General features: G+C 43.8%; 17 protein-coding genes, 2 long non-coding RNA genes and 1 other non-coding gene across 32 annotated transcripts; 7 read left to right on the top strand and 13 right to left on the bottom strand.

The window, feature by feature from the left end:
• Window positions 1-1,869: 1,869 nt before the first annotated feature.
• trnal-uaa (transfer RNA leucine (anticodon UAA)) lies at window positions 1,870-1,952 on the bottom strand. The gene has a single exon. It is a non-coding gene; the product is annotated as a tRNA-Leu (tRNA).
• An 11,553-nt stretch (window positions 1,953-13,505) lies between these two features.
• LOC147262754 (fibroblast growth factor 6-like) lies at window positions 13,506-20,269 on the top strand. Its single transcript, XM_086201918.1, has 3 exons — window positions 13,506-14,148; window positions 14,662-14,765; window positions 16,173-20,269. Exons 1-3 carry the CDS (start codon window positions 13,806-13,808, stop codon window positions 16,347-16,349), a joined length of 624 nt encoding a protein of 207 aa, XP_086058044.1. The 5' UTR covers window positions 13,506-13,805; the 3' UTR covers window positions 16,350-20,269.
• Window positions 20,270-21,244: 975 nt separating this feature from the next.
• fgf23 (fibroblast growth factor 23) lies at window positions 21,245-23,300 on the top strand. Its single transcript, XM_086201919.1, has 3 exons — window positions 21,245-21,993; window positions 22,112-22,215; window positions 22,774-23,300. The coding sequence occupies exons 1-3, from the start codon at window positions 21,759-21,761 to the stop codon at window positions 23,218-23,220; spliced, it is 786 nt and encodes a 261-aa protein (XP_086058045.1). The 5' UTR covers window positions 21,245-21,758; the 3' UTR covers window positions 23,221-23,300.
• On the bottom strand, window positions 22,613-35,088 carry tigarb (TP53 induced glycolysis regulatory phosphatase b). Its single transcript, XM_086201917.1, has 6 exons — window positions 34,991-35,088; window positions 34,708-34,745; window positions 34,095-34,216; window positions 27,958-28,035; window positions 27,752-27,862; window positions 22,613-26,663 (listed from the first exon to the last, which is right to left on the bottom strand). Exons 1-6 carry the CDS (start codon window positions 35,053-35,055, stop codon window positions 26,250-26,252), a joined length of 828 nt encoding a protein of 275 aa, XP_086058043.1. The 5' UTR covers window positions 35,056-35,088; the 3' UTR covers window positions 22,613-26,249.
• Window positions 35,089-37,648: 2,560 nt separating this feature from the next.
• On the bottom strand, window positions 37,649-49,797 carry LOC147262751 (G1/S-specific cyclin-D2-like). Its single transcript, XM_086201916.1, has 5 exons — window positions 49,381-49,797; window positions 48,409-48,624; window positions 44,768-44,927; window positions 41,393-41,541; window positions 37,649-39,005 (listed from the first exon to the last, which is right to left on the bottom strand). Exons 1-5 carry the CDS (start codon window positions 49,573-49,575, stop codon window positions 38,841-38,843), a joined length of 885 nt encoding a protein of 294 aa, XP_086058042.1. The 5' UTR covers window positions 49,576-49,797; the 3' UTR covers window positions 37,649-38,840.
• Window positions 49,798-73,466: 23,669 nt separating this feature from the next.
• Window positions 73,467-78,587, bottom strand: usp18 (ubiquitin specific peptidase 18). 4 transcript variants are annotated; one of them, XM_086202440.1, is made up of 10 exons: window positions 78,502-78,572; window positions 77,224-77,326; window positions 76,656-76,798; window positions 76,493-76,572; window positions 76,279-76,413; window positions 75,420-75,515; window positions 75,180-75,341; window positions 74,971-75,102; window positions 74,349-74,392; window positions 73,467-73,846 (listed from the first exon to the last, which is right to left on the bottom strand). In XM_086202440.1, exons 2-10 carry the CDS (start codon window positions 77,316-77,318, stop codon window positions 73,771-73,773), a joined length of 963 nt encoding a protein of 320 aa, XP_086058566.1. In that variant the 5' UTR covers window positions 77,319-77,326; window positions 78,502-78,572; the 3' UTR covers window positions 73,467-73,770. The 4 variants fall into 4 exon arrangements, with proteins under 4 accessions (XP_086058566.1, XP_086058565.1, XP_086058564.1 ...); XM_086202439.1 differs by having other exon boundaries at window positions 73,468-73,846; window positions 78,486-78,587; XM_086202438.1 differs by lacking the exon at window positions 78,502-78,572 and adding an exon at window positions 77,922-78,412 and having other exon boundaries at window positions 73,468-73,846.
• A 151-nt stretch (window positions 78,588-78,738) lies between these two features.
• On the bottom strand, window positions 78,739-81,378 carry pex26 (peroxisomal biogenesis factor 26). Its single transcript, XM_086201914.1, has 5 exons — window positions 80,543-81,378; window positions 80,334-80,474; window positions 79,929-80,248; window positions 79,705-79,845; window positions 78,739-79,604 (listed from the first exon to the last, which is right to left on the bottom strand). The coding sequence occupies exons 1-5, from the start codon at window positions 80,737-80,739 to the stop codon at window positions 79,492-79,494; spliced, it is 912 nt and encodes a 303-aa protein (XP_086058040.1). The 5' UTR covers window positions 80,740-81,378; the 3' UTR covers window positions 78,739-79,491.
• On the top strand, window positions 80,886-83,150 carry llph (LLP homolog, long-term synaptic facilitation factor). Its single transcript, XM_086201915.1, has 3 exons — window positions 80,886-81,021; window positions 81,738-81,964; window positions 82,103-83,150. The coding sequence occupies exons 2-3, from the start codon at window positions 81,751-81,753 to the stop codon at window positions 82,264-82,266; spliced, it is 378 nt and encodes a 125-aa protein (XP_086058041.1). The 5' UTR covers window positions 80,886-81,021; window positions 81,738-81,750; the 3' UTR covers window positions 82,267-83,150.
• Window positions 82,847-89,164, bottom strand: hcls1 (hematopoietic cell-specific Lyn substrate 1). 2 transcript variants are annotated; one of them, XM_086201912.1, is made up of 18 exons: window positions 89,146-89,164; window positions 88,653-88,739; window positions 87,874-87,957; window positions 87,711-87,784; window positions 87,270-87,393; window positions 87,053-87,163; window positions 86,178-86,232; window positions 85,974-86,084; window positions 85,791-85,901; window positions 85,612-85,722; window positions 85,424-85,534; window positions 85,294-85,349; window positions 85,128-85,197; window positions 84,870-85,018; window positions 84,608-84,781; window positions 83,569-83,731; window positions 83,413-83,481; window positions 82,847-83,339 (listed from the first exon to the last, which is right to left on the bottom strand). In XM_086201912.1, the coding sequence occupies exons 3-18, from the start codon at window positions 87,955-87,957 to the stop codon at window positions 83,191-83,193; spliced, it is 1,722 nt and encodes a 573-aa protein (XP_086058038.1). In that variant the 5' UTR covers window positions 88,653-88,739; window positions 89,146-89,164; the 3' UTR covers window positions 82,847-83,190. The 2 variants fall into 2 exon arrangements, with proteins under 2 accessions (XP_086058038.1, XP_086058037.1); XM_086201911.1 differs by lacking the exon at window positions 89,146-89,164 and adding an exon at window positions 89,028-89,128.
• A 221-nt stretch (window positions 89,165-89,385) lies between these two features.
• golgb1 (golgin B1) lies at window positions 89,386-105,810 on the bottom strand. Of its 4 annotated transcripts, none has more exons than XM_086201907.1 (20): window positions 105,685-105,810; window positions 104,239-104,317; window positions 103,841-104,032; window positions 103,610-103,723; window positions 102,921-103,088; window positions 102,702-102,824; window positions 102,315-102,428; window positions 101,427-102,111; window positions 101,232-101,308; window positions 100,505-100,562; window positions 95,411-100,379; window positions 94,913-95,324; window positions 94,595-94,828; window positions 93,678-94,514; window positions 93,332-93,525; window positions 93,071-93,230; window positions 92,537-92,640; window positions 92,383-92,454; window positions 91,912-91,993; window positions 89,386-91,819 (listed from the first exon to the last, which is right to left on the bottom strand). In XM_086201907.1, exons 2-20 carry the CDS (start codon window positions 104,305-104,307, stop codon window positions 91,682-91,684), a joined length of 8,802 nt encoding a protein of 2,933 aa, XP_086058033.1. In that variant the 5' UTR covers window positions 104,308-104,317; window positions 105,685-105,810; the 3' UTR covers window positions 89,386-91,681. The 4 variants fall into 4 exon arrangements, with proteins under 4 accessions (XP_086058033.1, XP_086058035.1, XP_086058034.1 ...); XM_086201909.1 differs by having other exon boundaries at window positions 102,921-103,085; XM_086201908.1 differs by lacking the exon at window positions 105,685-105,810 and adding an exon at window positions 105,080-105,530.
• Window positions 105,811-108,219: 2,409 nt separating this feature from the next.
• Window positions 108,220-113,137, top strand: guca1aa (guanylate cyclase activator 1Aa). The gene is made up of 4 exons (XM_086201906.1): window positions 108,220-108,612; window positions 110,825-110,974; window positions 111,055-111,148; window positions 112,238-113,137. The coding sequence occupies exons 1-4, from the start codon at window positions 108,415-108,417 to the stop codon at window positions 112,363-112,365; spliced, it is 570 nt and encodes a 189-aa protein (XP_086058032.1). The 5' UTR covers window positions 108,220-108,414; the 3' UTR covers window positions 112,366-113,137.
• A 1,182-nt stretch (window positions 113,138-114,319) lies between these two features.
• On the bottom strand, window positions 114,320-124,006 carry orc5 (origin recognition complex, subunit 5). The gene is made up of 14 exons (XM_086201904.1): window positions 121,788-124,006; window positions 120,855-120,947; window positions 119,855-120,040; window positions 119,454-119,528; window positions 118,698-118,809; window positions 118,298-118,428; window positions 118,154-118,202; window positions 117,690-117,780; window positions 117,537-117,589; window positions 117,133-117,245; window positions 116,763-116,810; window positions 116,558-116,668; window positions 114,647-114,759; window positions 114,320-114,541 (listed from the first exon to the last, which is right to left on the bottom strand). The coding sequence occupies exons 1-14, from the start codon at window positions 121,899-121,901 to the stop codon at window positions 114,496-114,498; spliced, it is 1,335 nt and encodes a 444-aa protein (XP_086058030.1). The 5' UTR covers window positions 121,902-124,006; the 3' UTR covers window positions 114,320-114,495.
• Window positions 122,746-161,608, top strand: lhfpl3 (LHFPL tetraspan subfamily member 3). The gene is made up of 5 exons (XM_086201905.1): window positions 122,746-122,958; window positions 123,303-123,743; window positions 156,793-157,023; window positions 159,104-159,159; window positions 159,750-161,608. The coding sequence occupies exons 1-4, from the start codon at window positions 122,922-122,924 to the stop codon at window positions 159,124-159,126; spliced, it is 732 nt and encodes a 243-aa protein (XP_086058031.1). The 5' UTR covers window positions 122,746-122,921; the 3' UTR covers window positions 159,127-159,159; window positions 159,750-161,608.
• LOC147262741 (uncharacterized) lies at window positions 125,466-162,314 on the bottom strand. Its single transcript, XR_015112474.1, has 4 exons — window positions 161,830-162,314; window positions 161,673-161,738; window positions 156,768-157,010; window positions 125,466-126,125 (listed from the first exon to the last, which is right to left on the bottom strand). It is a non-coding gene; the product is annotated as an uncharacterized LOC147262741 (long non-coding RNA).
• Window positions 152,997-155,196, bottom strand: LOC147262743 (uncharacterized). The gene is made up of 3 exons (XR_015112473.1): window positions 154,905-155,196; window positions 153,727-153,759; window positions 152,997-153,377 (listed from the first exon to the last, which is right to left on the bottom strand). It is a non-coding gene; the product is annotated as an uncharacterized LOC147262743 (long non-coding RNA).
• Window positions 162,315-164,127: 1,813 nt separating the features above from the next.
• On the bottom strand, window positions 164,128-195,804 carry kmt2e (lysine (K)-specific methyltransferase 2E). 5 transcript variants are annotated; one of them, XM_086201897.1, is made up of 25 exons: window positions 195,736-195,804; window positions 182,084-182,268; window positions 176,977-177,088; window positions 176,409-176,638; window positions 176,117-176,256; window positions 175,218-175,399; window positions 175,089-175,127; window positions 174,806-175,006; window positions 174,552-174,682; window positions 174,277-174,394; window positions 174,092-174,201; window positions 173,741-173,993; window positions 172,657-172,755; window positions 170,701-170,772; window positions 169,926-170,111; window positions 169,482-169,808; window positions 169,030-169,329; window positions 168,679-168,829; window positions 168,296-168,522; window positions 168,152-168,208; window positions 167,280-167,825; window positions 166,828-167,087; window positions 166,603-166,682; window positions 166,439-166,518; window positions 164,128-166,355 (listed from the first exon to the last, which is right to left on the bottom strand). In XM_086201897.1, the coding sequence occupies exons 2-25, from the start codon at window positions 182,152-182,154 to the stop codon at window positions 165,336-165,338; spliced, it is 4,992 nt and encodes a 1,663-aa protein (XP_086058023.1). In that variant the 5' UTR covers window positions 182,155-182,268; window positions 195,736-195,804; the 3' UTR covers window positions 164,128-165,335. The 5 variants fall into 5 exon arrangements, with proteins under 5 accessions (XP_086058023.1, XP_086058022.1, XP_086058025.1 ...); XM_086201896.1 differs by lacking the exon at window positions 195,736-195,804 and adding an exon at window positions 191,464-191,818; XM_086201899.1 differs by lacking the exons at window positions 172,657-172,755; window positions 195,736-195,804 and adding an exon at window positions 191,464-191,819.
• ndufb2 (NADH:ubiquinone oxidoreductase subunit B2) lies at window positions 193,575-196,270 on the top strand. The gene is made up of 4 exons (XM_086201903.1): window positions 193,575-194,779; window positions 194,974-195,112; window positions 195,345-195,420; window positions 196,166-196,270. The coding sequence occupies exons 1-3, from the start codon at window positions 194,694-194,696 to the stop codon at window positions 195,417-195,419; spliced, it is 300 nt and encodes a 99-aa protein (XP_086058029.1). The 5' UTR covers window positions 193,575-194,693; the 3' UTR covers window position 195,420; window positions 196,166-196,270.
• An 89-nt stretch (window positions 196,271-196,359) lies between these two features.
• On the bottom strand, window positions 196,360-218,573 carry kdm7aa (lysine (K)-specific demethylase 7Aa). Its single transcript, XM_086201901.1, has 18 exons — window positions 218,415-218,573; window positions 210,252-210,337; window positions 209,646-209,763; window positions 208,888-209,048; window positions 206,902-207,043; window positions 206,031-206,217; window positions 205,474-205,636; window positions 203,748-203,835; window positions 203,562-203,668; window positions 202,802-202,893; window positions 202,505-202,591; window positions 201,550-201,801; window positions 201,312-201,439; window positions 200,548-200,696; window positions 200,324-200,418; window positions 199,932-200,116; window positions 199,459-199,841; window positions 196,360-198,762 (listed from the first exon to the last, which is right to left on the bottom strand). The coding sequence occupies exons 1-18, from the start codon at window positions 218,510-218,512 to the stop codon at window positions 198,674-198,676; spliced, it is 2,610 nt and encodes an 869-aa protein (XP_086058027.1). The 5' UTR covers window positions 218,513-218,573; the 3' UTR covers window positions 196,360-198,673.
• Window positions 218,574-220,632: 2,059 nt separating this feature from the next.
• LOC147262737 (endoplasmic reticulum-Golgi intermediate compartment protein 2-like) lies at window positions 220,633-226,046 on the top strand. Of its 2 annotated transcripts, none has more exons than XM_086202434.1 (14): window positions 220,633-220,747; window positions 221,620-221,753; window positions 221,853-221,961; window positions 222,066-222,112; window positions 222,187-222,254; window positions 222,427-222,467; window positions 223,131-223,232; window positions 223,413-223,508; window positions 223,607-223,662; window positions 224,445-224,543; window positions 224,815-224,912; window positions 224,991-225,153; window positions 225,729-225,808; window positions 225,890-226,046. In XM_086202434.1, the coding sequence occupies exons 2-14, from the start codon at window positions 221,648-221,650 to the stop codon at window positions 225,986-225,988; spliced, it is 1,164 nt and encodes a 387-aa protein (XP_086058560.1). In that variant the 5' UTR covers window positions 220,633-220,747; window positions 221,620-221,647; the 3' UTR covers window positions 225,989-226,046. The 2 variants fall into 2 exon arrangements, with proteins under 2 accessions (XP_086058560.1, XP_086058561.1); XM_086202435.1 differs by having other exon boundaries at window positions 220,690-220,747; window positions 221,576-221,753.
• Window positions 226,047-226,320: 274 nt separating this feature from the next.
• LOC147262736 (fatty acyl-CoA reductase 1) lies at window positions 226,321-273,778 on the bottom strand. The gene is made up of 12 exons (XM_086201895.1): window positions 273,537-273,778; window positions 256,810-257,100; window positions 242,597-242,772; window positions 238,282-238,461; window positions 236,536-236,713; window positions 234,637-234,681; window positions 234,435-234,553; window positions 233,819-233,886; window positions 231,873-232,044; window positions 231,587-231,716; window positions 230,831-230,958; window positions 226,321-230,335 (listed from the first exon to the last, which is right to left on the bottom strand). The coding sequence occupies exons 1-12, from the start codon at window positions 273,543-273,545 to the stop codon at window positions 230,173-230,175; spliced, it is 1,659 nt and encodes a 552-aa protein (XP_086058021.1). The 5' UTR covers window positions 273,546-273,778; the 3' UTR covers window positions 226,321-230,172.
• Window positions 273,779-274,873: the final 1,095 nt, after the last annotated feature.

The following is a 274,873-nucleotide window of genomic DNA, read 5'->3' as shown; positions in this document are numbered from 1 at the left end:
AGTGGTCAGGAGGCCGTTTCCCCCTCAACCACTGATGTGAATACCGTCATTATGTTCTCTATGGCATCCGAGAGTGGTAGTTTGTGTGGGGCTCTCGGTCCGGCAACGATGTCCTTGTATGGTTCTTCCGCAGACGGAGACGACAGTGTTTTTATTTACATTCCACGTCGGGCAGAGAATAAATAGATTACTTCTTTACTGTTTTGATATTTTAGGTAAAAGATGCAGAAGGTTTGCATTCATCTGATAGCGAACGAACAACGATAGAGATGTTTTCTGATTTGTCCTCTCAGAAACTGTTATTGTTCCTGCTGCGTTGGACATATTTTTAGCTCGTCATGAAGACAAATCACTGTGGCACTGAGAGAATTCATAGGTGTTCCGTGGGGGGGGGGGGGGGGGGGGGGGGGACCAGTTATTTACAAGCCCCGAACTAAATATGGCTTGATGAATTCCTAAGTGTTTCGGATATCCGGCGTTGCAGTTGTGCCAGTGTGGTGTTGTTATTTGTAACCTAGAAATGGCCTTGCATCAGATGTCTTTAGTCGTGGACCAGTGGCGACCACAGCAGCCACGGCTTTAGCCAGGGAACCAGAGTGGGCAGACAGATCTGTCAATCAGTGGCTTCCGGAGTTTGTTTTCTAAGACCTTGTCCTCTTAAGTGCATGCTTTCGCGGACATGTTTTTTTTTTTTTTTTTTTTAGAGTACACACATGGCAGCCGCAAAGCTAATTGCTAGGAAGATGATAGCGCTGAGTGGAACAATTACAAAGATATTTTAGAAAGTGTAGGCTTTTGACTGCACAATTTTAGGAAATGGCGCTACGGAAGACAAAGCACAACCCACAGTAATATAAAAATTGATTTTACTGATTTCGATATTCTCTTGCATACTTAACGCTTTAGCGTAACTAATTGTGATTGTTTATGTTTTCATTAGTAAGAAAAAACACAGGCGTGTTAGCTTAAAATGTAGCCCTTCTTATCTACAGGGTTTGCTAAATTGCTACGGAGACTCAGAAGGGACAAAACAAACACTACAAATGACATCTTGTAGGCTGTCCAATATCTCTCCAACGAGTCTAAAATGTTGGCTTAAAAATGTGTCAAGACATTGCTGCGTCACACTGTTCTATTACAAGTTAGATCATTATTAAGGAATGCTACTGACTGCCGTAGAACCTGGAGGCCTCTGTAGGTTCTTCTACACGCCGGGGGGAAAAAAGGGCAAAATTTGGCATTTTGGCAGTTGCCATCATGACTTTTCCAAGGGAAGTAACATGTCCTTGCAAGGCTGTGGAGCTGGAGGTGAAGGGATAGCCTGCTGTAGCGATCTGTCAATCACAAGGTAGCCACACCCTGCCTTATTTTTTACTTCAAATTGGACCATAATTTACTGAATGAGCATCATGCTGTATTCAGGTAGAGGGCTTGAAACCTCAAACTCATTAAGAAATGGTTTCCTGACATGATAAATTCCACGTTTTTCTCATTGATCTATGTAAGATTATTAAGAATGAATTGCAAAAATGTTCCCCGACTTATTTTGCCTGTAAAGTCGGCTTGTGACTCCTCATGACAGGTTACGGCTTGAGCAAGACTGTTTAAAGGATTCTTGGGGGGTGTTTCCTCCAACGAAAGATGAAAAAAATAAGATCTGACACACATTTATGTTGTATATTCTGTTCTCTTTTTCTCATATTTGGCTCCTTTACAAACCAAAGAGGCTACAAATTGTTGACCGTTTTAAGAATAGAAATGTAGTTTTTCCTGCAAGCGTTCTCGCCAAAGATCAAGACATGGAATCTGCAAAACAAATACATCAGGTTTAACCTTACTGTCATCACAATGGAACAAGTGAATGTCATTTACCAGGAGTGGGGTTTGAACCCACGAGGACTATTGTCCATTGGATCTTAAGTCCAACGCCTTAACCACTCGGCCATCCTGGTGACAAAAGCTAATGAGAAAAATCAAAACATAACTTGAAATGTCGGTAGGTAAAATGACATCAAAGGTCTGTCAACAATTTGACGCTGCCACTTTGACACTGTGACCTCATTCAAAATAGCATCTGTACTGCAGCATTGTTTCCTGCACTCTAGCGTGGCACTTGAAGGGCGCTCGGGGAGCCGTCTCATTAAAGACTGACCTTTCAACGGGGAGGTCACAGACAAATGGACGCAAACACATGAGACCCCAGCGACTTCTGTCTCGTCATACCTGGGATACGCCACACTTACTGCCCGTTGATGGACTGGACGTATCACATTCTCTTGTTGTGCATTTTCAACATGGCTCCCTTGTGCAAGGCAAAGTGCACAGGCACCTTTAATAAACAATAAGTGGCCATGTGCTCCGCCAACATGCAATATTTTTTCAGTTAATGAGAGTTAAAACTTTTCACTGTAACATTCTTTTTAAAAAAAAAAGAGGCTCAAACACCTCATCTTGGGATTTCGAGCCTCCGTTGAGACTCGATATCTGCAATGCAGGGCCTGACTGTCTCTCTCCTGAGCACCTGCTCAGTACACTATTTTGCAATGCTATTGTGCTTTGTGAAGGTCTTTGGGCTTACACCTCATCAAGCTGAGAATTCTTTTACTACAAACATAGTTCCCCACAGTAGAGGGACATCGATCACCACATGCCCGCTGCTGCAATGCAGTGAGTTAAAACCCCCTGGAGGAGCAGTGGATGTCCTAACATCTGTTTGACACCAGAGGGGGATATCTATTTGTGAGAGCAGGAAGGATGGGACCTGGCTTGTGTTTGAGACGGAGGGTTTCTTTTAAATTGAAAAAAAGAAAAAAGAAAAAGAAAGAAACTTCCAGCCTAAATCTGACCTACTTTTCCATGAAAAGCTGTTCCTATGCTACATTAATATGGCAACGCTGTCCTGACCTTTCAGGAGGCTGTTTAAGTTCTCTTCCCAGAAACCAAGCACAACCAGTCAAGTGCAACTTGAGGTGCTTTTTAATGCCAGTCCCTGTTTATTCTTGATGACATCTCGTCAGGAACCGTTGCACTTTTTGACATCTCTTCAGCGTTACTTACAAATTAAGACTGTGAGATGTGTGTGTGTGTGTGTGTGTTCTTGTTTGTTTCCCTTTGAATACAGAGAAATTGCGTTGTGTGTGTTTTGTGCAATTGTTTCAATATTTGTAATCGTTTTCGTTATTTTGTGGTTAGAACGATCCATAAAAGATATCACTTTGACAATCCAGACTTCTTCTTTTTTTTAAATCAGATGTTTCCCAATTTTACGAAAACGTTTCAATCGATATACTAAAGATCTGATCAAAATGAGCGAGCTTTCCTTCTCGACAACACGTTTTCAAAGTTTGATTCAAACTTACTGAGTTCCCCGATGACCTTTTATTGACAAGCGCGTGCGTCTTTCACAGAAGAAAAGGTTCTTTTATTAATATTGATGAAGTTCTCTACCAGTGTTGTGCTAAGTACTGGCAGTCAACAGCAGAGACACAGCGAAGTTGTTTAAAAACGTGATCGTTTACGTGGACCAGATCACCGATCCCTCACACGATCCTCACCTCTTCAATAAAGACAAAGGGCCTCCCTACATCCAATCAAAATACGCTCGGATGTTTTTGAGGAATATCGAGCATTATTTTGAAAGATCAGAATACGATCAAGATTATTGACAGGATGTTTTCAACTATTTCATGTGGACTCAAGGAATTTGGTAAAAAAAATTTAAAAAATTAAAAAAAAAATCACTCATGACACTTCAAGAAGGATTTTCTGCCAGTGGCCTAGAAAAGGCTTTGGGATCCAGAATCTATGATCCGATCCAGATTGGCTCTGAAAGTAAAAGTTAATATTCCCCTTTCTTTTTCACAAAATTTCAACATCCATCCATCAGTTTCTTTATCCTGCTAACAAACATAAGGTACTGATCATAATTTCTCCTTTTTAAAATGACTAAACAGGACATTTTATTGTTTAAACGATGTTCCGAGTAAATAAATACAGATGGCTCATGATTATGTGAGTTGCACGTCACTTTTTAAAGGCTTACACCAGTGTAGTTTTTGATGAAACCCAATATGGGTAAACCACAACTTGCCAATGATTCCTGTGGATCATTCTTGAATATCATTTGTTATTAGTTGCTCTCCAAGACAGGCAGCATGCCAGAACCTTTGATTAACTCCTTGTGGGTATAGATTTCATCCAGTAGGGGCCTTGACAAAAATAGATGATCTGATCTTGGTTGTGCTGGCAGAATGACAGGATCCCTGTCCAGGATGACTCACTCTCTCAGCAGCGTGCCATTCCTGACGCTCTCCTCTACCCGTCAGCTAAATTGCCTTGATCCTCCGCTCATTGCCGCCTCTCGGCCAACCTCGAGCTCACTCACTGTGGAGCAAGGTGGTCGCATCCTCCAGGCCGTCGGCTTGGTTTTCATCCTATAGGGGTGAGAACGTGCAAAGCAGTGAGCAAATGTGTGAGCGAATTCCTCGCATTCCCCTGCACGATACTGGTGCCTTGGCTCGGTGTTGGGTTCCTGGGAGAGAGGGAAGAGGAGCCAGGGGAGTCGGCTGCCGACTCAGCAGCTGACACCTCCTGTGATCTCTGTCTCCTCCTGCAGCCATAAACCAAATCGTCTGACTTTTGAGCAGAGCAGCCACAGAAACTTTCTTTTTGACCTCAGTCAGTCGGTTTTTCCTCTTCTGGCTCAGATGCGGCACTCACCAAAACTCAGCATCCGTGTGGCCATATTTGACATTTGGCTCAGTGGAGTGAAATAAAACACACACACACACACACACGCACGCACGCATGCACACACACAAAAACTGGATCACATCTGACAAAACTAATTGACTGGTGTTTTTGAGGAAGTCTGGAACAGCTAAACATCTCATCACCTATCACTTCACTTGTCCTACTGCCTAAATTAGTCAATATGGAATTTTTAAAAAATCATTATTATTACATTGATGGTCATCACAGCCTTGTAGATGAGCAACTGCAACAGGTCAATCTCCAACCTCCATAGACGCAGAACACACTGAACACGGAGGGAAATCATAATATTTCTACAGAAGCCTATCCCAGCAGCTACGGGCGAGAGGAGGGGTTCACCAGTCCATCGCAGGGGCAGGGCCAACACATACAGACAGACAACCATTCACACCTACGGCCAATTTAGAGTACCAATCAGCCTCGTCCCCAAATCCATGTCTTTGGACTGTTGGAGGAAGCCGGAGTACCAGAGAGAACCCACACAGGAATAGGGAGAACATGCAAACTCCACACAGAAAGACCCCCTGCCCAAGCCGGGACTCGAACCCCAAACCTTCTTGCTGTGAGTCGACAGAACGAACCACTGCACCACCGTGCAGCCTGAAAAGTGATTCCTTCCTGCCTAAATAGCTCTCTTCATTTTGAATTGGGGTCGTATGCATCAGCTCAGCTGATTTCTACTGATGTTACAACGTTTACGTACGAAAATGTGCCTTTGTCGTGTAGCTAGTTTTTGTGTAGCTCATGGAATGTTAGCATTCTAGCTTCTGGGGAGATGTTGACATCCTGGGCTTCATTTAATTTCATTTATTTGGACGATTCAAGTCGTTTTCTGTGTTTGAACAGCAAATTTCCCGAGGGCGACCGTGTTGTTGTTTGGTGAATGCTCTTTCCTGGGGACCCTTCTAAAAGTGGACACCCCCCCATCTGTATAAACGCTCTATTGTATTTGCCCCTTTGAGTTGTGATCCCATACCTGACCAACACTTTCTAGAACCTCACTGGATTTTATTGATCGATGGCTCTGCTTAGGTTGCACGCTCAAGGGTGACGGGAGCTGCCCCACTACCAGACACAAAACAGTTTGATCACACCTTGTTGAACCCTAGTTTTTCACCTTTCAGAGCCCTCGGGATCAGACTGTGATTGCTGAGCTTTAAGGGAGATCGATAGACGGGACTGGAGGCAATTAACGTCCTTCAAAGTGCAAGGTCATCTGTAGTCATTACTCATTCACATTAAGTTCTGAGACTTTTATAAAAAAAAAAAAAAAAAAGATGACACAGCATTTCAAGAGTATATTGCGTCTGTGTCAGGATGTGTTCCTGAGACATGATTGGCTTGCAGGATATGGGATTGCATTGGATGTTGAAAAGTGGGCGTGTCATCACAAATATGGAGAATTACCATGATTCAGCGCTGGATGTTTGCCTCCGCTCAATCAAATCTATGGCACTATTCCTTTAAATTATCCATGGTTAAAAGGTGGTAAAAAAATAATACAATAATACAAAAGGAAAACCAGCTTTGTGATCCCACTCTTTTTATTTACATGTTTGTATGCTGACCTCAAGTTCTTATCTGCTCTGTTTCTTCCTGTGCTCCAAATCAAATCCACTTTGTGGTTTGTAAAATTGTACCACACTGAATTTAAGTTCAAGCTTTCTGAAATTACAATGTTGTTGTTGTTGTTGTTGTTGTTTTTTTTGGGGGGGGGGGGGTTACCTGATAAATTAGTTGCATCTGATTATGACTTACAGTGACTCTGCTCCTTTTATTCTCTGGTGGTAGCTGGCCTGAACTTCAAAAAAATTGCTGTGTCATGAGCTGTGTATGGTTGTTGTAACCAGTGTAAAAGTCACCTCTGCCTTGGTTGTTTTCCCCTTAGTCACTCCGTGCCCAATTTAGCAGCAGCCACATCTTTCTCTGCAAGGTGCACAAGCTGTACCCTTGAAAAGTTATTTTTACTGGGGACACTCCCATATGACAGGCTGCCTTTTTGTCATCTCAAGTGCAGCCCCAACCTTGACACAATAAGATCGAAAGAAAGGAGAAAAGATCTATTATACATGTCAGCTACTGCACGTGTGCTTGCGTTTGTAGCATTTTCCCCCAGCCTTCACTACTCCTCCTCCTTCTGTCACGCATTTCCAAAGCAGCAGAGGACAAAGCATAACCCAGTGCAGTTTTTGCCTGTTGAATTATACATAAGCTGATTCAGCAAGAATATGAAGCTCAAGCTAACTTCAGGGTGGTAACTTACTATTTTACAAGCCCCGGCTCCCACGCATCGAATTCTAATTTTCCTTTATTGATCACCACATCACTGCATTTTGTTAAGTTAAATAAAATTTGTTTACTTGTGCCAAAGATCTCGTAGCTCTCATTTGGGCTAAAGAGGATTATAACTGTCATATTCAGGAAATATGGTACAGTGAAGGCTAAGCTGGAATCTGGGAACAGTGACAGTGCAGTGTCGTGTGGCTGTTAGCCATGGTAGAAACATGGTTCTACGTCTGTCTTTTAGCTTGTCAGCACTCCACTTTGCACCAAACTGTAAGCTCAGCATTTATTAGATGGATTGCAATTTAAAGATATTCATTCCCCCCCCCCCCCCCCCCCATGCATGTATGAAGTGTGTGTGACAGGGTCCACTTTATTTGTATGGAAGTTGCACAGTGGTCAACGAAGCTAAAATCACTGACTTCCACATTGTACACCAAAGACGTTAACAAGTAGAACCAGTTTAGCCAAACTGAATGGGGGAAAAGTAATTCAAATATTTTCAGACCACACTTTGATAGTTAATAATTATTTCAGACCTTTCAACTTGAGAGCAGCGATTGTTGTTTCGGTCGATAAACTGGAGCAGCTACGTATCCAAGTAGAGCATCACAAAGCTGCTAGCATGGCCTCAGACTCCCAGAATGAAAGCTTATATAAGCGAGTGAATGCTACGGGTACATTTGTTACGCAACATTAAAATGATTTTAGATTTGTAATTGTTTGTGCACAAGCCTTGCCTGGCGTCTGCACAGCTGGGCAGATTATAATTGCCCGTCTATGTCAGCCATACTGATGTCATTCCAGAGAAATCCCCATCCACGGCCGGGTCTCCCCAGCTGCTGTTTCAATATCAGCTCTTAAAGCCCACGTTAATAAAATAGTAATTGAAAGAGCTTTACATCTTCCTGTATCGAGTTACTTACACTTTCTTAATATGTACGATAGCTTTTTGTATTGCTGTTGCCTGAGGTCCATTTTCTGATTGATGTGTGTATATAAGTGTGTGTGTGTGTGTGTGTGTGTGTGTGTGTGTGTGTGTGTGTGTGTGTGTGTGTGTGTGTGTGTGCGAGCACGCACTAAGTAGATCCTATAATCGCAACAAAGACAGCTGACCTGACTATAGTAAACTGCAGACACTTCTCTCTCGCTCGGGTCTCTCGTTTCTTTGTCAGGGACTCTAATATATGCAGTCAAGGCGAGTCTGGAGGCAAAATCAATCCGCTGTGTGTTGTGTTATGCGAGCAAGTCTCCGTTTACCGCTTCCTGCCCCACTGTTGCGGTTATAGGGGTTATTCAGTTTTTATAGTTTATCATGCTCCAGTCAAGCACTTAAATTATTAGTTGAATGAAATATTTCATCTGAGGCCATTTTGCAGCTCAGTTTACTCATAGCAGTCAGTCATGCTGGGCCTGTGGAAACAGGTCAGCAGGAGGTTCCTCTAATCTGACAAGATCTGATCATGCCGCTTTTAAGGAAAGCTGTTACAAGCAAGAAATGCTTGAAGAAATGCTGGATACAGTGTTTTGGAGCTTGAACAGCCATGATAGTGCAATGAATGATGACTGTGTAGGCTGGTGGTTCAGATTCAAGATGATACTGAAGTCTAGGGGCCAGTATTCAACCATACCTTTTCCGGTGTATTTTATTTTTTTCCCATATAAAACATGTGATTTTGAGTGTTTATTATAAGATATATAAATATATCTATCTATCTATCTATCTCTATATATCTATATCTATATCTATATCTATATATATATATATATATATATATATACGTATATGTATATATACATACATATATATATATGAAAATAAAACTGACTCGATCAATATCAAAATTAGCTGTGATTAGACTATGATCTCTGACTTTACTCACAGTGCATCAAAGCTATCCGGGTAGAATCCTGACTCTCGTCTTAGTCTTTCATCTCAGCCTTTCATCTCAATGTGCTGTTTCATTCTGTAATGTCGGTCTGTCATCTCATTCTTTCATCTCAGTCAATCATGCCATTGTGTCAATCACTTGTCATCTCCGTCAGTCATCACAGCCATCTGTCAATCACTTCATTCAGTCATCTCAGTCAGTCAGTCATCTGTCAATCACTTTATTCTGTCATCTCAGTCAGTCAGTCATCTGTCAATCACTTTATTCTGTCATCTCAGTCAGTCAGTCATCTGTCAATCACTTCATTCAGTCATCTCAGTCAGTCAGTTATCTCAGTCAATCACTTCAGTCAGTCATCTCAGTCAGTCAGTCATCTGTCAATCACTTCAGTCAGTCATCTCAGTCAGTCAGTCATCACAGTCATCTCAAATTGTGTATAAAAGCCTATCTGACCACTTAATCCCGTCACCTGCAAGTCAAAGCTCAACTCACACAAAAGCATCTAGAATCCGCCCCCTGAGATTATTGCGATGGAGATCAAAAGTGTCATCCAGATTGGAGAGCTAAAGAGGGCAGCAGTGCAAGTCTTCCTTCTCAAGCTGGTTAGCAGGATGTTCCGAAGGGTGCAAATGGAGCTGGCTGTGTCGTTACTGCAGGACTCAATCAGCCATTATACTGACAAGGTCTGGGACAAAGTCAAGGACCTCGACTTTGAAATCAGTGCAAAATCTTTTAAGAAACTGGATAAGCTCGTCCTTAAAGACCTGGTAAAAAAATGGGGTCGTCCAGAGATCGTGCTGGCGATGATGACCACTCTGGACCCGGATGTTGAAGATTTCATCGCTTCTTCTTTCGAACGTCACATAATCCCACAGTCCAAGTGTGCCGCCATCCGCAGGTTCTTCTCTGCGGTGGGCAGAGCCATCCCTAAGCTTTTTAGAAACAGAGCCAAGATCAAACCCCTTCATACCTGTTGCCTCCCCCCACAGTCTGAAGACATGTAGGAGGGGACCAGGTTTATCGTATAGTCCTATTTAACCATACATGTGCGTTTGAGAGCCAACGGTTGTCTGTCTTTATGTGTTGGCCCTGCCATGGACTGGCGACCCGTCCAGGGTGAACCCCGCCTCTCACCCGAAGGAGTGGAGAGGAAGACCAAAGAGTACCGGAGGAAACGGAGGATGGATGCAAGCGCAGGAGAAGAAGAGCAAACAAAGAAACAACAGAATCACGTTTCAACAACGACCACAACAGTTTCCCCTTTGACCACAATGTGCATCGCTTACGGATTTGGCCACCTGGAGCAGAGACAAGTGGACTGAGACACTATGGACAAAGTTGGATCCCAGTTGACCGATCCATGTCAGCTCTACAATTCTACAATTTCATTTAGCAGACGCTTTTGTCCAAAGCAACGTACAACACAAGCAAGAATTTAGACCTAATTAGGAAAAAGTCCATAGGAAGTGCAAAAGTGCTTCAGTTGTGATTTGGTCACAGGTACTGCCATCTAGTGGCAGAAGAAGTGTTGCCCCCCCACTTTTTTTTTTTTTTTAATGTAACAGACATACAACATCACACAACACAGTTAGTGCCACATAATCACTAAGTGCTGGGTCTTGGACCCTCTGACTTGTTCTTCCCCAAAGAGGAGAAGAGTCAGGTTCAGTGCCTCGGTGCTCTCTGAACAATTGAGTCTTCAATTGTCTCTTAAAAGTAGAAAGGGACTCAGCAGAACGCACAGAGTTCGGTAGTTCGTTCCACCATTTGGGAACAACAGAAGAGCAGAGTCTGGCTAGAGATTTGGAGCAGCGCTGGGCTGGAAGCACCAGGCGTCTTTCGCATGCAGAGCGTAGTGGGCGAGAAGGAGAGTGGACCTGGATCAGGGATTCCAGGTAGGCTGGAGCCGTTCTTGTGATTGTTTTGTAAGCCAAGAGAAGTGCCTTGAATTTGATCCTGGCTGCCACTGGAAGCCAGTGAAGAGAAACCAGCAGCGGGGGGACATCATGACACCCAGGTTTCTGGCTGAGTTTGTGGGCGCAAGTAGGCTCGAGTCAAGTTGGACACTGACGTGAGGCTGAACAGATGGACAAGCTGGAAAGACCATAAGTTCAGTCTTAGAGAGATTCAGTTGAAGGTGGCGTTCCTTCATCCGTGTGGGGATATCAGCCAGACACGCTGATATACGATCTGAGACCGTTCTGTCATCAGGTGGAAAAGAAGCTCTGTGTCATATGTGACTGATGTGTGGGAACGTGTCGCTTAAATGTTCCAAAAAACATTTATTGCGTTTCACTCCAGTGAAGAGCATCCCTCAGCGTCACTACCGTTTTAGCTGAATTAATCTCGAGGCTCAGCGCCACCTCATCTTACCGTGCCCACTCGCCATTGATTTCAAGTTTCACTCTGTCAATATGCCGGGGCTTTTGTCTATTCAGGCTATTGGTTGCCCGGATTTGCAGAGCCACGTGCTTACGCAGCAAATCAAGAACCTGTCTCATTAATTTGCTGTTCGGTTTGTTCGCTCCGCTGGGACTAAAAAGACCTTGTTCACTCCATTTCCTTGCTGGTGTTTTGGAGGAACGGTTCTATGAAGGAACGTTCTTTTTTTTCTTTTTTTTTAGTCTTAATCAATAATTCAAGGCAAATTGGACCAGAATAAAAAGATACACGCACTCGCAGCACCATGTTGCTCGCCTTTCTTCAGTTGTGGCACGCTAACATTTGTAAATACAGATATCTCCATTATTTTGGATGTATAAGAAGCCGTATGTTTATTTGTTGTTTTTCCCTCATGAGCTGTCTTGTCTCTGCTGTTTGTCAGCAACAAAACCTCTCCGGTTGCTGAGAGGGGCCTTGAGGCTCCTTAGCAGCAGAGAACACCTCAGGGCCCCAGCATCGTGGGGCTCTGTGACACGTTGGGAATTCCCCCGAGCCGGCGTCCCCTACAAGCTTCCTGCAGGACGGGATGCAAACAGGGATGTCAGGGACACTAAACCTTATTTCAGTTACACAGCATTTAATCAAAATTTTCGGAATACATTAACGTTTTTTAATCAAGTGGGGATTTTTGTTGTTGTTGTTGTTGTTTTTTTAAGGAAAACAAATCACTAATTAATGATTTTTCTGCTGGTTAATTTCAGCAGCAGTGGCGGCGGCGCCAGAACTCAGTGATTTAATGCGGCGTATTTGATTCATGCAGGTTATTTTATTCTAGCTGCAATCTGACCAGGCAAAAATATTTGGCTGTGTAAACTTCCTGAACAAACAGCTAAGGACGTGTCAGACAGCACTGCCATTTGCTCTCCTGGGACTGTTTTTACACCTTCCCTCTAAATAAGGCAGCAGGCTGCCAGGACATATGACCACCGTCCCGATTTGGGTTCTGGACACAGTATCCATCCATCCATCTATCCCATGATTGCTCAACGCCAATGAAAGTCAAACACACACACACACACACACACACACACACACACACACACACACACACCCTCCCTGCAGCTTTCCCATGTGAGCCGCTGCAAGTCAGTTACAGTTAGACAGAAGAGGAGTGGGAAAATTGTTTAGTTTGCCTCCAAAATAAAAGCCTTAAATATCACGACCTAAGTAGCAATTTGGGGGCTCACCACTTTTAATCATTACCTGTTATAAGATGAGATTCTAGACGAATATTTCCTAATAAATGACTTTATTGTTTCAGCTGTGTGTCTAGTATTCATGTCCTTCAATTTGTGTATGGAAAACTAGTTTCAAATGCTGTCGATGTTGGTAAAATTCAGATTTGGTCATTTAAGTCAAATAGCACTTGTTACTATCCTTTTGTTTGATGTACATCAGGACATCCTTGAACGGTCTCAATATTTACCCTCGATGTCAGCTTTGCTCTCCAGGTGTTTTGTTGTGACTTCAATGGATCAACAATTTATATTTCTGGCTTAATTACAGCAGAAATTTGTTCTTTTGGCTGGAGTTTCCAGCGGATGACAGACGATTCTCAAAATCTTGAGAAAAAAAAATCATTTGGATACTTTTTGGAAAAATAATACAGCCAGACTTTACATATGCGCACAAACATTTCAGAAATAGTAGAGAAGTGAAATTTTAACTCAGTTACGGAAAAAGTTATAGAGTTTTCAAGCCTGCCTGCAGACAGTTAGAAAAATAATTAAGTTTAAATATATATGTGGTATTAAAATACATTTTGATCTATAAACCATATAGCTTGTCCTCTGTGAACGACACCATGTATCGTCAAATCCACAGAATATTAAAACGTCTGCTCTCATGGGTGACCTTATTAGATGCGAACGTTCTTCCTTGGCTTTTATTTTGAAAGGTAACACAGGAAACCCTTCATATGATGGTGCTTCTGCGCGGGTGTGAAGTGCAGCACCCCCCATCATTCCAATCAGAGCTGCCGCTGCCGGGGTCCTGTAACTCTCTCTCTCTCTCTCTCTCTGTCTCTCTCTCTCTCTCTCCCCCCTACTCCTCCTCCTCCTCCCATCTCCCATTCTTGACGGGGGGTTGCAGCGGTGACTTCACCGTGATGTCATTGTAGGATGTGAGAGTGCGGGGGCAAGGTGAGCTGGTTTTGCGGTGAGTGGTGTCCCTCCACGGCCCAGCGTTGCCTGTAACGAGGCGCGGAGCGGCGAAAGATGATCATCGCCACCGGCACCAATTCAAGCTCCGACGCGCTCCGTCCCTCTCCTCCTGCTCAGATCTCAGGCTATGGGGCCTTGATCTGCTTTGATCCCAAAAAAAGCCTTTACCACCACCATCATGCCAAAGGACAAAACATAAGAAGAGGTGCATTTTTAGGGCAGGTGACTGTGACCAGCCCCGCAGGTAAATTGGATGGCCATTGCGCAAAGGCACCTCGCCAGCATGAGCGGGGCCAGGACGCACCGGACGCTGCCAGCAGTTCTTGTACTGTGGACTTGTCTCGTGGGGATCGTTTCATCTTATCCGCTCCCGAGGAGGACTAACGCGACTTCTTTACTGGAAAACAGATGGGAGACCCTCTTCTCCCGCTCCTATCTGGGTATAACTGGGGGCAAATCGGAGCTGAACTGGGAGAGTGACTATTTGCAGGGTATCAAAAGAGTGCGGCGCCTGTACTGCAACGTGGGCATTGGGTTTCACCTGCAGGTGCTCCCGGACGGCGGGATAAGCGGTGCACACAATGAGAACCCATACAGTGAGTTGCATCCGGCAAAGCGCTGACGTGTACCAGAAACAAGAAGAAAAAAAAGGAGCGCAAGCTTATGCGTGAAAGTTGGAGGGTGACTCGTCTTGCATGATATTTAATCAGAGGTGTCGGCGCGGCGGAAAGTTTGCTCAAGCAAAAAAAAAAAAGAAAAAAGAGTAGCCTCGCATCCGTGCAGCGCGAAGCCAAAACCATGACATGAATGCAGTTTAGACTTATTTTTACCCCGCGTCCCCGCTGCCGCAGCACACACACACATACACACACACATACACTAACACACTTCACGGTAAAGACGCCCCTAAAGCATCATAGGTGGATATTCAGAGGGTTAACCGAGCATCCTTTAGTCGCAGTGCACCTGCAAGGTTACACCCACCACCACCATCATCATCATCATCCGTGCCGCCGCTGCCGCTGCCGCCGCTGCCGCTACTGCAGAGGCCACTTACTCCACTTTGGCTCCAGTCGCAGTGTGACTCTCTAACATTATGTTTCGTTTAGGTCTCATAGAGATCTCCACCGTTGACCGAGGAGTGATCAGCTTATTCGGGGTGAGGAGTGAGCTGTTTGTCGCAATGAACAGCAGGGGAAGGTTATACGGAACGGTACGTTTGGGAGTGTAAGATGAGTTCATGCCGCATCTTTATGAGCGCTGTTGTGTTATTAATATGCTCTGATGTTATGGAGGGGGGTTTAAAGTGTGTGTGTGTGGGGGGGGGGCATATACAGGAAGATCAAATAACAGGATCTTACATATTTCTTGCATTTATTCCTCACAAGTTCAAGAAAAAAAGCTGATAAACTTGAGGTAACAAAAAAAAAAAATCTGGAAAACATCCCCCCCCCCCAAAAAAAAAGCATAAATAAATATGAGTCTTTTAGTGGAAAAATCTAAAAAAGTTTTTATCTTGGATGGCTTGAATAAAACATGCGTTCCCATAAAACTTTAAGTCAGAAAATGTAAACTTGTTTCAATGTTCTTGAAGCTAGTTGGTGAATTTTTTGCTTTATTGGGAGAATTTAGGAGGATTTAATTCGGCCGCCTGCACTTTAATTTGATGGTGGAAGTAAAAAGTAATTTGCATTTAATTGTATTTAGTATAGATTTAGCGTACGGACTAGAATGTCTCTAAAAACACTGGATGTTGAAAAGTGTCACAAATCTAAAAGTAAAAGCTCTCTGATTCTCCGCTGCTGCTTGAATCAGAGAGCTTTGGATTTAAATGATAATTTTGACTTTCCGGTGCATCAACAAATTATTGCATGGCTGCCCTTTGTGAAAGTAAACTTTTTAAAAACTTTTTTTTAAATGGTTAAAAAAAATAATAAAAATCCAATATAGTACAACTGAGATAAGTCAAGTGTTTCGGTGCGCAAAAGTTCAGTATTATTTTTGTACTGGAAAAAATATCGACCAAAATATAGCAATTTTATATCTTGGTGATTGCACTGAAACTTAAACAGACAAAAAAAAGAAGTCAAAACTGATAAAAAAAAAAAATTATGAAGATTTTATTTAAAAAAATAATAGATTAAAGATAGAAATTTAAAAAAAAATCTAATTGAAGAAAATATGAGTTACTTTTCACTGGACTAATCCTTCTTTTTAATCGTTGTTTTATTGTATTTTGAATGTCTTACTCATTAAAGTGAATGGTCCCTGTGCCCTCCCGCTGGTAACATCCTGTCACTTTCATCAGGCTTCCTTCAGCACCATTCCAACTTTTGATTGACGGCGATATTCAAATGTATGCACAGATTTCTAGTTCGCCCACTTGGGGAAAGTTTTTTTTTTTTTTTTTTTTTTACAAGTTCAACAGTAAAAGTACAGGCAGCTGGTATCTGCATTAAAAAGGCCATTTCTTTTGCAACATGCCGCCTCCTCCTCCAGTCCCCCCACCCCACCCCCAACACGCTTTCTAGTCGGGCGGCGTGCCAGAGTGCGAGTCACGTGGACAAGTGTGCATATGCTGCGATGTTCATCCTACGTCTGTCCTCTGTCTGTTCTTCAGAGAGTCTTCGGTGACGAGTGCAAGTTCAAGGAGACGCTGCTGCCCAACAACTACAATGCCTACGAGTCTTTTGTTTACAAGGGCTTCTACATCGCCCTCAGCAAGCACGGCCGTGTAAAGAGAGGCAACAAGGCCACCACCGCCATGACTGTCACACATTTCCTCCCTCGACTATGATTGAAACTGGCAATAACTCAGTAATTTGCACATGCGGATGTTCCTCCAGGTAATATAGAAATGCATATTCATGATGTAGACACCAGTGGACTGCAGATAAGAAAAACAAACAAACAAACAAACAAACAAACAAAACAACCCACAAATATTTATTCTGTTTATATATGTGTATATTTGGATAGCTATCTTTGTATATGTATGCCATACTGTGCTGCTTATTGTTTCTATGGTTATGGACGGGGAGCCTTTGCCTGTCTCACTTGGTGCTTGCTACGTGTCACTTCCTTTTTTGAGATGGAGGAAGAGCTGCAGTATATCCTGTGCGTGTAAAGAGTGAAATGAATACTTTTTATTACCTCAAACAGCCATTTTACTAGACGAAGGGATGCATGGACTTCTGCTGAAATATCTGCTAAGTTTATAATTTCTTTCAAACCTTTTGATGGTCCCCTGCTCAATCCGGCGGCGGGGGTGGGACGGAAGGGTGGCGAGGACTTAACTGCACTACTTTTGCTGCACGATTTAAAGGTGCCTTGGTGTTCCCACTTGTGGCCCCCTTAAACTTGCATGTAAGAGACACCCGCTGGAGTCAGAAATAGGGCTGACACTCCGGAGAGGGCCTCCGAAGGGGGATAGACTATCTCTGGTTTATTTTCTTTTCCGTAATTAGATCGATTAAGTAATATACAATCTGTGGTTGAGACCAGAGAGCGGTCGGCCATAGACGTGGGGTGGGAGAGACTGGCGCAAGGCCACGAGTTTCTCTGAATGCTATCGCCAAATAAACAGGGTGGAATGCTTACCTGTCCGAGTGAAAACCCCGGAGACCTGGCTTGCACAAACATTTAAAGAGTGGCTAGCACGCACAGCAGAAACGTATCTGCACATCTTCTTGGACAGAGCTCCTAATGCGGGTTTCTGAATCGCAAAGCTTTCGTGCGCCAACAGCAGCTGTTGAAAATGATGTCCATGAAACCAATGAAAAACAATGTAAATAGTTGCAAATGTAAAAGAAGGAGCTTCTTACGCTGCTTCGTCACCGTAGCCTGCACGAGGCAAACAAGAGTTCAGGTCGCACAGAGACCATCGCTGATGGTTCCTGAATGTTGTTGTGTTTTTTTGTTGTTTTTTTTGGGGGGGGGGGGGGGGGTTGTTGGTAAGAATCATGCGTTCGTTTCTTTGATATATTGTGGTGCCGATGTGTTTGGTGGAGTATGGGTGCGCCCCGGGCCATCCCCCACGCTCGTCTGTGAGCTCTGCAGCAGCACTGCAGTGGTAGCGAGGTGTTGGGAGCCGATAGTTTTCATGTCATTACAGATGAGTCGAGACAAAGGAGTGAAGGACAGTGCAGTTGGAGGACTGGAGGAACGCCAAACCATCTCATTTTGGTTGATTCTGAGCTCGATTTGAGTGGTAAAAATGCGCATGGAGGCCAGACATTTAACACAAAAAGAACCTCTTCGGTAACACTTTACAATAAGGGCACATTAATGATGGTTATTAACGCTTAGTTAAGTGTTTGTTAAGGTGGTAAATCTGGGGGAGGTGAGGGTGAAGTGTTACATGTTTCTCACTTGAGAATAAGGGTCCTAGAGAGCATTAATAAATGGTTAACTGTGCTTAAATATATAACTAAGCCTAAGAATGTCTCCTGATTGTAAAGTGTCGGCCATGTTGGAATGTATAATAATCAGAATTGTGCGGCGCAGCGGTTTATTGACAAAGCTGAAAATGCTTTGCAAACTCGCTGTTTCCATGTGGACCAATATGTGGCTACATGTTCCAAAGATGGTTCTTCTCTCAATGGCTGAAGAATCTTCTAAAGTCCGCCTGCTTATGCAGCTTCAGCCCCCCCCCCCCCCCCCCCCCCCCCCACATACACCCCTCCTCAACCCCCATCATGGGTTCTTGTGTTTGGAGAGGAAGGGGAACTATTTCAATCCAGGAAAGACGTTTGCGAGGGAGCCGGCTCGCTGTCTTTGTTGTTTGTCAGAGCGTCTGAAAGAATGTGGATCTGCCGGGATGACAGGCAGCCCCCCCACATACCTGAGCATAACCCCTTCCCCCCTGAACCGCCGTATCGCCCCTTACCACCCACCTCTGCCTGTCCCTTACCCAGGGACCTTGGATTCCCGCTGTCACCCAGGAGCTTCCTCCTCTTCTTTCAGCCTTTTTTAGTTCAAGGTCAGAGTCATGGACCAGCTTTGGCCCCCACCCCGGTGGCCAGAGTGGTCTGCTATATAGGTCGTACTGTTTCCATGAAATAGGCATTTGAAGTATCTTTTTGATGCATACACAAGATTATTTTTTTACACGAGCACACATGATTTCTGGAGCTGATGGTTGTCCCCAAGATGAGTCATCAGCAGCCTCCCAAACCACGAGCTTCACTAGATTGCAATTATTTCGAAACAATCCATCTTCTCCCTCTGAGTTTCAGAGCCCCATCTCTTTGAAATACAGCTCCGCCACACACTGCCCCCCCCCCCACCTCAAAACCCCCCACCCCTTCACCCCCTTTCCAAGTACTTGTGTTGGGATATTTCTGGGGAGGAGACATCTGCAGAGTTAGTGCAGGCAGCGTCTCCTCTCCTGCTGCACTTGACTCCTGCAGGACGGCGTTCCAGCCATCCTCAGGACGTTCCCTTGTGTGCTGCCGGGTACCTCTCACCACGGTGTCACCTCATCGCAGTATTATTCTCACCGAAGAAACCGCCGGAGAGCGGATATAACGTCCGGCCTCAGCTACACATTGAGCTCAAAGTTTCAAAAGACTTGTTGCTGCTGTCGTTGACGAGGCTGCATGAGGAATCAGCAAGCAGCAAGTTAAAAAAGCAATCAGGACATTACGCATGCACAGCAATGAGCACTTCTCTCGCCTGACGCACAATCAAGATGTGTAACGTCTCTTGTAGCACCTTATTACCGACATCTTGATTGGTGTTTTAAAAAAAAAGTGAGTTCTCTCATGTCAAAAAAAAAAAAATCTGGGTTCTAACGCCTTGATTCCTCATACATACGGCTGGAAAATGTCATTTTCGTATACTGCTGCCTTCAGACTATGTCGCCATGTTCACGGGAAGAGACCATATAAGCCGAAATTTTTCAGAAATCGCCAAGTTCATAAGTCATGAACACGGGCTCCATTTGAAGGCAGCACACCTCCACTAGATGATGGAAGCATCCATCGTCTAGCCTGCAGGGGAAGGCTAGTTTCATCCATCTTACAACACCTAAATGTGTGAAATATCTGCAGAGATAGCAATAGCCCGTTAGCTCCCCTGTAGCCTGTTAGCTTGTTTTTGCTAGTCCACGCCCTATCTAAAAGAAAAGTCCATTTTCTCATTGTTCTTGAGGGATTTAACAGAAAATAAACTTGGAAGAAGGGTTTTATAAAAAAAAAAAAATTAAATATACCTGAGGTTTCCGAAGGAACAAATGGACTTTGAGGATATTATACAGATGATGAACGGACTCCAGACGTATAGATTCAGAAACGAGGCGTTCAGAGTGAAACCGAAAGCTCTCCCTTCAGCTTTGACCAAAACCTTTATCCACATTGTTTTTGTCTGTCCACAGCTTATTATAGATCCATTTAAATCCTTTAAAGGTGAGGAATACTTCAATATTCACTGTACTGTTGGCATGCATGAGCCCCAAGCTTGACCGGGGGGTACAATTCATGTGTTTCTTTGCTCACAAAATGGGAGCGTCCACTCAATTCCTCTCATCTCTGTTCTCATATACCTCACCTTCTGCCTTAGTTTTGGTTTGCTGATGACTGTAAATGTAGAAGAAACAAACAACAGCTGTTTGTTTCCGATAACAGACAATGCTAAGTAAGGATATTAAAGTTTTCTCCTTTTATTTTTGTACGTATGTGCTGTGCACAGCAGTCTACTGTATTCCTGAGATACCAATAAAAGATTTTTTAACTAGTCGCCGGTCGAGTCTCCATCTCTGCTCAGTTCATCTCAGATTTGGGTGCGTTTAGTTTCGTTTAGTTTCATTTTGCAAATGTGAAATTAGGTTGTATCCATTTGAAAAGGGTGAAACTGCATCCTTTTAAGAAGCGCTGCTGAGATGATTTCATGTACCCAGACGTCGGGGGCACAAGAGGATTAACCGAAACAAATAATAATAAAAAAAGATTAAAAAAAAAAAAAACATTAAGAAAGCATTTCGTGTTTCTAAAACATTTGAATTGATCTGTTCTTTAACTTTAATCTGTTTAATTACGGCCGTGTTCTAAATGGCCTATGAGTGCATGAGCATGCTAAGTTTGTACACTTCGACCACCTCTGGGGACAGTGGGGGCCCCTAGTCTCTGCCACACTTATGATGAGGGTCCTGAACTGAAAAGTTTGGGGAGCCTTGCTTTAGACTTTAGATGGTTTTAAGTCAAATGAACTGATAACCATAGAAGAATCAGACCGATAAACGATAACATTGCCGACGTCAAAAAAATCGGATGGAGTCCCATCGCCAGTGTGAAGGCTACATGTGCACAAGTGGGAAAGCCTCCAGCACACAATTACAACTGTCTTTAAAGTGAGAGCTTGCATTCAGTCGTAAAACTGTACATTAAAAAAAAATGACTTCATGGCTTCTGGGATTTTTCAGTACATCTGAAGATTTTTTTGTGAGGAAAATTAATATTTTGCCAAATTTATTTAGTAAACTATGTCTGGAATGGATCTAAATGTGTCTTATCCTGAATCTTGTGCGTCTAAACAGTTTCCCCTCTAAGGGGACGGTAACTTTCCAGAGGCTTGCAGTGCTACATTGAATTGGGGAGTGGCGCCATCTGCTGGTAAGACGGTGGAAGTGTTGAGTCGTGCAGGTGCCTAAAAGCAGCAACTCGGTCAGTTTTTTTTCCCCCCAGCTAAATTTAAAACACTTTTACCACATTTTATAGGGAATTTTGAGGTTTGTTAATGCAGTTGCTTAGAAAAAAAGCCCAAAATGCATTTGAATTTTCTAGATTTGACGAAAAAAAAAAAAGTCTGTTTTAAGATGTGTGTGTGCGTCTGTGCGTGTGTGTGTGCTTTAATATTGCCCAACACACGTTTACAAACTTAACAAAGTTAATTCAACCAATGGACTCAGCCCACGAGGAAATCATATTTAAGGTGGATGAGTCTCTAAAAATAAGGGTCCTGTTTTCTGAGCGAGCTCATCAGGATAAACAGACAGAGGTGGAAGTGGCCCTTCCGCTGCAGCACACCCAGCTGCTTTGGGGGCGAGTTTTTCTTTTTTCTTTTCTTTTCTTTTTTTACGCAAAGGATGTGAGCAGGAGTGGCACTCGGGGTCTTTAAATAGGAACTGTCTTCAAACTTTGAGACAACAGAGCATCTGAAACCTTCCAGCAGCTCTCAAGGGAGGAAAACCGCCGGGCTCGCTTTCAGGATGGACGTCAACAAGAGACTTGGATTGAGGGACGCCGTTCTGGCGCTCCTACTCGCGGTCCTCCAGGGACTCCCTTTCGGGGAAACGGTCCCGAACCCTTCACCTCTGGTTGGATCCAACTGGGGGAACCCAAGGAGATACGTTCACCTGCAGACTTCCACAGACCTCAACAACTTCTACTTGGAGATCAGATTGGATGGCACCGTGCGCAAATCTACCACCAGAAGTTCATATAGTAGGTTTATACAAATACATTTTTTGTTGTTGATATCACTGTTTCTTTCCTCAGAACGTGCCTACGTAAAAAAAAAAAAGAAAAACTTTAACATTTCATTGTTCTTATTTCCCTGCAGGTGTGATTTTACTGAGAGCTGAAACGAGGGAGCGCTTCGCCATCCTGGGCGTCAAGAGCAGCCGCTACCTGTGCATGGACCAGGAGGGCAACCCGTTCAGCTCTGTAAGACGATACTACTGCTTATTATTATTAACTCAATAGATTCATCATGCTGGACTTTTTAATTTTGAGTCCCTTTTTCTTGGTACCTTTTAAAAAAAAAAGATTTTACGCACCATTTTACGCACAAACATCTACCAGACAAAACTCGTTCAGTTCGTTAAATTGCCATTTGCTTATTCGTGATATACACTTGGGATGATTTATTGTTACTAAATCTAACTTTTTAAACGTTACTTTCTTTTCTCTGTTTCGGTTTTTACACTTTTTGCGCACAATCATCGCTACAGCTGCAGGTCTAAAAAAATGTAACCAGTTTTTTGTTTTGTTTTATTGTTGTCGATAATTAAATGATTTCATCAACTTCTTTCTTAAATAAAATACATGTAGTAAGTGTTTTATCGTGCCCAAAGCAGATAATTAGTCAAATCCTAAGGAATTTTACCGGCGCAATAGAACACGAAAAGTCACTGATTTGTAGAAATTGAGTTGAATTGAATGAATCTGGGTGGTAAATGAGGTTTAACACTTTACTTCATCCTCTCCTCCTCCTCCTCTCAGCCCATCTGCCTCAGGGACGACTGCCTCTTCAACCACAAACTTCTGGAAAACAACAGGGACGTGTACTACTCCACCAGAACCGGCATCCTCTTTAACCTGGAGGGTTCCCGGCAGGTGTTCTCCGCGGGCCAGAACCTTCCGCAGACCTCCCTCTTCCTCCCCAAGAAGAACACGGTTCCGCTGGAGCGCCTCCTGCTGCACAGGGAGAAGAGGAACCAGGTGGTGGATCCCTCTGACCCTCACAACGTCTACATGGGTCACACCGAGGAGGGGTCAGACTCCAGGGCTGTTCCGGAGGATGACACCGACTTGGAGATGGAGGTGGAGTTTGGGGATGACGGGCGCAACGTGTCCAGGGAGACGCCACTGGACCCGGCTACCCACGACCCCTGGAACGTGCATTCATCCAACCCCGCCAGCCCCCGGAGCTCCGGCACCATGGGGTGATTCTTGTCCTCACTGACCCTTTTATTTCATTTAAAAAAAAAAATTATTCCAAAGTTATTAAGTTCAACCTGATCGTTTTATTTTGAAAGGATTCAACCTTGTACGTCACACAATGTCTTTTCACTCAGCATCGCTCATTCAGAAAAGCAGTGTGTTTAAACACTGAATTTACAAACTATTAGACTTGAAGCCCCTTTTGCACAGTTTAGCTTGTCAACCCTAAATTTCCTCTGTCTTTTTATCCATTTTAATAGGTTTTGAGGTGTATTTTAGCTGGAATCTCTATATTTTGTACATTCAAAAGCAGGTTTGATGAGAGAAGATGATTGACACAGTGTAATGATATGGTACATCACATTATTTTGCCCCTCTGAAACATTTACTATATTTGTAGATTCCTGATATTGGACGCTGCCATTTTTTTTTCTCCAAAGAGCTGCAATTTAATTGAGTGTGGATGTTGGAAGAACCAGATCCTGCGCTGTTGTGGTCTATTTGGATTCAGGGTTTCACAGCCGGCCTGAGAAACCCACATTTAAAAGTGACTCAAGACAGAAGCCTGGCTTAGTTTGGACGACGTGTCTGGAGACTCCGTCTACTCGTGTGAATCTTGAAATATACACTTTAGTAGTATTTAGTAGTTAGATTTTTACCTGTATTTTTAAAGTCGTACATTTACTAGGTTGGAAACAGTAAAGTTTTAATTCAATTCGTTACATTTTGAACCGAAAAGAACTATTCCAAACATCGCGCTCGTTGATTTCTTCGCAAATTAAAAAACAAACAAACAAAAGCAAAACTTACAAACAGAGTAAATAATCTTAACCGAAATCAAAGCTGAACTCTTGATGTGCGATTTTCCAGGTGCTGGACACCACCAGCAAACACAAACACCAGTCCCTTAGTGTATTTATTTATTTAAATCCATTCCTTAAATGTTATTTATGATATTTATATGAATGCTTTACAGTTACATGTACATATAAGACAACAGTTTGTATTCGAATGTATGAGTTGTAGATGGAACGTTTCTTGAATTTAAAACAAAATAAACAGAGAGAAAACGTGTTGGGTGTCACTTGTTTTCCGACTCTTGAGTGGTTTACGTGCGAGGGGAAGTCATGAATGGGTGAGCTGGTTTAACATTGACCCACTTCCTCTCGTTAGTCCACATTCTCTTACTTTCCCACCTCCTCGGCCTAATTAACTCACAGGCGCACGAGTCACGTTACCCTAAAAATACACTCCAGTGCCATTTTTTTGCTTTTCCTGACTGTTTCAGTTGGTCAGCGTCATCAGTTGACCTTTTGACCTCATAAAAGTGAACATGTTGTTCCTATCAACGACTCTATCAGAATAGCATCTTTCCCGACAGACGGGCGCAATTCAAAGCGCTTTACAGATTACTGATAAGAGACCGAACAAACGCAAACAAGAGAGAGTAAAACATGAATACACTTAAATAACTGCCATTAATTGTTTTAATCAAACGCCAGACTACAGAGGCAGGTTTGAAGTTTTTGTACATCAACCCCTCAGGCAGATTGTCTAACAACATGGAACACTTAGGAACAACTAAAAGACTTGTGGGTCTGCGAGTAGAAAGATCCGAGACCTGGACTTGTTCTTTAAACACAGCTTAAAAAAAAAAAAAAAAAAATCAATACAGAACGTGACAATCAACCAAGTTCAAACGGGTCCCTCTCCGTGGTCCTAGTCAGCACTCGAACAGCACAGTTCTGAATCCATAACTTCCTACAAGAGAACCAGTTAGGAGAACATTCTGGTATCCAGCCTGCTGGATACAACAGTCGCTCTGCGTCACTTAGAAATCCCATCTCCTTTTCTAACTCTTTTTGACATATCAGAGTCAAAGATAAAGTTTCCGTCTAACTGGCTTGAGGTAAAAACCTGGTCTTAACTTTATGACCCAATTATCTCTCTCTCTCAGCCTTAGAAGCTGTGACTAAAATATCAGTTCTATTCTTTAAAATTCTGTGTGAGATCCAGAAACCACAATCAAATCATTACTAACAATAATTAGTCATCAGGAGGACATGCCTCATAAAAGGTAGCTTGTCATCGGCGTACTGTGGTTAAAGAGGGGAAAATCGGTGTCTCCTGAAGAAGTAAGGGGTCATAAGCTGATTTAAAAATTCAAGCAGAGGCCTTAAAATTGATCCTTGGGGAACTCCACAGGTTATTTACACTATTTTAAGTAGGTTTCTGCCAGAGAAATGAGAGGTTAACCGGTTAAAACCAGAGGATTAACAACCACCACTTCAGATGCCTTTGCCATGATCGTCCACTGTGCGCGACAATATTTGATCATTTTTACTGAAGCAACAGCATCAAAGTCGTAACCAAACACGTACAAAATGCACTGAAACAGCAATCAAATGAGGTCATTGTGAAAACTACAAGGTTTTGCCAAATTACTTGACGTCATTTCAACAAATGGTAGGTACACATACCAACTATTTCCTCCACTCAACCAGTAGAGGGCAGTTGATCTTCACATTCATAACAATTTGAATACTTTGCACTAAAATGTCAGGATTTGCAACTGAATCAATCAACAGTACAAGACATACAGTGTGTTGACTTTCAGCAAGAAAAGAGGTGGTTTGAGGGTTCAGTCTTTACTTCAGGTTCCAATGGGCAGCATCATGACCATCGCAAGAGACACAAAAGCCACACAAGACTTCAATAAACCATTAAATAATCAGACTTTGGTGTAGCAATAAATTAAAACAGCTAAACAACGTAGTGACACGAGTCCCTAGCGACCTACAGTTGAGAGGAGGATGGTGTGCTTTGATAATACAGTACTGCACTAGTGGGGGTTGCTATGACTGGAACTCCACTGTGAAACACAAAGAACATTTTTGATTTACCCTGTTTGCATTGTTGCAGCTCAACTTTGAGGACTCAGCCTCCGTCTCCACCCCCCCAACGTTGTTGTTCATCATGGCTCTGTTAGCGCTCGGTGCTCATGCACACAGTTGGAGCTCTGCGTTGATCTTCCTCTACTCAGCAGCTGCGAGGGTCTCGAGGTGGTCCTTTCTGTTGGTAAAAACGCACCGAGCAGCAGAGAGGACCGGGCCAGACCCAGACTGGCTCAGGGTGAGAATGAAGCGGCTGATGCCCGTGTTGGGACACGGTGACAGCAGCTGGGACGTCTTCGACCCTGGAGGCAGCGAACACTTCAAGTTCTCTATAAGGTGTCTGATAGCTACACGGATGTAGGCGCCATGGCTGACCACCAGGACGTGGACGGACACTCCCCGAAGACCGTCGTCAGCAGCAACCTCAGAGCTGGCAGCCGCCGCTGCTCCGATCGCGGTATCTGCAGGTGGTGACCCGTTCGGTCCTGACCGGCCGTGCTCATCTAACATTTGCCCAAAAAGGACTTTAAGGAATTTTTGGAAACGGCGCTTCACCTGAGAGCAAGGTGACATGAACTAGGACTTAGAGGAGGACGGTCAAAGCACAAAGATTCCTTGCAGATGTTTTTCTCTATACTTTTGAGTTCCTGTGCCAACTAAGAATAAAATAAGAAACCTAAGCACTGATTAAAAAAATAAAATCAATTCTTGGAACTCTTAAGAGCAAAAGTGTTCTGCTCAATGAAATTCTGATTGATGTACTTTTGGTAAAAACAGTGACGTGTCGAAAAAACAACAAATTCATCGAGAAAATAATCAACAGAAGTGATCAATGAAGATAGTCGGATACTGGAACCCCAACTTTCTCCCTTGGAGGGTTGAGACAGAAAAATTAATGGTCAAACTCGTGTGCAAACTGCCAGATCACATTGGGAAAACTAATTAGCACCTAGAGATCCTATTTATTGAAAGAGAACTTTCACTTTACAGAAAGGAACACACACAAAGTGATCACTTTTCAATTATTTGTTTTTTCTGCTTTCATGGCTACGCCTGTTGTCATCATGATTTTTCTTTTTTTTAAAACCTGACAAGCCAAATTAAACATTAAAATGGCAAATTTGTCTCGTGGCCCTCTGAACTGGAGTTAACATTGCTCAGCCTTTAAACTATTTTTTTTTTAAAGTTTCCTCATTGGTGTGTTGTCACAAAACTCAAAATAAATCTGATTTTCTTTTTAATTTTTTTTTTTTAAGTGATATTACAAGCTCAGTGAGCAGCACCCACATGTAGCAAAGCGTGAACATTAAAATAGCAGAGAAATGAACCATGGGGACTTTTTCTTATTTCTATGAATTTCCTCTTAATAGAGACTAAGTTAAGCCAACAGCTATGACATTTCCATTAGCTTTGATGTTTAATTAGTGTGTTTTGTCCGTTTAAAGTGAGTTTTATGAGAACTGTGTAGCATTAGTCGGTGTATTTTATTTTTAGGCAGTTTTTCAAACGCAGTGACCAACAATGATCACTGCATGGCGCTGTTGTACAAGCAATAACTTCTTGAACGTGAGCTCCTAATTTCAACTTCCAGCCAGTGAGAAAATGAAAGACTAAAAGGTGAGTTCTGACAGTGTGGGACTCACCTGTTCTAGCGTCTCTCCTCCTGGAGGGGTGAAGTCACGACACGACTGTCCGGCAGCGTTGGCCATTTTCTTCAGATCCTCTTTCGGCCGCCCCTCGGCAACACCAAAACCCTAATTCAACAACAAATTAAAGCTCTTTTGAGAAACTACTATTCTGCAGGTAAAAGTCTGGTATCTAAAAGCAGCTTAATGCTGGCGGACCTCACCCTCTCTCTGAGTAACGGCTCCAAAACCATCTCTGTGCCGGAGGAGTGAGTGTTGTTCCTCAGGATTATTTCAGCTGTCTGATGACACAAACATAACCTGGAAATTACTGACTCGCTACATTTACATGTGCTAAAAGAATCTATTGTGGACAGAAAAAAAAACAAACCCTCATCAGCATCGGCATCAGTGAGTCAAAGACCACAGAGACGTGAATGTTCGCACAACTGTTTCTAATGTGAGAGTCATTCACTTGCATCCTGTTTTTTAACTTCACAACTAAACAACAGATTTTTTTTTTTTTTTTTAACGGATTTGACCTTTGCTTTCGTGCTTACGGGAAACACTTGCAAACACAAACATTTCCACAATTGCTTAAGAGATCCACTAAATACTTTAACTTAAAAGTATTCAGTGGAAAGTAAAACTTCATCTCATTTCTTAAAAGACAGGAGAAGCCCCACAATGTGACCATGCAAACAATTAACATCTCCACAACAGTGAGGATAGGGATGTGAAGGAGTACGTCGCTTTGGACAACAGCGTCTGACAAATGAAATTATAGAATTGGAGCATTGTCTGAAATGATGTGAAAGAGTTTAAATTTGACCGCCACTCAGTTTAAGAACAACACTACTGGTCCAAAGTTGAAAACACCCTTGGTTCCCCAATTTAAACTGATAATTAAAAAAAAACAAAAACAAACAACAACATTCTAGACTTTTAAAGAAAACACATTTGCTCACCGGTATTAGCTTAGCACAATGAATGGTAGTGAATGGTAAGTGTTAGCATACCTCTAAAAAAAGTCATCAAACGTGCTTTTCTCCAAAACGGTCTTAGCCGGTATTAATTTAACTCAAGTTGTGTATTAAAAAAAAAAGTACATGTCAGGATTTGGGCTCTGATACATAGACAGCACCTCTCTGCCTGGGTGTTGTGATTCTTGGCAAAACCTAAAATTTAAGCCGACATAGAAACCTTTCTACAAATCATGGCCGGCTCCATGAGACAGGATGAGGAGGTTTCATTCTGAATAAAACCAGGATTTATTTCTTCGATGACTTGAAAGAGGCGCTAACACTTACCACTGACTCCCATTCATGGCGCTAAGCTAACAGGCAGTCAGCTGGAAAAGGTTTGGCTCTGGAAAAGATAGAAATAAAGTGTACCCCCCACCGCCAACCCTCCACCCCCCAAAAAAAGGTGTGTTCTTTTAGCAAATTCAATTCCAGCACACAGCCCGCAGTAAGTCTTAAAGTTCTGGATTTAAGAATCAGTTAACATTATAAAAACTGGAATGAAGAGCTTTTTCAGCAAAACTGAGGCAAACGCCGCTTTAACCACTGATTCAAACATTCCCTACAGGTGTCCCAACTTTCGTGGCGACTCAGAAGCCATCTGTCTGTATAAAAGTAGTGTCGGGACAGACTACACCCTGTGAAACATTATTTGGATAACATTTCAATGCAGGAAGTCGTATATTGCATCATCATGGCCAGAAAAGGGCCATTAACAAAGGAAGACAGACGGACCAGTGTAACAGTTCGCAGTCTTGGAGCTGCAGGTCTAACAGGTCGAGTGGCAGCCAGGAAGAAGTTGACAAAATGACTACATCTATAAAAAAATTAAAAAAATAAAAAAAGACTCACGAAACCAGGTGATGTAAATAAATTAATATTGTATGAGTTTTTGAGCTGTGGTCTCCATGTCGTTCTGCTTGAATCAGATCACTAATCTCTCATCTCAGTTTGAAAGTTTGATCTAGAAGTGATCCAACAAATGAAACAACGCCGCGGTAACGCAGCACGATGAATACGTCATAGCACAGCCAGTACTGCAGTACAACTTAAGAGAATATAAAGGAGGAGCTCCGTGATGTTTGGCTCCTTCAGCGTTGTGCGGTCCTCACTTAACAACTGTATTGAAGATCATTGCTCAGGAATCCCACCAACTCTCGTGACAGGTTTTACCAGAGCAGCCCCACCCATCAGCGTCATATTTGTTAATTGATTTTTTTTTTTTGGATGTATACAATACAGCAGAGCAAAGGGCAGTCATTTCAACATCATTAACTTTGACCAAAGACAGAAATACATTTTTACAGTTTATTTAAGGACATGAACAATCATTAAAACGTGTTACAACTGAAAAGGGTATGTGGTAGTCAGAGGCTTCCAGAGAAGATCGGCCGCGTCCAGGGGCACCTCCTCCATTCTGGTGCTGTAGAATCTTTCATAGTTGCTCAGGGCTTGCTTGGTTCTGTCTGTCACCATGGCCTTTCCTGCCAAATCGCACAATCCTTTGGAGGCAGCTTTGAAGATCGGTTGGCAGGTCATCGTTAATAACCAGTGATACTCGCTGGACGTCAATCCCCCGGGCTGGCACGTCAGATTCTTAGCTTGCATTATTGTCCACTGGAGATGAGCTGCTGTTGTTTTGAGGCACCAAGGTTGAGAAGGACTGATGAAGACGCTGAGTTTTCTTTTGTATCACTCTCAGAGTCAAGTTCCTGTAATGTCATTCGTTGATGACAGAGTTCAAACTGTGGATCCCCTCCTGTAGCACGCAGTGAAGTCACCCTTCCGGTTTAACCACAGACTCTGATCCCTGACTTTGCTCCAAAAGTTTTGCTCTGAACTGACAGGTAGTTGGAGGCTTCCAGAGAAGATCGGCCGCGTCCAGGGGCACCTCCTCCATTCTGGTGCTGTAGAATCTTTCATAGTTGCTCAGGGCTTGCTTGGTTCTGTCTGTCACCATGGCCTTTCCTGCCAAATCGCACAATCCTTTGGAGGCAGCTTTGAAGATCGGTTGGCAGGTCATCGTTAATAACCAGCGATACTCGCTGGACGTCAATCCCCCGGGCTGGCACGTCAGATTCTTAGCTTGCATTATTGTCCACTGGAGATGAGCTGCTGTTGTTTTGAGGCACCAAGGTTGAGAAGGACTGATGAAGACGCTGAGTTTTCTTTTGTATCACTCTCAGAGTCAAGTTCCTGTAATGTCATTCGTTGATGACAGAGTTCAAACTGTGGATCCCCTCCTGTAGCACGCAGTGAAGTCACCCTTCCGGTTTAACCACAGACTCTGATCCCTGACTTTGCTCCAAAAGTTTTGCTCTGAACTGACAGGTAGTTGGAGGCTTCCAGAGAAGATCGGCCGCGTCCAGGGGCACCTCCTCCATTCTGGTGCTGTAGAATCTTTCATAGTTGCTCAGGGCTTGCTTGGTTCTGTCTGTCACCATGGCCTTTCCTGCCAAATCGCACAATCCTTTGGAGGCAGCTTTGAAGATCGGTTGGCAGGTCATCGTTAATAACCAGTGATACTCGCTGGACGTCAATCCCCCGGGCTGGCACGTCAGATTCTTAGCTTGCATTATTGTCCACTGGAGATGAGCTGCTGTTGTTTTGAGGCACCAAGGTTGAGAAGGACTGATGAAGACGCTGAGTTTTCTTTTGTATCACTCTCAGAGTCAAGTTCCTGTAATGTCATTCGTTGATGACAGAGTTCAAACTGTGGATCCCCTCCTGTAGCACGCAGTGAAGTCACCCTTCCGGTTTAACCACGGACTCTGATCCCTGACTTTGCTCCAAAAGTTTTGCTCTGAACCGACTGGTAGTCGGAGGCTTCTAGAGAAGATTGGCCACGTCCAGGGGCATCTGCTCGATTCTGGTGCTGTGGAATCTTTCATAGTTGCTCAGGGCTTGCTTGGTTCTGTCTGTCACCATGGTGATGGCACAACCTTTTCTGCCAAATCGCCCACTTCGTCCGATCCTATGCAGATAACTTTGTACATTGGTTGGCAGGTCATAGTTAATAACCAAGGAAACCTGCTGGACGTCAATCCCCCTTGCCAGCACGTCAGTTGTGATCAAGACTCTGCTGGACCCGGAGCGGAACTCTCTCATGATGAGATCTCTTTCATGCTGATCCATCTCAGCATGCAGTGCTGAGACGGTAAACTGCCGGGCAGTTAACTGTCTGGTTAACCAGTCCACTCTCCGTCGAGTACTCATAAAAATGATGGTCTGACTAATAGTCATCGTCTTATACAGGTCGCACAATGCTTCCAGCTTCCACTCTTCCTTTCCAGTGTTGATATAGAACTGATTGATGCCCTCAAGGGTCAGCTCCTCGTTCTTGACCAGGATCTTGACCGGGTCACGCATGAAATTCCTGGTGACCTCCAGAACATCTGGTGGCATGGTAGCCGACAGGAGGATGACCTGAACTGCGCTTGGCAGAATCTGGAACAGCTGGTAAATTTGCTGTTTAAAGCCTCTTGTCAGCATTTCGTCTGCCTCGTCCAGGACCAGAACCCTGACAAACCGGGCGCAGAGGTGCTTGTGTTCCAGCATATCAAGCACGCGGCCGGGGGTTCCAATGACCACATGAGGAGGTTCGGCTCTCAGCTTCTGAGCCTCCCGACGAACGTTGGTCCCTCCAATGCAGGTGTGACAGGTGGCTCCCATGTAGTCGCCCAGAGCCAGCACCTCTCTCTGGATCTGCTGAGCCAGTTCTCTGGTGGGGGCAAGAACCACAGCCTGAGTGCCCCTCAGTCTTGTGTTGATCTGCTGAAGAACAGATATGGCGAACGTGGCCGTCTTCCCAGTGCCGGACTGGGACTGGGCAATCACGTCGTAACCCTGAACACAAGGGATAATTGCTCTCCTCTGAATGGCCGTAGGCTTCTCCAGCCCGTAGCTGTAAATGCCGTGGAGGAGATCCTGACGCAGGTTCATCCTCTCAAAACTGTCCACCGTGTGGCTCCAGTTGCTCTCATGAAACTCCTCTGGGCGACGGTGTCGCTGGTGATTCTTGGCATGCATTATTGTCCACTTGAGATGAGCTGTTGTTGTTTTGAAGCACCAAGGTTGAGAAGTACTGATGGAGACGCCGAGTTTTCTTTTACATAAATCTCAGAATCAAGTTCCTGCAATGTGTCATAAGGTGATGACAGAGATCAAACCATGGAATTCACATCCTGCAGCACGCAGTGATGTCACACTTCCCATTTGAAGCACCGACTGTGATCTCTGACTTTGCTCCCAAAGTTCTTGCTTTGATTTGACTTTACTCTCTGACACCCAGATGATGTCACCGAGCAGAGATGGGATAGCGGTTGCTAGGGGTGGGTGAGAACCATGGAGACGTGGACCTATAATTCTGGATAAACGATTCGGTTCTTTATTGATTCTCTTTTGGGAAAAAGAGAACAAACTGGTCGGTTAGCATAAACTTTGTTTAGTTTAGAAGTAACATGACCTTACAAAGCCAACAGTGAGCTGGCGCTAACATGATAGGCAGTGTCAGTTGGTCAGTTAGCTGCAGTATTAACAGCAGAGGACGTGCTCATGTTGCCACTGCCGCTGGGTTGAGATTCACTCCGGAGCAGATCGAAAATGCGACATTCATTCAAAGTTATCGCAGGCTGTGTGTGCAAATGTTTCTGCACATTGGTAGCATTTCCTCCCTTGGATGAAGTATTCCAAGTTGCCCTGTTGTCATCCTTTCTCGTGAAATGTAACTTAACTTTTGAGTATTTGTGCCGCTTGAGCACAACATTTCCCGCTGGCCGCACTGGTGAATGACGTCCCCACGCACATTGCTTACGCAAGCTACGCAACCGTGCGTGGGGACGTCATTCGTGCCCACTGGTGTCGGTAAGGGAATCCTTTGTAAAATTGGCAAATCATTCCAAGGAATTGAAACACTGGGAACTGGTTCTCAGCAAGAACTGGTTTTTGATTCCCATCCCTACTTGTAAGACTAACGGGTTATGTAGGTTTATGGTGGAGTCACCAGCATCTAACTCAGGATTTTAGACTGACTGAATCATCTACCTCATCGAGGAAAAAAAAACAAAACCTAATAACCTTCCACCTTCATCAGAAAAAATGATGGGTTTTTGTTTTTATGATTGCTGGAAGTTGAAATTGTGACTGAAACTCAATTAATCGTCCATCCCATAGCAGGAGGAAGTGGTGCTAATAACAAGCCTCTGTTCAGCCTTTATAGGTGACAGGAGAGCAGGCATATTCCTCACGATATGCCCCCCCCCACACACACACACACACTCACACACACACAATGCATCTGACCACACTGATAAACATGAAATATAAGAAGCCGGAATTACCTGGACAGTCCGCTGTAAGTTACTGACAAAGACATTATTGAATGTGATGTCAGTGAGGTATCGACCCACGGCCTCAGCCTGCTGCAAGCCGGTCTCTGACAGGGACGTGTCCACACCTTGACCTTAAACACACAGTACAGTCAGGAAACATGGAAACTGCAGGAAATCTTATAATACACAAGCTGCAGAGGACTGTGTTCATTGTGCAAAGTAAAAGTAAAGCCAGTGTAGCTCCCTGTAAAGCCCTAGAATGAGTCAAAGTCATATTGAAGTGCAGTTGTTTCCACTGACAACTTAGGATCATTGAAGGAACATGACAACAAAGCGGTGTATTAAATTATTTCCAAATTAAAAAAAAAAAAAATCTGGTTCAACTTTTACTTTAAATCTTCTTTTCTTTAAATAAAACAATTTAGAGATAGAGTCTGGGGTAAATGCATAAGTTTCTAACTTATAGCGTAAGTACATTAAAAAAACAAAAAACAAAACCTTATCACCTTCCACTGCTTGCTTTCCATTACCGTAATTAACATAAAACACTACTTTCAACGCATTTTAAATGAAAAAAAAAAGTCCACGTAGGAGCGGAAAATGTGAACTTTAGTCAACGTACCTTGCAGCAGCTTGTCTCTGTTGTACTGTGTTTCTCCACTGTGTGAAGAAAAACAGAAATATGATTATTTACCACATAATTATGTGTTACCGGTGACCGCTCATATCTCAGAACCAGCTGAGGATAAAACACAACGAACACGTTTGACAACTGTGTGAGAACCGCCACCGTCACCTGAGAGGACAAAAGGTTTGTGAAGAAAACATTAAAACTACCGTTTGATCCATACTAAAACACTTCATTCAATATGTGAGACAAAATATGCCCGGAGAGAGCCACTTACTGTCGGATAAATGTTAAACTAAATGTAAACATTTTCAATGTCGTGCTACTTCCGGGTTCGCTCATCTCTGCAACTACTTGACGTAACCTTCCTGCGTCATGACGTAGCTGAAATCGCATTGCAGAGCTGAGTGTGTTGCACAAAGGGCTGCAAATTGTTAAATGAAAGATGAAATTTAATCTGTCAGTTTATTTTAAAGAGTAAATCAAAGAATTAAACTAAAGAAGATGCATTTTCATTATGCTGTTTTAACACAATTTGCCATTTTTTATTTTACCTGTCATAAATTTCATGTTTCACAGGAAACAACAGTGGTGTCGCTCACCGTTTTATCACATTCTTGCAGTGATACACATTTATGTTTGGGCTGATGTTTGGTTTCATGAAGGGCTTGAAGAAACCATCTACCTGATCTCTCTCCCCCCCACTTGACAAATGAAACAATTTAAATGTGAGGCAGTCTGGAAAAAAAAAAATAGAACATTAGATCTCAGAAGACAGTGTTGACCAAGAAAAGCCGAGTTAAAAGCTAGAATATTTGGATAGTCAGAGCAAATAAACTTACTCAAGATTCTGAAATCAATCGGGCTGTTGTGGTTGGAATCAGTTTGAACTGGCGTTAAATTGTCAAGTTGGGGTTTTGGTTTTTTGGATTTTTTTTTTTTATCATAAGCCCAGAGGCTTTGGGGCTTGTGGAATTCTGATAAAAAATAGTTAAAGCTAAAAAGCATTTATGAAGGATTACATCTTCACATAGATATGTGAATTTGAAAAAAAAAATTACAGTTTGTCAGCAGCTAATGGCTTAGACTACATAACAAAAAAAAAAAGCAACTTTGACCAAAGTATGAAGTAACGGATGTAAAGAAACAAATTGTTCCGCTGTAACATCATGCAATGTTTCCCGGAGACGTTTTCATTTCAACCTAAATTTTCAGTGAAATAATCTTAAAAAAAAAAAAAAAAAAATCAAGGAGTTTTGGCCACTGAAAGCAGCCATTTTTGGCATCAGTGTCCATGTTGGGGGGGGGGGGTTGTCGCCCTCTAGTGGCTTTATAAGAAAAAAAAATGGTTCTCTGAAAAGAGAAACGACAAAGAAACCAGTCTGATGATTTTTAGCCAATTTATTGAGGAGAAATTGTTGAGGTACACTGTGTGGTTGCACATGTGGACAGTGGGGAAGGGGGAAACAACCACACTGTGAACAATGACAAACATTCTGGTGGTTTAAACTTCACCTATACGGGCACCTCAAAATTCCACTTTTACTCTGATGAACTGATCTAAATGTGTCGATGAAGAAAATATTTTTTGTCTTTCTGATACATGTATAACATACAGTATAGGCAGTTTTTATTTATTTATTTTTGAGCACCACACATGTGAAATAAATGTTTAGGCACTTGAAACAGCTCGATGGAATCTGGTGGCAGATATTTTTTTTTTGATTTAAAGAGAAGCAGCATCATCCTCCTTCTCATCCAGAAAAAAAACCCAAAACAAAACGAAAAACAAAACCCGTCCCAAAACTTTAGAATGAAAATGATGCATGTGAAGTGTGATGAGGTAATGTGAGATGGGCTCTCACTCTATCCGTCCAATTAACCTGAGGTACACATACAATACAAAGAAGCAGCAAGAGTATGACAGAATATAAAAAGGTACAAATTAAACAATAAAGAATTAAAAAAAAAACAAAAACATGCTAATCAAAGATCGCCAAACACGAGTACTTCCAGTCCCGCACCAAAGCGTTACGTTCCCTCCAGTACACATACAACAGAAAAGCAAGAAGACTCATTACATATACAAAAATTCATATAATAGCAGCACACAAGTGAATCACAATAAGGCATCTTTGTGTAAGACTAGAAAAAGAAAAGCTTCATAGCAGCAGGAGAATGATGTGTATAATCTACTGTTCTCACTTTGGAATTAGCTTTTTCCCATTTTACACCAATCTTATAAACTAAACATTTGTTTAAAGCATTCAAAAAGAAAAAAAAAAACATTTTGGCTTTTGCACAACTGAACAAACACAATTTAGAAACATTTTGTCCTAAAATGTGGTGAGGATTTCTCGCATTTCTGTTCATGGCGAAAATTTGCAATTGACACCAACCTAACTGTGTATAATGGAGAGAAAATAAAACAAAACACATACGATTGCAGTTTTAAACTTCAGTTCAGAGAGCAGTTTACATACAAAGAGTAAAACATGAACACCACAATTCAGGATATTAAACTCTTTTAAAGAACTATTGGAAGGTTTGGCTATGAATTAACAAAAATTCAAGTAAGATTAAATAAACACACGGATTCAAACTAGTCTTTTTCTTAGTTCATCTACTAAGATAACATGGAATATTCTATGTATAATCACCTGTCGGGGCATAGCTTTCAAGACATCGTGCGTTACCCCATGGGAATCCAGCCCCAAAAAAAAAAAAAAAAAAAAAAGGAAAAGAAAAAAAAAAGGAAAAGAAAAAAAAGGAAAGAAAAAAGAAAGGAAAAAAATCAAATAACTTAAAAAAAAAAACCTGGAATCCAAACAAAAAGACCCTAATAACCAACTGAACTCAACCACTATCCCCTTACCATTCTTAAGGAGTGTGTTTTAAAAGTGCATTAATATTGTTCCTATCACGCCGCTCTCCTAAAAAAAAAAAAAAAAAAAAAAGTCAAATTGATAACAGGAGAAGCTGAAGCGAAGCCAAACTCATCCCTGGACATCAGTCAGACGAAACTGGAAGAAACCAGGGATTCTCACTCCTCCTGCGTGTTGCTCAAGTATCACGCAACGACAGAAACATTATATAGCTTAAGTTAACCTCCCCGCTATTACATCACCATTCGTCGTCTAGCATTTTCTTCCACTTCACACATGCTTTCCTCTTCTTGAAACATCACAAAACAACCTTCCAACTGCACCTGTTTCCATTCAAACCCAGTAAAAACATGCTGAATCTTTCTCTACGAGCAGTACTGTACGTCAGTGCTACCTGACTGCAGCTAAAATCTCATGCAAACCAACTACTAAATAATTGCTCTCCAACATGTAGGAGCTAAACCAAGAATAGGATAATAATGGAGCCCTGCTAAATTCAAATACATGTACATAGCATCCTGTTGACGGTCTGTTCATTTAGCGGTGAAGTCGCTAACCTCCTTTCAACAGTATGCGCTGCTGCGAATCCGTCCTCCTCCTGTGTGAGCAGGCCCAGCCCGCCCCTGGCCAGCACTTTAGCATAAATAGTAGCAATGCTACAGGTGCAGAGTATGCTAGATCAGTGGAGCAGCTATTTACATTAGCGCTCCTCTGGCTGGATATCAGCTTGGTATAAATGCCATGTACTGTATTATCAGCATATCAATCACAGGACTACAATACAGGTTTTCCTGCACAAATGAATGTGAATAACAAACAACACCCCAATAAAACTGTGAATTAATAACTGCTTGCTATAGATAAGAGTAACAACTAAATAGCTAAATATACATTATTTATATTTATTTTGCTAGGTTGTATCAAAAGAAATATGTATATTTTATATAATTATGCTATTTTTCTTCAAGTATGAAAATATATTCAGGTTTCCATGTTGGAAAACCGAAGGCACTATCAAGTTTTCAAGAGTTTTAAATATCTTATTTGATTACATGTGGCCCATACAAAAGGTTTGGGTATGAATGGGGCAATAAGGAGAAAAACTAGAAATTTCTTAACGTCTAAAAGTTCATGGATTGTCACATCATCGCTCATGGGGCGACTAGATACTCGCCGCTCCTTTGCTCCCGTTAGTTCATGGTAGACAGGCATGACGAGATGTGTCAGGTCACACTAGGGAGTTCATAAGTTGACATCGCGTACATCTGTGGGAGTGCTGGACTGGTCTTGCTGCTCCCTGGCCTTGTTGCCCGCACGGATCCTGGACTCCTGCCGGTACTGTTGGCCCTGCTGCAGGCTGGTGGCCAGCACACGCTCTATCTGCTCCTGGCAAGCCCTCAAACAATCCTGGAACAAAAAGGGTCAGCAGTCGTTAGCCACACTTCAATCACATTTACACAGCAGGTCAGCCACATGTTAATTTGTACACTTGGCGTACTGAAATGTAGCATTTCTGGCACATGTGAGGTGCAAGTTGGTCACATGCATGGCATACCAGTGGGGAATTACACGTCTTGAGGTAGGTGGTCCTGTCTGCATCAGGACTAGAACAATGGGTACCAGCCAGCTCTTATAGCAACAACACAGGGCAGTGAGGTGCACGGTGGGCACAGGAACGCTCTGACACGAGACCTGTGCATGTCTGAGGTGCATGTCTGGGTGTGAAGCGACAGGGACGGCGGGAGCTGGGGGTCTCTTCGGTCAACAGTGAACAGATGAGCTGATCCAGCTCCACCCCCCCTTGGGTTTACGGCACGGTCAGTCCCAAGTGGAGGTCTAGAGGAAATGGCTTTGACCTACAGCACCCTGACCCTCAAGAGTTTGGGTGTAAAACAGAATACAGGACAGTGGGACCGGATGTTTTTGGACAACATCTCTTGTGAAAAGCGATCCTCTTACTGTCTCCGTCCCCCTTTTTCTCTTCCCAGCAGGTCTGCATGGAGATGTGGGAGGTCTGCCTCAGTGAGCTGACTGCAGGGCCCTTAAAGAATGCACCGCGGCTCGCAAAGAGGCCAACATTCCTTTGAAATGTACGGATAATTGGAACCCGATGGGCTGCAGTCGGAGCGCCTGTTGTGACGGCTGGGTTGTGGGGCCCACGTTGCCATGGGAGCATAACCACAAACCTAAAAGGCAACTGTGTTGTTCGTCTGAACTGAGGCCTTTTTAGGATTTGTAGGCTTCTGAACTGATCCTCTGGTGTCACAAGATACTGTGACAATGAAAGCACCCACTGGGATAAATGTACGTGGTATATGTAGTATCTTTCAATTTGGGTGTCTGCTGTTTTTAAAAAAACATTTGCTAAGCGTCTTTTACAGTTTGCTTGCAACAATTCAAGTGGGAAATTATGCACAATTCCTTGTAGAGGTCCACCACGACTTTTCTTTTAGGCCTCTGCTTTACCCTCTGGAGTTATGAATATCTATTGTATTTATGTGGTGTGTACATGGGTAGTTAAAAACTGATAGCAGCTGGACAGTATAGCTTCTCCCTATATCCTTTATAGTCTTGTTTTGAGGTTTGTGGGTCCTGTTGACGACCTTAGTAGTTGTAACTCGGTACTTTCGTTATGAAGGTCACATTTGTACGTAATTCCAGGGACAGATGCTAATATTTTTAACCACAGGACCCTAAACAGGACCCTAAATTTGGAAGTTTTATTGTCTGTACTGAATAGTAGTAATGTTGGAGAGTTTTATCATTTTCTCACGCTGTCCAGACTACACTTAACATATTTGTCCTTCCATGGGTGTATATTTAGGTGCTGTAACTGCATCTGTCCAGCTATGTGATGTGGCTCTTGTTTTGTAGGAACTTGAAGCAGCTTCTAAATTTCATAACCGATTATGTAGCCATGTCATTTTAATACTGGTGTCTCTATGACTTATTGAGTGGAAAGGGGCAGATGCTTTAAAAGAAAAAAAAAAATGTGGCAGGTGACTGGATGAACCAGCTTTGTATCATGGCTGACTTCAACTGATCACATCAATGAGCTGACGTAGACGTAGAGCCTGAAGCCAGATGGTAGAAGAGTGAGAACATCTTTTATTTCATGCAAAAAAAAAAACAAAAACCTCCAGTGGAGTTCTTTGCTCTTCATTCAAAAGAGGAAAATACTTTAAAGTTCCGATATAACTGATGCTATAATAGCATCAACACTGATAGTAACGTGCTGTTGTACTACAGTAGTAATATATACTACTAACTGCATATAACTCAAGTGTTTTTAGGATACTTTTGCTTTTACATTCATCAGAAATGTCCAGATGCGTCTGCCTGCAGACACCATGAGGAGGACAGCTCTGACGGCTTTCTGTTTCTTCACTGGCTGCTGCTTTAGACAGACACTCGTGAACATATTCCTCCACCAGGAGGGGCACCCTGCTAAAGTGGGACCCATGCAAAGAAATTGCATGTGTCCGACCACAAGAATGTGGGCTTTGAGTTTTAAGAAGACATTCCCTCTGCCACTGCTCTTTATAGCAACAGTCTGGCTCCCCAGCCAAGAGCCAAACGCTTGCGCTTGCTCTCTCTCTCTCTCTCTCTCTCTCCATGAAAAGTAAATAGCTTCAATCTGCCACAACTGAAGTCATCACTGTTGTTTACTAAAGACTCTTTGTTCCTGATCGTGAGACACTGCAGTTTTTTAACAATGCATTTGTTGTGTTAACACTAAAACTGGTGACCAATTACGTCTGGCAGGTACAGAGTTCCTTCGCTGTGGAACTCACCACCTCGGTGTTGGTGATCTTAGCCAGCAGGTCTGTCAGGTTGTCTCGGCTCAGCCTCTGGTCACTGAAGTCCAGCTGCAGGCCACAGACAGCGGCTCCCATGCTGCCGGTGGCGATCATGGAAGGAGGGTTCATGGCCAGGCGGTCATCTGTTGAAGAAATAGGAAAAGAAAAATCAACGTGTAGAAATCACATTATTCACGGTGATGCAGAGAGCTGAAACACTTGAATCCGCTCAAAGGAAGTATGAGAAATGCATGAGAGGTGCAAACATCTGAATCATCTCCAATATGCATGCTCCACAGCTGAACTCAACTTTCCCAGAGTCTGAATTTCAACAGATGTAGCTGCATGGAGGAACCTGTGTGGTTTCCCCTCATAGAAACCAGCTCTGATTAGAAAAGCAGAGTCAGATCCCTCCTACTCACTGAACAACCAGTTCCAAGAAAGACTCCCTCCAGTCCACATCCAAAAGGGCGGAAGAGGAGGCAGCAAAGGAGAGGACATCATGAAGCACTGAGCTGCTTCCTACCGACTCATGGCGTGGCTGTATGTGGAAATCATCTACATTTCTGGACAGCTGTCGTCATTTTATGGGAAAACCTGAAGCAGTGTTTACAGGTTCTCATATTGTATCTCAAGGAGCCCTCTTACATCTGACCCCTCGTCAAGAGAGCAAGAGCTCCTCATTCCAATGGAGGAAATGTTGGTTTCACAAATTAACTTCCGAGTCTATAAAATCTAATTGGGAGGAAAATAGATTTTTGGATGCATTGTGATTCTTTCTTAAAACCCAATTCTCCATTGCACCACTCGGGTGGCAACAGTACGGTTTGGCAGACACCAACTGTTCACAGCTAGTTGAGGAAGTACAGAGCAAAATACGGAATCTTTGGGTCACGTTCAGAAAGAGCACAGGGACACCTCAAAGCCTGTCTCGAAACAGAAATGACCAGCGCAGACTACTGGATTCAACACGTCCAGAAGACCAAAGAGCAACAGGTTGGCAAAGGTTTCCATTCCCGAACAAGTACAGCTAGTTTTAAATGAGGCTACAAGAGTAACAAAATAAAAAATAAATAAATCATACATTTCATGAATCATACTCAAATGGATAACAACTTTATAGTTGAATCATAGCCCTCTGAAATGAAATAACATTCCATCAATACGCTGAAAATTCACACTAATTACAAAAGGCAGTGAATTGGCAACAAACAATTGTCAGAATCTGATGGTTCTGACCCAGTGTATAATCCTCGCCCAGGGCCGGCCTGATTGCTTTGATTAAAGCCTGCGTCACGTTGCCCCACCTCTCCTCTGAGGACCAGCTGTCCATAGGAGGAGCTCCTCCATCATAAGAATAACATCTCAACTCCATATAAAACTCCAAACATTTACATTACTGCATGACCACAGCAGGCCTCCTTTTTTTCCCCACTGTGGCTGCTTTGTGCTTGGATATAACCAGCTGCTTATGAAAAGCAGAGGCAACCACTGAAACACACCCAAACATAAAAAAGTGTGATACTAAATCTTTGCTAAACATGGACTGAAACTCATCGAAGGAGCCCATGGTTCCAATAACTAGTCTAGTAAACAAGTGCTTATTGGCCAGATCTGACCACATTGTTTGCAAGGAATTTCAATGCATAAAAAAAGTCCTTTGTTTTATTTCCCTTCATTGAATTATCAGGAGGACAGAGTAGATAAAACACAGCCTTGTGACAAAGGAGTGCTATATATTATGTGTATTAGATGATCCTGCAGTAGCATCTCTGTTCAGGATATGAGAATATTAGTGGGATTCCTAGTAAAGGCAAAGGAATGCCATGAAGATTCACAGAGGGAGAGGCCTGAGGGGACATCTGAGTTTGAGTTCCCTCAGAACCTCCAGAGTTTATTTTGGACATGAGGCTGCGCTGGGAGCAGGAAGGAAGATCGCTGAATCAGTGCCCTGACTTTTTAAACCTGGAAGCTTCCCTGTCAACAAACAATACAGGGGAAAGTAGCACAGCGTTTTAGCTGCACCTGAAACCCACAAAACAGGGAGCGTTTCCAAGAGTGTGTGCGAGATACCGTATGATGGGGTTGCAGCGATACACCATTTAAGGCGATGGAGAGTTTCAGCTATTTTTTAGGCTTTTAGGTGCTGCGGCACATCGAACGCTTCTCCAGGAAAGTAGCAGAGGAAAGATGTAGGTTTGAATGATAGCACAAAATATTTTTTACAAAAATGACAGTAGAGTTGGAATGGTAGCCAATGGAAAGAGTGAATGTTCCGACAGAGGAAGTCGGGACAAATTGATTGTAACTACTGCGACTCAGAAGATTCTCCTTACAGTTCCATTGTGTGTAAAGACTGTTAGCATGTGTAGTTAGCAAGAGATCATCAGCTTCTGTTCGTCCTCTAAGCTGGTCTATGTACCAGCCAATGAACTAATTGATGACCTTTCCTGTTTTTGTTGAAGTACTAATAATGTTTCTGATAGACCTCTGTGTGTAAAGTAAATCTATAGACACTGAACTGAAGGACTGGAACGAGCCGTCCCTCATCCGAAGGAGGCTGAAGGCCTTTGCAAACAGCATAGGCTGTTTTATCGAAAACGTCTTTTGTGTTGTAAAATTTAAGTCACTCCTAATTCATTTAGAGTCTTATCGTTATGAATCACAAAGAAAAATATTAAACGCTATTGCGGGAAATAAGTGATATAAGCAGGGCGGTTGGACAATTTGCAAGGCTTTCTATACATGTTATTATACCGTAGATTAGCCTAACTTAGGTTTTGGAAAAAAATGTAAGCAGACAGTGAGTCTCACCTGCCAATCTCAATTAAATTAAAATAAAATTAGAAAAAAAAAAGCACTTGTTCAACCAAAATACCTCCTTTAATGGTGATTTTACCCTGCAAACAACAAGCTTCGATAGTTTTAAACAATTATTTTACTGGGAAAATCCCCCTGCTGCTGCAACTCTAGATACACTCTCCATCATTACCAGTGTACGTGGCTCATCTAAACAGAGCCTTGATAGGGTTTTTCTCAGAAGGAAAAACCTGGAAATGACCACTTCAATCACTCCAGCAAAGCTTTTAGCAGCTGGGCCGCTGTTTAGAGGAAGAAGAAGACGAAAAAAAACCCTACTACAGGCTGTGGAGAGACTAGAAAGTGGATAAGGGAAACACAGCCAGAGGACTATGGTGAGAGAAGAAATAGGTCACAGTCACATATGACTCATGGTGGGAGAATGTTTGTGTGTGGGAATATTCTGGTGGATGGAGAAATAACAGTGAAGAGGCAGTGAACTGACAGAGCAAATAAGTAAAAAAAAAAAAAAAAAAAAAGGCACCAGGTGATGATGGGCGGGGGTGTTACCTGTGGCACAGAGGGCAATGAAGGTCTGCGTGTGTTTGCGGACCATCACCAGCTTGTCTTTGGGAAGGGGCAGCCTGCGTATGATGTGCTCTATAAAATCATTGGGAATGACCGAGGCCATGTTCCACTTCAACTTCACCAGCACGACCAGTTCCCAGTCCTGAAAGAGATGACAATTTAAAAAAAAAAAAAAAGAGAGAAAGAAAAATCAGTCATATTCAGTTACTTGGAAAAATCAGCTAAGTCGCTGGATTGAATGGCATGGTGCCATTATTCCATTGACCGTGAAAAAGATCAGTCAGTCTCTATTCCTGGAGGAAATGGCTCCCTAAGCAGAGTAACATTTCTCCTCTTTATCTCTCCTCGCTGTATCTTATTATCTGCATGCCTTTCTCATTCCTCGCATCCTTTGTGTTCATTTCGCCAGCATGTGACAAGCTTTGCCCTGCTTAGAGGCCCCTGCCAATGAGACAGCTAGCCCCTTCCTTCCTGTCACAAGCCTCAAACAGCCTCAATGAGTTTGTGCTGCTCAGGCAGCAACACAGAGCTGACGCTTCAGGTTTTCAGATGTTTTCTATTTCACTCCCAGTATTGTTGAACAGCAACAGCGAGCATGCAACTTAAGCATCTCTAGAGAAATAAGAAATCATGGCTTTAACATCCAAAATATGCAACACTGCACGCAAATGTGTGCTGAGCTATGTGAGAATGATTTCTAAATGCACAATGGTATTTTGAAAGTGTATGAGAACGATGAAATATCATCATTATCACTATTTAAAGAGAACGTGTTTGTACCACAAAGACAAAAACAACAACTATATATATAGGACGGCTTCATCAAACTCAAATTAGATAATGGCGGTCTCAAAGTTCCCAGAAGTCTTGCTAAGCCACTTTTAGTCCTATTCTCCAAACACACATCTGAATGCGAGTATCATTATGTGCTGTATTCTCCAATCAGGGTATGCAACCACAATTCTCAGCTTCCATTTGCAAAGGGACTGCCATTTTTAAATTTTGTGCAGATTCGTCCACATTTCTCATCAACCGCCTCACGAGTTAAGACAGAGCATCTGAAGACTTTCAGTCCTATTTCCCAACATTTCTCATCTTGGAGAAATGAATGTTGAAGCATTTGACCTGTAAATGTAAGATGGGGACATGTTAATTATGGCCGAGACTGTGCCATCAGAGAAGTGATGGAGGATTATGTTTGTATTGAAGCTAGAGGCATTAATTAAGTAGGAATGAGCGAGAGCTCAGGTATCGTCTCTGGAGAAGTAGAGATGATCCAGTAAGTATTCTGATACTTCAACTTGCCAATCAGCTACAGTCGTACAGACAACATGTACGAATCCGATTCCAGTATATCAAAAATATTCTATGTATATATATCTTAACACATATTGTACTACTTTCAACACATCCCCTCTTAACTACAGCCTTCATAATATACACGTCAGTTTTTTAGTGGGATTATCTGTGGTCAAAAATCGCAGCCGCTCCTGGCACCAGTGCCGTTGGACTGTTATATATCAATCGTTCTTTGGCGTTCTTAAAGAACAGTTGCCAGTGGAACCACAGCACAACTTCCTGCGTAGGCTTAGGCTACTGTTTTAGAGCAGTGTAGAATTCATTACCTGTGTTATTCAGCGATAACTGAGCTAACCAAAAGTAGAGCTGGAGTACAGGAATCATGTTCTTCCAAAGCTTGCACGTCACTTCAAAATATAAACCGATGAAAATTTAAAGCACTTGTGTATTTTTTTCTCTCCTTTTAATATTAAATGTTAGGTGCATTATTGCAGCTTCATGAGGTAACCTCAAACACAATGCCGCACGCTTATGTGTCATCAGAAATGTCGACCAACACATTCTCACAGGCCTGCCGCATCCAACCTGCCAATACATGCTTGCATTTCACCTATTTTAGCTTGCACAGTTTGTTGACTGAGATAAACGGGGCAGAGGTTTGCAGTTGTGCTCACTTCCTGGACAGCTGCCTCCCCCGCCTCCCCCACCACCCCCATATAACTGAGCTGAGGAACCAGCGGTGGTGTGTTCATCACAATGAAGAGCTGCAACATCTTTTACTGGCTCTCACTGCCTTCTCTCTGCATCCTGTGAGGATATCCAGGAATCTGGAGGCTTGTGACAACATGGAGCATCAAATGAGACCAATGTCATTTCCCTGAACAGCTGCAGGCAACACAATAGGACGTACATGAGGAGCCATTTCATAAAAACCCTTTCAACTTTAGGTTGATCTTCAGTATCATCAGCTGGATGACACGAAATGAATCCGCTACTTTTCCCAACTCTTCTGTTTCACTGCTTTGCTTTAGGGTCACAACGAGCAACAGCGAAAATTTCTAATCTGTAATCTTCAATTTTATTTTTTTTTTCCATCCAACCTTCCAGCATCCAAAGATATTCAGTTTCCCATCACAGCAGAAAACCTTGGAGAAGATGCAACCAAAGAATGTGAGCCAGTTCTACTTGAAAAATGGCTGAAATTATGTATAAATTATCTGTTTCAGCCCTGCTTCTCTGTGCCTTAGCTTAATAATAGCAAATAGATTATCTCAGAGTCTTGGAAACTTCAAATCTACATTTCCATGGCAGCTAAACAAACTCAAATTGCAGATGTTATAAGATGGAAAGAACAAGCTTGTATGTCAACTTCTGAGTTTAGATTGTCATTTTGACACACAGCCAGCCAGACTGAAAGGATAAAACGTGTCTTATTAAAAGGTGCTGACGCAACACAAGGTGCCAAAACAGCTTCACTATGTTGAAAGAGATTCCATACATTTCTGGAACTGTACTGAGGGATTAACGCCAATCTCCCAAAAGATATTTCCTCATTTGGTGGGCTGATGAAGGTGGAGAGCGCTACCTAGCACACTGGTCCAACAAACCCCACAGGTGTATGAATGTGGTTGACATCTGATGACAATGAAGGTCATTTCCATACTCAATTTATACAATGACCTTTTTGATCAATATTTTTCTTCCAATTCAGATGGTTTATCTAATTTATCACCACTCTAGATCTGGGTTTTGGACGGCTGGTTGAGCAAGAAAAAGGAAGCAGGAGAAATCACCTTGGGTTTGAGGAAATTGTAGGTTTTTATGGTCTTTTTTTTTTCATTTTTATTGCATTTAGTGATCGAAAACAACAGCAATTATTGACTGTACTCACTTAAATACAACACCTTGTTCTCTACCCTCTTGTCTTCAGGCTTAATGAGAAGCATATTGCTAGGCAAGATGAAAAATGCTATAATGTAATACACTTTTGGGCAAGAAAGAGCATTTAAGTGTTACTTTTTACAGTTTATATATATATATATATATATATTTCTATCTCAAATTGAGAGGAAGTCCACTGCAACAAACCCAAGTCTGTTCTTCTTAACAAACACTAGATGGCATCACACCCCTCTCTCCAGTGTGGCTTCCAAAAGAAAGGATGTGACTGTTAAGCACAACAATTATAAAGAAAATGGGATACTTCCTGTGAATCCAATTCAGCTATTAGCATTAGAATATCATCGCAAAATGACACTGTGCATGTTATGCCTCCATGAATAAATAAATGGGTTCTTTCAAAAGACAACACCAGTAAGTCTTACCAGCAGTTCCAGTGGCGTGATGGAGTTGTCTGTGTACATGCAAAGTTTGTCTGCTGATAGCGGCCTGTTGTCCTTTAACTTGGAGGCCAGGAAGATGCAAACAGCCCCGAGAAGCTGCAAATAGCTTTTTCTTGTGGGCATCACTGCTAAGAATCTGTCCAAATAATTAATGGCTAAAGGGAAGACATCTTCATTACTTTTCTCCTCTTCACACACCTAGAAAGAAACGCCACAGAGAAGAAGGGAAAAAAAACAATGTGTCAATTTCTTTTTTTAATTTATTTGTTCTAAAATGGGGGATTTCTTTAGTCACTGCACAAATTAGTTGAATGGGAAGTCCTTCAGCAGAAAACGCCATTGAACCCTTCTTCCTTCTTGGGCTTTAAAATATATTAAAATTAGAAATACATCGAACAGAAGCTAAATAAACTATGCAAAATGTTGGCTAGTCGTATTAGAATAGTTCCCGACAGTTATTAAGAATATTGCCAGCTTACTCCACCTTGTTTCTTTAAAACGAAAGTGGGTTTGCATTTTCTCTAGCCTGCCTGCGCATTTAAAAAAAATAAAAATAATAATATTAATTACTGTGAAGGAAATATTTCACTTTTTCCACCCGGTAAATTAAGTTTAGCACCCCCTCTGTCGAAGGGGTTAGCTAATTAGCAAAAGGTGCCACATTTTTAGGGGTTAGCAAATGTAAATATCTAGCTAGGCTACTTTCTTTGAGGCTGCGTTTTCTTCGTGGTGGAATTTCCGACTTCTCCCACGCCTTTGGTGAGTCATTCTCATTGAATTGTCAAAGAAGTTAGGATCAGTGGCGACTCTCTATGAACTGAACATAACATTTATGAAGCGTGTTTCGTCTATGCCGACATGCAAAAAAGAAAAAAAAAGGGAAAAAAAACACACGAAGAAGAAGAGGAGGACATTAGCTTAATGAATTAGCCCGTAAGTTAAGCACCCACAAACCTCGTGCATCCAACCTGCAACCATTCGTCTCATATAGGGCTGAATATCCTTCTGGACCCGCTGGAAATATGAGCATGGCGGTAAAAATTTGTCCTCAATTGTTAGTAAACTTTGCAATACTCTGTCATCATAGAGGATGTTTGGGTCAAGCTGGGCTTTCACGACTGTGTCCGACTCGAGGCAATAAAGATCCATGACTCGGCCCCCTTCTTCTCCCCCCACCCCGTTTTCTTTTACTAAATATAAAAAAAAAATTAAAAAATAATAAATAAATATTGTCACAATATAGTCGATAGCGGACAGGAGGAGAAGTGCCCAGGACGAAGCATGAGGCTGAGACTGCTGGGTTCGTTCCAGTCCTGCTGCCTCGGCTCCTTTCTTCTTCGTCTGGCTGTTCGATGTCACATCAAGCGGGGTCTGAAAACTACATCCGGTTTAGGCTGTCAAAATAAAAGCAGCTGCATCCTCGTAAAATGCCCTTTTTTTTCCTGTTTTTTTTTTTTTTAAGAATTGATACCGTAGCCTAGCTTTCGTCTTCATGAAGAGCTTTTGTGCTTCTCTTTAAACGTGCTACATGTACAGTTTGTTACATTATGGTGCGTTCTATCATATTTGGAACTTGGAAATTAACAACCTCCAATGCAGAAAAGAGCAATAGGACATTCATTCACATCCCCAGTTGGTATCCATCAAGCTTGAATTTTCCAAATTTGCTTAAGTGACATCAATGTAAATATAGCAGCATACTGAGAAGGTAATTAGTAGTACTTTTACTTAAATATCTTCATGTATTTCTTTAAAATTCTATTTCCTCATAGTTTTTTTCTGGTTGATTCACCTTTTTAAGCTCCTCTAGTCTCTTTTATAACATGTGCATGTAACCAGCAATTCTCACACCACAACACTTTACAATATATCCCAGGTTGCTATGAGAGATTTGCAGTTTTTCCAAGCAGGTGCATTTTGATGGGAAATATCAAGTTGGAGCTGTTGACTTCTGATGAGCATCAGAATGCACTGTTCAACAAAGGATCCCATAAAATGAATGTTGCATTACATAATCCAAAGTTTCATACACATGTGAGCTGCAATTTTCTTTGGTTCTAGACGGAAACAAAAGTTAGATTATGTATCCGCGGCGCACAAACATACATGGATGGCTAATTAGCGCCGCGTCATAGAATTGTCAAATCGTTCCCCATGAGTATTGAGTAGAATTTCAGCTTGAAATGCCTATCCCTAGGCTACATGACTTTGAAAAAATAATTAAAAAAAATTTTTTTTATATCAATTATAAAAATAAACTTTCAAAATAATGTTGAATTATTAGGCTGCAGGTAACGCTGATATATGGCATTTTTTGGAATGTAATGAACAAAAGTGAAACCGAAATTGACCTGAAACCACAATTTCGAACTGAACTGTAGCTTTTTGTGAACCATTTCAGTCCTCGATTAAACTATGATTATTAAATGAATGTGAATTGTGTTAGAGGGGCGGTGTGGCTCAGCGGTAGCGTGGCCATCTAGCAACGGGAGGGTCGCTGGTTCGATCCCCACTTCCCCCGGTGACCATGTCCAAGTATCCTTAAACAAGATACTGAACCCCTAATTGCTCCTGACGGACTGGTGACTCGTCCAGTGTGAACCCCGCCTCTCACCCGAAGTCAGCTGGGATAGGCTCCACCAAAACACACATTTCAATTTTCTTATTTTGCTGTTACCTCAATGTAAATCATGTCCTCAAATGGACTTTTCTAGGTAAAAAGCACTTGTAAATTTCTTTACTGAAATGCTTTTGAGAGAAATCCAAGTTTACCAATTCAATTTAAATAAATTATGAAGTGAGAACATAATTAACTCAAAAACAAGGAAACTGTACTTTATCATAGTTCTATATCATACTTCTTAAGCCCTCTACCACCCAATTTGTAAATAAAATATGATATCTTATATGGGTCCTCTGATATCTTCAGCTGTTTACACACGCACACACAACTTGTGTGCCAGATCTCTTGAAATACCTGCCTGTTATCAGATGTTAACAGCAGATGTGGAGGTTTTTATGAACATACATTACTAGTTTATGGAACAAATCAGCACTTTATGCTATCTGTTAGTATAATCTTTCATCCAGATGGCTGGGCCCATGGAAACACAACGCAATAAAATGAAGATAAAGCAGAGAAAAATGACAGAACCTCAAATGAATTGTCTCAGCTGAAAGGCTAGCAAGCTAACTGCAGGTAGCTTGTGTGAGGTTTGGTAGCGTCCTCACTCACAGAATCACGCGGGCTTTGGAAGTTGAATTAAAAATGTTGTAAAATTTCAGTCATACTTTGGATTCTGTTAACATTTTACACCCGCAGTCAAAAGTCTAATTAGCTTTGAGACTTATTAGCTTTCAGACTGACTGATTGATGTAATGTTAAGAATTTAGATGAGGTTTTGTGGCACATTCTCTGGAAAGTGGGACAGTTCCAGCCTCCACACACAAACTGACTGAACACCTGCCGGGCCGAGAGGTACAAGGCAGCAGGAAGTCGATTGGCAGCGTTTGTGAAAGACGACAATTGTGCTCAAAAAAATAAAAATAAAAAGTCACATTGCTCTTAATTGATGTTTCACTCTTTGTGCAGGTTATTGTGAAATGATGTACTCCACAGTAACTTACATAAATTTGTCTTCATCATGTGTCCATGAGTGGCGAATACAATGTTAGCTCTTAGCTAGCTACTGGCTAACTGTCAGTACTCTTGAATCAGTTGAATAGTGACTTCCTGGGCTTTGTTTTCTAAATAACTTCTTTACATGCAAATCACTTCTCTGTGTTGTGACATCAGAAATACACCTGATTTTTGGTGGCAACCATGTGGCAGTGTTGTCATGATGTGAATGCTCTAAACTGTTAGCTAGTTTACGAGCTGGCTTAACCAGTCGTCTCTCAGGACTACAAGATTATTATCTAGGCAAATGTGATTTAACTTTTGAGGTTTTCAGTGTGGCTTTTTTCTGTATGTGTCATAGCAATGCTATGATGCGTATCCTGCAGCTTGCCTATAAATCTTCCCTTTCACTTGAGTGAACACATGCTCACAAAGGCAACATAACTATCTATGACTGCGTGTCAGCCGCTGTAAAGAGTCAGTACACTGTCTCTCTAAAACAACTGATATTTTTAATCAGGTCATAGTCCTGCCACATGAGCTGGAATCCATGGGACATCCTCATAGCAAAGGGTGTGGACGGCATTTTGATCCCTTTCCAGAGAATAGCTTTCCGTAAAGGAAGTCCTTTTGGCACTGTGGCACGCCAAAGGATGAAAGTATGAGGATGGACATGCAAGTCTGCAGTGAATGCCTTGTGCTGTCTCCAGGATGTCTACAAGTGTTTGTTATTTTTGTTCTTACAAGACAGGATCTTATCTGTAAAAGGTAGGATCATAACAGAAGAGGAAGTGGTGTTGTTGTCTAACCCTTTTCACGTTTCAGTTCTGAAGGCTATTTCAGTTCTGTGTGTCTGTCCGTACAACGGTCGCACATTAAATTTCCCATCAAACGCTTCATTCAACCAAAGAAAATCTCTTCCTTTTAAATTTGCAGTTTCCGGTCATGTGCGGGCCTATTTTAAAGTCAGAGCAAACTCTCAGTTGAGCTGAGTGACAGGAGCTGAGCTGAACCACTTCTCACTGGAACGACTTCACAAGCCCCCCTCCTCCTCACAGTCGCCACCAAAGAGCTGAATGAGATATGGAGTTTCATTGAGGAAAAAAGAGAGCACTGTGGAGCTATTATGAGAGCAGATTGTGAAGTGAGAGCGGGAACTGTCTCTAAGGGAATGTCAAGGTTAGCCAGATTAGTTCTACTTAAAAGAAGGGGCTGTATGTTTGAGGGAATTCATCTTAGAATTGAGATTTCACGTCAGAGGGTCATCCTTGTCTATGAGTGAGGAGGCTGACAAATCCCTCCGTCAGTGTTTTTGTCCAAAAACGGGGTCTCTCTCTCTCTCTCTCTCTCTCTAGAGACCAAAGAAGCCAACCAAACCAGACAGTCAAAGCTTGACACTTGAGGGAAACAGAGGTGTTAGACGGATAAAGCAGCCTTACCCCTTTGCTGCTGTTTGTGCATGTGTCCTATGATAACACATGTCAGCCGCTATCACACACTGCGGGCTGCACAGAGGTAATAGAGAGCGCCCAAAGTCCTGGGAAAACGTGGAGGAGCGTGAAATCACCTTGATCCAAAGATTCCTGCTGCATACCAGTCCAATGAACCCACCAGAGCACAGGGGCCCGGAGATGGGCAGTCTGCCACAGATCAAGAGAAAGAGACAAAGAAAAGAAAGACAGAAGAGGTGGGGGGTGAGAGACAAGATCTTTTCCTTTTTTTTTCTTTTTTTTTGGTCATATATAATGTTACAGTGACAGATACTCCTATTAATTGTGGCCACACTGTCAAATAATCAGAAAAATGCATGTAAAATAATCATTTTCAAGAGAAAGTTAACGTCAGATCGTCACAGATATTTTTATGAGCACATCTAAAACAAGATGTTGCTGCCTCCTTGCATCACGTTCAAGTCAGGGCGTTTTGTAAGAGCATGGCGTTTACAGTTACGCATGACGTCTAACAACGCCTATGACATTGGCAAGCTTTGCTAACGTCAACCGGCCAGCCGGCTAAGCTAATAAACGAAACAGTGAGAGGGTTGTGAGGTTAATGGGTAATGGGCAGCAATGAGAATCCATTGTTGTCCCACATTCTTACTAAATGTGGTCAAAGTGTCATGTAATGCATGTGAACTTTATCCCTGTGAATAAAAAGCTCAGCGCTTCAGATCCTCTCTGAATGGTGGATTTCCGATTTACTTATTAGTTTTACTACTTTTGCAACAAGCCGACGCAGATCATCAAAGATACGTTCATGGGTGCATTTGAAATGAGAGGTTGTTGCCTCATAAGACATCACTTTCAAGTGGAGACATCTTTTAAGAATTTTGCATTTATGGTAATGCTAGGTCTAAGTAGCCCGTGATGTTAGCACGCTTAGCTCACAGCAGCTAGCTAGTAGGCGATACATGAACAGGTTGATACAGTTTATGGCTAACGGGCAGCACAGAGCATGCACCAATGCTCCCTTAAAACAGCAACAACCATCTGAAGGCGTTTTATTTGACAGGGTTTACAAAATAATCAGTTTTCAAAGGTCCTCGATGCCTCTGAAACAGCATTCATCCATTTGGGACACATCCTGTGTGGTCATCTGCTCGTGACTCAGCATGCCAATGAAGTACAAGCAGAGACCAGTAAGAACTCAGAGGGCCAACTAAAGAATCAACAGAAGTCAATACAGAAATTAGAAAAGATTCACGCATCAAATCATAAAGTAAAAGCTAAAACTGAAGTAAAACTTGCCCAGTAACCCCACCTACCAAGGAGACATGAAGTGCCATTATTATATTCATACTGTTGACGGAGCTTCTGGTATCCTCGCTGCTGAGTGTTGCCCCTTTGCAGGCTTCTGGAAGGTGGCCAATCAGATGAAAGTGATGTTTTAGAGAGGGGGGCCTGAAAGAGACAAGAGCTAAAAGAACTTGTTTCAGATAGGATGAATGAAGAGGCTTCATAGAGGGATGTTAGGAGCTCAAAACAGCCACTGCCAGAATAAAAATATAGAGCTGGAAATGAGCATAGGTCCCCTTTGATCCAGGAGATTGGTTTGAAGCTTAACATCATCTTATGTATTTCCTGTTCAAGATCAAGTGAGCTGTTCCACGAGGGAGGCCTCGCTCAGATATAAACACAGGATTTACTTTAACATGCCAGTTTGAGGGCCAAGGCTGATTACAGGTTACCCATGTGCTCTGAGTCAAGCTGCCTGTTTGGGTTTACTGACAGTAGAGAAGAGGATGCTATGGCTGGAATGCTGTGGTGTGAACAGCGGTGAACACTCCTCCCAGCGCTGAGTGATAGGTGGTGTAGCTCAGGCAGTGAATAGATAAAGTGGCTTCTGTCTGTCACATGGCTGCGGACTATACGCCTGCACATCAACTGATTACACCCCACTGGAAGTGGACTAAACACCCAAACACGAGAGGTAGGCGGCATAAGGGTTAGTCGCATGTTCTTGCTCTGTCACATACTATTCTCGTCATGCTATCAGAAGCGTGGAGCGCGCCTCTATCTTGAGTGTCACACATCAAAGCCACTCTGTCACTGCCACTCGGCGAAAAGTGTCTGAGTGGAAAGTGGGAAAGAAGGTGCTTTCCAGGAGATGCTCATGCAACCCACATGCAGGATTGGAAATATGACTGTTTGCTGCAACACTGCTCCCAACCTCATGTGGTTCCCTCTCCACAGCACCTCATAATTATTTTTTTTGGACGTGTAAATCCCTCTTCCATTATACTTGAGTAACTCCCACCATCAATTCTTAGATTATGATTGCAAGCTGTGTGGTTCAACCAGCTAATTTGCACTCAACTATGCAGCCACATTAGAAAACAAATGGAGTATCGTCAAATCAGCACAGGAAAAAGAGGGTGTTTCCCACACTGTGGCTTTGGAATGTTATGGCTAAACTGAAAGCCATCATTCAAACTAAAATGCCAACATTTGAGGAGACAATGAGGGACAGATAGCAATATCCGGGCCTGGTCTTTAGTCTGGGTCTTGGAACACAAGAGGGTTTCTTTTCTACAGTTTGGGCCTCGGTCACTACTGAATCCCCCCCTTCCTCCATTAAATCTGTATACAAGTCTGACGTCCAGCAGCTTGCATCCCTCACCACTACCAGACCCTATGAGAACATTACCCTGTTCTCCACAATGCACTCAGGAGGAATAACAGACAGAGGAGGGGAGAGGAAGAGGGCATATTTTAAACAAAAGCAATTCTATAAGATGCCAGAAGAAGGCAAGGACACAAACTTTATTTTTTGCTCCCCTTGACAACTCTAGATCTCTTACTAAACATAGATCCAACCCTAAGAAGAAGACAATTTTCATGTCAGGAAGGGACACTTAGCACGAAGGGGAAGCCTGGATTAAGTCATAAGCTGCAAATGACATAGGTTGGATTTTAAGAGGGTGAGGTTATATCCTCTCGGGTTAGAAAATTGTCTCGAAGGAGTCACTTGGATAAGATGAACTTTTCGTCTGTCCTGTCTGTCCTTGCACACCAAACTGTAAAAGCCTACATGTATAAAGTAATGTTCATGGTATGAGCGCATGGAATGCATCTGCAAAAGAGAGTGATGTTCTACATGTGAGCAGTTACAGTAGATTTCTGTTATATAACTCTGCTGTGGGGGCCCCCTTGTTCTGTTCCAGGAGTCGAAGTTCCCCCCAGCTTGCCTGATCATTTGCCTCACAACACACAGATGTCTCAGGGCGGTTCAGAGGGGGGGATTGGGCTGTGGCCAGGAGGCAGCGGCTGCCTGTCACAAGTGAACAAGTGTGTGTGGTCAGAGATTAGGGAAGGAAGGACACAAACAAAAGTTCCGGTGGAGGAGCTCCTGTGGCAGCTGCGGTTTTGTGACAGCGGAGGATGCTGGACAACTGGAGCACGCTGATTGGCTGCAGAGAATTAGTGGGCGTGTTGTGGCAATGGTCAGCTTCCTCTTTGTGATCTTGAATGAGAAAAGTGACAATTCATCAGGGACAGGATGTTCAATAGGAAGACAGATCCCAAGGGTATAGTAGACAAGAGGGCCTTGCAGCTGGCCACTCAATGACCTTGAAGCAAAGAAAAGTTAGGCTTTTCCTTGATACTCTCTTTACCCATCGAAAAATGAGGTATTAATCAGCAGCAGAGGGCTGAACAATTTCCAGTATGTCATTTTTTTTGTACGTTTATTTTCAGGCAATGGGCCTCACTATTCCACAAATAACATTGCTTTCTTCATCTGTTCACTTCCCTTCAACTCTACAACATTTCCACTCCTGCACACTTACATTTCCCTCTTGAGAGAGAGGAGGAAATGGGGGGGCCTCGCAATGCGAATGAAAACTCTTTGAAAGTAGCTCTTGTGCGGCGATATGCTCCTTATAAACGGCAAGCAGGGAGGGATTGAGGGGCGGACTGCTGGGGCCTGGCCTGTCTGGGAGCTGCCTGGTGTTTTCCTGTGTGTGAAGCATGGTAACCCTGGGCCCCCTTGACTTCAGCGGTGGCATAAAGAGGCCTCTGTAAGGCTGAGTCAGCTCCAGCCTTAATTCACCTCATTGGTCTCATTGCTTGATTAAATTCAGCAGGGAAACTCAGAAGGCCCCCCCCCCCCCTAAAAAAAAACCCCATCTCATGCATTCCAACAAAAGGATGGAAATCGACTTGTTATCAGGGTGAGAGTTGGAGCCTGCCACAACAATGGTTCTCATGTATTGCAAATAAAGAAACAGTCAGTGAACTGCAGCCAGCCCAAACATCTCTATGCACAAGAATAAATACTGACAGCTTAATAGGTCGAAGTGGGGGTGGGAAATATTGTTTATGTGAGGTAACTCTTGAAGAAATGACTTTGTTTTAAAATTGAAACCAGTCTAGCACTCTTGGACAACAATTTGCATTGCAAAACTGACAAGATTTGTCCAATGAAGCACACAGAGAGTGCATGAAACGCAGGAAACAAAGCCAATATGGTGCGACATGGTCCTGAAACAACCACTTCACTTCAGCCACAAAGCAATTATTTGGTCTGCGCTGAGCTTACCATCAAAACTGGAGACAAAAACAAACAAACAAGCAAACACACACATGGGGCGATGGTGAATATCTCCTTCCTTATTGTGTAACGTGACATTACAAGGAACCCCAGAAAAGAAACCAAGACAAACAGAAGCATACCAGGCCTATCTACAGGAAATGCCATGACACAGATTGCGTTAGCTTGGTGATGGTATGTCCGGGGGCGAATGACGGCATCATTCTCTTCTGGTCCCCTGACGTACAGCCTTGCTCTGATCTCGTCATGACTCGGGGGTTCAGTGGAGCAGAGAGGCCAACCTGCTTGATGGCGCCCAGACCATTAGCCTGTATCCACCAGGGCGTTCCTTCCTCTCCCCACGCCAAGGGAGTTCACATACTGGACAGCATTACTGAAATAATCTCATTTTTACTCGTGCAGGAATATGGTACACAACACAATAATTGCCATATCTTTTGATACGATGATTAAATCTGCCTTCATTCCAAGCCTCCTCTCACAAATTACATTGTTAAAGCTGTAGTTTTTAAGAAGTATTTGCTTTCTTGCCATGAGATAGACAAGAACATGAATACCACGCTCATATTTATGTGAAATATGAAACTGGAGTCAGGAGACAGTCAGCCCAGCTTGTTCTACCATGCAACTTATTTACCATGCAAATCCGAGATATGAGATCTTGGCAAGAAAGTGAATGTGTGTCTCCTAAATAATCCAAACTATACACAGTAAATAAAAGGAATAAAATGGTTCATCCAATGTCTTTCCCTTTTTGCACATTACTTTGGGTGCAGTCCAACTCAAAATCAAGTTGAACAGGCCGAGCTTTGGTTTATACGCTGAAACGGAGCAAAAAGTACTTCCACCACAGACAAAACCTGCTGAAATCAAAACCCAGAGATTAGCCTTAATCAAATAACAGCTTGCAGGACCAGATACCATTGCTTTATTGTCAAGCTAACAGCCCCTCGAGCTTTAGGAGGTGGATCAGACTGATCATGATACAACATGATACTCAGTCACAAATCATTTCACACTCCCAGAAATATGGCATTTGATTCAACGAAATATTCCCACAAGGACAGCCTCGTCTAGCAAGGCCTGTTAATAATAGTAACCGCACAGGAGAATTTTTTTTTCCCCTCTTTGCCGAGAGTCAAATAAGAATCTCAGCAATTCTTCCCACCGATAGTCTGGGAGGATCAGTGCTTATTCTGATGGTTGTCCAGCCCACGGTGGGAAAAAAAAAAAGTAAGTTCACAGCGCTGCTCTGGCCTGGAGCTGCGATGGTCCAGTTGATCATAGGCCACTGCTTCCCAGGACCAAGGCCTCATCCCTAGGGAACCCTGCTGAAGCTTTGGCTGTGTCGCTTTGCAAACTCAGCACATGAGAACAAGTCCCACTGCAGTGACCAACATACTTCAGTCAACCAGAATGAGCATCACATGCATACAGAAGACCCTTATTCGATGGCCATGGTTGCCTGTCCTGGTAATTACCATTTATGCAACACATCTTACATGTATTTCAGTAAACAAAGAAGGTAACAACCTCATGTACCCATGGGCTTTCAAGTAAGAATACACACTTTCAAACGGCATCCGGTAGAAGATACAGTATATGCAAAAACCTCCTCCTTCCAGTGTCATCATGCAGTTATTCCATTGTCATAGAACTAAGGGGGGGGGGGGGGGGGGGGGCTTCTCCCCTGACGACCTAGGATGTCTTTGTTTCCAAACCTTATGTAATCATTGATAACAGGAAGTAGTGAGGCATATGTTTTGTTTGGAGCCACGGCACAGCTCAAGCTCTTGGTCAGGATTCCCACTGTCACTGAGGAAATGAAAGCACAGGGAGGCTCTCTTTATGGTTAGCCCATGAAGACATAAATACTCTGGTAGAAGCAAAACTTTCAATCCGACTGCTGAAAAACTGATGAGTGAGCAAAGACTGAATTGCACAAGATGAATATATAGAACAAGTTCTGAAAACAGCACAAAGCTGGCGAGACACACAATGCAGCATTGGATTCATTCTCTTGACCTGGTAAAAAAGCAAACATCCTTGAGGAATGTGTGAAATGTGAAGCGTGGGAGGAGAGGTTTGACACATGTGGCTGTTTGCTAGACACGAAAAGTTGCCAGGGCTTTCAAGGTGCGGCTCCGTCTCTACACCCTTTGCAGTCGCGGCTGTCAAATTGATATGCATTCTCAGATGTGAAGGGGACTGAACATGCTTGCATTCATGTGACGTCCTCGGCGTGCGGTTAAGTAAAGTTTCTGCGATGGAATTTCTCCACCGCAAAGTTGGTACAGAAGTTTGTGCCAGGTAACAGCTATCAAACATTCCCCAGCACAAACTGATGAAGTCTCAAGGACAACTTTGCTGGGAAAGAGCAAATAAGGCAAGATTTTTTTTTTTTTTCCAAGGCAGACGGACAGAAGATGAAGTGAACTAACAGGCTGGTGAAGATGCAGCAGCTGAGGGTTACAATCGCAGACTATTGCGGCTCAACAGAGGAACACAAAGGTATCATTGGCCAACAACAGCTGGGCCTGCTTCCTCCAGAGAGCAGCTTTTGATGAATGAGGAACATGATATCGACTTTTCCACTGTGCAACCACACAACAGCCTACATGACATGTGATATTTCAGTGCACATGTCCAGTCTGGACTAATCGTCTTGACATGACACATGGAAGCGTTCATATATTAAATGTGCAGAGGACACGTGTCATTCTTGTCCAAGTTTTGAAATGTGCTTCTTTCTCATCTCGCAGATAAGAAACACAAATATGTGACATTCAGCTAGTGGAGAGAGTATGCACAAGAGGGAGAAAGTGATAACACATTCCCTTATGCTATAATCATTTCCTCCCTCCGGCGCAGTTGCTGCCTCGACAGCTAGCTCACCAGACAGAGAGGGTGTACTGGGAAACCTGCATCAGCGTTAGCAAAAAAAAATGAAAGCGATTTTTCTTGGGAATTTTTTCCAAGTTAATAACCAGGTTTTTTGAGGAGAGTTTACACTTGTTACCACCTGGACTTTCATGATTAGTTGTCTGTCCTCAGATGACTCATGATAGGAAGTGAAAACAATCACCATTATCACAGTAGGTGCTTTCACAATGACCAAACAATAGCGGTGTTTGACAAATACTTGACTACACTGAGAGGCTTAACAATAATGCACAGACCAAAGTAAATACCTTTGCCAGTTACTACTCCTGTGTCTGTTTAAGAGGACGGAAAAGTCTGTGTCACCTATTGGTTTGTGAACTCCTGTTTTGACGCTTTGAGTTAAGCATTTTGGAATTCTGACTTTTTGCAAAGAGGCAGTGATTGTATTTGATGAAGGAGGTCGAGGTGGAGAGGAGCAAGGGGTTACGACTCAATCACAAAGCAACCGCACCCTTAAGAATACCCTGCTTTATCACTGTTTTACTGCAGATGGGATCATAACCTCTAAAATGCCGATCATACTGCATTGAAGAAGACTTGAAACCGGCAATTGAGACCATAAAAGGCAATAAATCACTTGAGAAGTTGGGTAATTTTCTATTGACTTCGACACAGCCTGCTTTGTATTTGCAAACAAAGCTCCCTGCTGGCCGTTCTCGAGAATGCAGGTTAAAGGTACATTTGCTTCGCGAACAAGACCAGGAAACTCTAACTGCTCACTGCACCGTCAATGGTGTTAAAGATACAATTTGCAACCTCACATGTATATCTACCTGTGCAGTGGATTAGCAAGACGTTAGCGAGAGGCGTCCTCATCAAACATTGGCTCTTTGTTTGGTCAAAAAAGCTTTGTGTGCGACATAGTTTTACCCACGTCCCTCTTGTCTGTTCACTCCAGGTTAAACACAGCAGGGGGCCCTAGGGAACACGCCCAGACAACCAAGCTAATTTGAGGTGGCGTATACATGCCAGGGTAAATTGATTCCAAATCATATTATCCAGCTATGATAGTCCGACTTTGAAAAGTATCATTTCAGTCAGAATAACATGTTTACAAGTATTTTTATGATGTGAATGCACTGAATGAGTGTCTCTCCAGGCTGCACGGTGGTGCAGTGGTCAGCACTGTCGCCTCACAGCAAGAAAGTTCCGGATTTGAGTCCCGGCTCGGACACGGGATCTTTCTGGGTGGAGTCTGCATGTTCTCCCTGTTCCTGTGTGGGTTCTCTCTGGTACTCCAGCTTCCTCCCACAGTCCAAAGACACGAAGAGGGGACGAGGCTGATTGATACTCTAAATTGACTGTAGGTGTGACTGTGAGTGTGAATGGTTGTCTGTCTATATGTGTTGGCCCTGCGATGGACTGGCGACCTGTCCAGGGTGAACCCCGCCTCTCACCTGTAGCCGCTGGGATAGGCTCCACCCCCCCTGCGTCCCTTAACAGGATAAGAGGAAGAAAATGGATGGACGGAGTTTCTCTCCAAACAGGAATGGAAGTTGTGACGAAACCTGTTTCCAATGTTTTACATCGGTATTACGTGTTGCCTGTCATTGTGGTCATGTACTTACTAAGAGATCAACCCGGCTCATCTTTAAGGGGCTGGATTCATGACCTATACTTCAGCCAGCCACTAGGGGGGCAGTTGAGATCACTTTGCTTCACTTTTGGTGAGCTCCCCATTTTTACAACCAGCCTATGATCTCAACTTTCACTTCTACAAGATAATAAACATTGCCGATCAGTTAAACATTCAACAATTTCATGATAGCAACACCCACGCTGAGATATTGTGCTTAACAGCTCAGTGCCTGACAGAGCGCTGGGAGGGAAAAAAAAAATTCAAAGTCATTCCAGCAAACACAGCGCAACTCCCCTGACAGTTTTGCTCTGTCAGTCATTTTTGCCCACAGACGCTGAGTTGCATCTTGGTCATGACAGGAACTCTGATGTTCTCACCACCTACAAGTTCCTCTTTGACCTTTCATTCACGACGACACCCATTTATCTGTCACAACAATGGGCAACATAGGCGGATGAGCACGTGCCAACATGTCGAGCACTGCACCCTCTTTTGACACCGCAGGAACGCATGTTTTCCCACACAAGCTGCAGACATCAAATATGTTCTCACAACTGTTCTCTTAGATGATAACAGAGAGGTTTATATAATACTCCACCCATGTAATCAGAAGATCAGCACACCTCTGATTTGTGTGTGTGTGTGTGTGTGTGTGTGTGTGTGTGTGTGTGTGTGTGTGTGTGTGTGTGTGTGTGTAACCACCGCATAGCAGGAAATATGGTGGCATGACTCTAAGTACATGCCTCTATAAAAGATAAAGACGGTGCTTTATTAGACAGAGGTATCCAACATCTCTGGCCGACTTATCCGCTGTGTGAGTGGCCACAGGGTAGAACCAGGTCTCATTCATAGATCCACTGTAACCAATTAGGGCTTCATTCACGTTGCCACATCAAATAGCTGCTTTAAAACCTAATGGGATTAGTTGTTTTGGCATGTTATTGTCCAACTGATGGAATTTTTGTCTACAAGCTGCATATCTGAACCTGGGTTCTAATCTTATTTCCAGATGTTTCATCCTCTGGCCATTATTCACATGTGTTAGGACTTTCAGAATAATGCCTTGTGGAGCTTTACATCATCTATCATAAGTCATGCATCTGCATTGCAAGGCATGCGAGTTTCTTCCAAAACGAGAACTGATTTAAATATTACAAACAATGACGGACTGTTGCGTCTCAGCAGCCCAGAGGTGCAGCAGTTCAGTCTGCCTGTAATGGAACTTTGTGTGGGCTGAGAGATCTTTGACGTCGGTTCTCAGAGAACCTCCACATGAAAATGCATTTGCAATGTTATATCATAGAGAAAAGACGCAGTTATCCAGCTGTCTAGAGCAGCGGATTGTACAGCAGATCAAACAGGCTGGCCCGGGGCGCATTATATCAGATTTCATTTGAGCTGAGTCCTTTCATTCATTTCTGACATTTACAGTTGGATGGGTGCACCCCTCTTCAAGGCCTCTTGGCTCTCAGTCTGCACTGAGGCCCCACCATCCACTCTGGAAAAACCCAGTGCATCTGACTTGCATTGCCTGGCTCCACTTGTGTGTTCTGTTTGGCCCGTGCCGCTGGAGGAGGAGAACGGGCCAATTACCAGCCGCCACTCTGAGACCAGTATGATGTCATCCTCCCGCTCCACCATAACAGGCTGCAGATGAGAGGGGTTTGGCCTCTTAGCAGCCTTATTCACTTAACCAAAAGCAGGAGAGCATACAAAAAAAAAAAAAAAAAAATCAAAACTATATTGAAACATCCGGGAACATTAACATTTCTATTCATCTAAACTCACTTATTATCCATTGAAGCAGTTTGTAACTCACCACAGGAGGACAACGGACTGAAGATAGCGCGTGCACGCGCGCCGGGGGGCGACTATGTCACTGATGTGCAGGTCACAAGCAAGTCACAAGCAAGTTTGAAGCTGTGGGGAGAACCAACACAAGTTCAGTTGCTCAAGTCAAGCAAGTCATAAGTCATATGAAAATTAATGAGCCTCCCGCTTGTCTTTTAAAGAGTCCTCTAACAAAGCGCACAATTGTTTAAGGGTGCTTTCACATCCTATTTTGTTCAGTTACATCAGATTTTTTTTGTAAATGTGACCTCTCAACATCTGGAATAGTGTGCTTATCGCTACAGCGAAACATGATGTCACAGGCTCTACTCTAGTCTATTCTGCTGTTGCTGTTTCGACAGTAAACTGGTGGATAACTTCAAATTACACGTCACATAACTTGTTGCCCCATCACAATTGTATCTATTTGAAAGTCTATGAGAGCCAAATGATAAAGTTATTCATACACATTCAAGCTAGCCGGCTAATCGGAGGGAGACAGCTAATCGTAAGCAGCCAGCGTAGGCTCGGTGCGTGCGCAGGAGGCTATTCAACCTTCCAGCAGCATGGGAATGTAGCGACATACATAAAATTCATATTCTGGGAAATGTAGAGATTAAACTAGGGACTATTAGCGTAGTGAGCATTGTGAGAGCAGCTTGAACGTTAGGGATGTAATTTATGCGAAAATATATTGCCACACCTCAACGGCTAAAGTCAAGTCTCATAAATTTAAGTAAAGCTAGTCTTTCTTCCCCTGTGAACGCCCGAAGACACTCCATAAAATGTATTTGAAGCCTAGTCTAACATATATTTGTTTTATTATCAGTTTTCTTGCTAATGTTTGCTAAAAACAAGTTAGCTAACTGGCTAACTAACAAGTTAGCTAAAAAGACACGTTCAAATAAGTTCCCTCTCTTTCTGGGTTTTGTAGTTGTGTCAGAATTGTTAGCCCCAAATCATGCACACTGCTTTCTTGTCATTTTCATCACCCAACATCAACTTTGAATGTAGATTTTACAATTTCTAAACTAAATCTCTCCTCAACTGCTGCCTCATGTCTTGGCTTGCTTCTTTGCTGGTCTGGCACGTCCCACTAGGCTGCCATGTTTAGAAATTAAACCAATCAATCAATACTTCGAGAAAAAAAAACCTCAGTATCTAGAAATATGCAATGTTATTTCCAAAGTCAAGTATTTTAAACTGTTTATTGTGTTTGTCAATCAAAGATCAAGTGCTCAAATTAGCACGTCTGACTGGAGTCGTGTGATTGAAGTACTGGAAGAGTGAACTGGTTATCTCATGAGGGAGAGTGCCGTGTTTGAATAAGACCGATAACGGCCCATGAGAAAACAGTCGGAATGTAAGGTGAAGTGAGTTTTTAACCGCTGGATCTTCTAACATGACACACCCATTAGACGACCAAAAGAAAAATCACCTGTGTGTTCATAATTTGCTGTGCCCTTTTTCCCCCCCCCCCCCTGGCACTCCCTCTTTCCTTGGAAAGTTGCATCTAGGCTACAGAGTCTTCACATATCAAAGGAAGGAGTTTAACAATGACGCTGAGAGTGGCAGAACAATGACTGCGACACGGGCACATGCATACATTCAAAACACACGCTCACAAAACTCTGGAGACTACTTAAGCGCTATCCCAGAAGGCCCTGCTTTTCCTGGGATGTTTGAAGCCACATCAGAGGATCCGAGGGAGCCTGTGGGCTGCAGTAGATCTCCTCTCATTTCCCCATGTACTCCATCTCCAACTCCCCACAACCGCATGCTGCATATAGACTCTGGGGAAGATATATAGCCTGAGCTGATAGCAGGCAACAGCCCAGAGAATAAACAAAAGGCAGCCTGTTGTGATTTTTATCTCCATGAGAAAAAGATCAAACCAAACCTTCGTGGGGGAAAAAGGGCATCAACAAGTACCAGCATTTATTTTGTTTACAGGTAAATAAAGCTGAAAATTAATGTGAAATCCTGAATTATTCACAGCTTTTCATGCTTATAATTTGGAGAATGTGTTCCTGTTGGTGATATGCAAGGTGTCATCTGTGTTTACATATTTTTACGACAAAGTAAATTGCCGATGTTATATATTGTTTATGCCGTGTGTACACATTCAGATATATACTATATACTTTACGTCATGAATGTGGCTGAATGTAAGAGGAGAACCAGTGATCATTATATCAAGCTCAGGTAAAGAAAACTCTTTACTGTACAGTATTTGAACAGGTAAATATTGATTTTCAGGCCACTAGGGGGAGACAGAAATCAGTTGCACACTCAAACATGACATACTTTCAGCTTTTAATTTGATATAGCAAATTATACTTGCAGATCTATGCTTAAATAACCTGCAGTTAAAATCATTTATGCTGTATTTTTGATATATACATATATCTGTATTTTTATTTCCAACTGTACATTCTGTATAATTCTTTTTTTTTTTTCATTGCATGCCGAAGTGAATAAACTTAACATCGAGCTTATATGGAACATTTATTTTCACGAGTTCAGGATCACTAAATGAAGCTAAACCAATTCTGACTCCACGTTTATTGCCGTTTTGCTGTCCACTGACTCTTGAAAGAAAAAAAAATCTGGTTCTTCAGCTACTAAATTGGGGAAAAAGAAAAGAAAAAAAAACCGCAGAAGATTCGACCACGCCACCTTTCATTTTGCCATATTTCACCATGCATTATCAATAATATCTGTTCTTGATGCGGGAGATTGAAAAGGCTTTGACGGTAAATTCCTCACTAAATCTTCACAAGCTGAGGATCAGATAAGGCTCAGGGGAGGCTGGGTGATGTAAGGTCAGGCACCTCACCTCAGCATGTGGTGGCGACGGAATGAACTTCATACCTTCACAAATGAAAAGTGTTGTAATAAATAATGATTAATGAATAAAACATGAAGGCTGAGACACACACACACACACATCGGATTGATGTGTACAATTTCTTTTCCAAAGTTTGAAATAAAAAGCTTTATTGATTATTTTTGGATAAAGTATGATCAATAATGAACTCACTATAACTTCTACTATGTCACGACATTTTATCAGTAGAAATGAAACGGTCTTTCAGTGCCCCAGATGTTTACACTGAGCTGATTAAAAAAACAAACATTGTTTTTGTACATATTTTTTCATTTTTTTCACCTGTAGTACTGCATATTTGATCATTTTGGCTCAGTTCTTCCCAAGAAGAAACTGCATAATTGTAGTATTAATAAATGGGCTTCATTTATATGGCACTTTTTCTACTTCAGTGGTACTCGGACCCCCGTACAGCGCTGGCTCACGCGCTCGCATTCACGCGCTAATGAAAGAAGAGTCCGCACAAGATGCTAACGGGCTCGTCAGGAGCATCTCGGTGTCCACCGTCAAGGACACTCGATGCAGGAGAAATGGATCCTGGGCGTCCTGATCACTAGCGACCCATCCTGAGGTCTGACCCCTTGCTACTCGACTGCTATCCATGGGTTTGAAGGCCCAATCAAGGCTCTACCATCATGCCTGCTGAATGTGTGACTTAACTTTCGGCAAACGTGACAAACAAAAGATGCTCTGCTCCTACTATCATCCTCTCTCATGAGGTCTGACCCCTCTCTGTAAGAAGACCTCCACCTTGTCAACGTGTCTCTGCATCTCTGTCATACAGACTGTGTGAGCTATGCCCCGCTTCGCATTCCTCTGCCATCCAACCTCTGTCCGGGCTGGACTTTCCCACAGAACCCTAAACCCTGTGAATGAGAGTAGGCCTTTGTTTCAGGCATTTTTCATCCTGATCCCAGCAACTTCCCCATGGTGGAATGCAACAGGAATGCCAGCACCAGCTACCTGGCATTAGAGAGTCTTTGTGCGGAAATAGGAGAGGCTAAAGGAGAGAGCAGGTCAAAGAGGGTTGACAATAGACAGCTAGCTTCTCAAGGTGCCCGGCCCGTTTTATCCAGCCGAGCAAATGGCAGAAGCTCTTTGACATGGCGGAGGAGAAGTGAAAGTTTACATGCGGTCTAGTTTTGCTATGAGTTCAGCGCCGTCATGCGTTCTCTCCTACTGTACAAATCATTAACTGGTGCGGTGATGTAGCAACTGATTGGCATGCATACAAGCACAGCTGAAATGTGCGTCTGGAGCAGTTAACAGGTTGTTGTGAGCTTATCACTGGCCCAGCACAGGAATGGGAGAGCTGCGTTGCGACGCCTCGAGGTGCAATTCCATTCATTCCTTTGAGATTTTAATTTGAGCTGGGGCTATGATAAGATGAGGATTTATTGATAGTAATCATGCTTTGATGAGTCTTTCTCCCAGCGGGTTACAACAAGTTATGGCTTTGTTTTTGAGTGACGGAAATATGTTTAAAAACTGTATTTAATGTGGTGCACAATCATGGCGGCGTGAAGGAGGACGCTCACAGACTGACAGCCTCCTACTTGGACCCGTCAGCACAGTCGTTTCACCCGTAACCTGAGCAGCCAGGAGAGAAGCGCCGATCATCCCTGGATCCCGAGTCTGATGATAAGGAACGGAGATAAGGTGCTGACCGAAGGGTAAAGATGGAACGATGAAGACGAGGGTGGGGCATCGCTACATGTCATGACCACAATTATCAAGGGGCCTCAGCTCATCTCCCGTGAGTACAAACATCTGCAACCTGCTACCGGTCCCTGGCCAGATGGGAGGCCACTAACTTTCAGTTTAGCCAATTCATTATGAATAAAAATAACCTGAGTTTAAATATGCATCATTAACCACTAAGTATCGGTGGCTGGGGCCATTTTGAATCAAAATGAAAGCCAATCAAACCCAGTCTGAGTTCAGCTCCAAACCAAAGAAAAGGCCCCGAACTTGAACCGCTCTTTTTCTCTGCACTTTGACTGTTCAATATCCTCTTTCCTAGAAAACTCCGCAGATGTTCTATCTATTATGGAACGACTGCCAAGAATCCTGGGGAGGACAGCCGAACACGTGAAGAGAGGCAAACTTTGTGTTGACTGGGGGTGATTTTATGGGCTCACTCGGGGAAGATAAAGCCCCCCCACACACACACACAATCATTGATACTACAAACTCCAATATATAGCAGTATAAAGATACGATATTAACACTGATTGTTGGATCAGACTCAGTTTCACTTTCATGTAATAAACATAAGCCGAGAACACTGATGGAAGAGCACACTCCTGTTCTTGAGTGAAAGTCAAACGCAGAAGAAAACTCCATTGAAGGAAACTCCTGCGTGGAAAAAGTCCAATTAAATAGAAATATATAAGCAGCACGTTACAGTCGGAGCTGCTGCGGATGGAGGTGCTTTAAACTGATTTACACATGGTTTTACATGTCAGGACACTAGAGCGATGTCAAGAGATGGTGAACAGCGCGAGGTGATTGGAAAAAAAGGCAAAATTCAGATACACAGATCTTTCATTTTGGGACTTTTTCCTCTAAAAATGTGATTTTCGCAACATTTATGGATTATTTGAGCATTTATTGAAGTGGAAAATGTGTGAAGGTTTGAAGTTGGAGCGTTTACCAACTCAAAATCCCTACCACACTGATTTCCGTAAGGTGTCGAGGAGGCCAAAGTGGTTGAAAACCACCGGTTTGATCTTTAATAATGTGCTGTATTTTAAAAGCTCACGGTGTAAAAGCGTCCTCTTAAAAAGTATCTGGTAAAATTGAATAAATGCTCATTAGAAAGTGGAATATTGCACACTAGAATATCAATCCATTACATTCCAAAGTAAACCTAACAAATTGAACTACTCAAGCGCTTTGAAAAGGAAAAAAAGTTGAGAACTAAATATTTCAAGGCATCTTAGGCACGAGATTTGTAGAGAATGCCCTCTCTTATTCCACTACTTCCGATTTTGACATTTAAAACTCTCAAAATTCAAAATGTTGAGAAGAATGTTGCCTACTTGTTCATTTGGTAGAACTAGAACTATTTCATTAACTAGAAAATCTTGCGCGGTAACTATAAATTTTTGCTCGTATCAACTCTTCATTTATACAGCGTTTAAAGTACAAGTGACTTAAATTTAGCCGTTTTCATATTCAGGGATTGAGATTTGTGAAAAATCGTAATTAACCGCTTTTGAAAATGCAGTACTCTCCATTTTGTCTAAATACACTTTTTTGCTCCTTGTGGAGGAAAAATAAAAAGTCATGCTGCAGACATTTGCCTTCAGTTTGCTATTTACAAAAGCAGACTTCACCATGGTCACCAGGCCTGCATGTTGGACATGGAGTGAGCAAAACAGAATCATTTCCTACTTGAAACCTCATTATGTAACGCAGCTGAGCAAGCTGTCTCGCCACCCCCAGAGCATCCAGAGATTTGCTGTTGGATAGGATACGGGATTAGAGTGGATGAGGGGCAGTCAAGACGGGGCTTGTTTGAGGGTCTCAGTTTAGATATTTAGGGGGGAAAACATCCCGTATTTAACACACGTCACTTAATTGAGAATCCGTCTTTGTGTGCGTTTAACAGGAAAGAACGAACACCGGTCTTTTTTTTCTTCTTTTTTTTTTTTTCCCTGTACAAAAGCAAAAAGAGGAACCAGCAGAAATGGCCTGAAGTTGTTCATTTTTAAAATAAATAAATAAAATAAAGAAGTGGAACCTTTGTATGAAACTGGCAGCTGCTGCCCGACAAAACCAAAAACACGGTCACTATTGGTTAAGTCTGAGTTAGCAACAAGGTTTCAACTGTTGTGTTATCAGTGGACGCTAGCTGCTCTAAGCTAAGCGTAAAATCGAACCCAAATTTTATTTTATCAGAGTATTTAAAAAAACAACAACATGTTGTTATAAATACTTTGAGTTACACCAAAAAATGAATGAGTAAATAGATAACCGCATTTATTGAGTTGGGTTAGCATGCTAATCCTCCCACCATTTTCAAACCATTTCTATGAGAATCAATCAAAAATGGCTGCCACAGGAAATGAAATGCCAGATTATGTATTTCATAAACAAAGACATCTATCAAACAAATCCTGATTACGTATATAAGAGATATTTAAGATAGTAGATGTCGATTATCCAATATGGCCGCCACAGGAAGCTACACAGCTAGCAGGGAATGTTCCCCACATCTTTAGCTAACATTCACCAAAAGTTTAAATTATGTCAGATAAAACGTTCTACACTTAAAGAACATTGACAGTTCGTCATCATTTCAAGTAATGGTCCTGAAATGTTAACTAAGACCCCCCCCCCCAAAAAAAGAAAAGAGTTTTAACTACAACGTTTTGAGAATGATTTGTGGAATAGTCGAACCATAGTATCTTTTACCAGATTTTTTTTTTTTTTTTTTTTTTAAGAGAACGCTATGCTACCTTTTAGGAAGAACATTCTGGAAATTAATGAAAAACTTAATTATAATTAATATTCTCTGACCCTTTTTTCACAGGCAAAAAAACAAAAAATTGCTTAGCTGCGAACAAGCGTGTACCACTGTAGTGCTCCTTTATAACAAGGGATATTCATCTGACGCGAGGTGCCTCAGTTACCCGTCAATCCTATATATTGATCTATGACAGTATTAAGGAGTTTTATTAGATTTTTTTCAAGGAAAAAAATCAATATAAATGCTTTAAGTAGATGGAAATGCACCTGGCAAAGCACCGTTATCTCTTTAAATTGGGTGTTTTGCTGATAAATGCTTCCATTTATTCTTGCCGATGACAAATGTGAAGGCATCTGCATTAAGCAGAGCAACAATTTGTGGGTCTGACAGAATCAGTAACCCTGAAAAAGCAATAAAACCTCTCCGACTGCTACGGTGTTTGGCAGCCGAGCTGAAGGCTTTAAATCCTTTTATCATAACTGCGCTGCTTCTGTCATTGTTACAAGAAAAACATGCAGTCAGCGATGATCATCGAATAGACAAAAGTCTGGAATACTCGCTAACTCTGTAAAATTTGAAAATAATTCAAGTCAGGCTCAGACTTTGATCTAAGCCAGTGAAATGCTCCCCCGCATAAAAGGGAAAATCTAAGTGTTCTCAAAAAGCCAAATTTCAATTTCTCAACACATCCCAGTAATGTGCTCACCTAGTAACTGGTAAACACACATCAACATTGTCTTAAACACATTAACGACCCTCCAAAGACAACAGTTAAAAGGTTGCCACACTGCAAAAGCCTGATGAAGATCATCCCCGCTGCCCTTATGTCATCACATAAACACACTTTGAGTAGCGTTTAAGAAAATGTGTTTAAATGTTTACTTTCAAAGGAAAATACCACTACTGTATAACGTAACTTTGACTTGGAACGATCTCAACCTTTGCTATTATGTGAAAAGGTCTGAGGTTTTTTTTTTTTTTTTTTAAAAACAGCATGGCTACGCTGTAACGACTTATGAAATTATGACTCAGCTTCTCTGCAAGGGTCCGTACAATCTCATGTCATAAATTGAATGCGAAAGCCTCGAGCGTATCTGTGACGCCGTCTCAAACCTAGACGTAACGGACATATGCACGCAGCTCTGGTTCTGGATGTGGGAGGGCGATACCCTCTGTACTGAAAGCTGTGGCTCTGCTACATGGCGGCGAGATGACTAAGCATGAGGCCCGCTGCCTGTGGCACCGCGCAGACATGTTCCATTCTGTCAGACCTCTGCAGCACATAGGCACCATTTCACACGGTCCCCCGACTCTTGGCGAGGCCAGTGGGAACTTTAGAGGTTTTGCTGGCAGTCATTACCAAGCATTCAAGACTGGCTGAGACTGTTTCTCTTTTTTATTGGCTTCCTATATAAAAAAAGGTACCTCTGCCAGGTAAAAAAGAACAACCTGCAGGTCGTGTTAAACCACAGAAGATCAAATCAGTTGATACGCTGAAGGGGATCTTCTGTTTCTTTTTGGCAGCGCAAATAAAAATGACTTCATTGTTCTAGATGAGTCACTCACATTATGCAGCAGTTTCAGGAAAATGAACATTACTGCAGGTATTTCCCCCCAAACAGTGAACATGTAAGCTCAGCACTCTCTTCAGACCAGCCCACAGTGTCACTCAGAGTTAACAAAGTGCACAGTGTGAGCGGGAGACGCCGCCAGCTCTGAGTCTTCGACACCATCTAATGGTCTTCGGTATAAATGACAACGCCGGATCCGCTGTTTTTTTTTTTTAATCTTACAGGTGTTCAATAAAGCCAGAAAATCTAAATGTAAGCACACGTGAAATCTAAAAAAAAATTAGAATAAACTTCATTCGGTGTGCTGTTAAAATCCCATGGTGTTTCCATGTCGGTCCTGCATTGCACCTTGTCTCGAGTTCAGCTCGTCTACAGGTGTCGTTCTTAGCCTGAACGTTCATCCGGCTGAGGTCGGTGCTGGTTCCAACCTTCTCGGTACATGAGCATGTACGCTGTTTTCCTGAAAAAGAGACAAAATTAACAGTTGCGACTGTCAAAAGCTGAGTCGGGATCAGAAAAAAAAAGGGAGTGACAAGGGGACAGCAGGTACAAGCAGTTTTAAGTTGTTGTAATCCTGCTAACAGAGAAACCGATGCGACATCGCCTCCTCGGCAGAGGCAGTAGAGGCGGCGAAACCAAATTGTTGTTTTTTTTAACGAAAAGTTGCTTCTGTTTCAGGAAGCTGATTGGTTCAAACACAAATTTGTGACGTTGCGCACATCCAGCAACATTGTAAAGTAACCAACAAAAAAAAGAAAAAGAAAAAATTAGAGTACTCTTTATCAGGGCTGACACGAAACTGCCCATCAAATCCCAGAAACAGCACGAGTTCTTTATTGCCAAATTATGAACGTGACGACAGAATACTTTTGAAATCGTCTTCACGGTCAAAAGCGGAGAGGCCACACACACACACACACACACACACACAATCAAATGTCAAAGTCATGCTGAAAACGCACCTGTGAGATCCTCCATATGAGCTCTGCACTTCTTCCCAGGAGGCCTGAGCATCAGATCGCACATCACAATCAACATTAGTGTCTCTAACAAATGAATAAAAGCAACAATTTCCTTTGATAATTTCAGAACACACACACACACACACACACACACACACACACACACACACACACACACACACACACACACACACACACACACACACACACACACACACACACACACACACACACTTTAGTAATGAGACCCTGGCGTGGCTTTGTGACAGGGATCTTTAAGTGTTCCCTAACTATGGATCCAGATTGAGAACACCTGCCTTCACTTATTCAATGTACTTGCGCGCAATTATGAAACTCGTCTTACGGACAGGAGGCGAAACCTGATGGCTCCTTGCATTTTCTTGCTCTTGAATGTCAGAAGCAAGGAGTTACAAACAGAAATCAGTTATTGATTCCTGCCCGCGAGACTAAATTGAGGGCTAAAAAAAAAAAAAAAAAAAAAAGTCAGAATGTGTAAAACTTCATGAAGGAGAATTGGTAAAATGCCACAGGTTGGCATCTGAGGAATTCATTTTAACCAAAAAAGGAACTTAATGACTGACTTTGTCAGAGTTCAACCTACTTTTTGAACATGGCTGTCATCTGTGTAGTACCAGCACTGGTTCCCTCTGTTCCGAACGTATGCAGTGTAATGCCCACACTCTGCAAAACCAGAGTGTACTACTACTGCATATAAAGTGTACCTGCAGTCACTCTGGTGGAACAACAGAAGAAGAATTAGATTAGAAGGAAACACGCTCTCCAGACCGTCTACAGGAAGTCTACTGTTACCTGGGCAAAGTTTGCTGACAAAGCCTCCGTCAGGATCTCAGAGAGGTCCAAGGTTTCGGGAAAAGAAACTCGGCAGTTAAGTTTTCGGGTGTAACCTCTGTTATTCCTGAATCGTTTCAAGTGCACGCACAAGATTGGAGGCAGGGCAAGAAGTTTGACGACCTGAAAGAGACGCCTACGGTCATCACAGCCACGGCTTAAGCGTACGCACGAGGAGGCGGTATTAAAAACAAGTCTCACCTTTTCAGATGGCCTCTTGAATCCACAATTAGCACAATAGCAGCAGTTTATGCCCCTCAGTTCCTGAGGCTCAAAGAAAGTTGACATGCAGCTTTCCTGAGAAGGTTAAATATAGGTTTAAACTCAGGACATTTGACGTTGTCAGGCATGAAGAGTTAGATGATAAGCAGGGTAGCGTAGTTTAAAAAAATAGCCTGGAGTCTAAAGATAACAATATGCACCGACCCCCGCTCCTTAAAACAGAAATAATTGAATTGTAATTGATTACGTCGGTAATAAATGACTGAGGAGGCTGCAGCACCCTCTGCTGGCAGGGGGGTGCTATTACTCTCCAAACACAGTAATGTGCGTTTGCAAAATCGATTACAAGAACTCTTAAGAGTACCTTTTTTTGGTGTGTGTGTGTGTGTGGGGGGGGGGGGGTATAGCAGGCTATAAAACATGGATGTTGATTAAAGCAACACTATGTACCATTTTGAGCTAGCCATGCGTGAAAGTCCAGCTAGCTTGTAGTGCTGGTTTTTGGTACCAGAGGGTAGCTCAAAAAACAAAACAAAAGAAGAAGGAAGATGTACTTGGAGGACACAAAGTAGAGCAGTAGCTAGTTGGTGTAACACGAGCTGCAACTACATTTTAACAAATACTAAGAACTAGTTGTAGACCAATTTTGTTACCTTTAAAAACACCCCGTTTCAGGTTTTAATGCTAAGCTAACGTAACATCTGCTAGCTGTAGCGTCATATTTACCACACAGACATGAGGTTGGTATCAATCTTCTTATCTATGACTCTTCTCATCTAATTTTGTTTCTCCAAAATGTTGAAACATCTATATAAATTATTCACAGTTGAGAACGCACCAGATAGTTGTCATCTTCCCTGACGTGCAGGGGGAGGCTTAGCATGAAGCTTGTCATCGTCTGTTCGAAGGAACACTCCAAACACTTGACGAGCGTCTCCGTGGAAATCTTATACAGATTCTGGATGCCGAGAGTCTGGCAGGGACGACAAACACACGCTAACACTGTTTCTGTACAGTTACAACCAAGAGTTTATTGACGATTAAAGCCCAACCAGAGTGCTGTCGTCCATCTGCTGTTGCACGAGGTTCAGGATGAAGAGGAACACCTCATCGGCGTCATGCTGCGCACCAACTGCAAATCATTTCCATTGACAGAAATAAACCCAGGAAAGCAAGAGAATATGAAGCATTATTGTGCAACTTTACGACTCTTACGATGAATGTGGTTCCTGTCAAGACAGCGCAGGAAGTCACGATGCGGGGCAGGCTGAGGGGAGTCGCTCTGCATGGCTGTGAGAACTCTCTTGAGCTCCAGTGGGACATTACGACCATCTTCTCTCACACTAGCGTCATCCCATCTGGCGCCATTCATAAACCCTCATTAAAATTCCCTTTTTTTTTTTTTAAAGCACATCCAACATCCGATTAAAACACTGTAGGCAGGCAACGTTAGCCAACGTTGACGGAACACTCCCACAGCGCGTCACAGCACTGGTGGGCCCAGCTAAATGTGTTAAGAGTTACAAGAATGAGGTCATAACTTTCCACTAATAATGAAATATTTTTCATGAAATATTGCCACGAAATAATTGTACAACAGTTGTCAAAATACTGAGAAAAAAAAAAAAAGCACAAGTCCTAGTTTGATTCCTGGCTGGATGGACCGCTTGCATCACCTCATCCCTCTAATTAACCCACCTCTCTGTCTCTCTACATCATAGCAACCACAAAAAGAAGAAGAAGAAGAAGCATTTTTGATCTTTTCCAGTGTCTGTATGCTTACCTCTCAATTAGCTCTGTTAGCTCCCAAGTGGAAGACAAGGTTTGAAGTAAAGAGTTCACACAGCAGGACAAGCGGTAGTTGCTGAGACCTCTCATCCCTCTGACTGACAATGACAAAGACAAATTTAAGGCTAAGAAGGCCACAGAGCTTTACAGCAAATCCACATGATCGAGTTGTTATGATTTTACAAAATGAATCATTTTAGAGAAGGAGAAGGGACAGACTTTCAAACTTTATATATTGTGTTTCAATATATGTAATGACTGCCCTCCACTGGTTGGAAGCAGGCTATTGCAACTGAATTTTCCTATTTGCTGATGAGGTGGCAGGTGATGTAACCAAAGAAAACTGATTATTTTTAACAGACTGTGGTGTGAAATTCCTTTTGAAGTTCTGGAAACAAAAGTCACACACACACACACACACACACACAAAAACAATTAAAAATAGAATTCTGAAGGATTCTAATCATATTTCATGTACATGTATTGCATTTGCTTCAGTTTTAAAACTTTTTCTTTGTTTAGTTGTTTTTATTGTTAAAATCACATATACTTTTGTGCACCTTTCTAGTTTAAAAAAATTTGGTTTCACGGCTACTTTTTAATAACAAGGTGCTCGTTAAACATGAAGCCTGTTTTTCGGGGTTTGTTGTTCTTGTAGCAGATTTCAGTTCACAATTTTGAATTGACACTAACTTTTCTGCATCAAAACTGTCAATCAACGTCATCGGACGACTACTTCGGCTCACCGGGGCGGAAGTCCCTCACATCAAAGTCCGACGACGATGAAGAAGCACACAGAGAGAAAACCCTTCTTAACATTCTGCTGTCACACACTCGCTGGGGGTTTGGAGGAAGACGGACGGACACGAACAGGAACGAGGCTGTTAGACGTCACGTTTTCCAAAAACACTCCGCGCTGACATGTTACAGCGTCAACCTGTTAACGTTTACTTTCGTTTCGCTACTCTGCGGGAAACGAAACTCACAGAGCAGTTGGGTTTCAGACCCTAGGATTCGCTATCAGGAAGGGGACTGTTAGGGACCGTCCATAAATTACTGATTGGACGGCACAAATGTAAATTTAATTTTTTTTTTTAAAATTGTCTACTAATAACTGGTACGGATTCGGAATCTTACTACCCACAAATAAAAACACTGAATTTTTTTTAAGTATAAGAAACTATATTGGATTTTGTACTAAAACATCAATTTAAATGAAGTAAGGCAGTAATATTAAAAAAAAAATCAGTTCCCTACGTTTCTAAACCAGTACCAATAGCAGTTATTGATTTGGAGACTCTTAAGTCAGGGGTGTCAAACTGGTCCAGTAAAAGGCTGTGTGGCTGCAGGTTTTCATTCCAACCCAGCAAAAGCAACACCTGAATCTACTTAAATCAATCAAGCTGTGTCCACACAGCTCATTGGTTGGATCAGGTGTTGCTTTTGCTGGGTTGGAATGAAAACCTGCAGCCACACAGCCTTTTACTGGACCAGTTTGACACCTGTGCTCTAAGTCACATGACATGGAAGCTAAAGACAAAAAGACAAGAACTGAATTTTCCAGTATGTGAACATAAACTGAATTTGCAATAAAATATTCACATAAAATGCAGGAAGAAGAAATAAATGCATAAAAAAGAGCACCTTGCCTCCTTCACTTAACCTGGACAAATAAGCCAGTCCTTTTTAACTTTACTTCCTTTTATAATAAATATTTTTGGAATTTTTGACCATGTGACTCAGAATCAAAATCAGATATTATTGCTAGGCTGCATGAATAAGACACACCTCTTTTACCGTCTCCTATATTTTCTATGAGTATTTTGCTGGCTTCCAGGTCATGTGACACTATTCAGTGAGTAAAAAACACTAAAATACAACCGTTCAAAGATTCCTTCTTTAGTTAATTTGTGTTCCAGTTGTACAGAGTCTGAATAACTCACTAGCTAGAAAAATAAATACATGAAACTTGTGCATATAAACTGTGGTTACATATACTATGAATCACATAAACATTTTGATTACATTTATTCTATACATCCTTTATTATTCTATACAGTTAGTAGCTCGAGTTCTGTGTGTTGCTGCTGCATCCTGTCGTTCTAAAGTCTACGGATGAAAGCAAATATGAAATCGCTGGAAATGTTTGACAGCGAAGATCAAATATTCGTTCATGTTCACTGGTATGATGGCAACTAAAAATAACAACATTCTCTCACAATACACAACCAAGTGAAGAGTTGTCAAAATGCTTTTCAGTCTTTTACAGGCCTTTGCCGTGAGCGAGAGTTTGATAGTACGGAGCAAACATGGCGTTCCACATCTGTTTGATCAGCTGATACAGTTTGGAAATCCACATGAATGAAGACGGAAGAGCTGCAGGCGGGAAAAAAAGAAATGTTACCCTTCCATTTTTTCCTAATTAAAATGTTTATTATTCAAAAAGCCCAGCGACGTAAAGAACAATTTATCCAACCTGGATCCAGGCGCATAAAAAGCATGTAGACAAGGACAGCGGCCAAGAAGGCTCTCCGGAGGGGGAAAGAACCGGAACTGGTCAGCAACAGCCGGCTGTAGAACAGCCTGATCATGGCTTTAAGTTTGTGGAGAACCGAACCTGTGGAACACATCTAAATTAGCAAGGCATTTGGTGTTTATACCAAGCTGCATTGTCATTAAGGCCCAACCAGTGTTTCTAACCTTGACTTGAAATTGCGTGTGCAGGTGTTTTGGTTTTTAGACTGCAATCTGGATCTGGTTCTTTCTCCTCAAGTTCTTTTTCTTCTACGACATCCAGTGCTGTCTGCCTTTGGTCTTCTGTGAAAACGCTGTTCCCGACCTCCCCAGTGATTAACTCACGGGCCTGATCCGTAAGCCCAAGTGGTACCAGGACGTGAAGAAGGTACAGCTCGGCTACCGTCCCGAATCCTGCGACACCGCTGTTGGATTGATAATGTAACCAAACTCTGGACGCTTCCTGCATCACAGCTGGCTCGCCCACCTTGGAGTACAGAAGTATACTGGCAGAAAAAGAGAGAAATGTTCCATATCAGGTACATATTGAATTCCACACAACAAATAATTAATCTCTTCATCCCTACTCACCACATCTGCATTATTTTAGCTGGTATTTCCCACTGATGCTCATAATACTGTAAGACCCAGGAGAGGACACCACGCCATTGATTCAGCTCGGCAAGCGCTTGAATACCAAGTATGCAGAAGCCGGACTTCAGTTCTCCACACCTGAGCAAACACACAGAAGTTACCCTCCAATCACGGAACGCAGAAACTCTACCAGACTCTATGGTCACCTGGTCTCCTCCTCCTCCTCCTCCTCCATGCTGGCGAGACTCCCCAAGCCTCTGTCGCAGGTATGAAATGCTGCCTGGAAATCTTTGTGCACCATCAGTTGCTCTGCAGCCGAGTCCAACATGCTGTACATTGGTGTTAAAGTAGATGATAACGGAGGGCTGCTGGTTGAGCCACAGCTCCGGCTAGAAAAACTCATTATTCTTGTCAAATTTAAGAGGAAAACGGTAGAAATCGGACAAAATATCCAGCAAATCCACCTGTGGATATTAGCCTTCGTTTAACATCTTGTGTACTTCTCACGATCCCACGTACTTCCTGGTTTGAGGACATCAGCCAATCAGACGCCGCGGTCTTCAGAATGAACGTCACGGCCAATCACATTGCAGTTTCCTCAGTGTCGAACTCTCTTCAACTTGTAAACACGTGTCTCCCTTCCTGTCTGCGAATCAAACTGTTTAAACCAGCAGAACCTACCTATGTAAGTCACACTCTCTGTTTTGTCACGTATTTGTGGTAGGTAACCGGACAGGCTCAGCAGTAGCTCGCAGCTAGCATGTTACTAACACAGTGCGTTTCGAGAGTAGACGGATAGCTAACATGCTAGGAAATAGCTAAATTAGCTATGCTATAAAATTGGTAACGGCTAAGATAAATTGCGTTACTGTGGTCGTTGCCGGTGAGTAATTTCAAAAGTAACATAATATTCAATAATTTATTATATCCTCTTCACACCGTTATAACCTATCTCTCGCTTTATGAGCTAACGTGGACGTGTGCGGTCATTTAAACCGGAAGCAGCGTATGTAAATGTGTAGAAAAAACAGGAAATACATGAAATGTTGTGATTAAGAAAACTTGGGAGGATAAAAGGTTGATGAAAGAGAGGAAAAATGACCAGTCATTTGTCATAACTTTAAAAAAAAACGATGACAAACACTTTTGTTGTCGTGTCCTCTCTGTTCAAACTAATGTTCATATTCATTTGATACTGCTTAGTGATGTGCTAATTAAAATATGGCTCACGTCATGTCACTCAGTCTGATACAAATATTCAGGAATACCTGAAACTGGCTTCTCTTATCACCAGATGTAAATCACTGCTGAGCTTACAGATGGACTTCATGTGCCTTAATTAAAGAGTTTCCGCTACGCATCTGAAGGGTTTGCTGTTGTCCCCCCCCCCCCCCCCCCCAGAAAAACCTCAAAAATGGCCAAAAGCCTCCGAAGTAAATGGAGGAGGAAGATGCGAGCTGAGAAGAGGAAGAAGAATGCTCCAAAAGAGCTGGCCCGCCTGAAGCAGGCCCTGAGTCTGGATGTGAAAGGAGAGGTTGCGATGAGTGACATGCAGGAGATCGCCACCGTGGTGCCAGCAGACAAGATCAAGAACACGGATGTTGAAATGGCAGAAAAAGAACCTGAGGGTGAGTGAGACTGAGCTCAGTGAGATCCTATAGTATTCCAAAAACCTGATTGGAAGCTTTTGCTTTTTACTGTCATGCAGCCGTAGCATTCATTCACTGAGGTTTTTCCATTTTCCAAACATTTACCTTCATCTATAGATGGAAAAATGGAGATGGACAGCAAACGCAACAAGAAAACTCTTTTGGATGAAAATGGACAATACCCTGTCTGGATGAGTCAACGACAGGCCAAGAAATTCAAAACCAAAAGAATGTCGAAGAAAGGAGCACAGGGCAAGAAGAAGAAGGGAATCGCCTGGTAAACGACAGGAAACTACAAGGTCTTTGCTTTGCCTTCGTGACTTTTGGTGCAGAAGCCCTGGATTGTTTCACGTATTCCTCCGTACATGATGCAGTTGAAAACCTCTGTGGAGGCCCAGGGTTGTGGATGTGCCACAGACACTCTTATTCCTCCGTTTGTTCTCATGGAACGTCCGTTAACATGTCAGTGCTTCATGAATATATTGATTGTGTGGCTTTGAAGCGCATCCCAGCAATGGCGGCGTCATCGTTGTCGTATACACACTCAGTCCTTTGCCTCGTCTGCTTAATTGATTTTTTTCCCCCCTGGATTTTTCCTTCCTTTACATTTTTAAAAGAATCAGCAAACGCATGGGGAGGAAGACACCCTTCTCTTCTGCATGTGCTGCATTAGGGAGCTACAGATAGCTGCTGCCTGCTAGTTAGCTTAGCGCTATGAATGGTAGTGGGTGGGAAGTGTTAGCATACCTCAGTGTAAAGTCACCAAATAGGCTTCTCTAGTGCGGTCTTTGTCTGCATTTACGTGACGTGTTCCTTTAAGGGTAGAAATCAGTTCCACATGGACTCTTTGATATCACACATCCTGTATAAACAGATTCATGCTTATTAAATGTAGTTTACTATGTGCATCATCAGAACGATTGTACAAATGTCTATTTGATACCACAGACCGTTTGGACGTCACGGTAATAAAAGTTGTTGGCATACAAGTAAAACAAAACCTTCATTGTCGAACGTTTTATTGCCTAGAATCGGTCCATTGCAGTTCCTTGGTGATGGTCATGCTATCCTACATGAGACTTCACCCAGTTAAAGCATCAGCTGATGAGACGCAAGTGTGCCACAAGTCATTATATCAAAATATTGTGCTAAAATCCCCCTTTTTAACTCAAACGCGAGACAATGGGAAGTTTGTGTGAAGGGCCTCAGTGTGTGTCACTCTTCATCAGCTCAACATAAGCAGCCGGAAACAAACCGATGCGTCCGTGACACTGGCCCTTCCACCATCCCTCGTCGATCATCTCGATGTTGGTGATGATGTCATCCGGTTTGAAGGATATCTCATCCTCCTCCTCTGTGAAAACAAGACCAACATTTGTGTTGACACGAGTTTTAAGAGGTGATGTTGAATAAAATGAGTGGAATACCTCCTTGGTAGTCATAAATGGCTTTCGCCATCAAGCCACAGGACAAGTCTTCATAGTCGTTTTCCACAACTGTAAAGATAAATGAATAAAATGAATCCAGAGAGTTTTTCAGGTGAAATACTCGACATGTAAATCCAGTACTGCTCTGAGACGGGCCTGGTTGTGAAGGAGGAGGAGGAGGAGGAGGTTGCGCATCGATGTCCTCGTACTCCCCTTCGTCCACCTCTGCCGACCTCTCGGGGAGTGGTGGATAATCTGATTCCAGGAAATCCTCTGAGCGTGGAGGCAGCTCTGGAGGCTCCTCATACTCTGGGTCCTCCTGGCGATTTGGCACAGACGAGTTTTGGTTAAATGATGCCGGAGGATCATCACAAGCAAAGAAGTGACAACTCTGTGACAGGGACACGGAAGGATCTTTCTATTTGACACACGTGACTCAAGTTTCTGAAAACCTTTAGTGGGTCCAGAGCAGAACAAAACATTTGATGTGACCATGAAGAGTTCTCCTGAATGACGCTAAAACATTCCAGGAAAGACTTTCCTCTTCAAACCTACTTTCAAGGCTGCGAAGACCAACTTTTACCAAAGAAATCGGAGAAGTCTAAAGGGTCTGCACAGAATTAATGCTGAAAGTTTTAGAAGAACTAAAATTAGAACGGACACTTTGAATTTTGAGAGTTTTATCCTTAAGATATTTTTATGAATACAGGAATACGTAAAAGGAGCCGAGGTTCATCTATCACTGCTCTTCACATGGCTAGCAGTTACACGATGCGTTAGCTGCTACTAGCGTAGCATCCGGATCATGACAGTCCAGTTAATCAAAATGAGTTGAGTAAATATACGACGCTCACATCGTATTTTTGTTCAGTTTCCACTGTGAGTCGGCACACGCTTTCATGCCTCTGCTACCGACCCAGCTGTGGATCGACTTCACTACCAAAATGGCCAGCTTTTAGAAGTCGGGCAAGGTGGGCTTTCTCTCAGCCAAGGCTGAGAATAAGGTGCCCCCTGTTTTCATGAGGTACTTTTGCTGCCTGTATAGGATCACTAAACAGCCTGAAAACACAGCTGGCACACAGCACAGATGAGCAGGTGTGGCAGGTAGAAGAAATCACTTCCCCGGTGTGTTTTTAAAGTGCTGCACACAGCACCTTTAAACCTGAAGTCCCACTAATCTAAACCCGAGTCTCACCTCTGGTTCCGGTGTGTCTTCCACCTCTGGTTCCGGTGTGTCTTCCACCTCTGGTTCCGGTGTGTCTTCCACCTCAGGCGCGTGTGGTTGGACATCTGGCGGTGCATCGTGGTGCTCAGGAGCCACATGTGGAACGGCGGGGGGAGGGCTTTTCTCCTCTCTGTTGTTCTGCTCCTGTAGTAAACGTTCACGTTACACATTTCTACATGAGTAACTCATTATTGTGCTCCGTTTTACAGCGAGAGGGGGCGGTTATGCTCACCTGCTGTCTGAGCTTGGCCTCCTCTCGCTCTCGGCTCTCTCTGGCCTGCCTCCTCGCTCTCTCTTCTTCTACTCTCTTCCTGTTCTCTTCATCTGAAGCTTTCGCCATGCTCTCAAAGCGAGCCTTCAGCTTCCCTGCACCAGCACTTGCTGCAGGTTCAAATGAATACGACCACTGTGAGCCAGTCTCACCCGCTGTGTTTGAGGCTACTTTGTAATGTAATGTTTCGCTGCTTGTTGTCGGGAAAACTAAACTTACAGGCTTCTAACGGCTGTGTCTTCTCATAGGCCGAGGCAGGAGAGTCCATGTCTGAGAAGGCAGCTGCACTCTACCAGATTACAGACAAGACTAGAATTTAAAATAATATTGAAAAACAAACAAACAAACAACCAGGCGTGATTTAGTCAAAAGTCCTTCCACTGACCTTATCCATGCGGTCTGCCTGGACTCCATAACGACCTCCAAATCCTGCTGAGTAATCTAAACACAACAGCCAGATTAGCTGGATGTCCCAAAGTCCCGGGACAAGTCAGAGTATGAACTTGCTGTCTCACCTTTTTGCGACTGATGTTTCTCCGTCTCGCCCTTATAATCATACCCCAACGCAGCTTTATCGACTTTCTCCTGCTCGACGCCGTACTTCCCTCCAAATCCCTTTGAATAATCTGGTTGAAAAGTGGATAAAAGAGATGTTAGGATCTCGAGTGAAGCCAGAACTGGCGAGCGTTCAATTTGAACTCACCTTTCTGTGACTGATGCTTCTCTGTCTCGCCTTTGTAGTCGTAACCCAAAGCCGCCTTGTCCACTTTTTCCTTCTCCACGCCGTATTTGCCTCCAAATCCCTTCGAGTAATCTGGTAATGATAAGGAAATCAAACAAAAGGTCCAATAAAACGTAAAAACTAACAATGAATATACTCACCCTTCTGTGACTGATGCTTCTCTGTCTCGCCTTTGTAGTCGTAACCCAGAGCCACCTTGTCCACCTTCTCCTTCTCCACGCCGTACTTCCCTCCAAATCCCTTTGAGTAATCTGGTGGTAATCAGGACACCAGATTTCACGAACGCCTGGTAAACTATCAAAACTGACAACACTAAAACTCACCCTTTTGTGACTGATGCTTCTCTGTCTCGCCTTTGTAGTCGTAACCCAGAGCCGCCTTGTCCACCTTCTCCTTCTCCACGCCGTACTTCCCTCCGAATCCTTTGGCGTAATCTATCACCGACAGAGAGAGACAGAGAGATGACGTTTGTTTGACAGCAACTTCCAGAAGGAGAAGATTGCGTCACACGTGAGCTGACTGCCGACCTTTCTGGGATCCGTGTTGCTGCACCTCTCCTTTGTATTCAAACCCCATGGCAGACTGCACACAGAGACTGAACTTAATAAAAAAGACTTACATGATAATAAACACAATTTGAATCAAAACCCTCCTGCAGGGAACAGAAGTCCTCTACAGCAGAGTTCTCAACCTTTTCTACTTGAACCATCAACTATTCTGAAGTGTAACGGGCCAGGACCCATTAGGACAGATGACCCCCATTTTGAGTTAGACGGTATGATACCAGACGAGCATGACTCCAAAGGCTTCTTATCCCTTCAATGCTTCATGTCAACTCTATCAGTCCTGAATAGTTGTATGTCGTTTGAAAAATACCAATAAATAAAGTGCTAAAAAAAAAAAAAAAAAAAAAAGACAGCTCGCAAATTATTTTGGCTAGTCTCTTCTAATCTAATAATCTGGTTGAAATCCAATGACACCGTTGTGGTGACGCCACCCTGGAATTGAATAAATACCATAAAAAAAAAACATATGGTTTGAACATACGGTATACTTCCCATCATATTCATTTAAAATGTATATTCTGTTTTACTAAAATAATAATAATAATAATAATAATAATAATAATTCCCTTGCAAAAAGAAGGAAAAAAAAAAAGATTTTGCAGCCCACTAGAGGTCGCACACAGCCAACACATGTGGCCAGGGGTTGAGAAACACCACTCTACCAAAAGTAACCACAAAAAACAAAAAGAAAAAAAAGAAATCAACCATCATATATGAAACAGTATAAGTTTCAATCCGAGAACGCTATTGGTGCAATAATATAACGCCAGCTACAGATATGCTCAAATCCTCGGAGGGCCCTTGGTGACCAGGACACCGCCAGCGTGACGTCTCACCTTGTCAACGCGATCTCTCTGGACACCGTATTTCCCGCCGAACCCTTGCGCTGCATCTTTTTGGGAAGAGTGCTGCTCAACTTGTGCGACGTAGTCGTGCCCCACTGCCACCTACGGTCAGAGGCGCATTCACGGACGTCAGCTTGTTTATACAAGTAGAGACCACAGAAGAAATCGTATATGAATCTAAAGAAAAGAAAAAACACACACACACAACCTTGTCCATTCTGTCCTTCTCCACACCGAACTTCCCTCCGTACCCATACGACGCTTTAGGAGTCTGCTCTTTTTGCTTCACCTTTTCGTGCTCCACTGCGACTTTGTGTCGGAGCTCTGCAACACTTTCGGGTCACAAGGCAGTAAAACAAGCAGTAATCTGTATTATGTATTCGCTCCATGTTTTATTCACATATTTGGCCTTTATCAAGCTTTTTAAAGGCCTTCAACAAAACCTGAACAGTCAAGTTCGTCCGGTTTCATATTTACGAATTGGCGTTGAGAGGTGACAAAGCTCAGTTTAAAGTTTATTTAGCCATATTAGGAGAGACTCGCTGTCACAGTGTGCGCGCAGCTCTCACTTCCTCTTCCTGTTGCAACACAGCTACCGATTTAACCTGCATCTTCTGCTTCAGTCACTCCTCTCCCTGCATTTGGCTACCTGATGTGCTCCTTACGTCCAGAACCCTCGATGGTTTTGGCTCCCCACCTCTGCTCCTGCTCCGACACGTCATTCTGAAACACACAACACTTAAGGTGAAGTTTTGAAATCTATTTTGAAAAAAAAAAACAAAAACGCACCAGTCGTCTTCTCCAGGAAGTACCTCAAAGTCTGGGTCTGTCTCCCAGTCGTCCCCCTCTGCAGCCACCTTCATGCTCACATTGTGGCCCACCACGGACTTCCACATCTGGGGAGATAGAACCACACGATCAGCATTTCAAACTGACTAATAACATCTTTGTATTTTTAAACTCGGACTTTATTAGCAATGACGGAAAACCACAAGGTCTCAGCACCGTTTAAGTCACAAAAAGGAAGTTGTTTTGAACAGCTTCATTTCCCCATAATGAGACACCATGGAAGGCTTTGAGTTTTAACAAGCACTGGTAGACTGACATCCATAGGAAGCTTCATAATAATAATAATAATAATAAAACATATCTTACAGTAGATAATAAAAAATATTCTCAAATAAAAAAAAGCATTTTATAATTCAGGGATGTAAAAAACATTTTTAAAAAAAGTCTGTATATTGTTACTATATCTACAAGTCAATAGTAGCCTAGCCTAACGGGCTAACTGAGGAATTAGCAATGACTGTAAAATTGGCGATAAACGTGGCTAAAATTAATCAAAGTTCACATGAACGTGCACAGATTGCAAACATATTTCTTTATATTTCAATATAATATCGTACTTAAGGCTACTTAACATCTTAATGTGTCATTTTATTTGAAGTCTTGTACATTGTGACATTAAAGTTTTGTCCAAATGTGTCTTAAGTCTACAATTCGCGTCATACTTCCTTAATACAAAATGAAAACAAATGAGATAAAAGCACATATAGAGTGTAAGTAGTTTAGACGTGAAAAAATACCTTACCTTTAGTTTTTATATCAATTTGTGTCCGTGTTGGAGTCGATGTGCGTCCTTCAGACAAGTTGAACGAGGAAGACGCGAACGAGCATCCTGACCGCGTGAACGCGCATGGAGGTAAATAAATCAAACATGCTAAATATCCCGATAATTTCGGTCAAAATTGTTAACTTTCTTTTTTTTTTATTTACACCTTTTTTGGTCTTTTTTTTTAAACACTTGAAAATATTAGTCACATTTTCATCCGGGCTGGGACAACTGTAAACCGCCCGCCGCATTGCTTTTGGCAGATTGCATCCGAACTCCGTTTAGGAAACAAGCATTTGAAAAGTTGTTTGCATGTCGTCTTGTAGGAAAGCGTGCAAAAGCATGAATTCTTACTTCAACCACCTCGGCTTCATGATGTTTTTACTTCAGCATCATTATTATTATTATTGTTGTTGTTATTATGGGTATTAAATGACTGCAAAATCTCAATAGGAAAAAAACCGGATCGCACCTGAATCTTGAGAGAAATTAGATCGGAGAAAGTAGTGCGCAGGGTGATGGCTAACACAGGTGTGTTAATGGTAATAATTACGTTAATCAGGGTACATTCACGCACATTGACTTCTTTCGTGCTATACAGCTCCACCATAACTAAACATCACCCTACATCCAGCGAAACCAGTTTTATCAACATGCTCTATTTAGTCATTAAAACTTTCCATTTTTAGCGAAACACACACACACACACACACACAGACCACCTGCACATAAAAATATCCTTTTATTCAAAGATTTGAGTATTGTAGTGAGTGTCAGTTGTGTATATATATATATATATATATTTAACAATCACTTCTCCCATGTAGAAAACTGTTCCACTGGTTCAGGCCGTCATTTCTCAAAGATGTAACAGCATGTTTGGACTTCCCTCCGTTGGTCTGAACTTTATCACTTCGGTGTTACTAAGATTTCATTGTTAAATTTGTGCTGAAAATGCAAAATCGCTGATTAATAACCCGCTGATGTTGATTTTTTTTTCGCTATGGAGGTGCTTTGAATTTGCAGACTGAACTCTGAAACAGAAGAAACTGTAACTGAAGGCCTTGTGTACCAAGCGTAGTTATTTTCCACAGCCCATGAAAAAATGTATCAGGAGGTGAAGTGTTGAGGGAAATAGTCCCAATGTCACGAACAAATAATCAGATATGTCCCTGATCTGAACCACCGGCATTTAAATTACGTGTTATTTTTCCTTTACAGCCCTTTTAAATTGTATTTACAGATAAAGTTTCAGTGTGAAGATGAGTATTTAAGGAGTAAGGAGACGTAGTTTTACCAACCTCTGAAGAAATAAAGAGGGAAATGTCATAACATAAAATAAATTATGCTACGTTAGAATACAAGGGGATGGCTATCGATCGGTAAAGTCTCCCTCCACACTACAACTCTCATCTATCGTTAAAAACAAAGAGACCGAATTCTAAAATCTGTGCAACGGAAGCCTGGAGGGGGGAATCCCACATCCGGCTGATGTACGTGACACGTGTACAGGTGTATAAATATCGGTATGATGCTTCATGTTGAAAGGGATTTACACAAGAGGGGAAAGTTACAGGATGAGGACAATTAGGAATGTTAAGAACAGAAATTGCACTGTGCTCAGTGTTTGTGCACGAAACGAGAAGAGGAGGCCGGACTAGAGGAGCACATCCTGAACCTCAAGCCATCTGAAGTGGATATTTTTGATTTTATTTATTTATTTTTTTGTTTCTTTAGAGGGAGGGTAGGCTTGTTTACTGTCAGACGAGAGGATTGATTCCGCTTTCAGATTTCTCGCCCTGTCAGAGGTCTACTGGCACGTCTCATTTAATGAAAGATGTACAAAAACTGCAGTGTGAAAGCGGCGGTTTGCTCATTTGTACCGCAGCAAACTCATGTTCACCCTTCAGTTTTTGGACATTTTTATCGTTGAAGGTGTTGGAGACCAAACAAGAGCTGCCCCACCCCCCCACCCCCACCAAGCAAAAAACCTTTTTCTTTTTTAAGAATAAAGTGATCCTTTTATATCCAAATCTAAAGGCACGTCAAGACAGCAAAATCACAATACTCAACTATAACATTTTTTCCCTCCTAAAAACACTCATTTGTACACAGAACCTCCCTTTCTGTCCTCTCTGGTGCCGAGCAGCGCGTCTCACACACACTGACAATCCTACCAGATCAGAAACGGTTCAAAAACCGACGGCAACCTCTCCCTAATTTCTCCTCTCTTTATATTTTGGCTGAATGTTCAAGGGCCTGTGACCACATAGTGTTTTTCTGTGATGGCAAACCTGGTAGGAAAAAAAAGAAGAAAAAAAGAAAAAAAAAGAAGAGAAAATACTGCTCTTTCAGCCTTACGTTACCATGGCAACTTGTCAACTCATGAGGGCTTGGCGTTGCCCCTGATGTTTTCAGTGTCGTTTGTGCACACCAACCCCCCACCCCCCCACCCCTTTTAAATCTTGCATTATTTGTTTGATATCATTTTTACACCGTTAAAACCAACCGGCGGATCCTCGCCCTCAGAATAACCTCAGTATTGGTGATGTCACCACTCAGTCTGATGGCCGTAGGACGAGGGGTGTGTGCGTGTGTGTACGATCCGATCCCACAAATACATAAATACAGTGGCGGACTGACTTTCAGTGTCTGACGACGATGATGATTATTATTATTATGTTTTGTGATCCACTGACACTTAGAGAACAAGCTCCTCCTGGTTATCGGTTATAAGAGTCCTGAAGCAGTTTCAAGCAGAAGAGCCACAGTGAAGAGGGCAGCGCCATGTTCTCACTCCTCATCAGAATCAACTAGAAAAAACACACTGTGCGGACATGGGCCCTACCAGTCCAGTAAAGTGCAGTGTGTGTGTGTGTGTGTGTGTAACCCTTTTTAGATCATTACACGTAACAATATAAAATATATAGATGGCTTGGGTTAGGTCTGTGCCACAACTCCCTTTTCTCCTCTCATCAGTTCTTTTTTTCCCAAACAGGAAGCAGCTCTCAGAGGTATCCGCCCAGACACAGCAGCAGCACCACATGCACGGTGAGCAGGTAGAGGCTCAACAGCAGAGGGGTGCGTTGGCGGGAGCAGAAGGCCACTCGGAACATCCGCATCAAACCGGGGCCGCCTCTTCGAGACTGCAGGAGTGGAGAGACATGAGGTTACCGGGATTCTTCTGGAACTTTTCGCAGGTATCGAGATGACGCATGCGGACTTAGCAGGGTCTTACTTGAGTGACAGCTCCTTCCGGCGGCTCGATAAAAACGGCAGTCTCCGAGTGCTCCTCGTCTTGCCATTTAGCCTGGCTGTGACTAAAAATAACACCGACAGATGTTAGCTGTCATATTTTAGGGATGGAACACATTCATTTGAACTAAAATAAGACAAGAAGAAAAGACAAGGCATTTCGTGCAGCGACAGGAAAATTCAGTTCTTTCTAAGTTCCTAAACTTTATCCTTTAATGTCATTTCCTCATATGAATGTAATTTTGGGAAACAAGGTTTGCAGAACACCCCCAAACCCACAGCAATCAATGAATAATCTGCCATTTTAGCAGCTGCTCACGATGAAAAACACGCAAATGAAATGTTAAATGCTGACTAATTTTGACACCAGGATACCAAAAAAAATACGATGCCAGCAGATTTTGGGATTTCGAATGACAGCGCAGCCTTTGTGACGCTGCACCAGATCTGGTACCGTCTGAATCGGTCCTGCGTGGCCATCAGCTGCTCCTCCACGGCCACCCTCTGCTGCATCTCTTCGTCCAGTCTGACGTAGGAAATAAAATCCATCAGTGCGTTGCCTGTCATGAAAACTCCTCGTCTTTACCGGTGTTTGACCTCGCTGGTACCTTTGCTGCAGGTCTTTGATCTCAGCCCTGTAGGCGTGGCTGTCTATTGGGCTGCTCCGCTCCTGAGGGGCTCCGGGGGCGCTGTCCACGTCCTCCACACTGCCCTGCGGGACGACAGTGGCGGCGGACAAAATCAGATACAGATGCTGAACTTTTGTCACCCAAAGTTGTGAGCTTTCCATTTGTTCTTTACGGAGATGTTTCAGGAGGACTGCTGGGAAGGTTTCTGCATTTTCTTTCCTGTGTGCGTCCGCATTATAAATCAAAAACTGTTTCACCAAAACCGAAGCTTTGCATGTTTACAATATGAACTCAGTTCCTACGGCAGCCATATTGGATTGCTAATTTTGACACCGTCAGGATTATATCTTCCATGCCTTGATGAATAAACTTTCATGTTTTACTATTTTTGTGGACAAATTCCATGTGCAGTTGGTATGTCGCACTTTGCTCACAGAAATTCAGGGAGGATCAACAAAAACTCAAATATTTCTATCACGACCCGAGACGCGATTATGCTTTTTGGAGCCTCACCTCTCTCTGATACTGTTCCTGCTGCTGTTTGGGTTTTTGAGCGCGAGCTTCCTCCAGCATGGCGGTAAGCTGCCGCAGTTGTTGGTCCCGCTCTGACAGTGTGGTGAGGGTCTGCTGCTTCAGCTGCTCAGCCTGAGCCATCCAATCAATACGCTCCAATCTAAAAAAACAAACAAACAAAACAAAACACACAACCACATAAATCACTTTTACTTGATTTTTTTCTGTTAAAACCTTCAAAATAGCAGAACTCTGCTTCACCTGAGATTCTCCATTTCCTGCTTGTGCATTTCCACCATATTCTCCAGCTGCGTTATGACACCCAGCATGTCTTCATTCTTGTTTTTCTCCTCAAACAGCTCCTGGCTGACTCTAATCAGCTCCCCGGCACCCAGCCGAGCCAGTTCTGACTTCTGCTTCTTGAGCGCCGACGTTTGCATTTCAAGCCGTTCCAGCTACATCGACGGAATGGAGGGAAAAAAACGTGATGTAATAATAATACTGTCGATGAAAATCCAAGAGCTGACACAACCTTGCAAAACAATACCGGCACTGTTTATGCACCTTTTTTTTTTTTAAACAATTTCTGGAGGTACAGGCTACTCACCAGTCTCTCCCTATCGTTCTGCAGGGCTTGTAGTGCATTTTTTAAACCCCACACTTCTCCCGTGGAGCCTCCGGGGCTGCTCTGTGCTGCCTGGCCCCCTGCTTTCCTCATCTCCTCCAGTTTCAGGCTCAGTTCCTGGGCCTTGTTTTCAGCTTGGTCTCTGCTGTCCTGTAGGGAGGCCATGGATTTCGCAAAGGACTGGTTCTCTGCTCTAAGTTGTGCCGTCACCTCTTTCTCCCCTAGCAGCTTCTGCTCTACAGCCAGTAAGTCCTGGGCCAGCTCTGCCACCCTCTCCTGAGCGCTCTCAGACTCTGTCCGCATCACTCCTCCTTCCCATTTGAGCTCCGAAAGCTCTTTGCTCTTTCTCTCCTGCTCTTCCTTCTCTTTAAGCAGGCTCTCCTCCAAAGCCTCTACTTGCTCTCTTGCTGCCTGCAGCTGCTCTCTCAACTTTTCAACCTCAGCTCCGGGAGCGTCAATCACTTGTAACGCTGTCTTACTGTCAGCAGCTTGTTTGAGAGTTTCTATCTCTACTCTACCTGCATCCACTTCCTTCTCTCTGGCTTCAATAACATGCTTTAGCTGATTTTCTAAGTCCTCACGTTCCTTTTCCAGTGAAGAGATTCGCTCTCGCTGTACGGCTAGCAGCTGTTTGTGCTGGGAGTCCTTCATTCTAAGAACTTGGTTAAGTTCGTCCCGATAGCCGTGAAGCTGAGCAGACAGTTTGGCCTTTTCAGCATACAAGTCGTCTCTCTGGACCAGCAGAGAGCGCAGCTCTTCCTTGAGGCTGTTGTTCTCTCTTGCAGCCTCTTGGATCAGACCATCCTTCTCCATCATTACCTGGGAAACAAGGTGACACAAGGTTATAATCAGTATCAAAAAGGCCCAGAACATATTAAAACTGGACTTTTACAAGTTACCTGCAGGTGTTTTTCTTCCAGCTGCTTGTACATATTGAGGACTCTGTCTCGATCGTCCTGCAAGGAGCCCATAGCCTTTACGAAAGAGTCCAGTTTGGTTTTCCTGTTGTTGCTCTCTTCCTCAGCAAGTCGCAATTTTTCCTCCACATCGCGCAGTTCTCCTCTTCTCTTCTCCAACTCCTCCTCAGCCTCTTGTGCTCTGCTTTCGGCCTCCTTTCGAGCCTCGTCTGCAGCCTGTGAGGTGAGATGCACATCAATCATGAGGTCTATGGAAGTAGCATCAGTGTGACTTCTCACTGATTCTCATCCCTAAATTACCTGAGCAACAGCTTGCTCCTTCTCCACAAGCATTTCCACTTCTCTCTTTTCCTTCTCATGTAACTCAGTCTGCAGGTTCTCGGTCAAAACCTTCGAGGAGCGCAGGTCGGTCTCTAATTGCTCCACGTTCAGACAAAGGCGCCTCTCTTCCGCCTCCCTCTCTCTCAGCTCCGTCCTGGCCTGGTCGACTTCACCCTGCAGCCTTCCCACAGCCTCCTCTAGAGCCCTGGCCCTCTGATTGAGACTCTCCACCTCGATTCTTAGGACTTGGACTTCATTTTGTGCTGACAGTAACTCGGTGGTTGTTTGCTGAAGTTTGCTTCTCTCCTCTTCAATGATAGCTTGACTTTCTTTAATGTTCTTCTCCGCTCCTTCCACTTTCAGCTGCCAATCACTGTCTGCTTTCTCAAGCCTGGAGGAAAAGAAATGTTCTCATCAGATCACACAATATTTTAAATGCTGTGATACTTTTATAAGAGAGAAGCAAAGGATTTCAACCTGTCAACTGCAAGCTGGAGTTGTTCTTTAAGTGCAGATTCTTTCTGAAGCTGCTCCGCCAACTCCTTGGCTCGTGTTTCAGCCTCCCGAACCTCAGCCTCCCTCCCCTGCAGAGCGTCATTAAAGCGAGTCTCCCACTGTCGAGCCTCGTCCAAAACTCGGTCCCGATCATCTTGCAGTGAGGACATGCAGCGCGAAAAGGCAGCTAACCTGGCAAGAGACTCATCCAGACGAGCCTGCATCTCCTGGGCTCTTCTCTCTGCTCCCTCCGCCATCTCTCGGGCCTCCAGGGTGGCTTCCTCTTCTTTTTCTCTTTCTCTGTACGCCTCTTCCAGTCTCAACTCGATCTCCTTGAGTTCAGCTCCAAGCCTGAATCTCACAGAGTCAAGGGTTTGTTCTGCCTCTGCTTTCATCATGTCCTCTTTCTGTTTAGCATTCTGTTCTAAGGTAGTTTTCTCAGCTAAGGTTTCACTTAAGTGTTTTTGGGTCTCATCCAACTGGGATTTACAGCTGGTGAACTCTGCTTCAATCCTTTTCAGGTCCTCCAGGGATTTGGAGGTGTCCTGCTGGGACTGTTCTAGTTTGCTGTTGAGCTCATCATGGCCGAGCTGCAGCGCCTTAGCTTCCCTCCCTAGTTCACTGATCCTTTCCTGGTACTGGATGCAGTCCTTCTGCAGCTGACGAACCTCCAGTTGCTTTTCCCTCAGCAGTTCTTCCAGCTGACGGGCTCTGCTCTGGCTGCCTTCTTTCACCCTCTGAGCAGACCTGAGCTGTTGTTCCAGCTCTCTCTGCTTGCCGGTTTCTGCCTCGGCTTCAGCCCTCTGCCTCTGGGCTTGCCTCATGTCCTCTTCGAGTCTGGCGGCTCTGTCCACCTCAGTCTGAGCCTGGGCTTCCAGTTCTGCTCTCTCCCTTGCCAACTTCTCCATCTCCCGCTGAAGTCCAGCGAGGTGCTCCCGGTTGTCTGCTGCCTCTTGCTGGTAGTCGGCGATGCTCCCATTGAGTTGGGCCAACTGGTTCATCAAACGCTCCTCCAGATTATCTTTCTCAGTTTCAAGAGTTCTGAGGAGTTCTTTGAACTGGGCTTCCCTCTTTGAACCCTCTTCAATTAGACACCTTTCTCTCTCTTTGCTCTCTTGCAGACACTTTTCCAGGGAGGCTATGAGGTTCACCTTCTCTTTACTCTCCTGGAGAGCTTGTTCAAGTGCAGACAGTGCAGCTTTCAGTTCAGCCTCCCGTTCCTGCCACTGTTCCCTTTCTTTACCAAGAGCTGCTTCCAACTCTCTCACTCTGTCTTCTAATAAACCTTTAGTGCTGTCAGACGTTTCTGCTTGTTGGTCTACAGCAGGTTGCAAAGGGGGTTCTGGTGCAGGTAGTGAGCTTATATGGTCATCTGGAGTTGCCTCTGAGGCCAAAGGTTCCATCTTGGTCACGAGTGTATCTGAGTGCCGAACAGTGACAACCTCTTCGACGATTGCATAGCTTAGTGGAGTCGCATCAACTTCATCTTTGTCTTTGAGTTCCATTTGGGCAAGTTGCTCCCTCAACTCTTCGATCTGTTGTCCTAAAGACTCTTTCTCTGCCACAGCAGAGTCCAGCTCATCTTTCACTCTGTCAAGCTCGGCCTTGAGAGCCTTGTCCTCTCTGTTTATTGAAGGCTTAACCTGCGTCTCTCTAAGTCTTTCATTTTCCTCTTCCAGCTCTGATATTTTTTGCTGCTTTGTTTTAGCAAACTTTCTCATTTTGTCTTTCACCAAATCCACTTCTTTCTGTGCCTCTGTCGCCAGCCTTTCAGCTTCCTGTTTGGCAGCCTCATTCGTCCTCATTTTGGCTGCTAGCTCCTGTCTCTCCTGTCTGGCTGCTTCCAGGACTCGCCTCACGCGCTCTGCCTCGTCGCTCACGTTTTCATAGGACTTCAGCAGAGTTTCATACTCATCCTTCATGCCTTGAACCTTTTCCTCCCATTCTCTGGACGTCTTGGCAGCCTCTTCTTTTACCGATTCTGCTTCTCTCATGCAGGCATCCTTCTCATTTAGGACCCCTTCCATGGCCAATTTGAGACTCTCACAAGATGATCCTAGACTTTGGTTTTCCACTAACATCCTGTCAACCTCATCGATCAGTCTAGCTCGTTCTACATTTAGCTTCCCCAGTTCCACTTCTGCTGATTGCATCTTTTGCTGCAACTCGGCTATGAGGTTTTCACTGGAGGCTAGCTGCTCCTTCTGGGTTTTGTTTTCTTTTAGCGTCTCTTTACGAGAGATCAGCGCAGCCTGAAGCTTTCGTTGAAGCTGCTGGATCCTTGATTCACTGTCTTTTTCTTCCTCTTGTCTTTGTGGAACCTCAACTTCTAACTTTTGTCTCTTCTCTTGCTCATCCTTTATCTCTTCCTGTAAGGAGGCTATTAGTTGATCCTTCTGAGACACTGTATCTTGCATGGAGTGTATGAGAGAGTTCTGCTCAGCCAGCTGCTGACCTAGCTCCACGATCTCACGGTTCTTATTGTCCAGGAATTGCTTGAAATCTTCCACTTCAGCCTGAAGAGTTTCAACAGAGGTTGCAGATTCTGAGGCTGTTGCTTTGGATGTAGCTTCCATCTCTACTTTCAAGGTTTCTGCATAAGCCTCAGCTTGCTGGTGTTTTTCTCTGAGATCATTGATTTCCTCCGAGAGTGCATTGATCTGTCTTTCATTTTCTCTAAGAATTTTCAGCTCTTTGCTAAATTCATGTAATTCAGTCTCTTTGAATGACAAAGTGATCTGAGCTTCCTGCAGCTTATTTTCAAGCTCTGTGTTTGCCATTCGCACAGTTTGAATCTCCTCTCTGAGGGCTTTCAAGGATTCTTCTATTTGTGGAGAGAGACCCTCAGACTGGTCTGCGGGATGCCGAGTCTGATCAATGGACTGTGGTTGCGATGAATCAGTCTCGGATGACGCAAAATCCACCCAGTCTTCCTGGGCCCAATCATTAGCAGCTGGTTTCTCCACATTTATAGACTGTTGCTCGGTCTGTTGGTGAGGCAGGTCTTCTCTTTGAGCACTTATTTTATCCTCCAACTCCCTCAATTTAGCAAGAAGAACTTCTCGCTCGCTACTCTGCCCCTCGAAACGTTCCATAAGCTCGCTGTAGTCTTCTTTCTGCTGTTTCAGCTGCTCGCGATGGTGTCTGTCTTTTTCTTTGGCTTTGCGAATGGTTTCTTTACGCGATTCTTGGGCCTCCGCAACTTTTTTCTGAAGGGTTTCACACTCTGCTTCCAGTGAAGCCACTTGAGACTGTAACGTACTTATCTCAGAAGACGTGTCGGGCTGATTAGAAGTTCCAGCGTTTTCATTTAACTTCCTATTCAAAGCGAGCGTCTCAGCGAGAACGTCATCCTGTTGGCTAATTTTCTGCTCAAGAACCTCAAGCGCCTCGTCTTTGAATCTTAAAGCTTGCTCCAGTAACGCGAGCTTAGCCTCCATTTCCTGAGTCTCGTGTGCCCCCGATGTTCCTACCTCTGGAATATTTGCAGGGACGTCTGGTACTTCCGTGTCATCTTCGTCCATCGGTTTCTTAGCTTCTACCTCGTAATCAGCAACTTTCTTTAAGAGCTCCTTCCTTTGCACAAGCACAACCTGCAGCTTCTTTTTCATGTTTGTCAGCTGCGTTTCGAGCTCACTTTTTGCCTTTTGTAAACTAATGAGGTCGTCATCTACAGGAGCAGATGTGTCTTCCTGACTCTCTTTCTGTTTCTCAAGTTCTACCAACTGCTCTTTTAATTTGCTGACTTCATTGTCAAACCGAAACTTCTCTTCTTCTGCTTGAATAAGTTTCGCTGACGTGCTATCATTGAGTTCAGACATCTCTTGCTCCTTCTGGCTGAGAAGGTGCTGTAGCTCACAGATCTCATGGTCCTTCTTTGATAAAGAGTCCATGTGCAAATCTGTTGTTTGGGAATATTCCAGCATGCTGTTTTCCATTTCTTGAAGTTTCCTTTCAAGCTCAGAAGAGAGGGCCTCTCTGTCCTCCAACTGAACACTCAGTATCCGGGCCTGACTTTCCTGCTCAGAGAGAGCTCTGTGAGCCATTTCCATATCCGTCTGCAGAGCCTGGATTTTCTGCTCCTTTGTTTTATTTTCACTGCTCAAGATGTCTACTTGCTCTTCTAGAAGGCGCATCTCAATACTGTAGTCCTTCACTACGGAGCTACCTTGCTGGGAAAGCCTATTCAGCTCCTCTTTAGCTGACTTCAGCTCCTCTGCAAAATCATTGGCGTGGGACTCTGCTTTTTCCTTGCTAGCAGTAAGTGCCTGAGTTTCTTCTTCTAGAGTCTTGATTTTCTCCTGGGACTCTGCGGCTGCCTCCCTCAGCCTTTGCAGCTCTGCTAAAAGTTCACTATAGCGCTTCTGTAGTTCCTCAGCTAGGACCTGAGCAAAAACATGACCGGAGGGGGCACCAGCATCTGTGGTGGAGGCACCCTGCTGAGTTAGATGAACCTGAACCGTCTCTCGGATTATGACGGAGGAGGACTCGACCTGGACTGTGGAGGATTCCTGCTCCATGCTTGTTGCCTCCCATGACTGCATCTGCAGCTGACCAGAGTCCTGCAGGATGGTTGGCCAATCCTGGCCTGCATCTTGATGCACAGCTTCTAGCAGGGTCCAGCTGCTATGAGCCACCTCTGAGTCAGTACTAGCAACCATCTCATCTGAGGAGGTCCCTTTGGATTCTTCAGGAGACTCAGACTGGTGTTCAATGAGCTCTGGGCTACTCTCATTATCAGCAGATATGGAGAGGACAGAGGTGTCCTCAGCTACTAAGGTATCATCTTCTTGTGTATCAGTACTGGCATCCTGACCCAGACTCTGATCAGTGCCCTCCCCCACAGGAATTCCACTGGAGCTGTGCTCTTGAGCCAGTCTGAGGGATTCCTGCAGGGCAACCAGCTCATTGTCTTTTTCCAAAAGCTGCTGCTCCAGTGCCAATATGTGTGCTGTGACAATGAACGACAAAGATTCTACTTGAAAAAGTGTCAACCTGAAATGCCACAGCATATAGCTAATTTAGAAATGATCCATATATTTGGCAGACATAATCAAATAATCACAACTGCTGTACCTTTATCAGCTTCAGATGAAACCTGTGCTGAGGACTCGGGTGAATCTCTGGCAGTAATCTGGAAGAGAGGAACAACGTGATTACAGTTTAATAATTAGCAGGAAGGAACAACTGTTGTGAAAGACAAAACTCAGCGTATATCATTTTCCTAACGGTTTAAATCAATATCAGCAGCATATGTAGCTCTGGAGAGAGGTGAAGGTCAGAGAAGGCAGTCAGTCAACAAGTGGATCAGCGGGGATTAGAGGGCGCACTTGCTGACACTGGGTGAAAGCCTTGCCTGTCCCTGACCCAGCTTCTGTCCTGTCTGGCAGAAATCATGTGACCAGGCGGAAGTTGTGACCGTGAACCAGATGTAGAGGACACAACCAGTCTGCTCGCAAACTAGAGCAGTGAAAGCCCGAACTTTTCAATGAATGAGGAAAGTTCAAAATGCTTGCCTGACTTTAAAAGACGGACAACTCAGAGCTGCTCTAACTTCTTACACCTCAGCTTACGTTAAGCTTGCAGCCTCATATCTTACAATTCAACACCTCCTATAATCATATAAACAGAAGCAGAGCAGAGCAGAGGGGCACTGATAACCCTTCTTCTGAGAAAATGTAAGCTTTGCAGAGATTCACAGAGCTTATTTTGGGATTAACGTTTGAAGTTCACACTTCAAGCGAAACAAGCTACCAATACACAAAGCGCTCAACAGCTAATTATTCCCCAAATTTGTACTGACCGTTTCATTTTGCTGCTCCAGCTGCTTCATCTTGGTGATGGCCTCCTCCTTTTCAGTGGTTCTTCTTTCTAGTTGTTCTAAATTTGAAATGAGATTATTTTTATAATGCCATGAAAGAAACCATGGGGGGGGGGGGGGCTTTGTGTTCGACTTAAATGTCAAAAATGAATTCTCTGAAGAGAATAATGTTCTCACCCTGTAGAGCTTCCATAGTTTGGGTGAGTTGAGTACAGCGCTCCTCCCTCTCTCTGTGCTCGTCCTTCAGCCTCATCAGCTGTATCTCAATGGACTGCACAGTGTCTAGAAACACGTAAAGGTCTGTTGGAACTGGAATCTCTTCTGAGACACCTTGCAGAGAAAGAGATTGAAGATGTCCCCAAATTTCAGCTAAGATTTCACTCTTCGGGGTATTTTCCTGCTCCTCCCTGAGAGAGGCCAGCTCTCTCTTTAGCTTATCAGTTTCAGACTCTACCCCCTCGGAGCTGCTCTGGCTAGTGTGGACTGCGGCTGCTGCTGCTTCTCTTGAAGATGCGAGCTCTCTTTCAAGGCGAGCAATCTCAGACCTGTCTCTCTCTGAGGCTGTTTGGATGGCTGCAAACTCAGCTTCTTTCATCACAGCCAGTTCTCGCTCCAGCCTGCCAACTTCCATCTTCTCCTTCTCCACAGCCTCCAGGCTGAAACGCTCTGCCTCTCTCAGGGAAGCCAGCTCACTCTCCTGTCTTGCCACCTCCATTCTCTCCCTCTCCAGGGCCTCCTGGCAGGTTCGGAGAGCCGCGTTGGCTTCACTGGCCTGCTCGGACCACTGCTGCATCTGCTGCTCCCTCAGCTTCACGGCCTCGGCCAGTTCCTGTTCCATCTGCCTGAATTGAGCTGTCAAAATCTGAGCAGAAAGTGAACGAGATAGAGAGAGAGAACAGCTATGAGCGGGTGTGGGCAGGCCGAACAATGGATAATGATGATGTGCCATTTTGATGCGGGGCGTGCCTTTGTTATCAAAGACTTTTCATGTCCCAAAGAAACAGTATGTATTAATGTATCTGCCAATGAGCGCAGAAAGAGCATCTGGTACAACCGGATCCGTACCTGCTTTTGCTGATCAGCGCTGCTAACTTCCTGCTGCAGCATTTCTAAAACTTGGGACCGAGATTTCAGGGCCTCCTCAAGCTCTTCACACCGGCGCTGAGCCGCAAGGAGAGCCTGCGAGACATAAAAAGAGTACATGAGAGAGTAGATAAACACTATAGAAACTGATGTCATACGGGTGTAGATATTTTGAGCTGTAAAATGTAGGGGAAAAAAATTTGAACGTTGGTGTCATTTCAGTATCTGTGTTGCTTTAAAATATGTTAAAAATTGATACATCTAATGGCTTTCAGAAGAAAAGAAGGGAGAGTAAAATGGTTGTGAGGACTAGGCTGAATCAGTTTTCTATAACGGATTCAAACGTGAAGGAGCTGTCGGATCTTTCACCTGCTGGAGCTCGCCGTCATTTGACGACTGTGTCGTAACCCTCATCAGCTCTTCTTCATGTTTCTGAATCTGTTCCTGGAAACGCACATCCTTCTCAAAGACCACCGCCTGTAGTTTCCGCAACTGGCAACACAACACAACGCATCTTTCAGGAGACCTCTTCAGCTGAGAAATGAATGACACGCGAGAATAACAGGTGGGAAAAAAAAGGCGCCAGACCTGTTCAGCATGGGCAGATTCCTTCTCTTGCAGGAGCTGTTCAGCGGCTTTAAGTTGCTCTTTAAACTCCCTGCTGTTTGCCTCCTCCTCTGTGAGCTTGTTTTGAAGTTCTTGCAGCTCGTCCTCCACTGCGCTGCCAGCTCTTGTGAAAGAACTGTCCGGGCTCTGCTGCCGATCAAACAGAAGTCAGGAAAACAAAGAGGACCAAGACGGAGACATGTTTTAAAGCTTGTTCAGCGCCATGGTCCACCGGGGTGTTTTGAAGTGCGCTAAATAAATAAAATTCCTTTCATGCGATCAATGCAAACCACCATGAAAGCACGTTACAAATATTCCGTATCTCCTGATAATGGAGCGTGCAAGTGACAGGCAAACAGCCAGAAATTTAACAGGATTAGATGTTCGATTGCATCATCGTCAGGTGACACCAGCAAGAATATAAGCAGGTCAGGCAGCAAAAGTGGCTTCCAAAACCAACAGCATGTTAATATTGTTATTCAGGTAAAAAAACAACAGAGGCTTGACAGGAGGGCAGTTCTGAAACCTGACTGGTGACTTTGTAAAATTCAACCCTTTACCACCTGATATTCATGAAAAATCACCACTCAATATTGACACCAACTTGAGTGGAACAGGTAATCGTGATCAATGTTTCAGCCCAAGTCGTCGAAAGGAGATTGAAAACGTACCGTCGCTCCTTCTTGTCCTTTCAGCTCACTGATCTGTTTGTTGAGCGACGCCATCTTGGCTTTGGCCTGCAGTTTGAGTTTAGTGAAGCGAGCCTCAGCTGCTTCCTTTTCGTTCTGCGGTATCGGGAGCAAAAAACTAAATAAATAAATCATTCAATAATTAGACAGAAAGGTCTTGGAAAAGAAAAGAACGAAGGGAGGGAACTGCTCACGCCCGCACAGGCCATTTACCTTAAGCTGTGCATCTTTACTAGCTAGCTCTGTGTCTTTCTGGTCTAGCTGGGTGTCTTTGTCTCGGACCAGCCCCTTCAGCTGCACCACCAGTTGCTCCAGGTGAGCCAGCCTCTCAATGGCCTCCTCGGGTGCCCCGGACTCGCTTGGGTCCATGCCCTCACTGGCGAGTAGCTGAGGCACCAGCGTGCCCTGCTCGAAGAGGAAAGCGTGGGAGGTTAATCTTTACTGGCGCAGAAGAAAAGTCTGGATTCTCATGATGCTCGTGTTGTATGAAAAGCAGTACAGATGGGATGCAACGATGAGGTGAATTCGGAACTAAATCTTTTTGGAGAAGACGTGAAAGCAGCAGACATTATTCAGGATATTCAGGTATTTTCATGTGTTGCCTGGGTCACCTGGGAGTCTCCATCTTGGCCCTCCTCTCCAGAGAGCTCCTGGAGGACTGTGGCCAGGCGGCTGAACATGGAGACAGCACTGAAAAAAAAAAGTTGAGCCTTACCTAAAATGACTCATGTCTGACTTTCTACCGCCACCCAGGAAGATATGTTTTCATCTGCGTGGGCCCGGTTTGTTTGTTTGACTGAACGTTGGCACGATTGCACAAAATCCTGATTTTCATCAAACAAGGTGGACAGGCGACACGCGGGCCGAGAGATTAAACATTAATTTGGTGAAGGGATCTGCTTTACTTTGGGGGAGTGACAGCATTTTTTTTTTTTGCTATTCCACATTGGCTTTGGTGGAAGTTAACGTTCTCCAGGTTCCCTGTAACTTAACAATAGCTTGATTTTTTTATAACCAAAGTTTGTCCTCAATATCCCGCTTTATGTTTTCATTGCAAGGTGCATAAATGCAACCTATAGTTAAAGTTCATGAATACAATGGAATAATATGAATTAGATGTTATTCAAATTCAACAAAAGCAGTGAAATAATCACAATTACTAATTATTTTCTGTAAAATGGTTACATATACACATATATATATATATATACACATATATATATATATATATACATTCACACATACTTTGTATGTGAATATATTCAATGCGCAAACATGCTGCAGTATCCCACCTTTTATCTGCCCTTTTTGTTTGTTTTTCTTTTGTTTACATCTTTATTTTACTTATTTCATAAAAAAATTGATTACAATTGTCAACCAAGACTATTATTTATTAACTGTTCTATCCATTAACTGTTTAAGAAAAAAAGACAATGGTTTACTCAGACTTACCGTTTTTACTGTGTGCGAATGGTGTTAATTACAGCGTTTAATACACTTTTAGCTTCACCAGAAGCAGATGAATATGCATGAGCATTTTTTTTAATACGAATAAGGAAAATGTATGCTAGTTGTTCCTAGATGGTTAAAATCTTGCTTTTCCTGGAGGTCCACAGCAACACATTGGCTGAAGCCCCTAACCTGCCTGTTCCGAGTTGACCGGACAGAGCCGACGTCCCCCGAGCAACCCGGACGCTCCACTGCGGCTGCGTCACTCCGATAGTCAACAGCAATGATTATAGCTAGCTAATGCGAAAATACGCGGCTAACTTTCCGGGCTATTGGACACTGCCCTCCTCAAAACGCAGTAGACGTATGTGAAGATTAAGGAACGGAGGAGTGGACCGGATGCTTCGTGAAAACATCCGTTGTTTACTCTGGCTGCAGTTTCCGTGCCACGGCTACTTAGCTGAGTTAGCTAACGCCGATAACTCGCAAATAAGGACAGCTTGTTTAAAACCTGCCCGGCTGGGTTTCTCTCCTCCACGCATGACAGCTCTGCGGCGCATCCCGGTGAGTTGAGTCGTTTTAAAGGGGGAAAAGGACATTCAACTCACCTGTGCGAGTGCTTCCCGGGTAGATGTTTCTGCTTTTTATTTGATATATTTCCTCGGATGGATTTCAGTGCAGAGCCACATCACCAAACATTCCCGGAAACAAAACTTCCTCTGCTCTGATTGGACGGTTGGGATCAGCGTATGTAAGGGACTGTGTGCAAGTTTCCAGGCGTTAAGGGAGCGTCACCAAAAACGAAAAAAAAAAAAAAACCGCTAAAATGCACCCTTGAGCCCGAAAGACACACAGATCTTGTTTTTGTAGTTTTTTTTTGTATCTGAACACATACAGAAAACACTATAAGACAACAATGGCAGGACATGACCAAAGAGTCAACCTGATCATTAACCAAGGCAGGCAGCTAGGAAGGAGCCTGCTGCTGCTCGCTCACTACACTACAGTGTTTGTGGCCTTCGTGGGTCGCACTGTGCAATGGATGGTGGACGCAGTAAAGTGGACCAGCCTGTTGGCACGCTACACGGTGTCAGTGTTTGACTCCGTCTACAGACATCTGCAGAGGGGGACGAGAAAAAGTGGAGCCAGGGAGATCTGCCCGAGCTCGGACGTGCAACCACAGTGATTTTTAAAAAAAATTATTATTATTATTTGTAACAGTGGCGAGACTTCACCGGAAGGTTAAAGACTGACAATGAAGAAGAAAACGGGGCCTTACATAAGTTCAAGAAAAGTACCTGTTTTCCTATTTTAAGCCTTTAAAAATATGGCTGTTTGTTTGTCATGGTAATAATCAATGTAATACCTGTACACATGGTTACTTTATGCATGTATTCCCTTTTGTGGTATGTCAGGAAAACAACAACAACAGCAGAAACTGCAGTGCATTTGAGGCGGCAGACATTCTCCATTCACATACTGATGACTGTTAATGCGCTATGTTAGCATAGATGTGCTGTGTGTAGTCCTTCCTTGTAGGAGAAGGATGTGGTTTTAATGGGGATTGCACCAATTGTATTTTTATTTTATTTTTTTTACATTTGTGCCTGTCTGAAGCATACTTAATTATTAATTAATTTTACTGTGACGTGCGTTTCTTTTTTTCGTTTTTCCAAAACCCCATGAGGGAACAATGAGCTGCCACACAGGATGGACCGGTTACCTGCAGAAGGAACTCGTAGGATTTTAACTATTCCTGGAATGTCGATGTCAAATGTTGCTTTAAATTTGAGCTGCTTCACTAATGATTTTATTTAACCATTTGTATGACACGATACAGTATATTTCAATTTATGTTTTTTAGAACACTTTGACTAATTGAGGCACTGAGATGTACACGTCTGTATTATCTGTTCTTTTTCCTGCATTGTGAGGATGCAGTTTAAAAGGTTAGCAGCACTTACAGCTGCTGGAAACGCCACTACAAGACCCGTGTGACCAAGAGGAGCTATGACTTTCTGAAGAGCTTTGTGTTATTTTCAGTTACTTGTGTTAACCAGGTGTTTGTTCGGATACTGCTAGTTCATGCCTTCTTTACGTAAACTGTGGTTTCCAAATAAAATCCCCCAACCGAATTGTTTTTGGAATCTTGTTATTGGGCGACAGCAGCTCAGGAGGAGGCGCGGCGCTCTGGTAACCGGGTCGATCCCCCAGGTTCCTCGTACCGAAGTGTCCTCGAGCAAGACACTGATAACTCCCGATGGGGTGTTTAGCATCTGGCGTGGCAGGCGCCAATTAAAAGTGACCTTGTGGCTCGGAAGTCGCCGGTTCAACCCCCCCCCCCCCCCCCCCCCAAGGTGGTAGGCAGGATGAATTGAGGAGAGGAAAATAAAGAGGTAAAGCTTGCTACTCTGCTACTGAGGTTCTCTTGAGCAAGGCCTTCAACCCCAACCGCTTCAGTCAACCCACGCTGACTAAATACAGGCTCTTTTTAAGAAGTGTGAATGAGCACTTTGAGTGCAGCCGAGGGAGGGAGGATGCTTGATGTCACCGTCTTAAAATAACAGCCCAAGTCATTTTTTGACTTTTTTTTTTTTTTTTTTAGCTAAAATGACCCCTCATGGTGTTTTGTCTCCTGTTTTTTTGTGTTTTCTGAAAAACGTGGAGAAAAGAAAAATGACGTAGGCGATTCTTTAATGAAGGCAACGATTAGCCCGTTTCCCAAAGTTCCATATTCAAACATAACATTTTGATCAAAAGTTGACTAAATGTTTGAAGGTGAGTAAAGTGCCACGTGTAAAAGAGCGTGAATACATGGTTAGTTACGCCATTTTGATGTAAAATGGGATCATTCATCATGCGTGGTGGACACTTTGGTGGAACTGTGATGCTCAGCGCAGGGAAGCCGCGCCGCTCAGACTGTGTTTTTGCTGAGGAGAGCCAAGCAGCTGAGACTGACTGGGTTGCATGTCCTGCACCTGCACGTGAGGGCTGAAAGCTGTGCTGTCAGCACCTCTCAGGTTACACAGAGACGGAAGAGCCAACCTGCCGTCTTAATGGGCTGCTTCTTAAACTGCTCATCTGCATGTTCGCCTGGATTACAGCCAGAGATTAGACCAAATGAGGAGGCCAAGGACGAAGACGGCCTCAAGCCCCAAACACTACAAAAGGTCCTTGCCAGCTGCCGCCCTCACCTTATGTCCCATTGTAGTGTGACTGTGAAGAGGGACGTCCTCTGCTTCACAGTAGACCCATTGGGCTGGGCTTTTAGAGCGCTTCATTAGCTGCAACCTAGAAAGCTCCACTTGGTTTTCTCCACACACTCTCAGGGGTAAGACATGGGCAACTCCAACGGAAGCACCGTGGACGACCTGCAGGCTGTGGAAATGCATCTCTGGTACAAGAAGTTTATGACTGAGTGTCCCTCGGGTCAGCTCACCCTGCACGAGTTCAAGCAGTTCTTTGGGCTGCGAGGGCTGGACCCAGAGGCCAACGCCTACATCGAGCAGATGTTCCGCACTTTTGACATGAACAAGGTAAGATGATGGGAGGTTCTGATCGGAAGGGACTTGTGCTCCAGTCGTGGCAGTGTTCCTGCTGGATTGTTAGTATTGACTACAGGGAGTTTTGCGCTTCAATCTTCAAAAATGTAACTTTGTTTGAATTTTTTTTTTAAGAAAGTACTCTATACTTCCGCCAAATGCGCTCAAACTCAATTTAAACAGGATTTACCATCACGAGCAAGTTCATCAAGCAACACGTTACATGTTCAGTACATGTGTGGAAGAGTTTAATCGTAGTTTTAAAAAAGAAAAATAGAGAAAAAAATACTTTACATTTCTTCTTTTACTCTCAGGAGGAAACTGATTCATTTGACTGTTTATCAGATCAATTTGTCACATTTGTTGAAGATGAAACGAGATATTTTGAGCTTTTATTTTCAGAATAAATGAACTGAAGCTCTCATCGATAATGAAAATGGTTGTGATATCTTGTCAACTAAATTATAAAAAAGAAGAAGCTTAAATCGGATTATTTTCAATCATTTGATCAAATATTAGGGTAAACATCTGGAAATAAAAAGTTCATCACGGCCAAACTTCAACTGCCCAAAACTCAGGTATATTCAGTTATTCGATGTCTTTGATGAATTAAAGTGTTTTGCATTCATTTGTTTGTTTTGTCAGAAAAACGACTCAGTAATAAGACACTATACGATATGGTACGGTATGATACGATACGATACGATACGATACGATACGATACGATACACATTATTGTCATTTTAGGGAAATGATGTCATATCTCAAATGCTGTGCACACAAATGCCTCCAGTTATCAATCAAACTTCATAATTACAGCACCGGCCTCTCCCGTCACAACAGTAAAATGCACACAATCCACATAATTGCACCGAACACAAAATAGTGCTTAATTATTCTCTGATTTATCAAACTGTTTCAACTCAAATTAAAGCAGATTGGGGGGCGCAGCACCAAAGTTCATTTTTCTGGTGGCCAAGGTATAAAAATGTTCCCAAAGCACCGGAGAGGTTTTTATCGGGTACAGAATTGAACGAAGAGCGATTTGAAGAGGCTGATCGTTTTCTCCTGTTCTTACTTGATGTGCGGTAACCGCCTCCCCAAACGTGTATCAGATGATGTACTGCAACTACAACACCAACCGCAAATGTTGTCCATTTTGTCCAGTGAACCGCGGCGTTTCTTGAAAGCACCCCCCACCCCCACCCCCTTGAAACGTGAACCCTCAGAGGGAGGAACTGGCTGCAGCACATCACGTTCCTGGATGTGTGATATTCAAGAGGAAAACTCCTGCTTCCTCTCTCTCCTAAAAACGTTCATCGCCTCTTCTTTTTGTTAAAGTCTTTCTTTCATGTTTCTTTAACTGCACCTGTCAAAACGGTGACGTGATCAGGGTCAGTTGTTCGTTCTTTACCCTACGGGGCTGAATTTCTCCAGACTGGCTTCGACGGGTTTTAGGCAGATCAGTTCAGCATATCGACAAAGGGCATCTTTTTCTGTTGATGTTGGCATTGAGTGAGTTTCCAGTCGCTTCAATGACGTCAGATTGCCTTGGCACAGGTGTGCAGTCTCCTCTAGTTGGATTAGGAGTTTGATGAGGATTAGTAAACCCATCCGTCACTGGCCTCGATGAAGTTGTCACTCGTGTTTTTTTGTGCAGAGTTAAATTCTGTCAATTAAAATACTTATAGAACTGTAGTGGCATTACCTCATACGCGGTGGCGAAGCTACGAGTCCTAAAAAAACGGAAAACGTGCAACGCCTCCACCTCCCAGCAATAAGCGTGCAATCTAGGGTGTCCCTCGGATCTTTTTAATTAAGGGCTTCCCACAGCCTGAGACGGGTCATCGCAGGATGTGTTTGTCTAAGAAGCAGCGTGTCTTAATTTAGAACCCCCCCCCCCCCCAGCTCACAAAAGCTGCCCATAATCTGAGAGATTATCTGCAAGACAATGCTTTGATGAGCAGATTGTTGTCAGACGGGCCCCGGAGATATTCCTCCGTCCTGTCACTTCATTTCCCCCGCCGGCAGCAGCAGCTTTGGGTGGGTGAGATGAGAGGCATTGATTGACTGATTATCACTTTGAATGGCTGTTAAATACCAAGCGGACGGTCACGCGTGGTCATTTATGCTGTTAAACAAGGTTCTAACAAGGAAGTGTTGTGTCAGCAGGGTTCTAAATCACATCTCCCTCGTGTCTGTGCAGGATGGCTACATAGACTTTATGGAGTATGTGGCTGCCCTCAGTCTGGTGATGCGAGGGAAGATGGAGCACAAGCTGCGCTGGTATTTTAAGCTCTACGACGTGGACGGAAACGGCTGCATTGACCGATACGAGCTCCTCAACATCATAAAGGTACAGTTTATCATGCACACCGCCACTACCGGTACGTCAAGGCCTCAACTTGGCATACTGATTTCCTTGTAATCCCTCAGGCCATCCGTGCGATCAATGGGAATGAAAATCAGGACGCGAGTGCTGAGGATTTCACCAACCGCGTCTTTGACAGGATTGATATAAATGGAGACGGTAAGTGTGTTCTGGCTCTGTGTGGAGGGAAAGATTTAGGAGGGGATCGATTGTGGGTGGACAGCATTCAGACATTCGTCAGCTCGGCTGCTGCCAGGAAACTACAGAGAGGATATAGGTGGCTAACAATCCCTTAACTATCCTTAAACCTTTTTAGAAAAGACTAATTACATATTCACACAAGGGAAAGACCTGAAAGCTGACCTATTTGTGCAAAACAAAACCCGATTTTTCTGTGTTTCAAAATGAGGGGTCGATTTATGATAACAACTAATAAGCTTCTGGCTACGTCTGCAGAATCGGAAATTAGCCAGCAGACTGTAAAAGGGAACTATATGTTTTGTTGAGACTCGGATGCACTGACTCGTCGAGTGATTTCATCTCAGGCTTGGTCAGAAATACCTCACAACTCATTTTAAAGGTATGATATTCGACCATACGACACAAACCCCTTACAAATGGACTCAATGTTGTCAGAAGTTTTCCGAAACTTTACACGTTTGATGAAAGTCCCAACCTGGAAGCCTCTACAAGCTCAAGCATAAAACTACTTGGCTGCAGCGGGAACTGAAGTCACAAACATTTGATCTACGCCAACACAAAACCGCCTTTTCTTCACATGATGTACAGAATTATGAGGCAGATTTTCGGCAACCGTAGGGGAGGAGAGTGGTTCGTGTTGTTGTTGGGTCAGTCTCCGGTCACACGAGTGACATCAGAAGTCCTGGCGGAGGTTGGCAGCCTCCTCTAGTTGGATTAGAGGTTTGACCAGGATTAGGAAACCCATCCTTCAGAGAGCCTCCGTATATCAGTCGCAGATCCATAAAAATCCTTTTTTTTTTTTTTTTTACATCGGGTTTGGCTCCTTGCAGTCTGGCGGCGGTATCCACCTTCAGAGAGCTTTCTAGTTCAGCTGATGGTTTAAGACCCTCTCCTTTCGCTGGTGTTTTGGGGTTAGGGTTTAAACGCACTCGCCAGGAGTCGCGCTCCTGATTTCTCAGCGTTTCTCAGGCCTAAAAACACTTCCAGGTGACAATGAAGACTTTCTCTTGTAATATCTAATGTCTTTCTCCTCTGTTCCTCCGACAGGTGAGCTCTCCTTGGAGGAGTTTGTGGCTGGCGCTCGCACTGACAATGATTTCATGGAGGTGATGATGAAGAGCCTGGATCTGTCTCACATTGTGGCCATGATCCACAGCAGGAGGCACAGCGTTTAGGATCAGTCCGGTCCCGCGAGCTCATCCTCGCTCAGAGAGCTGCAGTACAAGGCCTCGGGTAAAGAGGCCATTTATAGACTGAGATTTCTATTAAGATTGAGTCCAGTTGAATATGATGACTCTGTACTTCGCGCATTGACCTTTTTTATCGCTGAACAATACGTACGATACACAATTTGTATGCAGCGGGACGAGCCACTCAACCTCCGCTCACTGGTTTATTGTCCTTGTTTAGCTCTCTCCCTCTCTCAAGGCCGCACCAGCGTGAGGGATGATCTCTCATCCTCGGATACCCAGAGGGATGAGAGTGACAGAGGAGCAAAGTGGCAATTACACGCTCTAAACCTCGCTTTTCCAAATTTGTACCTTTTGTTTTGAAGCTCATCTGCATCAAATTACTCAGATCTGTTCACCTGTTCTTGCCTGTGGGGTTTACAGGAGGAAATGATGTCTCTCCAGCATGCATGAAACTATCATTCAGAAATGTTTACTCTGGGTTGTTTAAAAAAAAAAAAATACTTGGAACATTTTGTATATAAAATGATTTCAGTGGATGCAAACTGCAGGTATGTCTACATGCACGTTGAGTGTTTCTCCGGCTTTACTAACCGCTGCCTGTTGAAGGTTTAATTCACATGTAGGTTGCCTGGTTTGTCGGCTGTGTTTGACCGGTGCCTTCTGGTGCAGACAGTGGCATGTTTGTTCTTCAGCTTTCCTTTTATTCTTTTTTTTTTTTTTTTTGCTTCTTTGTACAATAAAGATGACAATTTAAGCGTTCTGAGTCGTACCTGGAAGGAGGAGCAATGTAATTTAACAGGAGTTGACATCAAACTAAAAGCAGACACGAGAGGACAGGGGAGGGTCACAGCTTGTGACCGTACCGTGAGAATGCTGTGTAAAAAACAACATTTGAATATCAGATATTGTCATCAATACTGCCACCGTAGGAATAATTTTTCTCCCTTTTCACGTAACCTGCATTTGCTACGTTCTCCTGCTACTATTTCCAGGTTTTGAAAGTATTGTTCCGTGGTACTCCGTGTGTTGGTGTGGAGCTTGGAGTCCGTTATTGTCCGTTTCATAACGCCATCAGTCTGACGGCCAGTAATTCTATCAGCGTGGTTTTGCTCGTCGTTTACGGCGAGGAACCAACGTGGTTAAATACGGGATTCATGTTTAGGAAATGCAGGAATTTCCTTTTTGTCTCTTGGATCAAATTATTTGTTTTTTTAAACCAATTTAAACACAGCGGCTCATTTTTGATGAAAAACAACAAGTTTTTATCCCAAAACACAGATTACATATTTGTATTACTCAACATTGATTTTTTTTTTTTACCTTGATGCAGCATAGCAATACAAAGTACTTCTCCTGTTATATTCGTAATGTTTGTGGTTTCATTTCCACACGTGCTGATCTCCAAGAAGCCTGACGTGCCCTTTTCTTTTCAGAGCTGCACGCTTTCTGCTCAAATTAAAGTTCAAACTGAATTCAATAATCTCGCCGACACAGCCCGTAACCCAGACGATGCTTCAAAGAGAAAAGGCTTTTTCTATTTTACTCTTGAAAGAAGATTAGTAAACTGGATCCAAATTACATGCAGACTTAGTTTGTTTGTTTTTTGGGTTGTTTTTTTTTTAAATGACTTTGCTTGTGAATTTCCTCTATTAGTAACAGGACGCTACGCTCACTCACACGGCGAAGTGGAAAAAAAAAACCCCAAAAAACATTTCTACCTTTGAGCAAGGACAATGATTCATGTGCACCATGTCAAGGTCTCTCTGTGTCAGCGGGAAGTGAATTTAAATAATCTTCCCCCGCATCATTTCAAGCGACTGTTTTTGCAGAATGACTTTGAAAATAGAAAAGACACTGGCAGCAGCAAATATCTGACAGTTCCTTTATATAAAATGAGAGAAATGGAAGAAGTGAAGTTGCCAATATGGCATTTATTCTATACAAATGCAGATTTCAGTTCATTCAACAACCACATGGGGGCAGCAAAATACCCCCCCCCCCCCCACACACACACACACACACAAAATAATCAACAATGGTTGAACTCATTGTGTCTCTATAAGTGCGTTCATGTAGAGAGAAATGTGGGCGTGTCCTTCCTGCCCGGTGGATTCACAGGAAGTCATACAAATACTTGACAATGTCAAAGTTCACCGTCCTGCAAGACAAATCACACCATCACAATTAGAACGAATTCCATCCCTGAATAATCGTGTCCGTTGTGTGTATTAAAGAGCACACACACACACACACACACACACACCTGGAGATAGCGCAGATGAAGTCCATGGAAACGGCACATTTGTACTTGGGGGCATCGAGCTGGTCATCGTGACTGACCTGAGTCAGAAGCTGGAGGGTCACCAGGGAGGAGATCTGAACGAGGGGTGGGGGCGGGGGAGACAGAACCAAAATGACTCTCTGTTCCGCTTCTTTAAACACAGCTTTGATGCCGAGGCACTAAACGATGAGAGCCGGTGGCGGCGGCAGGAGCAGCAGCAGCGGCAGCAGATATGACTCCAGCCTCGCTCCCTTCAGCCATTTCATGCCCGGCGCCACAAATAAATAAACATAACTCATGACCATATGGGTAAAAGACTCATCTGAGACAACGTGGTCATTAGGTTTGATTGATTATTAAACGCTGTGCAATTTGCACCTAGAAACGAGCATCCTAAGACTGAAAAATGATCACCTAAAACCCCGCGATTATGACTATAATGTACATTCTTTTTCATTTGCTAATCTGGCAGGGAGGGGAAATTGATTTGTTTAAAATATTCGTTTGGAGCCATTTTCCACACCCGCGAGGCTTCCTACAGCTCACTTTGGGAGTCAATATAATGGAGAAAGATAGCAAGGCTGCAGAACTAAACAGAGGGGAAATTAAACGGCTTCGTTTAACTCGGCACGGCAGCCACCAAAGTGCTGCTGTTACAGGCGCGGGGAAAAAAAAGGTGGCTACAGTTTGAGGTTTTGGTGGCAAACACGTACGTCTTCGCCAGTCCTGTTTCACTGATCAAGAGCATCGCTGTCACTGTTGTTCTGAGCGGGATGACCTGCACACATCGACTGTCCTCAAGCACAAATGTAACAAAGATGAGTGTCTTGAATCCAGACTTCTGAATGGAGCCTGTAAGTATGTGCGGAGCCCTGGAGACGCCAGGGAGAGAAAATGTATCATTTGCAGAGACGAGAGATGAATTCAGTTTAAATTAATTTGCAGCCACATACAGAAAATTCTTCAATAATTTGGCTTTCATGAGGCGACGAGACAGAAGATAGAACTTGTCTCCCCACAATTTTTCATTTTGTGGGTGCAGCAGACGACGCTTCACCTTAGTTATCTTTTGCAGCCAGGATGTGATTTGTTCCTTCAATTTGATTTATTTGTGGCCACAAGATAACAACTTTTACGTGAAATTTTGCATCACCAACGCGGGGGGAATTCTCCTGGAGGATCAACAGTGGGGCAGATGTCCTTCAGTAGCTGCTAAGATCGCCGCGTTCGCGGCAGAGGAGCGCACGTTCCGATCCGTCTTCTCTTACAATCCAGTCCAAATTCGTATTATTCTTTATTTTTCCGCTCCTCAACATCAACCTCTTTGCAGAGCGGACAACTCCTCCGAGACGGTTTTCACTTTGCGTTTCAGTTCATGATCTAACACAGTTGGTCAGTTGTTGCACCGCTTTGCCAACCTCGCTGATCATGACGGGCAAGTGTGGAGATCCAGTTTTGGCGGCAGCCGTCGTCTTGCCAATTTCGCGGTACGTGACGGGACCTCCAAGTCCGAGGAGGAGGAGAAGCCCCACAACCATGAAAAGTGTGGGTGTTTTTTGTTTTTGTTCTTTTTTTGACAACCTTGGTGGGTCAGAAAAATAAAGCCCAAACTAAGACTGCATGGTTAAAAAAAAAAAAAAGTATAAATTTCTTATATATAATTTGACTGATTTTACATTATGATTTGCGATATTACAAGGAATGTTCGTTCTTATGTCATGATTCATAGTTTGACAGGCAAACCCCCCCCCCCCAAAACCCTCAAGTGAAGATGTTGGGATTTTTTGGGGGGATATCAAGTCTGTAGAATATGATATAGAGGCAAACGCCTCCGCGGTGCCACAGTATTCTCATTGAAGTGGGACCTTGACCAACGATTGGCTCTGGACCAACCTGAGAGAAGATGCTGGCAGACGGGGCGACTCGGCTGTCCACCACGCTGTAGAAAATGGCAAGCAGTCGGTCCAGAGGGAACGGTTTAGGCCCCAGCAGGTGGTTGCTTGTCTGATAAGATATCAAAATTGTGCTCAATTATATCTGAAACCAATGGGGGGGGGGGGGGGGGGTAGGAGTAGGTGTGTTATGTTGGAATATTCACCTTTTCATTTTTCTTCAAGAAGTTTGCTTTTCTTATTTTACCGTGATGCTGCGTGGGAGGGAAGAGGAGGACAAATCGAGTCAGTGTAGCTCCCAATTGCACTTTACACTCCACACAATGTGACACCCTCTATCCTATCCTAGCCTCTGTTCAGATCAGGACCACACCCCCACCCCCCGCTTCCAGCGGAAGCAATATCTTAACAGGAGATTTCCTGGCGTAAAATCTTAGATGACAAAAATCCTCAGGCATCCTGCAGGCTTAAGGCTCTGGCCACGTTAGCGGCGATGCTGCCTGTCACCTGCCATCTCTCTCTCTCTCTCGGCTCGTCACCTCTGCGCTGGCCTAAATACAGGAAAAGCCTCCCTACCTTGAGGAAGAAGCGCTTGTCTGTGCGGGCGGGGTTGTAGGACGCCAGGTAGGCAGCGATCAGCAGGAACTTGGAGTAATACGGCAGTTCGACGTGAGTGTGAGCTGATAAGCCTGAAAGCAGGAGGGGAAAGACGCGTCAGCGTGAAACCGAAAGAAGAAAAAGAGGAAAAATGTACGTGAAAATCTTCTTTCTTCGACATTAAAGTACAACTCAGGAGGAGAGTTATGATGTAATGCAAAATATGTTTCTGTGGGGTGCGTGTGTGTGTGTGATGCAATCGCAGGTCATTTATTTCACAGGAAAATGCCAATATTTCAGCAAGAATTCACAGCGTCGCTACTCCAGAACATCTTTATTCTGCGATGGCGTTGCGTCATCAACATCCCTCAGTGTGTTGTTACCTCTCAAAGCTCCGGCTTCTGTCTCCGCTTGCTGCATCTTCTCCCACTGAAGGCTGAGGAGGGAGGCAGAAAAGGAAGGGGGGGGGGTATGTGATGAGTAGGAAGTGGAGCCAGCAGAGTGGAGGTCACATGGTTTGATGAAAGAACACACACCTGGACACCTCCCTGAGGTACACCGTTTGCATGGCTTTTTTCAAATGAGGCTCGATGTTTCTCCACAGCTTGTGCGTGTCGCTCTCTTTCACTAAAGATAAAAGCAAATCAACATATCTATATATAAAAAACAATGACGGTTGATTTGTCACTGCTAAAGGCCCGGGCCTGCTTCTGGACCTGCTCCAGGGCCCGTTCAGAGCTCCAGTAAAATCCCTGATTTTCTAAAAGGAGTCAAAGAGCAGAAAATATGAAAATCTTCAGAGATGTGAGGCGTGATTGGAAACCTGACCGGCAACACACATAAGGCGCAACTTGATGAATAAATAAAGAACTGCAGTGCTTCTTTTTATAGCAGGAAATCTGTTTGTGTGACACCAAAGAAAAAAGTCAAATGTGGTGTTTTTTTCCCCCCTAATATTGACCAGCTGTCACAGGAATGATTTCACTCCTTGAAGAATTACCTTTTCCTTCTGCCAAAGGCTCACAGAACTTGGAAAAATTAAGTGCAGCCTGGTTAAAAAGAGGAAAAAGAGAAATCAATGACACAAGAAAGAAAGGAAATCAATAGTGTGAAAAATGTTGGCTGACTTATGAGCGTTTCTGACCAGGTGGCGCAGCTCTCGGAGGTCCCTACAGACGGAGTAGAAGACCCCCAGCAGGATGTTGATGTAGGAGGAGTAGAACTCGGCTGAGTACGATGGATGTCGGTCCAGGGCCAAGATCTGCTGCAGCTCTCCTACCGATACATGCAGAAATATAATTCAGATATCATCAAATATCAGTAAGACTCCGATTTCCAATGAATCACCCCCCACCACCCCCGCCCTGTCTGAGTGCAGATTTATACAGTGGTGATCATGTCATATTGTCACCTAACGTGTTAGAACAAAATCACAGGTACAAAACTAACATCCCGCTGCCCAGTGAGTGTCATTATCACGCAGCGTGTCGGGGAGCTACTCGTGACACCGGCTGACGAAGCGCCGTGTTAGCCGACAACCGTACCTTTGCTGTAGTCGGGGAAGTGGAGGAGAAGAGGCTCGAAACAGCCGGTGTTGGGTCTGAACGTGTCCCAGGCGATCTCACTGAGCAGCAAGACCGTGACGTTGTCCTCAACCTGAGAGGGTCAGATGGGAAAAGGCAGCAAGCTAGTCGACCCGTCAGCTTCTCCCTTCCTCCTGTGATCAGGATCTATTTCACAACATTTACTCCGCAATAAATGCAACTAATCATAGCTTGGTTTGTCATACTGCTGAATGGAAAAAAATAGATATCAATCAATAAAGTTGTAAATAATCTGGCCTCGTTACAGACCTTTGTCACGTGTTTAATAGCTGCATCAATATGTCTTTTGGCCGATGAAGCAATATCGGAATTTTCTCTCAAACATCAGCAGTGCCCCCAAAAGTTAACCCCTAAATAAAATTAGATTCATTATTCTAACGTTTAACAGAATCCCTCCATCATATCTTGAAATTCCTAATAATCACCTCAACATTCTGCAGTGACAAAACAGCGGAAAAAGAAATTCCTCTTAATACGCTCAGTCTGCCAGAAGTTGGATCTATTTTACATAAATAACAAACACATACATATTTTATACTCTGTGTTTGTAATTAAACGCCATGAGTTGAAAGAGCTCAGCATATTAAGTACATGTCGCCCCTTTAAAAAAAAAAAAAAAAAAAAAAAAGCTCTTCCACCCCTTTGTCATCGTCCGCGCGGCACAAAAAAACGAGGAGGCGGCTCACGCGTTCTCACCAGCTCCTGAAGACGCAGGAGAGCAGGGAGGAGGTTGGCGTCTGCGTCTCTCAGAAGCTCGGCTTTTTCCAATATCTGAAAATAAAAAAAGCGAGAGTGACATCCTCGTTAGGAAATCTGAGGCTGGGAGTTCTGCTTTACAACAGCACGTCTGTGCATGAGCTCATTTCAAAAAGTCACAATTTATCCGAGCCAACCACCGACTTCCTTCCTGATGAATATTAGACTGGTGTCCACCAGGCCAATGCATCTGGAGCTTTTGTTCCTCCATTTGCATGTTATTACTATTAATCAGCCAAACACTTACGTGACACTTCCAAGGACAAAATCACTTGACGTGCAATGGATTACGGTATTTTGGTGTGAATCTGTTTGGGCGTGAAAAAGTGCACAGCACTCACAACGTATCGCGTCTCCTTGGCAGAAGACTGGGAGCGCTGCTGTCTGTAGACGCGTACGAAGTCGGACAGGGAAGGACTGCGGGGGAGCAGAGCGGCAGCGTCGCAGCCAAAGAACGACAGCAGCACTCGCTCGAACAGCGATGCCACGGAAACACACTCGACACAGCTGACGGTGGCATGAGGCAGCTGCAGGGAGGGAGGGAATGAGTTAATACACACGCTTCTCACATTGTGTTGACACTGCCATCAGCTCCTGGACGCGGTTATAACGGCAGATTAACGACTGAGAATATTAATTTGTTTTGTCACCGCTCTCCTCTGCCGCCGTCTTACTGCCAGAAAGCAGAAATGACCCAAATGAAGGTGCTGCACATGGATATTAAACCAGGAAGAGGAATCAAATTATTTCATACCAAGTTTGCAGGAGAAAAGACAGGTGGATTATTACTAATTCAAGGATGAAGTTGTATTTGTTTCTACTCTCAGTGAACATTTGGAATTTCCGAGGATTAACAGCTGCTTCAAGTGTTTTAGTACAAGGATGGAAACAAAAACATGTTTCTGGAGGAGAACCAGCTCCATATTTTCTGGTCAGCAAACTTATCAGTGCTTCCAGGTACTGGTATTGATCCGATGAGCCTCCTGCATCTTTATCCAGTACTGGAGCCTTTTCCAATATTGGTAAAAGAAACACTCCGGTTATCATACCATCAAATGATGATTGATGAAAAAAATGAAAGCAAATGCAAAGAAAATTGACCAATAATCAATAAGGAAATAAACAAATAACCGGAGTGAATAATTCTAATGGTACCAATTATATCTTATCAATTCCCATCTGTAACCGTGCAAGAGCGCAGGGCCAGCGGTTGCTAAAACGTGAATATGAGCAACCACTGGTCTTAAACTTGTAATACCGAGCAGGAGGTAATTTCAAAGACCAGAAAGTGGAGCTAGAGGAAAACTAGAAGTTCCGGACGTAGTCGTGTTTCCCTCATACCTGTAATTCCTTCAACAAAACGTTGATCACATGACTCTTCCCTGAGGCTCGATGACCGTAGACGAAGATGGAAGGGTAGCTGTACTGATGCGGCTGCAGGGGTAAACAACAAATTCAACATTCTGTTGCTGGTTTTATTTTTTTTACTTATTAAAAATGTATAAAAATGTCCATAGTAATGATTTTGTATTTGCCCAATATAAGGTGAACTAATTAATAATGAATGAAAGAATCATTTAAAAAGTAAGTCATTACAAACTCACCAAAACCAAGGACCTGCTGTTGACATTTTATGATCGATCAATTCACCAATTATTTTCACAATTAATCACCAACTCAATTGCACAATAAAATGTAAAGAGAATATGAAAAATGATCCCAAAGTGACATGTTCAATTTCATTCTTTTATCCATCAGAAACCCAACTGCTTTTAATATCCTGTCATGAGAGACAGAAAAAGGGCAAATCATTGTATTTAACACTCTACAACCATCAAAATTTATGTTTTTGTTGCAACAACTTAGCATCTTCGCTGCGATGAATGTATTTTTGATGGACTGATAATCAAATCTAGCTCTATATATGTTTGTATTTCAGACTAAGAACAAAATCAACAGTGTGAAGGCATCACACTTGACGACAAGATGTGTCATGTTTCATGATTTGTTAGTACCAACTAGAAACTGAAGAAAAGAATCCATAGATTGGCATAATGTTGTTTTTAATCTTTCATCATAGTTAGCATTCCTATGACACTTGCTATAATGTGCAGGAACTTTTCATAACTGTTTTCTGGTTGTGTAAACAAGAGTAGCACAAATATGAAGTGTCACATCCTAATTCAAGCTCTTGGAAAATTACAAGGAGGCCCAAGAAGACGCAGGTATCCCTGCTTTGACCTCATCTGGGGCTGCCGGAAAGCGAGTCCATACCTGCCCCATCAGCGACAGCAGCATTCCCGCTTGGACCTCTCTGCATGGCAGCTGCTCTGCGACCCTCTGCAGTCTCTCCTTCTCATATCCTGGATGTTGCAGTAGCGACGCCATCCCACTCGTCAGACGGCCGACCACACCGCAGTGTGTTATACCGGGTCATGCAGCTAAGTGGATGTTAGCTTAGCTGCCTACCGCAGCAGCCAACCACCAATGCCCCGCATCCAGTCAGAATCCGAGGAAAGGATGATTTATTACCGACAAACTAGTTGCTTTGTAAGCGATAAAGTGGTTTGAAAACATCAGTAACTGCAACTGAAATGTAAAAATAAACTTAAAATACAGAAAATTCTCATATATTTGTAAACTCGACCGGTTGAGAGTTTCCAGCGCCTTCGGATTACGTCACCAGCCCGCCTTTCGTACTAACCAATCACAAAGCACATATAGAATCATGGGTAATGGAGTTCTTAAACCAAAATCATTCATTTCACTTCATTATGATGTAATTTTATGAATATTTTAATGTAGCGCATTAGGTTTTGACTGAATGTTGTTCTGTATCATGATGAACGCAGCCAAAACATTAAACAATTCGGAAAAACGGTCAAAAATGAACGTGGTGTGTATTTTATGACATATTTGACACAGCAAAATATTAGCCATATATATATATATATATAACTCCAACTAGGACTAATGATAAAAATAACATAGGTCAGTTAGGATGCAATAATGAATGAGATTAATAGAGTTCTGTGGCTAATGTTCAATAAAATTATATATTTTCTCAACTGAAATATTTGCTTTTACTATCCAGGACGTTTTTCAATTTTTAAATTATATTATTATTATTATTATTATTATTATTGTTATTATTATTATTATTATTATGTCCCTTGCAGATGCAGTAGCTGCCGTCTGTGTGTGAAATCATAGTGTCTGTTTAAGAATTCGCGCGTGTACCGGAGTACTACGTCAGACTGGGATTAAGGGATGTGGGTTAGCCCTGTAATATCCGAGGCTATCCTCCCAACTCTAATTCAATAGGCTCTCAGCTGCGGTTGTTGGTCTGTCGGCGTCGAGCAGAGATTCGCGGAGCTTCAGTCAGAGACTCTCCCGGATACGCGGTTGATGGGAATAACAGCCGCTGGGATTTTTCGACTCTCAGGTAGCGACATTTTTAAGAAAGAAATCAAAAAAACATAAATCAAACCCAACGTAACGAGCGATAAAGGGGGATATTTAGGGTTAAATGTGCGGGTTTGAATGGACGATCCTGGCGCTCTCTTCCTTTTCCTCGTGTCTTTTTTTTTTTTGTTTTTGCGGAGTGATGAATGAAAATCATCAGGAGAGAAACCCAACCCCGCCGTTGATGCTGTGATTGCCTGGATAAAACAACAACAACAACAACAACAACAACAAAAATAATACTGACATTAGAAGTTCGACTGCCTTTTACAAATGAGATGATGTTAGTTTGGCAGATTTCCTGAGCAGACTCTCCTCACACAGACCGGAGGATGGTCCCCGGGGCCCCCAGTACCACCACCATGCTCCCTGCCTCCGAGGCTGCCAAAATCTACCAGACCAACTACGTGCGCAACTCCCGCGCCATCGGCGTCCTCTGGGCCATCTTCACCATCCTCTTCGCCATCGTCAACGTGGTGTGTTTCATCCAGCCCTACTGGATCGGAGACGGTATGGACACCCCGCAGGCGGGCTACTTCGGGCTCTTCCACTACTGCATCGGTAACGGGTTGTCCCGGGACTTGACCTGCCAGGGCAGCTTCACCGAGTTCAGCACCATTCCCTCCGGTGCGTTCAAGGCCGCCTCCGTTTTCATCGGCATGTCCATGGTTCTGGTCCTCACCTGCATCGGCTGCTTCGCGCTCTTCTTCTTCTGCAGCACCGGTACCGTGTACAAGATCTGCGGCTGGATGCAGCTGGCTGCAGGTAGGAGAGCTGCGTGGGCTGCGGGTGGAAGACCATAATTGTCATAATTGATCATCAGATCACATTTTCTTAAGGGTTTTATCCAGTGTTCCCACTTTTAGAGCCTTTCTGAGGTTACAAATGCATCAATACGACATTATGTAACTGTCGGTAGTGTAGGTGGGATGACAGCAGCTTTTGGGGAAAGTGAGACGTCAAGTCAATAGTCAAGTCTGCTCCATAACAAAGAAATACGCCTCCATATATATGTGTATTCATATCATGTATTTATATTTCTTTATAGTTGTGGACAGCTATCAACTATCACCTGGACACAAAACCACAAAGCAGAATTTCCTCTTTACATAAACAAACTTTCAGGAACGATTGTATTTCCCCCAGAAACTCATATCTTCATTTCATCACTTCAGCCATCGCCCTCCTCCACCCCTATCGTGCTATTTCATCAGTTTAAAAGATGAATCCGCTCTCTGCCGGACAAGTCAAACAAATAACTGTGCGTTGTGGTGGTTTACACTTTCCTTGCCTGGAGACCAGGAGAATAAATTCCAACGATGCACATTTTCCTGTTTTATCAAGATAACACAACTCCTGCAAACCTCCTGAACATGACCTGAAAAGGAAGAAAAGGAGGAGTTATTGCAAAGAAGCAGAAGTGTAGTTTCTGTCCTTGAATATTTTGTAGTCAAATGTTCAACCCCCTCCATGAAGCAGATAATTTTCCTGCGTGAGCGAAGCCTTCTATCCAGAATCTTCAGATAACTGATGCTTTTTCTCTGCTAATTTGTTTGATACACGAAGATGCGGACCGTAAATTACAACACGTTAAAAGATTCTTCTGAATCTTTACCTGCATTAATATAACTAGGGTTGAGCATAATATTCTCGAAGAAATGACTAAGCATTAGGAAATATTATACTTTTAGAGGGCAAAGTTGGAAGTACTTTCTTTCTAGAATGGCCGGACGCAATGATTTTGCGCAGCACCTCGTAAAAACAAAGTGGTTTTGTTTGTTTTTTTTGACAACAGGAAGAGCTGCTGCCACTTAGCATGGCTGACTTTGTAAGGGGGATTGAGCAGTTCTGGATAAAATCGAGATCTTCATCTGTTCGATGTTTTACGGAGGTATGCGAACCCTTCCCATTCTCTGCAATTCATTGTGCTAAGCTAACTAGCCGTCAGCAGGAGAGGAGTGGATCTATCTTGTTGCCAGGCTCTGTGTATGGAGGGTGGTAAATGAGCGTATTTCCCAGGGCCTTTGTAACATCCTGTGGGAAAAAAAAGAAAAAAAAGTAATTGTTACGAGGCTCAACGATAACCAGCTCTGATTTTAATGTATGTAGTATCACACCAAATTACACCCACGCAGAGACACGCATGACAAATTAGGACTGATGAGGAATATTGTGAGCCTAATCGCTGCATCTGAATTCAGAGATAGGTCTAATATCTGTGTGTGTGTGTGTGTGTGTGTAAATAAACTTCCTTCATCGCACACTCTATGCTGCTACAAAACACTGGTTGTTCTCATAAGGGAATTAAATGTCATTACCAGTGATGATCGCATTCATAGAGAGAGAGAGAGAGAGAGAGAGAGAGAGAGAATGTGTTTTTGGGTTGTTGTTTTTTTGCCTACAGAAACACAGCTCAGCTCCATATCCACCATGATTCAACATGAACACATGCCCCCCCCCCCACCAGAAATACAAAATAAGAGCAGATCAGGTATCTGTACTTTATTTTAGCATGGGTATGTATGTATGTACTCCTACTGCATTTTAACACGAATATCGCCTTTCAAAACAAAGCTTTAGTTTTAGTTGAATTTGTGCCGAAGTATTGATTCTTTTTATTCTGCAATCCGTAACGTCTGATGTCATAGTTGTCGTTTGGTTAAAGGTTGTGTGTTCATCGCTCCGTCACAGCGGTGGGCTGAAGGCAGTGTTGTTTTTGTCCCTTCTTGTGATAATTCTCAATATCGTCCTTCATCTGATATTCACTTTAAATGTCTCTGTTGAGGTACGCGGGCGTAACGCAGCCATAACATCACCCTCTCCTGGAGGCACTAAACACAAAGGTGGTATTTCTGTTGGTTTCTTACATCAGAAGAGTAGAACAGGAAGTCAGATCCATCTGTGAATGTCACGTCCGTTAGTCATCTACCTCCCTACTCACTTGTTTCATGCTTAATTACACCTGAAGTGTGTTGAGGGGAATCTTGTAGGAAGGAATGTCAGGTGAAAGAGTAAATCAGGTTTAATAATTCTCACAGTTGAGGACAGTTCGGCGGCTCCTCCTATCTCCTGTTGATCATCACAGCAATTCGTCTGGTATCACCCCTCCTCCTCCTCGGTGTCATTCCCTGCCACTTCGAGGCCACTCTGAAATTGTCCATCAGGATTTTCTCAGCAACTTAAACAGCCAATATCAAGACATTTTCTCTCTTTTTAAGTTCTTTGAGATCCCAGTGTGATTGTAGAAAAATCCTCCCGTGGCTCCACGCTGTCAGATGTCATTTCAGGTGGTCTGAGGCGGTGACCGAACGTGGCGTCCGGTTTAGATACAAGACCCGGGTGGAAAGGGTAAAGATGAGGTCTGTGATTTTATCTTTGCCTCTGTGCGGACGTGAAAAACCAGTCTTTTTTTTCTGCACGAATTTGAGTTTGTGTCGTATTTTTCTGGTGTGACATCGCCGGCGTCTTACAGATGCTTGTCCTAAATTTGCCAGGTAAGAACACAGGTGAAGTGCTTCTGAGGAGGAGCGCTGCATCGACGCTGTAGATGGAACCGCTACTTCAGTAGAGCCTCTGCACCCTCACACTGTTGGCAAACAGTTGACGCGTGAGGATGCCGAGCCAAACCAAACAGAGGTGGAAGTTGTTCTGACGGATGGGAGAGTAAAAAAAATACACAACGGGACCAGCAGTGCTTGATGGACTGCTGGACTCCGTATTGTTGCCTGACTCTTCAGTGTTAAGCAGAAAGTCACAAGGTTTTACATTTTTTTGGGGGGGGGGGGGCATTTTGAAGGTTCAAAGAATGAATCAGATTACTTTCCAGACTCATGAATCAGATGTAAGCCTTGTCCCAGTTTTCTTTGTCAGCTGTCCAAAAGCTAGCTTGAGCTAATCTTTGCCTTCACCAATAATCAGGTTTTCCTGCTGTAGCCAAACTGTAAAAAGACTCAAGCATGTTGCCTTGGGTAGAGTTTCTTTTTCTTCTTTTTTCTTTCTACATAACGTACATTTAGCTTGAAGCTAATGGAGACTGAACAACAGCAAAACTGTGCGTCAGCAAACTCTCAAAAGTGAAAATCAATGTTCACTAAAATGGTCCTGCATGGTAATGAGAAGTGCACCTGTAATGTTAAACATTTCATTATGTGAGATATTTGACTCTGTTTGGGGTTTTTTGTGTTGTTGTTGGGTTTTTTTTGCATTGTTTTACACAGAATTGTGTGAAGATTCTCAATACTGGGGAAAAAAAATCCAAGCCACGATATCAAATTGAGAAGATCTTCAATGTATATTGCTATAATCCGTTATAATCCAGCTGTATACTCAGTAATCCACAAACCGGTTGGTTTGAGCTCAAAACAAACTAAATAAAACACTTAAGTCTGGTTTAACAGGAAGTTGTTTAGTTAGCCATTAATCATGCTAAGCTAAGAAGCATTCAGCCAGTCTCTGTGGGTCTCAGCTCCCTTATGCACACACTCAGGAGAGAATTTATCTTCTTCTCTGGTTCTGGAGAGGATGACAAGTCTCCCCTCATCCCGACAAAAAAAAGTTGGTGTGTTCCTTAAACTCACTGCTCTGTGTGTTTTAGTTGTCTGTGCTGCAACGGTTGAAATAAATGAGTCGTTATCAGGCTTCTGCAGAACCGTATAAATCCATAGAATCCGAGGAACTCAAAGTGCTGTTGAAGCATTTCCAAACTCACGGTCCATTTCCTGGTTGTCTGACTCGCAGCTCCCTGCGTGTGCAGTACCTCTGCCTCCAAAGTGGTTCTCTAGAGAGGGGAGCTGGCATCCAGAGCCAGCGGTGAAACGTCCATTTGTGAGCAAAAAATTTGCTTTCCAATAACTGAAACTCTGACCGGAGGTGGCCTTTCTGCTCACACGTGCACAGGTCCAGTTCTGTGCTATTGTGAGGCTCGTGAGCGTAACAGATCTAGCTGCCACAAACCCTCCGCTTGGTTCGTGTTTGACGCATGATAGCACCATTTGATATGGTGTCTGACTGACTGATGTTATTGTATCAGTGCTCGGTGTGTTGTGTGGCATTCAGTTTTACACCTTCAGAAAGATGTCAAGTGGAACTGGGACATGCTGCTTATCACTGTCACATTGTGTCTTGGAAAGAAGGGAAAAGATATGCAGATACACTATCACACTGCTGAGGAGGGGGAGGACGGGGGAGGAGGAGGAGGGGGAGGAGGCAAGATAATGAGAATGGATCCTGGGAATGTCTGAAAGCTGAAGTCTTTATATTGAATTACAGCTTGTGTTAGACCACAGAACTCCTCTTTGTCTGCTCATGTTCCATCCTATTATTCCATTGTTATATGGAATTTAATAAAAAAAAAATCCTAATCATGGAAAAATGCAGCAAATTAACATTAATTAAGAGAAACAATGTATTAATCGAGCCCGTCCTTGCTCAGACTTGTACAAGAATTCATTAGATTTGGACTGGTTTCAAATAACTATTCTATTGTATTATATGTGCCAATTTATATTCGCCTTCAAAAATCTACAAAGTTCATATGACAGGTCATGTTTTGCCTGTGAAATATTTAAAAAAAGAAGGCACGTTTGAAACATAAAGAAAATGCAAAGTGGATTTCGTGGTTTTGTGATTGCAATCAAACTTTTCTTGCCTGTGGAAGGACACAAACTGTGCATGCTCAATATGCAGGGCAGGCGCACCAGGTTTACGCTATCCAAGAGGCCAACTTCCCATGAGCCCTCTGCTAACTTAAATGTGAATAAATTATGGAATTGTTAAAGTCCTCTACACTTAAAATTCTTGTGTCGAAAGCAGTCGTTTTGCAGTGGTTGTGTGGTGCCCAAATCAATTTCTCCGAGGATTATCACAGTGGGTTTATCATAACTAGCTATTCCCTGTTAGCAGAAGGTTAATTGGAGGTAGCTATTTTCTGTTAGCGGAGGGCGAATTGGAAGTATGTCCTGTTAGAAGAGGGTTAATTGGAAGTAGCTACTGCCCGTTAGCAGAGAGCCACATAGAAGTAGCTGCTTCCTGTTAGCAGAAGGTTAATTAGAACTAGCTATTTCCTGTTAGCAGTGGGTTGATTAGAACTAGCTACTCCTTGTTAGTAGAGGGCTATATAGAAGTTGCTGCTTCCCTTTAGCAGAGGGTTAATTGGAACTAGCTACTCCATTTTAGCAGGGGGCTATATAGAAGTTGCTGCTTCCCTTTAGAAGAGCGTTAATTGGAACTAGCTACTCCATGTTAGCAGGGGGCCACATAGAAGTAGCTGCTTCCCTTTAGCAGAGCGTTAATTGGAACTAGCTACTCCATGTTAGCAGGGGGCTATATAGAAGTAGCTGCTTCCCTTTAGCAGAGCGTTAATTGGAACTAGCTACTCCATGTTAGCAGGGGGCTATATAGAAGTAGCTGCTTCCCTTTAGCAGAGCGTTAATTGGAACTAGCTACTCCATGTTAGCAGGGGGCTATATAGAAGTAGCTGCTTCCCTTTAGCAGAGGGTTAATTGGAACTAGCTATTTCCTGTTAGCAGTGGGTTAATTGGAACTAGCGACTCCATGTTAGCAGGGGGCTATATAGAAGTAGCTGTTTCCTGTTACCAGAGGGCTAATTGAAAGTAGCTGTATAAAATGTTAATAAATACTTTATTGCTCAGCTTTACGAGACTTTTGAAATGTGATCAGACAGAATGGACCTAATTCTGATGATGGAATGAGTCATTTCACGGGGGCCGTGTGACACTCAGGATAATTTATCGACAGTTTTACAGCCGACACAGTGACGGCGGTGTAGGCTGCAGCAAGGGCCCATGAGGTGATGTTCCACAGCACAACTTTAAATAATAACAACATGTAACATGAGCGTCTGCGAGCATGAGCATCTGTTATTTTAAAACATTAATTTGAGCTCCGTGCACCTGTAAGACAGTTGAGCCGGTGCTGATTTAAAGCCGAAAGCTAATGACATCAGCCGGGTCTTATCCTCTCATACTTATAATGATGGACCGGAAGAGTCTGAGAGGCTTTACGGTGACGTAGCATGACCACACATGAGACTAAAGACTCTGCCCTTTACCTGAAGTAGAAAAAAAAAAAAAGTTGTTGAGAGGTGTATTTAGCTCAAGGTTTTTTTTTTTAAAAAGAAAGTCAGGGTTTTATTTTTGTGCTCGGCTGGTTCGGCCTGGCTGCCTGAGCTATGGGTGCTGCCTGCTAATGGGGAGTCGTTAAACTCGGGGAGGTCACAGTGAACGGACTGTGATTTTTACTGAAACAAACACTATGGGAACATAAATAAAGAAATTGTGAATCAGCCTAATTTAGATCAAGTCTAGTCAGCTGGAAATCCCCGAAAAGGAGGTTCTCAACCGCAGACTAATTCTGAGTCTGTGGATTAGCAAAGGGGATCACCTCCTCTGGTTAATGAGGATTTTAAAGGTGCAGTAACCCATTTGTGAATCCTAACAACTTCTCAAAGTTGAGAGTAGGAATTGATAGCCCATATCTGACGGAGATCTTTAAAGAAAAGTACACATTTAATAACAGGAGTGACAAGTTATGTAAGAAATAAGAGAAAAAAAAACATCATTCGCGGTTGCGTGGGAGCTTTTTCCTTGCTGTACAATACATGAGAAAAGTTTCGCCAAAGATCATCAAGGTAATCTTCAAAATTCAAGGTAGTCATTTTGTCACGATCAGTTCATGTGGCAAACTAACTCATTACGCCCGGGAAGGTTTTTAATTGCGTGCCCAACTAAAAATTTAGCATTTCATATTTATTCTTAATACAAATCTAGGAAATGTTTTGGTCCAAATCAAGCGGTTCGCCTCTCGTTTGCCGACACTTCAAGGTGAGGATTCGATCGACCAGTCGATATTACAGCCGATAGTGAAAAAGTCAAGTTAAACACGTTTTGGTTTTTTTTTCTACTTGTGTAACATGTCTCCGTGGCTAAAGGGAGCGCTAAAGTGTGAAAGTGACTGTTTTATGTACAAAAGCATAGAAGTCATTATGACAAACTCAAGCAAAACTGTAAAAAAGTGGTGCTGATTTGACTTGGTAGTATCTGTAGTTCTGGACCAACAATTAAAAAATTAAAAAAACAAAACAACAAAAATATATCTCTTTTAATTTGGAACTAATAAATCAAATTGTATGCATTTAAAAAAAAAAAAAAAAAAAAAAAAAAAAAAGCTCGATGGATCCAAAAACTCCAAATGCAGCGATCTACTTCGTGGAGAGGGCGACGGCGAGGTGTTCTACGGCTCGTGTGTCGCCGAGGTCGTCATATCAGGTTGTTACCTGCTCACAAATCTGCCGCATCCAGAGAAGAAATACGGCACGGGTGCTCATGAGTAAGTACAGAGTACATTTAGTAGTAGAAAATATATATAAATATATATTTTTTTAAAACGTGAGTTGTAATTGCGCCACTGATTATTTTTAAGCCACTTTCTCTCATTCTGAAGTGATGAGTTTAGCTAATTAAAAAAAAAACTAGCCGAGGCGTGACGGCCAGGTGTGACCGCAGCAGCAGCAGCAGCAGCGTCTGCAGCCTGTTTGAGTAAGAGTGGTGTGTCTGATTGGTGAATCCTAAGGTATTTACAGCCTTGAGTGAGAGTGACAGCTACGATTGCAGGCTAGTTAGGAAGTGGAATGAGCGGAGAGATGAGATTATGTGAGATGTGGTGAAAGCAAAGAAGGCCGTGCCGACTGGCAGCCAAAAAAAAAAAAGACATCTAAAGTCCCCGTTAGTAAAAAAAAAAGGCTCTTGGATGGTTAGTTAAGCTCCAACAAAATGGCTGCTGCTCTGTTCAGGTTCAATTGCAAAGGAGTGCATGGTAACAATGGCAGTGCTCACTGACCTGGGAACAGTTATATGCACGGAAGGAACATCAAAGCTGTGTTGCAACATCAGAGCGAAACAGATTGCAGAAGTGCAACAAGAAATAGAAGTGCTGTGTCTTTGCTCAAGAACAAGTAAAACAGTACTGAAACGCAGTCAAAGTAGGACAGTAAATACCACTCGAGGAGCACTTTTAAGTCACAATGACTTTGACCTTTGACGTCGTTTTACTTCATCCTTGAGTCGCAGTGGATGTTTGAGGCATATTTGGTCACGTTAACAAGAGGTAGCAGACGGACAAATCGCCTTACCTCCCTTTTTTTTTTTTTTTTTTTTTTAATGCATTATCTCCAACAAGGCCCTGAGGGAACTTCTTTAAATTTGGCACAAATGTCCGCTGGGACTCAAGGATGAACCGAAAAGCTTTTGGTGGTCAAAGGTCAAAGGGCAAGGTCAGTGTCACCTCATGTGGCTGCAGTATCGGTCCCATATCTCAGGGACGCCTGGAGGGAAACTGATCAAATTTGCCACAAATATCCACTGTGACTCAGGGATGAACTGAAAAGATTTTGGGGGTCAAAGGTCAATGAAGGAATACAATTGTGCTATTTCTACTTGTTAGTATGATACTTCATTGTCTTGGGCCTTTTTTCTTCATTTTAGTTTTCATATATTTAATGTTTGGATAAGCTTGTGGGGAGTTATTATGCAGGTTTTCCAATAATTCTATGAAACCAAACATACACACATGCACTCATCCTACGAGCCATCCTCAAAATTCAGATATTCTATGGAAATAAAATTAACACAAAAAAAACAAAAACCCTGATGTTATAAAACATTCTGCAGGGGTGTATATTTGAGGCAGAACATTACTACAACTCGTCAGATATTCAGATAACCTTCTGGAAGAAACAGAGACCTCACAGATTTAACTACCTCATCATTAATCAAGGAGCATGTTTATACTCCTGTTACGAGATCGCCGAGGGCGCTGCTTTAACGTTGCTGTTTAACCGCCGAAGTCGAACCTCTAATTGCAACCGCAATTCACTTGTGTGAAGCGGCGCGATTCCTAAAGATGTGTGTTTTCTCTAAGGCAGCTTAAGCCCACCCTGTCTTCTTTTTTGTGGGTTTTTTTTTTTTTTGCTTTTGCTGCCAGAAGGATGTTTTTATACATGTTTCATGAGATCTCCTAGTGAAGCCAAAGAAAGACGCTGAGGAGCCTTGGAAATCTGTCAGCTGTGTGTGTGTGTGTGTGTGTGTGTGTGTGTGTGCGCGCGCCCTATAAATTGGTAGGATGATGATGGGATGGTGTCCAGTTGCCAGACAGGGAAGCATGTTGCAGAGCTGATGGGGAGATAACAAGGTCTCCTCTGCAGGATGTAGGTGTGCTGGAGCTATGGAGCTTAATAACGCTCCTAATCAGGTGCTAGTTATGCAGCAGCAGGAGGGCCAGCAGCAGGGGATCTGGCAGGAAGAGAGAGTGCTGGATGGCATGAGGGGTGGGGGTGGGGGGGCACAGATCGGCCACTTTGGCATCCCTGATGTGTTGTTGAGCAAAGAGGAGTGACAGCACGTGTGTGTGTGTGTGTGTATAAGAGCAGATATATTCATCTGAGTGAATGTGTACACAAGTCAAACCAGCTGAGTGGAAACACACAAGCAGCAGCAGCAGCAGCATCACACATCCATGTTGTGATATTTTACTCTCTGAGAAAGAAAATGCTCCCAATCTCCCTTCTATTATCCTTTTGTATAATGCGTCCCTTAGGGAGCGTTACTAAATAGACTGCCCACTCACCACTGCACAAGGGATCAGTGGCAAATCCCCCAGCAGGGGAAAGTTATAATCTTGAGGAGCGTAAGCTTGTCCTGGAGAAATGTAAACGTCTCTGTTTCCCCTGCTGTCCTGTAAGTCTCACAGGAAGCTCCAGAAGAACTAAGTCCTTCTCCCGAGTTGTAGAAAGGCTGCATATCAAAGGCTCGTCATACCAGCGCACTTTATCACCTCATCATACGTAGAATGGTTCATATTCATTAAAAAAAAACAACAACCCTTATTCTATTCACTGAATGATTAGAAGCGAAATTTAACTTTTCAGAAGTCCATCCCTCATAACTTCTGATCCAGCTTCACTCGGTGAATCTCTTCTGTTATTGGCAAAACTTCCACTTGAACCAGTTTTCAGTATTGGACGGCCTCCCTTATTTTTTCAGAATCATGTCAGCGCTGCCATAAATGTTGCAAGATGCTTCCCCCCCCCCCCCTTTTTTTTTAAACATGCAAACAGTCTTTTATTGACTATCCGTCTATTTGGGCTTTTCAGTTTGAATTAATGGATCTCGTTTTTTTCCCTTGAATATTACATTTATTTCATGCTTCAAAAACACAAAGCATGATCGGTTAATGCCAGTTTTATAAATGTAATGTTTATTTCCAACTTTTTTTTCTTAAATAAGTGGATTATTTTTTTGGTTTGTAGAATATTAGACACGAGGAAGAACTCTCCACGTACAACAAAGATGATTTCTAGAAGGCGAGATGTTCTTTCTTTCCAACCGTTTCACGTGAACTTGAGGGTTTCGATCGAAATTCGAGTATGGCGTGTTCAGAGAAGAACTGATAACAGCCAGGATCTCCCGCCTCACTTGTTTTGTCCAACAAACCAAACCCCCAAAAACATTCCGTTTATTTAGAAGAATTACAAAAATGAGCAAATAATACCTGGAAAAATGATTTAAAGATGAAGTGATTATCACTTTTTTTTTTTGGACAACACAGCGAAACATTCCGCCTGTGTGGAGGAAAGCTAAAGTCATTCTGGGTAACATTTCTACAAAAGCTGCGCAGACATTATGTATTAATGTCTCTCAGATATTTCTAAACTGTTTATTTCCCAATTCCAACTAAATCATCAAGATCATACATGTCTAAATACTGAATATTTAAAGGAAGAAGGACAAAACGATTGAGGGTTTTTTTTTTAGCTTGATTTTCTTCTTCTGTATGTTTTTCACCACCAGTTTGCGGTTCGTCACCGATCCAATGAGGCCGATTTTAACCAGACTTGAAGGAGGGATGAAGCATGAGCCAAGAAACAACCTGTTAATTTTTTTTAATTTTTTTTTTGGAGGTGGGGGGGGGGGGTGTAGATTTGGTAACATAGTGAAAACTGCTGTTTTTTTACATTGGGTTTGGTTGAGGTTGCCCCTCAAAATTGGGGACCAGGTGGTTTTTATTCCGTCTCAACAGATACTTCTGGAGATGGACAAAGGTCATGTCGAGCGCCACACTGAAGAGTAATTATTCCTCTCACCAGGAGTGATATAATTAGTGTAACCACCAGGACGGTGCAGGGGAGGGGGAAGGCGACAGGCTGATTGAAACCAGGCCTGCTGCCCTGGTCAGTGTCCCTCATCCCCTTTTGAGCTCAGAGACCTACATACCGTGTCACCTACTTAATCTTCATCCAATCGCCACCTTCTCGCCAGCGCTGTAATCTGAGGGTAGCTCAAAACAAGACCGAGCTGGAAGGCTTGCCTTGTTCTGATGGAATGTGACAGGACCGATGCTCGTAACGAGACCCCGAACCGACCGAGCACCAACTCCGCTGTTCGGTGACCTTGTCGCTTCTCGGTCCTTCCGGCCCTTTCAAATTAAACTCACACTTATCCAAATTAAATGACCTTGCACATTCACTGCTGCCTCTGTTGCCGTGTTCCCCCCGGAACCTTGACTGGTATCACTTTAATTTGAATTATACATTCAAACACAACTGCTGTTTGTGAATAAATAATGATTCTCTGAGACATGAGCGAAGGCCTCTGAGTGAGTCTCTCTTGGTGCCGTTCCTCAGAAATTCAGGCACATATCAGTCTTACAAAATAAATGTTCTTACTCTATCTGATAGCAGTCCTCATTCTATGTTGTTCGAGAAAGCAAATGAATCTTTTTTGTGTGTGTGTGTGTGTGTGTGTGTGTGCGCGCGCGTATGTGTGTGTGTCTTTTTAGGGAGTCATATGTTGTAGCAGTCAACCATGCACGACTGAAAAACCACCCAAGCTCCTGGTGCTGCCCAACCTTTCCAGCTCGCTCTCCCTCCCCCTCAATCTGCTCGTATTTGTACTCGGTCCAGAGTAAGCTCATCTCTCCCCAGCTTCATAATTACTGTTCGGAATGAGGAAAGTTGAATTCCTGTTAATTAGCACCTGAGGGTAAAGAGAACGAGTTCCTTCACACAATTAATCCCAGCCTCCAGTGTGAGGAGAGGGCACCGTGTTTTACCAAAAAAATAAGATGTCGCGCTTGTATGAACATGTTTGCTGTGAGATAGACAATACAGAGGTACACGGAACATAATTATACAACAGGACTCGGCGGCTCGAGCTAGTTACTAACGATCAGATGTGTCTTTGCTTCATTCTCTCATCAAATATGATTTCACAAAATGAGCGCAGAAAACCTTCGCAGGGTTGCAGCTTTGAATCTGACTCTTAATGTAACAATTTCTCTTCATTTCCAAGTTTTTTTCCACTGCTAATGTCAATCAAAACTCTTGTTCTCCTGATGAATTGAAGCCGTTTTGGATGAATGCGTATTTGTTGGGTTCGCAGCAGCTAAGCTAACCAGCACTCAGTGGATCAGTGGTCGGGTTCTCCGTAATGCGCACAGAAAGGAGGTATCTATTTGCCTGTGTGGCACTAAAAAATTGTGCACATCGTATTTCTCAAAAAAAAGTTGTCGTGTTCCTTTGACGCTGATTATTCGTGTGCATAAACAGACGTGCCTTACAGCGTGGAGCTCGTGGCTACGCGTAGTCTCTGCTGCAGGACCCGTTTAGGATTCACATCCTCACCATTTGCCGTCTTTACGTAAGACTTGACTCAAGACTTCATCGTAAAGACCCTGCATGAATTATTTTGCAGTTACCCTCATCATAAAGCAAAGCATTGGAACCATTTCGCAGATCATCAAAGTTATTACTGTCCTTCCTCAGGTGGGGCATGAATGTCAAATTTCTTGCCGTTCCCTCTGATAGCCGAGAAATGTCATTTAAAAAAAAAGAGAAAACAACCTAAAATGTCAACATCATGGTGGCGCTAGAGGCAAAATCAGGGGATTACCAAAGACATTAGGACTTATCCTCTGGGGATCAGGAATGTCTGTACAAAATGTCACAACAATCAAATAGTTGTTGAAACTTTTCGGTCAGGAAAGCGGTTCAGTTGAGCTCCAGTGTTCCTGTTCCTGTAATCCCTCCGTCGAAGCACTTTACATTTGGGATTTAAGAGCTGTTGCTTCCGTCTAACAACAACCTGAAGGGGTAATCAGTCTGTTAGGTAGCCTACTTATGTTGTCATTCAACATGTGAGCTAGCAGCTCTGTGAGCAAGCACCTTAACATACTCATTTGCGCTCTAAAGATGATTGAAGTCGCAGGTGTCATCCAAAGGCACGTCTGTACGCGCGCATTCATGTATTTTTCCCTCGTTTTATTCCTTTTGAAAACGCATTCACAAGCGTTTGAATTTGCCAGCATGTCTGTGGGCTGTTCTCAGCTACTTCCACTTTTGGCAGGGGAAAAAAAAAAAAAAACCCACTTTGAGCAGCATTGTATTTCCAAGATGGGAGCGTATAACTTGTCACCATCTGAAAACAGAAAGCTAAAAAAAAAAACACAATAATAATAATAATAATAAAAAATACTGTTGGATTAAGAAGTGATTTCTGGGGAGTGAACTGAAGATATTTTTGCAGCCGTTTGCATGCACCAAAGTTTGACCTCATAATCAACACATCACACCGCTTGTTGATGGATTCGTTCGATCCACATCCGTAACAACTTTAAGGTATTATTTTTTTTAAACTTTTAGCCGTAAGAAACCTGAAACGCGATTATGGTTCGGACCAAACTGAACATCTGGACCGAACAAGCTTCGACTGGACCCTGGGAACAGGTCCTTGTTCAGTCTGCATGCGTCTTCAGTCAGATTTCAAATCAGATCTTTTTTCTGTCCACACTGTTGTTAGCAAGTGATGATATCAATTTTCAAAAAAAGACACTTGGAAATCCGGTTTGAGTTTTTCCATCTGTAGAAAGCAGGTTTCAAACCTTTTCCAGATGTGGTTTAGATCCTATTAGCACAATCACATTTTAATCTAAAATCAAGGACGCGCCAGCAGTGTGAATAAGACTTATGAGGCAACAACTCTAGAGCCCGATGAAGCTGGCGTGTGTGAGTGTGTGTGTGTGTGTAAAACGTTTTAAATCACGTTAGACACATTGGAATTGTAAATGTTCACATTTACATTTTTCCTGACCACTTTAAAAGAAAACATATGAAAGATTCAATCTTGTCTTTGGAGAGAAAACAGCCTCGCCACAAGGTCCCTCTCTTGTTTTCTGTTGTGGAGTTTTAAATAAATAAGAAAGGTCATAAAAAATCATTCCTCTCCTCCACACACGCACTTTCTTTATTCTCTTTGTAAATAAATGATTGACCACCAAGCCACTGAAGCTCCATCAAGTTACTGTTTGATTCATTAGTTGCTGTCCTGTCCTCAGCAGCACTCGAACTGTTGTCAACACTTCCTCTGCTGCTAGCGTTCACATGTGTGTGAGACCAGAAGAGGAGCACGCTTTATAGATTTCCCATCGGGGGTTTATCTTCTTGATCATTGGGGCTGGGATGGAGAAGACAGCTGGTTGATTTATGCTCCTCTTCCTGAGTGAGCAGCAGGACAAGGACATGGTGACCCATTTGAAACTGTTCGCCTGCGTGCCGGTGTAATGAGGGATGCTGATATTGGGGAGACTGATGCACGGGTCCAGGTCTTCCTCATATATCTGTGAAAGGCCCGTTATGACATGTAGCTGTCATTGTTGAAGGGTTAATGACGCCCTAGAGTCCCTTGATTTACAGAAGAGATTTCAGTGAAGGCTGCGCCTCACGGTCCAATTTCAGTCTGAAAACCGGCTTCTGAACAGCAGGGACGTCATGCTTCATGCTCGAGTACATCATATTTTCATTCAAGCCCTTACGAAAGCAGTGTACACAATAATGCTCATTTAGCTCATCGCCGCCAGGTAAATCTCTCTGCATTGTTCGGAGGATGCAAACAAGAGCCGATTGAGCTGGCTATATTTTGTTAGCGCTGTGCTAACCTGAATGTGGGTAGTTTAATTAGGCAGCTTTTCTAGACATTCTGATTCATCAAATTCGGACAGTGACATGAGTCATTTTTCAGGGTTGTTTACTTTTCTTTCTTTTTTTTTGACGCTAAAAACAGTTTAGGCGTAGTTTTTTAGCTACATCACTAGGAATGGAGTGGGCTATTCCTCCCACTTTAAGTAATTAGATCCATTCGGTTTGATACATTTGGAAAGTCTAAAAGAGTCTAACAATTAAGTTATTTATCCAAATTCAAGTTAGCACAGAGCTAACCAGAAGTAGCTGCGTCTGCAGTTACTGTTGTGGCCGTAAAACGGTGGATAAATTCTTTTTAACAACCCCTGTTGAATGACTTGTTTCATATGGTCTGATAACATTTGTTATCAAGCCAATTGGATGTATTTCTGACAACGAAAGGGGTTATGTTCCAGGGGTTGTGTGATGAGAACCGCCGTTTAACCACCACAGTAGCCGCTAGCTGTTAGCGCGCTGTTTACTTGGACAAATAACAAGATGGTGTGGCTCTTCTACACTTTCCAAATGTTATCAGACCATATGAAACAAGTCATTCAACAGGGGTTGTTAAAAAGAATTTATCCACCGTTTTACGGCCACAACAGTAACTGCAGACGCAGCTACTTCTGGTTAGCTCTGTGCTAACTTGAATTTGGATAAATAACTTAATTGTTAGACTCTTTTAGACTTTCCAAATGTATCAAACCGAATGGATCTAATTACTTAAAGTGGGAGGAATAACTTTGGAGGAGTTGTGTGACACTCAAAATAATTTATCCACTGTTTTAAAGGCTAAAAATGTAACAACAGAGTAGGCTAACAGTGGAGTCAAAGCATGCTTTGATAGCTCTTTGTAATACCTCTCACTGCCAGAAGATGGACACAAATGTTCCACATGGTAGCTTTAATCCAGCTCTTTTCCCTAGTTTGCTGTTCAGCTTCAATCTACTTACTCAACTCTCTTTTTCTGTCTGATGTCAGATTTACGGCTCACAAATCCTTTATTCTGGCCACCTTGGCATATAAAAAGTGCTACTATCCCTGGAGAGCTGACACAAAATGACATCTATTAGATCTCCGCAAATAGCTTACGTAGCAGTGCGTGAATTTTAAAAATAAACGCCTCCCTTAGAAGATTTAAGCATGAATGTCAACCTGGTGTTTTTTTTTCCTGTTTCACTCAAATTAAAACATACAACAGAACCACCCAAAGCAAAATCCATCTCGAATAGGTTGAGGACTCAGCAGGTGAAGGCAGCATCTTCTCCTGCTGGCGTCCCTCTGAGATAGACGCTTAATTACACTGATCATCCGTCGACGAGTGTGACGGTGGCTTTGAGCTGCAAATAAGGACCACGCTGTGTGGAAAACATAACCGACAACCCTAACATGGGAAACATGTCGGTGGGGCATCGATGAGAGAAAGCTTAGTGAAACCTGACGTAGAATACAAATGCATTTGAGTGGACATCAAAAGGCTCCTGAGCTGGTGTGGCACTGCCGTTACTTGATCAACTTAGCAGTTGTAACTGGTAGCTGTGGGGGTGTTTTAGATCCCAGTGGACGTACTTAAGATTACACCTGGGAAATGGCAGAGGAGCAGTACTCCTCGGAGCACACAGAGGAGGCTCCTGGAGAGTTTTCTCAGGTGTGTGCGCAGGTTAACAGCTGCTTGGGCTCTGCGGTGTGTTTGTTTACAGTCGTTCTTTTTCGTAGGTCACGGATCAGAGAACATGAGCTGAGTGTGTGTGATGAGACTGAGAAGAGGGACGTGTGTTGTGTCAGTGATGCTCGCAGCCACCTCAGCCACCCGTTAATGCTCCTTCGAGTATGCTGGTTGCCATGGAAATAGCTCTCCCTGCTGCTGGCGGTCTCGTATCACTCTCCTGTCCCTGAGACCGCCAAGACGAGCTGCTCGGGATCAGCAGGGTCCTTTAGCAGCGCTAGGGGATGCACTCTAGAGATTGATACCTCCTCGGTGCACTTCAGGGTATCTCCATGGTAACGTACTTAGACCCCGCCCCCCCCAGAATTTGGTTGCAACCTGACGGATGCATGATGTGTTCATCTCTGTTGCGGCTTTGTTCATTTTTGTGTGTGAAATATGTGCAATTTATCTTGTAGAAGTGCCTTAATTCTGCATTCTCTCTAACTGCCAGCAGGTGGTGACTCCTCTGGTTATTATGATAATCCTCCAGGGTGGAGGTTCTACCATCCTTTATTCGCTCCACACCCAAGTGGCATGGCGGCGAAGCTAAAATTTTGTTGATTTTCTGATATGAGAAGCAAAATTTGGCACATATGCTAACAGGCGATCTTGGTGGCCACCATTTTTAGTCAAACTTCCCAATTAAATCTGTCAATAACTGGTCGAACCACCCCAAAATCTTTTTCCAAATACAAAACATATTTGCTGCGTTTCTGCTTCCATTGTAAAAAGAACATGAAGAAACTCGACACACCAGAGAAGCTCCTCCGCCAACTCTGCAGCACAGACGGACAAACACGCGTCTACCTTACAGGTCACATGATCAGGGTAAGCATCAATGACCTCGGCACACAATTACAACAAAAGCATAGGGCGCACATCGCGAAGGCCTACAACCTGGAATTGCTAGTTTTGCATGAGGATACTCAAGTTTGTCTTGTGGAAATATTCTACATGTCTCGTATATAAAACACCACCCTGAAACGTTCGCGTGTGGAGGCGTCTCCTCCAGTGGTTCCGCGCGGTGTTTAGCTACAGCGGGAGTTTGCTGACTGACTCGGAGGTTAATGCACCTGATTGTCGCCAGCTTGAGTCCCTCCATTCATGCCAGGTGGACTTTTCCTCAAAGAAACAAGACTTCACATCATCGGCCGTTAAAAGAGACAAAGATAAAGATGGAAGGGGATGCGGGGGGGGGGGGGGGGGCTTGAAAGGGAGAGGGGGAAAAAAAAAAAGTACATGTACTCGTTGCCATCACCACAGATCAGAGACACATTAGAAGTTACTGAAACGGAGTGGAGCAATCCCCTCGGCCCGACTTCAAAGGCAGGGCGGTTTTGGAGAGAAAATAAGGACAACCGTTAAAGATTCAGAAGAACTGCCAAAGTTGTCTGCCACCGCAAGAAGGCTGTCCTCACATCTGAGGAGGGAGGGAGGGAGAGGACGCTCAGGGTTGATCAAACATACCTGAGCCTATTATTATTGGGAAAAGAAAAATTTAAATCAATTATGAGATCAAACGCTGTTAAAAAAAAAAAAAAAAAATCCGATCTCCTTTCCCGCGCTCCAGCTGGGAAAATCAAATGCGTTCCTGTTGTTCTGTCTCTCGTCTTCCGCCACATATCGCCATTGCTGAGCCGTGACGATACTGAGCGGATCTGGCTTCACAAACATTATCATCGTAGAGGGATTTACTGACGGCGGCGAGCGTGCAAGGGTTACAGTATGTTTCAGATTGACTGGTGGGAGCTGTTAATTAATTGGACCACCTGTTCTTAATCACCTCCCATGTTTTCCTCACTCTACCTCAAAGGGTTTTTTGTTTTTTTTTTGGGGGGGGGGGGGGGGTAAGAGAACCCTCCTGTAGGACAAAAGCTGCTCCAGGCCAGGAGGCAAGAAATGTTGCTGACACGCCGACAGAGAGTTGCGACATATGGCCGGGCTTCTGAAGACATGAAAGAGGAAAGAAAAAAAAAGAAGAAGGGGGAGGAGGGAAGAGAGATTTTTCGTGTCACATTCACACCACAGCGCTGAGGTGTTGTCCTGACACTCATCCATACATAACCACCGTGGAGTCCGTCACCATGGCGATGCAGCATCCGCCTCCTCCCGCTGATGATTGCATCCTCGTTATAGCAAGTGACCCCTCACTCCCAAACATGTTTCGTGCTCCAAAGAAATCAGAGGAAGCTTTGATTAGGGATTGGTTGAAAACTCAGAAGAAGTCTGTTCCAACTAGGACTGACTTCAAACAAGACGTACAACAGAACTGGAAAGTGTTTGGATGCAACTTCTGAAATCCTCTCCTGTGGATGGTACGTTAGCAGGGGGCTTGGTGCATTAGAGGAAGGATCTGAAGGAGGAAAACAATACCTCCACCCTGGAGGATTATCATAATAACTTTTATGCAGATTACCACTAAAAGAGGAAAGCTTTGTTCCTGCGGTGCCAAGGGGTTATAGAAGGGCCTCTGGTTACAGAATCTTAAAATAAACCTAATTTCCTCTCTCACTCGTAAGCATCAAATGTGGGACTCACCTCGATTTGCTCTGGGCGGCTTTGATTATACGTTCTTGATCAGTTTCTCAGAAGGAGCGGTATGGATCGCTAAACTCTTCAACGAGACGTTTTGTTCAATTTGTTGTAGAGGAAAACGATTTGAAGATGGGCTATGAAAAAAACAACAACCTCAAAAGTAACAATATAAACTATTAAAGGTGCTCAGGCTAGCACCTCGCAATCTCCAACAGGGGGCGGTATATTATGACAACAATGTGGTGTCCCCTCTGATTGTAAGTAACGAGGAAATCACTTAACTTGTTGAGTTGTTGAACATCCGGTTCTCTCGTCTCAGTGTCAAAGCGTTTCGGTTAAAATCCTGAATAAGTTGTTTGGTTAACACTAGATTGAGATATTTTAACATTTTTCTACCGCCTAAAATATGACAGTATGAATTGTGAACTGTTTAAATGCCATTTGCTAACAAGTAGCAAAAAAAAAAGACAACAGAAGTTAGTTTGGATGTCTACGACAAGCATCCGCCGCGTATTTTGTTCATAACATAACGTTAGCTTTGCACTTCAAATAACGGCATTAGCATTTAAAAAAAACATGAAAGCGGTGTTTGTTTGCTGAATATAACCAATAAATCTCAACATTTTATTTGCCACAGAACTTATTTTCTGTAGAATTCATCATCCACGCAGCACTAAGTTAGCTTTGTTTTATAATTAGCTTCCATTTACAAGCGGAGGAGTGGTGTGATCAGAGCCTTGTTTAGGAGCCAGAGGTCGAACCTCTCCATGTACCAGTAGATTTACATTCCAGATCTCACCATTTGGCATTAACTTACAGCCAAGAGCCGAACTTACTTTCCTCCATAGGATTTATACTTCTGGGTTGTGAGCGTTTAAACATCATTTTATGAGTTGGAGCTGACAAATGTTGACCCACAGTTGCATTTACGTTTACAAAATCGGTTCAGAAATGATAATCTTCTGGTGTGCAGCAGGCAATCACTCAGCAAACTTCTCGTTTCAGCTAAAATTGACGGCCCTCGGTTTAAGAAGTCAATCCTGCTTTGGTCCGTCTCCGTTCAAAATCAACAACCCAGTTGGACCTGTGATTGAATGGAAAACCTAAAAGTGACTCTTTAAACAAAAAGAGTTTTGTCCCTTTCACAAATAGGTGTCTTTTGCTCGCAAAGAGTTTTCATAAGGATACTTATGTGTGACTCCGTGAATGTAGGAGGAGGCAGACATGTGCATTTAGCTCGGGGCTAATAGCCTACATCAGCAAAACTGTCCAAAAAAATGTGCGTCGTCCAGTATAAACTACTACTTCTACATGCAGCCGTACACTCAGAATACCACAAATACTTTGATTTGAGCTAAAAGAAAAAAAAAAGGAAGAGGCCGACATGTGCATTTAGCTCGGCGCTAATAGCTTATGTCAGCAAAACTGTCCCAAAAAATGCCGGTTAAAAAATCTCAAGTGCGTCATCCAGTATGAACTACTACTTCTACATGCAGCTGTACACTCAGAATACCACAAATACTTTGATTTGAGTTTTTTAAAAAAAAGGAAGAGGCAGACATGTGCATTTAGCTCGGCGCTAATAGCTTACATCAGCAAAACTGTCCCAAAAAATGCCGGTTAAAAAAATCTCAAGTGCGTCGTCCAGTATAAACTACTACTTCTACATGCAGCTGTACACTCAGAATACCACAAATACTTTGATTTGAGCCAAACAAAAAAAAACAACCCAAAAAACAGAAAAACCCAAACTATTAGCGGCGTGGTGCTGTTTTTGCACTCGTGCTGAAGCCGAACGTTTGACTTTTTAGCTCAAATCAATGCGATTGACACGTTTGAAAACATGGCAGCTTGTGGGCGCTGTAGCTGTTGTTGGTGCGAAATAACTCCCATCTAAATATTGGCAGCTGGCGCTTTCCGCATCCTTGAGCCGCAAAGAAGTGCTGCAGCTTTGAAGAAAACATGATGGTGCGCCTATGTGACACCTATTTTGTACTTGGAAGACGTAATGCAGTTTTTGTATTAAGCGTGACTAAGAAGCAACGGTGACCCTGCCACTGAGAATTAGATTATCTTTCACTAAAAGTGTGTGTAACCTTGAGCCAAGATCAATTGCCCTCCCTGCGATGAATGATAAAGCCCTTATGATATAATAACCCTGACTCGAGACAGACGCGAGCTTCTTCAGCTCTCCTCACAGATGATTAGATTGTAAATTTCAACCTTAATCAATTTTACGGCACGCTCGTCTTGAGGAACCGTCCCTCAGCTAACCTGACACGGGGTAAACATTTAGTTTACTTCTCGTTTAATTGAATGAGGACCGGCAGAGGTCATCCTGCGAGTGAATCAAGTAAAGTTGGATTAGCCCGTTTCTTGTCCTGACTGGATTGAAGTCTGTCTGCGTTTTCTTATTTTTTTTGTCTTTGAAGTGTGCTTTCGCTGTCTGTTCTCTGATGGAGGAGCGTGGTCCGTCTGGCGCTGCATTTTTAAACAGCCATTTCCATTCCCTCCGTGTCTCAGATGGGTTGCATTGGGATTCCAATCTTGTAACCCTGCTGTAGCCACCAAGTTATCACTCACCCCCCCGGCTCCGCCTGGTCGTTCAGTCCTCACCTGATAACGACACGCGACTCACGCACGCACACTAAAGCATCATTCTTGATATCTCACATTTCCAATCATCTCATCCGTCATTGTTTTTCCTTGTCATGTTACACATCCTGATTTGGCGCTCGTTTTTTTTTTTAACCATTTGTCTGTTTCCACCCCGATGATGTTATTTTAAGCCTAAACTGCGGAGATCAAGCAGTATTTTTTTTTAATGCTCGTTTTCTGCACTGTTGTCTTTATTCCGTCTCCTCCTCGCTCTTGACTCGTCTTCTTTGGTCTTAGCTTTATCTTCCTCACCTCCTCTTCCACTTCACCTCCTTATCATCCAGCTGTGTTGCTTTTTTTTTTAACGGCAGGTGGAGAAGCAGCTAAAGGTATCATGTGAATGCCTTTAGGTTGATTCAGTGTGTTGGCGTGTATGCAGACGGCACAGGGAAACAGCTGTTGCATCACCTGACACTGATTTCACCACCAGAGTGACGGACAGCTCCTAGTAACAATTACAGCTCTGTGTGTGTGTGTGTGTATATATATATATATATATATATATATATATATATATATATATATATATATATATATATATATATATATATATATATATATATATATATATATGAAAACTGGGCACCCTTTGATTATTTCATTACAAAAACTAAAGATTATGGTTTCCTGTATTTCATGAACTGGAGATATATCCGCTATCCCATCTCCGTTTGGTGACGTTTTTCTGGGTCAGAGGTTAAAGTCAGATCAAAGCGGCAGCTGTCAGAGATCACAGACAGAGATCGTCATGGTAACACGTAAACACGCCGCTCTCGTCAGCGATAGCCTCACCGTTCCCATCCTTGCCAAAGGTTTGGCTGTAAAATCCCAGGGCAGCTAGGCGTACAGCACAGCACGTGCGCACCAGCTCTCGGCCAATCAGGATCCACTCATTAGTGGTGGCCGCGCCCCCAACCCCTCACCCACCCCACCCCCAATCCTTTTTCTTCCTATTAAAGTGTTTATGTGACCCAGCATTTCGGTTAATTCAAGCACAACTGTAGCCAACTGTCTTATTCATACTTAAGGAACAGGAATATGAGCTTAATCGTGTTAGGGCAAGTGTGTTCTTTTAAGATAATCTCCATATTTGTTGCCTGTAACTTACAGTTTTAAATGCTGCAATTTCTTTGATACAATCAAAACTTTTTCGTAATTCATTAAGACTTCAATCTCCTGCTTTGCTGAGGGAAGCTCGTGCCGGGAGCGATAAAAGAGCGGTGATGACGACGAGTCGAGCTGAGTTTGCAGACCTTTTATGACAATTCGTGTTCTCGGTAATAAATGCGCACTCATGGTTTCCCCTGTGTTATTGGCCATTTAACTCTCATCTTATAAACTGTGTCATCCGGAACGCGTGAATATGATTTAAGGGAGAGCTGTAATTCCTGGTATGTGTGAGACAAATATTCTGCAAGTGCAGACCCGTAATCTGTTGTGCAAGTGGGTGAATGCGGAATGAGTATTTCGAGCATGCAGGACACACACACACACACACACACACACACACACACACACACACACACACACACACACACACTGCAGGAGGTATTTTGTCTCTGTACCTTCTTGCACCTGCCACTTTCTGCTCCAATTAACACCGATTAATATCGTTAGCCACGGTCCACCTTGATACTGATGCAGACAGAATGCAGCATGAGCATCCCCAATCACTCTCCAAACCATTATCGCACACACACAGCATAGTGTGTGTGTGTGTGTGTGTGTGTGTGTGTATGTGTGTTTTTATGTGTGTTGATTGCACACAGAGGTGTAGATTATGACACCTCCTCCTCTAACTGTCCCCAGGGCTGTCGCCAACATCTGTCAGTTGGGAAGTCTTCAAGGAGAAAGGAGTGTGTGTGTGTGTGTGTGTGTGTGTGTGTGTGTGTGTGTGTGTGTGTGTGTGTGAGTGTGAGTGAGTGAGTGAGAGAGAGAGAGAAAGAGAGAGAGCAAGCGACAGACAGAGAAATCAAGGGCATTTAAAATCAATTAAAGAGGGTGAAGAAAACAACACAAAAATAATGGTGCATTGGAGTAAAAAGAAAAACTTCAGGTACGATTCAAGGAGGGAATAATTTGTGCTGGAAAAGGAACGATGGAGTCGTCCATGAAATTGGATGATAGTTGAAACAGAATCTGATGTGAAGTTAAAAATCCTTTATTCAATCATGGATGGATCAACGCATTTCTACACTGATACTCTGATTCGAGAAGCTGAAACCAACAAATGCTGGGTATTTTTATGTGGTGTGATTGCAGGTGCAGCACAGCCAGTTTTAAACCAGAGGAGCACCGATCTATCCTCTTAAATTACTCTTGAAATTATAAATCGGTTATCAAAATGATGTCAAACCAGGTCTGGACCCCCTTAAAAGACAGTAGAATGTCAGGGATTCTGTCTGAGGTTTTCGTTTCCTCCTAAAACTCCTGAGCTAGAAAAACAAATGCAGTGACAGGAACGACTTGGTTGTCTTCGTTCCAGTTATGTGAGGTTGAATCTTGTGCGTCAACAGGGACTCAAGCCGTTCACACAGAGGCAGGAGGTCGATCCGCAATTAAAATCAGGATTTTCTGAGGTTTGGACTGATTTCCAGGTGCTTACGAACCCTTATGTGTATTTATGGTACAATGTCCTGCGTTGGGTTCTAAATTTGAGGGTTCATGTGTATATATAAGTATATGTGTAACAGACCTACGCTGAAGAACAAGCAACATTGAATAGATTATCCTAAATGTTTAGGTTATCACTTTTTTTTTTATAGTAGCTGCTGTGATAGTTATGCACCTGTCAATTCTCACATATATATAGTATGAATCGTTGCCGTCTGTATGTATGTATGTATGTCTGTGTGTTTATATACATATATAAATATACGTATGTATATATGTATGCGTACATATATTTGTTTTACACACATATAAATAAATATATATGTGTATATATACATATGTATATATGTATGTATATAAGTATAGGTGTAAATATGTGTACATACATATGAATGTGTATATATACATATACAAATATATCGATGTACATATATATGAATATGTATGTGTACATGTATGTATGTGTCTATATATATACATATATACTTACATATATACATATGTATTTATGTGTATATGTATGTATGTGTGTTAATGTATATGCATATATGTTTGTGTGTGAGTGTACGTGTAAATGTATATATGTGTGTACGTGTATATATTGTATATGCATGTGTATTTACATATGAGTGTAAATATATATACAAATACATATATACACATATATATGTATATATCTATGTGTATACATACATATGTCTGTGTATATATGGACATATATGTGTATATAAGTATATATTACCATGTATGTGTATATATGTATATGTAGACTTATATGTATGTATATATGTATATATAACTGTGTATATATATACACACATTTATAAATATACATATATAAATACATATATATGTATGTGAATAAGTTTATATATGTATGTGTGTATATCTATTATATCTATGTGTATATATGTCTATGTATGTGTATATATGTACATATATGTATGTATAAATACCTATACATACAGTATATGTCTGTGTAGAGATGTATGTGAGTACATATAAATGTATGTGTGTATGCTGATAGTGTATGTATGTGTATAAGTATGTATGTGTATACATGTATGTATATACAGTATGTATGTATATGTGTATACGTATGTTTAAATGTAAATATATTTGTACATATATTTGTATATATATATATGTGTATGTGTGAAAATATACACATATTCATATACACATACATATATAAGCACATACATGTGTACATACATATAGAATGTATATATACATATACAAATACATATAAACACATACACATATATGTACATATAAACACCCATACACATATATGTACATATACACATACATATATATGTATTTATAAATTCATATATATTCATATATATATATATGTGTGTGTGTGTGTGTGTGTGTGTGTGTGTGTGTGTGTGTGTGTGTGTGTGTGTGTGTGTGTGTGTGTTTGTGTGTGTCCTCTGTTTGGAAATGAGACAGAGGTCTCCTGGAAGATAAGACGATTTACATCAGGCGTCATAATGGAAAAAAATATTTACCGCTTTTATTTACATTTGAACACAAAGTGGCCTGTACTTATATAAATACAGGCCACTTTGTGTTCAAATATAGATAGATATGTACACACACACACACACACACACACACACACACACACACAGTCCTCGGCTAAACAGCAATTAGACGGAGGGATACAACCCCGTTTGACTGATCCTTGTTGGTGTCAGCGGGGAACGATGGTAGAACATCAATTATTGATAAATGAAGAACCACATCAGTCTTGGGCACTGACTCGGCTGGAGAGAGGAGAAAGATGGCACAGTGAGTCAGAGAGTGACCGCCATCTTCTTCCTCAGTGGTGGAAAGCGTCTCCAGTGGTCTCTGAACCTCAGCTCATTACCGCTCAGTCACCCCCAGCAGTGTCCTGCAGTGTTGCCACACAGAAGGAAGCCTCCAATTACAGAGCTGCAGTGCTGTTTTGAACGTCTCTGAACGGACGGCTTTCTAAAGCTGATCATTTGAAGCTCTGCATGTCACAAAGTCTGATCGTACGTCCCCCTCTCCTCAGCTTTTAGGATGTGTGGTTTGAAAACATTTGAAGTCTGAGAGTTTCATAGTGTCTTTCATTATGTATGAAGGACTGTGCTCAGGCTACTGCGTTCCCTCTGTGCTGGGTGTTGAGACGAGGAGGGAATTTGTTTGTCAGAAGATGCAGATGCTGACCTGGTTGGCTCCCTCCTGTTGTTGCTTCTGCGTGATACTGTACTCTAAAAACAAAACCATAAGAGATTCCCCTCAGCCTACTTTAGAGATATTCAGATGCTGCTTTAGGGATAAAAAAAAACTATTTCTGCTGGAGCTTTTGCAGATAACAGGAAAAAGAACTGACATGAAGCTAACAGATGAGGTTGAATATTTCAGTGCGCTTTTTAGAGACGAGGGGAAAATAAATCGTTTTAGCTTTGAGGGTGGGTGCATGAGATGGCAGCTGATGAGATCAGCCAGAAGAAGAGGGATTAGCATCAGATTATCCATAAAAATGCAATTCTTATACATACAATACATAATTGCAGGCAGGGATGCATGATAATTAGCCTAGCTTAGCATAATGACTGAAAAGATTGGAAACAAAAAGCCTGACTCTGTCTAAAAAAATAAATAAATAAAAAACTACATCTAAAACCTGCTAATTAACTGGCTCTACCTTTTTCCAGATTTGAGCTACAGCTACGCCAACGAACTGCTAGCTATAGCTTTATATTTTCAGCAAAGGACGTGAGTATTATTGAATGTCACGTTCCTTCGTCTCACAGTCAAAGGGTTTTTTCGGTGTAATGCTTGATAAAGGTTTGTGGTTAAACCACATTTTGTCCTGTGGGATAAAATACGTCATTAAATACAAAAATTGTGAATTTCAAAGGTTTTTTTGTTTTGTTTTGTTTTTTTAATCTGTCTTAAAACCAGCGGTTGCTTACAAGGGGCAAAACTGACCTTGACACACCGAAAAGAGAAGAAGCGTGAAGCGGGTTGTGGTGACAATGAAGTCGTGCATCACTGATATAGTTCGTTCATAGCCGAGCAATCGCTTTGTACTTGTAACGCTTGCATTTAAACTTCAAAAATCATCAAAGCGGTGCTCACCAGTGAAAATTACCTTGATTTATATATATATATATATATATATATATATATATATATATATACACACACACATATATATACACACACACACACACATATAAGAATAATCATAAAATGTAGGTCATCACTGGGCAGAAATCCAAACTCTGATGTGAAAATTTCCATTAGCTTTTGGTCAGAGGAACCAGTGGTGATGCTAACTTCCCCGTTGGCCAACAAAAGCATTTCATTCCCGCAGTATTCAATTTGCCTTGCAAATGTAAGTGTGGCATCAATCATCCTCAACACTTTCTTGATACAAAAGCAAATTTGGCTTCAGGAGGGCGTACGCGGCCTTTCCTGGCATCAAAACTTGTGGCATGACGGCGGCGCAGCAATGAAACGGGCAACTTTGGAGCCGACAGATGAGAGTCGGAAAGACAAACCCCGTGTCTGTTTGATCCCCTGCTTTCTGCTGAGCTCTGTGGGAGATTTAAGATTCCTCAATGAGACGGCGTGCACTTCAACTGGTTCTATTAATAAAACAGCTAAACAGCCCGCAGGAGCAGGTTGTTTACACAGAACTGCGTGCACCGCAGCAAATCCTCTGATATGAACATTAGAGTATCACCTCTAATACAACATGAATGACGCGGTAACATTTTAGTGATTGATGAAATATTTCCTACCTATCAGAAGAAACGGTGGATTGTAGCGCTCGCAGCTAGATGGACTCATTGTCATCAACACAATAAGACACACATAAATGCGTGGATCTATAATTTTGATCATTTACTGAACAGACGGAGCACAACCCGGTTCGGCTGAGGACTTTAATGGATGATGTCGTACGGCCTTCATGATGAAATGAGCCCTCTCGCTGATTGCCCGCCTTGCTTGCTGTACTGTTACATCACCTGGATATTACTGCATTGGGTTCGGTCTGCGTGAGTGCAGGTTTTTATGCGGTATTGTTACTCAGAGGAATAGCAGCTGTCACACAGTTGAAACAATCACACCAAGCAAACAGTGGAAACGCATCAACAGCCCACAAAAACCAGAGATGGCAAGAGTACTCAGATTCCTTGCTGGAGTAGAAGTAAAATACCCGTGTAAAAATACGACTTGAGTAAAAGGAAAAAGTACTGATCCAAATATCTACTCAAGTAAAAGTAAAACGGTACAGGCTCTGCAATGTACTCAAAAGTACTTTTAAAAGTAAAAAAGTACCTCTCTTGCACGATTCACTTTGAACAAGCACTACCTGCCTAGTATCCTAATGTACTTCACTATGTAGTCCTTTAGCCATTTCTCTTGTACACTTGAGGTCAACACATCACGCCTCTGAACTATGACGTCACAAATCATGCTCACAGACCCAACTCTTAATCAACCTTTAATGATGTGACGGCGCGATAAACAAAAACAAATCTAACAAAAACTTTTGTTGAGCTTCATGAGAAGCAGGTTTTCCAAGTTCTCAGAAAGAAGCTTAGCCCTCTCGGGTCTAAAAAAAAATCATTCCTGCTGTGCTAAAAAGCCTCTCGCAGGCGGCTGAGGCAGGTAGTGGTGTGTTGAGCTTCAGGGACAGGGGGCACACAGATGGAGATGTTTTCAGGACGTCCATGGTATCAGCTGGACTGGCCAGGTAGGGCTCCAGTTGCTCGATGTTACTGTCCCGTTGATCTGTCTGCTTGATTGTCAAAAAGAAGTCGTCCTCCTCCTCCGCCTCAGACAGAGTCACCTGACTGGTCTGCTCCTTCAGGTGGGTTTTGACGTAGTCGAGGCCGATGGGGGATACAAAACCAAATGAAGAAACAGAATTAGCATTGCCTTCAGCCTACAATGTTAGCCTCATGTCACAACGAGGGGTGCACACAACAGTTTTGATCTGGTTCTCAAGGTTGTTTCTGGTCGGCGCTCATTTGTTTTCATGCTTCTGATATTTTTTCTGATTAAAAATAAGATTCAATCCAAAATTGGCAATTTGAAATAAAACCTACAGATTAACATAAAAAAACAACACCACAAGTTTCACTGTAACATTAGCCTACTACTGTTAACAGTACTGTTTACCTTCTTTCAGTTTTAACAGTAGCACCACCTACCTAAAATCGTTTCCCCAGACAATGTTTGTATCCCTAAGAACAAGAAACATGAGTTCATGTTAATCTACACGCTCATAGCAATAACATCTGCTGTACTGGTCTCGCTGCCAGTTAGCTACCCAGTCAGTTAACACGAAGGGAGACGAAGGATGACTACAGTCCGGTCCGTCCGCTCTTCTTCCTTTATTTCGTAAAAAACTGGAATACATGAATAGAGACGTTTTAACTCATTTGACTGTTGAGGTGAGCGACCGTCACTGGTTAGCATGAGATGACAAATTAGGCTAGATGAGCATGAAGTTTAGCTTACCCCTTAGCTTTAAACAGCATAAAAGTAAGTATCTAACACAAATTACACCACAGGCTTATTTTCACATTCGTATGAATTATTCTCACAGGGTATTGCCCTTGAACAACGCTCAGTTATCAGGTTAAGTAACTCCGTTTGAGACGAGTGGGCATTAATATCGACTGTCGTCTCGTGTCTTGCAACGAACTGAACACAAAACTCAACTAACTGCACGCATGAAATTCACAACACCAGCAGTGGCCATAAGATGGCGCTCGTGTAATACGGACCACTGCACACACAAACACGAACTTTACTATATAAAGATATATCTGGTCCCCAAAGACCATATATTAGAATGAGCACCACATCCAATTGGGTTCGTGCTTATTTGCGCGCTTCGAATGCTACACTGGAGTGTAAAAGTGCCCAATGTAGCATTCGAAGTGCTGAAGCGCGCGATTTGAAACACACCACATGGCAACTGCGCAGTAAAATGTTCCTCAAGGTAGCACCGACACAATTGGATGTGGAGCTCATTTCCAGCGCTCATGAGTACTGAGCACCAGCTTGTGTGCAGCCCCGGTCATAACGTTAGTTGACTAGTAGAGGGGGGGAAAATAAAAGCGCGATTTCGACCGTTTCTGCTCAAACCCAAAGCGACTGTGGCAGCTAGCGTTAATGCTAGTCAGCTTTTAGCATAGTCTGATAGCGGTAGCTAACCTAGCCTTCTGCTCTGCAAGCGCTTATCTTTGAGCGCTCTTTCCTTGATGTACGAATTACCTGTACAAACAAAAAGCTTTGGCAACATGAAATGTATTTTTGTTATGCCAATAAAGCCGTTCGTGCAAGCTAACTAGCTAACACGTAGCTAGCGCTAATGACTTACCATTATGTGTTTCCTGAGGTTTGATGGACCGTTCTTAAACACCAACATTTCCTGGAGTTTTGGTTTGCATGAGACGCAACGCATTCGCCAAGAGTTGTTTTTTTTTGGACCAACAAACTCAAAAATCTCTTTCAAATGAGGCCACGGGTGCTGCTTGTCGACGGACGGCTGCTGTGAAGGTGTGGGATCCTCCTCGTCCATTTCGTTCTGCTGCTCTGGGTAACAGGTGTGAGCGGAGTGGCACACCTGCCCTGACACACATACACCTCAAGTGCACGCTTGCGCGCATGCACACACAGACAGCCGTTTCTCCTGCATCTTTCAAAAGTAACGAGCCGTTTTGGAAAATGTAAGGAGTCGAAAGTACAAATATTTATATTGAAAATGTAACTGAGTAAAAGTCAAAAGTCGTCAGAGAAATAAATACTTCTAAAAGTACAAAGTACCTGAAAAAATCTACTTAAGTATAGTAACGGAGTATTTGTACTTCGTTACTTGCCATCTCTGACAAAACAACTAGAGCTCAGCCATGTTGACAATCGCATTTTCACTGTCAACAGTCAAACAAGTACTGTTGTCTTGTGGTACTCACAGATTACACCGCCATTTGTTTCCTTTCAAGCTTTGTTTTGTTGAATTTGGACCAAATTCTTTTGTTGCCGTGAGTGTAAGAGCGATCGTATCGTCGATTTAAGACACATACTCCGTGTGAATAAGGTTTAAAATCCGATGCATCGTCTTCTCTCATCTGCAATGGCAACAAAAAGCACCTTTAACTTGATGAAAATGACTAGTATTATAGGATAAAGGTTTTTTTTCAGTTAAATATATGACAACAATTCAGTTTTGCTTGAAACCTCTTAAAAGTCTGGATTGCTGCAGGAAAAGTCAATACACTCACTTCCTCCTGGGAAATGTAGGCACCTCGTATGGATTAGAGAGCGTTTACATCGATACTGATTATTATTTTGTTATGGTGTTGTTGCTTGAAAAGGAATGGATGACCAACTCTTGTGTTCATTCAGGAAAAGATGTCTCCATACAAAACATCTTAGCGTGCCGAGGCTTCCGAACACTTGGATTACTTTAGTTTTATGATATGGAGGCATTTTATGCTTTCATTATCTACTTTTTTTTTGTAAACATTTGAAAATTGGACCTGATTGTTTGGGAGATTACTGCAACGCCTTTTCCTGTGATACTCGAGCAGTCCCGACTTTCCATCTGCCTGAGGGTTTGTGGATAATGATAAAAATGTCTCTGTTTTCTTTTCTTTTTTGGGTAAACTCTCCATTTAAGGTACACAATGTGAGGAGCACGGGGCCGCAAACAAGTTAGCAGACTTTTTTTCTGTCTGTAAGATAAAAGTGAGCACTATAAAGTCCTTGAGTGTGTAAGAACAAATCCGTGACACCCACTGTTTGGGTGCTTCAACCTCCCTCGGGAATAGAGAGAGTTGTTGGGAACCTCTGAAATTGTGTGGACCAAGAATCGAGCCTTGAGGGACACCAAGCATCTTAAAGAGATTCTCTATCATGTTTTTCTTGATGTCCGCATTTGTGGATGCTTCCTCATCCTATTTTTATTCCCCTTAAAACTCAGTTTGTACCTCATAAATACTCATAATAATAGGAGACTCTGCTCTCTAACGGCTCCGTCTGTCACCCTCAACCATGCAGCAGAAGGCAGCCTGACTTGCCACATGGTGCTCTGTGACATGTGGTAGCCCCCCCCTTCTTTTTCACCTTCCTTACCCCTCCGTCCCATCTATGCACTACTGTCACCTCATTTTCCTTCTGTGTCAGCTGCGCCTGAGATTTAACTGCCTTTTAATTGACTGAAATATTCGTAAAAATCTCTCACCCATCCTTCTGTCCTCCTGGTCCAGGTACATGTCTGATCCTGGGCTGCATGATCTACCCAGACGGCTGGGACAGTGACGAGGTGAAGCGAATGTGTGGTGAGCAGACAGACAAGTACACACTGGGTGCCTGCTCGGTGCGCTGGGCCTACATCTTGGCCATAATGGGCATCATGGATGCTCTCATCCTCTCCTTCCTGGCCTTCGTCCTGGGAAACCGCCAGGACAATCTGATGTCTGAGGAGCTGCTGGGAGACAGTAAGAGGATCATGTTCTCACTATTCACCATGAGAAGCAACTTACACAAAGAGTGAATGTTTATGTCATACACTAGTTTAAAGTTTTTCAAAGAAATATTCATTTTAGCACAATATGTGGAAAATAAATAATTGAAGAATGAGGAGGGAATGCAGCTAAACGTGGTCCTCTACAGTAGGGCTGTCTCAATCCTGCCCGCAATGCCCCCAAAAGACCACAAAAAAAAAAAAAAAAACTTCCCCTGACAAAATTTAAGTTAGAGGCTGGGTTTGTCTCTTTTTTTTGACATCTAGACATGAGGACTATGTGCATGGAACACCACAGAGATAGCAAAAGTCTTTTATTTAGCTCACTTATAGCCTCTTAGCTTGCTTGTGTTAAAACATTGTCCACGGTCAATCTGAAATCTGTGGCAAAATTTAAAAAAAAAAATTGGATGTATTAAATGCATATTCCTATGGGCAGATAAAAGAAAAGCAGTCGATTCTCCAAGACTCTGTGAGATAACATTCGCCAATGAACACCACTTGTACAACTTTTTGGGGGTATCAAGTTAACCGCTTGAAGTACAAGGCTAACGTTAGCTTGTTAGCAATCTTCTTCAAAACCGATGAACGCAGTGTGGAGAAAAGAAAGTCAAAATATCTTCAACTTGCAGGAACCACAAGTTTTTGGCTGCAAAACTGAAAACCCATCGGCTCTGAGGAGGGGAGCGGACGTGCAGCAATGCTAATTTATTTCCAGGACTCAAGAATGATTCCTTCACCGCTCTGTTGCACCATTAACTCATCGGAGGCATTAACGTGACGAATGCTCCCCGCCTATCAACTTCACCAACAGCCAGAAACAATTTAAAACGGAGGAAGTTGAATATTTGCTTAATGCGTTGCTTTTTCAAGCCGGTTTCATTGCAATTCAGAGAACGTTTTCACGGAAGTCATTCATACAGACGACGACATGAAAGAAAGTTGTGGTGCAATTAAACCTCAAATGAGATCCAGGCGTTAACAAACCGAAGCAAATGCCTGTGAACGTATTAGCGAATCAATTCGGTCCTGAGCGTCTCCTGCCAAGGATCGACTCCATGTTTGGCCGGGGAGTTTTTCACGCTGCTTAAAAATAAATAAATAATTAATAAATAATAAAAGTGATGTATAAGAGGATATGAAGCGTGTGACTCAAGTCCGCACACTTGCCATGCTGGCTTTTCAATTAAAGCTCAAAACCTTAACAGCGATCAACCATCTGATTCCTGTCGCCACATCCCTCCAGCAGCTTGGAAATTAAAACCTTATTTCCGCCTAGATTTCTTTGCATAATTTCACATGCGCGAGTTTTTCATTTGCATACATTAGATGGATATTATATACCGCCGGCTCGTCTGCGTTGGCTGTCCTCCGTCAGCAATGAGAGAGGGTTGTTGTTGTTGGTTTGTCCCCCCCCCCCCTTTCTTTTTTTGATTGGGAGAGATGACGGCGACCCAAAGAGAATGATTTAAACGGTGAGGATGCAGACAGGAGAGGAGAATACAGATGAAGGAGGACGGAGATGAGACGGAGAGACAGAGGGAGAGAGGGATGGGGTGATGGAGGGGGAGAACGCTCCAATAGCATGGGTTAATTGAAGCCCAGGGATGCTGGACAGAGTCATGAATTACTAATGGCTGTTTACACAGCTTGCTGCCAGCTTGTCTAAATGAATCACAGCCACCCTATCAGCTGGGACACAGTCGCCTGTTAGCTCGCAGAGGCAAAATGACTGGGAGGAAGGAGCCATTACCAAACTGAGGCAGAGGAGACAAGAGAAGAGCTCATGAGGACGAGCGAGGCAGATGTACGTGAAAAATGAGAGCGAAAGTGAAAACGGAGGATTCATCAAATAGCAGATGGCTTGTTTTCTTATCTCGTCGCTAAGGAGGATGGATTGTGACACCTGTTCAAGTTATAAACCTCCGGATGTTTTACCTCAGGCAGCTGTTAAATCACAAAGAGTGAATATTTATGTCATACTGCCACCTGCTGGTTAATAGCAGTATCAATCCATCCACATGTGAATGAATTCCCCCTCTTTCCTCCCACAGAGAGCGGGAATAATGCCATATAACGTGAGGACACGGTGACGCAGTCTCACACACAGGTAAGAATCTGCACGAAACGCAGCGTGGCTCAAGCGACGGTGGCTTAAGATCCAGACTGTGTCACATTTGAAAGATGAAAAGTTGAAAAGAAAGGAAGAAAAACATTCCTGGCGCTCTTGAAGGATAAAATCAGTGTTGATGTCTTCTATGTTTTTTTATTTTTTATTTTTGAGTTTATATAATATGCATGTCTGTGTTGAGATTTTGTTTCTAGTTAGTGAGACAGCTTAACATTTTAGCTTCTAACTAAATTTCATTAAAGTTCTTTTAATATTCTTATTAACTTTTTTGTAGGTTTTGGGGATAATTCTGTTTGGGTTTTTTTTTTTAATTTTAAACTGATTTTCCAACGGAATTTGTATCGCGACCTCTATTTTGTTGTTGCTGGCGATTATGAGACATTCATCGTGTTTTATTGTCATATTTCATTCGACATCAAGTGAACTGATATCTGAAAAAGAGTGACTTGGTCATTTCAGTCACTCGCTGTGGGTTTCAAACTTTGCATCCCCCCCCCCCCCCCCCACACCTGCTTACACATTAAACTAAGCATTTTTATGGTAACTAAAGTAACTTGTTCGGTCTGCAGGTCTTGCTGCCTCGGCGTGATGATACTTGAGGACCCAGCTTCCCTCTCCTGGCCCGACCTGTGGCCCGGATGCAGAGCTGATGTGTGGGGAAAGATCCAATCAAAGAAGAGATCCATAGGGGAGGTCGCACAAGTGTTGGAGCCGGGACGCCTTTCTGAAAGTTCCCTCTGTATAATAGCCATTAATCTCAGACTCTTCTCCGAGCTCGCCTGTTGTTGGCTTGTCACTGCATCATCATGTCAGAAACGTTTTTCCACGCCGACGTACGGAGGCCTCGGGGTGAACCGGTAGGGCTCAAAACAAAGATTCAGAAACACTCTTCAAGTGGGAATTCAGCTCCAGGACACTGGCTGGACAAACACCAGTGTCGCCGCCAAGAGAGGCTGCAGATCAAGTCGAATTACATCAAAACAAATTAACCTGACTTTGACCGACACAAACGAGGACTCAACAGACTCGAGGTCAAAGCTGTCAGATCGTTTTTCTTATCAAGTCAACAGTGTCGTGTAACAAACTCCCTCAAGTCCCTCAAGACTGTTAAAAAGTGTGAGAATGGAGGAAAATCGCCGGGCGTTGAGCCGACACGCTGGACAACAACAAAACATTTTGATATAATTTGATGTTTGATGTGATAGTGTCAAAGGTAGTAAAATAAAGATGACAACTTTGCAAAAAAAAAATAAAGAGCACTAAATAGAAGAAAATGTATTAAGCCTATAATCTGTGTATAGCTACAGTGTATGTTGGTTACATCCCTGTGCTTTGTCTTGACTTTGAAATGTACACTTAAAAATGTCAAGCTATTGGTCCATTATCAGTGTGTGCCATACGGTATATTGTAAAACTGACAGTATTGTGGAGTGCTAACCCCCCCCCCCCCCCCCACCACCACCATCATCCTCATCCCTCAAAAATGCAAAAAAAAAAAAGCAAAAAAAAGGGAATGGTGACATTTAAAATAAAACTGTGAATATTTGACCAAACTAAAGATGTCGACCCCTTTAAAGCAAAAGCGAAAAAGAAGAACGACAGAACTCTCAAATGTGTCTCAGCTAACCGCTACTTAGCTTAGCCTTGCAAAAAACAAAAACAAAACAAAAAAAAAGCAGGTACACAGCTAGTCAGTTAGCTGTATTGCTAACACCAACTAGCCAGCTAATGCTAGCTAGATGCCTCACAGACATACCGCAGTACATGTTTTGGTTACAGTTTAGTTGTTTTAATGTTTGGTGACAAATAAAAAAAAATAAGCCGGGGTGGAAAAGAGCTCCCAGAATTTAAAATTTGTTGCCGTATGGATTCACCTTTTTTTCCCCAAGAGTTTTGCTCCGCCATCTTTTAATTTTTCCAGTTCTGGCAACATCAAGGACGTAGCAATGGCAGCTGAAAGGAGATTATTCCGGAGCGTAATTTGCAAAATAACCACCGTTGAGTTTAAAGGAGATTTAAAACTAGAGTTTTGGACCATAAAGTGACTAGAAAGGGATTCCAGAGGTAATAAATCGAGTAAAAAGTTTGGCGATTCTCATAGATTTCTCATCATCATTATTTGTTTGTTTTTAACTGTTGGTGTTGCCCCCTGCTGGCCACTGATTTTTCCACACACATTTCACACAGCAACCTTGCAAAGGCGTCTCCTCGGATACCATCCCAGTTACCTGAGGTGGTTTCACTGGTCGTGCTGACGGCGCGTTTTTCTCGCCATTTTAAAACACAACGCAAGGAAGAACAAAAGTATTGATTTTCTGTTCCGTAAAGAGTCTGTCTAGAAAAATGAACATTTGATAAGGAATATGAAATAAAGAAATGACGCATTTTCAACAAAAAAAATAAAGTGTGCGCCTGCGTTTTTAATGCTTTAAAATCGAATTCCGTATGAGAACTGATGTTATAGTATGGTATTATGTATGTGGATGCCATACCAGACCAGAGCCGCTCTGCCCCGGGTCCTGCCTCTTGTTCTTGTGATTTCTTCCCCAGGAACAGACCTGCAGCAGCAAAGGTGCATTTGGTGATTCAAAAGTACCGTAAGCCGTAAGATGCATCAGTTGAGGCGACGCTGGAAAATAAATAGTTCACCTGAATACTGCGTTGGTGGATTACGTAGAAATACCCTGTGATGGTGTTCCTTGTGCTCTGCCAATAGACAAAAGCCCCTTTCACACTGCACGAAAAACGCGGGTCAATGCGGGTTTTTCGGCACTCTGAAAGGGTCGACTCGGCATTTCGACCCGCGTCGACCGACTCGCCAAGCGACCTGGGAGTTTAGCGGCTCGGCTCGACTGCGGTGTGAAAAGGGCAACCCGCGTCGTCTCAGGTTTCACGCGACCTTCCTGTCGCATCCTGATCTTGTCACTGTGTCGCCTGTCAGGCTGTCACCATGGAAGCTCCGGGAAAAAAATAAATAAATGGAAAAAAAAAAAACCTTCGGCTGGGCTGAGAGCTGCTCGCTCACCTCTCAATAAAGTGTTGGCCTCTGCCGTAAGCTCAGTCCTCCGGTTGATGTCCCGCGAACGTTGGATTCGACCACGTCCATGTTGTCGGTTGTTTACCTCTCAGTGTTCCGGCACACGTTTCTGCGTAATGATGACGTTGTCAGCGCGATGACGTTTGAGAGGGAAAAACAAGTATGCAGCCCTCGCAGCGGGAGTTCAGACCCCGGGTTTTTTTGGAAGTTTGAATGCTCCCAAATGCCGAGCCAATGCGTTTTTCAGTGTGAAAGGGGTGTAAGTGATAATCCGTTTTTTTTTTTTTGGACAAATATCCATCCATTCATTTTCTACATCCTATCCTGTTAAGGGTGGCGGGGGTGGGGCGGTGGATCCTATCCCAGTAGCTTTCAGGCGAGAGGCGGGGTTCACCCTGGACGGGTCACCCATCCATGGCAGGACCAAAAACACGTACGGTCAATTTAGAGTCTGGATTAACCTGGTCCCCTCTTGAAGTCTTTGGACTGTGGAAGGAAGCTGGAGTACCAGAGAGAACCCACACAGAGACAGGGAGAACATGGAGACTCACACAGGAAGATCTAATGCCCAAGCCAGGATTTGAACCCGGAACCTTCTAGTTACAAGGAAACAGTGCTGACCACTGCACCACCGTGCCACTAATTTGATGATCGTTCAGTAAGGGATTCTGTTTTTGTAGTCCACAGTTTTGCGTCAGCTTCAAGCTAAATAGAAGTGAGTGTCTCTTACTGCATTCTGAGGACACAAAGAAATAATGCAGTAAAATGTGTCAAGATACAGTAAGTACTTGTGAGTACTTGAAAGGCAAAACACACTTTTTTGGGGGTGAAATACAGCTGGAAACAGCTTAGCTTTGAGGTGGAAATTGTTGAGGAGTAGACAAAGCTGTAATGGGGGATGATTCTGAAGGACGGGACCACCATAGTGATGACTAAAGACCCCGTGGACTCACCACTGATCGAAACAAGGAAGTATCAGATCTGACAAGCGCGCCGGCTCCTGGATTGAAGGCGGCGCTGAGACCATCTGCTCACGTGCATCCCGAGAGCCTCCGATGAGACGAACCTACACGGCGTCGATTCGATTCGAGACAAAGAGCCTGTTGCCAAGCTAATTCCCCCACGAGGCTGCGGCGCTCATTACACACCAGGAAAGTGATGGACGAGGGCCCGTTAGTGCTTCTATTCTGGGACCCTGACTGAGAGGGAGGAACATGAGGTTGAAGGCAAGGTGAGAGGAGTTTAGCAGTTTGATCGGGTTGTTTTTATCATTCTGTCTTTGCCATTTTCAAATTCAGTTTTAATTCGATTTTAACCTGGATTTGCTAGTTTGATTTTTTTTTTGGTCGTTTTTACTTTTTCATAGTTGAGCTAAAAATGATGAAAGACGCGTTTCACATCCACCCAAAATATGAGGTCTAAGTAAGTAATAAGGACAGAATTTAGGGACTTTTTCTCTCCAGAGTTGTAGTTTGTCTTTGTTTTATCCAACAACAGAGTAAAAAGGTTGTTGTTGTTTTTTTACGTTGTTGTTGTTTTTTTTTTTAAACTCACAAAATTTGGTTTGAGGGTTTTGCCACAACTCCGGAAATGTTTTCATCATCCGCCATTAACTGGAATAACATAAAAAAAGTAGTCTGACCTTCAGAATTCAGAATTTCTCCAGATATTACCATCAATCCTCGTGGCATGATGATGTTTAAAAAAAAAAAAAAGGATATCGTGACACACATTTGAAATAAACACCCACATCTGCCCTGCCGATGAGACGACTGAACGTCAGGAAATGCGCGCATCAATCAGAGATCCTCCGGTTTCCGTTTTGACCTCCTGAGGACAGAAAGCCGAGCTGACATCAGTCAAAGAAGCCAAAAGCGGCACAAACTTCCCCACAGACGCGTCGAGACAAATGGTATAAAACTGTCATTACAGTGATTTATTATAATGAACCATGAAAATAGCCAACCAGTGCAGTGTCTGAGTTTCTCCCCTCCACACAAACATACACTCACACACACAAATAATAAAAAAAAAGACAAAGTTGAAGAGTCCAGAGAGGGAAAAAAAATAATAAAATAAAATAAAAATAATGCTACAGTCACAGAAACATTCAGCTTTGCCAAGAAGAGCGTTCATATTTACAACCATATTTCAAAATGGGATGGGAGCGAATTGTACAAGCATAGAAAAGAAAAGAAGCGAATATTTACAACCTGTTCTTGGTGAAAGCTGGAGTAACCACCTATACATTAAATTACACTTTCTACAAATAACCATTGATATTCAAAAATAAACTGCTAACGTCCTACCTGTGGGCGCGACCACGCTGCCTACCTCAGAAGACTACCAGCACTCGTTATACGAAATCTCTCACGCACGCTTTCTTGCCTCAGAAAGTCATACTGGGCAGCCATACTCCGTCATTCCTAACAAACACACACACACACACACACACACACACACACACATACAAAACACACGAGTGCAGCCTCCCGAGGTTGTGAGGCAGTCTCCCAGAAATCTTTTTTTTTTTTTCTGAATCTGCAGCGGTGAACAGATATTTGTTGTTAGACAGAGGAATAAAAAAAATAATTGTGTTTTTTTTTCTCTATACAAAAAGCTTTCTCTTCGCTATAATGAGCCACTAGATTAAAACAAATAAATGGTATAGAGAGCTGACAACAGAGGGGGAGGAAGTCAAAGGAATAACTGACAAAAGGAGGAGAAGGAGGGAGGGAAGGAGGAGGGGGGGGGTATAGGCTGGAATGTCCATTGATAAACAAAGTGCGGGGGTCTTACAACGGGAGTCCAAACAAGACACAGCAGAGAGGTTTTTCTCTCCGTCACAGGAAGGGATATAAAAACAAACAGAGGCCAGAGAGAAGAGGGCTATGAGCACCAGGGGATCGTCCATCTTCGCTTTTTACAGTTTGTCTTGAAGATTGTGTCATTGTCCTTTTTTTTTCTTTTTTCTTTTTTAAAAGTACCCTTTTATCCCACAATCAGCTGTTTTTCCACTGGCCATGTGTTCAGGTACATAGAAAACTTATCTACAGCTTATGGTACACGCCCCTCTCGGGCAGAGTTCTCAGGGGCTGACAGGCTGGGCCGAGCGCGGTCAGTGCCACCCTGTGCTCAGGTACCCCGAACTGTGGAAGGGCGTTGAGGATGTGGGGGCTCCACGAGTCCCAGTAGACATCTGGGAGGAGGTGGCCTGAGCCTGACCTTGCTGAGTCTGTTGGGGAGGAGGAGGGGGAGGTGGAGGCAGTCCAGTCTGCTGAAGGGGTGGGGGGTATGTGGATGGGGGCAACCCCGGTTGAAAGCCCCCTAAGTTCTGAAAGTGGTGGGGCTGCATCTGGGCATTGGTGGAGGGGTTGGGGGGAGGTGGAGGAGGAGGTGGAGGGGGGGTGAGGGACAGCAGCGTGCTGCCGGAGGAAGGCTGCTGCGGCTGCTGCTGGGGGGTCTGGCCCTGCGGTGGAGGAGGCGGAGGGGGGGCCGTCGTCAGCATGAGTTGGTGCTGCTGGATGGGAGGAGGCTGCAGGTTCACGTGCAGCAGGGTGGGGCCAGGCATCGGGTGTGGGGGTGGAGGTGGGGGAGGTGGTGGGGCAGCTGAGCTCTGATAGTGCACGCTGTGAGGAAGAGTCTGCATCATGGGCTGGGAACCAGGAGGGTAGGGGGGTGTCACCGCTGGTTTAAATCCAGGGAAGGGTCCAGCAGGTGAAGGGTTCTGACTGGGAAAGTAGGCTGTGGAGGCAGGAGGTGCAGGTGGAGGAGGAGGTGGTGGCGGGGGAGCACCCTGCGTATTATACTGGGGGAAAGAGGGAGGGCCAGTCTGAGCCTGAGGCTGGGTTTGGTTTTGAGGCTGGGCGGAGAACAGCGCCCTCTGGCTCCGGTAGGGGGAGCCATGAGGCTGAGACTTGGGCGAGTGAAGAAGAGAGGACCCGGGGTAGTGGACCGGGGAGGAGGGCAGGGGGGTCGGATGCAGCTTTGTTGGCGTCAGAGGGGCCGACTTGGGGCCTGCAGGCTTGCTTGGTGGCTGGCTGGTTGGATTTGGCGTTCGAGGTTGACTGTCACCATCTTCCTCTTTAGCTGGCCAAGTAGGAGCCTGGGCAGCACCAACAGGACCTGGGGAACCGGGCTGAGGGGAAGGACAACAGGAAGTGTCACACCTTTGTTCAACACTGGCTAGGATGAGTCAGATCTCATCGTATGCTAACTTACGGCATGGGTCGGGGTCTTCTGAGGACTTGGGGATGGACAGTCTCTCAGCGCAGGTGTATCGCCGCTCTCGGTGTCTCCATCTTGAAGAACAGTGGCAGATCTTTAGTAAGTAAACAAGTCAGATGCATCAAGACTTTAGTGAGCGAGTCACTCTCGAGTCTCACCTGCATCTTTGTCTTTGCTGAGCAGCAAAGCTCTGTGGTAGCTGCGTTCCCGGGCCTGCTCGACAGAGGTGGACGACGTCCTTGAAGAGAGGAAAAAAAGAGAGCAGAAGCAAGAAAAGTGAGTCCACACTCCGAAGTGCAGCACCATCGCCTCAACCTGAAGCTCCACTGCATAAAAGGAAGAAACGAATAACTGTCGTGTGTCCTGAATGCGTCTGAACGTACCACTGTCCCTCTCCTCCTTCCTTCTCCCCTCTCTCTCCTGCCACCTCCACCTCCTCATTTGTCTGGGAGTCTTTTACAGCGCCAGTGTTACAAACGGCTGCAGCAGCGGGTGGTAGAGGAGGCTCGCTGGTGGTCTCTACGGCGATGGGGAAAGTGTCTACAGTCAAAGGTGGGACAGTGGACACAGGAGAGCTGCACTCAGTCTTGGAGCCACTGCGACGAGCTTCGCGCTGCCGTTTCCTGTATTCTAGCAGCGATACCTGAGAAGATGCAGAAGCATAGTGACATTTAAGCGCACGGCCACAGTCACAACACTAGAGGGCAGCATTTGAGCAGGTAATGGTAACCCGCCTCTGGAACGTTTTTCTTCTGGACTGAAAGGACATCTGATCCACAAAGCAACAATTCATGATCAAACGCTCAGCAGATCTTTACAGCTGAGGCAGACTCACCTTTTTCTTCTGTGGGGGATTCTGCGCCGACCCTCCTCCCTCAACCATCCCGTCCCCGTTGAGCGAGCGTGAGAAGCTGAGTGAACCTGCCTCCTCGGAGCAGGGGTAGAAGAGCTGCCCCTGGCCTTCGCTGAAGGGCGGTTGAGAGCCTACCGATGACCCTGTCCCTGCTGTGGGCCCCGATGCAGCTCCAGCTGCAGCCTCGGGCCTGAAGGGAGCTGCCAGAGGCTCCAAGGTGTGTGAGGGGGTGAGGTCCCTTAGGTTAGAGTTGACTGGAGAAAAGTTCAGGCCAGCTGGTCCAGTCGGGCCTCTCTCTGGGCTTTTCATCCAGCCAGAATAAGAGGAAGCACATGTTTCTGCAGAGGAGGAGGCCTCGTTAGTTCCTTCAATGATCCCACCGTCGACTCTGTCCTCTCCAAAGTCCACAGACTCTGCAGTTGAAGGCTGTGGACTCTCAGGAATGGACATCTTGATGTCTGTCTGGAGCCCGTCTGAACTAGGCACCCTGATGCAGGGAGACGAGACCAACGAAGGAGGTCGATCAGCCTAGGAGAGAAGAGAGGGATCATAGGATTGAGGGACAAACAGCTCCATATCACAGCAGGATGTTAAGTTGCCCTGTTTTCTACAACAACCGCGTCATGCTCATATTCACCCTGGGTAAACATCCAGGACCTCGAAACCAGGAACTAATATGTGTCACCATTCATCAGATTCATCACCTTTGTCCATGAAGGAGGCAAGAATTTCCCACAATATCAATTAATTCATCTACTGAGAATGTTAGCATGAACGTTGGAAGGTGTTTATTTATGAAAACCTAACTGCCTTTAGGGAAAAAAACGTCACTTCCTGTTTAGCCCTCTACTCACCTCGAGCACGCTGGGTTTCAGGTTGATGTCGGGTGAGCTTTCCACTGAAGATTCACTCTGTGAGTGACAACACAAATCCTAATTATTGTTCATTTTTATAAATGTGATCTCTAATGGGGTTTTGAGTTATCAACAGGCTTTTACCTCCAGGGGGATGTTAAGTGTCGGCGTTGGGGTACTGGACAAATGCTCTGTACTGGGCTCCTCAATTCTTGGACGTGGTGGGGTAGTCATTAAAATAGGTGTTGCGGGTGTCTCCGATTGGTCTGCCCGGGTGGGTGTAGCACAAGGGGAGCCGTAGGGGGTGGAGCTCTCGGACATACAGGCATCTAACGGACTCAATCGCCGCTTTTTCAAAGGTGTAGGCAACTCTGACAGAGAGAAAATTGTTTTTAGGTTTTTTTTGTCTGTTAGTACGCTCTCTAAGATATTTCAGACCATTTGGATCTAAGGGTAAAAAAACAAAAAAAACAAAACTGAACAAGTCCAAATGTTTGGTCTGATCAACAGTTCTCACAGAGACCTACCGGAGAGTGAGCAGGTGCCGTTGTAAGGTAGAGGGCTGTCAGAGTCTCCATTAATGGAAGGGCTGAGGGGACCCTCACTGGGCATGATGAGGCTCGGCCGTCTGGCCGGGCTGGTGGATCCCTCCTCCTCCAGAGCCTGCTTCAACCATCGCTGTAAGAATATCAAGACACATCTTAATTAAATAACAGCTAATAGAGCTCTGTCCATTTCTAGGGACACTAAAAAGAGTTCCTTCGCCTTTGTGGTCAAGATTTAATTTAAAAAATCCTTTTGACTTTTTAAGACCACACAGACTGCAAGAGTCATGGCCCATCAAAGCTAAAAGGGGATATCAGTATTTCTTTCAGTACCTTTTTGCAAGAGCCGGTAGTCGGAGGAGTTTCCGGCAATTCTCTGGAACGTCGTCTCCCTGTGGGGACTCCAGGCGTGGTGGGGCTGCGGTTTGCCAGGAATGGAGATGAGAAACGGACGTAGTGTTTGGGTGTGCTGTAGACCTGTGGCGAGCAGGCCAGGCCTGGTAGGGCATTGAGCTGGGTGGCGAGTACTTCAGGGTCACTGCTTATTCTCAGCGGCCTCTCTGGGGCCGGCTCCGGGGTTCGAGTGGCAAAACGGTCCTGCTGCTTCTCCCCCACCCACTCACTGACAAAGTGCTGCAAATTCCAGAAACGATTTTTGGTAATGTATTCATCAACTTGGATTTGTGTATTTGTTAAAGTAATCATCAGGAGAAATCATAAGCTCAAAACCTAAAACACAACCACAAGATCTGCTCAGGTGCAAATACAGGAAACACTGAGCGTACCTTTTTAGTTTTGAAGTTCTTGCTCCCTGTGCGGTTTCTGTCAGGTGCCGGTGAGCTGCTGTGTGGTGGGCTGGTGTCCGGTGCTTGGGAAGCGATGGCCTCTGGCTCTGGTGCGGTGGGTGGTTCCCCCTCAGAACACTCATTGGTCAAAGGCTCCACAGACTCAGCTGGAGAGCCAGGGGGCAGGTCTGAACACGTGCTGATGGTGCGAGCTCGCCGGCGCTGCTGGCCAATGTGCGTGCGGTTTCTAGAAAAACTCTTCCTGTTCCTTGAGCCTTTGACCTTGGCTGGTTTTATTCCTGGTTCTTCTTTTACCTCCAGAAGTGGCTACAGAAGAGACAATCGAATGTTTATATCTATCAAAAAAAAAACGCATCAGATCCATGTCTGATCTCCGATAAGAACACCACAAGAGGTGATATCTGTTACTCCTCAAGCGCTTACCTGCATGACCGATGGGGAATCTGCCGTCTCTGGTGTTGCTGGAGGCTCCTCCTTGATGTCACCGCGTCCACCAACTTCTGACTTGATGCTACCAATTCGCTCAAGGGCCTGCTCCCTGCGTTTCTCCCTCTTCTCCATTCGGGCAAAAGCTTGAAGAATGGCCTCCATCTTTCTCTCCTCTCGTGTCTGCAAATGTGGGGTTTGAAGGAGGGGTGATGGGGAGAAGAGGGAGCGGATGCATTAGTCCACCGAGTACTGATCGTTCACAGAGCACCACACGCAGCGATACAACGGGTTAATGTGTGCTACGCTGCAAAAGCTGTTGTAGCTGTGTGCAGAGACAAGTGAAAATATGACCCCTGGACTCAGAACTGAAAGAGAAAAGGTCAGAGTGGACCAACGGGAAAATTGCTGTCAATGTGTCAAAAGGTGACTGGGACATAAACCCTGACAAACCAGGAGGCTCTAACACAGGTTGTCAAATGTGATCCCTGTTTGCATATTTGTGCCACAAATCCCAAACTATATGGAGACAACGGCTACCTCCACCAAAAACACAAAAGCCCCACCGTCAGTTGGAACACCCCTTTGAAAAGAGACTCAGTCCACAAAACATACTGAGACAACATGTATTGCTGCATTGGCCAGGCTGAAGTTTGGTGTCTGTGAAGAAGGGGCTGTTAGTACGCTTGCAAGTCAGTCACCTCAAAGAGATTGGGAGTGGGAGGCTGGTAGATGGGTGGAGTGGGGTTGGCTATGGATGGGTCAAGTTTACCTCCTTGTGTTTCAGTCCCTTCCAGCTGGAAGCCGCCCCGACAGGGAGATGGGACTGCTCCACTGGGTTGGCCTGAATATTCAATAAAGAGACAGCCCAGTTTAGAAGAGACATGTCCCCCCTAAACAAGGCTTCAAACACATTGGACAGGTCTAGACAAGCGACTCCCTGACTTTCTACTGGTACAAAACAGGCCTATGTCAGGTACTACAAGTGTTGGGCAGGTTGGATTTTGTACAGTACACTGGTAACTACAATGGGGCTACTTGAGGAATGTTCTAACACCAGGATGTGGGTTCACTGCCGAAAACTGAGGGTGAAACATTCTTAATGACATCTAAGTTTAGGAAAAGTATTTATTTTGGCTGAACTGGAAACAGGCCAACACCAGAGATGTGTTTGTGCAGGGGAGCTACTACTAAAACTCCAGTTTGCGCTTTCCCAATAAACTGAGCAAAGTGATGCACTGCCGGGACCAAACGGTCCAGGCAGTAACGGTCTAGCGGCCCCTGACTTCTGGATGAAAAACGCAGCAAAGTCTAATCTGAGCAAATTTGTTTGTCCGTGGCGTCCGGTTGCTGCCGGTGACGTGGCTTTAACGAAAGCCGTTTATTCCAGTAGACAATGACAATAAACGTGATCACAGTCGCTATATTAGTTATTCCTGTCTCAGTGATGGTTAAAATATTGCTTTGACCAATACAAAAAAATTGGAGATGAACATTTAACATCCAGGAATTCACATTATTGACACAATGGACCACCCATGTGACAAACTGGCCACAATTTCGAACACTGACCATACATGGTTCTGTCTGAACCAGTCAACTAGCACCAAGCACAAAATGCCACAAAAAAATTTAAAAAAATAAAAATCGGAGACTAAACAGGCAAACATTCTGTTAGAGGACATTACACAAAAAGCCAGGATGCCTTTTGAACCAGAAGGGGCTTTTGTTTTAAGTAGTTGAGAGATCATGCCAACACACATAAATGCCATCTCCCCCGCACCTCGTCAAATCATAGACTTACAACACCCACATGCACCTACTACAGTTCTGACTGTCAGTGTGTGAATGCACACATCTTTGCACGAGCAGCAGAGCTCTCTCCTGGGCAACATTCCATAGAAGGCAGCCTATTGGATCTCCCAAAGTCAATATGGCCCTGGCAACAAGGCTGTACCCCTCTGCATCATCCCTCGCTTTCTCCCTCCCTCCCACCCTGCTTGCAACTATCTGTCCCGCTCTGACCGATTAGCCGAGCTGCTTGCCAAAGATGAGTCAGCACTTTACACCTTGGGTCCACCGTGTGAAATGAAGCTGACTGTGGGGTAATTTCCAGAGTGTGTGTGTGTATGCGTGTTTGATCCCATCTCTCAGGAACATAAGAGAGTGGTCCAACCGGTAATTGGCCATTTCAGACTCCTGGCCGCAATGATGGGGAGCTTAGAGGGGAGCTACACTCAAACTATAAGGCACACTGGGGACTCTTCCAGGATGCACGACAGCAAAATTATTTTGTTCTCACTAACGGGGATGAAAGTTAAATATGGTCATGCGGCATGGGAGGGGGGGAGGTCATTTTTTTCCATATAGTGGAGAAAATGAGGCAAACAAATGATTAAAGATGTCAATGCATAATTGAGACAAGCAAAAAGCTTCAGTACTGTGAGAGGAAAAGAAGTAGGAAGTCCACATGGGAGGAGGAAGAAGAAACTAACAAGACTGAACAGAACAGCCACAGAGGCACTGACAGCGGTGGGAGCTCGAAGCAGAGTGATGAAGAGGAGGGTAGTTTAGGCAAGAGGCAGCTGCACCTATCCCCTTGAGCAGACCAGTAGTCCACACCCAGAGCAACAGGGGACTCTTGTTGTTGTTGTTTTTTAAATCTCTGCTTGTTCTTCTGGGTGGCTGCATGGCAGAAAAGCTATAGCCCCTAGCTTGGCACACTTACCATCTTCCTTCTCCTCTCTGCAATCTGTTCCTCTGACTCCATCTCTACTTCATTGCTAATGGAGGTTTTGTCTTCTAGATCCTCAAATAACTCAGGATCCTGTAAGAGGAGGGGAGGCGTTTTATCATGGCTGATCATTCAGTCTGGCTACAGACTAGAGGGAGACAGGTAAGAGGTGGGGGAGAGGGGGGGGGGGGGGAAGGGGCAGGGGAATAATCTGAAGGTTACGGGGAAAGTGACTCCGCTCGTGCTTTAGAGGCAAGTCTGCGCACAAAACACCTACCCTGTCTTCGATCATATCATACATGGCGGCTTGATGTTTAAAAATGATTACTGGACCTGTTCCCCTTTGGGAAAGTTTCAAGGTGTACCAGTACCTTGGCGTTTGCACTAGTAATGCCTTTTTTTATATTCCATCTCCTTTCTTGCGATATCTGATCTCACCTGTCTTCAAAGGAGTCGCAATAAAACGCTGTCGTACACCTGCCAGAATAGAGGATAAATGACCCACTGGCCTGATTCCTAAACGGCCGAGAGGCAAGTTTTTTTGTACACATAAATGAGATGCCTCTTGTTTCAAACCAAATTTAGCATGATTTAGCTGTGCCACAGTGAATTTCTTTGTTGGGGAGAAAAAAAAAAAAAAAAAAAAAAAAAAAACGACAGGAGAGATTTGGTGTTTCTGATGTTGTTGACACATCCCAGAGAGAATGCATTCTGATTCAATCCGAAGTAACTCAGCCAGACCAGTGGCACGAAAACTGTCTTGCGCATTGACAGTAAAATCTTCACAATGTCGGAGCGCCAAATATGACTGCGTGAAAGGGTGATGGGGAAAAAAAGAGGGAACTAAAGAGGATGTAGGTTTAAAAAAAAAAAAGTGACTAAAAATGAAAAAGACATGCATGGAAATGACATCAATCTAAACTAAACAAAATGGCATGCATAGACCAGACATAAATGTGTACTAACAGAAACTTAAGTAGAAAACTAAGTCTACACATATAATATATGGGCAGTGTCATGTAAGAAAAGGGTGTGACTGGGTGTGTTGAGCGGGATGTTGATCCAAGTGTAACCTCACCTGGTTGTTTGAGATGGAGAGACGAAGAGGAGACAGTTTCCTCTGTTTGCAGTCTCCTACACTCTTGCCCTTTCCCTCGCCATCCAAACCCATGTTCTGGTTCTGGCCCTGATCGTCCCGGGCTGGGTCCTTTTCTTTGCGACTCCCGCGACGTCGCCCTACAGAGCCCAGGTTCTCTGTGGGCTCTAGGTTGTGCTTCAGCACAGGGCACTCCTGGTTCCCCTTCACACAGGCACAGTCCACCTTATATTTACTACAAATATTCACAGGAAAAGGAAGAGACAGAAATCAGAATTCCCTGTGCCAGAATGAGATTAGCTTCATTTGCTTTAGCATGAGAGTTTAACTCACCAGCTGCCGTAGTCAAAATCAAAACCAATGGTGATCTCTGTGCCTTTGGCGATAGGCCTCAGCGAGTAGATGTATAAATGGAGCATGCCGTCCTCAATGACGTGCCGCACCTTCATAAAAATGAGTGAAAATGAATGGACAGTGACAAAACATGGACTCATTCAGGTTCTGAGATATCTGCTTACTTCAGAATTGGGAGTACAGGAGCGACGGATGAAACGTGCTTCATTTCCAAAACTACGAGCGTCCACGCACATCTCCAGTCCGTCAAATTTTGAGTAAAATAACACAAATGGGTATGGCCTGAAAAAGAAAACAATAACGACATTGCAAACTGCGTTGCATGGATGCTCCTCAAGCTTTCACTTTACACTGACAAAATAGTGAAGAATAAATAAGACATTTTCAGCAGCAAGTCAGAAAATAGCTTGAACACTTGAGAGCAGTGAAGCAGTCTGACCTCTTGAAAAAGTAACCGTTGGCCTCAAATTGCTGTCGAAGCATAAACTTGCCCCGGTACTCAATGATCAGTGAGTCTGGGGCCAAGTCTCGCACCGCCTTGAGGATCTTCTTGTTCTTCTGAACTTGACTCTGAAAGGGAGAGACAGCCAAACATGAGCCTTCACCCTGGGGAGAAACCAGTTACTCTGAGCACAGGAGAGCTCAACTTTAAGGAAGAATTATTGTATGTCACAACTGTCTACAGGCTTGTACCTCCACTGGTGGTTTGAAAGAGGCTGGGTGCGTGTTGTACGCCAGGCTCTTGCCATCGCCTTGCTCCTTAACACGCAACAGGACCTGGACATCTTCACTGTACTGATTACTGCTGGCCTCCTCGTAGCGCTCCATCCACGTCTTAATTTTATTCTCCCACAGGGACGGGTGCTCCGTTGGCTCCTGCTCTGGAGCCGCACCCTAAAATGATACGGTCCGACCGTTACATACAGCTCAAGCATTACCAAAAGTTGAACTACACGTGTCTGTGACCTGTCTTTACCTTTACTCTTGAGGATTTTCTCGACCCCTCTCGGAAGGCCTGCCAGAGCAAGAAACATTCAAAATTCAACTTTGATGAAATTCAAGAATATGATTTGTGTGACAGATTCCACCAGAAAGCAAATCTGACCTTCTTGGCTCTGGCAGAGGATGCGGGAGGCTCCTTGTCGCCACTCTTTTTGCGCTTTTTATCAGCCTGTTTGTTGCCAAGGCGCCCGGTGGTGAGGGTGATGGTGGTAGGCGTGTGTTGGAAGGTCGAGTAGAGCTCTAGAGGCACCTCATCTCCACTTTCTGTAGCGCTGGTGTCCCCGTCTGATGAGGCAAAAATAAATACATGATATCAAATACAGCACGTCATCACCACAGTCAGCCTAATATTGCCTATTGCCAAATAACAAGAACATCCACAAACAGGAGTCCCGACTTGTTTAATATTTCTATGCAACCTTAACATAAAAATGGTAGGATTCTGTCATATCTCATTCATATCTCGCCATGGTAAAGCTAGACTGTGTCTTCTCTAGTCCACGCGCGACTTTTTGACAAAGCTTTATGAAAATTGCTACGGTAATTTTTACGCAATTCTACCAAGATCTTCACGGCCCTGAGAGAAAACATGCAAAGTACAAGTAAGAAAATAACAGCTAATAATGGAAGATGAAGCAGCACAAATTAGAAAATGACTGTATACTACTAATCCAGCAGGTGTCAGTGTGTCCCAGGCTCCACCTGCAGGGGGAGGAAGCTGTGGCCTGGTCCAGCCTACAACCTGCTTTTACCACTAACAAGCTGCACATTTACTGCAGCAAGGAAACCTGTAAAACAGAACTAAAAACTAAAAAAAAAAAAAATCTGTTCCTGCTTTCTCTGTAAACTTTCACTACCTCACAATTTGTACTGTTAACCTACAGTCTGTATTTTATACCACTCTTAGTCAATATACTATAACTTTGTTGAAATTTTCAATAAGAAGCTAAAATTTAAAGCCCTAAAACAAACTTTATAAAGCCTACATAAGAGCAGGCTTACCAGACAAACATTCTCTTTTCCTTGTCTGCAGCAGGATGGCCCTCTCTCTGTCCAGGTGTCGAGGTTGGCATCGTTCACACAGGTACGTCTCAGGAATGTTCTGCCTGTCTATGCCCATGCAGTCTATATGCTGCCAGGCACTGAAACAAAATAGAAGGAGTCAAGTTATACTTTTATATGGCTGCTGGAAGTTGCCTGACGGTCTTCTCTCGTTTCTTTTGTTTTCAGAATCTTTTGAATACATCTTTAATGTGATAACAGCCCACAACAAATTAATGTTATGGCGCCTTACCTGCACTTGTCACAGCAGATCATGTAGCCGTCATCGTGGGTGAAGCCACAGATACAACGGGTGATGTCAGCCCCGTAGCTGCCATCCTCTGAGGTGCTGAGTGTGGTGCCAGTGGATGCTTCGTCCTGGCCCCCTGGAACAAACAACCCCCCCTCTCCTTGCCGGATCAACATGGAGGGGGGAGGGGAGGCTGGCGGTGTAGGTGGGGGCCGAGCCCCATAGTTATGGTCCTGGTAGATGAGCGGGAGATAGGTGATGAGGTGTGGTGGGGTGTGGTGAATTCACACTAAAGAGCAATCATCATAGCTCATGATGTAGTCTAGCCAGATTCACTGTACACAAAGAAACAAGCCATGCAAGTGCAACATGTACAACTTGTACTTGAAGGGCTTTTCAAAGTAAAATAGAACAGCGATTCCAAGGTGATTTAGTGCATTCCAGTACAGCCTGTGGGAACCAAGATATTCTCACAGCCAGTCCGTTCTGGCTCTGTGTTGTATTCAAGGAGCTCATTGGAGTAACAGGTTTGTAGTTTATCAGGGAGATGAAGTAGAGCGTTTGTACTCACAGCATAAGGAAGGCCAATGTAACTGTGGGAATGGGGAGAGCTGCTGCTGTAGATCTGGTGAGGGTAGCTGGACTTTTCTACCACCACAGGGCTGGCCTCCACCGATTCTGGCCTGTAGAGCGGGAACACAAACGGAGAATGCCACCATTATTACTCGTAATGAAGCGTGTTTAAATGAGAAGATTAAAACGCACTAACAGAGACGGTGCAGCTTGTGCCACTGATGGCGTGCTACAGGCCGTGACAGTTGGTGAAGCACTTCCAGCAACTCCTGTTTGCCGTTACACCACTTTATCTTCACTGCTCAGGCATGAGAGCCAGACTGAAATAACACTCAACTATCAATAGGCAATAAATCATAGTTTTAATTTTGAACCCATCACAGAGGTGCAACAACTAATCGAATTCAAAGAAAATGAATCACCACTTATATTGGTTTCAGTCTTTTTTTTCTTCTTTTTTTTTTTTCAAGCAGTAATTTCAAACATTTACTGATCCCAGCCTCTTTACTATGACAGAGTTTGTTGTATGAATAGACAATGCAATTTAAAAAGCGTCACTTTGGGCTCTGAGAAACTGAAAAGAGCATTTCAAAATTTTCTTGTTCTGTAACAGACCAAGAAGTTCATCAATTTATCGTGACAATAATCTGAAGATTATGCAGCAGTGATTAAAAACGATCGTTAGTTGCAGCCCGACATACAAACAAAAGAAGATGATCAAAACATGTAAACGTGGCTTGTCACTCAAACAAAAACACACACAATTGTTTTTGCATTTGTTCACCCCAAACCTGTACATCTACTTTTGTCAAGACAGAAGAACAGTTGAGGGTTTGGCTGACATCATCTCATATTCAAGGTGAGACCAACCCTCCTGTAATATAAAATGTCTCAGGTGTCCCACATTTGCTTATCTATTTTCATTTTTAATGATTTGACACTTTTGCATCCAAGTTTAATACAACATGTATGTAATAAATCTCTAGATAATATGCAGTCCCCAGTGAGGCCATTAAGGTCTGAGACAACTATCAAATACAGTCATACATAACAAACTACTACATAAAGTGATTGTAACAATGTCATGACATAAAGGCAAACGACGACATATTATTGAAAAAAAAAATATATATATAAATTGAAGGTATGTATGTAAAACAAGGCTATGTATCTTCGAGGTCATAGGTGAGACTGGATGATATCGTTTATGGAAAAGAAGAGGGAAGTGATATTGACATACAAATCAGTCAAAATAGTCTGATATGAAGAGCGGAGAAAGAAGGAAGAAAAGGAGAAGAAGAAAAAAACGGACTCGCTTTCTCCTGCTTTTTCTGATTTCTTATCATGAACTCTGCTCCAAAGTCAATAACCCAGTAGTGGCTTTAAACACCAGAAATAAAGTCCGCCTGACACTGACTTCATGAGGGCCACCGCCAGCAAGTTTCCATGAACAAGGCTAAAATACACAATAGAAAGCTCACTAAGCATATTGGGCAGCCTCTCAGGTAAATCAAGTAAGATGGGTACAAAACACACATACACACACACACACACACACGGGACTCTGAACAGGCCGTGCAGCATTTCTGTGTACGCAACATGCCACTTTGCTTGTGCTGTGACTCTATAACAGACGCATTCTGAAGCCCACATTCAGGAAAAAGAAAAGTATAGTAGTATTTACCATTGCCACAAAGAGAAGATGAATAAAAAAAAAAAAGAGCATGGATTGATATTAATGACATTTGTTTACTTTCAAATAACACAGCACACATAATTCTTCATCTGTTCCTCCTTTTTCTGCCTCTAACAAACTGTTTTTTAAAGTGAGCCTCAAAGTGAAGTGGTGATACGGTACCTGCGTGAGCCCTTCTCAGCCCTTGTGCTCTTGAAACATGCCGTAAAAGCACTGTTCAACACTTCCTGTGTGAACTGCCAAACAAGTATTCACTGTCATAGTGAAAATGTAAGTGCAGGCATGAGGTGAGGAGGCGGACCCAGGTGTGTGTGTTCAAGCATTTGTTAGTGTGTCTACACTACAGATTAACTCCCGCACTGATGACTTTTTTTCTAAACTGTTGAGTGAGAGAGACTTGAATCAAAGAGGAAGAGTTTAAAAAATAAATGTGAGTTTATGTGGTACAATCACTAACTCTATCCTATCAATCATTAACTATTACACAATACAGGGATTAAGATGAAGTTGCGTTATCATAAAAGAATTCCGTTGGCTTGAAAAATCTTTCAGTTCACTTTTCAGGGAGGCAGACCAAAAAACCAACAGAGGCAGCAACAGTCAACGACCGACAGGAGGAAACCAGAGAGCCAACTTGTTTGGTGGGAGGGAAGAAGATGTTTGAATGTGTGCAGAGCTGGAGGGTTGGTATCATTCATGTCTCCACTCCTGGGAAGTGGAAAGGAGGGACTAGAGAGTCAGAGTACACAGAAGTGGGAGGATTGCAGATATACAGCCAGTCAAGATCAGACTCCAACAGCTTTGGCCTGCGACACGCACACGAGACCGTGATGAGTGAGGAAGGAAAAGACATTTCAGAGAATGATGTTTTGCTTGCACTTGGAATGTCCTATTTATAGCTCATAAATGCCAAGAGAATTTAAAAAGGAACAGATGTCGCTCAAAATGCAAACACCTGCTGAGGAGAGGTAGAAGCAGAGAAGACGAGTGAGGAAAATGGAGAGAACAACAACAGGAGAGGGAAAAAAGAGAAGCTCTGAACAACCAGAGGCAACGCCTTCACTCCTAAAGAGCTCCCACTCGCTACCATGGCAACACTACGTATTCAGTCAGCGTGTGCGCGCACGCAGGGTTCTGTGTGTAACCGTGGACATGCACATTTCATTAGTCAACAGCTGGTCACACTGCTGCAGACTTCAGGGGATGTGGAAAGGACATGACGCTCTTTCGCTGGTGAGTAGCCAGCCTCGCTGTCTTAGAGACGGCTGGCACACTCACAATACACCAAAGAGCTGCGTGTGTGGGTTTCCAGCTACAATCTGTCCCTCTGGTCTGGATGGAACCTGCGCGGCAGCAGGTGGAAGCCCCTTTCAAGCTTGTTATCTGCTTTTGAATAAATCTGCAGCAGGCCATTGGACGCAGAGCGCGGATGGACAAAGAGCGAGTGAGAGAGTCAAGGCAAGGGGCTTACGCCTAGCCCCTCTGGCAGGAGAGCTCCTCGGAAAGGAGGAGGGGGGTAGGGGGACGCGGTGGGACTATTTAAGACGTTGTATCTTTGTGAGGGCCACCTGTCACTCAGGCCTGTGACCATGGAAACAGGCCTTGCGCAGTGCAGAGGGGAGGAAAGGGAGCGAGGGGCAGATACCATGGCAACACAAGCTGTCACTGCAACAGCTCTGATGAAGGCAGAAGGGACGACTCACTCTCATTTATGGAGACAAGAGCCCCTCCACAAGTTGATGACGTGTGTTGTTCTTTAGTCATGCGAGATCCTCTTGCTTCATTTACTTGACCAGAAAAAGCTACAGCAATGTCCTTGACGAGACTATAGGAAGCAGAGAGGAGGGGCAATATGAGGCTTGTTGCCATGACTCCATGCACCATTCTGCTTCACTGACTGAACACATTGTACACATGTGCAAACATCACGTTCAGGAGTACGAAAGGGATCAAGGAAAATCATATGGTGTGCGTTATAAACACAGAAGGCAGAAATATATGTTTAATTCTGGGTTTGCTGCCAGTTTCACATAGACAGACGTAGTTAAAAGCTGAACACAGAGAATGATGAGCAATGGCTGAGTGCAACTATAATCAATGGAGAGGCTAAAATGTCCATTAGAGCAGACACTGATGCTCCAGAGCCAATGGCTCCATGAACAGATGAATTCCTCAACCATTATTGATGCCTCTATCGAAGTGGGAGAGCAGATCTGTGTTTAAAGAAAGAACTCAACCGAGTCAGGGACCAGAACTGCTCCGTCATAGCAGATCACACATACAGACAGGAGACTGGGGAAATCATATTACGTCACACAAAAGACCGTCTCTGAAACAAGTGCATGTGAGTAAAAGCAATCACATACACATGATAATGACAAACTGCAGCAGGGGAGGGGTGGATCAGGTGGAGAGAAGTATGGCAAGAGTGTGAAACCAAGAATGAGCTTTAGGTGAGGATGAAGCCAACAAAATGGGAGAGACAGGAGGACAGTTGTGAAAATAAGAATGCGGGAAAACAGGGTAGTGGGTTGGGGAGGTGAACAGAGAAGGTTTGGTGTGTTAAGGAATGTCACAGGAAACGACATTAAAACGGTTCTTGTTTTTCCTCTGGAACTGAAGATATCAAATAGTGTTTTAGATACTGGAGATACTGAACTAGAACAACTATATGAAGTCTACTTGTGGATTTGTGAAATATAAGGACACAGAGGCAATGGAGACATCTGGGTGTCCAACAGTATGAGATGGGTAACATTTGTGAAGATCGAGCCCGCTGGAGCCTTGTCCAGCTTCTGAGTTTCAGTCCCAGGTAGAAATCCATGAAACGTATATGGATCAGCGAGTGATGTCACTGCCATGTACAACTATACACTTCAGCCTCTTTGTCAGCGAATACAAGCTACAGCTTCAAGACCAGAGCCAAGTTCCTCGGCTTAAAGGCCCAATATCACAGTGCTTTACATGACAACACATTTACATGTTCATGGAAAAACATAAAGTGAGGCGGGACCTGTTGTGGATTTGGACTGGCAGTTACATGTCCTAATTTGTGCCAGCTGGACTGGCTTCCTATGGTTAGCACTACTTGAGTGTGATCACGAAACCAGTCATTCTGCAGTTTATCCACCACAACTGCACTTGTACAGAGTGAATGTGAATAAATATATCAACTGTGCCCCTTCAGGCCTTCCAAATGTTAGCAAATGTGAATGGAGTCATTTTGCTGGGGTTGTTTGATGCTCAAAACAGTTCATCCACCATTTTACAGCCAATTCATGTTTTCACAATGTCAGCCTGTTGGAAAAAAATTTTTGGGGGGGGAGGAACATCAAAATCAGACAAACCACTGACTGACAAATTTCCAGTATTGTGACATCCTTCAACACGTTTACAAGTTGTTACTCACTCTGAGCCCGCAGCCATGTCCAGGTATGAGGTGTCTGCTGTGTCCACCCCTACTGGGATGACTATGCTCATGACGTTCTCTGCTGATCAGTTCTTGTCCTACTGAGTCCAGAGAATGGGAGTCCAAAACACTGGGGCATGCCAGCCACAGCAGTCATTGCAGACATCTAAGTGCATCCACAAGGCCTGAGGTAGGGGAAGACAGACAACAAAAAAAGGGAAGAAAATGAATTATTACATTAGCAGCAACACTGTAAGCAGCTGATGATCATTTAAAAATGTAGTTTCATGTATATTAAGAGAAATTAATATCCTAAAGCTTCAGTGCAAATGTTGTACGATGTATGATGTACAGATCATAGTGGAAAAAGGGGTATTTCCAGGATATGGTAAAGCATGATTCAAAGTTTCAGTCCAAAAAGGGGTTAACAGGAATTCCCCCTCTGTTAAAACTTGAATACCAATCAGATGTAGTGACTGGTTACAAGTCTGAGGACACAATATTGTGAGGTGTTAAATGCACTAAAGCAACCTCTACACACAAGAATGCAGAGGGCTGCACTGTAAGAAAGCTCCCACAAAGGGGAGCAAGAGAACACAGAGCAGCGAGCCGCCATGAAAGCAGGGAGGAAAACGCAACAACATACAGAGGCCATTTTTTCCCCCTTTGGCAGAGGAGGACGGCTTCATTCTAAGCTCTCAGACACACACCCAAACACAAGCTTTAATACTTTAATTAGGTCTATATGCTTTATTGGTGGCTTACAATTTCATCATGCCTACTTTTAGTATCTCTAGCAGTGCAGCAAGATCAAGTCATTTATTATTTACTCCATTAGGTGTAAAGGTAAAGAGTCTCGTCCTCCTTTGGCTGTAAGGCAGGAGGCCGGCTGGATTAATAAATCTTACACTGGCTATATGACTGATTAGAATATTAAGCCATTTATTTGTGTCTGATGTGAATCCAGACAGGAGCATATGTATCAGTGTGACTGCCCCTGATACAGTGAGCTCTGTTGATAAGCAGGATTAGTGGGAGGGACAGCTGCCGAGACAAAATAGGCTGGAGGTCACACCTCCGCCTGCTCATGAACACTTGGGCCAAACAAAGGCTCAGATCACGGCTCAGGGTGTTGATGGGAAAGCGGGTATAAAGCAGGGATGTGTTGTGTATTAAGTATGGGGGCATACTTCACACACCATCACAATCAATAACCCACCAGAACATCAAAACATTTCTCTGCATGCCCAAGAGATATTAGTCCTCTCTGGCCAAAGAACGTCCCCTGAAGCACTGGCACAAATAAGTGCATGTCTGCACATCATCTCTCCAGGAAGACTACAACGCCTCTTATTGAAACAGGAAGAAACATAGTACACGTCATGCCAAATATTACGATAAAAGAACTAGGAGAGAGTTATTAAGCACCGATTAACCCATTATTGAGCCAAGGGGACTGGTGAGAGGTTGGCAGACATGACAGCTGTCAGCTCCAGGCCTAATTAATAGGAAGAAGACCCCTTGTGTGTCTGTGTTTCAGCCAATGCAACTAATGGCATCACCTTCCAAATTCTCTTCTGATCATGTGTGCACCTACCGGGTTAAACAACAGACCTACTTCACAGTCTTGGACATTTTGCGATGGAGTCTGATGTAACGGTTTATTTGTACCAGGATGGGGCATTTTGCCAATAAAAACACTGAAATAACAGACTACCCCTTCCTTTGTATTATCTGAGAGTGCCAGTATGTTTAAGCCAAGGTAAATAGCTTCCTTCCAAAACAGCCTCTTAAATCCCTAGGTTTGTCTCCACTTCATCCAGGGAATCTTCCTGTCACTACAAAGGAATGCTCACGTAGGCTCACATTCACAAATATACCTCTCAACACAGGCCAAACAAACAGATAACCTCCAGCCCTGCCCCTCAAACATTCCTCTACAAGGAGGCCCTCAGAGCAGTGTGCAAACATACATGAACTCTGCAGCCAGACACAGCCAACACTGACAAAAGGCGGTTGGAAAAAAGAAAAGTAAGTACAGTACAGCAGCATTCCTGACTAAATCTGAGCTGTGCTGTGACTGCCTCAGTTGGCTCCTCCTACTTCCTCTAGAAGGACTGTCCATCACGCTGGAGAAATGCAGCCAAAGAAAGGAAGGCAAAAAACACCCCTCTTCCTATGCCCAGTCACCCCGCCCAGCCGGATTTCTTTCCCTCCCCTGTGCACTTCCTAAATAAACCTGAGACAGTAACGCAGAGTGAAGGGGAGTGTCGCACACACAGTTCCTAACTACAGGGAGGCTGGGAGAGACCATTTAAAGCCACCTTTGGCCAAATCAATGGCTGTGATGGAAAAACACATCAGAGCAGAGGGTGGGGAAAATGGGGAACATGCACAGGGGCGGATGAGTAAAAGAAGGCTTAAGACAAGGAAAGGCATGTAGTAAAAGAAGTCGATAATTGTATAATAAGACACCGGATTTAAGTGGTTTAGATTTGCTGTGCATCTAAAAACGGTTCACCTTGTAAGCATTCTCTTAACAGATTTCCTGGCGCAGTAGGGAGCTTTAGAAATCATCGACAGCCCCTCCATTTCAGAGGGCAGCGGGGTGGGGGAGGAGTACATGGGGTCTGTCTGACAGTGACGCTACACAGCCTAGACCTGCGTGGACTCTGGGTGGCAGAGTGGAGCACTTAGCATAGCCCAGTCTCTCCTCCTTTCCTCCCTCAATCAGGGACACAGTCATGTCATTGTGCAGGGAATAACTATCCTTTTAAGACAGAACCGCACGGAAGTCAGGGAAAACCCACACATCACACTCAAACCATGCCCTTACAGAAACAGCTCCCCTCTCTCCTCGGTGTATTCCTGCTGCTCTGTGTAACAGGGTTTTTCATTTCTTTTCGCAGCCAAGTCTCTTATGTTTTTCGGTAAGTAGGAGGAGCAAGAGAAGAATGAGGGATTCCAACTGAATCCCACAGCCCCCTGCCAAGCTGATGTGCCTTCACGCCATACTCATAGCTGGCTGCAATGACTCAGCTCATAAACAAATGAATACAACAAACTCAGATACATTCATATACACTTGAAGCATGACCCAGATGGAATGTAGGCCTGGTCCTCTTTTTCACAGTACCCACAGTGGGACACATTGCATCTGCCCTGTCCTTCATAAATCAGTGTACCCATGGCTGCCAACACTCTCTCTGCATTCAAGCACTGAAGGTGAAGTCATAAATCAATACAGGAGAGAAGAAGACAGCATTCACATAAGTCAAGTTTGCGGCCAAAAACAGGAACTATGTTATAAAGAGTACAAAAAAAATTCCTCATTAGACTGCAAAGACCATTTTAGCGGCATTCAATGATGAGGAAGCTAATGAATTACACTGTTTGTGCCCCTCCCCTTACCGAGCAACTAGTAAACATGACAGGCTGAGGGTCAGTGGTGTTTCAGGCTGACAGAAAAACAAGTTAACAAAATACAGAAGGTCTGAGGGGCTACACTACAAAAGGTTCAACACCAGGGTTGGTACCTGCCATGCAAAATAACCTAGTTTAACACCGTTTTCATAATGATGAGTTAGAAACTGTGTGATTTGATAAGCAGGCTGGGAAATATACGCCTCCTTTAGCCACTAAGGGGTGTTAAAATTCAATGACCACTTCATAATAAATATTTTTCTCCTACCATTTACTTCCATATTTTACCTGGACTGATCTGCTGGCCGGTACCAATATCCCACCCTGGCTACAAAGTCAGCTATGAACATGAAGACACTGCCCTGTGTGCTCAGTTCCAATGACCAGAGAGGAAGACAGTCAATAACAACAGAGTCTGGCAGCAAACCTGGGGCAGCCCTCCCGTAGACTGAGTAATGTCTGTTCAGGAGAACCCCTGGGGCTCAATCTTTCCATCTCCCTCTCACTCCTGCTTGCAACAGTTACAATGTGTGAAACTGACTGTGGGTCCCTTTAACATTTGTAAATCAGACAGGTAGAGATAACATTATAGAGGCTCATTCATAATGAGCTGTACATCTGAGGGAAAGCCAGTGTGACTCTGCCTATTAGATCCATCAATAGAGAAACAGATGTCATATACGCAGCTGGCAACCTGTTACTGTGTTTCAGGATTGCGTGGAGCAGCTAACTCCCATGTAAGAAACTATATGCGAGGAGAAATAAGTTGAGGCAACTCAGCATTTATAAAACAAAAAGTATGAAAAGCCTCTCATGTCCCATACAACAATGTTTGATTATCAATTTCATGCCTGGACAGCAGAGCAGTTACATCACCATCATCAATGACACAACCTCTCCTACTCAGGCTATCCTGCCCTGGGCTAACAACCACGAATAACGGTTGCAACGTGGGGACTGCACCAGGAAAAGGGGTTAGGGAGGTTCCTCCTCAATCTCAGAGCCACCTGTTGGGGACTTGGGGATGTAGCTTGCTAGTTTAAAGAGGGATCTGTTACAGCCCAGCCAGCAGCACAAAACAGGTCACCTGAGCCTTTGCTTCTCCTCCCAGGTGGGACCCATGTGACTGTGTTGGGCTCCAGAGTCAGGCAGTTTTGTCTCTGGATCTCTCAGGGTCTGCGTACAACATATGTGAGATCACCAGAGACCAGGGCACAACCACATGGCTTAGCCCCACATTGTAAGGTGTGTATCAACAAATGCACACTTCACCTGCTGGAAGTGTGACTGCTTGAGGGTTGGGTTTATTGTCTGGAGACAGTGACAAGCACAAAAACAAGAGGAGCTCATCCAAGTATAAGTTAGGTGTAAGAGAGAGCTCATGAAGCCGTGGCCTTCACCTGCCCTTCCACTATGTCAATACTCTAATAGAGACACTGTGCACTTACTTGTCTCCCTCACTCTCTTTGCTGAGTGCACTGAAAAATGAAATATGTTTGTACTCAGTTTTTGGCTTCTCAATTCTATGTGTGTAAGGAAGCTTGTCTGTCTGTCTGTCTGTCTGGGGGTTAGGGTGAGAGGTGTGTCATCTGAGACTGCTATGACTCCCTGTCTCCAGCTAGAGTACTCTGTCCCTATGGCGGAGGGCGAGTGGCTGCTCATCAACAGTCACTGACTCTGTCAACACAGCAAGCAAAACAAACACTTAAAAAAGCTTTCCACTCTTCTTTGGCTTTTTATCAAGTGAAAGTTAGGGGTCGCCTCTCCAAGCAAGGTGAGCAGGTATTAAAGGGGAAAGTAAAAACACGCAAACCATAAATTTGTCACGGAATTGTACAGCAACCATCACTGTGTCATTGCGCAACACATAGTCGAGCTACTATAGCAGCCGCTACCTGCAAAACCACATCATAGTTAATTGAGAAGGTGAGTAGACGGTTAACCGTTTGGTTGCCAAAACAAAAAATAATCCCATAACAGTGGTTTGGAGCAGCTCAAAATGAAAACAGCCTACCAACAAGACCCTGAATGGCTGTGCCAACTCATAAGTGACATCATAACAGTTTCTATGTTGTTCATGATGATGATGATGTAGTGACATTTATACACTGTACTCGGCAAAACAGTAGAGTCCCATGAAATACATACAGTGCAAGAGAATTTTTGCTGCACATGCCAGCCAGCCAGGCTCTCATACAGCCAGTCTGGTATTTAAAAGAAAAAAGCTAGAGTATCAGTACAAAGGTCTCTGCTCAGTTACAAGGAAGAATTGGCCGGCTGGGGATTTTGTATATTATGTAGCAGTGTCTGATTAGACACAGCAGGGCCCCTCACTCATCTAGAAGTAATAACCTCGCCACAGACCAAGACCCTTTGCCACTTGGCTCTTAGGTAAGCCATATCCATTCGCAACTGTTCACAAAAAGTTCAAAATGTCACCACTCCTTTCAGATAGAAGCTGTACAGACAATTCAGGTGTGTATAGCCTTAGTGGTGTTTAAGGTGAAATGACTCCATGAGCAGACACTGATCTTCTGATGCTTTCCCCTTTCACCTCACAGGAGATGCCTGTAAGGATTTGAAGGCTCCGAGATTCCTGGAACCAAACAAGCACCTTTGATAGACAGATCTACCACATCAAACAGAATAGTGTTTCACAAAACAAAGGGGACAGCAATACATCCTCACATTAGTCATGCTACTGATAGTTTTAACTTCTGTGTAAATGTGAGTGACTCAGTGTCAACACCCACTGCCTCAATATGGTTTGGCAAATTTGAAAATTCTGTTCACTCTAAAACTGTCAGTAAAGAAAAAAGAAAAAAGAAAACACACACTTCTTGGCAACAGCCGTGAACAAGCATCTGAGCTGCACAACATGCCAAAATGTGTCCCAAAGGGTGAAGAAGAGAAAAGGACAGCTGTACCACACCATCTCGGGCCTTTACAAAATACTGTGGGCTTGAAAACATTATCCTGGAAACTAGCCTTGACTTAGTAACCACATGAGTTTCACTGTTATTATAATACGATGTACTGTTATTATGGTATACTACAGGACAGTTTAACAGAATATGAGCGATTAAACCCACAAGGCGTAGAACTTCAGTTAACTTTTAATTTGAAATATGGTACATCGGTTAACGCAATAGTTTTTCATGTGTTATCATTATCATTGTTGTCATTATTATGATAGCACAGAACTGAGACAGGATATCAACTCATTTGGAACAAAATGTCAACATTCAGAGCATGCTGTGATTAAAATCTAACAGAGAAATAAAATTCAAGTGCACAATTAACTACCACATTATGCCTTAAAAATAAAGACACTGGATTAAAAAAAATGCTGGGTGAGGTATATTTCATTTAATTGAATTTATACATTCTAACTACCTCAGGATCACTGCCTTTGTAACACCCCATAAGTGGGGATTCACACAGAACAGTGGAGAAAATACAAACCACGGGTGTGGGAGACACTACACAACCTTTATACAGTGAAAAACCTTCACGGAAGGAATACAGATCAAGTCTCCAATAACTTCATCTTTACTCGGGGTTGCACTGATGTGCTTTCATGTATGGTACTTTAAAAAATACATCCGCATTCTATTTGGCAAATACAAAAAACCTCGTGTCCCAGCATTCAACATTGCAAGACGAAACCCAGGCAACAGCATAAGCAGTGACGCATGTAGCAGGGCTACTATATTACTTGTTTTGGTCAAAGGAACAACAGCATAGATTGCTGCTGTGACAGGTGAAAAAGCGCAGTTTTGACAAGGCATGGTGTATATTATTAATTACAGCTCTTCTTATGCATGACCTGAAATAAAATAATGTGCTGTGTAGTTGCTTCACAGTGAGTATGTCGGCGCTGCAGTCAGTCCTGCCGATAGGGGTGTGGAGGGCACAACGTTGCTATTATGTTACCACAACACCCTGCTGCTGTCGCCATTTTCATAGCGCTTTTCTCAGGACGGCGAGACAATCGTGTAGCCAGTGGAGCCTCGCCATGGGAAGAAAATCCCCCAAGAATGCATTCAATCGCCTCTTTCATACACTCTACCTTAAGTATCACTCTGTCGGTACAGTCTCTGTGTTGTTACCATTAAGTTTTTTTGTGAATTCGTCGAAAGCAAAGCCAGTAAGCTAATAGGCTAGCTATTATGGCCTCTCGAAATGTAACGTAGCGGGCTAGGTGTAATGGAATTACGAACACGACATGTCTGATATGTGGCTTTTTTTTACGGTTCATTCAATGGTGAAAGCAGCTGCACATCAAAATGAATCTTTCTAGCCCCGGGTTGTAAGCTAAGGCCAAAATTCTGTTGAAAGTAACCCCGCAGCGCTAGCGGTAACCAACGGACGCTAACGGAATACTACGTAATGGTTAGCAGAGCAAGCTAGCACCGATACTACAGAAGTGGATTAATGCTTGGTTCGTCACAGACAGGAAAGAGCGACAACATGTTGATGAATAATTGCTCGGGGCACAACAAAAAACGACTACCATCCGCATGGTAACTGGTATGAGGTCGCTGAAAAAAAATCACTTAAATTGTGTCAGAATGGCTAAAGGGTCGACAATCGAGATGGAATTACAAATTGTATGACTGGGGCGAGATGCCCAAATGGAACATCCCCTCCCCCACGCTTGCAGCATTTGAACCCAATACATTCTGAATCTATATTAAGAAATCTAGACGTGTACTTTTAAGTCCGCTTACAACAAAATACCAAAACGTTCGTTCATCTGTGGATCTAGTCTTGACTTCATCTTGTCATAATTGATCTAAAAAAATAGCTTAAAGGAAAAAAACAACCTAGGAGCATATGAGCTCACTGCGCAATGTAGTCAGTCATTTAAGCGATTTTCAACAGCTGTTCTTGCTTTGGGTTTACTGGAACGACTAAACCTACGGATACATTAGTTTCCATGCATGTAAAATCTTATTGTTCTGTGGCTTTGAAAAGTGACGGTGGTAACGGTAATAATGTCCTGTGCTCTCGGCGAGCATGATGGGAGCCACCTAGACCGATTCAAGTTTACAAATGATCTGTTTTCGTGTTTGATGGCAGTATAGCAAACATTGTTCCCGAGAAAATTTATTATTTTTTAAATTGGAAAGGGGAAAAAGGGTATGGCGCGTTTTGCTGACAGCTATAGTAGCAACGACTTTGAGTACAGTAAGTTAACCGACTGTAAATTATTTGTAACGTGGGGAAGGTTACATTAGGATGTTTTACCATTTTTCACTAAAACCCAAGAAACGGTGCGCAACATGGCCCGCAGTGTCACTGTGTCAAACTCCACACCGATTGAGTTATATTAGGGCACAACAGTCAGATAGAATTAATACATTGTTTTGTTGAGGGGCTCATTCTCTGTTTTTAAGTGAAACGACAACTGAGTCTACATGCTAAACTAAGACTTTAAACACTAGGGCAATCGAAATGCGCTACCAATACCGCGAATGTTCACTGTAATTATGGTTATTGCTGTTGTATGTGACAAACACTTCTACTAATCATCGCGGCCTGTTAATAACATTTACCCGATAGCTTTGCATGACGTTTTGTGAATGTCCACACTGGCATTACTAACGTAAAGTCAGGAGTCTTTCGGTGTGTATCAAGCTAATGTGAGCTAGTAGCATGTGCTAGCTAGCAAGTGTTCTCCTGGCGTTACGCTGTCCAACTTGACACCTACATTGGAAACTTACGTCATCTAGATAGCCGAATTCAAAACGTATGAAAGTTAAATGAATAAAACAGAACTTCACATACAGGACCTGAAATAACAGTGTTAAAGAGGTAGCCAGCAAGCTAAACTCAGCTGATACAACTACGTTAGCCAGCATCAGCACCTAGCCAGTAAAGTAAAGCCAACAATAGCCTTCCAGGTCGGATTTGTGCTCAACTTCAAGTACTAATAAATGCAGTTTACTTACCGTTTTATATCCACTCTGGTGGATCTGAGTAGCAAATAAGGGGGTCTGGGTAAGACCCCTGTCGCTTTCCACACAGCTTCCACAACCAAAACAATACTTCTGTCCACACACTGCGGATCACTAGCAAAGCTTTAAAATGTTTGTATTTAAACGTGTCCTCTACGAGTCCTGTCCTGCCAAAAACCCTTGCCTCTCGTATAGTGTATGGACAAAAATGTGACTGGGAATTAATTCGAAGCCGTTAAAACTATGTCCTAGTCAACGGCGACTTTTAGAAATTAGATCCCCTCAAACCAGTCTCTTTTCGCTTTGCAAAAATGGCGGCCCTGCCAGGACTACCCAGACTCCGCCTCCCCCACGAGCCCCCCCTCCCTCCCTCCCAACGCCGAACCCGAGCTCCGCCTCCATATGCTGCGGGGCTACACTCCCGATTTCACAGGGGCACCATGCCCGTGCTCCATGCGCGGTCATGTGATTCCTCAAGTCTCTGCTATTTTTGTCAGTCAATTGGTAGAGACTAAACTGTCCTTACATGTGTTTTGTCATGCATAATGAAAATTAAATGTTCCGTCTTCATAAGACACTATTTTATTTATTATTTAGTTTATTGGTGCGTAGCTTTCAACGTTCATATACAACAAATTGTGCAACACAGTCGGCTGTATAAACTTATTGTGCAACACACCGTTCTCATTCCATTCATGTTCACACCATGAATATTTAGATCACAAGGTTTAAACAAATTTTTGCTTCCCCTCCTATTTCCTCCTCTCCTTCACAGGGTGAAAAGGCACCTGGTGTCTCTATTTTGCCTTCATAAACCTTTTAAATATTAAATATTTTATTAATTTCCATGTGTATGTCGTATTTGTGTCCTCAACAGACGTGACGGTCGCATACCTAGATGATAGGCTGCACATTTACTGTTGTGAGGATGAACCAAAAGTGACCAAAGTTTAAAAAGGAGGTATTTTTGATCTAAATCCCTAATTTCATTGACATGGCTGAATAACAGCATGTAAATCTGCTACCCAAAGCAGTAGGAGACAACTAAGCTGTGCTGTTATGTAACCTTTTACACAAGAGCAGCGTTTTGTATATTGAACTGATGTTCGTGATGAAACACTGACCACAAGATTAAATCCCGCTCAGACAGTTTAAAAAAAAAAAAGAAAAGAAAAGCAGACCATACAGGTACAAATACTTTAGGACATGACGGAATAGACAAACCCCATGCTGTTTATCCATGAGGACCCCAAACCCTCCAGGAATGCATCAGTAATATTGAACTTGGCCACAAACAAAGTGAGAGAACAGGGTTATAAACATACTCCAAACATCTGTAAGATTGTGGGGAAAAAAACTGAATCAAACGAATGAATTCACTGTTTAATCACACCAGCTTTAATAACTAGTAAAGCTTCTGTAAACCCCAATAATAATAATCATCATCACTAAGAGGTTGTAACATCCGTCCTTTGATTGAAGATGTACAAATAATAACTATTTTTTTCTAGCAGCATTTTTTGGTAGTAAATCAGTTGCTGCTATCTGTTCAGAAATATGTCTGTAGAAATCCCTTTGACATCATATGCTGAGAGAGGATGTCCTCATCGTTTCCATTTAATTTACCCTCCCCCACCCCACAACCGCATCTCTTCGCGCATGCGCAGTCGCGACAACACCGCTGCAATTGTTGACGTACAGGCAGGCTGGTTGTATGAAATAAACTTGTGGGAGGACGGAGATATAAGTTGGGGCCGCGTACGAGCCACCCTCGCCCGCGTCAAACGGAAACGTTCGCAAGCGTCTGTGGAGGATGCTGCAGCGATCAAACGCGTGTCGATGTTCTCCGGAGAGGATGTTAACGACGATGAAGCCGTCGCTTTCTGGCTCTGACGACGACCAGATCACTTTTTCATGTTAACATTATAGCGCAAATGTTTGCTGGGGGGTGGGGGGAATGGGGGTTCATAGTTATCCAAAAGACAGTTTATGGAAAAGCTTTTGATAAATGGTTGGTTTCTGATGACATCATGCAGCTAGTATTTGTGGGCGGGTTCTGAGCTGAGAGGGGAGAGGGGCGCAGCCGGAGAGCAACGACTACCAGGCGCCATTAGATACCAACGTGTTACACGTATTTAAGCCAGCGAAAAGCCTCCTAGATGAGCTAAACCTGGATAACTCGACACGACTGGGCCTTTCTTGCACCTTTAATGGGAAAAAGTCCTTAACGCCGGGCGATTAAACGACATTTCCATTCGTTAAGCGAGTTGGTAGCAGTTATGGAGTAGGAACAAGATGGCGTCGAGGACTGTTACAGCGCGCGGCGCTAGCACTCCCGGGCGGCGGCGCCGTGCGCGCTCTCGACTCAATGTCATTATTTCCTGTGTTTTAGCAGATTCCCGACAAGCTTGCAGTGCGTGTGCTTTTTTTTCATCCATATGTTCCGTTATGTGAGCTTTAGGAGTTCACATGTTGCTTTTGACATTTGAGATTATTCCCAATTTATGTCGAAAGACTACAGTCAGTGTGAGTTACATAAGCACGTTGTTTCACTCTGCCATATTGACGCTTTAAACGGCTAAACTCGTCAAAGGGAAATACTTCAAATGTTCAGAGCACTGAAAGGGCGACAGCTCCCCCCCGGCAGCTTTGTTAAGGCGGTGACCCCATCTAGTGGACCATGGTGGTGGAACATGATATATATGCATACATATATACAGTGTATATGTATGTCTCATGTATATCAAGTATTCTCTTGAAAAACAATCTTGTTTGTGCTACAAACTTGGCCAATGAAGCTGATTCTGATTAAGTGTCAAAAATGTATTTCGAATATAATTTCATAAACTATTCGACTTAACACTAATCAAGAATGATTAAATTGTTCTGAGAGTAAATTTTTTTTTAAAACCTGACTTCTCTTTAAATGTTTTTGCTCAAAATTAGGAAAGTAATCCAAGTTACAGTATGAGTGAGTTGCCCTATACCAGTCCATGTCGTAATGTTATCGTACCAGAGGGGGACGCTGTGTGCTTTTTTTATTCAGCCAATCAACATGGAGAAACAACTGCTGTCCTTTATGGTCCAATCAGAGCTGTTGTTGTTGTTGAGAGACCAACTATTGACAAGGGAAGGTGACTTCTCGGCGAGCGGAGTCGCCGTACTTCTTACGAATTGTTTGCACAAAACTCTAAAAGAGGACGGTTGTTTGTGAGATAAACAACATGTCTTCTTTTGGAAGGGTACTGGGAGTCCTTCGGAACGGGAACCAGCTACTGAGACGCGGTCCACAAAGGATAACAACCCAAAAGTAAGTCACATCCACCCGCTAGCTCGTCAAGCTAATTGTGCCAACCACTTGCTAGCCTGCTAATGTATCATAAATTTAATACCTCTTCGTTATTAAAACTCTTACGCAGGAATTTGATGTACGTTTGTATTTATCATTATGTACTCTGAAGTTAAACAAATTCGTACGTGTTCTGTTGTTTTTTTGTGTTCCAGGGCAGGTGGTCACAGTGCACCACCGTACAGGGGATATCCTCACGTAGCGAAGACGCCAATTATCGTGTCGGAGGTGATCAGCAGTGCCATGTGGTTTTGGATCTTTTGGCACATGTGGCACGAGTCCGACGCAGTGTTTGTGAGTAAATAACTGATATTAAACCGAGGCTTGACTCAAGTCTAAGAGGGTACCTGCTCTTCTTTGCAACCAGTGTCACGTAGTCTTGCTACGCTCACAGTGTAGTGAGCTGTGCGAAGCCCTCTTGGTGAAATTGTTGACATGATGGTCAATTATTTGTCCACATCAGTTGAATACATGCTGGTCACAATGTAGAACGGGAATAGCGCTCAGAGGACTCCCTTTTTCCTAGGGTCACTTCCCATGGCCTGATGCCTCTAAATGGACAGATGAGGAGCTGGGGGTTCCACCTGACGATGAGGAATAAGGTGACTAGAACTTGAGACTTGGGTCTGTTCATCTACAAAATCCCTCAGCTTGGGGCTATGCAAGTCTAGTGGATTAACCCAACCAAGGAGGTGATGTTTGAACCCGTCAGTCAGCTTGATTACTAATCTAAAACCACCTGGTTGATTTCCACTTATCTTGGTGGACAGATCTGTTTAAGAGATGTAAAAGCCTTTTATTTTACTTGAAACATCTGCCCTGGCACACGTTTACAAACGCCCTCACGTAGCCATCTTGTCATGAGGTTTAAAGCGATATTTCGCGCAGAGTGAAAACTTGAGTCATCAAGTACTCACCCTCATGTTGATGGAAGGTCAGGCAGAGTCATTCAGTCTGCTCAGCATGGCTGGAGTCTCACAGGAGAAGCTGCTGCAGGAACCTCCCACACACTTGAGGTGAAAGGTGATTGACAAAAACAATAAAAAATAACCATAAGATGCCTGCGTATTGCTTGTCCGGAGTCAAAAGTGTCATGGAGCCTTGGCATGCTGAGAGGTTTCGTAAAACATGGTGTCATGGCTGGGAGCTGCAGTCAACAGATCAATGATTATCAGTCGTTAGATCTTCCTACTTCTAAATCCCATCAGCAATGTTAACACTTTGTTGATGGGACTTTAGTGTTCGCTTTCTTCGATTTGGTCACGTGTATTAAACCTAACATTAAGAATAAGCTGAACCATTTAGAGTTTCAGCATCATAAACACCCTCGTTTTTATTTCTTTGCAGATCACTGGATGAGTGAAGCTGCCCGTCGAACCTCCGCAGAAATCTTCAGGATATTCTGGAAGTCAGAGTTGTACATTGACTAATAAAGTTCTTCAACTATGTTAACCACTCTTGGTTATGTTTTGTAGTGCAGGGCCACCTTGACTGTAAATTTGCAATACCAGGGGTTTCGAGCTGGGCTGTTAAGATCTGGATTTGCAGAGAAGTCCAAATTATTTCATTAGTTTTTATTTACACGCAATTTTTGAAATGCAGAAACAAAATGCAACGCATTAACAGTGTCACAGTTAGCCAGTGTTTCTTTTAAAATAATAAGCCATTTATATGGAGAGGAAAAAAAAAAAAAGAACCATTGCAAGAACCAAATGCACAAAACACAAATGCGGAGAGAGCTGCATATAAAAAGCAAAAAGGGGACAGATAGGATGAACAGAACAGCTTATAAAAAACCCTGCCTGCGGGCCAGCTTGACATGCAAAGAGTTCAAAGGTTGAAGTGTGTAAGAAGAGAGGAAACCAGTCTGGTGAGGTGATTAACACTAATTGTTAAATTGGTTCTTTGTGTTGGGATTAGCTAATTGAGAACAGTCACCTGCACGTCACGTGCGCTTTACGTCAACCTGAGCGAAGCTTTCCAACGAGTGCTCTTAAAGCTACTTGCCATCAGTTGGCCTGGGTGAGACGTTAGCAAGAACTCATGTTTAGGGTGTTTCTACGGTAACACTGAGCTTAAAAGTGTGTTAAGAGGCCAAAAAACAAAATCACGTTGCAGAAGTAGCTTAAAAAAGGTACAAAGACATTTCCTCACAACTTGAAGACCATGACGTCGTTTTTCTTGTGCGTTGAAAATAAAAACCAAGCGTGAGATGAAGCTCGTGAGTGAGAACATCCTGTCCACGGTACAGCTGATGGTTTAATCGAAGGTTATGTCCATGGCATCATTCCCTGAGAGTGAAGAACTGCGCACTTCGAGCAAAACTCACATCAGCACTGGGCTTTTTTTTTTTTTTTCCACAAGAAAAAAAACAAAAACTCACTCATTCCATTGAAGTTCTTCCACTTCTGAACACATTGACTTTGGATCGACCACAGTGGCTCAGAATACTTTTTTTTTGTTGTTGTTGGGTTTTTGTTTGTTTTTTTTTTTGCTAGATGATAAGTGGCACTAGTTGCAAATGCTCAGGTGTAGACATGGAAGTTAGAAACCTAACGTTATTCTCTATTCGCACATCGCCCAACATCTCTGGCTACAGGGAGAAGAAACAACACATGATCTATTCAACTGGAGGTGTCGTAGAAATGGAATTAAAGATTCGTAATTGCTACACAACAGATGATGACCACGCAAACTTCAAAAACAACCACATTTACAAAAAAAAAAATGTTAAAAGATTTTTTTCTTTAAAAAAAAAAATCCTATGAAAAGGAAAATCCTCACAAAAAAAAAGCTGAGGTTTAGGGTCAAAATATAATAAAATCATTCTCTTTCAATTAATAAATACATTATTCAGAATCCATAAAAATAACATTAAAAAACAACACAGATTAAACGAGAAATAAATTAAGCAGGATATCATGCGAGTCATTTATCATCTTTTTTTTTTTCCGAGTTGGTCAATGACTCGTAATTCCTATTTCAGGTCAGTGAGGGGCAGCACTTTGAGGGACGTGTCTTAGCTCAACACCATCGGATCTGAGAGAATATTTTTTTGCACTGAATTATGCAAGTCAGAATGCACCGATTCACTGTTCGACGTAAAAAAAGAAAAATCTTAATCCAAAAGCTTCAAAGTGCTGCCTCCCGATCCGTTCTCCTCCAAGTCATTATTGCTGGTGTGATTGAGATAAAGGGAGAAGGGAGGAGGAGGAGAGGGGCTGAGGGGGACAAGCATGAGTGGAGAAACAAATGAGCACCATTTTTTTGAAATCTCGGTCCACTACCTCGTCCTTAGCACCTCGTGTCTTCCCGGGTCTCGAGGAAAACTCCCTGCCGGAGATCCAGAAGCTGAGCTACTCCGTTCTCCTCGTCACAGATGAGCCAGGAAGCCGCCGAGCGACCGGCGAGAGGGGGAATACTTGGGAATATGGTGCAGTAGAAGCCTGGCCGTCTCCCCAGCAAAGCAAATGTTTTGTTTTGTTGTTGTTTGTTTGGTAGACCTCCACGTTTCACGTCCGTTCTAATGCCCGAAGGAGCGAGTCCAACCTCTCCACGCAGCCGAGACGTCCTCCGCCTCCTGTAGCTCCTCTCCATTTTGTTCTTAGTGTGCTTGTAGTGAAAGTCGTGCATTTGCTTATTTCAAATCCGATACCCTGTCTCCTAAGCATGCACAGTGAGCGTGTTTTACGTGTCTTTCAGTTCTCCAGCCAGTCATTTTGTTTGTTTTCCACCGCCTTCCCCCATTTCCACAGCACAAAAGTGTCTGGTAACAAATACACAAATTAATTGTTGGTTGGTTGGTTTGTTTTGTCTTCAACAAAAGGGCCCAATTTCCTGCGTTGTTTTGGAGTGTTAGACAAAGACGCGACTGTGTCTGTTGAGTTTCAAAATCTTCCCCAGTCTCTGCTTGGCTGTTGCCATTCCTTTTTTGGGCCGCTTGCCTGAAAAATAAAAACAGTAAGAGTTATTACAGGTGTTTGGTTTACATGCACAGGGTCAATAAACATTTTTTCCCCTGATATTCAGGTCTTTATAAATATCTATGACTTTTTGAAAATGTTCTTTGTTTCCCCCCAAAAAATTCCAGGCCTGGAAATTCCCATTTCGAGATTTCCAGGCTTTTCCTGACCTTATGAACCCGACATGTTCAGCATTAGAAGCGATTATATAAAAAGGTGCGTCACCTACGGCCAGCAAAACACAGATTTCTTGAACTTTTCCCACACATTTATCACTTTTCAAAATATATTTTAATGGGAGTTTCCACATTTATTACGGTTTGAAAATTTGTCCTGCAGTTTGACGCATTCTCATAGTCGGAAGTTCTACGTTAACGAGGTTCTCTCCACCTCTTCTGCTCATCTTCTCTCAGCTGTTGCGTCAGAGGTTCTCCCTCTCGCTGCAAGTATTTCTTCTTGCCTAATATTAAACGGCTGAATACCAGGCGCCTCCTGCGTTGTTCATTCTCAGTCACACTGGTTTAAGGAGCATATTTAGCCACGAGTGGCTCCCCGTCCAGTTTTGATGTGACCTCACATTGGATTAACATTGAGATTTTCCAGGAGCTCAACATGACCGTCATTCTGCAAGTGATAAAAAAATAATAATAATAATAATTATAATTTAATGCCAAAAACCTTTTGTGGCCTGATTGCTGATGGGTGGGGGGTTGGGGGCGTGTCTCTTGGAGGGGTGCAGTGGCGGAGACATGGAGGGGTCACAGTACTGGTAGTCCGTCTCTGGGCTGATGGTGTGGTTTCGGCTGAGAGGGCTGGGGAGCCCCTGATTGTCCCAGGCCTCGCTGCTGTTGCCCTGGCTGTCTATCGGGCCGTTGTCCCCCTGCAGGCGGCGCTGGTGCTGCACCGCCTCCCTTTGCTCCAGCGGCAAGCTCTGGTTGGGCCCGCACCACCAGGGCTCCTGGGATGGGGCTACCTTCTCCGGCTTGGAGGGGCACAGCAGACCGGCCATTGACAGCATCCCCTGAATGGCCTCTTCTGTGCTGGGTGAGGTAGGGCGTTCTCTGCAGAGAGCAGACATGACATCACTTACTACCTCTCAGTGCAGTTGGTACTCATTCTAGCGTGAAGGGACGCTTTGACAGGGTCCTCACCGTTTGAGTGGTTTGTGTTTGTGCCTGAGTTTCTGGCCAGACTGGTCCAGCTCTATGGTGTGCCCTGAGCCTTTCTGCTGAGATGAGCCCCTCTCCTCCTCCTCCTCCTCCTCCTCATCCTCCTCTTCCTCCTGGGAACTGTCTGAATCCTCATCAGAGGAGGATGACGATGACGAGTCTTTGCGCTATGTAGAGAGAGTAATTATAGAGTAAAAAAGTAGGACGCTTAAGTAATACCAGCATGAGGAGACAGAGCATCCAATATGTGAAGAAAACAGCACGTTGTGGCTCTGCCTCCTGTTCATATTATTTATAATAAAAAGGTTTTAGTGAGCCTCCATCCTGGACTACAACAACAGTCTGGTTTCTTCATACAAGTTCAGTGCATTTACCTCTGAGGGAGAGTCACTGTCTGAGTCCACGTCTGAGACACTGGAGTGTCCTGAGACTTCTTCCCTGAGTTCAGTCTTCACCCTCTCAAGACCCACTAGGTAACGCAGGACATCATCATCAGCCTCAAATATTGACACTTGCCATATTTTCTCAGCCAATACTGAGACTTTACTGGCAGTAAACTGAATATATTAGCGATCAAAATCAGTCGCAGGGGACTTACTGAGGAGTAGGGGTTTCTCATCCGTGCTGTGCTGCTCCCGACTGTCCGATGTCCTCTCTGACTTGATGTCCACACCGTTCTTCGGTAGATAAAGAGATATTCTTTCACCCTCCGTCTTCACCGGGCTGCTGGCTGGTCGCCTCATATCTCTGCACACATGAAGCAAGTCAGTTAGTGACCTGGCTAGAGTTAACATGGACTCATATTGTTACTTAAAATGTTTAAGTCTCCTTTTTTTTTAAACTACATTAATATTTATCTGACCATATATATTGCTCCACTGATAATACTCGTACGGTTTCTGAAATACGTCACCTCCTGTGTGAAGGTGATTACCTGAAATGTACTCAAATGTAACTTCATTTATTTCAGCCTGTTTCTTTGCTGGGGATACATTCCAGGCACCGCTGGTGATTTACACATGCAGCTTCATTCCAGAGCATTCCTGTCTCGCACCTGCTCGCACACGACGTGACAGTGCCGATCGCAGGGGGGCAAGCTGCCCCGGGAAGGACAGTAAAACCAGTTTTATTTATGTCTATTATTTTTACCTTTATGGTAACAGTGCAGTGAATGTGTAGGAGATTACAATTTCCCTGGCGGAACGTCCAAAAGGGATTCATAGAGTAATCTGTCTGTCTTTCCCGGTAATGTTCCAGCTTTCGTTGACATCACCCTCTTCCCAGGATGAAGGGTGCAAATGTGAATGAGGCCAAATTCAAAGGTCTTCAGATGCACAAACCAAGAAGAGAGTGAATTCTGACCGAATTATTCTGCCGTTGACTAGCATGAGCCGTAGGTGGTTCTCCTCCAGAGACTCGGCTGCAGCAGCTGCTGATGCTGTTGACACTTTGTTGAGCTTCCCATGAACCTTGGCACAGAATGCTGGATCCTGGTGGTACGGGTCAGAGTAAATCAGTACGCGAGCAACGACCACTCACTAATTGAATTCAATCAACACTTAAGCCAACCATATATTAATTATTCCTTCCCGGTGCTCACCTCCTCCAGAGGTCCCACCTCCAGCCTCCGCAGCACCTCCCTGGTGTGCTGTTCCAAGATGTCCAGGTTGGAAGGTATCTTGGGGGCCTGTCGCTGCTGCTCCCTCAACCGCCTGGCAGCCCGTCTGGCCCGCCGGGCCTGGCACAGCCTCTCAAGTGTGGCGCGAGTAGCCGGGCATCCGTTTGATCCCAAACCTACTCCACACCCACTTCCCTGAGATTTCACCAGCTTGTTACCGCTTCCTGGTTCCTCCTGAAGAGTCGATGTCCAAACATAACATGTGATCAGTCACTAAATATGCTCGCGACCAGACTGACTCTGCAGCATCGTGACATTTCTGTGCTTTGCGACAGCTGCAAACAAAACCATCAACAAAACGCAGAGAGACAAAAGTTCCCTCGCCTGGTATGAACTGCACATCATTTGTAACATTGACACACGTTTGTTTATGAATGAGGCAAATATCAACTTTCAAATCATTCAAAATATTCTAGGATATTTGTCATGTAAAAGTACAGCAAGGAGTGATTGATCTCATCTGATCCTGAATTTGTGGCATAATTTCATTTTTCTCCAAAAAATTTAGATAATTAAAAAAAAAAAAAAAAGTTTGGCTAGATATTTCTTCTGCACAGTTGCATGAGCGCTGAAGTAACGGGTGGATCAGACCATGCTTGAACTCGCAGAAGTTACTGTTTCTATCACAACAGTAACATGAGGAAGAAGGGCGCTGGATTTTCCCTTTTTTAAAAAAATTTATATGAAGAGAGAAAATAACAAGAATTGCTGAAAACCACTTCCTTGCCAAATTTCGTACTGAAAAACCAGGCTGCAGGTTTCTCAAGTAAGTTGAAGCCAATTCCATGTTGTTCTATCTATAAGCAGCACAGGTGCACCATCACTCATAGGTCTAACGTCTCATGTGTCCGGTCGCTGCGCTGTCAGCCTTCCTTACCTCCAGGTAGCGGATTTCCTTAGTCAGCTCTTTGATGAGATGATTGGGCCTGATATTGTCTGGTACCTCACTGGTGGGCCCGGTCACCTGCAGGGTCACAACATACCACATTCAGACAGGAGCGAGTGAACAGAGACAAGCCTGTTGTTGGCCACTGACACGACACATAAGAGATAAGAGCAAACGGCTACAGCTCAGCGTGTGTAACAGTAACCATGTCGATGCGAGATAGCAAAGGCAGAGGCAGGTCCAGATGTGCACAGATTCAACTGTGACAACACTGAGGCCGAGTCTCACCTCTCTCTTCAGCCAGGTCTTCAGTGCACTGATTAAAGCCTTCACTCCCTCCGTTAAGTAGGTTGGTGGAGGACAATTGTCTTCTCGTAGTTCTGAGGGGGCAACAAGAGGGATGAGACCACCAATACAAAGGACTGACAGAATCCCGGTGAGGCGTTAGCAGGCAGTGCTAGGGACCGCGTCAGGACGTCATGTCAGCAAATATTTTTGTTCCTACGTATGTGGAGAACATGCACGTGTAGTCAGAGAATGACTGCTTTCCAAGAACGAATCCTGCTTTCAAATCGCTTTACTCTTCCCCAGCAGCTCTACACGTGCTCGCCAATGACGACGCTAAATTTTCTGATGACCCATATCAGGTCATAGTCAGCAATAATTTAATTCATATTAATAAATCACAATGAGGAGAGTTCAGACCTTAGTTGCAAACTTTGCGATATGAACGCCGTCACACTGCTTAACACTGCACGCTTTAGCTTCCACTGAGTGTTTGTGGATTTATTTGCACGTGTTTGCAAAGGGAAAGATGGCTGCCACTATTAAAGACGAAGTGGCTAAACGGTCCAACATGGGATAAAATGTGGGCGGGCGCCGACAGTCATTAGTGTTAAACAGGAATATGATTGGGATATTCAATAAGCAACTCATGCAAACACCTAAATCAACGCATCGTCTTGTTTTAAGGTCAGTAGTTGGAGTGTTGCGATCCTGGACGTGCCTACCTGCGATGTCATCGGTCAGTATACGATTTAACACTCACCTTTTAAGGTTTCCAGGAGGTTCTTGGCCACATACCAGCAGATGGCCTCGAAGTAAGGAAACTTAAAGAGGTCTGGGGTTTTCAGACGACGCTCCATCTCATAACACCTGAGAAACAAACAAATCATATAAAAAAAAAAAAAAATACACAACCAAAAAAACAAAACAAAACAGTGTGGATGTTTACCTGAGCTGCATGCCAATATTGAGGTTGTGAAGGAAGTTCCCTCCAAACGCCATGCAATCCTGAGAGGTGAGAACAGCATGGATCCAGCCTATGGGGGCGCCAGAGGATAGAAATTAACACGACCAAACTCACAGGCAGTAAGTGGAGCCAGACAACCAGAGTCATGCTTCAATACCAGAAATGCTGCATGAATAAACAGAGAAAAGTGTCATTCTTATGCCTGGATACAAAAATATAAACCAACCACATATTAACATGTACATTCCTTCCCAGGTTCAAGCTCTATATGAGATTTGATGCATCTCCCACAGATGAACACACTCTCTGGGCAACACAAAGTGAGAGAAAGCAGAGTCGGGGGGTGGGGGGGGCGTAAGACTGATAGACAGGCCTGATAATACACTGCTTGACTGACCTACTGTGCTCTCTGACCCCCACTTAATTCCTACCTCTCCACACCCTCTCTTCCAAAAGCTCCTCTACAATGCTGCTTCAGCCTGCTGAGAGAGCACGGCTGGGAGAATGATGGAGGACGCGCAGGAGCTGACAGGCTGAGCTGAACTTTGTCGGCCACGGGGCAAACAAACCATCCGCTTGAAAAGTTTATTGAGAAACTGACTGGGGACGTTAGCGTCAATCCAGCAGACGAAAGCACGTCTACTTCCGTTAGTGGCATGAAACCCAAACATCATTTTACACTTTTGACATGAAAGACTGATCAGCTATATAAATGCTAGTTAAAAATGCACAGAAGACAGAAATACCACATGAAGGAAACCTGGCAAGAAGGTGAAGCTGTGAGCAACAGCATCTGTGCTACTTTCATCACATTACATAAGATCTCTTTCTCTTAATTTTCCCATTGTAATTACAGCCATTAAGAACTGTTTGTGCTGTTGCTGAGGAAGACATCCTGTCTTTGTTATTTTCCTTTGGCAATGACAGGAGACCTTCAAGAAGTCTGCACTTTCCTGGCGGGAGTGATGTGAAACATCACTTTGCGTTAACTTTGTGTACGTGTGTGTTTGCATGCCGTGTTCAGGTCGCAGCGTTGAGCTGAAATCGCACACTTCCTACAAAAGGTTATTCATGAATGAAACAGATAGGTGCAAGATGGTAAAACTACATGAAGTAAAGAGACCACAAAGCTTGTCGAGTTCCAAGAGTCTGAAAAGTTACCAGCCAATTGGCTGGAAGAATGAAAACTACTTCAGTTTTAAAGCATCAGTTTGAAGCCCATTATAAAAGAGCAAATATTTAAAAAAAAAAAACTTGCAGAGAATGAGAAACACAACTCAAAAAAGTCATACTGTCACGGGAGGTTGTTGGTGACATTTCTGACAAAGTTAAAGTCCTTTGTGTGCCTGCAATTAAGTTCAGATGTATCCAGCCTTTGAGCCACATGATAAAAAGAATGAGAGGGTCAAAGGTCCCAAAAAAAGTAGTAGGTTCAAACAGTCCTTGAGTAAAAACCAATATACAACCAGGAATCAAATCTGAAAGCAAACCTACGTTAACAACACACTTCGATCCAAGTTAAATCTGAACAGAATGAATGAGGGACTGATACTGGCTCTGTAAGACGGCCGAGAGACAAAAAAACAACTAAAAGTAGCAGATAAAAATTAATTCACAAAATTTCTCTCCCAGATCTGAAAATGTGGTTCAAATCTGTGATACATTTGGATGGAAATCTTACAGATGTCACATGTAAACAGTGGCCTACCTGTGGGGATGAGCAGGGTGGTTCCTTGGGACACAATACACTTGTAGCACTTGTCCACTTTGTCACCAAAGAACACTTCACTCTGATTGGGCGAGGAGCTCCATGCCTCGTATAGTGCAAGGTTGGCGGGAGTGGGCTTGATCAAGTAGAAGACCTTCTCACCCTGTGAAGCAGACCAAGATGCTACTTTGATGTTGGAGCACAGCAGCTTTGGAGACGCACCCACCATCCCCTCACTCCAGTTTGACATTTGTGTCAGCTGGAGTGGGCGGGTGAGAAAATCCCCACGAGCAAGACTTGATAGATAGATGCGATGTGAGAGGCAGAGCGACCTTTTGGCAAGTGCTAGCCAATCAGCTGTGGTTGTGTAGTCGAAAATACTTGAGTCGATACGAACATGCGAGTCGGTGAGCTTGACAAATGTGAGGGCAGCCTGCCCTTACACTCCACAAAAAACATTCGATTTGGCCTGGACAATGTCAACTTCAGCGAAAAGCCTGCGACGCAGCTCTTCCCTCGTTTCCATGCGTTCATGGCTGATCTTACTGCTAACTTACCCAGAGAACATGGTACCAGACGGAGGTGCCTCCAAAGTCGATGTGGAAATCTGTGTAACTGTCCTTGACCCCCATGAGGCAGTACTTTTGGACAAAGGGCTTGGGGAAGAAGGAGTCGTCCGGCCAGTAGTTCTCCACCCAGGACATCTTCTGAGCCACGTCAGGAACCTCCACCAGCTCAGACATCCTTGAGGTGGCACGGAAAAGTCAAGTTTCATCAAGTGTTGCGTTTTTAAACCCAGAAAACAAACTCAAAGGCAGTTATGTTCTCTGTCTACGTGTGTATGAGTCCAATACATATTTTTTCTGTGTTCCTGTCACGTTCAATTTTGAACCAGGGAACCAATTAAAACAAGAGATGCAAAATGTTGGATTTTTAGCAGACAACATATTTAAAACATATTTTACAACTGAATTCAAACGATAACCAATACCTCCCAATACTGCTATTATCTGTATAGAAAAAAATGTTTATATGATGTTTATGGTTTCTGCATACAGAATAATCCATCAACATTGTGAATGTGAAAAAGTTACCCTTTTCCTTAATTCCTAAATATTTGGGGAAAAACCCACACATTACATTTCTTCATCATGAACAAATGATGAGCAAGGGGGAGATGTGCAAAACTGGCCTATCATATACCAACTTATCAAAAGACAAAGATCAATATGAAGAATAAAGCATACAGGAATTCGTGGCGAAATATAGGGGATAGAAGACCACAAAAGTACAGATATGTCAAACTCTACAAAGTATTTGTACTTCGATGAAGGTTTTCAGGACTGTGGCACGACCGAATGATGAGAATCCTGTTTATTCTTGGGCCTTGTTGAAGCGCCACAGCTATCAGCCTGCAGCATCTCTTACTTGGTATCAGAAAACTCCAGGCTGATGAGGTTGAGGACCTTCGGTCGAAGGGGGTTCGTGTAATACTTGACAAACTCGCTGAGCTTCATCTTGCTGTCCGCCTGCCGTGCCACATCGATCACATCGATTACTTTGTCGCCACCTAGATTGGAGATAGGAGAGGCAAGACTGTTAGGTCAGAGTAATATCATAGAGACCGCATGCGCCTGGATCATATCTTTCTACAGCTTTTTAATTGGCTGCTGAGTGGGCGGAGGGATCACTGGGGTCACCGGCCGGCTGGCATTTCCATGTGCTTTTGGAGATCAAGCCCTGAGGGAAACTGGCATCAATATGGCAGCGTGAGGAGGGGCAGCAAAGGGAGACAATCTGTCAATCTGTCCAGACCGGCGGTCCCAAAGGAGGAGGAGTGGGTGGAGGTGAGAGGGCTGCTGCGTTTAAAGCCTGTGTGTGTGGGAGACTTGCAGCGTGGAGGGAAACGCATGTACAGATGCGAGAGAGTGTGTGTGTGAGTAGGCTGCATGTGGTATGTTTATGCCTATGAGACAGAAAACAGATGCTGAAAAAAAAGATAGAAAGAAGAAGTTGAAAGGAAAGGCTAAACACACAAATACAACAGTCGGGACACCACAAATCACACTCGGGTGACACGTGGGGCCGGATGTTAAACCGGGGGTGCAGTATCTGCAGCCAGACAGCTGGTTGTTGTATTTCCCCCCTCGCCCCTCCCACACACCTTTTTTATTACCCCTTTGCGTGTTCTCTGTCTCTATCACACACACAAACGTGCACTCACATGCACTTGCACTCACAGACACCTCTGAAGGCCCAGCTGGCCAGCGTCTGATGACAGAGAACAGCTGGAGTGAGGGCAGTCACTCACTCAGTGACACACAAAGCTGCCTTGAAGCCACACAACCTCAAACATCAGCCAAAGATCCCTTTCCCACTGCCACTCGCTGATGTTTTTTTTCCCCGTCCGAGCAGTAAATGCATCAGAATACAAAGAAACAGTACAGAAGAAACAAAAAAAACTCCCACTGTTAACAAGTGTAAGCACAGGAGTTTTGCCTAGAAATCAGCTTCGAGGGCAGTGAAGGTGTTTCAGGGGCTAATATTTTACGTCTCACTTTCTTAGCATAACTCAAAATATTTTGGTGGGAAATGAAGTTTAGAGAAATCCTGTCTGCCCACACCAATCAATTCATGTTGTCAGTATGGATATTTTCCCCTGTTGGGATTAATCAATCAATCCAAGTCTCAGGTCTACCGGATTAGCGACGCCAACGAGCATGTCCAAACATGGAGAGCAGCATGACACCGGCGCACGGACCCTGGTGAGGCCATACAGATCATCTCATCACTCTGGGCTGTTTGATGAACTTCCATCATAAACCGTCTACTGCCCTCTCCTCAATGATATGCCAATCCACACAGAGAGGACACCAGTGTCTGCTCCTGCCGTGCCATTGTCTTCCAACTGTAGGACGCGTTACTCGACACCGGGTCCCTGGTCACAGCACCTGTGCTCTGGTGTAATGCTCAATAGGGCATGGGAGAGAGAGAAAGTGAGGGAAAGAGTGTGTAATCTGAACTTTATGATTAAAAAAAAAACCCAGCAACACTGATGGGCTTCGTAATGGGCTTGTAAGAGGAGCTGGGAAGTGGCAAGCTGTTTCAATAAGGAAGCGTGGTGGTCCGGGGGGGCCTTAGCTGTCACTCATTGAGAACTCAATCAGCTATTTAATGCCTGATAAGTGGGTTAAAACCCAATGAACCTGGAAACCTGTTCATACTGACACGCTGGTGGTGCCCGCTCAGCACCGGCCACTTAGCTGGCTGGTGTTGGGTGGGTTCATGAGCTCTTGGGCAAACAGAGCCTGAGGTGCGGTCCGATCACATCATCCCACAGGAGGAGCACTCGTGTGCTGTCGCGAAGTGGATACAGCTGCTGGAAACAGCTTGTCGGTTACGAAGTGCGCTCACCCACATACTGCTCCACGTCTCTGACGTTGAAAGTAGGCGCTGGTAGTTTGAGACCCAGACCCTCCATCTCAGTCACAGCTATAGGGTAGTTGAAGCCATGCCTCTCCAGGTACCTGGGGGTCACCTGCTCACCCTTCATCCGCATCAGGATCTCATCGCCGCTGAAACAGAACCATAAGGGGTTCAGTAAAATTATTTTATTGGAATTTTCATTTTATTTTATTTTTTTAAGATGCCATCACAGTCACGGGTTGGGGCACCTGGTGGTATCTAGAGGCCAGTTTCAATCATTTATTCAAAATTTGGCTGTCATGACAGGTTACAAGGAAAATGTATTATTTTGTTCCAAACTGCAGGAAAAAAAATTTCAAGGACTTGAAATCAATTTAAATAGATTTCCTGAGCTTCACATAAACAAGATGTCAATGTTTCTCTTGTTAGTTTAGCAGAATAAGGGAACACATGGTTAAAGTCCAACACATCGTTCCCACATCCTCTCATCTTCTGTCTGTATATGCAGGAAAAAGCACCAGCTGATGAAAGCTGAGTTACGCCTGTACGTGGAAATGAGACGACGGTGAGAGGAGAGATGACAGGTGTGATGTCATCCACGTGACAAAGAGTACGATGATTTCCCTCGGGAGCACTTTGTACCAGCTTGTTTCTGCCAGGTTGCGGGAGAAGTTTCTTTACCCTTAACAACAATACTTATTATATTCATAGGGTATTCATGAGTATTCGTCCCTGTTGGGATTTACCTGGCGAACGTCCTGCTCTGCAGCTCCTTGACGAACACTGGGGTGCCAGCTTGCACTGGTTTCTTCCCGTCATCTGGCTCTGTGTAATCGTGTCTGTGCCAGTTGTTGCGCTTTTTCACTGGGGGTAAGAAACAAACAAAAACAACAACATATAGGTGGGTGATATAGTTTTCTATTTGATCCCATCTTTGCCCTGTTGAGATGTATTTGCCCAACAAAGTGGTAAATTATACACATCCCCACCACTTTTCATAAGGACGATCATTTAGGACGTAACCCCTGTGCTGAGGGATGGTTGAGGGGAGGAGGGGCACCATTCAATTAGCCTGGTAATGTCTGCCCTCTGGACTCTTGGAGGTTAACCCCATCCCCCTCTTCAAAAAAAAAAAAAAAAAAAGCTTGTGCAACTCAGTCGAGAATGGCAGCCCCCTTGTCTAACACACAAGGACAAGGATGGGAGGGGAAGCACGGAGTGGCAGGAGGGTCAGCATGGAGAGAATCTGATAAGAGTTTGTGATGGATAAGATGCCCGAGGATAAGAGACATGCACACAAACAAGAAAAAAACGAAGTAGATAACCCACTAATGAGACAGAACATTACTCACTCAGGGAGGGTCCATGTACGACATCACAGTTGGGACAGTGGTAAACATCGATATCCACAGCATGATGCTCTTCTACCTGCACACAGCTGGAGACGGACAGGAGATTCAGAGTGAGAACAGCGTGGCGCTTTGTCTGGTATTCCCAAGCGTGACTATTCAACATGCGATTCGCAAGTCGGACGTTTCCCGTCACTGGTTTTGTCACCGTAAAAACATGTTTTAGTTTGTTTTTGTACCAAAAAGACAGAAATTCCAAACAAATAACTTCTCTTCGTGATTTGAGGTCAGATTAGGTTTTGATACAAGCTGATCACATCCAAGCTACTGCAAAGCATCTGGTACAATATGATGTCAAGGGGTTAAATGTTTGAGTAGGACTCTTTGTACTGATCTATTCAGTCAACAAAAGTTCTACAACTTCATAGGACAAGAGGATTTGATACTCATTTCATGGCATTTCCTCAATGATTATGTAAGAACGCCAGCTCCTTTTGCTGAGGGTCGAGCCTGCTTCCAATTTGTTGCAGTCTTTGGATTTCCCCCCATGAGTTTCCAGCACCGTCAGTGTCAGTCCCACTAACCCCCCCCCCCCCCCCCCCCCGGACGGTCTCGCAACTGCCAAACCGCAGGCACTAACACACAGGCATTCCACTTTTGCATACCAGAGCTCCATACCAGAGCAGCATGAGATGAACACCAGTTGCCATTCTGCCTGAGCGGCTATTTAGAGTCAGCAAAGTGTGTGTTTGTGAGACAGAGGCATGAGCACAGGTCATTATGAGACTTAAAAGATGTGGACAAAGTGGCGGGAAGCTCGCACACAAAGAACCCTCTGTGTTTCACTGTCCCCAACTTTTTTGAAGTGTTGTTTAAAGCCTGAACATGAAGACAATATTTTAAAAGCGTCACCGTGTACCCCCCTGACCTGAATACAGCATTTTGGCTGTGCTCAAGTGTACTTATGCTTTTTCTTCTTTTTGTTGCTATCTCTTTGCTTTGCTTAATTGCATTTTGTTAAAAAACAACAACAACAAACAAACAAACAAACAAACAAACTATTTAACAGTTTCAAACGAATGCATGCTATTCCTACTCCGAGTAGATCTGAGATGAATGGGGCAAATCCAAAGCTGCAGGTGTGACACCAACACAAGGTGCAAAGGTGAGAAACTTTGAACAAAGTCTCCTCATCCTGGATCAGACTTGTACAACTGATATTTTGTCACTGTGTTGAGAAACCAGAGTTGCTGCTGTCAGAGGTGCTCAGATCATCAGAGATGGGGGTTGGTGCATGCTGGAGAGGAGCAAAACATTTGTTGGCAGGTTGACTGAAGTTTGCATTTCTGCCCCCATGTGGGATTCCTGTCCAGCACAGTTTGACACCTTAAAGAAATACCTTGGTGCCTTGTATGATGCAAGGTCACAACAGGTTATGAAGAGGGTTCTTAAAACCCTTTTTAACAGTTCAAAGGACTGGTTTCAGGCCACTGGCTAGCAACTGCATAGCAGCATGGTAAGAGAGATGGGCTTGTTGCTAGCATAAGCTCTGAGGGAAGCCTGCGGGGGTGGAGATGACCACAGCCTGCTATCTGCTTTGATCTACAAGGAATTGCAGGAAACTGTAAAAGGAAATAAAGTCGAGGGCCATTAAATGCTCAGGAAGTGGTGTGCTTGCGTGAATTTTGGGCCCCAAAACTCCTCATGCATATACATGATATGAAGAGTAGCTGCTATTAGAGGCTGCACAGCAAACATTAACATTGTCCAGAACATCTGTAATGCACACATGAATAAGAAAATAAAGGGCACCTCTGACAGCAGCAACGGATCTCAAAGGGCCATTAAATGCATTTAGTTGCCACAATTATACTGGGTGACTGACTAAACAAACACATCACCGCTTTACTCCGGTCATGGAGTATTTGTTTTGCCATCGAGCATGCCCATTTACCCCAGTTATCATTCTTAAGGGTTCGTCCTTAAGCTTAGAAACAGGCAAAGGCAAGAAGCTGTGCTGCACCAGCACGTGAGCGAGCGGATGACTAAACAATAACACTGTACAGAGCTTGGCTGTAGCATCGGGCCGAGCTCATGTATCAGGAATTTGGTTCCAACATGTGGCTGTTTGCAGGGGGAAAGCATGAGTCACGGTGTTCGGCTGCTGAGGTGAGGTGACCTTGCTGTCCTCATCTCACTTTCCCTTTATGTAAGGCCACAGAGGGAAAACAGGGCACTATGCCACATACGCTGGCCTGACTCAGCTCATGCGTCACCTGCAATTATTACCTGCAAACAAGACACCCAAGTTTGTGAGACTGGGAGGACTTGACAGAGAGAATGCACAAGGGAGGGGAACTGAGCTGAAATGGAGAGAGGGCCAAGTATTTCCTGCCTTTCTCAAGCTTGATGATGTATTGCATCATTGCAAAGCTGGTGAGTGTGCAAACACTTTTTTCTTTTCTTTCCTTTTTTAAAAAAAAAAAACCCATGTGACACTCAGTTGCTGGGAAAGCGATCACTGACAAAGCACGTTCAATGTATCCTCACCTCTTTCAGGCTGGAGTGTTATTCTGGGGGATTGTGACGCCACTGCAGCAGATTATCGAGCAAAACATCCCTCCCTGAATGAGAGGAGATGTGTGTACTTGGCTAAACCCCTGCCATCAGCAACCCCTCTCTCTCTACTTCCTCTCATCAAGGGCCTCCTTCCTGTGTGGCTGAGGGGGCTTATTCATTAGTCCATGCACTGTGAGAGGTTCATTGTCCTCAATGATCAGTGCAGGAACACAAAGGCTGGAGGCGGGCATTGCCATTATTTTAAGCTCTAAATAACCGCTCTTCATGGGGAGGTGACACGCCTACATTAGGGAGCTGGCAGATCCTTAATGGATGAGCAGGAGAGATAGAGATATAGAGGAGGGGAGTTAAACACACCTGGCCAGCTTTATTAGCCCCGGAGACCCTCGCCCAGAAGCAGTTCTTACATAAACAGCGGCCGACTCAGAGCTCTGACAGAAGGATGAGGTTTCCGTTATTTGGGCTGTGCTGGTTAAATCATCTTAGCATTGCATCTCTGCTGCGGTTGCAACTTCAAAGAAGCTCTCTGTAGTCAGCTCTTAACAACAAAAGAAGATCACTTTGTTGTTCATGGGGCGTCAGGGAGTTTAAACAACGCAATTGTTTTTAGTGCGGGTTGGGATGCCTCAAGGCCTCCAGCACTGGGGCTCTGCTTTCACATGTCTCCAACACGGTTGTCTGAAGGCCCCCAGTGCCCCAGTAAAACATATCAAGTCATCTGTCTTGTGACTGTCTGCTGCTGAAATACATAAGCCTAAAAACTCAGTTTGAAATTACAGCAAGACTGACTGAGAAGTGTAGAGACCGTTGCTTGCACAAGCCAATGGGCATCTTACGTCAAGAATTACAAAGAGAGTTATTATGTAGAAGAGACTACAAAGAAGTCGTGTTGTTTTCAAAAAGCTCATGGCAGCAAAAGTTAGCCATCCGTGAGGGATTTTTTTTCCACGGCTCTCAGATTAAATTTGACATTGACTAATCTGAATATACATCAAAATTAAAGTTATAAAAAACTACTGAAGTTCTTTTTTCCAGAATCCACTGTTTTAAAACTTGTTTCGAATCAGGTGACAAAATTTCTCTCTCTCTGACATCATAATTCAAGCCGACCCGTGATCGATGCATGAGCCTGGTGACCCCTAATCAGCACTGATTACGCTAAAAAGAAAAGCAGTATCCCTGCCCCTGAGAGACAGAGCTGCTGATGGATGTCAGCATAGTATTTAGTAAAGTTCTGAGGCTGCTCGTCACTTTGGCCAATCAACTCATCACACATCTAAACGGATGACCTAAAACATCTCCTTCAATGGCAGCAGTGGTTAAAAAAAAAGAAGAAGAAGAAGAAGAAAAATTCTACAAGTCATCCATCCATCCACTTAGCGTAAACACTTAAGAGGCACTCTGTCGAGGCTATCCATCTCTCTTTAGTGTGCTCACACTCAGCGCGACATTGACAGATCGAGGATTGAACTTGGCTCCAAAGGAGCACCCATCAATCATTTCCTTCTGACATGTCATCACCCCCCACTGCCTACACCCAAATCAGATGGTGAGTGGACTGGAGCGCGTCAGCAACAAAACAGTGGTAAACCCTGGGATCTGACTTCCCAACACACAGACAACCACAGTTTTGATGTGAACTGGCTATACATGATGCAGGTTCTGTATTTTTTTTTTTTTTTTTGAGGCTGTAAATAATGTAACACTCAGACAAAAAAAAGCTGTGAGGAAGTGGAGAGCCGTCTGACAGTAAGCGGTGAACCTACTTTTTATCAGCCACTAAGCAACAACATCCAGCAAGTTGCTGTGTTAGAAACAAACAAACGTGCGCAAGAGCACTTTTTTTTTAACACAAAGTTTGCAGTGTTGATCTTGCAGTGTCTAAGTCAAAATATTCCCCTGTAATACCATCAAATGTTTTGCAGTGTATTTGGTTACTGATGAGACATCACACTGGTGTCCCTTGGTGGCCATTACCATGCATACCGGGAGATTCAAGCCCAAGTGGACAGCTCAAAATGCATCAACAAACCGGCGTTAATGGTGAATGACCAGATCAGATCTCTCTCCCCCATCAATATCCAAACAGATATGGATTTTTGTTTGTGTTTGCGAGGACCAAATGTGTTGATGTTGTTACCAGCGACGGATAGCAATGCAGTTCTTGTGGCGATGATGCCATTCGCCACTTTGAACAAATTCCTCACGGTGTAGAACTTAAGTAGGGACTTGAGACTGCCCTGGTTGAGATCCCCTGCAGCAATGGGGATGCATCAGAGTGACTGAAAGGCGCTGTGGATTTCACTCAGTCTCCTTTACAACAGCACCGAGCAGAACAATCACGGTCAACGTAAGCGACTAAGTCAGGTGGAAAACTCCAGCTACCACCAGCATGAACACCACAATCAGCCAATACTGTGCAGCACTATTAGCTGCATCATGGGAGCTGATGTTTTCATTCAAGCCCCACCAAAACAGAGACATGCAGCAGTCCTCAACACTGATTAGCCCTCAAAAAGCTAATATGGTCCTAACTATTGATGGCAGCATAAAAATTTGAATGGCTCGGTTTGTTATGGTTAGCAGTTAGCTTTTAGCTCAACATTCTTGCCTCGTCACCCTAATCAACTTTACTATACAGTTGCCAAATGGAACATCGGCCCCGATGACACAGAAACCCGATTCAGCTATTTTTGTCAGTAATCCCTGATCTCAGTGTGTCCCGAGTGTCACACCAGAACAACATCCCTCAATCCATACAGAATTTTGCAGTCCAAAAAGAACTGTAATTCAACACCAGGTTACCCAAACCTGGGGTTTGGGACACCCACAAAAGGCTAACAACACATATCTTAAGACTTATGTCTCACTCTTGCAAAATACTGTTTCTTTTTCTATCCTTCAAGGAAACAAAATCACTTCCTACACTTGGGGAACTGTTGAATCGGAGAGACAAAGTGCGTGATGTTGGTACCAGACCTTCTTATGTCAGCAAAAGGGGCTATTCTGCTTTTTCTTTACCTCAGTGAATACTGGTTGAAGGCATACAAACCACACAGAGTTGTATTTACAATATTTAAGATATCTGAGCCTTCATCTCTCTTTAGTCACCGGCTGTGTTGTGTGGCGAGATACAGGTGATTGAAAGCAGGACAGGGACAAGTAACTGTAGCAGCCTCACCACGTCGCACACACAAACAACAAGCTAGCATGTTGACAATCTCCAGGACATTGATTTCCTCTCCTTCCTTTCCACTCCATCAGCATGCCATCATCCACGGCCAGAGAATATCCCATTCCTTCTGGCGTGACTCGTGGGAAAGAGGCTGGAAATATGGCTGGTGTTGGAACTCTGTGAGTGTGTGTATCTGCTTATTAGTCATCAATGGTGGAAGCTCCAACATTTGTTCCCTTTCTTGCTGGCACATGAGACCCAGCCAGGCTTTTTTGGCTCTCATAAGCCACAAATTCTAGCGGCCAAGTTTTTTGGCAAGGCTCTTCATGTAGTTACGCAATGGCTTCCGTCATTTCAACACACGGGCAAAAACAGATTATTGTATTCATAAACTGTTGCCATGGAAATACGCCCACACACGCTCATTCAAAGGACCGAAGAACATAGTAACGTCTGTCCAGGTCGGCCTATGGGCAAGAGTCACCACATTTGTTCAAAGTGGCAGTGAAATTAAACCAGGTCTTTCTGGTTACCGGTGTTTGTCCTCCTTCTCTCAGCATCAGAGCACAAGGCAAGACATTCATGGACACTACAGAGACTGATAAAACCCTGGTAAACTAACTAAAAGTACAGTTCCTACTAGTGAGACAGATAAATGACATGTAGATAATCAGTATTGACCCATTTATGTCCTCACAGTGCAGGAGACAAAACAACATCTACACAGTGCATTGACGGCCTCGATTTTTTCATTACCCGTGGAAGAAAAGGAGCGCGCTGCAGACTGCTGGGAAGCAAACAGACAATAACTTGACTGTTAAGTACAGAGACGAGGATGGAGACCATGAAAATGGAGACCATAAATGAAAGCAAATAACAGTAGTGACTATGTTTTTGTTATCTACTCATTTTTGTTCACGCTGTTTCTCTTCTCTAATGTAAAAATAAAACTGAGCCAAAACGAAACCATGACATCTCCCCACCCCCTCACCCCTCGCTAAACCTGAAGTCGCATGTGATATTAAATCAATGTATTTTGTCACATTAAAAACAAAAACATCTGTTTTATATCGGAGTCAGCTAATGATAAGCCTATTTTAACTCTAACTATTCACAGTTAATTTGCAGTATGAATCAGGAGGTCGTCCCGTCATCCCGAGTGGGTGTTCGCTGCAGATTTAAGGTGTTAACCGCAAAATTTTGTGTTAAACTCATGCCATACAAGCCCAGACACACACACACACACACACACACACACACACACAATAAGGTTGTATTACACAACAATACATTTCTCAACAAGATCCATGTCAGAAAACACACGCCCACACAGCTCGTGAGTCAGCGTCTATACCATTTCTAGTCAACTTGTAAAAAAAAAAAAAATACATATACATATACATATATATATATTAGGTAACTGAGGTAAAAGCAACACTAATCATGGTAGCTTGGTGCCTTTAAATAGTTGCCCTTTTCACCACTAGGGGTCCCCTGCCATGTGCTTCCTCTACTTGGAAGGGGGATTTAAATTTCTCAAGCTGTCAATCAAAAGCCCGACCATAACAAGGTCCTTGTTCTCAGCCATTTGCTTTCCAATCAGCCTAAAATACTGAAAAAATTGTAATAATAATTCTAATTTAAAAATAACAATAAAAATTACACAGGAACGTGTATTTCCCACACCAGCACGATACTGTTTAACAATAAACTGCTGACAGTGCCAAAAGAAATTGAGTTGCATGTGAAGTGAAGCGAAGCCAACGTAAATAAGAGTAAGGTGAAAAATAAATAAAAAAGGTCGGCTGTGCTTATCATGCATTACCTTGAATAAACCGACTCGGTGACCTGGATAAACGAGCTCGGTCTCAAACATGGGTCACGTTAAAACAGCCGCTAATTTCTTAATCCGTTTAAACTCATTAAGAGCAGCGTTAAACTTCTCTCTCCCAGCCGTCTTTGATGGATTGGCAAACACCTTTGTAGTTTATGCCAAGCTTTAAATCACTCGGGCTGATTGACACAGTTTATCATCCTGCATGGATCCGGGTCCGTGAGACGAGAGCTTGAACTACTTCTCGTGTGGCTCTCTTTTGAGTCTTCAACATTGATATTTTTATCCTTATTATTATTACATTTCCAAAGAGCAGACGTATCTCCCGGGTTTGAGACTGATTTCCGGAACGATGTAGTTAAATTGGAGGTTATTTTAAGAGCGAGACCCCCACTTTCTTTGGTAAAGTCGTGTCAATAGACGGTTTAAAACCCCCGTCGCCCACCGCTAGCTCGTCAGCAAGCTATGTTAGCCAACCAGTCCACCGCTGAGAAAGCCGTCGCCTTTCTCAGAGAAACATTGAGTGTTTGTCGCTTCAAACAAACCGCAGTTCCAGGGGACACCATAACCTACATACCTGCCGTGGAACCAGTCTTTACAGATGTCACACTCGATCATAAACCGGCTCACATCGTAGGGCTGCCGGCAGACACAGTACAGCGGGGCAGCCGCCATCTTCCTACTGTCCCCAAACAACGCAGGAATTAAGCGGGGCGGAGATTTAACACACCGTCCGGAAATACCCGAGGGGGACAGCCGAGTATGCACGAGATCCGCCATTCGAGGCAATCCCACGTCTGACGTCAGTTTCCAAATTCATTTCCACCTGGTGGTGTAATCACACGACAAAGAGTCACAAACTTTTTTTCTCCAAAAAAGGATTGACACGACCGTCTATATTTATACACCCACCTTATATTTATTCTTTTTTTTTAACATGTGTTTGTTTACACATCATCCCTTTCTTAAAATGGTTCGTTAAGTTATTTGACAAAATGACTTTTTTTTTTCCCTTAAAACAACCCCTCACGATGTTTTGTCTCCAGTTTTTTGTGTTTTCTGAAAAAAATTGGGGGGAAAATGACAAAGGCGATTATTTCAAGAAGGCAACCATATGTTGTATTTTAATGGGTATATATACATATTATGGTTAAAATTGTAAAATTTAAGTAAAAATCAAATAAAAAATTGTAGAATAATGCATTTTTTTTACATTCTTCTGATTCATATATTTTGCTTTCACAGTATTTTCTTGTCATTGTTAAATGTAAATATCATTTACATCTATTTTGTTCACATTTAAAAAAAAATTCTATTCTTGTTTCTAAATATTTTTCAGTGGGAATAACGTGCAATCTAACAGTTTCTCTCTGGTACATAAAATATTTTAGATTCTGATTCAGGGGAAAAAAGTTTTTTTTTTTTAGGGGGGGGCGGGGAAATAATGAAGTGGCTTAACCTTAAAGGAAAAAACGTCTACATTCATATAAAATGACAGTGTTTCAAGTATAAATTAATAAAATGCTGTCAGTCAATGTGTGCATTATCCAAAGAAAACTCCTAATCATATGGTTGTAAAAGCTCAGCCTCGCCACCGACTTATCTGTAACAAACAAAGGTGATAAAGACACAGAAATGTGTCCCACAATCAGAAGCTTTCCTCTCCGCGGGAAATCTGTCCAGTTTATGAGTTTATCTTGATGGTGTTTTCCCAGCTCAGCCATAACCAGAGGAGAGCAGAAAAACCAAAACACAATGTCAGTCCCTCCTATGTCACCATGGAGCGTGTCTGACATGCCCTACGTGCCTGTGTGGTGAATAGCAATGGGACCACCAACCCACAGCTTGATCTGTGAGCTGACAGCACCCATCCCCCCACACGCCCATCTGTGCTGCTCTGCATAGGCAAGCAGGCCTGCTGCATCCATGCTGCACGCACACACACACACACACACACACACATGTGATTCACTGGGATCACCTGCATGTCTCAGTTGGATTTATAGGTGTTTTTTGTTGTTGTTGTTGTTGTTAAAGCTTGGTGCTGCACAACATCAACAACTAGTTTGTAACAGCTCCGGGTTGTTGTAGCTCAGTATCATGTTTTCTCATTAGGTTTTGTCTTGTTAACGCGCTGGGAGCTGCGCAACTTCATAAACACTCCTGTCAGATGTGAATCACTTGGCTAACAGGAGGCCAGCGAGGGAGAACGCATCCACTTTTTTTTACATGGAACTCGTGGTTCGTTGCATTCGAATGAGGATTTTTTTTATTCCAGCTGAAGAAAAACACACATTTTGTGATGTTATATAAGAAGGACGGTGCATGCACTGTTGTTGGGAAACCAAACCTTTTACAAAGGTCAAACATGCATCAGTACCTTCAGACATTCAGAGCATGAAAATTGACTTTATAGAGAATTAGGAGACGTCATGTATCTTATATGTGAAGTGGAAAAGAAAAACAAATTCACATATGAAGGCTTTTTTTAAAATGAAAAACACGTGGGTATTATTCTAATATGGTAAAATGTCCCCCCCCCCCCCCCCCCCCTTGCTACACTACAGTATGTCAAAATTCTAAATTATGGCAGCAGTTGTTTGGCATAATATGAGTGTGAGGGGGATCTGTAACTTTAATCAGTCAAAAAAAAAGTGTCTTATATTTGGTAGATGTAACTTATCACTTCATTAATTTACGCAGATGAACCATAAAGACACTCTTATCAAACGTTACTCTCCAGCTGTGTATCAATATTTCGGTGTTCAAGCGCCACCTTCTGCCCGAATTCCAATATTGTCAGGTTGCGCGTTCATAGCTTGATCTGCGCGCACGCTACGCGCTGACGTCACGTCGCACCCAATCAAGGTAGCTAGCCCGGCCCCTTGCTAGCATCACGGATGGATCAAGGTGCAGTAATATGGAGATATACATTTATATTTTTTTCAATATATTTACAGAAATAACAACTTCTTGGCAGCGTCTCTCATCGTGACTGCGGCTAACCGTCGAGCTAAATGTTAAAAGACGTTGAGATGAATTTTATACGGTGTTAAAAGCTCTTGAGGAGGACATTCATGATAACTTCTATTAAGTATTTTTGAATGCTTCATTACAGTTTTGACCATGAAGCGTTAAACACTTGGAGCAATGGGACATCAGCGTTATTTACAGCAGTACTGAGGGTGCTAGTAGTTTCTAAATCCGTGATAAGATAAATGGGGCCATGTATGGCATGAATTGTACAGAATATTTCTCACTTTTAATCATCTAAAATGAAAGTACGCTATCCGACTCGTCTATTTTAAGTTCTTAAAATGTTGATATTCACTTTAGCTTATACATGCACGCATTTTTAATGATAATAACAACAATAACCTACAATACATAAATGGAGGTAATATAAGATATTTCAAAAATCACAACAGTATTAAAATGAAAAAGAAATACCTTAAAATTTCCATTTAATTCTTTAACTTCTTTATGCTTGACCACTCAAGCATAAAGAAGTTAAAGAATTAAATGGAAAATGTGGGAAACTTAAAATATTGCACAAATGCCGCTCTGTGCATGTTTTAAAAACTTGATTTTCCAAAATAAATACTGTTGTTTTGTTGTTATTTTTGTGCAAAACCATAATTATATGTGTTAAGACGTCAGAATACGCGTCCACCTAGAATTCATGATGAGTTTTTTCTTCCTCCGTCTTGCTGAGACGTGTAACTGTTTCAAAAGCAGAGGAAACAGACAGGATGACGCGGTGTGTTGTATCCGTGATGCAGCGGCCGCGGGAAAACCCTGAAGCTGAAGATGAGGCGTCTGTCGAGGAAGAAAGCCCTGAGCCTGGTGAGGGAGCTGGACGCCTTCCCTAAAGTGTCAGAGAGCTACGTGGAGACCTCAGCGTCAGGAGGAACAGGTGGGACTGATGCCCCCCTATGGAAAAATGATCAGTAACATTATATTTTCCCTCTCTGTATATTAAGGTGGTAGCATAACCAACCTTTTCCTTCTCCAGTGTCTCTGATAGCTTTCAGCGCAATGGCACTTCTGGCTTTCTTTGAGTTTTTTGTTTATCGAGACACTTGGATGAAGTTCGAGTATGAAGTTGACAAGGACTTTTCCAGGTAAATCAGTTATTGACTACGAGTGGATGAATGTGATCAGCGTGTTCTCCATCTACACTTAACCGCCACTCCTCTTCCTGTTTTCCTTTTTTTTTTTTATACAGCAAATTGAGAATAAACATCGATATTACAGTGGCCATGAAATGCCAGCGTGAGTATCAAAGCTTCTTTGTCATTTGCATAGAGAAACCAGTCAGTTGCTGTCAGTCTTTTTTGTGTTTGCAGATGTCGGAGCAGATATTCTGGATTTGGCTGAAACCATGATCACTTCTAGCGGCCTACAGTACGAGCCTGTGAGTGACTCTACGTCTGGGCGCCACTTTCCACTTTTCCGCTGGTTATCGTTGGGAACGCAACACAAGACAACACGTCGGCTTGTCTGATTCTTAAAAGACTCATTTAAAAAAAACAAAAAAACAACAAAGTTTATTTTCTGCTTCTTGTTTTCTTCGTGTGTTTGTTCAGGTTATTTTTGAACTGACGCCGCAACAACGACTCTGGCAGAGGTAAGCGGTCATGAAAGTACGAAAAGCTAAATAGAAATGTTTAAATGTAACAAAGCCTCAAAAGAACACGCCAACTTTTTGGGAAATCCACGTATCTGCTGTCCCCCTCTGAGCCAGTCTCAGAGACAGACTAATAGCTAGTTAGCTTAGCACAATGAATGGTAGTGGATGGGAAGTGTTAGCATACCTAAAGTCTCCAAACACATTTATCTCCAGAACTGTCTGCGTGCGTCCACATAAGCAGGGATGTGCTTAACGTTCATGATGAAATAACAGTTTTGAACATGATCCATGTCATGACTTTTGACAGAGGTATGCCAACACTTCCCACCCACTACCATTCATTGTGCTAAGCTAACTAGCTGGTTTCACCTCCTGAATATAGCACAGAGGAGAATATCAATCTTCTCAGTGCGTTTCCTAAAAAGTTGGCCCGGTCCTCCAAGCTGCAGGCACATTAGAAGTAAGTTCACTTTTCTGTGGCTATTTAAAACGATGCAACACAGCCGGAACGTGTCATTCGTGGCGCATCCAGATTTTCTGCTCTTTCAATTATTTATTTAAATTTTTTTTTCTCCCGACACACGTGAGAGTTGGCAGAGGTTCCGAAAATCCTTCACACCTGCATTCCAGATGTAGATTTCAACAAGTTTTTGTCCTCAGGACGTTACTTGTAATGCAGAACCGGCTGAGGGAGGAACACGCTCTACAGGAAGTCCTGTACAAAACTCTCCTCAAAGGAGTGCCCACCGCCCTGCCGCCACGGTCAGTTTCATTCATCCAAAACAACCATTCACGACTACTAAAAGCAGTTTTTTTCCCCCTCCTTTTTACACCAAAGTATTTGTAAAACATATCTGCCAAAAGTCCTGTCAAAATCCTACACATTGGTCCTTTATGAAGTGAAATGTGTGTGATGAGTGTGTGTGTCCCCCGCATGTGAAGGGAAGACGCCTCCATGGAGCCGCTGAACGCCTGCAGAATCCACGGGCACGTCTACGTCAACAAGGTGGCGGGAAACCTGCACATCACGGTGGGAAAGTAAGACGCTGAACATTTGGGACGGACAAATAATTAGCATGCAACACCTTGAACAGCTGCAGAAATCTGTCGATCCTTTGATGTTCTGTGTCTTCCAGGCCTATCCATCATCCCCAAGGCCACGCCCACATCGCGGCTTTTGTGAGCCATGAGAGTGTGTAGAACTGATATGGCTTGAACATTTTTTTTTTTGGCTTCTTTTAATTGCTTTGTTCGCCTTGTCAAGGATGCATCTTAAATTGGGGCGGAAAAAAAGACAACGCTTCACATCTTTCTCTGTAAAGTTTCATACAGGAAATATAGAATATATGTAATATTTGTGTTAATCTACTGAAGTGTCAGTCAATACGCTGGAAACTTATGACATTGCTATGAGGCATTAGCCTGTACTTCAGGTCATAGCTAGCTTAGCGGGTTAGGCTTCAGTGAAACATGATCATAACACCATTTCAAGTGATTTGGTTTGTTTGGTTGTTCATATTATATCATACATCGCCAGCACGCCTGGTTTAATACATCAGTTTGCCTCTGGGCAGCGTTAAGTCTACATCCTACTTCTGACTCACCGTTGCCCCCTGAGGTACAAAGTAGCATTGCACAGCGGGCTGGATTAGCGCTAGGTGGCTAGCATGCTAAGTTCAGTGGATCTCTCTGTGAAACCATACAGCGTTACTGCTAGCTGGTTAGCACGCTGACATCACTGGTTATTTCTGCAACAGTCTAAGATGATGTCACTAGCTGGTTAGTTACCTCGTGCCTCTGTTCATATTCTGTTATTTTCGTTGCATGTAATCTATGAATACTCTCATATAGCAGATTTAAAGAGCAGTAAGGAAATCAACAAATGCGGAATTTAGTTTTTTCTGCTGATTGGGGCTTCAGTGAGTCCCCGTGGCCTTGATTGAACCTCAACTTCCTCTCATCTTTGCATTTCAGCCTACAACTTCTCCCATCGAATAGACCTTTTATCTTTTGGCGAGGAAATACCGGGCATCATCAATCCCCTGGACGGCACTGAGAAAATCACCTATAACAGTAAGTCCCTCCCACTGAGGAGCAGATAAATATGATTGATTGAATTCCTTCCCAAAGCACAGGGTTTTTCTGCTGAATCAATGAGGCGGAGAGCGAGTTTTTGAATCATTAGCTGGTCTGCAGCGTCCTCAGCTCACCTCGGATGTTCGCGTCCCGAGACGACGTCACTGGAAGAGTGTTCCTGTCAAGAAAGCATTGTGACAGCTTGATGGATCAAAACCCTGCTCCCTGAAAAAGATTCAGCATTTCTTCATGTGTGTCCCTGCCACAGACAACCAGATGTTCCAGTACTTCATCACAGTGGTGCCCACCAGACTCAACACATACAAGATATCAGCAGACACACACCAGTTTTCTGTGACTGAGCGGGTGAGTAGCGAATAGAAACACGCAGTGAGAATCCAGGGGTTCGGAACGTGTCGCTAACCACAGCTAACCGCCCACTAGGAGCGCGTGATCAACCACGCAGCAGGCAGTCACGGCGTTTCTGGCATCTTTGTGAAGTACGACACCAGCTCTCTGATGGTGACGGTCAGCGAGCAGCACATGCCACTGTGGCAGTTCCTGGTGCGACTGTGCGGCATCGTCGGGGGGATATTTTCCACCACTGGTCAGTCTGATTTAAGCTGCGATCACTTGAGTTTAAATGTTTTTTTTTTGGAGCAGGTGAAACTGATTTTGCGTCCCCAGACTTTGGGGCCTTTGAAATCTGACTGAAATTACAGCGGCTGTGACGTGCAAATCACGACGGCACAGGAAAATACCGCATAAAGAGTACAAAAGTACTTCTTTGATTTGCAATTTGTTTTACTTTTCCAATGATCATTCATTTTTATGCATTTTGTGATGTTTTCCTACTTTCCATTGTTTTTGTCTTTATTGTATTTGTCTTTGTTTTATCTTTCGATTTACAAGTGCCTTTTGTCTGAGTTGTCTTCCTGTTTCATGTTGCATTTTGTTGTATTTTCCCATTTGCCTCTGGTTGTTTTTTGCTTGTCGTTTTCCCGTTTTGCTTTTCTTAATTTCTTTTTTCGACGATGCGAAGTGAACTTCCCAGCAACCACAAAAACAACAAAACACTGCACCAAATAGTTTATTTTAGCGATCCTGAAGTTGTAAACACAATCAATCTCAATTCAGTGCTGAGACTTCATCCTCTGTGGCTTTCTTCTTCCGTCTTCAAAGGCATGCTGCACGGCTTCGTTGGCTTCTGCTTTGATATCGTCTGCTGTCGTTTTCAACTTGGAGTCTACAGACTGAGAGAGGTGAGGATCGACCAGCACACCAATGACAGGAAACGTGACCGTATTAATGAAGATGTCCAACTTGTGCTCCTTGTGTTCCAGGACGTGCAGCAACACCATCAGTTCAACAATGTGAGCAATCACCGGGCCGCTCTGTTAGTGAACGACGTCCCTCAGGAGCTGGGAGCTGGATTTCAGTGACCAAACCTCCCTCCGGTCTCATTAAATTATTGTTGCTCCATTTGTAAATAAATGTGTTCTTTTGTCACTATGTCATAACTTTATTGTCCTAATTTTTTTCTTTCTTTTTTGGGGGGGGGGGGGGGGGGGCGTTTTAGACTGCAGAGTCATGATTATATCAACATGTAAACTTGCAGGTTATCCACCGGCTTCAATAGCCAGTTAGCTAGCAAAAAAACAAAAAACCCAAACTTAAAACCCATCAGTTCAACAGGAAGTACAGGGCGTCGTTGCTATGGAAACACCTTACAGGCACATTGCAAATAGTTTAGGTTCAAAATGTCTGCGAGAAAAAAAAACAAAAAAACTGTACCATAAATCAATTGTACGCTTCTTTAAGCATCGTTTCCTTTGAGTATCATAAAGGTGGCGTTCAACTTATCGTTTGATGTTTCATCGCCATTCCAACTCCAATAAACTAAATACCCACAAATTAAAACATGATCGTCCCTTCAGTAAAGTAAAACATGAGAGAAGGGTGTTAAATAGAAGGAACAAGTGATGCGAGTGACATTCTGCTGTAGAAGTTTAATTATGAAGTAACTGTCATAGAGCAGTAAGTGTCTCACATTCGCAGCCTTGATAAAAATCAAAGCAGGTCCTCGGAATTCCTCGTGAGCTGGAGGAAAAACAAGAATACATGTCTGATATTCAAATCCACCATTTTTTCTAAGACAAACCGTTAAGGAGAGGAGACTTGCATTTGCCAATTGCTGTTATAAACTGCAGCAAATAAACCAAGTTATGGATTAACAAGCTTTCATGGAGTTGAAGCTGGTAGTTGGGATGCTAGGAAGTCTCATGGGGGGGTGGGATTCTCCAAAGATGGGAAAAACTTGGTGCCACTTCAAAGTTTAAAACTGCGCTCCAGTGACTTAGAGGTACTGCGGACTGGTAAAAGAGGCAAAAACATCCCGACATTTCATGAGAAATGGTCGTCATGGTCTTCAAACTCTGTGAAACCTGGTTTTAATCCAGGCTCAAGACAAATCTGTCGCATCAAAGTAAAAGCAGAAAAATGATCCTGATGGAATCGGGAGGGTGAACTCTGTCAAGCACTTGAAAGCAGCACAAGGAAAAAAGACCACGAAACCGCCTCCCGACGTGCAAATTCAGGAAATTGCTTTGCCGTCTCTCCGTATGTGCAGCTGAAATGAAAGAAAGCCTTTTTTGTCAAAAATTAAAAAAAAAAAATACAAAAATGTTTCTTTGAGGTAGAGAGCGAGTTGAACGGACTGCACACTTGCACTTTTTCTCTTCTGGTTTATTTCAGTTTTGCCAAGCAGACTTGAATGAAGTGTAGTCAGAGCAGGGAACAGAACGTTGTCAAACAGTTTTGCAAATGACATCTGACAGAGTTAAGTTGAAGTCATTGGTTATATGTTGCTGTTAAATATAGTAACAGTAGCTCCAGCCTGGGGTTTACTGTACCAACAGTGCTCTTCATTTGGTTTGCTAACAGCAGAGACAGTTGTTGAACGGACACACAGAGGAGACGACACCGTGACGATAGCCCTGTAGCTCTGTTAAGAACAATTGGACACTGTTGAACAGCCTCTTCATCACACAGGCCTCATGCGACTGCAGACATTTTGGTTCATTATCCCCTTCAGAAATTAAGAGGACGGTTACCATAGTTACACCACATATACTTTGCATAAACATTTATTTAGTTTTGTCCCTTTTTTCTCCCGTAAAAGGCTCATCGCTGTTACGCATTTGTAATCCCGGAGAGTGAAGCCTCGCGACACATACGACACGATACAGTTCTGTTTAGTAAAAATCAGACGGAACACTTTTGGTAGACTCTGTGGGAAGCTCTGTGAAGACACTCACCAAGCAACAAAAAAACAAAAACAAAACAAAACAAAAAAAAATCAACAGTCAGATAGAGTTTTTTGGTAGTTTATAAGAATAATATGCAATTATTTACAGATCTTCCAAAACTGGGATGTTAAGTGGAGCTTCAAGTTCATGGTCCATAATCTAGCATTCTTAGGGTTTAGCTTCAAAAATAACAGCAGCCCGTCTGTGCAGCCAGCAGTTATGGACATCCCTAGTGGCTCCGTACGTTATCCACCTTTGTTCTCTAAAGATTTCCCTTCAGTAACTTTCTGAGCAGCAGCACCGTTGTACTTGTACGCAGACGACACGCTGCTCTTTTCATCCTCTCTGCTGATCTCTGATTGCTCCTGCTGAAACAGGCAAAGGTCCTCCTTCTCCTGAATGTAGGTGGAGCTAAATGAACGCCAAGGAAGCGGTTAAACTCCTGGCACAGATTTACTAAGCGGCGCAAACTTTGTGTGAGGTTGCAGTCCAAAGACAGCGCAGAGGGTTGCAACTAGGAGCAAATGTAGGAACACGAGTGCAGCCGGTTATGATCCAGCACACGAGCTAAGTTACACGGGCTTTCTAAGGATGCACCATGGCAACGAAGAATAAAGACAGACAGGTTCTCCGCCCCAGAACTTGAGATGCCGTACGTCCTTACAACAATCAAAATAAATGAACATGTGAGGAGAAATTACTTAATTGTATACTTCTCTGCAGTAACTCATCCAAGCAGCTATGGTAGCCATGCTAAACTGCTTCTTTCAGGGTAACTAACAGTAAGTTGCCTGTGAAAAAACTTCATATTCACGCAATTCATTTAAATACTCTCCGCCATAGTTTCTTTTCCACTCTGAAAGGGTCTTTCGCATAAATATGGATGCAGGGAGGTCAGTCACAACACCTTTGCTTGGCCAATTTTGATTCTCCCTTTCCAGTCAATTGTTAAGTTTTTAAATACCTACAACAGGGCTTCATTGAATCTCCCCTCGAGTTTGGCCATTGTGACGAGCCGCTGGCCCTTTCGCTATCCCACTGCTGATTGCAAGAACTAGAACTAGAACTAAGAAATCCTCCCGTTGAGAGCTTTTGATTTCGTCCGTCTCGGCTATGACCTGTTGCGTCCCCTGGGAACCTCCAAATCTTTACCTACTGGTCTGCTGCCATCGCTGAAAGCTCGTCCATCTAAGACGGCCAACTTTGTGAGATAGGAGGAGCACAGGACGGCTGATATTTCACTCGACTTATTCATTAGTCCGTCGACACTGACCTCCAAAGATAATAACGCTGCAATCCTAATGCTGTATTTGGCATTTCTTACTATTTAGTCGTCATGTTTCCCAACCTGTGGCTCCCACTTTAACTTCAACTGTCGCAGAAGAGGGCGATCAGTCTCTTAGTCCAATTTTAGGGTTTGTTTCTGAAGGTTTCCTGTAGGGTAGGGGTGGTATTTTATAGAAAACTTGTTGGGGAGCAGTTGGAATACTGTATGATACTAGGCTATACAAATAAACTTGACTCTGATGTACTCTTATTTATATATAATACACTGCCAAGGTCAACCGCGTATCAGACTAGCCTTTGACGCAAGTATAAAGATGTAAAAGTAGTAAACTTAGCTTCAGTACAAACTGCTGTACAAACAGGCAAAAAGTGGATGAGCTTGGAAACAAACCAATGTTCAGCGACATACTGAAAATGCCAACTGCGATGGTAAAGAACCTCAACAGCAGGAAAAGATGGCCGATCTGTACGTTTCTGTTGTCTCGAGTGGTCTAAATTTAACTTCAACACTTTCACTTTTCTTTTCTGTGTGCAATCTGAAAAAGGCAGTAGATACACGTAATGCAAGACATACAGATATCCAAACCGTCTACGTATTAAAGAGAGGACTTGGACACCCCCCCCCACACACACACCCGCCCACCCCAGAGTAAAAAAAGGAGAACCAAATGAACCGTATAGAAATTGTCCTCCACTGTCGTTTCAAGTATGAAAAAAAATCATCACAAGGCAAGGCGATGTATGTACGTCGATGATGTGGGAAAGAAACAGGAAGTCACACTTGCATATAGAACTGGCCACGTGGAGAACAGGAGGTACAAAAATGAATGACAACACTTTTTATGGACGGGGTTCGGTGACTGAACAGTGCAGGGACTGATGACATTAATTCATGGCTAGTAGACCTCCGTGATCCCTTCAGAGTACGTCACTCAACCGCAGAGAACCCTGCTGCCCCACACACGCAAGAGGAACCACCTTGGTGGACGGTCAGAGTCTCGGATACTCAGGCCCGGAGCGGCGAGGAAGACTCAGTTGGTTAAGGTGCTGGACGCACGGAAGTAGGACAGGAACTTGAAACACAGGCTGACTACGAAATACCAGATGTTTCTGGCCATCTGGGAACGGGCGATAAAGACTCTCCAGATGAAAACGACCAAAACTGTGTTGAAAGTGTAGCGGATGTTCCTCAGTCTGGGGGGGAAAGAAAACACAGAACAACAAAACACTTAAAAAAAAAACCCCAAAAACTTCAGCGATGAGTGCAAAGATCAAACCTTCCACAGAATAAGACGTTGACTTGTATCTCTTTACTATAAAAATTGAGAGGATCATGAGAATAAACTCAACCACCTGAATACACAACTCTCATATTCAACATCCACTGAGGCTGATGTGAAAAACAGAAACTTAATAATTACATTTTTAAACAGTAAAGGTTGCTTTTTCTTCTGGACTGTAAATTACAATCCTCTTAAAAAAAACAACAACCCAAAACCCTTAGGGCCAATTAAAATAAGACACTTCTGTTTTTTCAGTTGAGGAGACATTTGTGGCATGTCAAGAGCACCAACTGCTACTGAAGTGATTTCCTGCGACAGCTGGAACGAGCAGGTTGTTCTCAGGGCTTTTAATGTGGTGAACACACGCGGACCACAGTCATCTTGGAACGATGGTGCTGACACTTACTTCCTCAGATGCTGCCGCGCAGCAGGAATGTCGGACATGTCTTCATTCAGGACGTACTTCTTGGTGCCAATGCAGTAATTCTCGATGTATTCTGGCCAGTTCAGCTGGCGAACGTCAAAGTTAAACGTCTGCAAAGACAGAAATTAGGAGGTTGACAAAGCTGCAGCTCTCTAAAATATATACATATATATAAATATATCTGATTAAGTTCCACTATTCCTCACTAGAGGGAGTAATAAGCCTACTAGTACTGTTACAATGCAGGATGGAAGCATCCAGAGCAGCTGCCTTCTCAACATTAGAGAGGAAAGTCTAAAGTACTCAGATTATTAGGATTATTTTTTGGTATAAGAAGAAAAAAATGCATTATTAAAAACTCCTTCACAAGTTATTTATCCAGAAGTTTATATCTGAGGATTGCCGTTTCAGTTATATATCACATGACATGATTGTAGTTTTAAGTTTGGAGTCACGTTTTCTGTTTTCTACACACATGGTTGATTGTCTCCAATCGAAACAAAGCAGAACAAACTGCATCATGATGCCGATCGGTTCAAAGCAAAAATTTCAGCTTCGTCACATTTTCCCACAAGACGACAAGCAAACAACTTCTAAAAAGCTCGTTTACTGAAGGGAGGCTGGATCTGATGTCATGTCTTGTTGTGTGAGGCTTTATTTCCAGTCTGAAGTGGATCAGGAAGTTTTCAGAGGAAGCTTATTGACCTCAGACTGGAAGCCTGTATGGGAATGATGTACCTTCCTGTCCTCCGGGGTCAGCTGCCCCATCAGCATGTTCATATTCTCAGAGTTCCACTCCCAGTCCTGGCTGCTGAAATACTCCAGCAGGCTGATGGCCTTGTGCAGGCGATTAAAGATCCGCATCATCCTAAAGCCAGAGAGAGAGAGAGAGGGAGAGAGAGAGAGAGGGAGAGGGAGAGGGAGAGGGAGAGGGAGAGGGAGAGAGAGAGAGAGGGAGAGAGAGAGAGAGGTCAGGGTGCCAGGGTCTTCAGATTCAGTTCCAACAGACAGCTGGGGTTCTTACTGAGGCTTCTGTCCTGAGAGACGCAGGAAGAGGTCGTAGATGAGGGCGGGGAACTTGTGGCTGACCAGGATCCAGTACTGGTTGATCAGGTAGTTGGAGGTGATGTTGGCGTTGGGCCTGCGGAAGGCCTGCTCCAGAGGGTTCCTCTTGAAGGATGACATGACATGGTGCTCTGCGAGAGGCGAATAACTCATGAGTGACGGAGGTGACGACTGGCAGATTTTTGGTGAATACTGGACGAGCTCTCAAAGCCGGGGCTGATGCAGTGAGAGAGGAGGATTCATGGTTTTTACAGTAAATTCACATCCAACAGCACTTAGCCTAGCAGGATCACGCCACCCAGAGGGCGAGGCCGGCTGCTGTCACCCCAGCAGGATGGTCAGCTCTGGCTCTCGCAGGAATATCAGACACAAAGCAGTCATAGAATCATTTCCCCCCACTGGGCAGCAAAGGCCGGCCGGCCCCTCCTCCCAGAGTCCAAAGATATAGAGAGGAGGCCACGTGACCGCAGACATTACATCACATCGCATACACGGCACGCAAAGTCGGCCTTTGTTTCCATAGCAACAGATCTGTGGTGGCTGCAGGGGGGCAGGATGACCAGATCTGAGGTGACAGCCAGCTGTGGCCTGGGAGGCTGCTGCTCATCAGGAGCTGCCCTCCCACGTTTGGGACGGTTACAACATTCAGACAAATCATTTGGAGGTGGGCCCAGACTACCCATAATTCCTTGCCAACAACAAAGTGCTGGATTCTCCAGCGATACCGGAGAACATCTGATGACATAAGCAGAGGCTGGTTGGGTCTGTGGAGCTGGTGTGGTAGATTAGCTTCATTCCAGCTCTCGCTTGGTGCGGCCAGATTAGAGGGAACGGTTCCTCTTTCGTAACAGTGAATGCAGCGATGAGACCTAATCCCGCTAGCAGCCATCTGCTAGCAATTTCCTCGGTGAAGGGAGCATGTTTGCTCATCTGAGAGTGAAAAGAGGGGCTATCGTAATCCTGCAGGCCGGCCGGACGTCCACTGCCCACCCCTCTGATTACCGCCGCTGGGATGGAAACAACGGGACACGCCAAAATAAGAACCGCACTGACAGACACACACGAAGACGTTCATGGGAACAATCTAGAAATGTCACACACGACCTGTTATTTTATTGCTGTTTTTTTATGGGTTTATGAGTTTGATTGCTGATGTATGTTTGCAATTGGGTGGTTTTTGTACAGTTTTTCCATTTTTGAGTGTTTGTTAACCCATTAATGAAGTCAATCACATCACTGATAGTCCCAAAAAAGCAGAAGCAGGTCGTTATAAAGTAAAATTTGTATTTTCTGCATAAATATGTATGTTAATCTTGTGGCTTTAACAATAAATGTGACCACCAAAAAAATAAATATCATTGAAATCATACAGTTTTCTATTTACAGCACGTGTGTCATCTGTCCTGCCCACTTTGTCAGACGGAGATTTAAGTCATGAAAAAGACAGTTGCAGTTTTGTTTACATTAAAAATAAAAGTAACATATTTGGAGGAGGACGCAAAGATAATAAGTAATAAGTAATAATAAGTAATAAATTTGTGTTGTATTATTTTACGACTTAATGTAGAAACACCAGAGGAGGAAGAGTTTGAGGTATTGCACTTTGTTTTTGTTGTTTTTTTTTCCCCCAAGAACACTAACTGGTAATATTTCTAGGAGCTGCTGTAACACACGCTGTTGCCTTCTTGTTCCAGCAGGTGGCAGACACTCTCCACATCAGTCCCACACACACACACACACACACACACACACACACACAATGTCACAACAACGGAGGATCGATCTATGATGATAAAAGCAGTCTGGGACGTATCAGGGTGCCAGCGCACGTAGAACTATCAGTGGAAGTCTGTTAGCTGGTCCGCCTGCAGCCAGCAGGTTCTATCAGCTGGAGAACCAACGTACCGATCTCCCCCCAGTGGAACGGGTTGATGCCGCCGGTCGTGCAGTTGTAGACCAGAGCTGATTTAGGCCTGTAAGGAAGAGAAGAGGGATGACAATAAAAGAGGCTGTGAATCAACAGTGTCATTTACAGTTCACAAGTCACCTGCATGAATAAAGGTGTTTCACTGATGAGCCTTCATCACTCGGATGTTGAGGCTTCCCAAGAATCCTCCCACAAAGAACTGCTAGCATACTTCAGTCTTTCAGTATCTGAGCTGAAAGTAAGTTCAGGTTGTTCAGTAGTTGGTGGAACATTCCAGAAATTTTTATGTGTTTTATAGACAGTTTCTCTATGAAGAATTATAAAAATAACACTTTTTTTGGGAGAAATTTTAGGAAAATAAAACAGCATTAAATGTGACCTTTGAACCAACTGGAGAATAAATCATCAATAATCTTTAAAAAGACGAGGATCGCAAGTGCAGGGAGTGTAAATGTGTGCACAAGAGGTTCATCTCCACAGCTCATCAACCTACTGACTGCACAGGAAACACAAAAATCAGTGTCTGATGCGTAAAAACATTTCAAACAGGAGTTGTGAAGCATTTCTAAAGCCTTGTTTGCCCAACAAGCTCACCGGTGCACAGCGGTGTACCAGCCGGCGGCCAGGGTGAGGTTGATGACCACGTCTACAGGGATCAGGTCGGCCACCGCGTCGTTGTTGGCTCTCATGGTGCGCAGGATGCCTTTACCAGCCTGACGGATGACATCATTATCTCAGCGAAACCAAACTGGTGCCAGAGAATTTTTAAAGTGTCGCAACCAACACCTCTACTCACAGCTATAAAGACGCCGCTCGGCCCGTTGAAGTTGTCGATCCAACCCTGCGGGAGGGAAATGTGTTAAAGCTCAGGGATGAAGCGGAAGGGTCTCAACATGGAGTCAACAGCATGTATGTGGTGGTCTGACTGCTGAATCACCTGCTCAGGATCATGTTACTTCCTGTGGTGGGAGAGAAGGCGGTGGCGGCGGGGGGGGGGGGGGGGGGGGGGGCCTTGGGGGAATGAAGTCCTACTGATCACGGAATCCAATTAGACTCCATTAATAATGGATGACACCACTGCTTACAGACGGCTGCAGGTTGAAGGCTGCGGCTCGTCCACGGCCAGAGGTGTTTTTAGTCTGGCGCCGGCTTCATGCCAGGATTAAATGAACCCAGATCTTTTAGCACACGAAGGGTTCTGAGTGCTGATTCCACTTGTAAACAAACACCGAGACAAATGCGGTTTCATGCTACATTAAACAAATTTGCCCCCAAACTAACGGCTTCTTTCTCTGCCTTTGATACACCAAGTTTGGTCAGAAAGGCCTGCTGAGGTTTGTCGTAATCCTGCAGACGCGAGTGAAAACACAACACCCTTGTCGAGGAAGGAATAAACAGTCCCCCGTCCCTCTACTGCCTCTAACCGAAGGCTGAACAGATCCGGGATCAGCCATCGGGACACAAACACGAGGCATTTCACATTTCCTGACATCAGATAAACCAGGACTTCCCTGCGTTTCCTTGTTATTGTATTCCAGAATTGTCAGAGTATCTTGGATTATTCAGTGAGGAGGTTCCTCCCCTTCACTCAGCAGAAAGATATAAAAAAGCCTTTAATTTCCAAATATCTCTGATATACAAAAAACAAAACAAAACAAACCTTTCTGACACCAAGTACCAGTGTGCATCCAAAATTAACAAATACTTTTGAAAAAAAAAAAAGGCCTTTTAAGGTCTCACCTTGCACGTTGAAGCTCGGACATCCGAGAGAGGCAGCGATGAGAAATGTTTTTAATGGGGAGAAATCTTAAGAGCTTAAAGTTTATATCTCACCGAAATACAAAAACCTAAACAAAAACCAAGTATACGAATAAGAAAAATCTTAAACCTGCTTAGTCTCTCCATCCAAATATCTAAAAATGACAAACTGAGCCGTTGTGAGGAGCAGGATTTTACTTAATTTTTTTCCCCCATGTCCTCTCCAGACCTCCTGTCTTTCTTAGTCGCTACTTTACGGCTCTTCAGCGTCGCCGACTTGCTTTAATTTGAGAATGCAGCTTCACTTCCACAGTCAAACAGTGCTGATATCCTGTGTTTGAAAGGCGGGTCGACACCTCAACCACACCAGCGCGTCGACAAATATTCCACTTCTGCTGTGGCTTCGTCAGGTTGGGTGAAAGTCGGCCCGCTAGCTTTTTGCATAATCCTGCTGACAGACAGACGGATGCGGCTGACAACATAACCTGCTTGGCGGACGGAATCGTGTTGAAGACGTCTGGATCGCTGCTAAGACTGAAAGCAGCTTAATCATGAAAGCAGTTCACTGTTCAGCTTGTAGCATTAGAGTCCTGCGCCGACCTCTCGGGTGGCCTCAACGTGAACCTCTCGGTCCCCGGCATCACGGGGACCTTCAGTTAGCCCCCCCAGCAGCCGCTTCGAATGCTTCACACAGTTTTTCACACAAATGTTAACTAATTAAACTCTAATCCTGGGCCACTTAAGATAAAAGCCACCGGGGAGCAGCGCTGACCCGCGACGGATTACATGATCAATATCTGACTTCCATTCATGCCGCGGCAGCGCGCCATCAGGACCGAGCCATTCACCGATCATAAAAACTTTCAGTACTGAGAGTCTGCAGGTGGTGGTGACACCGGGATGTGAGACCAGACATAATAGCACACGGGGGACTCACAGGGAACGGCTCCTGCCAGCTGGCTCCCACTATGGATGGTCTGATGATGCCAATGTTGAGCTTATCTTGCTCCTGCTGCACCACATACTCCGCCAGAGCTTTGGTGTAGGTGTAGGTGTTGGGCCGGTCGCCGATAAGCCGCGGCGTGATGTCACGCACGATGCTGTCATCCATCCACCTGAAATTGGGAAAGAAGAAACATTAGAAGAGAAAAGCATGCGTGAAATCCCGCCAAAGCTGCAAGATATGAGGTTTAAAATCATATTGGAAGTTATTTCAGTGCAAAAACGAACAGGTCAGCATGAGGAGTGACATTCAAATCCTGCCCCGGTCCGGGTTTGAACCCACGACCTTGTCATCAGAGACTTTGACCCTGGTTGGCCTTTTAGTGCAGCGAACCAAAATGTCCTCATAGTGCAAGATGTGCTGCAATCTGCTCGGCAATCTGTGATTGGAGGCTCCAGAACTCTCTCTTGATTTGTGGCTGTTTTTTTTTTTTTCTCCCCCTCCCCTCCAAAGCGTTGAGTCCTACGTTGATGGAAATGCCGAAACTGCTCAGACATTCAAAACTGCACCAAATCAAAGGCTCTTAACAGGTTTAGTGGTAACTACGTTTTTACATCACTTCCTCTCTTGTACCGACGGCCGCAGGAGGGAAAACTTGACCCCGCATTCCAAGTTCCCCCTGGTTTACATGCACAGTTGCAATAGTGTTTTTCTGATGGATGCACATCTGTCTCTGGAACAGCAGGTGGCGAGAACCTGCTGGGCGCAATCAGACTGTCTTCTGCTTCACTTTTAGCATCATATACAAAAAACAAGTTAGGAAGCAGAAAGATAGTGGACTTAAATCTAAAGACTCTTAATTCATTTTTGCCACTGGACCAGGCGCTGCGCGACTTCTGGGTTTGATATCACAGTGGAACCTCCAACTGCATCATGGCAAACTTCTTCTATGAGTCAGGTCTTAGTTGCATTAACACAATAAATAGACTCAAGTTCACTGAGGACACTGGATACAATAAATGTCTAAAGTGCGACTGTTGTTGAACAGGACCTGCAACATGGGACTGTTAAGCAGGTCGCTAGAGCTAAAAGCAACGCAAGTGCAGCACAGGTTAGCGAATTGATTCACTGTTTTAGAAAGTAATATTTACATGTGAGGACCATTCTGTATCACGCGTGACTGCCTCACAGTGGAGTCAACCGAGAGGGTTTTTAGGGGGAGAAAAATAAGTTCTTAGCTCTTTTAGTTCCATGCGGTAAATACTGACAAATCATCATTGGAAAATCTGCAAACTGCATCGTCGCTAAGCTGAACCGACAGCTACTTTGGCAATAAATATTCTCACAGCTTAAAAAAAAAAAAAAAGAGAAGATGTAAGAATTCTTCACAAAGTTCTGAACAAAATGATGCTTTTAAGATCTGCTTTTCAGGGCGGCGTGAGGGATGCATGGCAGCAAACAAATGCCACCAGCTGGCATGGAAGGGAGGATGTTGTGGCTATTTTTTAATGAACCTGGCACAGCTGGTGTCTAACAAAACAGGATCTGCAGCTTCATGCGCGTAAAAGATGAGTTTATCTACTCCGACGACAGCTGTGTCCAATTCATGTAAAAAGAAAAAAAAAAGAGGAGGAAAATAAAAAAGGTGCAACTTGGGTTTTCAGACGTGAAAGACAAAACGGCACAAGAATCCCACATTATGAATGGACCCGCATGTCCTCCAACCCCTCATCCACTCACTCAAGAGATTCGATGAGTTTCTTGGGCTCCACGGGTGGAGGATAGATGACCTCATCGATGTGCTTGCGGTTGCAGTTTGCATAGGCGGTGGAGATGTGAATGAAGGCCTCAAGGTGCTGCATCTGCTGGGCCAGGCTGAGGAGCTGCTGCGTGGCCATCACATTCAGCTGCAGGGCGTGCCTGCCGGGGAGAGAAGAGACTCCGTGTCAAGAAGTGTGTGTTTGTGTATGCGGGTGTGGGTGTGTGTGTAGGAGGAAAGGTTTGAGATTAAATGTGTGTGCGTCCGGGGAAGGCTTTGAGGGCGTGCGTGTGATTGCACGAATGTCTCAGAGGATTTGCATGCAAGACCATTTGCCGGCTAGCGAGCGTTTCAGTCAAATGGGAATTTGCAGAACAAGACTGTAAGCAGAGGAGGTACCAGGAGGAGGAGGAGGGGCGAGGACAGCGCTGGAGACAAACAGCTGCTCCTCTGATGTGCTTGCAACACTTTTCAGTGGGTCCCTCCACTCTCCCAGCCTCAATCACTTCCAGAATTTCTTGAGCTGGTCGTGGTCATGCGAGCACACCAGTGACTCAGTAGCAGCTAAAAATTCTCTCCTGAATTCCTTTTTTTTGGACAGGTGATCTGTTTGATGTGCTCACGATTAAGAAAAACTGTTCAGCAGCAGTGAGACAAAAGAGCAATTTACCTGTGACTGGTGTTGATGTTTGTACCAGTCAGAATCAAGAAAAACCCACAAAGAGCAAACAAGCAGCTGATCTCAGACCTGCGATGTGCTGCTACTTTACCCAGAAAACCAACACACTCTTTCCATCACTGGGTGAACCTGCAGCGGATGAGTGTTCCCACTGCAGCAGCAGAGCCTCATCCCAGGGCAACCATAAGGAAATCTAATGGAGAGTTGAACACCACCATGCTGCACTCTCCCTCTCTCTCTCTTGCTCTCTTCCTCCCTCCCTCCCAGAGGTAACAGACTTGGACACTGTGTTGGTGGTGTTGTGGGCCGGCGTGAATCAGACGCGGTCAGGTGGCGGCAGCTTGCTACAGGGAGAGGTGAAGTCGTGACGGTTGCACCGAGGGCGGTTGTGGGGCGACCAGCTCTGCGTGAGGGCGTGTCGTCTTCCCCGCCACCTTTCGGGACCGTATGCAGGTCAGTCGTGAAAGGATGGATGACGGGGACGTGGTGGCATTCCTCCCTGAGCCTGACTCATCCCCCATCTGTTTTTACCATGATGATGTAACAACCTGACCTGAATGCCATGATACCTTCCTCAAAGGATGTTTGGTCAGATGTAGATGTTTAGGAGTAATATTTTCATATTATTATATCAAAGTAGGAACATTTTCTTATATATTGGGCAAAATCGCATGAGTACTATCAGCAAAATGTATGCAACCAATCCAATTACAAATCCTCGTTGTGAAAAACAGCTCAACTTAAAGTCTTATACTTCTTTATTACCGTGGGCCCCAGGGAGACTAGCTCGTTGCTATGGTGACAGCAAATGAAGATCCATATAGTTCACAAATAAACACATAGATGTCAGCGGCATTTCAGAAACAGTTTATCTGAGAAAGGTCAACAGTGGCTATCAAACTACTGGCTCTATTGTGAAGTTTTGGCAATTATTTCCGACAGATATTGCCGCAATAAATCCAGGCCAGACAAGCAACACAAGCAATTACATAATCAGTTTATAGAGGAGCTAATATTTAATCCAAGCCAGGAGTTCTCAGCCTGAAGGTGATACTTGGACGGTTTGTCACAAGAGTCCATATTTCAGTACCAAGTTGATGCTCCAAGGAACACGCCAACTTTTCAGGAGATACGCTTAGTGCCCGTCACTTTTAGCGCCAGAGAAGAGGATAAAAATGTAGGCAAAAACTGTTTGTTGCAGCTAAGCTAGGCGGTTAGCCACGTTTGAGATCTGGATTTCTGTAATGCACACAGGGCAGAGAGCAGGGGATCTATCACTGACTGGCACTACTAGGACAACGAGCAAGGTTCCAGTAAAGTTCCTTTAAGCGCGGCAGTCGTCTGAATAAACCCACCAGGCAACCTGTGTGTGTACAGTTGAAGCTATTTGTTACTAAGTAAATGCTAGAACCCAGCTAATGTCATCTGTTTTGTGAGTCAACTGCTTACAGTGAAAAGGATTAGCCCTGATGCTAATCAACTTCCACCCAGGGTCACATGAGGTGGATCGACCCTACAGCCATTTTCATTTGAAGTTTGATTAAAACCGGCCTGACTGCTTCTTCTCCTATGAGCAATGTCAGGGAATTATCGAAACTACCGAAACATGTTGATGACGATCTGCAGAGGATAAAGACCAGCGGCGTGTCAGTGGAACTCAAACACAGGCGACTGAGGCTAATGATGTGTAGCGGCTGCTACACCCACGGCTCAGAGAGGTGACTGAAATGGGAGGATGAGAGCAAACGCAGGAGGGAGAGCTGGATGAAGAGAGGCGGTGAAAACAGTCACGATCGATAGGGAACCTGTGAGCAGAGCAGTCCGGCAGCTTCAGCCTGACTGAGCCGTCACTCCAAGCTAATGCACCCTTCGGCTCACCACCCCTTTCACAAGGGATTTAACTTCATGAAAACAGACCAAAATTGTTGTTGTTTATCGTGTAAATGACAACTACACCTCTAAACATCAAAATTATAAATCCGAAGATCAGTTTGAGTCAGATTTATTGTGTTAAAATACAGAAGGTGATCATTTAGTTGAGGACTTCATTTCCCTAATAAAGTATTGACGACCCCCCCCATCTGCTTTACAACCGTCTCCACGCTGCCAGGCTCTGAAAAGACTGAATGAGGTTTTTGTGACTGTAAAAAGATAGTTTTAAAAGATGAATATAAAGATAATTGATGTGTGTTTAATGCTGTTAAACCACAGAAATGTGGTCGAGACCTACCCTCGCCTTCCTCCGTGTTGTGAGTGGGAGTGAACCGCTCCTTTGTAAAAGCGGCGCTGGCGACACGACATACAGAAGAGCGTCTCTGCTGGTGTTTGCTTCCATAAATAAAAGTGGCCACCAGCAAGTGTTTAAATCCCCGTTCTGATCACGCTGCGATATTTACACAACCAGATGAAGGTGTAGCAGAACGTGTGGTGCGTGTTTGTAGGTAGTCGGACCCGTCGGCTCAAGCGTGGCATGTAAAGAGATGTCCTCCCTGGCGTCTCTCGTTCAGGCTCCCTCAGTTGTACTGACCTCAGGATTCATTTCGCTGGATCTTATGTAGTCTGCTACCATGAGCTGTACCTGAGGCTGTTTTAACGCAATAGTGCAACAGAGGAAATTAAAACATATGGACGCCAAGGGTCTACTGAGACTCTTAAAAGGGACAGTGTGCAGGACACCTGAGAGAAAAAAGTGAATGAACCCTGTATCTCTAGAGAGCAGGTCCATGGATTTCTTTACTCATTATTGAGTTTACTAATTCAGGACAATGCATATGAATTTAACATACCAGAGTAGCATCACTGTAAATATGCCAGAATAAGCCAATTTTCATCCGTAGTTAAAGGGTAGGGACCGTTAAGCTGCACTGAGGTCGTAGTTTTAGCACAACTAACATCTGTTACTGAACGTGTTCGCGTGACACCTCAATGTGATAGCAGCCGATCAGTGCAGCTGGCCACCATGGGAACCACGTCCCTGTCGACCCTAGAAGGACTCAGAGGATGCAGGTGAAGATCAAAGCAACAAAGGGGGAGCTGGGGAACTACATCAAAGCCTTCGATCTGACCTGAACTCCGTTTGTAAAGCAAGGATTTTAAAAGTAGTTCTGGGGGACGTCTTGCAGACAAACCTGGCAATGCATGGACTTAGTACACATCGGTACCACGATGAATTTTTTTCTGCATTGTTTTTATCAGTTTTTGCAGCAGTGGTCACGCAGACGCAGCTCGGGGGACAAGGGACGCCATACGCTTATTGCTGCTGAAAATGAAGAAGTCAAGTGGATATCTAAAACACATAACTGCAGCACTGAATGTATCCGTGTGCATTTCCCCTTCTTGAACCATTCATTGTTTGAAGGATGGTTTAAACTTCAAGCCCCTGACAGTTTCTCTACATCCTCATTCTCTTGAACAAATGCTTTAACTTCCTCTTTGCTCTGAATCAAACAAGGCAGGCTGCTCAGAGAGCTGCGAATCCTCTGGAGTGACGCCTCACAACAGGCAGTTCCTCACAGAAGGAACATTACACAACAGCTAAATGACTATTTCTAGATGAAGAAGTGGCAGGGAGGGTGTGTGTTGGTATCAAAGTGCAGATGATGCGATATGACCCTCACTTGAGCGGCTCGTCGAAGCGGATGGTGGCGGCGCAGTGGAAGACGATGTTGATGCAGGCGGTGAGCCTCGCTACATCCTCCGGGCAGATGGCCAGGCCCGGCTGCATCAACTCGCTGCTGATGGGGATGATCTTCTCGTGAAAGTCAGGGTTGTCCTCCCTCACACGGTCAAAAAGCTGCAGCACACAAGATAAGACTGCATTAGTCATCATCAGCGGCGTTCAAGAGAAGCAGGAGACGAGTGGAGAGGGCAGCTAAACGCCACTTTTATTCAGATTGCACAAAAGCTGGGGGGCGACTCACTCGGCTGCTACACTGGCTGAAAAGGTGCGAGCGAGCATGTGTTCTAAATTAAAATGATAAGGGATGCAATTTTGTGCACAACCCCCAACGGTGACAAACCATCCATGTGACACGATCAGCTCCATATTTGCTACCGAGAACAGCAAAACACTCGTTTAATGAGTGCATTTACCAGAGAACCGACCAGGAGTCTGCTCCAGTCCATCTGGCTCCATCGTTAAACTCACCATCGTGCTAATATTTGGACTTGAATGCGACTGCAATGCGACTCAGGTGTGGTTGTACATGCAGGGGAAGTGTTGCTACTAGTTGTGTTTGTCAGCGTGAGTCAGACTGAGGTGTGTTTCCTGACAATTGTGCGACTGTGACGCAAGTTTGTGAGTCAGCCTTGAAGAGCCTTGTTGAAGAAACACACGGTATTGTGTATGCAGCTCTATCTCCACATACCAAACATTCATCTCAGGTTATGATCCTAAAACATGTCTTTGATCAGAGGAAGCAGACGGGAAAGGGAAGAGGATCCTTTTACCCCGCTCTGGAAGGTTTTGGCTGAGAACAGTGGCGTTAAAAAAGGGTAACTTATCAGTGACTTGTCCACAAGCATTCACCAAAAAATGTCAATCACATTTTCTTAGCGCCAAAGGTGAAGACTTCAAGTCATGAAACCAACCTTAAATGATAAAAGACACAAAAAGCAGCATATTTTTATATTTCGCAAAGGTGGAATAGTACATGTTTAGCTTTTGAATTCATGAGGGTGAGCAAAAAATAATGATAGTGAATATTTAGTAGATTTATAGTGGGAATGATATAGCTCCATTAAAAAAGGAAGCAGGGGTAAGTAGAGTAGAGTTGTGGCTTTTCTCGGATTCAGCACAAGAGCGATCGCAGTAGAACAGCAGCTACTTCATATAGTAGCGACCAGCTGTTGTTTCTCGGAGGAAATTCATTTTTGCATGCAATTTTAACTGATAATATATTTAAATATAATTTTTACTGGGGTCTCCAAGCCGGGGAGGGGGTGTCTCTGCATCACTGCTCGTAGAACAACAGAGGAATGCCAAGACACATTCGGCCTTCATCACAAAATTGTAGCACCTGTGATATGAATATTGCATTTGACCATATCAACACACACACACACACACACACACACACACTCCAACCGCGCAGGCCTACACACTCATGTGCTCCGTATTTCCACCTGGCGCAGCAGCAGCACACGTAACCCAACACAAAAGGCCAGTTTCTGTGATATTATTCCACCTGCTTACACTGCTGTTTGCTTACTGGGGCTGCAGACGACGTTCCGACATGCAGGGGGATTAAGTGAACTCTTGTCTAGATTTAGCAGCTCATGTCTCACAAACCCTTGCTGCTTGACACCGTGCTGTCCGCTGCTGAGGGCCGCATCAGAGCCCCCGCAGGACTGCATGTCAAGTCCCTGCGTTGTGGCGTGTTGTTCTCTTTGACAGCAGCTTGGAAGCCTTGGAAGATGCCAAGGCAGAGAAGGATGGCGTTTCCATATATATATATATATATATATACACACACACATACACATATACATATATATATACACATATATATACACATATATATATACACACATATATATACACATATATATATATATACACACACATATATATACACACACATATATATATACACACACATATATATACACACACATATATACACACACATATATATACACACACATATATACACATATATATATACACACACATATATACACATATACATATATACACACACATATACACATATACACATACACACATATACATATATACACACACATATACACATATACATACACACATATACATATATACACACACATATACACATATACATACACACATATACATATATATACACACATATATATATACATACACACATATACATATATATACACACATATATATATACATATACATATATACACACACATATATACATATACATATATATACACACACATATATACATATACATATATACACACACATATATATACATATATATACACATATATACACACATATATATACACACACACATATATATACACACACACATATATATACACACATACATATATATACACATATATATATACACACACATACATATACACACACATATATATATACACACACACATACATATACACACACATATATATACACACATACAAATATATACACATATATATATACACACACACATACATATATATACACATATATATACATACATATATATATATATATACACACATATATATATATATATTAAAAAAAGGTGGCATAAGGACATAGAAGGACATGAGAAGTTGGCATAAGGACATAGAAGGACATGAGAAGGTGGCATAAGGACATAGAAGGACATGAGAAGGTGGCATAAGGACATAGAAGGACATGAGAAGGTGGCATAAGGACATAGAAGAGGAAAGGAGGCAGTGGAGGGAAAGGAGGTGAAGGGATTGGGACTAAAGTGCGTGCCTTCTCTGGTAGAAAATTGCCGCTCTCTGCATCTCTGCGTCAGCTGTCCTGGTAAGCTGAGCACTCTTGCTGAAGAGCACAGATGTTGACTTAAACAGCTTCAAACAGCTGTTTATATTCAAGTCCTGTATCCCCATCAATCTGCTGCGCTCTGATGCAATTCCTCTCCTCTCCAAATACACCCATATTAGGGATCCGCCCTCGTGTACGCTTCTGTACATAAGGTTGGAAAGTGGGGCTGGGGGGCAGGTCTTCTTTTTATCTGCATGCTACAAACTGCACTGCTATTATCGTTATTATGCAATGCCAGAATAATAGTGTGTGGCCTCCCGGTGCTCGGGGCCAACAGCTGGCACTGGAAGAGATGGAGTGTGAGCTTTTGCACTGTCTGCCTCGGTTCAACTTTCTCTTGAGGGCCTGTTGCTCGGCAACATAAACAAACCACCCAGATTTTGGCAGCAGCCCATTACCCACAGGAAAAAAAAAAGGGGGGATTTGGGTGAAGTGAGCAGGAAAAGTTTTCCCTGTAAACAAACCCAGTCTTTTTTAAGGCACTGATGCTGCTGTGCCATGTTACATCGCGTTCGGTAAAAGGGTGTATTCCACTGAACTCTGCCGATTAAAGGTTTTTGTTCTTTTGTCAGGACAGAAATCACCAAAAATTCAACCTGAAACACTGACAAGAGGATCTGGTTAGACTGAGGAGTATAAAATGTATGATGTCCTTGTTCAACTTGTACCACTAAAATGAATAAACTTTCACTTGATGTTTTTTTTTTTTTTAAGTTACTTCACAAATGGATAATTGTCTCACAGTACCATTGTTGCTGAAGAATTTGATTTTTGAGCTGAACTTTTCACTTCAGCACCCCCACGGAGTAGAATCCTCCCTTTATGAGATTATCAGATTATTTTAACGGTCGTTTTGGAGGCAATAAAGTTTCAGAAATGATGTCTTTGCAGCCTCGGTGCGATTAAAGGAGCATAAATTGGGCTGTATTTTGCTGCCTGGAGCACCTGTTACCTGCTCTGGGTTTAAACGACCAGGTAACTCAGGGTTCATACTCATTGCTACCATTACTTTTACATGGCTTTTCCAGAATTTTCTCCATTTTTCACGTCCATACATTTTCTCAAATGCCATCACATGAAAAATGAGAAATCCATGTTGACATTTACCATTGTATTCCAACTAAAATCGAGGACCAGCTACAGGAAGATAAACATAGCCGATTCAAATAAATCTATACTTATTTTCTGACTTGATTCTTTTTGCTAAACTTTCTCTCCAGGCATTGAAATAGCTCTTTTTCAAAGCCATGACTTTTCCAGGTTTTTCATGATTGTATGAGCCCTGTTGCAGAATATTAAGGTCAGATTTTGGGCTGTGTTGCCTCTCAACCTTCGTTCTGGTAGGCGAGGCTGCACGTGCAGCTCTGAGCGAGTGGCCTCTTCTTTCATTCCCAGCTGCTCACCTCACTCTTGTCAGTGCTGCTACTGTAGGTCGTGCAAAAGCTGTGCAACACTGTAGTACAGCCCTCATTCACTATTCAAAGCTATCACTACAAGTACACCGGACACATAAAAGTCAAACACTGTCGTGTACGACGCCAGCAGGACTATCTACCAGATAAGCAACAAGGATATTTGTACATTAACTGGAAGCCAATGTTAAATGAAGAAGGACCCAGGGGGCGCATGGAGGTCAGAGGGGTGAACGAGGTGGTAGAAGGCTGCTTCAGAGCTGGCTTTGTTAGGGCAAACAGAGAGAATGACGTGGGATTGTGGTGTTCTTTTGTAAAACGCCTCTTTAGATAAAAAATGGTCTTGTGCCAGCCTTCCACCGCTCGCATTTACCACCGCTCCCCTCTCCCGACCCGCAGGCGTCAATGAGCAAACTGCCTTGTAGACAACGAAGACAATAGTGCAACAGTTTGAGTTTTCTCCGCGCACAACAAGGGGAAAAACAGCACCACAGATTAAGTGTGGAGGGCATCTTGTGGTTAGTCAAATGCATTTAGCGGTCAAGGTTCTATATGAAGCCGTTCCTCAAAATAACTGGCCTTTTCTCAGAAGAGGAGGCTTGTAGCTGTGCTGGTCACCGTTTGTCCTTTCACTACTCTGGACACGTTGGCCATTTTTATTACCCTCAGAGCAATAAATCATCCATCAAGAGCGCTGGAAGCAGCCGCTGTGTGGACTTTCACAGAAACCCAACACTAATGACACTTCCCTTTCAGACCCACAACTCGAGATGCCATTTCACCAGCCTCTCATCTCCCTAACTGCCCTTTAACGTGGCTCCGGTCTTCTCACAGGCCCCTTCAGAATACCTAGCCCCTTTAACAAAATGAGAGAGACGGGATAAGACCTTGAAGCATGTTGCAAGAGGGTCCATGAAAGCAAAAGCGTGTTTTTGCAATTGAACCACCTGAGACGATTAGGGAGCGTTGACTTTACGATAACGTTATCTGGACCAGGAAGGGCTCGTGTGCGGCGGGTCGCAGTTGGGCCGAGCTAATAAAGGTCACGCTCTTCATACTTAGAGGTGAGTTAGAATTCCCTGACGGATTGGTGGTCAAAACTGTTGCTCGGCATTGCCGGTTTGTTTCAACAGTATCCCAGCGTGAAGTGAAAATATTCTGCATCTTTTACAATCTCACAATTTTGGAAATGTTGCAAAGAAGGAACTGCCTTTCCATAAACCGTTTGGAGCCAGGAAACTGAGCTGTGCAACATGTATTTTCATCAGGAGATGGCAGTAGAGGCAACATAACATACGGCTGTAACAGAGCGTAATAGTTCCGTGTTGGCATCTACCAGCGAAAAGTTGTCAATATTTTCAGTCGGCCAAGTTGTAATTGTTCGATCATGCCAGCTGGTATCAGCTACACTGCTGCTCTTCGGAAATGACGTCAAAGCTCGGGAGCACCTGGGGAAACGCCGGCAGTGGGAGGGGATGATCCGGCACAAGAGTTCAGATTTGCAACATCAAAGCTTGTTCCAAAAAGGGGTTTCCACCTCCCATTTTTGTGCATTTACCTTCTTTTTTTTGTTTTTTTAAAATAATTTTTTTAAATCAAAGGCAAAACCACCTTTTTCTAATATCGCATCGACTTTTCTGCGATTCGTGACAATATGCAACAAAGATGAGGTGATGGAAACATAAACACTTTCCCTTTTAAATGAGCTGCACTCTTTCAATTGGAGACGCCCAGGCCATATAATTTACAGAAGCGCGGGTAGGTCTGCCAAAGTGTGTCAGACAGAAGCAATTAATGGCTGCTCTCTCCGCACTGACCTCCATTTCCTGACATGCAATGCCTAAATTGGATGGATGGATGGATGGAACAGGATGTGTGCAGGATTACTGACAAAACAGGCAAAATGTTGAGCTTCGCTAAAGATATTACAAGGACCAGCGTTAGCATGGCGGAAGGTTCTGTTTTCCATCTGCTGAACTGACAAGACCCAACACTGAGGATGAGACAGAAACAGGAAGTCTCATGGGAGGCTGTGAAGAGACACCGTCGTGATTTAACCCCCCCCCCGGGCGCCGAGCATTATGGAGAAAAGTAGTTCATTTCCATTCCTCTTCACCGTGACTTCAATCGATACCCGTCTTTGAGCGCTGCCATGAAAACAAATTCAACAGCAGGAGCTTTATGTCGCGCGTATACCTCTGACGATGTACAAATGTGATGGTTGGCGCCATGTTAAATTGACCCACCCCAATTTTAGTGACAACCAGGCACCTGGACAGAGTCCCCACCAAGTTGAGTGTAATAAAATGACTTTTTTCCCCCATCTATGTTGAACAGATATTCCCTAAAGTTGAGTGGGTTCTTCCTTGGCCCTTGGTTCAACCTTCCAAGTTCCATGGAAACACGCCCAGTAGTTTGTAATCCAGCTGACAGACGGGCAGTCAAAACAAACAAGCCAAGTGATGAAAATGAAGCCAGCACAATTCCCCAGACCTCTCTTGAAGCGGCTGAGTTATTGGTTCACTACTATTCAAAATGTTCAGTCTTGCTTGAAATGATGCCAAGGGAACTTAAGCAGTTGCAGCAGAACTTAAGCAAAACTTAAGTGGAAAATGATGCGTTAAACAAGAACTCGGCTTATAATGTGTATTGAGAGCTCCCTACAGTTATCGTCACACACACCACTCACTTCCAACCCCTAAAATGGGGGACTGATGGTGGATTGTAGGGGACAGCTCATCAAAACTAATGAATACGGAGGTTCTCTCGAGTCCGGCTCTGGGCCATCGTGCACAACTCCCTTGAAGAGATCAATATGTGCCGAGAAATAAGGTTTCCAGTAGAATTTCTGGGCTTGGAGATGAGTATGCTGGTGGCATTCCACCACCAGACAGTGACCTCATGCTGGGGCCAAGAAAATGTTATTTATTCTCTCAGACGGATAAAAACAATAAGAGAGTTTTATGACGAGCACGCAGACTTGCTGTGTCCTCATAAAATACCAGGATGAAGCGCCGAGGAGGAGCCCGTTACATTTTTAATACAGATCCCTTTAACGTAATTAGAAATGTCTTTTTAAATTTATTTTACCTAATTGTGCTTGGCTTGAGGTCACCTTGGTGGAAGCACGCACATTTCAAATGCCATCTGATTCATTACCCAATAATTGAACGTTTAATTCAAACACCATTTATCAACTTCTTCTTGTCTTTTGTCTTAGCGTTTCAAAGTGGGAGCCATCTCATTTTTGTGTATGTCAGCGAATGATCAACAAGGGAAATCTCGATTGTAGTTGGGCATCAAACCAGAGGTGAGACAAAATACTGCAATGACTCTAACGCCCTGCTACACCGTGGAAAAAAGGTTCCATCAGATTGGTTTCAAGGTTTTATGTCAAGATAGAGATGCTGCGGAGTAACAGAAAGAACAAATGCATCTGGAGGCAGCGGCGCGGGAATGTCGGAACATACACAAATTCCATATACTGTGAAATACAGAGTGTCGTGAGAATGTGTTTGGCCAGCGCCTCATATGACACGTATGTAATTTGCACCATGTGAGAACCGTAGTTCTACATCTGGGCTACAACGGACCCTTGGAAGAAAGAGAGCGAGTCTTCACTGCGCATGTTTGCACCGACTTCATGATTCCAGCAGCGACACTGAGCTATTTTATGTCACACACTGGAGTTAATTTGTGGCCTAATTACACGTGAATGGGCTGGTTCCCCCTTGCTTCTCTCTCTGGGGAGGAGTTGCAGGAGAGAACTTCATGTTAACCAACTGCAGATGAACAGAAACAGAAGTCAAGCACTGTGCCAGCTTGGCAGTCCCCCCCCCCCCCCCCCACGAGTTCCTGCTTGAGCAGGACTCAACATAGGAATGCAGCGAGTCACCACACTCTCCTAAATCACCTAAACCATGAATGCACAGCCGGCAGGTCAGGGTAGGATAAGATCTGCTCCATGTGTGCTGACAATAGGCTTTGGCTATTCAGGCGGGTGTTGCACCGGCTCCACAAGTGGAAACACGGGGCGACCTGTTAGGGCCACGGGGAATCAATGATGGTTAAATATTTATACTGCTGGAAAGTTCATCCGGCTCTGGAAGCAGACAAGAGGAAATCAGGACAACAATGCGGTCACGTTGGATCAAAGGGCGAAAAACCGCAGAGCCGAGCTTTGCACCTCAACACACGGCGTATACGTGACGGGCGCCGATGTAATTGTTCATTTATGTGACTCCGAATTGCATCGTTATCAATAATTAAGCGGTAGCAAGACCAAAGCTCTTAGAGACACGCGTCATCATTAACAGCAAGACTGACACTCTGATCAGAAGTGGCTTCTCCACTGAATGATTTATATAAATCAAAACACAGAGCAAGAATGAAAATCTTTACTTTGATTGCGATGTACCGGCAATGAGCATCTATGTAGGTGAGCCATGCAAACATGAAATGATGCAGTTCGGATTTGTTTGTTGTTTTTTTTTCAACCCGGTTATCCAGTTTTAGATCTCACGCTGGGTTTGAGGCCGATTCTCAGGCCGACTCTCAATAAAAGCACAATTAAAACACACTAATCACCCGTCATCTCTCGGTCTTCAAGGCGAGGAGGACCAGAAATAATGACGGGTGTGGTGACAAGAAGTCATTGTCAGGAAATCAAAGTGGAAGACAATGACACCGCACCCATGCTGGTAGTTTGCTGAGGCATGACGGGAAGAGAGGAACTCGCTGAGATCCCAAGCATTTAAAATGTTTAAGATGGCATTTTGTTCAAGTTGTTTTTCACGATTCACTTCCAGCTCTAACAGATTTTTCAAAATCCTCAGCTCATTTTCTTGATTCCGTCTTGCCCGCACACAAAGCTTTTATTTGCTTTAGTCCTGCCAACACTCGTCCACGGGCAGACTTGTTGAACAAGCGCTAGCTCGTGTTTGGTGAGCAAACACTTTGCCAAACTCACCAACTGGTGACGGGCAGCAGAGTAGATATCTGAGGTGAAACAGGTCAGCTTTGTTAGAGACTGTTGTGAAAGGAGACCGCAGAGATCGGAAAGCATTTGGTTTGACAAAGGTCACAGCAGGATTTTAAGGAGCAACATTGGACAGTTTCTCTCTTTCAATTTTGATGGTCTGCTGACTTGAAAATTTTAAAAATGCCTCCTGTGTTATACTCCCTCTACGAAGAGGCGAGTCCTGAAACCCGAAGATAAGTTGACATTGTTGGGTGGAGTGGCTAAGTGAGATTTAGTGACATTCAAGTCATGAAGTGTCGCTTGTTAATAGCATAACGTTAGCTTCATGCGGCTAATAATGTATACTTCAAGAAAAATAAACTTGATCTTCATTTGTGAAGATTATCTTGCACTCTCTTTGGCACGGAGTTTATTTTCTGCGCTGTTCTAAACAGCGATGTAAATTCCCCTTTAGCGACTGGCTGAGGCGACCCCTCATGATGCTAACATCCAGGTTAGCTTACAAAAATAAGTCATCCCTGCGGCACTCTGCGCTGTGGAAGCCTGATCATCTGTCTTACTTGAGCTCGATATAGGTCAATTTGTTTAGAAAATGTGTGATTATAAAGATGCATTTCAGTCTTATGGAAGTAAATAAAACTGACAAAAAAAATCCATCTGTAATTACTGGCGATTAACTGTGTGTGTGTGAGTGTGTGTATTTTGGCATGGCTGCGTCCGGATGATCCTCATGCAGTCAACAACCCAGTACCGTTTTAAAGCCATTTGTATCTCACTGATAGCTCTAAAGCAATGATCAATAGTCCCTCTACAGTAATGGCGTGGCTCAAGCCCCCTGCCTTGCAGGCATAATTCCACAAAAGCCACCGTCCGACCACAGCATTCCACCGCCTCCCACCTCTCCATCCAACATCTGAGCCCATCTTTTCAGTGACGGCCGCAGAGATGCAACATGAGACAGTAAACGGGATCAGAGGTTGGCTGGTGGGAGGAAAAGGCACGCCACGGAGCAAGAGAGAAGCCCTGTGTACCCAGAGGCCTACTTGTATCAAGTGCCTGACATGCCACTCAGTGCCTGGCACCGCAGCCAGGAAACATTTCCACTGAATCAAAGTGGCCTCGGCACAAACAGACACTGCCTGGAAGTCAGTGCTGGAGGGACAATAAGATTCCTATCGGTTCCTGCTCCAGGGGGCAGCTCCCCCTGGATTGCACTTTTTTGAAGGGAAAAAATAAATAACACCATGGGATGGATATTTGGAGGTTACCTAGCAACAGGTGGTAAGAAAGATAACTGGCCTGGTTTGAAGGATGAGAGGCCAGGCTACTCAAGAGACTAAACCACTGTGCTCCTTCATGTATTATCCAGATTCTGAATAGAATAATGCTGGACTGAGGACCAGCACGAATACCAATTGGTACTTGATGCTTGGTCATGGAAATTTAATGACATCACTTCTGCATTCGGCGCTGGCGTGAATGAGCGAGTCTGTACTTGGCGGCACATCAAGGAGAGTCTTGACTGAGTGACAACAATTCAAGGGAAAATTTGAAGATTAGGAATCAAATACAACAAAATGCTACATGGAGTCAGATTCTGTTTTTCTCCTCCGTTATTTGTTTTTTTGGGACAATTAGACGTCTCAATAACTGCTTTGAGATGGATGACCATGAAAACTGTATCTCTCTGCAACCTTCTTCATATTTTACCCCCAAATCTGCTCATCACTTCAGGGGCCAAGACAGAAGCAAACACGGAGCTGAGGCGGATCCTTTGGACTGAACTGGTCCCCCCCCCCCCCATGCATTTGGCTGAGGTCTGAAGTCCCCAAGCGCCAATCAGAGAGCTTTCATGAAGGCATGCCCTCTCTGACTGCCCATGAATATATTTAATAATATTTACTTTATTATAACTTAATAATACAGCTTCATTTGATACAATAACATGAGCTGATGCTCTATAAATGTATTAATCAGTTGACAGAAAAATCCATCTCCGAAAATTTTCTCAACGGGATCATTTGCTGCTTTTATTTGATAATGAATTTTTTTTTTAATTGGCAAAAAAACAAATATAATAAGAGATTCAGACTCATTTTCAACACAGCAAACCTATGGCATTTAGAACTGGGTTTAATATACTTTATGCAAATGCATTTCTCCTCGGTCAAGTTGGTGAAACGCTGACATTTCACGACGCACATCCGTTCCAGTTGGGTTTTTCAATGACTTGTTTATTCACCGTCTTCAATGAGGTCATCACCGACTCGCTCAGGTGGTCGAGTGGTCAGAGCACATGTCACATATGCAGGTGACACCGGTTCAAATCCTGGCCAGGGGTCTTACGCAGCATGTCACCCACCGCCTTGTTTAATGTTAAATAAAGGAGTCCAAGCCCCAAAAATTAAAAATAAAGAAATAAAGTCATCACTCTGTCAGTTAAAAGCAGAGATATTGTTGACCCTTTAATTTCCCCCCCATCTGACTGAATGAGCTCGCACTCCTGCAGGTTTTACGCTTGAGGAATTTTGACGTTTAATTAAGCGCAACTCACTGATTCTTTTCTTCCTCAACAGCCACAGGAGAGGAGCAACATGCTTTCTGGAAGGGTGTTTACGCATGAAGACAAAAATCAGCCTCCTCGCCACCGCTGCGCTGTTAACTAGCACCTCGACTGTTGTGTTGGAGTGAGCTAATTACACAGTGGGGGGGGGGGGGGGGCTCTCTGGGATTCTGGATGGTCAGGGCACCAACCTGACAGCAAGACGGAGAAATAAAAGACAGAAACACCAGGCTAAATTAAGGGGCAGATGTGTTGCACTGCAGTGAAGGGAATAATGATGGCAAGATGAGGTTCAATGAGAGCAGTAAAAATAGATGCTATTAGAGGGAGACAGAAAAAGAATAAAGAGAATAATGTGATGTTTTTTTCCTGACAGTTTGAGGCCAACAACAACCAAACAGTACCACAGGCAGGCAAGCAGCTGTTCCTGAGAACATCAATACACATTCAGAGTCGATCCTCGGCTCCTCATTAAGTCCGACATAGTTTGGTTGGTTTTGTTGAGTCATGCTTTGCTGCTCCGCCTGATACAGCTGACTCCACACTCCTGGACCTCCCCCACCTTTCTGCATCCCTCCACCTTCCTTTCTCTTGATCCCTCTAGGTCACGCCTGCTTCCTCACCACCGCAAAATAAAACCCCACCTGTCCTCTTTACCTTTCCACCACATTCTCACCTTGTCCTCCTTCCCTTTAGAAATGCTCAAACAGCTTCCAGTCCAGTTAGAGTTCTGGACTCTCCTTTTGTTCTTGGACGCAGACTGAAGTCTGAAGATGAACCGCTGGACCCTCGGCCACATTTCTTTTACTCTGTTATCAGACTGACAACAACAACAACAACTCCATTTGAATAATGTTTGCATGGAGATTTGAATCAACTGCCCGTTAGTCAAATGTGGCGCGCAACACCTGTGCTGATGGTCTCAGAGACGTGCAGTCCAGCAGGACTCCCTCAATAGCCGAGTCCGACTGCTCCTTCAGCTTCCTCGTTCATGTACCGCAGTGATTAGTAACACTAGATTATGTGGCCGTATATCATACACACCAATGTCCAGGGGTCCAAAGTTTCCGTTAATGTTCCAATATTGTGAAAAATGTTATATGAAGGTGTGTATTGTTGAGTTTGATTTATATTTATCATTTTTGGCTGATCTCAACAAGCTAGAGCTTCATATTTCACTCTCTACATCAGTAGGGGGGCCAGATATTCCCCCCAAAAAGCGGTGTGCAAAAACAAAACAAAACAAAAAACACGACAACAAGGGAAAGCTAACTTCTTTAGCGGGAGCTCAGGGTGAAACTAGCAGTTGTCCAACTCACAAGCTTTGGTTACCAACTGAAAAAAGGAGAGATGGCTGCGTTTCTTCTGAGTGGGTGGAGATCACAACAGATCCTTCGGGCCACTTAAGGAAGGAAGTGGTTTTACCAGAAAAGACGACTGCTGCTAGCTTCGCGAGGATGAAACAATCTTCCAAAAAATACCAACGTTAGCGATTAGCGGTGCAGCGAGCCTTTGGCTGGGCGTGCGCGCGCACACACACACACACACACTTCAAATTAATACATTTGACGAATAGATAAGAAACATTTATAGTTAGCTGCTGTTTTCCTGTCATGTATTCATGGTTCTGGTTCATGTGCTGTGCAGGCAGAACTGACAGCACTGCAAACCCAATACAACCTTTCTTAACCCCCTGGCCCCCCCTTGGGTTATGTACTGAACAGTTCAGTTTTGCATCTCTGTTATGCATGAAATTCAACCTCAGCGACCGGATGTTTCCCATCTGGAGAGCGATGATGTACTTCTCTACTTGCGTTTATATCGACTCCAGGTACCTTAAACTTTTCAAATACGCAGTCATTTCCTAACACAGACTCTTAAAGAGAAAACCAGGAGGATTTCAGGCCCATTGAAGTGCTTCGACTGCCAGTCAAGTAACATCACCTGGGAAGAATAAAACCGACGCGCTGTCAGAACACCCGGGTGCCTGAAATAACTTCTCCCAGTTCTCATCTCCACTTTGAGACAAGACAAGGTTGGTAAAGCTTAATAGCCCGCCATGCTCTTCTGCTGAGTTGTTCTGATGAAAAATAGGCTGATGCTTGGACTGAAAAGGAAAGACGCGAATAAATGTTCACCATCATTAACGCTTTAGGGGCAGAACTAAATCTATTAGTGAAGAGGTTTCAGCTTGTTGTAACACTTGTGTAAGTGGCTATGAATAAGTAATACATTAAAAAAAACAACCTTTGGCAGTCACCCAGACTCAGGATTTCACACCGCCATGGTGACTCTTTGTGGATATTTTTCCACATCACAAACAGTAATTCAGAGTTATTTCCTACCTTGCACTTCATCATGTCGCTGACCCTCTCCTGCATGGACTGCCCGGCTTTAGGCCTAACCAGAATGTAGAGAGCTTTGACCTCAGGGCAAGACCTCAGCAGCTTCTCCACCAGAACCTTTCCCATGAAGCCTGTAGCTCCGGTGATCAACACATTCTTGCCGGCGTAATACTCCGCTACAGCTGCCATGCTGCCGGGTGCGCCGCCGCTGCCGCCGATGTCCGTCAGCCTGGTCTGTCCCTCTATTGTCTGCTCCCCTGACCGGTCCAGGTCTCCACCTTCAGACAGCTCCTGTGGAAGGTGGGTATAAATGTGAGGGCTGGAACTTTAAACACTGGGTCAGGAAGAACTTCAAGGGCTCCGAGCGCAAGCCAAGCCAGCTCTGGGCTGTGAGTCACGCTGATGTGATGGCAAGTTTGCAAGAGGAGAAGTTATTCATGAAACTAACAGTACGTCTTTAATTGCTCGGTTCAGTTTGATATATTTTGGCAATAAAAACACAGATTCATAAAGTGGAAGGGCTGCATTTGGTCTGACCTCCAAAGAGGACCGGAGAAAGAATGTATGCAAATAATAAATACTCGTACAGGGAGACACGCTGACATCAATGTGTGCGCGTGCGTGTGTCTCTCTCTGTGTCTGGATGAGTCGGCACGCAGCTGTGCACCCAGCAAGTTGTGCTATCTGAGGGCTGCATCCACCTGGAGCAGGAACTAATGTCCAGGTCCTTTTTCTTCTTCTAAAATTAACGCTGCTCACAGCGGTGAATCTAACGAGAAACGTCCGCAACATTCAAGCCCACTAAGTGACGTCTTCCAAGTTTTCGTCCTGTCTGGCAGTCAGAATCTCATATATTCCAATTATGACACGCAGAAGAGAAGCGCGCTACGTTTTGAGCAGATGGAAGCAGTGAATGTTTGGCGCTTGATAAATTGCCTGATGACCCATTTCCACATGCGTCCCGAGTGACCACTTGAGATTGGATCTTGCTTGCTTCCCCACTCTATATGCAAATTAGCATGCAAATCCCGTCCCAGGCCAACTGAGTTACTCGAGTTGTTTGATGTGATATGTGAAATCATCACATATCCTGTGACTACACACGTCCATTTACGCAGATGACGCATAGATGAACAAGGCAGTTCCGTTCAGTCGGCGGTTCTGTTGCCATCACAGGTTGGCAGCAGCGCGGTTGACGGTCTGGAAGTGCAATGCCGTATCAGTCTTGTGTTCCTGCTGCCTTCAGCCAACCCAAAAACAAGCTGCTGCGGCTGAAAATTGTAGGCTCTATAAAAGTTGGCCTGTTGTTTGTAAGCCTCCAGTTTTGTTTTGTTTTTGGTCCTCTTGACCATATTTGGACGAGAGCTTGAAAGGTGCATAATCGTGGAAATGCCCAGGAAGGTTCTCTGGTCACGCACATTGATATTCACATGGCAGATGCTCAGTCCCTCTGGGGGGTTGTCATTTGTCCTTGTCCAGAGGTCGACGGTCACGTCAGGCAACCAATCAGCGACCCCCCCAGTTCTTCTGCCAGCTCAAGAGCGGAATATTTACTTTGATTACAGTTTCTGAACAGTTACCTCATGCACTTCACCACTGTCCTCATGGTTCTGACAAGCTCAGCACTGCAAGTATGCTGAACTGTTGAAGTATCAACCTGACGAGCAAGAGTCAGTGAGAAGTTCCACATGTAGATTTGATCCATTTCTGCCCCTAGACCCACTTCTATGATTCAGAGCTGGAGGGTTTGGAAAACGTATATAATGGCAAGTATTTCTGACTGATATTGCAATCTGATTGACAATATTTAGACAGAATCGTCATTGTTTTTTTTTTCTTCCATTATTCACATTTGAACTGAAATCCATATTGAAATGATTATAGCGTGATTCTTGCAGAGATCTGTAGCAGACAACAGATGTGCAGGCTCCAGATGTCTGCAGCGCTGCAATATTGCATTTTAACACATCCTTCCATTCGAGCAAAGACATATTGTTATTTCAGTTTCATTAGTTATGCCCCATCTTCAATTATGATAATCTTTGTTAACATGAATTTTAATCATTGCTCAGGCATTGTTGCTCCATCATTACCCAGCAGCAGAGAGGTGTGTGTGTGTGTGTGTGTGTGTGTGCTGGAATGCCATCGCTGTTGTTTTACACACCTTATTGATCTACATTAATCTTGTGGTTCTCTTTACATGTTATGGAATCTCTACTATGCTTAAGTCTGGTCACGTCTTGTGGCAGACGGAGACGCATAGTCTAATGTTACGCTGTTAATGAGGGGAGACACACACACACACACACACACACACACACATGCACGCACGCACGCACACAGAGGGGTAATTGTGCGTTAGATTCTTGGCGGGTGTCCGAAGCTGCACAACAACACTGAGCCCACCCACCCACACAAATAAAAACAAGGCCACAGCTACTCTGTGTTCTTCACTGTTGTGTTCAAACCAATTTTTCAGCTCCATCATCCAGCGCGATCGGGGCTTGTGTTTGTGTAATCCTCGTCCTCCCAGCCTTCCTTGTGTGCGAGCGGGTTTTATAAGAATGCGGCCTGTCTGGTTGAATCAGGGTTCAGGGAGCATGACGACAGATCCAAGCCCACATTAACTGGGGGCCCTGCTAGCCACAACACTTACACACAAATATCTCAGCTGACCATTGAAACACAAATAAAACCAACAGTGATAAACACACACACACACACCTGCTTCACCCGATAAAAATGTGTATTTACTCAAGACATCATGACCAACACTTGCCCTTCGTGTCCTTTTTTGCTTGCGTTTTTTTTTTTTGGAGGGGGGGGGGGGTCAGGATTTCCAGCCGTTCTGCAGCATCTTAATTAGATCAGTTCCTGATCTGATGGCAGTCGTGTAATTGACTGCGTCCACTTTTTCAGACCAACTCAATACATTAAATCGGGAGCTGCATCCGCTGCTTTTGTAGAGGCGCGCGGCCAAGTCCTACGGTCTCTGATTACAGCTACATACAAAGACAGAGATAAAGAGAGAGACAGAGAGAGAGAGAGAGAGAGCTGTCAACAACTTGAACTCACTGTACGTCCCGTAACTCACGCTAGTGTTGACTCTGCAGTCGTAACTCTTCCAACTACAACATGCATCTTAAAACTTGAATGACAGGGACAATCAGCAGAATTCACACACTACATAAATCCAAAGCTGTGGGGTTCTGCTGCTTTCCAGCAGTGAAAAGCGATGCACGTGATTCATATTTCAACACACAACTGGGGTCAATGATGAGGCGATCTCGTAAAGGACATCGAGAGCTTTATTGTTACAGGCATCAAAGGTTGCTTCGAACTACGTGGCTTTAGGAGCGACACGCACTAAAAGTAAGACTTCATTGCGAGGCTGATGATTGCTTTTTTGAGTTTATTTGTGGCTATTTCGTCCTGCCCGATGTTTACTGCCTCAGACTTTGTCCCGTCAGACAATAGCGGAGGTTAATGGACGGCGATCAAAGCCATCACGCGCCTCCACCAGTGTTTTCCCAGTGACTCAGAGTGAGTCTGGCTGCAGCCGTTGGTCTCTCATCAAAGCATTGTGTTGGTTTTAACAGTCACAGCCGTGCTGCCCATGTTGCTCATTTGCACCAACCACCACAACACTGCATCAATCCATCACAAGCTACTCAAAGAGGAGATGACAGCTTCCTGTCTCTGGCTGGCATCAACAGGTTTTTCCTATCCAATCATAGAAATGAAGCATGCATACTCTCAGCCAAACCTGGCCTGATTTTTTAAAAAAAAATTAAAAAAAGAACACGTGCTGACAGGTTGCCTTCTGTCACGTTTTGGCAGTAATATCACAGCATTTGTCCAAGTCAAGACCAACCCTGTATCGGCACTTTTAGTGATTTGTACACCAGATTCTCCCTCTCCTTTGATCATCTCATCTCCCCTCCCAAGAGGGATGCAGATTCCCAGCAGGTCTCCCCAAAGACTGAACGCAGAAACCAAATCCTCCTGAGCCAAACGTGGCCCAGATAACAAAACAATCTTGTATTTACTTGCGTTCCTGCCTTTGTGCTGTCTGTGCATGCAGGAATATTGAATTACACCCCTTCTACACACAGAAAGAGAGGGGTTTGATTCCTTCCACCGGTTTGCTTTGGAAAGGAAGAGTCATAGAAACTAACACTTGGGTTGAAAGCGAGGCTACGACTGAGAATAAATATGGACTAATTTCAAACAGATTATTTAAATCCCTTTCTATATCTCAGAGACAAGGCAATAGATTTACTAATCTGGACTGACCTCTGCTGAGGCCCTTGACATTCCAGCTCTGTGCTTCAAAGCCCAGCAGAGATTCCCTGTGGACATGAGGACAAGGGCAGGGGGGCTCAAAGTCACTTCGGATTAACGCCTGACAATGGAAATATTCCTGCAGCTGGAAAAGTGTTGGACTGAAATGCACATCCCAGGTCCATGACACCCAGATAACACCACCATGCTCCTCTAAAGGTGGCGTCAGACAACCACTTCCCTGCATGCCTCTTCCTATTCGGGCCGAGGACGTCCAGTCCAGGACATAGCGGCACTATCAGCATTCGGTTGAAAGCTGCATTTTCACAATCAGTTTTCCACGATTAACCAAAATGCCGCCATGTAAAAAGCATTTCCTCACGACCGTTACCTTAAATGAGGTCACCCTCCAAGTAAGCAATATTCAAATGAAGACGAGGAGTAGAAACTATCAAGTGCCACTGAGTCTTTGCAGTCAAACAGCTTTAGCTTGCAGCAAGTGTTGCAAATTAGGCTCATGGAACAGGTTTTGCATAATTGGCAAGAAAAAGTATAATGTGGTAGCAACATGACAGAAAGCTTTGTTCTTAAGTTCTTATGAAAATGAGAATCTTTTTAAAAGTAGGTTACAGTAGTGTGGGTGCTTTTGTTTAAGGAATTTTAGATTTTGCTTCCGTATGAAGAAGAGTCACCTAAATACTGAGGTACGTAGTGAGGGGAGCTGTGATTTTTCAACCGTTACGCTCCTTTAAAAACAGTGTATAATTAGCTTCTATCAAATTGAAAATGCCGGTTGAATTTGTAGCATTTCAGCACTCAACTAAAGATGACAATAAGGCAGCGAGTTGGACCAGGACCCCAGGGAACGAGGCGACAGCAGCAGCACCCATATTCCCTGACGTACATGAGCGGTGCACAGTTCTGCTAGTTTGCATGTTTGTATATTCATGACCGAATTATAATTTTTTTAAAAGCAAGAAAAACTGCACTAAATGTCTTAATTAGTCCTCATCGAGCATACGGGTGCAGGAGGTTTGTGCCTGTCCTTGTACTGAGACTTCCTGACAGCATCACCCTTGTTGTGTCATCGCTGATGACTAAGGACACTTCCTGTGAGTCCGTGCTGAAACTCCTACAGTTAGAGAGCCGCAAGGACATGAAGTCGGGGCTCAGGTTATGATGACAGTCGAACATCATGTTGCTCACAGTCATTCAAAAGAAAAAAAGAACAGTCTGGAGCTGCTCAAGGCCGGAACTCAGCTTTCCTCTTGACCTCTGCTCATGCTGCTGCACTCTGCTTGTACAGTATTTCCCTTTTCTGTTTTTTACCTCTCAAAAGCTTCCCTCCCTCCATCCTGCACTCCCTCCCTCCCCAGGAGGTCCATGCTGTTTGTCAGAGGCGGGTTGTTTTAAGCCGCAGCTCTGCAGTCCTTCTGCTGCCTCCAGCCACTCCTCACACAACCCCTCCATTAGTGGGTCAGCTGAGTGCTGCTGAGGATACAAGCAAAACTCCGGCTCCACAGCTGCACGCTGGCCAAGGCCATTATGAATGGACAAAAGCTGACAGAGGCAGGAGGGGGAGGGACTGTGGGAAAACAGAAAGAGCAAAATGTTGCAAAATGCAGGCAATAATTAAGGCTGCATTAGTCAACTTGAATGTCAGTGCTGAGCAAAGCAAAGGAGAAGTCAGCTCCTTTCACACAACGGCACAGTGCCAGCAGTGTGGAGACAAAAAGCTGAAAAGCTGTTAAACCTACTACCACCGCACGCAGTTGCTCCAGCGCCGCCATGGAGATCTCTGAAAGGGTCCAAACGGTGAGATCATGCCAGGGGACGGGAAGGTTTCAGGGGCAGCTTCATCTTGTTTGGCATCCAAGATTCCCAGATTAGCAACAGCGCTAACAAGAACAGGCATGTCGTGTCGAGCCTCATATCACTAAAGACGACTTACAGTAGCTTTGAATACGGACTGAGGACGAGCCTCCTTGCCCATCCTGGGATGGTGGTTCTTAACCCTCTGTTCAAGCGTTGTGGCGGTTTGACAAAATAGAGGAAATTAGCTGGTTTCTCTTCGCCCACAGGGAGTGGATGAGGGTGGGGTCATGACCCGATGGTACGATTAGAAATAATGAAATGAAAGAAAGGGAGGAAGAAACCCACAGCATCACAACTAGACGGATTTACAGAAGTGAGCTAACTGGGCTCCGGTTCAGTAGAAACAAGTCAAAACCTGCTGGTGGGAGGAATCAGGATTCATCCTCTGGACACAGTGATTACCTGGAGGATAACCAGTGGAGGAAAAATATTCAGCTTCATCTTAAAGTTTCTGGTAAAATCAAAGCGGCAGCGTCTCAAAGGGATGCAACGATACATCGTTCTGGACAACCAAAGTGACGCGAGGTGCAACAATCGATCCAATTTGCCATCCACCATCCCCTTCAACATCCACCCCCCCCATTTCTGCAGCTCCACAGACAGTTTCACTGGGTTAAAAATATAAATGTCCTAAATTGTGCGAGTAGGTGTACATCAAAGGGCCCCGACCGGAGTTGAAACAAAATCCTATCTAGGTGATGTTGTGACGGCAGAAAATGTTGCATCCTTTTTCAAACAATCAATACCTGGTGATGAAAGTCATCAATTACAGCCCTACAGCTGCTCTGATCCCCATGCAAATAAAAAACAATGTAACGTTGACATTTTGCTTCAAAACTGTTCAATTTTTGCGATCAATATTGCCGTTTTCTCAGTCTTGGTGTGAAACGCTTGACCGGGTTCAAAGTGCTGGATCTGTAACTGCTGGCTACTTTCATTTTACTTTGCAAATTCATAGAACAGAATATCTGAAGGCTGTTGAAAGATCAGTTTTGTCCAAAAACAAACAAACAAACAACCCACCACTGACTTCCAACTCAAAAAAAAAAAAGGGGAGGGGGGCAGAATATGTCTGTTACCATGACGGGTGTGACAGGAACTAAACAGCTTGTTTCAGTCAGAAGATGAAGCGAGCTGCTGCAGAAAGAAGCAGTACAGATAAATATAAAATACTGTGAATGGTGCCAAGCTTGGATGGAAATGCGGAGCTGGAGTTGAGGAGAACAACAGCAGGTCTCCTGCATCCTCCTGCTCCGGGATCAGGTTGTCACGTTGACCCTTCAGCAAAACCACAGTACTTTCTAAGAGCACTTATCCAAAATTGAATTACTGCAACAACAGCTACGAAAAAAAAAAAGAAAAAGAAAAAGCCAGGTCCTCTCTTTCACATTTTCTGAGGCAGCTAAAGGCTAATCTAATTAGAGTTAATTATAGAAGTCATGGGCTTCCAAGGATTCAAAGCTGTGGACCTTTAATTTGATTTGTCTTTTAACTACTAGCCAGTTCTAAATCTACACGGGAAGGTCGTCACTCTCTATCTGATCCGTGTCCACGGGAGATTGAGGGCTTTTGTATCCGCGTGTTACATCGTCTCCACCAGGTCTTACGGCTGAGGGATTCTGTAATTACACCAGCCGCCTCCTCTCGTTGCTGGGGAATCGGTTTACGTCCTGGCTCGGGTCCAGGCTGGGAACTGTACCGACTCCTGCGATGGGGCCAAGCCGGCGTGAGCGCTCATGGCAGGGTCAGACTAAATGTGAGCAAACTTTAGGGAGGGATGAGAAAATGAAAACGGATGGATTCATCAGTTATCATAATCATTAGAAGCCTCTCTGGGTCGTCTGCGGCGCGCTCGCGTCGGACCACCGGCAGCCCTCTCCGGTCGCTGAGTGGCCTCCCTGAAGGCTGCAAGTAAACACGGGGGACCTTTTCTATCGCCTGCATATGATTTTAATATCCTTTTCAAATTAAACCTCATCCTGTCCTGTTTAAAGCACTTGCAACTGTCATCCGTTACTTTATTAATGTTCCTGAGGCTGATGATGGAGACACACCATATTTCTACAGATTTACAGGAAATTATCACACACACACACACACACACACACAGTGTTTTCGCCTGTGGGAAAGAGAAGGAAGCATGTGAGGAAACTCCAACCATGGCGGGTACTTGAGTGTGACACCGTAGCGAACTTTCCACACAATGGAAGTCTCACCGCTGCAGTAACGTCGTCTGAGAGGAGCGTGAAACTCCAGCGCAGCACGGATGTTCTTGTTTTTATGTGCCAGGAGAAAGCGGAGGAAAGGAATTCTATAATGGGAATCATTCGTTCGTCTTGAGTTGGTAGGGAAAAAAACAAACAAAACAACAACAATACAACTTTGGATTGATCTGTTTTTACTGACCATCAAGAGTCGTCGCCTGACTTAGCGATTACAAAAGTAAGTGGTGGTTACATCCAGATGTGGGAAAAACATTCTTGACATGTTAACATGCAATTAGATGATGAAATATGAACATCTCTGCAGGTTTGTTCATATCGCAAAGAGCGCGCGCACACACACACACACACACACACACACACACACACACACACACACACCTCAGACCACACAAACGCCAGCCGTGATCGAAGATGGCGTGATTCATAATGGCTTCCAGTAGACAGTAGAAAGAGACGGCACTCGCAGCCGCCCTGTCACTTCTGATGTGTGACATCGCTGGCGGTCAGTCTTCGATCTGATTCCACGGCGCCATAGCTGCTCATCAAGGAGTTTCCATTATTCCAATCATTAATCCCTTTTTAGAGGAATGATCCAAATTCATGCTTCCATATGAACCAAATGTTCCTTTGACCTTGGGGTTTTCTCACCGCAGTGACATCACCCGTCTCCTCCAAACCAGCTCCAGGGACACGTGGGACTGGACTACAGGCACGTCTGAGCCCCCTCAGGGCAGCGCTGACCAACTAAAGGCCTTCGAGGCAGCGATCAGTTTCTCTTCCACGTTCTCTGACATTAAAAAGCAGAATGGTCTGATACAGGGCGGCATTGTTGGTTCTATTCCAAAGTGGACTCAGGTCCAACCCAACCCAACCCTGTGATTCCAGTTCAAACGAGTGAGTCAGAATCCAGCCTTAAGGCGGTACAGTGCAGTGCTCCAGCAGCTAAACTGGAGATGGTTCCTCCCATTGCTAGCTAGCAAAGCCTTTAGCAGAGTGTGTATGCAATGAACCCATAGACCAACATCCCAGTAAAGACTCGCACTGGAGCGGATCCAAATATACAATCTGGACCAGATCCAGCACCAGTCCCGCTTCTGGTAATCAGATGCGGATGGTTTTTGTTGGACCGCTGAGAGTCAGTAAGGCCAGGATTGAAGCGGATCAGACCTGACTCACCATCAGCTCTGATTACATGCTGTGTCATGAATCACATCGCAGGAAAATGTTAAAAAACAACTGAATTTGGGCTTTTTAAAAATCCATTATCCACAGTGTGATTTTAGAAATTAAGTACACACACGCACACACACATTTTTTTAAGTTGTCACAAAAAATTGTCATGATGACACATTCTGAAACATCGGTTTAGACATTAAAAAATTTTACCAAGCGTATGTAGCTGATTTTTTTTTTTTGGCCCTCTGAGGCAAATGTCTACTTACTCGTTCCTATGTCTGTCTTTTCTGACATTCTCCTGCTTTTATTTTTCAAAACTTTGCATGATGTTTTGAGCCTTGAACATAATAAAGCATCTTCCTCGTCATGCTTCTGGAAAAACAACCAGCCGGTTTGCACGGAAAACTACATCTGTGTGTGTGTGTGTGTGAGTGCACACATCAGGTGTCCGTTGCAAAGACAGATGACCGTGAACACGCAATGCTAAGAGTAACACGCATATTTAATAGCTTCACCTTGTGTTGTTGCCAGGCAGGTCTATAATTAATGACGAGAGGGCTCTGGCATCAACCGGTGTGCTATCGGAGTATCTGGTCCACCCATCCATCAACCTTATGGAGATTAGCGTGGATGTGGAAAACACCACAATAACATGGAAGGTTTTCACTGAACATCCACAGATTATTTCATATTTTACGCAGCTCGTGGACAGATTAGGGTATATTAATACAACAGGATTTCCGCCAGTCCTAATCCTTTTTATTTTTGACACAAGGGAACACCCGCCTAAAATAAGGCACATTCCAGCAGAGTTGTGATGATATCCGAGCCCGGAAAAGACCTCGGACATGCAAACGCTGCAGAGGGACGGTTGCTGATGTGTGTGTTTGTACATGTCCGTCAAAGAGGGTGCAATCAGCTTAGGCCCGGTACAAGACTTGGCAGAGATTAAACCAGACACAGGGATTGGAAGAGGGATGTTAGGGAGCTACTTAAGTGATGTGGTCCAGTACGGAGGTCAAACCTTTCATTTGGTAAATGTGGCATCTCTTCGAGAGTTATGATTCAATAGAACAGCCGGTGAACAAAAGCAGGCTGGAGACCGAATCATATATATTTGTATGAAACCAATAGGGCAGCCGAACAGAGCCGCCGTGAGCTGAGCTGTGACGGCCCTGAACGTTTCACACTCGTTCAGTCACCAGCTTCGTCAAACAAGGCCTGCAGGTAGTCATTAAACTCAAACCAGAAATCAAATTGATTGACGGAAAGCTCCACCATCTCCGTAGCAACAATGGATAAATAGCAACATATAATGTGAAAAGTGTAGAAAAACCTCGATAGGTAATTTGGGTAAATAATGTTCGAAATGTGACTGATGCAGCAACGACGATTCCTTTCAAGCCCTCGTATTTGGCTTTTAGGGTCCATCAGCATTTGGTCCTGGGTCAGCTGACCCAGCAGCCCACGGCACTGGTTTCTATCCATGCTTCTGGGTCACTGCTAACACGGTTCGGTCAGCGTTGGGTTCGAAAAACAGGCCGGAGCAAAAATATAAAAAAAAAAAAAACCCACCAAAACACATCGTCGCTGCTCTTCACGCTGCTTTCATTCTACATCGTTTCCCGCCGCCGTGGTCATGAACAAAACACGCCAGAAGAGAGGAGGAAGACCAGGAACCAACTCCTGTACTCGCAGTGGAAAATGAGTGGATCCGCCTGCTTCTGTAGCGAGATTTACCTGGTTCAGCATCTGCCGGCTCAGTTACTTTGATCTCATGTTCCGGCTCATTCTCACACCGTCCTGCAACATTCTCCTCTTCAGCAGCCGACGGCTGGGCTTTTTTTTTTCCCAAAGTGAGGGGGGAAAAAAAAAATATATAATGTGCCAACAAACATACCGCAGATGAAGTTGGCGAGTAACTGGTAGTATATAGTAGTGGGTAGTTTGGAGGTTAAAGAGGCAGATACTTCCTCTCACTGTTGTTTTATGTGGAGTGAATAACTGTTGGAATTGCAGAAGCCCATCAAAGTAAAAGCAAGAAGCTGTAGCTCTGATGAACAGCAGAGACACGGGGATAAAAGGCCACGCAGTCAATAGCAACTCGCTTAATGGCTTCATTTAAAAAACAACAAACGGAAAAAAAAAAAACAGATAAAGAGGGTTATCTATCGTCTTTGATCGGCCTGCATTTTCTCCTTCGCTCTGAAGCAGCCTGGCGGGACGCCGCCTTTATCTCTTCTGCGAGGAGCCAGTAATGTTGTGATGCACTGTGTTCATAGGGGGAGTGAGTCGGTTCCGCTCAGGTCACGGGGAAGGAAAAGCGGCACGTTGAAGAGGAAGCTTTGCATTTCTCTGGCTGACGGCCACGTTTGTCCATGCATAGGAAGCTGGGCGTTAATCCCAGGCAGCAGGGTTTGGCCGCCGGCGCCGGCGCATTTTTTGGTCAGAGAGGCGAAAAAACATTCAGACTGTGTGTAAAATGCTGTGCAAGTCACCATTCGCCCAATCATCCAATCACAGTTGAGAAGACAAAACCAACTAAGACGGATCGCGGGGCTCTGGAAATCTCCATGAACCCTCACAGCCCGGCTATTCTCTCTGTTTAGGATTTATTTCATCCAGAACTGACAGAGAGGAAGTACTTCATCTTGTCAAGACCGTCCATGCTCCCAAAATGTTCACTTCCGTGGACATTCCGTATCATAGCAACCAACGAGTCTCTCAAACCATGCACCGAGAGGTGCCTCTGAAATGTGGCGTCTCGGTGCGGCTGGTGTTTTCAGAGAACAACCAACACTTTGGTGTACACACGGTCCCGCAAGCATCCCACCAGTCCAGTCCGGGCATGTTCCACTGGAGAATCTTGACTTGATTCACCAGTTTAACCAGCTAATTCCATACACAATTAGAGTAAATCCCAGCTCAGCAGCAGGAATCCTGTGCTCAGGTTGGGAAATTCTTGGTTGCATTTTCAACCACGACCGATACTTGAAGAGAAAAACGCGCCACGGTCTTCACCTTCTTCCCCGCCGCGGAGCCCCTCCTACATCCTTTCCATTACCCTCCAGTGACATGCTATGAACAGAGCTCCGCTGTCAATGAGGGGTTCAATGTCAGACAAACCCCCTCCAGGATCCCCCCGGGGTCACCGCTGCTGGGACGGAGCCACGGGTCTGAAGGGTGTTGCTAGGTGAAGGATGCTAATGTTTGTGAACGGTGATGAGCCTGGTAATCAGGAGCTCATTTTGCAATTGAAGGCAAACTTGGCTTTAATAACCATTTTCATTTTTGTTGGTTGGATTGACTCTTGAACAGAGTCAGGTATTTTAAATGGTTTCTTTCGTGTTTTGATGTGTGTGTGTGCGTGTGTGTTCAGACTTTTCGGGCTTAAATATGGGAATTACAGGCTGATTTTCGATTGATTTTGAAAAAGCTCAAGTTCCCAAATGCAAACATTTCTGGGTCCTTCGGTGAGAAACAGCCAACCTCGGGTGCGGGGACGTTGTCCTTCATTAGCGTCTGAGGCACGTCAGAGCCGACCGCTACACCGTGTGCTACTTTTAGCCTGTGTCGTCATTCCGACTGTGGTTCTCCAGTAAACATTGACACTCTTTCAGGTTTATGCCAGGCGGCTGTTCTGTTTTGCTCCTGAATTGCAACAAGGAGCGGCGATAAATCCCAAACGCCCGAGCCGCCAGCGTCAGACTCGCTGCAGTTTCTCCATGATATAGTGTAGTTTTACCCAAGGACTACATTGACCAGCCTTGAACAGCAACATTCCTCCTAGAGTGAGGCCCTCTGCCAGCTGGTCTGACTGGAAGAACTGGAAGAACCACAGGATGCTACATCAAGCAGAGCCACACTCTGACGAAAGGCCTCATTACAGAAACGTACACACGTCTGACAATGTTCAACCAAAGCAAAGGCACCTATGGGTGTGTGTGTGTGTGTGGGGGAATGCAGACGTAACTCAATTAAACAGCATTGACAAATGTCTACAGAGCTTGATGAATTTCCTTCCCTCAAGGCGTGTCACAGGTGGAGTGATTTCCTATCAGCCCTATCACTCAAGAGCTCAAACAAGTCCATGACTCATTGGCCATTTTGATGACTGACGAATAATTAAGCCTGCAAAATTATGGAAGTGAAAATGGCAAATAAGGAAATTGGGTCATGACTTCGTCCTCCTCCAGCAACGTGGTCCTTCAAAATGGCCGATTCCACCGATGGAGTGAAAACATGTTCAAGCGATCACAAATATGTAACCGCACATGTCCAACGAACCAACCAACCAGTCATTGCCGCACACCAACATGGCGCTAGCTGGCCGCAGAGGCTTCTACGCTTAGCAGATGAATAAAGTTTTAAAAGAAGATTATCTGATGTCCACCCAGCTGCAGGATTTCAGGTGTGAATGTCTGACAGGTGAATGTGCCACTCCAACAGCTTCCATCATGGGATGGGCCTGAGTGCAAAGTTTTAAATAAATAAATAAAACTCTGCTTTACAGGGACGTTACCAATTCTCACCACTAAAATGTAAATGTGCGACAACCCTTGAAAACTAAATTAGGAACTGTGATGTCATCGGAGCTGATCCTGGAGGACAGTAGAAACAAGCTTCCCGGGGAGATTTATGGTCACGTATCCAACAAGATTCCCAGAGGAGGTAAATCAGCTCCTAAGCAGTTTGTACGGGACTTCTTAAAATGTCACAACTGAGACGTGTGGATGATGGAACGCGTGTTATTACACAGCATAACAAGATTGAGCCATAAATCTAGAAAAAAAAAAAAAAAAAAAAGCTGAAAATGGTCGTCTGAAAAACACACTTCCCTCTGACTGACAGCAACAATTTTGAAAAGATTTACATCTTTGCAGCGGCTGTTTAACTGCAGAACCCTAAAGAGGGAGAACACTGCAGTCCCTTCACCCCCAGAGAGCATCTCTTTATCACTGCGGAGATGCTGGGAGGAGACAGCTCCCACGCCGCTCTCCCACCAGCCCTGTGCGCTTACTGTACCGTACTACGCTCTCTCGCCGTGGTATGGAGAGACGCATGGAGGCTTGCAGAAGGAGCAGAGACACGTCTACTTAGCATTTAAAGATTTATGGAGAGCTGCGATGGCGAAGGGAAAAAAGATGCACATGAGAGGCTGACAAACAGGAAGCTGTAGAGCAAAGAGGAGTGTGAAAGTAGAGCAGAGGAAAGGTGGCGAGAGGAAACGGCCCCAGGAACGCCTTAGTGTCCTTTCAGGTCCTGAAGGGAAGCGAGTCCCAAACTTGGTGCAGGTATTTAAAGTGAGTGCACATTTACAAACACGGAACCGCGGCCAGCTTCTGGAGAACAAATCCAGATCCTCCTCTGGAGAGAACTGGAGCTCTTTATGCGACACTCACTTGTAAATACGTGCAAGACGCTTTTCTCATTTTCCCTCTCTTCTTAACCCGGATGGCACTTTCACACACGACCTCTTAGTAGCTCCAGCGTTTAGTGAAATACTAACCCTGCTAACGTGTTCCTTTTGTTTTTAAATGAATAAAGGAGTTGAGGTAGTTGCCAAGTGAAGCTAATACGAGTGCTAATGTACCCTGCTTCCTGCTACCAGACCACGAGCCTTCCAGAACTTTTCCTAAGTCATCAAAAGCAAATTAGCTGCCCTGGCGACCTGCCACAGACGGCTTTAACACTTTCATGTTAGTCACACGCTGCTACGAACTGGTGTGTTGGCAGGTGACAACACCAGGCAGCAGGAGGAGGAGGAGGAGGCAGAGGATGCATGTGGCTGAAGACATCTAGCATCCAATGTCGTTATCTTTATAACCCTGTGAGTAAAGTGGAGAAAACTCAGAGCAGCAGGCAGCAGATCAAGCCAGTCCAGTGAGTTTAACCGTTACCAGAGTATAAATAGAAGAGTCGCTTTCTTTCCTCTACTGTGCAAAACAAAAGTCCCGCCTTAAGAGTCCGGCCGGGCGCTTTGACAGTCGTCTGATGTGAACGCCTGTGATGGGTATGAAGGCTGGGCTTCATCAATGGAAAAATCGAGCTGTGGCCGGACGTGAACTCAGGCTGCTGTCCTGTTGCTCATCCGCGGTCAGGAGTCAGCAGAACCACGCCAGCCAGGAGGTGATTCACAAAATATCATCTTTCCATCATTTCAGACCCAGGGCCCAAATGGAGGAGAAGAATACCCACAATGTGACTGCAGAAGCGCTTCTAAGTCCCTAAAGCATGAAGAATAGCTGACACACACACACACACACACACACACACACACACTTTCGCTTTGTTACATGAACTTCTCTTCCTACACCATCATGGTTGTTACTGTAACCATTAGAATATAATGCAACCAAATCTGGATTTTCATAAATCCGACGGTCTCAAGCCGACAGCGTCAAGACAGACTCGTAAGAAACACAACTTCCGGTTTTAAAAAATCATCAAAATTACTTTCATTTTCTATTAAAATGCTAGTTACGGGTTGACGTTAGAGCGACTTAATGACACCTTTTGAGTTCCCCAAACCTGTCAATGTTTTAGTTTTAATATCAAATTGATGTTAAAAACGAGGAACTTGGTTAATTATTAAACCCTTCGTGTAAAACAGACGAAATTAGTTAATTTGGTTCAGTAATTCTTATAAGTACTACATTAAATTTTTTTCATTTTAAATTCTTAACCATAAGACGATCTCATGACACCAACCAAATTTATTTTTTCCTGGTTCTCTTTTGAAAGTGGTCAGTCTTTACTTCCGGTCTCGTTCGTGCTAACGGCTGTCGGCTACTACCGCAGCTGCTCCACGCGTCGACTGCGACTCATTCAGCCTCACTGACCGCCGCCCTGCCTTCACAGGCGGCTACAGCCCGGTGCTAACTACGGGCTTCCTCCCTACCGTACTCCCGCTATCACACTGAAACGAAAGACCGAAAAAACAAGCCTTTTAGACGTTCGAAACGTTACCGAGTGGCTGTCTTCGGAGGTATTTTCAGCCCCGGTGAGGTGATGCTCACTCCCGCGCCTTCGACCACGCAGCCCACAAAACCAATGAAAGATGCTCCGGCAGCGGCGTGCCACGACATAGCGCTGCGTCCCGAAATTCAACTCCATAAAACAAACCACTCACAATTTTCAATATAAAAGGAGTAAAAGGCTTCCTACCGTAGCCATGGGGTTGTGCGTTTGGGTCCTTCCTCTTGCGGCTGTCAAAGGAGGCTGTGCGGTGCGGCAGCTGCGGACTCTTTGCCTCCTCCCACCGGCCGCCCAGTCTGCTGGGATACTTCCACCGTTAAAAGAGCCCGGCTCGGTTCCACCGACAGCCTGTCAGTAGACTACAGCAGCCAGATACACTGCTCTACCAATATGAGATACTGAGTGGGCAGGGCGTGTCACCCCACCCGTGGGCCCTCCCCTCGAGTCCCGCCGGGTTAGGTTCCGTCATGCCTTGGGAGCGTCACGCCAGATTTCATTCAAAAAATTGCGTAGTTAACGTGGCTTCCTCGATTTGCGGGGTTGCGTCATTCCATGAGACAAATAATTCAACATTTGTTTCTGGTTTAGCACACTGGTGAATTCGGCACACACCAAACATGAAGTGAAACTAGGAAAGCCATTGTTTTATATCAAGAATTCAGATTAGCACAACATTGGGACTGCTGATGATAACTTCAGGGACCCCCCCCCCCCCAAAAAAAAAAGAGTAGAAGAAGAGAATTTTCGTCCACTCAGATCAGGTTTCAAGCACAGCACAGGAATCTGTTCATTCTGTTCTGACTTGAAACAGCCAACAAGGGGTCGAGGAACCCGTAACCGGACTGAATCAGTCCTTCACTCTCCTGGAAAACATCCCCTCCTTTTTATTCGTCGCCCACATAAAAGGAGGCAGGGCAGCTGGAGCGCTTCCTCAGTCCCACCATCAGACACCTTAGTGAGGGCCGGCTTGGAGGCCCGTGGGACAGTTCTTAATGTTGCCGTTAGTCCACATTTTACAGCTTTGGTTACAATTCAAATGTGGGCTCATTTAAGTGTGTGTGTGTGTGTGTGTGTGTGTGTGCGCGCGCGCGCGCGTGTGTGTGTGTGTGGGTGGGGTCGAGGTTTGCTTTTTGCTACAAAATACATTTTCATTCAAGATGACGTGATGTTGCACATGGGAGAACAGGCTCAGCAGACACTTCTGGAGAATGTGCGGAATGTGTGAGGGTGTGCAGGAACGTGTGCGCTTTTGCTTCTGATCTACGACACCCCCACCCTGACCCCACCACACCACACACACCCTCCCTCCTCAATTCAACAGCAATACAGTTGCAATACAATACAGCTATGACTGCATTTACCTGTAGGCCTCTGGGATGTGAGCCAAGACGTATGGCAACCCCCCCCCCCCCAGGTGATCCTGAGACATCCCGTTATCTTGAAATAACCTTGACCTTGAAACACAAAGTCTTTTCAGTTCATTCCTGAGTTTCTGCCCACAGAGCCGTCCTGAGTGATCCGGCACC

The sequence above is a fragment of the Aulostomus chinensis genome, chromosome 4, assembly GCF_037954235.1.
Source record: "Aulostomus chinensis isolate RoL2024-O1b breed Wild chromosome 4, RoL_Achi_v1.0, whole genome shotgun sequence".
Taxonomy (NCBI): Eukaryota; Metazoa; Chordata; class Actinopteri; order Syngnathiformes; family Aulostomidae; genus Aulostomus; species Aulostomus chinensis.
The sequence above is the reverse complement of the archived record's forward strand: the minus strand, read 5'-3'. Positions and strand labels throughout refer to the sequence as shown.

Bases quoted from the DNA above. Each gene is read 5' to 3' on its own strand.
- LOC147262754 (XM_086201918.1), top strand. From the start codon at position 13,806: ATGGCCATTGCGCAAAGGCACCTCGCCAGCATGAGCGGGGCCAGGACG. The intron at 14,149-14,661 runs GTGAGTTGCATC...TGTTTCGTTTAG, and splicing joins ACACAATGAGAACCCATACA to GTCTCATAGAGATCTCCACC. The intron at 14,766-16,172 runs GTACGTTTGGGA...TCTGTTCTTCAG, and splicing joins GGGGAAGGTTATACGGAACG to AGAGTCTTCGGTGACGAGTG.
- fgf23 (XM_086201919.1), top strand. From the start codon at position 21,759: ATGGACGTCAACAAGAGACTTGGATTGAGGGACGCCGTTCTGGCGCTC. The intron at 21,994-22,111 runs GTAGGTTTATAC...ATTTCCCTGCAG, and splicing joins TACCACCAGAAGTTCATATA to GTGTGATTTTACTGAGAGCT. The intron at 22,216-22,773 runs GTAAGACGATAC...TCCTCCTCTCAG, and splicing joins AGGGCAACCCGTTCAGCTCT to CCCATCTGCCTCAGGGACGA.
- tigarb (XM_086201917.1), bottom strand. From the start codon at position 35,055: ATGAGCGAACCCGGAAGTAGCACGACATTGAAAATGTTTACATTTAGT. The intron at 34,217-34,707 runs GTACGTTGACTA...TGTGTGTTTAAG, and splicing joins CAGAGACAAGCTGCTGCAAG to GTCAAGGTGTGGACACGTCC. The intron at 28,036-34,094 runs GTAATTCCGGCT...TTGTGTCATCAG, and splicing joins ACTTACAGCGGACTGTCCAG to ACAGCTGAAATAATCCTGAG.
- LOC147262751 (XM_086201916.1), bottom strand. From the start codon at position 49,575: ATGGATCTTTATTGCCTCGAGTCGGACACAGTCGTGAAAGCCCAGCTT. The intron at 48,625-49,380 runs GTTTGTGGGTGC...GTTTCTTTCTAG, and splicing joins TTGCAGGTTGGATGCACGAG to GTGTGTGAAGAGGAGAAAAG. The intron at 41,542-44,767 runs GTAACACCCCCG...TTTCTTCAACAG, and splicing joins CATTGCCCTCTGTGCCACAG to ATGACCGCCTGGCCATGAAC.
- usp18 (XM_086202437.1), bottom strand. From the start codon at position 78,047: ATGTTAAGAAGGGTTTTCTCTCTGTGTGCTTCTTCATCGTCGTCGGAC. The intron at 77,327-77,974 runs GTGAGCCGAAGT...TGTCATTGTCAG, and splicing joins TGTGAGGGACTTCCGCCCCG to TCAGAGGGATGAGAGGTCTC. The intron at 76,799-77,223 runs GTAAGCATACAG...GAATGGCGCCAG, and splicing joins CTAACAGAGCTAATTGAGAG to ATGGGATGACGCTAGTGTGA.
- pex26 (XM_086201914.1), bottom strand. From the start codon at position 80,739: ATGAGTTTTTCTAGCCGGAGCTGTGGCTCAACCAGCAGCCCTCCGTTA. The intron at 79,846-79,928 runs GTTAGAAACACT...TGTGTTCCACAG, and splicing joins ACACGCAATTTCAAGTCAAG to GTTCGGTTCTCCACAAACTT. The intron at 79,605-79,704 runs GTTGGATAAATT...TCCCGCCTGCAG, and splicing joins TTTTATGCGCCTGGATCCAG to CTCTTCCGTCTTCATTCATG.
- llph (XM_086201915.1), top strand. From the start codon at position 81,751: ATGGCCAAAAGCCTCCGAAGTAAATGGAGGAGGAAGATGCGAGCTGAG. The intron at 81,965-82,102 runs GTGAGTGAGACT...CTTCATCTATAG, and splicing joins GGCAGAAAAAGAACCTGAGG to ATGGAAAAATGGAGATGGAC.
- hcls1 (XM_086201912.1), bottom strand. From the start codon at position 87,957: ATGTGGAAGTCCGTGGTGGGCCACAATGTGAGCATGAAGGTGGCTGCA. The intron at 87,785-87,873 runs GTACTTCCTGGA...TGTGTGTTTCAG, and splicing joins AGACAGACCCAGACTTTGAG to AATGACGTGTCGGAGCAGGA. The intron at 85,019-85,127 runs GTAAGTTTAGTT...TTGAACCTGCAG, and splicing joins GACACAGCCGTTAGAAGCCT to CAAGTGCTGGTGCAGGGAAG.
- golgb1 (XM_086201907.1), bottom strand. From the start codon at position 104,307: ATGTTCAGCCGCCTGGCCACAGTCCTCCAGGAGCTCTCTGGAGAGGAG. The intron at 92,641-93,070 runs GTGAGGCTCCAA...GTCGTCCCGCAG, and splicing joins AGGAACAGTATCAGAGAGAG to GGCAGTGTGGAGGACGTGGA. The intron at 92,455-92,536 runs GTACCAGCGAGG...TTCCTACGTCAG, and splicing joins ATCAAAGACCTGCAGCAAAG to ACTGGACGAAGAGATGCAGC.
- guca1aa (XM_086201906.1), top strand. From the start codon at position 108,415: ATGGGCAACTCCAACGGAAGCACCGTGGACGACCTGCAGGCTGTGGAA. The intron at 108,613-110,824 runs GTAAGATGATGG...GTGTCTGTGCAG, and splicing joins GCACTTTTGACATGAACAAG to GATGGCTACATAGACTTTAT. The intron at 110,975-111,054 runs GTACAGTTTATC...GTAATCCCTCAG, and splicing joins AGCTCCTCAACATCATAAAG to GCCATCCGTGCGATCAATGG.
- orc5 (XM_086201904.1), bottom strand. From the start codon at position 121,901: ATGGCGTCGCTACTGCAACATCCAGGATATGAGAAGGAGAGACTGCAG. The intron at 120,041-120,854 runs GTATGAGGGAAA...CCCTCCCTGCAG, and splicing joins TTTTGTTGAAGGAATTACAG to CTGCCTCATGCCACCGTCAG. The intron at 119,529-119,854 runs GTGAGTGCTGTG...TTTTATTTTCAG, and splicing joins CCAAGGAGACGCGATACGTT to ATATTGGAAAAAGCCGAGCT.
- lhfpl3 (XM_086201905.1), top strand. From the start codon at position 122,922: ATGGGAATAACAGCCGCTGGGATTTTTCGACTCTCAG. The intron at 123,744-156,792 runs GTAGGAGAGCTG...CTCCTGGTCCAG, and splicing joins CTGGATGCAGCTGGCTGCAG to GTACATGTCTGATCCTGGGC. The intron at 157,024-159,103 runs GTAAGAGGATCA...TTCCTCCCACAG, and splicing joins TGAGGAGCTGCTGGGAGACA to AGAGCGGGAATAATGCCATA.
- kmt2e (XM_086201897.1), bottom strand. From the start codon at position 182,154: ATGAGCATAGTCATCCCAGTAGGGGTGGACACAGCAGACACCTCATAC. The intron at 173,994-174,091 runs GTGAGTTAAACT...GAATATTTGTAG, and splicing joins GATTTTGACTACGGCAGCTG to TAAATATAAGGTGGACTGTG. The intron at 170,112-170,700 runs GTAAACTTGACC...CCACATTTGCAG, and splicing joins AGGGACTGAAACACAAGGAG to ACACGAGAGGAGAGAAAGAT.
- ndufb2 (XM_086201903.1), top strand. From the start codon at position 194,694: ATGTCTTCTTTTGGAAGGGTACTGGGAGTCCTTCGGAACGGGAACCAG. The intron at 194,780-194,973 runs GTAAGTCACATC...TTTGTGTTCCAG, and splicing joins CAAAGGATAACAACCCAAAA to GGCAGGTGGTCACAGTGCAC. The intron at 195,113-195,344 runs GTGAGTAAATAA...CCTTTTTCCTAG, and splicing joins ACGAGTCCGACGCAGTGTTT to GGTCACTTCCCATGGCCTGA.
- kdm7aa (XM_086201901.1), bottom strand. From the start codon at position 218,512: ATGGCGGCTGCCCCGCTGTACTGTGTCTGCCGGCAGCCCTACGATGTG. The intron at 203,836-205,473 runs GTAGGCCACTGT...GCGCCCCCATAG, and splicing joins CACCCTGCTCATCCCCACAG to GCTGGATCCATGCTGTTCTC. The intron at 203,669-203,747 runs GTAAACATCCAC...TTTGTTTCTCAG, and splicing joins AATATTGGCATGCAGCTCAG to GTGTTATGAGATGGAGCGTC.
- LOC147262737 (XM_086202434.1), top strand. From the start codon at position 221,648: ATGAGGCGTCTGTCGAGGAAGAAAGCCCTGAGCCTGGTGAGGGAGCTG. The intron at 222,468-223,130 runs GTAAGCGGTCAT...TTTTGTCCTCAG, and splicing joins CAACAACGACTCTGGCAGAG to GACGTTACTTGTAATGCAGA. The intron at 223,233-223,412 runs GTCAGTTTCATT...CCGCATGTGAAG, and splicing joins CCCACCGCCCTGCCGCCACG to GGAAGACGCCTCCATGGAGC.
- LOC147262736 (XM_086201895.1), bottom strand. The intron at 234,682-236,535 runs GTGAGTCCCCCG...TCCCTCCCGCAG, and splicing joins GCTGGCAGGAGCCGTTCCCT to GGTTGGATCGACAACTTCAA. The intron at 233,887-234,434 runs GTGAGCTTGTTG...TCTTCCTTACAG, and splicing joins TGGTACACCGCTGTGCACCG to GCCTAAATCAGCTCTGGTCT.